Source organism: Myxocyprinus asiaticus, chromosome 1, assembly GCF_019703515.2.
Source record: "Myxocyprinus asiaticus isolate MX2 ecotype Aquarium Trade chromosome 1, UBuf_Myxa_2, whole genome shotgun sequence".
NCBI lineage: Eukaryota > Metazoa > Chordata > Actinopteri > Cypriniformes > Catostomidae > Myxocyprinus > Myxocyprinus asiaticus.
Genome location: NC_059344.1, coordinates 62,790,366 through 63,078,723, shown reverse-complemented (window position 1 = coordinate 63,078,723; position 288,358 = coordinate 62,790,366). Strand labels below are relative to the sequence as shown.

At 38.4% G+C, this 288,358-nt stretch overlaps 4 protein-coding genes and 1 pseudogene across 6 annotated transcripts in view; 4 read left to right on the top strand and 1 right to left on the bottom strand.

Moving 5' to 3' along the window:
* The first annotated feature begins 2,414 nt into the window (after positions 1-2,414).
* On the top strand, positions 2,415-37,488 carry LOC127447342 (cadherin-15-like). Its single transcript, XM_051709167.1, has 14 exons — positions 2,415-2,555; positions 16,015-16,182; positions 19,055-19,210; positions 20,695-20,839; positions 22,480-22,661; positions 24,631-24,759; positions 24,857-25,042; positions 25,186-25,424; positions 27,623-27,765; positions 27,885-28,118; positions 31,596-31,835; positions 32,272-32,417; positions 36,578-36,772; positions 37,288-37,488. The coding sequence occupies exons 1-14, from the start codon at positions 2,505-2,507 to the stop codon at positions 37,486-37,488; spliced, it is 2,415 nt and encodes an 804-aa protein (XP_051565127.1). The 5' UTR covers positions 2,415-2,504.
* Positions 37,489-45,606: 8,118 nt separating this feature from the next.
* Positions 45,607-62,899, bottom strand: spg7 (SPG7 matrix AAA peptidase subunit, paraplegin). Its single transcript, XM_051709159.1, has 17 exons — positions 62,424-62,899; positions 60,566-60,665; positions 60,343-60,426; positions 59,567-59,808; positions 59,327-59,466; positions 59,113-59,215; positions 58,905-59,030; positions 55,909-56,071; positions 54,652-54,825; positions 54,445-54,569; positions 53,750-53,852; positions 53,467-53,577; positions 52,344-52,459; positions 50,559-50,715; positions 48,100-48,263; positions 47,914-47,991; positions 45,607-46,532 (listed from the first exon to the last, which is right to left on the bottom strand). The coding sequence occupies exons 1-17, from the start codon at positions 62,580-62,582 to the stop codon at positions 46,317-46,319; spliced, it is 2,361 nt and encodes a 786-aa protein (XP_051565119.1). The 5' UTR covers positions 62,583-62,899; the 3' UTR covers positions 45,607-46,316.
* A 3,235-nt stretch (positions 62,900-66,134) lies between these two features.
* LOC127447306 (ankyrin repeat domain-containing protein 11-like) lies at positions 66,135-245,123 on the top strand. 2 transcript variants are annotated; one of them, XM_051709093.1, is made up of 13 exons: positions 66,135-66,509; positions 112,660-112,740; positions 211,718-211,863; positions 220,224-220,362; positions 229,334-229,507; positions 230,452-230,652; positions 231,746-231,888; positions 232,020-232,167; positions 232,276-239,291; positions 239,746-239,844; positions 240,230-240,373; positions 240,478-240,570; positions 240,939-245,123. In XM_051709093.1, the coding sequence occupies exons 3-13, from the start codon at positions 211,777-211,779 to the stop codon at positions 241,122-241,124; spliced, it is 8,430 nt and encodes a 2,809-aa protein (XP_051565053.1). In that variant the 5' UTR covers positions 66,135-66,509; positions 112,660-112,740; positions 211,718-211,776; the 3' UTR covers positions 241,125-245,123. The 2 variants fall into 2 exon arrangements, with proteins under 2 accessions (XP_051565053.1, XP_051565061.1); XM_051709101.1 differs by lacking the exon at positions 66,135-66,509 and adding an exon at positions 67,856-67,922.
* Positions 245,124-259,144: 14,021 nt separating this feature from the next.
* LOC127447427 (putative solute carrier family 22 member 31) lies at positions 259,145-268,613 on the top strand (annotated as a pseudogene).
* An 8,657-nt stretch (positions 268,614-277,270) lies between these two features.
* Positions 277,271-288,358, top strand: part of LOC127447414 (IST1 homolog) — an 11,370-nt gene continuing 282 nt past the window's right edge. Inside the window, exons 1-10 of one of the 2 annotated variants that reach the window (XM_051709291.1) lie at positions 277,271-277,357; positions 278,911-279,007; positions 281,418-281,598; positions 281,685-281,772; positions 281,866-281,949; positions 282,110-282,220; positions 282,311-282,496; positions 283,944-284,054; positions 285,878-285,926; positions 286,011-288,358. The exon at positions 286,011-288,358 is cut by the window's right edge and continues 282 nt beyond it. In XM_051709291.1, the coding sequence (XP_051565251.1) occupies positions 278,920-279,007; positions 281,418-281,598; positions 281,685-281,772; positions 281,866-281,949; positions 282,110-282,220; positions 282,311-282,496; positions 283,944-284,054; positions 285,878-285,926; positions 286,011-286,177 (1,065 nt within the window). In that variant the 5' untranslated portion in view covers positions 277,271-277,357; positions 278,911-278,919 and the 3' untranslated portion in view covers positions 286,178-288,358. The remainder of the gene's footprint in view (positions 277,358-278,910; positions 279,008-281,417; positions 281,599-281,684; positions 281,773-281,865; positions 281,950-282,109; positions 282,221-282,310; positions 282,497-283,943; positions 284,055-285,877; positions 285,927-286,010) is intronic. The other variant, XM_051709299.1, reaches the window with a different exon arrangement.

The following is a 288,358-nucleotide window of genomic DNA, read 5'->3' as shown; positions in this document are numbered from 1 at the left end:
GACCTGAAATATTATGCATAAGTGACATGCTATTTTTGTAATTTTGGGAAAGCCCAAGTTTCCTTTCATGATATATCATCTATACTGTCTATCTATATATCAAAGATATAGAGAGAGAGAGAGAGAGAGAGAGAGAGAGAGAGAGAAAATTTCACCTAATGAAATTGTGTTGCTTCAACTTTAATTAATTGAAAAGCATTTTTTTTTTTTTTTTTTTTTTTTTTTTTTGTGCACATGGTAACCCATGGAATCTTTAAAAATAATCGCTGGGTTTCTTAATTCTTATGAGTACAGCATAAATCAATATCTTGTGTGGCAAATAAAGCTTCAAGTTACCACTAATTTAAAAACACAGCTTCATGTTTGTGTTAATGTCTTTTATTTTGGAAGTTTAATTCCTGTTTTATAGTCATTTGTTCCATGTTATGTTATTTCCTGTTTCCCTGCCATGTCATGTGATTCCCTGTTTCATGTCATGTGGTCCCCTGGTCATGTGATTCCCTGTTTCATGTCATGTGGTCCCCTGGTCATGTGATTTCATGTTTCCCTCCATGTTCATGTGTCTTGCTTTTATTGGTTTATTGTTTTGTTACCTTGTTGTCATGTTTCTCCTTGTCCATTGTCAGGTATTGTGTTTATGTAACGTTGTTTGGAAGTCGAGTCGAATCGAGTCGAGTCGAGTCAAGTCAAGTCAAAAGTCGAGTCGATTCAAGTCAAAAGTCGAGTCAAGTCAAGTCAAGTCGTCAAAAGTCAAGTCAAGTCATCAAGTCAAAAGTCGAGTCAAAAGTCAAGTCAAGTCAAGTCAAAAGTTGAGTCAAAAGTCGAGTCAAGTCAAGTAAAGTCAAAAATCGAGTCAAGTCAAAAGTTGAGTCAAAAGTCAAGTCGTCAAGTCAAAAGTCGAGTCAAATGTCAAGTCAAGTCGTCAAGTCAAGTCAAAAGTCAAGTCAAGTCAAAAGTCGAGTCAAAAGTCAAGTCAAGTTGTCAAGTCAAGTCAAAAGTCAAGTCAAGTCAAAAGTCGAGTCAAATGTCAAGTCAAGTCAAAAGTCGAGTCAAATGTCAAGTCAAGTCAAAAGTCAAGTCAAAAGTCAAGTCAAGTAAAAAGTCGAGTCAAGTCATTGGTTTTCACACTTCATGTAAATAAACTGCACCTGGGTTCTTCACTTCATTGTCATCGTCTGCCTGTCATTGCCAGCATCGTTACAATAAGTATACTTTGTTTATTTAATGAGCAATTAAAAATGTAAATGTTGGTGAGAAACAGAACAATATTTAAGTCCTTTTTACTCTAAATCTCCACTTTAACTTTTATTTTCAGATGTGAAAATTGAAACTAAACAGGCACCACATGTGTCTTTCAGATGTAAAAGTGAAAGTGGAGATTTATAGAAAAAAGGGTCTTCAATTTTGATCTGTTTCTCACCCACACCTATTACAGTATATCACTTCTGAATATATAGATTTAACCACTGGAGTCTTATGAATTACTTTTATGCTGCATTTATGTGCTTTTTGGAGCTATAAAGGTCTGATCACCATTCACTTGAATTGTAAGGACCTACAGAGCTGAGATATTCTTCCAAAAATCTTTGTTTGTGTTCTGCAGAAGAAAGAAATGATACATATCTGGGATGGCATGAGGGTGAGTAAATTATTTTTGGGTGAACTGTCCCTTTAATGTTAAAGGTGCACTCAGTGTTTTTTTGTTTTTTGTTTTTGCTGAACATTGAAACAGTAAGTAATAGTAGAATTACATTTTTGAAAACTATGTTTAAAATTATGTGCATTCACATGAAATGAAGACTCTAGTCATTTCAGTCTTGTCAATGATGCTGAGAGTATATTAATAAGCGCAGCCATGTACAGATCATATGACCAGCTGAAAATTACTTGCTTTTTCTTGATAATCATTTTGATTTCATGGGTCTTTAAAATTCAGGATTACTTGACTCTTAGGTTTATACATGGCAGCTTTTGCCCTACAACAGAAAAAATCAAAAGTGAATCATCACAAATTCTTCCTCTTTCATTGCACAAGGGGTTGTAGGAAATATTAGTTTGAAAGGCATGCACAGGTGCACTTTTCGAAAGTCCACTGAGAAAAAGTACGCAATCCATTGTCCTTCAGCCCCCAATATTCAGATTATCAGTCTATAAATATGTGTTTGTCTATAAATATGTGTTTTTCAATTGCAGATTCTTAAACTTTAACTTTGAGGTTTTTGCCCCTCGTTGAATGGGTCATAGACTTCTAACCTAGAAGTTCTGGGGTGTGTCCATGCCATGAGAATGCCGTGTGGGGGCTGGGGTTACACACTCTTCAGGCAGCCCTGCACACATGTGCTGTCACTCAACCAACCTGTGCAGACAGTCCAAACTGAGAAAGCGAGGAACCTCAGATTCTAGCAGCTCCGAGACGCTTCGCTTCAGTCACTGGACAGTGTTGCATCTCTAGAGATTTACTGTTTGGCAGTGGTTTATTGTGTGCGGAAGGGATCGGAAATTAGATGATGAAGGCTGTGGCGGTCCTGGGTGTACTGGTGGCCGTTGTGTGTCAGGTGAGCTGAACATTCTTTACTTACCAGGTGAATACTGGAAGATATAAGGCTTCAGAATTGGGCCCTCAGCCATGTTAGGGTAACTTAACTTAAGTAAAATACTGTAATTAATTAAATGTTTAGTGATTTCTTTTTTTAACCATGGGTAAGGGATGTTCTTTAGAACAATGTGTGCATTTATAGTCATTTTACGGCTTTGAACTCCATCCAATCAGAATCCATACAGTCAGAACCATACGTTTTATATAGTTTTATATATGCTAGCGTGAACAAGGTCTATGAAAGTGAATGGTGACTGAGCATTCTGCCTAACATCTCCTTTTGTGTTCCACATAAAAAAGACTAATAAATTTAAATGATGACAGAATTGTAATTTTTGGCCCCTCAACAACCACTTTTCTGCATTGTGCAAAATATTAATCATGTCAAGTTGGGCTTTTAGCTTTGAAGAAGTATTCCAGATTCAATAACAGTTACGCTCAGTTGACAGCATTTGTGGCATAATACTGGTTACCACAAAAATGTATTTCGACTTGCCCTCTTTTTCTTTAAAAAAAGAAAGAAAAAGAAAAAGAAAAAATCAATGTTACACTTAAGTACTTACAATGGAAGTGAATGGGGCCAATTCATAAACATTAAAATACTCACTGTTTCAGAAGTATAGCCAAGACATAATCAATATGCGTGTTAACATTACTTTAGTGTTATAAAATTGTACAGATTTGTTGCCATGGTAACAGAACGCCGTAAACTCTAAACCAATGATTTAAACAACTTTACAGCTTAAATAATACACAAGTTTTAACAGGAGAATTAATGTAAGTGCTTTTATAAAATAATAAACCTCACATTTCTGTCTTTTAACGCTCCAAAAATTGGCCACATTCAGTGCCTCACTGTAACCTTGATTTTTACTTTTGTTTTAAAGAAAAGAAGGGAGGAGTCGAATTAAACATTTGTGGTAATCAGCATTATGCCACAAATGCTGTCGATTGAGCTTAACTTGTATTGAATATCAGAATATTCCCCTTAAGTTGCAAAATGACTTAGTAAGCTCAAATAAGTGGAAGGCTGTCCTTGAAACTAATTAAAGTGTAATGGCCCACAATGAACAGTTTTGGTGTTGCAACATATTCCATTTAGCAATGCTATCATTATCGTAACTTTTTCTTGTCACCTACAAATTCAGAGTTTAAGAAGTGGTAACAGCTTGTGACCCTGGGGCACATCTGTTAAAACCATCTTAAGTGGTACATTGCAGGTCATGTTTAGTAATTGATTGTAAACTTCCTTTGTTTTCAACTTTCAGCCATTAGAGGTATTAAACATTCAGTGGAAATGCTGATCTAAACATGCGTCATTTCTGATAAATTAAATGATGACTGATCATGATTAATAATAAAAGAATGCAGCTGGTTCGTACCTCCATTTGACGTTACAGTTTAGTGGCCCCCTCCAGTCTGTCACTAGCTTAATCATGAGGACAACGAATCATGCAAACAAAGCCACACGGCCATAAATATTCGCCTCAATCAATGATTCCAACTGTTTAGATTTGCAGTGGAATACAGATTCGTAAAGTAATGATTTGTCCTGTGGTTGCACCCATGTGCAAACTTTTCATCATGCTGTAGATAAACAGAAGAAGGGTTGCCATTGGCCACTATAATGACTGTTGTTTATCATAGACTTTGGAAGCAATTCAGAACGAAAAACACTCCAAACCAATATTTTAACGTAACAAAGACTTCATGTATGAAGGAAATTTGGTCTTATGTTAATTCAAACTGACCTTTTTCTAAACCATGAGCCATTTTCATAGAGACTTTCTACTGTAGAGAGGAAAAAAAAATTAAATGCTAAGGAGACTTAATGGAGTTTTAATTATGTTTCGAATGAACATTGTCTCAGATGTTTCTGAAAAAATAGACTAAAAAGAGACAATTGCTGACATACTGTAGTAAGAATATAGAGCTACAAAATTAATGTGTATAGCATATTTCAGATAATTTGGACTTTGTATTTGTATTTGATTGTATTTGTATTTGTTGAGAAATTCTTGAGTAAATATTGACTTTGCAGACTACTTGGTAAATCTTTTAAGAAATGTTTGAGATCTCTTCTGAAACTCTGAAGTCGACATGTAAGATGAAAATGAAAAATTCTGAAAAGCATCTATTCTATGTATGTATACAAATTAACCAACACTGTTAGTATTCTGCCAACTGTGCATTTTACAATTGAACTCTGCCATGTTTTCTTTCCGCAACTGATGTAATTTTTGTGAAAGAAGTGCAATACTTGATTTCATTGTGGTGTATTAAGTTTCCACCAAATACAGATTCTTTAATAATAGGTGCTGCATGTGGTCTCTTTGAGAAAGAAAGAATGATGAAGGAAGGAAGGAAAAAAGAAAGGAAGGGTAGAGAAGGAATGGTAGAGAACGAAAGAAAGGATGACTGGGAAAGAAATAAATAATGACAGAGAAAGAAAGAAAGAAAGAAAGAAAGACAGACAGAGAAAGAAAGAAAGAAAGAAAGAAAGAAAGACAGAGAAAGAATGACAGACAAAGACAGAGAGAGAAAGAAAGAAAGAAAGAAAGAATGACAGAAAGACAGAGAAAGGAAGACAGAGAAAGAAAGACAGAGAAAGAAAGAAAGAAAGAAAGAAAGAAAGAAAGAGAAAGAAAGGCAGAGAAAGAATGACAGACAAAGACAGAGAGAGAAAGAAAGAAAGAAAGAATGACAGAAAGACAGAGAAAGAAAGACAGAGAAAGAAAGAAAGAAAGAAAGAAAGAAAGAGAAAGAAAGGCAGAGAAAGAATGACAGAAAGACAGAAAGAAAGAAAGAAAGAAAGAATTACAGAAAGAAAGACAGAAAGAAAGGCAGAGAATGACAGAGAAAGAAAGAAAGAAAGAAAGAAAGAAAGAAAGAATTACAGGGAAAGAAAGAAAAAAGAAAGAAAGAAAGAAAGAAAGGCAGAGAAAGAAAGACAGAAAGACAGAGAAAGAAAGAAAGAATGACAGACAAAGACAGATAAAGAAAGACAGAAAGAATGACAGAAAGAAAGAAAGAAAGAAAGAAAGAAAGGCAGAGAATGACAGAGAAAGACAGACAGAGAAAGAATGGCAGAAAGACAGACAGAGAAAGAAAGACAGAAAGAAAGAAAGACAGAAAGAATGACAGAAAGAAAGACAGACAGAGAAAGAAAGACAGAAAGAAAGACAGAATGACAGAAAGAAAGAAAGAAAAAAAGAAAGAAAGAAAGAAAGAAAGGCAGAGAATGACAGAGAAAGAAAGACAGACAGAGAAAGAAAGACAGAAAGAATGACAGAAAGAAAGACAGACAGAGAAAGAAAGACAGAAAGAAAGACAGAAAGAAAGACAGAAAGAATGACAGAAAGAAAGAAAGAAAGGCAGAGAATGACAGAGAAAGAAAGAAAGAGAAAGAAAGAACGAGACAAAGACAGAGAAAGAAAGACAGACAAAGAAAGACAGAAAGACAGAAAGACAGAAAGAATGATAGAAAGAAAGAAAGGCAGAGAATGACAGAGAAAGAAAGAAAGAAAGAAAGGCAGAGAATGACAGAGAAAGAAAGAACGACAGACAAAGACTGAGAAAGAAAGAAAGAAAGACAGACAGAGAAAGAAAGAAAGAAAGAAAGACAGAAAGACAGAGAAAGAAAGAATGACAGAAAGAAAGAAAGAAAGAATGACAGAAAGAAAGAAAGACAGACAGAGAAAGAAAGAAAGAAAGAAAGAAAGAAAGAAAGAAAGACAGAAAGACAGAGAAAGAAAGAAAGAATGACAGAAAGAAAGAAAGACAGAGAAAGAAAGAAAGAATGACAGAAAGAAAGAAAGAAAGACAGAGATAGAATGACAGGGAAAGAAAGAAAGAAAGAAAGAAAGAAAGAAAGAATGACAGAAAGAAAGAAAGAAAGAATGAAAGAAAGAAAGAATTACAGAGAAAGAAAAAAGAAAGAAAGAAAGAAAGAAAGCATGAGAAACACATACTAACTTGTGGTCCAAACTTGTCTATCGGACACAGTTATAATGTTTTCCATACTCACTCAGTTTGTTCTCCTCTTTAGAAATGTAGCATATCACATTCTATTAGTCACGGCTCACACCAGCAGTGCCCATGCTTTACACCAGCTGACCCTACCATATGTGTGTGGGGCGTTTGGAATGTCTTATTCTGGTAAAAGAGGGCTAAACTGGGTTAAATGTGAGACCCAGTGCAACAGCTGGGTGCTGGAATGTTCTGGACATTCTGGAAAGCTCTGAAAGATTACACATTCGTTTCATATTATTCTAATGAGAAATTTGTACGTTTTGGTGGAAAACACTGAATGTTAGTTTGGGAGTTGGCACAACAGCATGCTTGGCACCTGCCATGTTTGGGGGGCATCAGTAAATGTGTCCGGCAGTTGGGTATATTTTCAGCACTATGTCAGATTAGTGCTTCCTCTTGGCAAATTCACATACAGCTCACATAGCTCAAATTCTCAATTAAGTATCAACTTTGTCCTAAAATACTTAAGGATATATTAAAATAGATACAAATGTGAGACATATTGATATAAAGTAAGAGTATAGAGCTTTAGAATTAATTTGGATAGCATGTGATATCAGATCATTTGATTTTAAGAGAATTTAATGAGAAATGTTCAAGTTCGTATTGACTTCTGATCGCAGACTTTGTTATCTTGGCAAAACTGAGCACAGGTTTAGACATTGTTGAGATCTCTTCTGAAACCCCATGTGAGATTACTGGGGTCTGTTTCTCTGGATAAAAATTTGAAAGATAATGGACTGCATTTGCTCTCCAAAAGGTCCCTATTAGATCCCTATTAGATATCCTACACTAAAAAAAGAATGCTCTGAATTTACATGATTTAATTATGTACATTGTTTTCACATGAGTCAATTAAGTTACATCAGCATATTTTTCCTCTTGGTTTAGTTCATCAAAAAACATAATTTGTTCATGTAATTTCATTTTTTGTCACATTACCGACTTACGTTATATGGTTAGGCTGCTAACTTTTAGCTAGCAATAGCATGCATTTGTATGCTAAAAGCTAAGTAGAAACTGCTCCTTGTGTAAAGTAACATACTGCAAGTTCTTTATGTACCCTTCCACAACCTAAGCAAAAGCTCCACTCTTCACCACAATGGTAACCCTGCATAACAAAATCGGTTCTAAATCCCACAATAACTGAACATTAAACACGATCAAGTCTCCAATTTTTGTCATCTTGCATACATAAAATAACACTTAGGCTGTGTCTCATTTGGAAGGCTGTGTCCTCCGGAGGTCGCATTTGTCGGCCGCATACGTCATCGAGGCTGTCTCGTTTCAGAAAAGCGAGTAGGACACTTCGAATGCAGCCTTCGATTGTGACCTGCTTTCATTGGAATTCGGAGGATGCATGAGGTGTATCCTTCGTGGGCACTCACAACCCACAATTCTTTGCTTCAACGGAAATGAACATCATTTGTCTAAAAAAATGACGCCAATTTGCCCGTAAATATGATGTTCAAACGCAAGTAATGTTAATTCCCAAGTTGAAGTACCTCAGTAGATGGGTGCAGAGTATATAATATGTATAATTATATTAATATGTAATTAAAATAAAGTATTAGACTAAAAGTACACCTGTAAAATCAATTACGTTTTCCTCTCTACATCATTATAACTCTCCTAAAATGTACCTCATGCATTCCCTTCCAGAGGGACTTTGTTATCTTCTCACTCAAAGCGCTCGCGCTTGTTAAAGAGTGGCGTGCTGTCATAGCAACCATGTTACGTTCCGTTTCCTTTTGTCCAACGAAGGCCATCTCGTTTAAACGAGGCTTGTTTAAAGGAGGACACTCGGTATACTGCAGCCTTCAAAGGATGCGTCCTACCTAGCACGCAGCCTTCCAAACGAGACACAGCTTTAATTTCAACATTTCAAGTCCCATGCAAAGCATGCTGGGAACTACAAATCCCCTGCCCAGTTTCAGTTATGTCAACAAAAAGGACTTACGTAGTCCCAACACAAATGAATTAAGTAAACCTTCTTTTAAAATAATTTAATAGATTTAATGCAATGATGTTTTGTTGTAACAAAATGTTCAGTAATGTTAAGTAAATTTAACAAGCAGCTAAAATAATTTTTGAGCTGAAGTTGATCATGCTTGGTAGGTTTACATTCACCCTACATAATTAAATCTAGTAGAGTGAACATTTTAGAAGATCAAATTAATCAAAACCAAAGAAAACAAGTTTAGAAGAAAAACACAATTTTGTATTTCAGACAATCTGTGTTTTATTATTAAGTTTTGTACAGGTAGTGACTCTAAACTGAACTTTACACATATCCTGTAACTAATGTAAATGTACAGGTAAAAAATAGGTGATAGCTAGAGAGTCGCCTAGCCATGGCTTGTCCTGCAAATGTTCTGTAATGTTCACTACTAAGAAGAAGTCACCATGTGACTGCAGTGCAGCTAGACAGTCCCTGAAATTGGTGCAACGAAAGTCACTTTGTCTAAAAAGCTTATGTTAACTGGCAACTATATAAATATAAAGAGAGATTAAGGTAGCACATCAGAATGTACAATGTTCATGCATGTCCTTAATGAGCTGAGAAAGTGCTCGTCGTTAGTAGCCCCACAGAAAGCTGAATGGGTAAATGATAAGAGAAATAACGAAACTGTATTGATCTGTTAAAAATATATATATATTAGGAGACCTCCAGTGAGAGGTGCCAAGTTGACTTGAACAACGAACCCCAAACATCCAAACAATTCCATGATAATCTCAGATGTTCTGTTCCCAATATTGGAGTATTAATACGTTTTTTATAAATTTTCATAATCTGAACTGACTTTGTTATATCTACAGAGCAAAGTGACCTATATGTAAGGGATAATGCTTCGCCTTGGGGTCCTGATCACCCTGCCGGCCCATGGTACATTATCCCGCTTATTACACAGCTAATAACCAAATAAATAAATAAATGGACATAAAAGATTGCTGTCTGATGATCCAAGAAGCAGGAAAGATGACTCTCAATACCCAAATGTATGATACATATTAATCATATAGATATCAGAAGGCTACATGGGGCATTGACCAATCAGAATAGAGTATTCCAGAGCGCCGTGTAATATAATAAGGATATTATATATAGTACATTTGAACTGTTTGTATTTAAATGTTTCTGGACTGGCCTTATTCACTTCCATTGTCAGTCCATTAGTGTAACAGCAGTTTTTGCTGTTGATTTAAATGAACAAGGGATGAGTAATCAACACAGTGCTGCAAATGCTGTCCATTGAGCTTAACTTGCACTGAACCCAGAACATTCCTTGAATGATAGCATATAAGATGTATGCAAATTATTGAATTTGCAACATTTTTCACAAGACTCTTAAAAATATCTGAAATTGTTTATTATCCATTGACAAGGCTGTTGGTAGATTTTGGAGTTGAGACTAGGCAGAATGACCACTTCTGTTAATCGACCAAGCGGGCACAGTTATCATTTAATGCCAATTAATTGGCCTGGCCGATAATTTGGTTTATAATTAGTCTGAACCCATTTTAGTGTTTTTAGGAACTTGTTATTCCATAGAAACATTTACATGTTAATCTATCTTGCTATTTTCAGCTAAACCATTCTACTACTGTAGATCATAACTTTTGTTCACTTTAGTCAAATGTAGCTCACAAAAGTCACTGTTGTTTTTTGGGGACTACACGTATGTTGTGGAATGCAAGAGTATACACTTCAGACTTCATGTAATGTAGTACTACACTAGCAGCACAGAGAATGTGGGCTGCTCTAAGATTAGTGCGCTCTTGACAGGGCCTGCACATGCCTGTGATGTCCTGCATTCTACATCGGCTGCTCAAAGAAAACAGCTCCAGCATCACGCCCATGGGTAAATCAAACAACTATGACAGACATTATTTCTATTTAGGATTTTTGCATGGCAATGAATTCGTACTGCATTCTCAAAATGAGATGTCTCAGTCTGTATTTCCCCAAGTGTGAAACACAGGGTCCAGTATTAACTCTCGCCAAACCCCAGATTGTGTTTGACAAGAAAATACAATTGAGTTAATGGCCAGTTGGCTTTTTTAGGAAGTGCAACATAATGTGTGGTTTAAATCACAATGTAAGAACGATAGTTTGGCCCTCGCTTAAGTCTATTTTATTGCCATATAATACAGCAGCACATTCTTTGCCTTTAAGCCACCAAAACAATATATCGAGATATATTTTAACCTTTTTTTGTGAAAGGTGCTGTTTCATAGAGAAACTGGCTAATGAATGTTGCTATGAGTAACACAATGACCATGCAATGTTTTTCATAAGAAAGATAAACAGCTAAATAATTAATTTGACCATAGGAAAAAAGTAGCCTGTATATTTATATTAAATTAATGTATAAAGAAAGAAGCAGTATAATTAAAAATGTTCCTTGTAGGAGGTATTTATGGCTGGTAAATGAACTCACCTGCCAGTGACAGGTGTGGAAAAAAGTTACTTTTAGATACCGATGGGACAGCATTTTATTACTCAAAAGCATTTACACACTGTTACCTCTATTTGCATGTAAACAGGGAAAAATTAAAGTATTTACTGTAGTTTATGGAGTTTAATAATTCAGTCTTTCTCCAAGGTGGCTCTTTAGAGGAGATTGTTTCAAGCGTGAGAAGTTGACACCCATTGTGTCGCTGGATGTGTGAATTCTGACACTCTGTGTGGAATTCTGTCACTGAAGCACATTTAGAGTTTGATCTTTGACTTGCAGTTTAGAACATAAAGGAGAGTGTGTTTCAGAGCAACTGGGCATAGTTGAGGAAAACTTAGCTCGTTTCCCTGCTGAACAGCTGCGTGTGTGTGTGTGTGTGTGTGTGCATGGTTATTTAGAGTCGTCCATTTACACTGAACATTTTAATAAGACCTCAATATATGTTTGTATGAGTTTGTTTCTATTTGTGTAAGAGAAAAACAGAGAGAAAGAGAGATATCATCCTTAGTGCAGGTGTATTTCCCAACATCTGGAACCAGTGCTTCATAACCCCTATTCATAAAAGTGGAGACAAATTTGATCCTAATAACTACCGTGGAATAAACAACAGACTCCTCCACTTTCTCACAGACAATGTCCTGAGTAAATGCCAAATTGGCTTTCAACCTAAATATCGCACATTAGACCATATTTACACTCTACATACTCTAACTGACAAGCAAATCAACCAAAACAAAAGTAAAATCTTCTCATTCTTTTGTAACAGTAGCCAGCTGGTATGTGCTGTGCAGTGTGTGTAAACCTCACTCCCCTGGCCTCAAGAGGCGCACTAGCGACTGACGCTAGAGGCTGTAGCTTTTAGCCTCCTTGTTAGCATGCCTGCCTCCCATGCCGCTCGGAGCAGGTCAAGCAGGACCGGTTACAGTGGTGCCGTAACCACTACCCGGATGGGAGTGAGGTTTAGGGGGGTGAGTGTAACGGTAGCCAGCTGATACGTGCTGTCCAGTGTGTGTAAACCTCACTCCCCTAGCCTCAAGTGGTGCACTAGCGACTGATGCTAGAGGCTATAGTCTTTAGCCTCCTTGTTAGTGCACTCACCTCCCATGCTAGAGACCCAGGTTTAAATCCCGCTCGGAGTGGGTCAGCAGGACTGGTTACACTTTGTTGACTTCAAAAAAGCTTTTGACTCAATTTGACATGAGGGGCTTTTGCTTCAGTTGATCCAGTGTGGCATCGGAGGAAAAAAATATGACATCATCAAATCAATGTACACTAACAACAAATCTGCTGTCAAAATTGCCAACAAAAACACAAATTTTCTCCCTCAGTGTCATGGAGTGAGACAGGGCTGTACTCTGAGCCCTACACTTCAATATGCACATCAATGAACTGGCGAGAGTTCTAGAACAGTCTCCAGCACCCGGTCTTAATCTACTAGACACTGAAGTCAAATGCCTCCTGTTTGCAGATGATCTAGTGCTGCTGTCACTCACAAAAGAGGGTCTAAAGCAGCATCTGTCAGTTAACCCCAAAAAGACAAAAAGAATGATATTCCGAAAAAGACCCAGTCACCAAGAGCAACACCATAACTTCAAATTAGACTACATGACCTTAGAACACACCAAGAACTACACATACCTTGGAATAAACATCAGCAACACAGGAAACTTCAACAAGGTTGTGAACGACCTGAGAGCCAAGGCTATTAAGAAAAATATCAAAACTGACATCCCAATCAGAATCTGGCTAAAAATAATTCAATCGGTTGTAGAACCCATCGCACTCTATGGATGTGAAGTCTGGGGCCCACTCACAAACCAAGACTTCACCAAATGGGACAAACACCCAATAGAGACCCTGCAGGCAGAATTCTGCAAAAAAAATAAAAATAAATGAAAATAATAATAATAATAATAATAATAAAAATAGTGCATGCAGAGCAAAATTAGGACTGTACCCACTAACAATAATAATAATAAAAAAATAGCCATTAAATTCCATGCCCACCTAAAAAATAGTGATACACAAACCCTTCACCACAAAGCCCTAAGAAATAAAGAGCTGACCTCAGACAGAAACCCTCTTAGCCAGTTGGTCTTAGAGCTGACTTTACAATCAAAAACATGTCCAGCTAAACCCCAGAACAAAACCCCATCTAGACCAAATCAAATTATTAAAACGCAAAAAGAAAAATATCTAAATCATTGGACAGAAGCGACAGCTCAACAAAGTAAATTGGAATGTTATCTGTCCCTAAACAGAGAACATAAACTGGCAGAATACCTGAGCACAGTCACCAACCCTAAACTAAGAAAAGTCCTGACCGGCATGTACAGACTCATTGAACATAACCTCGCCATAGAGACGGGCAGACACAGACAGACCTGGTTACCAAAAGAAGACAGGCTGTGCCCCCACCGCACACAAAATGAAGTGGAAACAGAACTGCACTTTTTAATAACATGCCCTAGTTATGCACAAATTAGGGAAACATTTTTCCCCATTTCACAACCCATCACTAAGACTTTAATCAGATACATCACAAGGACAAATTTCATACCTACTTGGAGAAACCCCAGCAAGCTCAAACCTGGCTGCGAGATATGTGAAGTCTTGCCACAACTAAAGGACAACCAGTGGAACAGGACCACTACCAGACAATAACCGAAACAATGTGCCACATGCATAAAATGGAAAACATAGCATAACAAACCACTTTTATTTTCACTTTTTGCTATTCCTTTATTTTATTGTATTTTTACATCGTTTTATTTAACTGCCTGTGTATGTGTTAATATGTGTGGATGTATATTTAATGTTACTATGCTTTGGCAATGTAAAGCTTTTCTTTCACCATGCCTATAAAGCTATTTGAATCTTGAATCTTGAGAGAAACCTGAGTCTGGTTCCCTCAGCTGGGCTTTTGTAGCACATTGGATTCCACAATAGGAACATTATGAAAGATTTCAGCCCTGCACTGCTTTGATGGTAGAACAGGTGTCAGCACTGCAGCTTCACAACACAACAAAAACTAATATTAACATCTGGAAAAAACAGGCATGTAAAAAAACAAACTAAAAATCAGGGTTTCCTAATTGAGATTCATGATGCAAATGCAGAGAGTGTGAGACTGTAAAAGAAATTCCAACTGAAGTGGTCGACTGATATGGATTTTTTAAATGGCCAAGGCCGCTACTAATGCTGTGTTCTATTCAAAGTCAGACTTGGAAAATTCTGACTTTACATCTCTGATTTCCAATCCATTGCCTGATGTTTGGAACATGACGTATAAGGAAACAAAACTTCAATGCTCCCGTTTGCTTAGCAGCTGTTTGATTGATGACAGAGATGTATCATAGCAACCCAGTTGAAAAATTATTTTGCAATGCTATTATTCGCTCTGCTGGTGTACGATTATCAAAAAAGAATATAATGTACACCTGTCTTTGCAAACATTGGTTAAAGAAGATCTATTATCATGTAATGTAGAAACTTTGACTCATTGATGGATATTATTTCATAAAAGTGAATGTGGTAACATTTAACAATAAGGTTCCATTTGTTAACATAAGTTCATGCATTAGGTATCATGAACAATCTATTAACAATATATTTTTTACAGCATTTTTTAATCTTTTTTAATATTAGTTATAGTTAATGTTAGTTAGATAGTTTTAGGGATAGTTCACCCAAAAAGGAAAATTCTCTCATGATTTACTCACCCTCCTGGCATAACAGTGTATGACTTTCTTTCTTTAGCAGAACACAAATTAAGATTTTTAAAAGAATATCTCAACTCTGTAGGTCCATACAATGGAAGTGAATGGGTGCCAAAATTTTGAAGTTACAAAATCCACATAAAGGCAGCATAAGAGCAATCCATATGACTTCAGTGGTTTAACCCATGTGTTCAGACACGATATGATAGGTGTGGGTGAGAAACAGATCAATATTTAAGTCCTTTTGGACCTTCAAAATTTTGGCACCCATTCACTTTCATTGTATGAACCAGGGGTTTTCAAAGTGTTAAACAGTATCATGTTGAACGTCGTGATAGTCACGCTCATGCATCCGGTACAGATGCGCTTTCACTACTTTCACTTGCACTACACTGACGGCTTTCACTGTTGCACACTGTCTCAGTATTTATATCAGCAGTTTATATGTGCCATTCCCGTGAACTTTGACGGAGGAGAATAGGGTAGCGGGCACCGCGAATGGGGCCACTCTGGGAATTGTGGGCCTTTGAGCTTCAGCCCATGTAAGCCCATTCATTAATGCGCCCCTGGTACTGATATGTTTGTGTGACATCATTTACCTGAATCTCGGCAAAATCAGACTTGAAGATTTCTGCACGAATTTCTTCATTGAAAGTCCTTCAACTTCAAGTGGCATTCCGTTGCACTTTTCCAAGAAGGAAGTTGGAGATTCTGACTTTCCGTGTTGAATGGAATGCAGTATAATATCTATTGAAGCCATAGATGCTAATATCTAGTTTTTGGAATTGATACAAGAAAGTTGATGCTGATAATGACAAATTGGCCAAATTCTGTCCTATTAATCTGCTTAACTGATATACCAAAAAAAAAAATTATGATAAAAAAAAAAAAATGTCATTGTTTAAAATTAAATTAATAATTATATTTATTAAAATGTTAACATTACTTTATATATGCAAGGGGAGACTTTAAGTAAATAATTAAGGTCATAACTGACAAAAAAATATTATGACCCGAACTGATATTCTGCCTGTAGGATACATCAAAATTTCATACCTCTAAATGAATAATAAAAAATAAAATAAAAACATTTTTAATAGAAAACAGAGGTAAGACTGCTGTATATTGTTTGCATGTTACAGAAGACCATATGAAGTCTAATGGCTTCTGTTTATTTGGTTTGACTGGTCCCTGTGTTTTGTTGTAGGTGAGCAGCAGCAACAGCAAATTAAAGCAGAGCGATCTAAACCCGACTGTGCTGCATCCATGGAGACACAGGAGTCCAGGTGTGCAGATCAGAGTGAAGAGAGACTGGATCATTCCACCTATCAGAGTCCTAGAAAATAGTAAACAGATCCCTGAAGATCTGGTCCAGGTAAAAAACAAAAAAAAATGCCTAAAATGAGTTCACTATAGATCTGAAAAAGATATTGTAGGCATATGGTGCCTTGAAAAAGTATTCAGACCCTTCTGATGCATTTCCAACTGAAACAATGTTTTTGTAAAATATTGTGTGTGTATATATTAGGGCTGTCAATCGATTAAAATTTTTAAACGAATTAATTACATGGCATGCCAATTAATTAAATTAAACACAATTAATCTCATACATCATTATTTTCTGAGAAAGGCCCCCAAATAAAGATAATTCATATAAAAAATGCAATATTAAAATATTTATGAATATAACGTGTTGGGCATATAACAACTATATATTACGGGTTGTAAATCACTTTAAAAAAAAATCCATTATTGTGGCAGTGTAACGCTAAGCAGAGATGAGAGACGATGGATCTACACGCAGGCTTTTTATTGGAGATGATGAAAAAAGGAGAATACAAACAACGATCATAGGAATATACAAGGAAACATAAGAATTGACAATAAGTGAGTGAAACTAGAGGGTATATATACAAACAGATGATTGATGAGGGAACAGGGAACAGGTGTGGAAGATGGGGAACAGATGGCTGTGATGAGGGCAATGCAACATGGGAAATGTAGTATGGGGCAAACTAAAAACAGAAGACAATAATCATGTCAAAATAAGAGTCCTTATGAAGAGAAAGGTGACAAACTGTGACAGAACCCCCACCCCCGCCCCCCAAAGGGCGACTCCTGGCGCCCAAAGACGGATGAGGAGGGCAGGATGAAGCAGATGACGAGGAAGGGTCCAGGGGTCGATATTGAGGCCAAAGAGGATTTGGCGGACAATCAGGTGGCCTTTTCAGGTGTTCAGAGTTTTCAGGGCAGGGACAGGGTCAGGAGGCCTGGGAGGTGGCCACAGGGCAGGAACAGGGTCAGGAGGCTTAGAAGGTGATTTGGTCGCAGGAGGTGGAGACTTAGGGGGCGGAGCCGAGGGAGGCTTGATAAAGGCAGGCAGAGCATGAGAGGCTTGAGGGGCGGAACTGGAGAACTTGGAGACGGAGTGTAGCCAAAGGCGTGAAGGACCAGGGTGGAGCTGGGGGATCGGAGAGCCGAAGCGGAGCTGGAGGGACGAGGAACCCCGGTGAAGGCGATAGGCTGGAGGACCATCCTAGACAATAGAAGCAATAACCATGCCAAAATAAGAGTCCTTATTAACAGAAAGGTGACAAACTGTGACAGGCAGATGAATAAAGCATTGATTAGACAATACATAAAATGCCTTATGAACTCAATATATAGTTTGTTTTATTCTCATATAATTGAACAAGCCAGTTGACAGCCATCTGTTTTTCATTAAGTTTGTCAATTTATCCAGTTCTCATTACCTGTTCTTTTTAAATGTCGCTCTATGTACAAAAGTTTGCACATCTGGAAAAAGAAAATTTTTGTGGCATTGGCTTCTTTCTGGCAACTCGACCATGCAGCTCATTTTTGTTCAAGTATCGTCGTATTGTGCTCCTTGAAACAACCACACCGTCTTTTTCCAGAGCAGCCTGTATTTCTCCTGAGGTTACCTGTGGGTTTTTCTTTGCATCCCGAACAATTCTTCTGGCAGTTGTGGCTGAAATCTTTCTTGGTCTACCTGACCTTGGCTTGGTATCAAGAGATCCCTGAATTTTCCACTTCTTAATAAGTGATTGAACAGTACTGGCTGGCATTTTCAAGGCTTTGGATATCTTTTTATATCCTTTTACATCTTTATAAAGTTCCACCACCTTGTTACGCAGGTCTTTTGACAGTTCTTTTCTGCTCCCCATGGCTCAGTATCTAGCCTGCTCAGTGCATCCACGTGAGAGCTAACAAACTCATTGACTATTTATACACAGACACTAATTGCAATTTAAAAAGCCACAGGTGTGGGAAATTAACCTTTAATTGTCATTTAAACCTGTGTGTGTCACCTTATGTGTCTGTATCAAGGCCAATCATTCAAGGGTATGTAAACTTTTGATCAGGGTGATTTGGGTGATTTCTGTTACCGTTATGATTTAAAAAAGAGCCAAACAACTATGTGATAATAAATGGCTTCATATGATCACTATCCTTAAATAAAAGACAGTTTTTTTGCATGATCAGTCATATTTTCAAAATCAATGCCAAAATTTCACAATTGTTCAGGGTATGCAAACTTTTGAGCACAACTGTATATGTGCATGCCTCAGATGGACACATTTAGAGAGTCTCACTGGTATTCAACATCATAAACGGCTTATTTTTAGGATGCTGTGTCAAGATAAATGTAGTGGAAACCTTAAAAATCAAGTCTCAAGATTTCTGTATGATGTTGTGTTTCCTCCTAAGTGAGCAGTTCTCATTATGTGGCTGCGTTGCTTGTGAGGTGTGTTGAGGTGCGCTGCCACCTGTTGACATGGAAAAAGATGTACTTCAAGCTTGAATTGCTCGTATGGTAGGAAAATCTGTACTTTTACTACGGAATTTACATACACGTCAAGGGGCATAATTAATTGTAAACATAATTAACATTTTTTAACACATTTATTTATAAAATAATTAATCACACTAAATCAACCTGATAATTGACAGCCCTAATATATACATATATATATATATATATATATATATATATATATCAAAAAATGTGAATTTAAAAAATATATCACACATATCTCAATTGTAATATAGGATCTAGAATGCAATAAAAATAAAAGAACTGGTTTTGAATCCCAATTATTTTTGAAAAGCACCGTGTGTAATATGTTTGCACGCACACTTGCGAAAGCATGAAACACTATCCTCACACTCTGTGTGCATAAGCTGTTTACCATACAGCTTTAACGCTTCCATGTCTTCTCTTGCAGATTAAATCAGACAAGGTTTTCACCGGGGAGGTGATCTACAAGCTGGAGGGACCTGGGGTTGACCAGGACCCCAAAGGCCTCTTTGAAATTGATGATAAAACAGGATGGATCAAGAGCAAAACGCCACTCGACAGGGAACAGCACAAGAGTTTCAAGGTGTTTGTTGAAATGCTGTGCTTATGTTTTCATCATACATAGTCAATTATGACACAAATCTAAAATACTCCTTCGCTCTTTAGAGACCAGTAATTTAATGTAATAATTCACCCACAAATAACAAATCTGTCATTATTTACTCCAGACCCGTTTGTTTTTGTTTTTTCTTCTTTTCCTATGGAACACCAAATGAGGATTTTTGAAGACTCTTTACACAACTCTTTTCCATACAATGACAGTTCATAATGACCAGGGGCTGTCAAGTTTCAAAAAGGACATAAAAGCACCATATAAGTAGTCCATATGACTTGTGTGCTATATTTCAAGTCGGTAACACTTTACAATAAGGTTCCAATTGTTAACATTAGTAAAAGTATTAGGCAAAATGAACAAACAATTAACAATATTTGTTGCATCATTTATTAATCTTTGTTCATGTTAGTTAATAAAAATACAATTGTTCATTGTTAGTTCATAGTGCATTAACTAATGTTAACTAATACAATCTTTGATTTTAAAAATGTATTAGTATATGTTGAAAGTAACATTAACTAAGATTAATAAATGCTTAATAAGTATTGTTCACTGTTCGTTGTTTTGTTTTTGTTTTTTTTTTGTTTTGTTTTTTCTCCCCCTTTTCTCCCCAATTTGGAATGCTCAATTCCCAGTGCGCTCTAGGTCCTCGTGGTGGCGTAGTGACTTGCCTTAATCTGGGTGGCGGAGGACGAATCTCAGTTGCCTCTGTGTCTGAGACCGTCAATCCACGCATCTTATCACGTGGCTTGTTGAGAGCGTTACCGCGGAGACATAGCGCATGTAGAGGCTTCACGCTATTCTCCGCGGCATCCACGCACAACTCACCACACTCCCCATTGAGTGCGAGAACCACATTATAGTGACCATGAGGAGGTTACCCCATGTGACTCTACCCTCCCTAGCAACCGGGCCAATTTGGTTGCTTAGGAGGCCTGGCTGGAGTCACTCAGCACGCCCTGGATTTGAACTCACGACTGCAGGGGTGGTAGTCAGCGTCTTTACTCGCTGAGCTACCCAGGCCCCCCTGTATTGTTCATTGTTAACTAATGTTGTTAACTATTGTTAACAAATGGAACCTTATTGTAAAATGTTACCTTCAAGTCTTAGTAGCCATATAATAGCTCGACTACTTTTATCTTATGTGGTCACTATAAACTGTCATTTTATGGAAAAGAGCATTGTGAAGAATTCTCCTTTTGTGTTCTGCAGAAAAAGCAAAAAACACAAAATAGCATGCAGGTTTGGGACAATATGAGGGTGAGTAAATAATGACAGAATTTACATTTGTGGGTGAACTATTTCTAGTTTAATCAACATTTTACTGTATCTTTTTATTGTAAGGCCTCAAAAAATAAATTTTCGCTCAACATGAAACATGGAATACTAGTAGTTGAAGCTTAATTAATCACTTGTGTTCTCCGAATAACAAGCGTGTATAATATCGTCAGCTCAAAGCCTTTGCACTCTCCTCGAGTGGAGAAAGACTGGAGAGTCCAACCACCATTGAGATCTATGTTCTGGATCAGAATGACCACAGGCCTGAATTTACACAGAAAGAGTTCATCGGAACTATCCCAGAGTTCTCTATTCCAGGTAAGATATGAAAGTACATCCAAACTCCATCTCCCAAAAATGACAATTCTGTGATCTTCTACCCACCTGCTGTATATGTACACTGAAACCCCTAATAAGTTGATTCTACTCAACTGATTGTGTAAACTCATTCTCTCAGTTGAAGTATTTTTTGAGTATTGCCGTCTCCAAAACTTGTGTCATTAAGTTCTCTTAACTTGGTGTTCATAGAGAATGAACTATTTAAGTTAAGGCAACTGGATGAAAGCAGACTTAACTCATATTTGCTATTTCAACTTAATAATTTTAATTGAATGGATTAAAATGTAGATCATTCTATAGCACAGCTTAAATAATGAAGATTATAACTGTTTTTAGGTCAGTCATTAAATAAACTTAATTCTCCATACATACCTCCATGTGGAAATGCATATATATCTGTTCTTTAGTTGCACATGCACAAGGTGAACTGAAATAGTGTTAACAGGGTCCAACTTGACCAAAGGTGACACAGATCATACTAATGGTGACATTACATGAACCAACCATTGCAACAAAACAACATAAATAATACTACAAAAGAGCTAAAACATCTATGAATTCTTAATAACAACTATTTAAAAGCCCCAATAAGTTCCCTTACCAAGGAAACATAATGTAATGATTCAAGCGCAAGGCATTGTGGGTATTCCCCATAGCCTCAATTTTGTACTTATTAATTTGAGTTATTAACACTTAAAACCTTAAGTCTATGGATTTTTAAGAAAAATAAGTTCAAGGAACTTAGATATTTGAGTTATGAGCCCAAACCTTGACATTTTAAGTAATGTTTAATTCAGACATCTTGATATTTTTTCAGTAATAACAACATTAGGGTTTACAGTATCGCTTCAACCACATACAGTATAAATTCTTCTTTCTGTGGAACACAAAAAAGATATTTAGCAGAATCTCCAGGATGCTCTTTTCCCTGTGACATTTTCACGATTCATTCACACTTCTGCACGTTCAGATCTGCCATGTTCATGGTGTTGAGTGTGTTATGCTTCGAGCTGTATGCAAACAAAAAGGTTCCTTTACAAAAATTGAGAGTTCACTGCAAATTTGCCGCATACTTGCCACAGATTTGCAACAGATCATTTTCACATGCAAATTAGCTTTGCGGCAAACTTGCTGGAAATTGTCCATTGTTGCCAAAGGTTTGCCCAAGGTTCACCACCACTACTGGTGAAGAGCTGCAAACTTCTGGCAAACATTTGCACACGAATCACAAGCTTATTTGCATGTGACAATAACGAGCAGCAAATTTGCGGCAAGTTTGCGGCTAGTTTAGATTTTTTTTGTAAGGGTTGTCATGTACTGTGATTGTACCATGAACGCAACAGGAGAATTAGGGCCGAGAGCTTGATGACAACATACATTTCAGTCTGTTCCTCTCACAACGTTACTGGATTACTTCAGACAGCTTGGAATATTGCGCACAAGCTGTATGGACTGCTGTTATTGTACTTTGTCTGCTTTTTAGCCACTTCAATGGTATGGAAATATATCTGCTAAATATCTAATTTCGTGTTTCATGGAGGAAACAACATTTCTGTTAACAATCAAGACTACACATGCTCAAAAAGAAGTATTACAACTTTGTTGTCTGGTTCTTTCAGGTACATCAGTGATGCAGGTGACGGCAGTTGATGCTGATGATCCAATGACAGATAATGCAGCTCTGAGCTACTCCATCATTGGACAAGACAGTGTCCCACCTCATAGCATCAACAAAACCATGTTTGGAATCAACAACAAGACTGGAGTCATCTACACACGAGACGTGGGACTGGACAGAGATGTGGGTTATTTTTCTAAAACAAAAGTTACATAAACAGGGTCCACATTGTGAAAAAAGAATTGTTGAGCAAACTTTAAAAAATCCTGGCAACATGATGCAATATGAATTTTGAGTTTTCTCAACAACTGTCTTAGTAATTTTTCTCAGTAACATTGCTGTTTAGTCAGTGTGAATTTCTTTGTTTTCTAAATGCAATAATTCTAATTTCTAACTACTAATTTCTTGTTCAGCCAACTATCAATTCGCAAAATGAGAACTTTCATTTTGGCACCATTTCACTTACGTTTACATGAAGTTAACTGAAATCTTTGACTCTGAAGAGAGGGATGTCTTGCATGGCATGGCGGTATGTACAATTGTTTGACTTAGACACACAACAGACCTCAACCATTAACACACAAACCTCAATAACAGTGACAATCAACAAACCTCATTAATAGGGGGGCCTGAGTAACTCAGTGAATATTGACGCTGACTACCTCCCTTGGAGTCGTGAGTTTGAATCCAGGGTGTGCTGAGTGAGTCCAGCCAGGTCTCCTAAGCAACAAAATTGGCCCAGTTGCTAGGGAGGTTAGAGTCACATGGGGTAACCTCCTCATGGTCGCAATTAGGGGTTCTCGCACTCATTGGGGCACGTGGTAAGTTGTGCGTGGATTGCGGAGAATAGCATGAGCCTCCACATGCTGTGAGTCTCCGCGGTGTCATGCACAACAAGCCACGTGATAAGATGCACGGAATGACGGTCTCAGAAGTGGAGGCAACTGAGACTTGTCCACCACCACCTGGATTGAGGTGAGTAACCACGCCACCACGAGGACCTACTAAGTAGTGGGAATTGGGCATTACAAATTGGGAAAAAAGGGGATAAAATAAAATACATAAAAAACTCATTCATTTAAAAGATGAGCTCCTAACATCTACACACAACAACTGACTAACAATGGCAACAAAAAATCAATAATAACAACATAAATAAAGTCAGCAAACAGTTTAGCAGATTGTTCGTTCAGACATACTTTTAGGCTAGTAGGCACAACATTTGGGGAAATATTGTTGGTCTAACATGTGTTTTTATGTAGATGCAAGTAATTCACATTTCTTAGTATCTGTCACTCAAAAAGACTCATAAGCTGGATAAAAGGCAGTGAGAATTCTTCTATTTTATATTCTACTGTAACTCTAAAATCCTATATATGTGTCTCATTCACTAGTTAGATCTGAACTTCAAGGAATGTTCTGGGTTTAATACAACAGCATTTGTGGCATAGTGTGGATTACCACAAAAACTAATTTCGACTCATCCTTTGTTTATTTGAAAAAATCAAAGTTACAGTAAGAGACTAACAATGCTAGTGAATAGGGCCAGTCCATAAATGTTAAAATATACATTGTTGCAAAAGTATAGCTACAGGATGTAACTATTATACATGTTAATGTGATTTTAGTGTGATAAAATCACTTACTAACCTTATCTGTGTAAAGTTATATGCAATATTACATTATTGTTGTCATGACGACATGACACCAGGACATCCTGTAATCTTGTAAATGCCATAATGCTGGTAAATCCCTGATTTTATCACAGTAAAATCATGTTAACATGATTAATGTGTACATCTTGTGGCTATACTTTTGAAATGGTGTGTATTTTTACTGTTAATGGACTGGCCCCATTCACTTCCATTGTGGTTTACTGCAACCGCCATTTTTCTTCTTCTTCTTTTTTTTTTTTTTTTTTTTTTTTTTTTTTACATAAACGAGGGACGTGTCAATAACAAATTATTTCTCTGGTAATCAGCATTAAAATGTTTTAAAATGTTCTAAATCCCAAAACTTTATATCCAATTTTTATTCTGCTGTCAGATTTTTGGACTTCACTGTATTTTGATTTGACTGTCAGAACCAAGAAAAAGCAGTGGCATACCCTGATGTGACCTCACAGACTCAGTGCTCTGTGATGTATTTTCAGGTGGTGCAGTCTTTCAGGCTAACTCTACAGGTGGCTGACATGTCTGGCATGGGTCTTACCGCCATCGGTCGAGCCATCATTTCCATCTCTGACATTAACAACCATGCTCCCAAATTCCAGCCTAATGTGGTATGTAGCAGCAGAAACCTACTTAAAACATACGTAATAGTCTGTGATGTTTACTTGATCACAGTTCTCTGAACTCTTGTTCATTTTGTGACTGCAGTATAACATGTATGCAATGGAGAACAAGCAGACTGCAGAGGTGGGCCGGGTCAATGCGACAGATAAGGACCAGAGAGGTGGAGAAAACTGGAGAATTAAATACAGCATCATAAACGGAGATCTCTCAGGACATTTTGCCATCAGCACAGATCCAGTCTCCAACCAAGGCATCATTTCTGTGGTTAAGGTGAGATTACGAACATAAAGCAAATTTGGTTTAGACCTTCTAGATAGTCTTTACAGGTCTATTCCTACCTTTAGTTCCCTGGGTTGTTTTGCTATTTGATCTTCACTCTACATTTCCAATATAATTGTTGTGCTTTCTTGCAGCCGCTGGACTATGAGTCTCAGGCAGAGTACCGGCTCACTGTGACAGCAGAGAATGAAATCAGCCTAAAAGCTCCATATGAACGAGTACACAGTGCTACAGTCACAATCAGAGTGCTGAATGAAAACGAGGCCCCAGTCTTCTATAAAAACCCCATTAAAGTGACTGTTGCCGAGTCCATTGTCCCTGGTACAGTGCTGGTCTCAGATATCGCCCATGATCCAGATAATGCCAAGTTAAGGTGAGACTGACTTACATGTATCTGAAATTATTTACCATCATCATTCACACTCTCTTATACTGCATGGCATGTTCCTAGATCAATTTACACTGGCGGCATTTTTGACTTGCTAAAAAGAACTGGCTCGTAAGAGTCATTTGTTGAGGAATTTGACTACACTGGTCGCGCGCTGTATGTTTTTGATTCACTAAAAAGAGCCAGCTTATAAGAATCATTCATTCGTTAATCAGACTACACTGGTCACACTTTGTTTTTGATTCACTAAGAAGAACTTACTCAAGAGTCCTTCATTGGAGAATAGGAATACAGTGGTTGCGCTGTATGTTTTTGACTCATTAAAATTAACTGGCTCATGAGAGTCATTCTTTCGGGAATCGTACTACATTGGTCGCGCTGTATGCTTTTTGATTAAAAAAAGGACCGGCTCATAAGAGTCATTTCTTGGGGAATTGGACTGTACTGGTCATGCTGTATTTTTTTGATTCACTAAATTGAACCAGCTCATATGAGTCATTCGTTTGGGAATCAGATTACACTGGTTGTGCTGTATGTTTTCGATTTACTTAAAAGAACCAGCTCATAAGAGTCCTTCTTTCAGGAATCGTACTACATTGGTTGTACTGTATGCTCTTTGATTAAAAAAAGGACCGGCTAGGGGGGCCTGGGTAGCTCAGCGAGTAAAGATGCTGACTACCACCCCTGGAGTCACGAGTTTGAATCCAGGGCGTGCTGAGTGACTCCAGCCAGGTCTCCTAAGCAACCAAATTGGCCCGGTTGCTAGGGAGGGTAGAGTCACATGGGGTAACCTCCTCGTGGTCGCTATAATGTGGTCCACTCTCGGTGGGCCGCATGGTGAGTTGTGCGTGGATACCTCAGAGAATATCGTGAGCCCCCACATGCACTATGTTTCCATGGTAACGTGCTCAACAAGCCAGGTGATAAGATGCGCGGATTGACGGTCTCAGACGCGGAGGCAACTGAGATTCATCCTCCGCCACCCGGATTGAGGCGAGTCTCTATGCCACCATGAGGACTTAGAGCGCATTGGGAATTGGGCATTCCAAATTGGGGAGAAAAAAAAAAAAAGGACCGGCTCATAAGAGTCATTCACTGGGGAATCTGACTACACTGGTGATGCTGTATGCTTTTGATTAAAACAAAGAACCAGCTCATGAGAGTCATTTGTTGGGGAATTGGACTGTACTGGTCGTGCTGTATGTTTTTGATTCACTAAATTGAACCAGCTCATACGAGTCATTTTTTTGGGAGTCAGACTACACTGGTTGTGCTGTATGTTTTTGATTTACTAAAAAGAACCGGCTCTTAAGAGTCATTCGTTGGTGAATCGGACTACACTGGTTGCACTGTCTGTTTTTGATTCGTTAAAAAAAACCGGCTCAGAATAATCATTCTTTGGGGAATAGGACTACACTTGTCATGCTGTATGTTTTTGATTAATGAGAATGAACTGATTCATAAGAGTCATCCCTTTGTGAATCGGTCTACACTGGCCATGCTGTATGTTTTTGATTCACTAAAAAAAGGCTCATAAGAGTCTTTTGTTCGTGAATCGGATTACGCTGGTCGCACTGTATGTTTATGATTTACTAAAAAGAACAGGCTCATAAGAGTCATTCATTGGGGAATCAGACTATACTGGTCATGCTCTATGTTTTTGACTCGACAAAATGAACCGGCTCATAAGAGTCTTTCATTTGTGAATTAAAGTACACTGGTTGCGCTGTGTAGTTTTGATTCACTAAAAAGAGCTGGCTCTTAAGAGTCATGCGTTCATGAATTGGAATACACTGGTCACACTGAATGTTTTTTATTCAGTTAAAAGAAATGGCTCACAAAAGTCGTTAGTTTTGGAATCGGAATACACTGGTCGCACTGTATGTTTTTGATTCTCTAAAAAGAATTGGCTCATAAGAGTCATTCATTTGGTAATTTTAACAGCATTTTACAGTGGAATGCTCGTTCAAAAACCGTGAATGGAACTGAACGTTAATTTTTTTTTCATTCAATCAGTTCTGAATAAGTCTAACAATAGCCAACTAACCCTAATCAACCCTTAACTCCAGGCCATGTAATACATATAACACTGTTTGTTTCAAACCTTATGTGTCCAAATGTAATTTGATATAAAATTACAAAATTCATACAAGACCTATTTAGGATTGTGCATTTTGGCTCAGGTTTGAAATAATTCAGGATCCTGAGAGTTGGCTTGCTATTAACGTCGCAACTGGACAGATCTCAGCCAAAAGCACCTTCAATATCCGGTCTCCCCATGTCAGGAGCAACGTTTACTCTGCCGTTGTAAAGGTCATGGACCAAGGTGAGCACCTCAGACCTGAGAACTGAAGGGATAACATAGCAGAATATGCTATTGGTATACCACACTTTTATTTACCATCTGTTTATATCAAAATGCTCATATGACGCTTCTCTTTCTAGATGCTGATGACATTTCTGCAATAGCTACACTGGAGATCACTCTATGGGAGACCAATGATTACCCACCAATGCTGATACCCTTGAGTGGAACAGTGTGCAGTGACCAGGACAGAGATAAACTGGGTCTGCTGCTAAGTGCTGTGGATGAGGACATGTCTCCTCAGGCTGACCCCTTCACTTTTAACATCGCTGACCAAAACGTGGCTGCCAATTGGACCATCATAACTCTGAATGGTAAAACATAAAGATCACAAAATTATATTATATTATATTATATTATATTATATTATATTATATTATACACCTTACTGAAAAGACCAGCGTTGACTAATATGAATATCCATGCTGGTCCAGGGAGGTTTTTGCTGGTTAGTTCTAGTCTAGCTAGTACATAAACCACCCTGGACCAGCATGGATATTCATATTTGTTTTGGTTTTAAGACACTGGTCTTTTCAGCTAGGTGTGTAATATAGTATAATATCATAATAAGCATAGACTTGCCATTCACTAACAAAACTCAGCTGGTGAAGCTGGCCGAACGAGGAAGTCTTGATTAAGCTACTTAGGAAGCATGGTTGGGACAACTAATGGTCATGCTGGTTAGTGCTGGTTTAGTATCGTTTGGCTGATGGGTTAGTATTGGTCCAGCTTATCAGATGAAGCTACTTGTCAAGAATGGTCTTTCTGTTGAAGCTGGTTAACCTAGTGTTGGGCCTCATGTATTCAGATAGAAGACAAAGGCAGGCCTAATACAGTCGTAAAAACCTAACTCAAGCCCCTCCTTTCAAGTCGTAAATCTTACTGATAAAAATCGCGCCAAAATCAAACAAAGGGAGTCCAAAACAGACTACAAATCCATGAAGCCTTGCTCACTAAAGGATCGAACTCTCAACTCCTATTGGATGAGGCACACAACAGAACGTCCCTCAAACCATGATATCATCAGGAGTTGAAATACCTCTGAAATGCTTCCAGGATTTGCTTCCAGCGACTTTGTTTGCAGCGTGTGGACGCAGCTCATCACTGCTCTCAGGTGCAACCTAGTGGCACAAGGAAGTAACGTCCGACTTGAAACTGTGGCCATACAATCTCCATCTCGCTGGACGAGTTGAGATTACTCTGTGTTCAACCGCCGAGCAATTCGCATCTTCATCTGTTTGCCTACAGAAGTGAAGAGATTAAAGATTTCTCTTCCATCTTCAATCAAGTCGACATTTCTGAGTTCTCCGCCAGCCCGCCGAGAATCAACAGCCATACCGCCCGCCGACAGAGCGAGGAAACGGCCTCCCGTCATCACCCGAGCCTCAAGGAACCGGGTCAGAGTTAAAGGACGGAGGAAAACACATTCTACCTGTGTCCTCATGCGATTCAAGTAAGAGGTTTACGTCTGGGCAGAGATAGAATATTATAGTGTGTTATTCTTGTGTTTCAAGGTTTTTGCTTGTACAGTTTACGGACCGCCATGTCCGCTCATTATTAATACTCAGGGTATTAATTATCACAAATTTGTTTTGCTGTATTGAGGTCCAACCAAATTGGACTGTTGTGCAATTTCGCCATCGCGGGTGAGACAGCAACTGAGTTCATCCATTAAAGAGTCAAATAACGCGGGACTGTTGGCTCGCGTCTCTGAGCAATGAACTAACAGCTGCTTTCTTTCCCACGATCGCGAAATCGGCTTTAGGACCGTCACTTCTCTCTCTCTCGTACTAACCACACACACGCACACACACACGCACGCAACCCCTCACAAACATTCTGGCACACATTTTTGGCTCCTAGATAGCTTAACGCTGAAGCCCAGCTTTGTCCCTAAGCTATCGTACAAGTGGATACACGCAGTAACTGGTAGACGCCATTGACTGGTTTCTCTCCGCCCCCATTCGCGGTCATATTCCCTGGCCGGAAGTCTCGCATGACATACTCTCCACGAGAGTCACGTCCGCCATTTTGTGCGCGTCCCTCCTTACACACACACACTGTCACACACACGCCTGTGTCATGCTGACAGGATGTCAGTGCTCGGATTCAAACCTTTATTCATTCTTTTTTTTCCCCGAAAATCGATATTCTTCGGATGTCGATTTTCCTAAGAAAACAATCTAATATTGAGACTGTTTTAATATTCGGTTATTAGTCCCTGATTTCAGGGTGGTGCCCCGTCAATGTTAATCCTTATTAATATTCTGTTGATTTTTGATAATTGATAATTATCTTTGATGGTTGTTGAATTTGAATGATCAATAAGCTAGTGTTAATTTTAATTAATATTTCATCGATGTTAACAATTAACGATTATCTTTGATAATTGTTGATTTTAAAGGATTAAAAAACTAACATTGATTCTCATCAATGTTCTATTGATTTTAATAATTAATAATTATCTTTGATAATTATTAATTATTGCTAATAACCAAACTTGCTCCTAAACGTAGCACACTATATTTACTGGAGCCCCATATGAGGTTTTAATGAGTTAGATTCAATTGATTAATTTAAATATTAATTAATAACTAAAGAAATAATTATTAATTATTTCTGATAGTAACACTGATCTAAACAACCAGTAAAGCCCTACACTAGGAAGTCTGTCTGTTGCTGGTTAAGCTAGTTAAGAAGCCTGGTGGACACACCAGCATTCCGACATATTCTCTTTCCAGGAAGGTTGCCAAATTGCATTTCTGTTGTACATTTAAAGGCATAGTTCACCCAAAAATTAAAATTCCATCACTATTTACTCACTTTCATACCATCCCAGATGTGTATGACTTTCTTCCTTCTGCTGAACACAAACAAAGATTTTTAGTAGAAATTCTCAGCTCTGTTGGTCCATTCAAAGCAAGTGAATTGCGACCAGAAGTTTGGAGCTCTTAAAAGCACATAAAGGCAGCATAAAAATAATCCATTAGACTCCAGTTGTCAAATCCATGTCTTCAAAAGCGATATGATAGGTGTGGGTCAGAAACAGATCAATATTTAAGTCCTTTCTTTTCGTACGGATTACTTTTATACTCCATTATGTCCCTTTTGGAGCTTCAAAGCTTTGGTCACCATTCACTTGCATTGTGAGGACCAGCAGAGCTGAAATATTCTTTTAAAAATCTTCATTTGTGTTCTGCAGAAGAAAGAAAGTCATACACATCTGGGATGGAATGAGGGTGAGTAAATGATGAGAGAATTTTTAGTTTTGGTTAAACTATCTGTTACAGCCAGCTCGTTCCCGACCGCAACATAAAGTGAAGTCAAACACAAAATGCAATTAAGAAAGTAGATTTATTATAAATGAAGTCTAATTAGCATGATAAGCAAAAGAAACGTATAGGGGTTCAAACAAAACAAACATCATATGGAGCTGGTAGTTGCAGTTGATTATAGAACAGAGAGTTGAACCGGTGACTCCTCTGGAGAGGTGATCCTACCCCAAAGAGAGAGCAGAGCAAATGAGAAAAAAGGGTAACTTATATACACACACACCCCTAATTAAATCAATTAAACAAAATACTACCCCAGCCCACCAGCAACTGTCCCACTCTGCCACCATGAGACAGAGAGAAAAAGGCCAGCGTCGTAACAATGTCCCTTTAATCAGATCTGTTAATTCAGTTCCTAGTACTGAACCAAGTACATCATACGGTAGAGATGATATTCAGTTAAATACTCTTATGAGACTCCCCTTTTCTCTTTTTCTCTGTCTGCATGTACATTGCCAGAGACCCATGCAGTTCTCCTGCCACTGAAAGACATGGAGAGTGGGGAATTCTCCATTCCTGTGGTCGTGTCGGACTCTGGTTCTCCTTCCCTCTCCTCTGTTGCTGTGGTCAATGTGACCGTGTGTTACTGTGACAGATTTGGAGACTGCAAGAGCTTCACTGCAGCCATATTTGCAACCAAAATGGGCATCAGTTTCATAGCTCTCATGATTATTATGGGAAGCATCGCTCTTCTGTTGCGTAAGTAAATTATAAAATCATGTGTTTGGGCACACTCATTCTTTATTATTACTATTTTACACATTTTAGGAAAATAGTAAAGTCATCAAAATTACCACACAACATAAATTGAAGTGTGAGAATTATGTAATTACCAAGTAAGTTTAACAAGTCAAAACTATCTTATGTTTGAGCTTCTTCAATGTCGCAACTGTTTTAGTCCATAAAACAAACATCTAGTCTTTGAGCATATGCCTTTTCATCAAAAAGCTTTTGATTACTAGAATGGCCTACATTAATACCAAAATACTGCCACTTACATTCATGCACAGTATCATAGTGTTCAAGCCATACAATCACCATGTCACATAAAGGCTTTTATTCCTGTTTGCTTTCGTATACTGGTTGTAGATACTTGAAATTCCCTATAATAAAGCTGCATTGTGTGTATTATCAGTGCTGCTTCTGCTTGCGGTGGCAGTGAGGGGCTGCACGAGACACAACATCAAGAAAGATGGAGGTCTGCTGGTCGGAGCATCTGATGATGACATACGAGACAACGTCTTTCACTATGACGAGCAGGGAGGCGGAGAGGAGGACGAAGTAAGTGCAATCACGTGATATTTAAAACATTAGATCTACTGTATTTTGACCTGGTATTTTAGAACAAGTGCAAGTGCAGCAAGCTGTGCACTATGTATTCTTCATGTTTCAATAGCCCCTGTCACACAGTTTAAATTATCCAGGGGATTTCACACAGCTGTCACATGGATTTAACTGAAGCCTGATAGACAAGACTGTTTTTACAGCCTCCCACACCACAAATATATATATATATATATATATATATATATATATATATATATATATATATATATATATATATATATATATACTATACGCAGGCATCCAAGTTAATTAAAACTGGATATTTGTATGTTTTCCGCTGCTTTAAGGTGTAACGTAATTTGCCTTGATCTCTCTCCAGTGCTATAATATGGAGCCCCTTAGAGGACAGGGTGGGAATTTTCTTTCCAGAAATAGTTTTGCAGTAACCATATTTCAACCTTGATATTCGTAGTAAAACCATAGTAATAATACAGAAAAATGAAAACTATGGTAATAAAAATAATTTTGTGGTTATTATGGTTTTACTATAAATATAATGGTATTTAAGCAACAACAACAAAAAAAGTATTATGTATATACGTATGTACAGTCATGTGAAAAAGAAAGTACACCCTCCTTGAATTCTATAGTTTTATGTATCATGACATAATAAAAATCATCTGCTCCTTAGCAGGTTTTAAAATTAGGTAAATACAACCTCAGATGAACAACAACACATGACATATTACACCGTGCCATGATTTATTTAACAAAAATAAAGCCAAAATGGAGAAGCCATGTGTGAAAAACTAAGTACACCCTTACTGCTTCCATAGGAATTAAGAGGCTAAGTAGTAGCCAGGTGCTGCTAATCAAACGCCCTTGATTAATTGATCATCAGCAAGTGTGACCACCTCTATAAAAGCTGACGTTTTAGCAGTTTGCTGGTCTGGAGCATTCAGGTGTGTGTTAACACAATGCCAAGGAAGAAAGACATCAGCAATTATCTTAGAGAAGCAATTGTTGCTGCCCATCAATCTGGGAAGGGTTATAAGGCCATTTCCAAACAATTTAAAGTCCATCATTCCACAGTGAGAAAGATTATTCACAAGTGGAAAACATTCAAGACAGTGGCCGATCTTCCCAGGAGTGGACGTCCCAGCAAATTCACCCCAAGGTCAAACCGTGCAATGATCAGAGAAATTGCAAAAAACCCAAGAGTTACATCTCAGACTCTACAGGCCTCAGTTAGCATGTTAAATGTTAAAGTTCATGACACTACAATTAGAAAAAGACTGAACAAGTATGGTTTGTTTGGAAGGGTTGCCAGGAGAAAGCCTCTTCTCTCTAAAAAGAACATGGCAGCACGGATTATGTTTGCAAAGTTGCATCTGAACAAACCACAAGACTTCTGGAACAATGTCCTTTGGACAGACAAGACCAAAGTGGAAATGTTTGGCCATAATGCACAGCGCCACGTTTGGCGAAAACCAAACACAGCATATCAGCACAAACACCTCATACCAACTGTCAAGCACGGTGGTGGAGGGGTGATGATTTGGGCTTGTTTTGCAGCACAGGACCTGGGCACCTTGCAGTCATTGAGTCGATCATGAACTCCTCTATATACCAAAATATTCTAGAGTCAAATGTGAGGCCATCTGTCTGACAGCTAAAGCTTGGCCGAAATTGGGTCATGCAACAGGACAATGATCCCAAGCACACTAGCAAATCTACAACAGAATGGCTGAAAAAGAAAAGAATCAAGGTGTTGCAATGGCCCAGTCAAAGTCCAGACCTCAACCCGATTGAAATGCTGTGGCGGGACCTTAAGAGAGCTGTGCATAAACAAATGCCCGCAAACCTCAATGAACTGAAGCAATGTTGTAAAGAAGAGTGGGCCAAAATTCCTCCACAATGATGTGAAAGACTGATAAAGTCATACAGAAAACGATTACTTGAAGTTATTGCTGCTAAAGGTCATTCTACAAGCTATTGAATCATAAGGTGTACTTAGTTTTCCACACATGGCTTTTCCATTTTGGCTTTATTTTTGTTAAACAAATCATGACACAGTGTAATATGTCATGTGTTGGGATATGGTGGTGGCGCAGTGGGCTAACACACATAACTGATAGGTTGCTGGTTCAATCCCCACAGCCACCACCATTGTGTCCTTGAGCAAGGCACTTAACTCCAGGTTGCTCCAGGGGGATTGTCCCTGTAATAAGTGCACTGTAAGTCACTTTGGATGAAAGCGTCTGCCAAATGCATAAATGTAAATGTGTTGTTGTTCATCTGAGGTTGTATTTACATAATTTTAAGACCTGCTAAGGACCAGATGATTTTTATTATGTCCTGATACGTAAAACTATAGAATTCAAGGAGGGTGTACTTTCTTTTTCACATGACTGTACATATGTTTGTATAAATGTATATGTGTCATGTAGAAATTAAGCAAAGCAAATGCAAAATTTTTTTAAGTTTGATTCAAATAATTTATTTGTTAGGGTGAAGTTAAATTTATAGATGTTACATAGCTTTTTGCTCTAATTTATTTTGTTTTTTGTTATGAGTTGTGAATAGGACTGTAAATGGAAATATTAAAAAAGAGAATATAAAACGAGAGAGGTAAAAAGGGTAGGCATAATAAGCTTTGGCTTCAGCCTATTCCTTTTCAAACATTTAAAAAAACTGTCATGAATTGTATAAGTGCCAAAATAAAGAAAAAAAAGAAGAAAAAAAATGAAACGATACAGTTAAACCCATGGTTTCCGCAAAAAAACAAAACAAAAAAAAAACATGGTTAGCCTACAACAGTCATGGTCACTATTACTATAGAAAAATGTTTTTGTTTTTTTTAAACTATGGTTACAGTCTACAATATTACTATAGTAAAACCATAGTTAAACTATGGTATTTATTATAGTAAAACCATAATAACCACAACATTATGGTTTTTATTACCATAGTTTTCATTTTTCTGTATTATTACTATGGTTTTACTATGAATATCAAGGTTAAAATATGGTTACTGTAGTAAAACCATTGTAAATGTATTGCGGGATATATACGTAAATGGGGGAACGCAAAACTATTTCTGAAAAAAACAAATCCCGCCCTGTCCTCTAAGGAGCTCCATACTATAATCATGTTATTATTTGGTAAAAACATTTTTGTCAATCAAAATAAAAGTAGAAAATCCAACATAATTGGAAAAAATACAAAATAAATGAAACCAAACAAAAATACATTTTCATGACTCCAAAACTAACAAAAATAAAATAAAAATGACTTTTATTATGACCTAATTAATTGTAATGAAACACATTATATTATAAAATTTAAGAACATTTAAAACAAATGTTCACCATACTCACAAGTTTACTTACCATTATAAAAAATTTAAATGTCACTGAATATAATGACGCATGATGGCCCTGAGAATAAACATTGTTTAACGTCATTAACATATTTAAATTATATCAGTTAACACATTAAAGTAATATTCCGGGTTCAATACAAGTTAAGCTCAGTCGACAGCATTTGTGGCATAATGTTGATTACCTCAAAAATTAATTTTAACTTGCCTCTCGTTTTCTTTAAAAAAAAGCAAAAATGGAGGTTACAGTGAGGCACTTACAATGAAAGTGAATGGGGTCAATTTCTGGAGGGTTTAAAGGCAGAAATGTGAAACTTACAATTTTATAAAAGCACTTGCATTAATTCTTCTGTTAAAACTTGTGTATTACTTGAGTTGTAAAGTTGTTTAAATCAACGTTTTTACGGTCATTTTAGGGTTTACGGTGTCACGTCGTTATGGTAATGAAGTTGTAAAATTGGATATAACTTCACAGAAAAGATTAGTAAGTGATTTTATCACATTAAAATCATATTGTTTACGTCTTGTGGCTATACTTTTGAAACAGTGAGTATTTTAATGTTTACAGATTGGCCCCATTCACTTCCATTGTAAGTGCCTCACTGTAACCCAGATTTTTGCTTTTTTTAAAGAAGAGGGACAAGTCAGAATACATTTAGTAATAAACATGACACAGACGCTGTTGATTGAGCTGAACTTGTATTGAACACAGAATATTTAATTTTCAAACATTGAAAGTCTTGAAATACCTAAAACTGTTTCTATCCCATAGGATGCATTTAATATTGATTTCCTGAGGAATCCAAGTGACATTCTCCCTACACCGGCTGCATTTTTCCCACAAGACTGTGGTCTGCCCAGAGGAAAACAACCACTCAGGAAAGATGCTCCTCATAACCTGCCCTCTCCTACATATCCACGCAAACCCCCTGGAGACCCAACTGACATAGAAGATTTCATCAATGTTGTAAGTCAGGGCTCTTTGACATTTAAAGAAATCATTCACCCCAAAATAAAATTCTGTCATCATTTATTTACCCTCATGTCATTCACGCTGCTCTTTACCACTTTTCAAGCTTCAAGAAGGAGAAAAAAGTACAATCGAAATATTCCATATGGCTTGTGTGCTTTATTCCAAGTCTTCAGAAGTCATGCGATAGCTTTTTGTGAGGAACAGACCGAAATTTAAGCCATTATTCTCTCAAACTTCCTTCATGCTTGTGGTCTATCATATGACTTCAGAAGTCTAAGCAAACAAGTTAATTGTGTGGACTACTTTTATAGAACTTTAATTGTGCTTTTTATTTTTGGTCCTTTTTGAAGTTTCACAGCCCCTGATCACTGCATGCGTTTTTGGAAAAGAGTAGCCAGGACATTCTGCAAACCATCTCCTTTTGTGTTACAATCTTATAGAGATTTTATTTTTACAGAAGTTTTGACTGCAAACTCTGCAAACTCTCATAATCGTCACTTTCTGAACAGGGCCTGGACGCTGCAGACAATGACCCGAACGTCCCACCGTACGACACAGCTCTGATCTACGACTTTGAAGGCGATGGGTCGGTAGCAGGTAGCCTGAGCTCAATTGCTTCAATGGGCTCAGATGGAGACCAGGACTATGACTACCTCAATGACTGGGGGCCACGCTTCAAAAAACTGGCAAACATGTACGACCCACGTTAGATGCCGGGGTGATTCATTCATTCATTCAAGACATTCAGATATTCTTATGCATGCATGTCCTCCAAACTTCCATGCAAACACTGCTGCAACATTTCTCATTGTCTAAATGAGATGGTAAGTTTTTGTTAAAAATGAAGGGTTTTATTTTTTCCGATGTTAAAATACTTTCACCTATCCAATTTAATATACAGAGACAACTATAAGTAAGCCAGTTGTTGGTTGATTTCCCCCGAAAAGTGTAAATACTGTGGCTCTGTGGCGCTATCAAAAGTAACCAGCCGTACACAGCAACATTGGCTCAACCAATAGTGTGAGTTTAGGGCGGGACTGTCTGTTTGGCCCATGAATGACAGATCAGGAGAGTGTTCGGGAAACCTGTTTGGGAACAATAATTATTTTCGCAATTCTGGTGGTGCTAGTGGCGCAGAACATACATACTTCAGCTTTAAAGGTCAAGAGAAACTGCACACACTATTTCTTGTCCATCATGGATCAGTGAGCTATTTCAACATGTTGATGTGACAGGTGCTCGCTGTGGACCAGTGTACAAATGGCTTACATTGTGAAGCACCAACTGGAGGGAGGAACGGCGTGTCAGTGCATACTGTTAGACATGATATACAAGAGAGACGCCTTGTTTTTAAAGCATGTGTCATGTTTTTGAGGGTTTTTTTTATTTTATTTGTTTTATAGCTGATGACCAACATAGATGTTTTCTGAGCATGTAGGGTAAAGAAATGAAAAGAATAGTTCATCTTCATTTACTCAACCTCATGTTGTTCCAAACCTGTATGACTTTTTTTCTTTCATGGAAAACCCATTATTTCTGAGCTACAACAAAAGCATACAGTGACCAGAGGATCCCCAATAATGTAATAAAGCATAATATGAACAGACCAAAAGATGTTGTTGAGTAAAACTCTTGTTTTCATGTACAGTTAAATATAGTATGGTGAGGTTTGACATCAATGACACATACTTTCGTATCTTTTAAACAATCGTGACACCAAGTTTGAATATGCGGAAGCAAAACTGTACTTAAGCGATGCTAATTGGTAATTATCGTGCAATGTTTTGCAGTTGTATGTTTAATCTTTTGCCTGTAAACCATTTAACCCTCTTACTGTATTGTTTTAAGAAACTAATGATGGGGGGGAAATTTGTATATACTGAATATTAATGAAGTAACATAATTTTTAAAGAATAATAATAAAATAAAAACTCAAAACTTGGCAAACACTGGCCAAGGATGTCTTAATTTATGTTTATTTCAAACTTGTTTGACATTTTATAATATCTTAACTATATTAAAAACCATTTCTGATTTATTCTGCTTGTAGAAAATCAACAATGCACATTTTAGGGTTACAATTTCAGTACATGCCTATTTCACAAATGAATCTCTACTGCCTTTTACAGCAGTCAGAATGGGCCCACTTTGCACGTCCATTGCAACAAATCCATTTCTTACCACTAATGTCCATTTTTCGCAGTGTTACAGGGATTTAGCAAGGTGCCGTAATAGTTCTTCTTGCCATTTAATGTTTTAAGCGAAAATAACATCCAGTAGCTCATTTACCATTGGGGGCCTTTAGCCCCATTGCACTTTTCATATACAATCATGTTAGTAACCTTATTTATAACATATTACCTGTTCAAAATGGTAAAACAGATACTCTCTCTCTCTGTGTGTGTGTGTGTGTGTGTGTGTGTGTGTGTGTGTGTGTGTGTGTGGACGTGCATGTGTGCACAAACCTCATTTGAGAGGAAAGTACGCAATTTGTGGGAAAGATGCAGTACACAATGAAGCAGGTGGAGGAGCTAGAGAACAGCATGGGGCTAAATTTGAGAACATTTGAAATATTTTTAGGTTAAATTTGATTCACAGATAAAAATCTATATTAAGCAGTCTAGTATACAGAAAATCCAAATGTGAAAGGTCACAACTTGTTCTTCCCATCCGGTCAAAATTGACCGGTTAAGACAATGGAAGGAACACTTTGATTTTATTAGTTTTTTCTCTTAATTATATATAAAAATGAATTTCCTTTTATATTTAGTTTGTTTTGATTGTCTTGACATAGTCACAACATTCAGTTCCAGTACAAAAAACTGCTGTATTGATAACGTATTCTTTAAACGAACCTGTAGAAATGACCCTAAGACAATAAGAAGGGTTAATGTTTAAATTATGTACCACAAATTAATTACCATCTATTGACATCATGTGCAGCATTTACTTGTTTATCGTTAACATATTAACTTTTTTTTAGGATTTGGATTGCAGGTGTTTTTGTCTGTTTATAGTGTGAAGAATTTACATGTTTCCATTGATCATTGTAATAATATTGGGGGGGGGGGGGGGGGAGTTACCTCACCCCCATCCCGCCTGGAATCTACACCCCTGTATGGCTTCAAATGACTTGAAAAGTAGCACACAAATCATATGATCTACTTATATGGTGCTTTTAATTCCATTTTTTCATATTTCAATGGGATGGAAAATACCACCTTGGAACTTCTACCAAATATCTTCTGTTGTGTTTCATTGGTAGAAATTCATATGGGTTTGGAACGACAAGAGGGTGAGTAAATTACAGAAGGGTTGTGTTCACATAGCAGCAGAATATTATCAGTCCCAAACACTGATTAAGCGAATGTAGCTCATTTTCATTTCTGGGTCAACTATTGCTTTAACAAAACACTTCATTGACAGTTAGGGAATGTCCTAATTTTTTTGGAATGAAAGACTGAATAACTGACCGGTAAGTGACTTATGACTTTTTAAATGTGAGATCTTTTCATATCAATTGTTCTTGTCTGTTTTTCTTTTTATATATAAATAGTATAATGTGTAATATATTTGCTTTAATACTTTTTGTACTTGCAATTTAACCTCAAGGAAACATGCAACATTTCAGAGCTTTTATGGTCATTTTAATATACAGTATAGAAACACAGTTTGCCAAATGAATGATGCTTTACATGTATATATTTTTGCTTTTCCTCCTCAGGAATACAAAGTTTTCCTAAAAACATGAATAATTCCTATTTTCAACTATTTTGTTTTTGGTGCTTCGAAATATTGAACTTCATTCTAATGTTTTTAAAATTTATTTCATGAGAAAAGGTGAAATGCTGTATTGTCTTTACAGTTACAAATAAAAGCATGGAATGTTTCCAGTCTGTATTTACAAGGCAAGGCAAGGCATGGGTTGTATTTATGAAACATGAGCAGAAGGAATTTCTATGTAAACCGTTCATAAAGCAATTGTTACGGAAGAATGGTTTTAATGCACATTTTACGTTAAAATTAATACAATTGTTCCGCTTGTGTTATTCTCTCATCATTTACTCACCCTCATGCCATCCCAGATGTGTATGACTTTCTTTTACAGCAGAACACAAAGAATTTTAGAAGAATATCTCAGCTCTGTAGGTCTATACCAGGGGTCGGAAATCTTTTTGATATGGAGTGTCATTTTTTATTTTCCTGGTTGATTGGCTGTGCCGACATCCACCCATTTACTATTTATAGGTATGCGTTTGAGTAAAATTGACATTTTGGTTTTATTCTATAAAGTACTGACAACATTTCTCCCAAATTCCAAATAAAAATATTGTCATTTATAGCATTTATTTGCAGAAAACAACAAATGGTCAAAATAACAAAAAAGATGTTGTGTTTTCTCGAATAATGCAAAGAAAACAAGTTCATATACATTTTTAAACACAATACTAATGTTTTAACTTAGGAAGAGTTCAGAAATCAATATTTGATGGAATAACCCTGATTTTCAAAAGGGTTTCTGCAGGTTCAAAGGAATGAAATTTAAGACTTTTTATGGCCAAATAAAAGAAAAATTTAAGACCACTTTCGCAATAAAAAACAAACACATTAATTCATTAGCTGGTAAATGCAAAACCACTGAGGCTACTTGAATGCCTCTGGCCATGTTTTTCTTTATATTTTATTGTGCATTTATGTGTTAAGTTAATACAACATTAAAACTCTAAATGAAATCATTAAGAATGCATGCAGCCTAAAATACGTAGCCTATATTGTGACCCTTCTCTTTAGTTACTTGCTTTCCAGCAAGACGTGATGCAATAGACCAGTGCTTTGGCAATGTCACTGCTTATGTCAAACACGGAAGTAGTGGCAAAAACCAAGTTTTATTGGATTAAATTGTTGAAAAATGATTCTGAGGGCTCTAGTTGACTGCTGTGGCTTCAAGCCACATAAGATCATTTCAACTCACAACTTTGCAGCAAAAATGAACATGGTTACATGTTTGTTTTTAACTCATTTTATTACAGTAATTGTATCACTAAGAATATGTTTGTATTTATGATGGTTTTGTGTCATACTTTCGTTTAATCCTCTAATCTGTCAAATTTAACAGTCTAATAACAGTCAGCGGGTTTTCTGCCACCACTTACTGCGCATGCGCTAACATTTTTGTAAACAAGAGGATTGGTCTATAGATCTCATTCATAGTAGCGCCATGTTTGATTTTTAATGGGAATGAAAGTGAGGCTGTGAGGGATAGACTTACCATTTCTTCAATGTAATGCACAGTATAAATCTGTAAAAAGCTCCAATATCCCATCTGATTTTCCACAACTCATGTTGTCTGGAGTTTTTTGTCTACTGAGTGCCCTTGAAAAGATATTTTTCCAATATTTTGTCTGTGGAACGATCCAAAAACATTTTAAACCGCAGGGCAGCCCATCGAAGAGACTGTACGTCTATCCCTCACAGCCTTGTTGTCATTCTCGTCAAAAATGTAATATGGCACTGCTGTGAATAAGGTCTAGCATGTGCTGAAGAACATTTATATATTTTCTTGGCAGATACCTTTACCAAATACTTTAACAGGTAGTTAAAGGGCAGTTCATTTAAAAATGAAATGTCTGTCATCACTGGTCACCTTCGAGTCTGTATGAATTTTTCTCTGCCATGGAACAAAAAAGGAGATGTTAAGCAAAACGTTTAGTCTCAGTCACCATTCACTGTCACTGCATCTTGTTTTTCATTCAATGTAAGTGAATGGTGACTGAAACTCCCTAATTTCTCCTTTTGATATTCACTGAAATAAGAAAGTCATACAGGTTTGCAACAGCATGAAGGTAAGTGATCACAATTTTCATTTTTGAGTGAAATATCTCAAATAAAAACTCGTCAGTTACCTTAAAAATGGCCGTTAAAAGTTTACAAGATGTATTGAAAAATGTTAACAGATTAAATTATGAAAGAGGAGAGGGAGAGACGCTTTGCTGTCGTTTTCCCCGATAGGTCTGAATAACTCGCAGCATCATGCAGGCTGCTCTGTCTTGTCTGTCCGTACGCTGTCAGTGTCCTCTTTGCTCTGCGACGTTATCACTGCGTGAGAAAAGGGACGTGTGGCGTGAGAGGGTGAGAACAGTGTCAATCGCGTTGGTAGCCCTACATCTAGAAAGATGGAGATGAGACATATAACAGATGTAACTCTGCAGCTGAGTAGTTCTGTTAGCTTTACAATTCTTGTCAAAGGTAGTGTAAAATAAGGAAGCACAACGATTTGAAAGGCGTCAAAAGACCGCTCCAACCTCGCGCGCTTGCAAATTGTATTTTAAGCTGTTTTAAGCGTCTCCTCTATTCACGCCCCAAAATTGAAGCCCTCAGCAAACGAAATTGAAGACTTCTTGTAATTTAAGACTTTTTATGGCCTTGAATTTTAAATTTTTAAAATTTTTAAAATGTAAAAAAAAAATTTTTTTACATTTTAAAAAGTAAATTTTAGACTTTTTAAGGACCTGTGAAAATCCTGTTCAATCACAGCTTTCATGTGTCTTGGCATGCTCTCTACCAGTCTTTCACATTGCTGTTGGGTGACATTATGCCACTCCTGGCACAAAAATTCAAGCATGAATTCAATGGACACTGGAATGGAATGGCTGCCATACATGTAGAGATGCTTATTAAAGAAATATTTGGAGTGGTCTCTTAATTTGTTCCAGAGCTGTATAAATATATATGTGCATGCATGTGATTATCCAAAGTTTGAGTCCACTTGTGAAAATGTTTCTATTTAGCATTTTTCTAGTTGAATTGTTTATTTTTCATACACATGATATTATCAGCATAACAGTTTGAGTGAAAACCTGATGATTATAATATAATCATTATCCTGCATGTGAATTTTCACAGAGCATCTAATGAAATAAATCCTATCCTTTTGTATAAAATGAATCACCGTTAATGTCACAAATTTGCTTATTTGATTACTGATTGTGAAATTGTGTGGACTCTTAAATATTTCTTAAATTATGGTCATACTTTTTTCAAAATCACTATATTAAAAAAAAGATACTCAGAGGTCCTTTGAGGACAAAAATGTCCGTCTCAAAAAACTGCCATAAAAATATTATATATTAATATTATTTTCCAATTTCACTGACTTTTTTTTTTTTTTTTTACCAACATCAGTCCTGATCATAATTACCAAATATTCATTCATTTTCAGGATTTTAACCCTTTAAATGCCAAATTGTTTACATAATGGCACTGTTGTTTCTTTACACACACACACACACACACACACACACACACACTTCTCAATACACATATACAAAACACACTCTGACATCCATACTAACACACCCACACAATTTTAGCTGCATCATTTATTCAATTGGCCTGCAGTGCTCTATAATACAGCAAACAGAAAACAGGAAAAAAGCATGTATTTGCTCCATAGGCTAAGCATGAGAAAAATGGCACCACCTGGTGGAAAATATAAAAAATTAACATTTTGAAGCCAGGGCTCTGGAATGAAAGCACAAAGAATTCATGATTTTATGCTTTAATGGCACTGGGATCAAATATTGCAGTTTTAATGGGTTTCAATGGGGACATTTTTGTCCTGAAGGTCCTGAGTGTAACTATTTTGTGTATTATAGATGTATTATAGGAACTGAGGTTGAAATATCAAAATTCTCCCCAAAATATACACCTGTCAAAATGTATAACATTGGCATCAACACAGCCAAAATGATCGAAAAAATGAAAATGACAAAAATGTCCCAAAGGTCGCACAAGGGTTAAAGTGTGACGAGACTCGCGCTGCGCGTGCAAGCTATTCGCGCATCACAAGCCGATTAAATTTTTAGCCCTTTTCGGTGAATGACACCTTCAAAATCCTAAAGCTTTATTTCCAGGTTTCATTTATATTTTGAATAGACTCAGATTTTTATGTTTTCACTTTTAATCGTTTCATGTAATTTTGAGTGTGACTATGGTTTAAGGAAGGCATACCTGTATGCTGGGTTGGAAATCTCAAGGATTAATAATGGTTTTCCTTATAACATCACGTGTTGTTCAGAAAACAAAAAGAAACAAATGAAACACGGAATGTAGGCTGTCATCCGCGCAGCCTGACCGAAGCAAAGCGGGCGCGTTTACTCACACGATTAACCGAAAGCGCAGCGCTGCCGGCTCGTGATGCACGAATGGTTTGCACGCGCTGCACGAGTCTGTTGGGTATACTGCAGTCTCGCCACATTTTTTTTTTAGCCTCCCATTCAGCTGATGAAAACATGCTGTGTGATCATGAGGAAGGATTATATCAAGATGCAAACTGGAATGCAGGTGCGGAATTTCATATAAATAAAATAGTCTACTCCTCTCTCGCTGTTGCTGGCATGCCAGTGATTACCCCACTGTGTGCCAATGCTGGCATGTGTGCCATAGGTTAATACAATGCAAGTGAAAGGTGGACAGAACTTTAAAGCTCCAAAAAGCACATAAAAGAACATAAAAGTAATAAACACAACTCCAGCGGTTAAATCCACGTCTTCAGAAGTGATGTCATAAGTTTGGTGAGAAACAGATCAATACTTAAGTCCTTTTTTTCCTCTAAGTTCTCCTCCCTGCCCAGTAGGCGGCGATTTGCATTCTTTGTGCATATCGCCACCTACTGGGCAGGGAGGAGAATTTAAAAACAAAAGTATGGGAAAGTGGAGATATAGAGTAAAATATTGATCTGTTTCTCACCTACACCTACCGTTTCGCTTAAAAAAACATGGATTTAACCACTGGAGTTTTATGGATTACTTTTATACTGCTTTTACCATATGTGCTTTTTGAAGATTTAAAGTTCCGGTCACCATTCACTTGCATTGTATGGACCTACAGAGCTTAAATATTCTTTATAAAATCTTCGTATGAGTTCTGCAGAAAACAGAAAGTCATACACATCTGGGATGGCATTTGGGTGAGTAAATGATGAGAGAATTTTCATTTTTGGGTGAACTATTCCTTTAAGAAGAATCATCACTGTTTAATACATTTTCAGAGCAATATAGCTTAATGAAAAACAAAAACACTTAGTCATTCAGCATAAATTTAATATTACAGGATATAATTTATGTTTCTGAACATTTATTCAAATCAGACATGATCTCAGCACATTATCTCATCTCGCAATGCACATCTGGTCAAACAATCCCTAAGAGCTGGTCTTAATAAGAACACCAATATCTCAATTAAATGCACTTAAGCTCAAAAAGCAGAAAAAAAGTTTTTAATACAGAAACTGTTCTATTTTGGGCAATATCTACAGTCCGTATCTACTCATTTAGAGAGAAGTTTGGTATTGAGAAAAACAGTTGATGCTTATAAGAGGCATTTGTTTCTTATTCAAATGTCCTAAAGATATCTACAATATAATTGCGGGCCAATATTATCAGCCTAGAAGATAAACTACGCACACATCTTGCCATTGTGTCTCGGTCAGACACCACCCCTGGACTTACACTGGGACTGTGTTTGTGTGTTTTAGAGCTCATGCTGGGCTCAGGTTGACATCATCTTCCTTATTGTCTTTGTGGTGGGGTCTCTGAGGTCTATGCTCATCTTCACCCGTGTCTTGCTTGTCCCTCTCGGCCTCCACCCAGCTTTGAGGGGCGATCATCTTTTTGGGTCCAAATGGAGGAGGTCCGAGCAGAGCCTCGATGTCATCATAGTTCACCACCTCTCTCTCCAGCAAGGTATTAGCCAGCTGAAAAGACAACCATAGCAAAAGAGAACAATAAATCATGCAGACCGAAAACCTGACAGGCCATGTTATGAGGTTTTTCTGCCTATTTGTAAGCTATCAGCTGAGGTAAAGGACGAGATAACCATTAGAAAATTAAGGGGTGGTTCTTTCGTATGCATTCAAACACGAGAACGTGTATACAAGCAAATGTGTTGAATTTTTGTTGCTGAATTCTGTCCCAACATACGCAAGTTCAAGTTGGTAAACTCTGACCTGCAAATTTGCAAGCAAAAATATGTCTCACCAATACAGGATCTTATTGTCACTCATTGACATTTTGGCTGAACATCAGACAATTTGGCAGCTCTGTATCAGAAGTTTTAAAGAATGCAAACTTCAATGTTCACACTTTACAATAAGGTCCTTTCTGTTAACATTAGGTATCATGATTTGGCTAATGTTAATTTACAGATATAGTATTGTTCAGTGTTGGTTCATTATGCATTAACTAATGTTAACTTATACAATGCGTAATGTAAATAAATGTGTTAGTTTGCGTATAGTGGGGTCTAAAACAATATTACAGGCTTAAAGGAATCTTCCGGGTTCAATAAAAGTAAAGCTCAATCATGTCATCGTGACAATGTTGATTTGAAATGAAAATTAATTTTGACTCATCCCTCCTTTTCCTTAAAAAAACAAAAATCGGGGTTACAGTGAGGCACTTACAATGGAAGTGAATGGGGCCATCAATCCATAAATGTTAAAATACTTTTTTTTTTTTTAAATATAGACACAAGATGTAAACCATATGCATGTTAACAGGATTTTAGTGTGATGAAGTTGCTTACTAACCTTTTCTGTGTAGCTATATCCAATTTTACAACTTCGTTGCCATGACGACATAATGCATTAAACCCTGTAATCCTGGTAATTGATGATTTAAACTTTACAGCTCAAATAATACACCACTTTAAACAGACAAATTAATGTAAGTTCTTTTATAAAATTATAAGCTTTACATTTCTGTTTATAAATCACGCTCTAAAAAATTGGCCCCATTCACTTCCACTGTAAACTCGATTTTTGACCTTTTGTAGGCTTTTTAATGACAGAAGAGACAGGAAATGACAGGGGAGAAGAGTGGGAATGGAATTGGGAAATGACCTCACCAGCCGGGACTCGAACTTGGGTCACCCGCGACGCATCAGCATCACATGTCATGAGCACAGCCCGCTAGGCTACAGCTCTAACTATAATATTAGAATATTCCTTTATAATCTTTAGTGACCACCCGACATTAGGAGTAAAAATGTACCAATAGAAAAATAGTGAATAATACTGTAAAGAAGAATAGATTATAATGTTGTGCCAACAAGAATCGGAGATGGCCAGAACCTACCAGAATGAGTTTGTCTCTGTTGTCCAAGAGCAATTTCTCTGTGAGTCTGTAGGCTTGTGCTATCAGCAGCTTAGCTTCCTGAACATGGGAGAGATGAACAAAAGAATAACAACACATTCAAAACAACAGATAACTGACACCACATCAGAGATCACATGAAGCAGGGGTGTATGTTCTTTCACTCACATGGTCCATCTGTTGTTGGAGGCCTTGACTGAAGGGTCTCCGTCCAATTCCACCCTGATCTTCAGAGTCTGGGAAGGACACCTGGCCCACACTCGCTACCATGCCATACTGCTTCACCATAGAGTAGGCGACACGCGTCACCTTTCGCAGATCATCCTGAGCACCTAAGAGGAGTTTAAAGACACATTATGTGGCGTTTACTACAACATATATACAGGTGCATCTCAATAAATTAGAATGTCGTGGAAAAGTTCATTTATTTCAGTAATTCAACTCAAATTGTGAAACTCGTGTATTAAATAAATTCAGTCCACACAGACTGAAGTAGTTTAAGTCTTTGGTTCTTTTAATTGTGATGATTTTGGCTCACATTTAACAAAAACCCACCAATTCACTATCTCAAAAAATTAGAATACATCAAAAGACCAATAAAAAAAACATTTTTAGTGAATTGTTGGCCTTCTGGAAAGTATGTTCATTTACTGTATATGTACTCAATACTTGGTAGGGGCTCCTTTTGCTTTAATTACTGCCTCAATTTGGCGTGGCATGGAGGTGATCAGTTTGCGGCACTGCTGAGGTGGTATGAAAGCCCAGGTTTCTTTGACAGTGGCCTTGAGCTCATCTGCATTTTTTGGTCTCTTGTTTCTCATTTTCCTCTTGACAATACCCCATAGATTCTCTATGGGGTTCAGGTCTGGTGAGTTTGCTGGCCAGTCAAGCACACCAACACCATGGTCATTTAACCAACTTTTGGTGCTTTTGGCAGTGTGGGCAGGTGCCAAATCCTGCTGGAAAATGAAATCAGCATCTTTAAAAAGCTGGTCAGCAGAAGGAAGCATGAAGTGCTCCAAAATTTCTTGGTAAACGGGTGCAGTGACTTTTGGTTTTCATGGACCAACACCAGCAGATGACATTGCACCCCAAATCATCACAGACTGTGGAAACTTAACACTGGACTTCAAGCAACTTGGGCTATGAGCTTCTCCACCCTTCCTCCAGACTCTAGGACCTTGGTTTCCAAATGAAATACAAAACTTGCTCTCATCTGAAAAGAGGACTTTGGAACACTGGGCAACAGTCCAGTTCTTCTACTCCTTAGCCCAGGTAAGACGCCTCTGATGTTGTCTGTGGTTCAGGAGTGGCTTAACAAGAGGAATACGACAACTGTAGCCAAATTCCTTGACATGTCTGTGTGTGGTGGCTCTTGATGCCTTGACCCCAGCCTCAGTCCATTCCTTGTGAAGTTCACCCAAATTCTTGAATCGATTTTGCTGGACAATCATAAGGCTGCGGTTCTCTCGGTTGGTTGTGCATCTTTTTCTTCCACACTTTTTCCTTCCACTCAACTTTCTGTTAACATGCTTGGATACAGCACTCTGTGAACAGCCAGCTTCTTTGGCAATGAATGTTTGTGGCTTACCCTCCTTGTGAAGGGTGTCAATGATTGTCTTCTGGACAACTGTCAGATCAGCAGTCTTCCCCATGATTGTGTAGCCTAGTGAACCAAACTGAGAGACCATTTTGAAGGCTCAGGAAACCTTTGCAGGTGTTTTGAGTTGATTAGCTGATTGGCATGTCACCATATTCTAATTTTTTGAGATAGTGAATTGGTGGGTTTTTGTTAAATGTGAGCCAAAATCATCACAATTAAAAGAACCAAAGACTTAAACTACTTCAGTCTGTGTGCATTGAATTTATTTAATACACGAGTTTCACAATTTGAGTTGAATTACTGAAATAAATGAACTTTTCCACGACATTCTAATTTATTGAGATGCACCTGTATATATTATATATGAGTGGCAAATTTTGCTAGCTAATACAAGTTTCTTATGCAACTAAAAGTGGACTTCCTCCAGAGGGCGCATGGGGGCTCCATTTATGCTGCCTTCACACGCAGGTTTGATGAGTGAGGTTTACACATACCGCACAGCCTACCAGCTGGCTCCCGTTACACTCACCCCCCCTAAACCTCACTCCCATCCGGATCATGGCACCACTGCAACCGGTCCTGCTCTTCCCGCTCCGAACGGGAATCGAACCGGCATCTCTGGCATGGGAGGCGGGCGCGCTTACGAGGAGGCTAAAGGCTACAGCCTCTAGCGCCAGTCGCTAGAGCGCCTCGCGGCAAGGGGAGAGAGGTTTACTCATACCGCACAGCAATCATGTACCAGCTGGCTCCCATTACACGTACGAACAGTAGAAATATCACCACACAAACACGTTAGCAGAACAAAAACATCAGTGCATTTAGTCATAAATGGACTGTTCGCCAAGTAATTATAAATTAGCCTTAACAGGTGTCATTTAGTTCTGGAAAATGTTAGGGTCCCATTAGAGACAACATCCAGGCCACTAAGCCCCACCCATGAATTATATTTCTGTGGTCTGTTTTCAGAACTCTCTAGAACAGTTCAGATGTGATTTTGGAGTATGTGGGTTTCCAGATGTCATACCTGTGGTGACCTTGTTGAAGGTGATTGCCTCAGACGCTCGACCACCCAAAGCCATGCACATCCTCTCAAACAGCTCCTCTTTAGTGAACAGATACTGATCCTTTGGCAAAATCTGAGCAAAACCCAATGCAGCATTTGTCCTGGGAGCTATTGAGACCTGGTGAGAAGAGAAGCCCACAGATATGACACCTGATCAACAAACCACCCATTAACAGCTACAGATACCTTCAGTAGAGAAATGTCAGTGCGTTCATGAGTATCAATACATCATTACTGATACAACTAAATTGTACTGTGCTTACTGATTTGACTCTGCAACAACATGATCTAGCACTCCAATGTTTTCACAAAGGTATCCTGAGGCATAAACTTGAGGCAGACTTAGTGACAGTTCCGCCAAAAATGAAAATACAAAAGATTTTCGGTCAATGTTACTATTTGTCTGTTCTTCACATAAACTATTGTATGGATTTAAAAGACTTCAAATATTGCACAGAAGTTGTACTGACCAAACGCAAATTTTTGCTGCAATCAACATTTTGAATTGAAACAATGGATTCCTAATGAGCCATTCACACCTGGAGTGAACATTTGCGCCAAATTGCACGCCAACAAAGCAAATCTTTTTTTACATGTTTTTTTCTTTTAATATGGTACATTTTTATCCTTTTTAAAGCTTGAAGCAATAAATGGTCACCACCTACCAAAACCACATACTGGCTGGAGGAACATAGGGCTGTGTCGATACGATCAAATATCGATATACTGCGAAACTTTTGCTCAGATATTGTATTGATACTTTAGATCCATGTATCACGACATTTACATTCAACTATTTGTGTATTCATTTCATGTCCAACATTTCAATAAAGAATAAGCAGGTCGGATAAGTGCAAATTCTGAACACAGTGTTCCTCAGTGCAGTCAGAGACGCTTCTATGAGGCGCAAGAGAGACTTAAACTGATGCCTGTGTGTGATTAGCCACTGGCTAGTAATTTTTTAGATATCACTCACCAGTAGTGGTGTAGTGGCGAAGTTCTGCACAGAGATCTTTTCACTGCGTGTTGATAGGAATAGTTTTGACTCTTTCCGTATAATGCGAGTCCAAAGACGAGATCCATGCAATCCATTTGTCATTGAATAATGTCTCTTTTAATACCCTTTCTGTTCTCTACAGCCTTATTTATCAAAAACAACATTTAATTCTAATCACACATACTGTAGCACGGATGCTGTAAAGCCACTCGACCAAAACAAACACTTGCCGCTGGTCTTAAAGAGACAGTACTGTTTTAGCACTTGTTCTTTATATAAGTAAATACTTGTAAATAGTACAAATTAGGCATGTAAACATACGTAACAATATTTTATATAGTATATACAGTATACCTGCATATGCAATATAATAAATGTAATTTCAAGACTTATTTATTGATGTAATTCATGGACTTTGTATATTTTCAAAAAGTCCAAATGAGGCCAAAATAACACATTCCTTTCATACTTTTTGTAAGTAAAATGGACATTCTAACTGAAATATACCCAAATTAATTAGAATTGAAAGTGTAATCGAATCATCACATTGTGATGTATCGCGACATATCGAATCGTGACGTGTATCACAGTACCTATTGTATCTTGAGGTGGCTGGCAATACCCAGCCCTAGAGGGAAATGAGGTGAGTAAATAATGATTTATTTTATTTTTTGGGGTAAACTTTCCATTTAAAAAAAAACACACAACATCTCATAAGATGATAACGTGAACATCTCAGTGTCACTTACCTTCATGACGGCTTCTGTGTGTTCCAGCAGCCACCCCACTAAAACATGTCCAGACTCGTGGAAGGCCACAACTCTCTGCTCCTCTTTAGATAAGATTTTACTCTTCTTTACACTGCCTACACATCAAACACCACCAAATACAAATCACCAAATGCTGCGGATTGGTTTGTACTGTAATATCCAAGTAGACAATGTCTAATTTAATATCAGAGCACATCACATTGTTATTTCTTTTAGACTATGAAAACAAACATTTCCTTAGGTTAAAGGGCTTAATGCCAACACTGATCTCACTTTGAACTTACAAGCACAGGGGCCTTAAAAGGGCCTTATTTACTTTGACTTTTTTTTTTTCTTCTCCCCTTTTCTCCCCAATTTGGCATGCCCAATTCCCAATGCGCTCTAGGTCCTCGTGGTGGCGTAGTGACTCGCCTCAATCCAGGTGGCGGAGGACGAAACTCAATTGCCTCCGCGTCTGAGACCGTCAATCCGCGCATCTTATCATGTGGCTTGTTGGGCGGGTTACTGCTGAGACATAGTGTGTGTGGAGGTTTCACGCAATTCTCCGGCATCCACGCACAACACACCACGCGCCCCACCGAGAGCAAGAACCACATTATAGCGACCACGAGGAGGTTACCCCATGTGACTCTACCCACCCTAGCAACCGGGTCAGCATGCCCTGGATTCGAACTTGCGACTCCAGGTGACTTCACTTGCTGAGCTACCCAGGCCCCCCTTATTTACTTCTACTGAAATAAAAGTTTACTTTTTAAAAAGAAAATCTGGTCCTAATAAGCACGATCCAAAAGAGCACATTATCCCAAATGCAAAAATTTTGTCTCTGTCATCTTTAATTCTAAAAATGAAAGCTGATATCACCATGCCTATTTTTCAGCCACTCCCCTCCAACCACCTGTCATATAGAGACCACTTTTCACAAACCAATCAATTCCCAATGGACAAAATCGAGTCCCGCTCAACATTTTTCTAGTTGAATGTCCTGTTGCACTCAGAAATAAATCACATTAAGGAAGTAAATGGGTTTTGAATGTAGTTTCATTTTGAACTTGAGATCTGTCAAAGATGATGTCCTAATGAATCTGAGAGCTGAATAAAGTACCTGCGATGACTCTCTCCACAGCATATTCAAAGTTGAAGGTGTCAATGGACTTGTAGCCCTCTCTGGCTGCATGAAGGGCAGCTTCATTGCAGATGTTGGCGATATCAGCCCCTAGAATATGAACAATGCCCATTTGTAGACTCTTAAACTTTAAAAGTGACAGAATGTGGTATAAAGACAGTATATAAGAACGCTGTATAAGAAAAATAAACTGCATCTAATCTGTCAAGTAAAATAGCTATACACTGAAAGTTAAGACAAAAAAGTGAGACATATCACACACCACTAAATCCTGGTGTTAACTCGGCCAGACGCAAGGAGTAGAAGTCTGCCGGTTGAGTAAGCTTCAGGATTTTCAAGTGTTGCTCATAGATCTCCTTTCTCTCCTAGAAGACAATCGGCAAAGACTAATGTGTTACTGAAAACTAATGCACATCCGAAGGTATAATACAGCCACTACATGAAGCATTATATTCAATTATTACACAGGTCTATGGAATACTCGATTCTGATTGGTCAGTGGCGCCATCTAGTGGCCTGATCTTTTTGAATAACAGCTGCACATCCAGACTGGTCATCAAGGTGTTGCGAGCCATCTTTCCTGCTTCTCGGATCACCATTTGATCTCTACAAGTAAGCTAATAAAATAATTTATAAATCAAATCAAATGTTTCATGTCATTTATTTGGCAATGTGTAGAACTACTTTCCTAGATCACTAACTAAATATCTTGCTTTGAAACAGAACAAGTTACTGTTACTGCTTCAAAAAGAATGTGGCGAAGCGATATGAAACTGTAAAGATGGTCAACAAACCTGGAACTACTTTATAGCCATGCACTAACAGAAAACTAATCAACACCCTCAGAACATATGACAACCAATCAGAATCAAGAATTCAACAATGCTGTGGTATAAAATCATTCTATAACTGCTTCATAGGCTTAAAAAAGCACATTTATCCATCCATCTACACTACCTGAAGTGTTGGCAGGTCTATGAATATGTGCCTATCAAGTCTGCCTGGTCTCATAAGGGCATTGTCCAAAATGTCCGCACGATTAGTGGAAGCCAGGACAATCACATGATCTGTGGTGCCCATTCCTGGGAAAGACAGGAGAAAACTAGAAAAATCACGATCTCAGTTTGAAGGTCAAGTATTTATTAGACTAATTCAGAATCATACCATCCATCTCCACGAGTAACTGGTTGAGGGTCTGCTCTTCCTCAGAGTTGGAGAAGCCAGACATGTTGGTGGACCTTTTCTTTCCCACAGCATCAATCTCATCGATGTAGACGATGCAGGGTGCTCGGGCACGGGCCTCTTTGAACAGACTCCGCACTCTTGCAGCGCCAAGGCCTGAGTGAGCAGTGACATGACTGTGACATTTTAAGGGACAGTTCATCCAAAAATGAAAATCCTCTCATTATTTACTCATCCTAGTGCCATCCCAGATGTGTATGACTTTCGTTCTTCTGCAGAACACAAATGAAGATTTTTAGAAGAATATCTCAGCTCTGTTGGTCCATACAATGCAAGTGAATGGTGACCAAAACTATGAAGCTCCAAAAAGCACATAAAGGCAGCATAAAAGTAATCCACAAGACTCCAGTGGTTTAATTCATGTATTCAGAAGTGATCCAATCGGTGTTAGATGAGAACAGACCAAAATATAACTCCTTTTTCACTATAAATCAGACATCAGCTGTCTCCTTGGCGTACATGATTTCAAGCTCAATTACACTTCTTAGTGCCATCTAGCGCTCTGTGCATGTGTCAAGCACTAGGATGTGTAATCGAGCTTGAAATCATGATTGTGCCTAGAGCAGTGGTTCCCAACTCTGTTCCTGGAGGCCCCCCAACACTGCACATTTAGTATATCTCCCTTTTCTGACACACTCAGTTCAGGTCCGGAGTCTCCACTAATGAGCGGATGAGTTGAATCAGGTGTGTTTGATTAGGGAGATATCCAAAATGTGTAGTGTTGGGGGGCTTCCAGGAACAGGGTTGGGAACCACTGGCCTAGAGACTGCAATGACAAGATATACAGAGGAAAAGGAGTTATATTTCGGTCTGTTCTCACCCAAAACCCGCTTCAGAAGACATGGATTAAACCACTAAAGTAATTTGGATTACTTATATGCTGCCTTTGTGCTTTTTTGAGCTTTAAAATTTTGGTCACCATTCACTTGCATTGTATGGACACACAGAGCTGAGATATTCTTCTAAAAATCTTAATTTGTGTTCTGCAGAAGAAATAAAGTCATAAACATCAGGGATGGCATGAGGGTGAGTACATGATGAAAGAATTTTCATTTTTGGGTGAACTATTCCTTTAAATACGTTGATTTACTAATGGCATCAGAATTAAAAACTAAGCATATGTAATGGTCAATCATGTATTAAAAGAGGATTTTTTTTTTTTTTTTGTTTTTTTTTTACCTCCAATCACCTCCACAAATTCTGAACCTGCCATAGCAAGGAAAGGCACTTTAGCCTCTGTTGCCACCGCCTTCGCCAGCAGAGTCTTTCCACACCCGGGAGGTCCCAGGAGCAGAGAGCCCTTTGGTACTTTGGCCCCAAGCTGAAGGTATCTGTCTGGATTCTTCAATAAGAAAACACATTAAAAGCCTAGAATCATGTTTGAACTGCTACACTATAGCTGTGTTACCAAACCAAGTAAGCTACCTACCTAGAAAACATGTTTAGGCATCATAGACACAACACGATGGTTGTTCCAAAAGGTCCACAGCAACATTATGCATAAGCCAAAATATAAGGCAGCATCTCATGCATACTTTGCAGTTAAAGGATAGTTCACCCAAAAATATAAATTCTCTCATCATTTACTCACCCTCATGCCATCCCAGATGTTTATGACTTTCTTTCTTCTGCAGAACACAAATGAAGATTTTTAAAAGAATATTTCAGCTCTGCTGGTCCTCACAATGCAAGTGAATGGTGACCAAAACTTTGAAGCTCCAAAAGGGACATAATGGAATATAAAAGTATAAAGTAAGAAAAGAAAGGACTTAAATATTGATCTGTTTCTCTCCACACCTATCATATCACTTCAGATGACATGGATTAAACCACTGGAGTCATGTGGATTACTTTTATGCTGCCTTAATCTGCTTTTTGGACCTTCAAAGTTCTGGGGCCGTATGCACAAAACTTGCTCCTAAGAATAGCCTTAAGCTTTGACTTAAGTGTCAAAAAAGTCTTAGCAAAGAGTAGAAGCTTTTTATAAAGATGCTAAAAGCAACTTTCAGCAAAGTCTAAGACTGACTCATAGGTGCTGACGGAGGTGACACTTAAGTGTTGTGAAATAAGGACTACAATGATGTCAACCCAAAATGGCCACCCTTGAACACTGAATCAACTAATAGTGAGTCTGCAAAGGTAATATGTTCCAGCTGGTATGACATCAGTAAATCACGCATGATTTAATACAACAATATTATTGTTTAAAAAACAATATTTTGATAATAGGTTATTTTCTTTTGATTCATTATTTGATTAATCAAATGAGAAAGCCAAATTTTATTACCTTCATTTTAAAACATTATTCCACATCTTGCCAAATGTTGTCCTCAAACAATGTGCAAATTGAAGGCTACAAAAAATCAAAATGCAAAATCTTGCAATACAAATATAAATAGGACAATACAAATCACGAAATGAAATGATAAAAACCAAACCGTTAAAATTCCATTACAGTTCAATTTAGTGATAAATTTGTCGTTCAACATATCAACAATATTTTATTGTGGCACTCCGTTTGGTTACTTCACTCCATAAGTAAACCTATTTTTATTTTTATTTTTTTTGGCCTATTTGAAGTAATTATGACTTGCTTGCTGTTTTGGACAAGTTGATTTGCGAAATGGCAATTGAAACTTGCATGACTTTGAATTTATAATATTTACAAATACGAATAAATCAGTCAAATGTAAATTATGAGTTGGGGTTAAACATCTCTCAAGCTCTCAGAAATCTGTCACAGCATCTGACACCCCACACAAAACTATGAGCTTATTAAACGTTTTATATAGTGTTTGAGTTGGGCTTGTTTGAGATGCAAATCTGTACCATTTTTCATATTATTTTTTTCCCCATAGAAACAGGTTTTCACTACTGTAAAGTGGCATCACTGATGGAGGTTGCAGTGCTAGTGCAAAGATATTCAACTAATCATAATTTAATTCAATGTTGATTATTTTCATCATTGACTTTTATAATTTTAGTGCTATTTAGATTGTATTAATTAGTTGTTGCAACCCTCTGAAAGCTTAGGCATGTACCCCATCACATTTTTCAAATGCTTAATTCACGAGTTTCAATGTATTCATTAAATGAAAAAAAAAAAACAAGTGCTGCAATTAAAAAAAATTATATTGATGGATTTCATTTCGCTCAACTACAAAAACACATTTGCCCAAATTCCACTTTCATAAGTCCATCACATTGTATCTTTGTTGCGGAGTTTGTTGTCTCCGTGGAATAGTCATTGTGCTGCTACTAACTAGGTTAGGAGACTTCTCCAGCACTCTTAAACAATTCAGGAGCTGAGACCAAGTCTTAACACTTATGAACCTTTATGAATCACACTTATTCTTAAGTCTAGGAATAAGACAAAAATTTTACTCCAAGCGGCTTTATACATACGGCCCCTGGCACCCATTCACTTGCATTGTATAGACCTACAGAGCTGAGATATTCTTCTAAAAATCTTCATTTGTGTTCTGCAGAAGAAAGTCATACATATCAGGGTTGACATGAGGGTGAGTAAATGATAAGTGAATCTTCATTTTTGGTAAACTATCTCTTTAAAAAGATAATTCAAGGTGGTGCAGATAGTAATGCTGATTATAAATAGACTAAACGGTACTGATAAAACAGTTCAATATATTTCAAAATGGAGTATTCTTCTCAATACTTGTGTGTACTGTTTTGCTGTCAGTGTCAGAAATTAACTTTTACATTAAGGGGCAATATTTGCCTGCTGGATTTGATTTTTCTGGGGCATTTTTACCTTTATGAGGGCTTATTTTTCTAACCATTAAAAAAAAACCAAAAAAAAAACTGCGTCTCATCTTTTTAAATCAAATACGTCCCCCTGAGCCCCCCTTAATTTCCAATCTGGTTTGCTTTGTGATTTGCTATGCAATTTAAGGAGGATGTATGCTTATTAGAGCATGCTGAATTCAAACTCGAATTTAAATCAATTGTGAGTTGAGTCACAAGTGTGCTTTATGTGAGGAAAGCTATTTGAATGGCTGCCTATGTGAAGCATTTAAAATCCATCACTTACAAGGTCCCATTTGAGTAAGGATGCTGCCTCTGAAAGTAGCTGCCTACACAGGCGGTAGACATCAAGCAGCACACTAGGTTTTGGAGTGGACCAGAGCCTATGTCTAGCTTTCACGCTCACTTACCTTTAGATAGTCTACGAACTCCTTCACTTCCAACTTGGCCTCATGCATTCCTGCAACATCTTTGAAGCTGACACCTTTCCCAGACTTCCCATCGACAATAGTGAATTTAGCCATTTTCAACTGATTCTGGAGGAACACGCAGAAGAATTGAAATCAGAACACAATTTCTGCAATAAAAGTTTAACAAGCGGAAATGAGGGAATCTTACAAATGCACTGAAGCCGCCATCTCTGCCACCCATCCCTGCCAAACGGAAAATGTACCACAGGATTGCAACCCCAATGGCAGCCATACCAAGTGCATACAGTGCACTATAATATCATAGGAGGAATAGAAAACAATCAGGCGTTAATATGTTAAGCAAACAACCAGCATTCATCTCCAGTTGGTTTGCACATTCTATTGAAAGTCCAATTACTCACTTCCCAAAGAAGCCTGTGCGCTTGTAGGTCACTGGTATTCGGTCTTTGGTATCTATATTCAACTCTTCCTCTGCTGCTCGAAGCTTCTCCTCAAACTTGTCGATGTTGGCCACCTGCATTCGGTACATCAGAGCAAGTCTCTATAACAGACAATGGGACAGATGTGGAGCCGGAATCAGTAACCACTTAACGAAAACAATTACGTTAAAATAACTTATTAAACCGCTCCTAATTGCGTACAGGTCTGCCGAAGATGACTGCACCAGGGTGAAGGTAGATCTCAACAATGTCACTCTCTGGAACCACCTGCACTCGCGACACCTCCCCTTTGGCCAACATTTCATTTACAAAATCATTCCAGGATATATTCCCGCCGCTGGTGTTGATAGAGTTGAGCAAGCTCATGATGACCGCGATAATAAAGAGTGTGCGCAGACGCTCCCTGTACATCTGATCCTCTTGTTCGCGTCTCTTCTTCTCCTCTAGGAAACAAACATAAAACAAGTACTGCTAGTCCAGGTTAGTGTTAACAATCTGGCCGGAACACTTGATTCTGATTGGTCAATTGCGGCATTCTTGGGTCAAATATTTTCTAATAATGAATGGCAAACTGTATAATTGACTGCTGTCCCAGGAAACCGATTTCCTTCATTACTTTGCTAGTTTCATGTCTCTTGTATCACTCCATGATCGGTATCGGCTCCGATACTGATGTTTTTAGACGGATCGGGTATCGGTCCAGCGAGCCCGATCCAAATCCGATACTGTGTATTAGTCATGTTTGTTATTGTCAAACTCCAAAAATGACATAAAAGTACCATAAAAACATCATTAAAGTAGTTCATATTACTCGTGCATTTTATTCAAAGCCACTTGAAGACGTGCGATAGCTCTGTGAATCACAAAAGGCTGTGTTTAATAAGTAAATATATAAAATGCACGAGCATGGTGATACAGGGTTTATTTTGTGACTAAACCCTATTTTATATACAGTATATGTAAAATTAACAAAATACCTTCATCTTCCTCAGGGGTTTTCCCTTTCCCACCATCTTTCTTTTCATGTCTTGTGTTGGATGTGCTGAAATAATTTATAGCACCTGACAGATGCGGAACAACATTAGTGAAATATCATGTACCAGGATGACATAAACATGACTTGAATGTACTTTAATTAGAAGTTTCTCACAGATTTGTCCCTTCAAAACATTAATGAGCAAACACTTCTAAACTACTTACCTAATAGTTTCCACAATCTCACATGATTTGTGGCCAGATTGTGTCCACAATGGAGCCCAAGTCCAATTAGCCTTGGGCTCAGAGGCTTTATCAAGATGTTCTGTAAAACAATGGCAACCCAGTTAAACATACACTGGCGGCCAAAAGTTTAGAATAATGTACAGATTTTGCTCTTATGGAAAGAAATTGGTACTTTTATTCACCAAAGTGGCATTCGACTGATCACAATATATAGTCAGGACATTAATAAAGTGAAAAATTACTATTACAATTTGAAAAAAATGTTCTAAACTTCTTAAACTACTTCAAAGAGTTCTCATCAAAATATCCTCCACGTGCAGCAATGACAGCTTTGCAGATCCTTGACATTCTAGCTGTCAGTTTGTCCAGATACTCAGGTGACATTTCACCCCACACTTCCTGTAGCACTTGCCATAGATGTGGCTGTCTTGTCGGGCACTTCTCACGCACCTTACAGTCTAGCTGATCCCACAAAAGCTCAATGGGGTTAAGATCCATAACACTCTTTTCCAATTATCTGTTGTCCAATGTCTGTGTTTCTTTGCCCACTCTAACCTTTTCTTTTTGTTTTTCTGTTTCAAAAGTGGCTTTTCTTTGCAATTCTTCCCATAAGGCCTGCACCCCTGAGTCTTCTCTTTACTGTTGTACATGAAACTGGTGTTCAGCGGGTAGAATTCAATGAAGCTGTCAGCTGAGGACATGTGAGGTGTCTATTTCTCAAACTAGAGACTCTGATGTACTTATCCTCTTGTTTAGTTGTACATCTGGCCTTCCACATCTCTTTCTGTCCTTGTTAGAGCCAGTTGTCCTTTGTCTTTGAAGACTGTAGCGTACACCTTTGTATGAAATCTTCAGTTTTTTTTGGCAATTTCAAGCATTGTATAGCCTTCATTCCTCAAAACAATGATTGACTGACGAGTTTCTAGAGAAAGCTGTTTCTTTTTTTGACTAATATTGACCTTAAGACATGCCAGTCTATTGCATAATGTGGCAACTCAAAAACAAACACAAAGACAATGTTAAGCTTCATTTAACAAACCAAATAGCTTTCAACTGTGTTTGATATAATGGCAAGTGATTTTCTAGTACCAAATTAGCAATTTAGCATGATTACTCAAGGATAAGGTGTTGGAGATTGAGTAATGGAAATGGGGCCTGTCTAGATTTGATCAAAAATGACATTTTTCAAATAGTGATGGTGCTGTTTTTTACATCAGTAATGTCCTGACTATACTTTGTGATCAGTTGAATGCCACATTGGTGAATTAAAGTACCAATTTCCTTCCGAAACAGCAAAATCTGTACATTATTCCAAACTTTTAGCTGCCAGCGTGTTGCATCGTGCAGTCATGCATAGTGATAAACTGATATATCAGTAACTGGTGATATTTGGGCCTTCTGAGATTATGGCATCATCACATAGCCTTGCCTGTTCACAGAAGTGTTAGTACTCCCTCATGTCAGTTCCAAATACAACAACAGCCTTGTAAATGGATTAACAAATTGTTTTTTTCTAGAGAATGTTTAATAATTATTATGTAAAACAAGTGCTCATTTTCTTTCAACAAATTTATGGACATCTCATTTGCTGTCATTAAATTGTGTTGCGTATTTATCGGCCACCCTGCTCTCTAGATATCGGTATCGGCCATTTACAAACCAATATCGGTGGGCGGTGGCCTATATATATATATATATTGACGTCACACAATCACAAAATGACCTAAGTATTTGCAATTAAGTTTTTAACAAGCCAGAACTCTTTGTTTTCTTCATAATTTAACATATATAGCTTATATGCTAACATTACATCTTTATATATGTGTACGTAACCCACCTGAATGTATCCTGATTTCAGCCCCCGTTTGGATTGAGTCACTAATTGATTTGACGTCAGATTGCTCTCGAGCAGTTTGAAATAGCTGAAACGCGTCGACGGCGACCAAACGCGTTTGCCATAACAAATACTTCCACGCTGCAAAAGTAGCGCTGCCATAGTAAACGCTTTTTATCGCGCCGTTTATATCAAAGGCATACTATGCTAGAATAAATGCCTCTCTTTAATGTGACCCCTTTGAAGAGTTGCTAGTACACAGCTGTCATAATGCTGCTGCTAGTGTTATCCAACAACACAGCTAAAGATATCTGCTCTTAAATAACAAGCCCGTTTCCGCCCCGGAAATATCCGAAATATATAGAAGAAGAAAAATACGTTTTGAATTACTCAGTTGAAAGATTACTAATATAGTATAACTGAAAGCGTGAAGTCAAATAATGTTCACTGTACAGGCTTGAGAAACATGTCTGTTGAACTTTCACCTGCGCAATCAGCCAATCGGGATTGGATGGCGCGCAAGAACGGGCTGACGGGAAATGTAGTTTTAATTGCTATTTCATAACCAGAAAACTACACATACTTCTAACTAGGCATGCGCACAACAGACCTTTTTCACACTCCGGGTTTTCGAACGCGGAAGTAAACAATTGCAGGATAAAATTTGACAGCGGTGAATGGGAGGTCACAGCAAATATTATTTTCACTTACCCATTTGTTCCAAGAGCAAAAGAAAAAGTCCACTATTGCATTTGAATTACTTTCCAGAAGAGTTAAAAAAAAAAAAAAATAGAGAGCGGTGGATTAAGACAGTCAGACGGGAGAAGATGACACATTTACTGTCACTCTCTCAGCAGCTGTGGTAATTCGTTTTTAAAAACTAATTCCAGGGTAATATAACACAAAGAATAATGTTACAAACTTACACTCAATATTTAAAAAAATATATCATATAAAACATTTTTTGATGAAATGCGTCATCACATTCTGTGGAAAAAGGTCTATTTTGGAACGCTTTCAATTTAAATTGCAACTTTTGTAACGTGAATCTTGCGTCGGTAGACCATCTTTTATTTGCATGTCCCCTTACTTCATAATTTTGGGAAGAGTTAACCTTTTATGCCTTGAAAACTGGATACAAGTTTGCTTTAACATTATGTGATGGAAAATGTTACTTTTCTCATTGTGATTATAACATAGAATACATAGCTGATGTGATAATATTATTGGCAAAAAAAAAAAAAAAAAACACAAATGCAAATTCTCATCAGATATACCCAAGTTTGAGATTATTATGCACGACTTTAATGTTGGCCTTCAGAATACTGAACAACAATAAATTTTGTCAAAACTGTCAAACTACATGAGGAATAATTAAACAATTATTTTTCAAATCATTCTTTTTTGGTTACCTTTTATTTATTTATTTTTACTATTATGTCCTTTCTCTGTTTTCACCTTTTTAATGCCATATAATATTAGTCTCTTTATTCTTGTTGGACATTAATTGTTTTGCCTCTGTCATTACCTGTACCTGTATTGACATTCTGAAAAATGCAATAATTAATAATAATAATAATAATAATAATAATAATAATAATAATAATAATGAGGCATGCGCAGTCAATGACAAAATTACAGCTGTTTGTAAGCGTGTATGGCTGTTGCACACTGTTTATGTCATTTTCAGTTGGGTGGTCCTGTCCCACTGGTTGCTAGATTGTCGTATAATTTGTCTGTTACACGTATAAAATAGGATGGACATTTCTTGAATAGTTTGCGCTTGCTAATGATTTTACCTAACATGCATGGGGGTTTGTTGAATTATTTCAGATGGTCTTGTGATGGGTTGTGAAGTAGATGAATATAAGTGTCCCTATAAAATTTGGGCAAAATATCAAGAAATTGGTCTATTATACTGTATGTCTGAGAAGGGTAATATCATACAGTACTTGTAAGCTCTTCACAACAGAGGGCGCCATTGCGTTTAATTGCGGCATAAAACGGTGTCCGTTTGTGACGTCACAGCGAAATGAAAAATAAAACACACCATCACATACAAGAAATATTACTTATCAAACAACGTTTGACGAATGCAAATTCACACAGTTTTAATACAAGCTTGCAATCCGTCTTAACCCTTGTGCGTCAATTTAAAAAAGTTACTCAGAGGTCCTTAGAGGACAAAAATGTCCACATCTGCCATAATAATATTATATATTAATATTATTTTCCACTTTTAATGAGTAAATGTTTTAACCAACATCAGTCCTGATCATAACTAACAAATATTCATTCATTTTCATGATTTTAACCCTTTAAATGCCAGTTTGTTTATATAATGCCACAGTTGTTTTTTATAAAAAAAAAAAAAAAAAAAAATGAATTCTTTTCCATATACTAAATACAAACGTTTTTTTTTTTTTTTTTTTGGATTATCACAGTCTGGGATATGTCAGTGATTAGCAACAACATTTATTTTTTTTTATATATTTTTTTGTGCAGTGTCAGATTTTAAAAAAAATAAATAAACACACACACACACTCAGGACCTTAGAGGACAAAAATGTCCGCATCAAAAAAACTACCATAAAAATAATATATTAATATTATTTTCCACTTTCACTGACTTGTTTTTTTTTTTTTTTACCAACATCAGTCCTGATCATAACTACCAAATATTCATTAAGTTTCAGGATTTTAACCCTTTAAATGCCAATTTGTTTACATAATGCCACTGTTGTTTTTACACACACACACATTTCTCAATACACACATACAAAACACACTCTGACATCCATACCAACACACCCACACAATTTTAGCTGCATCATTTATTCAATTGGCCTGCAGTGCTCTATAATACAGCAAACAGAAAATAGTAAAAAAGCATGTATTTGCTCCATAGGCTAAACATGACAAAAATGTAATCTGGTGAGAAAAAAAAACAAAAACAAAACAAACAAACAAAAAAAAAACATTTTGAAGCCAGGGCTCTGGAATGAAAGCATAATATCATAGAATTCATGATTTTATGCTTTAATGGCACTGGGATCAAATATTGCCGTTTTAATGGGTTTCAATGGGGAGTTTTTGTCCTGAAGGTCCTGAGTGTAACTATTTTGTGTACACAGTGTATTATAGATGTATTATAGGGTCTGAGGTTGAAATAACAAAATTCCCCCCAAAAATACACACCTTTGGCAAAATTTATGCCGTTGGCATTAACACAGCCAAAATGATCGAAAAAATGAAAAAGACAAAAATGTTCCGAAGGTCGCACAAGGGTTAAACAAACAGTTTGTAATAATAGTGGTATTCTATAAAACGCTCATTTGAAATATTTACGAATTGAGACAGAACAATGAGGAACAATTTAGGCAGCTTGCTAATATGAAAATATCCCCGCCGCTATATCTTCTCAGTTCACTTGTACGCTTAGCTTACGAATCCTTCTTAGCCCACTTTTCTGGACGTATCTTACTGGGTTCTCCATTTTCCTCTCACCCGAATGGAGCACACAAATATGACACGGTGGACGCCATTTTGGCTCGAAGTCGCCAAAGAAAACAACACGCATTCTTTCCATAGGTGAGCCACAATGGCGCCAGTTTCACTGGAAGAAACAGTGACCGCCCAGTTGCGTCAGCCAATCACAATCCCGTATTCACCTCATCGCGTCCGCTCATCGTCAGCGCGAGAGGCAAAGGCAGATCGGAACGGTTCGGAAGGAGTCGGACGTGGAGGATTAACTTGAAACGGAATTTTATTTTTACTCATCAAATCAAGCCAAAACAGCCAACTTAACCGAGACCAGCGGACTTTTTAAAGGGACGGATGGAGAGTGTATAACCCTTAACCAGTCTACCGGAGCCCTGAGAGATTTTAATCACCGTATTTTCGGAGGAGGTAATCGGGGTTTAGCTTAGCACACTGGCTCGAGCGCGGACTGAGATGAGATGAGCGTCGCGCGCCTCGGATGTTCCCACATCGGAGCTCGCTGAAGCAGAAGGCCTCAAATGGGAAAAACAAGCATCGGGAGGGAATACCAAGTATAATTTTGCAGATGTAGCTCAGGTTTTGAAGAAGGTAAGCATTTTGAAATGACTCTGTAGTCTTTCAGCACCCGTTTTGCTTTGGAAAATCTTCTCAGGCGTCGACTTTCACGGGTAGCTTCTCTGCTAACATGAGTTTTCTTTTCCCTCCCCCACCCCGAAGTCGAGGAAACGTTTGCGTATTTATGAAAATCTCCCTCAATTTTGTCACGTTGAGTAGTTTTATGCATTACCGAGTGTTGTGTGGCTATGTAATTGTGGTCTAGATTGAAATCGGGCATGTAAAGCTTAAGATTTGATAATATTTTTCGTCATGTTGTCGTTCTTCCTCTCTGGGAATCCTATATAGCCGGACGTAGGCATCGTAATATTTGTGTTTCAGTGGCTCATGAGATGTAATATTTTCCAGCATACACTAATTACACGTGCAAATATAGTAGCTACAGGAGTAATGCACATAAACAGAAAAATATACCTCTGTGTTTTGATTGACAGTGCTCCTTTCAAACTGTAAACATTAGATCACTGAAATGCAATAGTTTAAACCTCAGATATAGTACAATGCTTATGGACTAGATGTGTTTGTAGAGGTATAAATTCAAATCCAGTTTGTCGCTCAGTTCTCAGCTGCTTGATGGAATTATTTGATCAGAAATATTACACATATGTTTCACAGCACATGGATTTAAGTGTTTTGATCACAGAAGAGCAGTGAAGCTTGGTGCACTGCTTCACTCATGCAGTTGTACAGCAGAAATTGATTTCTCAATGTAAACTTGATTTATTAATGTTGGTAACCAATCATTTACTTAACACTTGAGGGTGCCTGCTTTTGATCTGGGACATAAATGGGGCTTAATATAATGTGTGTGCAGAATGACACAGTAGAGATGCTTGTTTAGACATTCTGTGGTACGTCAGAGATGTGCTGGTTTACCTCTTTAATCAGCTTCTAAAAAGATGATCAGAAAGATCTAATTTTGTGATGAAGTAAACAGTGCTAGTAGAAGTGTGATTGTAATTGTGCTGTTGGTGCAGAGAAAACACTGCAGCGATGTTGGGGCGTTAGCACACTCACTCTCCTTTTCTGATGCCACTTTACCATCTCTTTCTTTTGAGCTCAACCTTTAAGCTGTAACACTGCAAAATACCCATTCCGTTATTATTATTTCACCCCATAATAATATTTATGGCTACTTTACCCAGGTAGACTGTTTACCAGGGTGGTAGTCAGTAGTGTATTGACTTTGTGGCTTGTCAGGCCTGTTTCTCCACCTGATTCTTGTTGGGTTGTTATAGGTCTGGTCATTGTTTGGCTCCAGAGCCAAAAGAAGAGAGGGGAAATGGACCTTTGGTTGGTGATTTCACCATCTCCATGTCCTAGACTGCCTTGTGGGCCCTGTGGTTGCAGTTTACAGGTTATTTACAAATTGCAGAAAGTCTGGAGGTATGGCATCGATTGCTTCAGTGTCAGCATATTTGGTGTGAGAATGTTTATATTGGTTTTAAAGCAGTAACATGTTGCACTTATAGGTCTGCAGAGGCATGTGATTTTGAACTAGCTCCCTTTTTGTGTTAATACTTACCATTCATGTCTTGATTATTTCTGTCTTTTCAGCCTTACTGTTGGGGAACTCAATCTTTAAGGACAAATTTTTGCCTAAAAAAAATTATCCTTCACTAAGCTGATTGTGCCAAAGTCAAATTTGATGTGAATGTGCCTCCAAATCTTTTAGATTGTTTATGTGTCTTTATAGTCTGAGATTAAAGAGAGCGAGTGGACATATTTCATGAGGTGTGTGGAGTAATATTGGCTTGGTTATTACTTTAAGCAGTGGCGCCATGATGTTCTTGATAAATGTTTGGCAGATTTCAGGGTTCCCATGGTCATGAAAAGCATGGAAAATATTGGGGAATGCAAAAAATGTGATTTCCAGGCCTGGAACAGTAATTACTATAGTGAGTATAAGACCCCATTTTACATCTGGTATTAAGCTGTGTTGTTGGTGATCGGAGCACATGTGGTCTGCGCTAAATACAGGTCTAAACGGGGTCCAAAACAATTAGTGATCGGATCACCAAAAAAAAAAACAAAAAAAACATACGCATGTGGTCAAAAACGCATGTAACCGCATCACATTTGATGTGTACACACTAATCCGTCCTGAATGCGTCCCGGCAACAGCGAAACACCACTCCTCACCTGTCAATCAACCACTACGCTAAAACAAGAGTTTAAACTTTGCCGGTTACGAGCGGTTTAAAAGGAAATAACAGTCCGATCTGAAAAATTAAAACACCGGATATATAGACAAGCATGAGAACTTCACAGATCTTCCTCTGTGTGTCTAATATCAACATGCAGGGACACTTATGAGAACCACAAACATCTGCAGCTCAGGTTAATACAACTAATCCACTTAAATAACGGACAATTCCCCTCAAAATGTTGATTTTTGTGCTTCGATTAAATTTCTGATGCATCTAGGAGAATCAGCGTGCCAATTTTTTTCTTTGTGTTTTCTGACTTTGTTGCGGTTTATTATCATGCAGTAACACACTGATATATAGTGATTGATGTAAGTCGTCATGAAACAGAGTCCCTCCCCTCAAAATCCGATCACAAGTGGTCACAGGAGACTCATTAATGCGACCAGGTGTAAACAGTGATGTGTCACACCTGACCACGTGATCGGATCACCCGAGACACATCTTAATGCCAGGTGTAAATGGAGTCTAAAAGTTTTGCTCTGCTTTAAATGATCTTACTGGCAAAATATAGCAAATCTTATTACACTAAAGTGTAATAGTTTAAATTTTAGGCCATGTCCAAATTAATGTTTTTGTTTGAAAATGCATTAATTTCTCTACCTTTACACCTCTCATCTACACTAGGGCCACATCCACACTTATCCGATAAAGTTTGAAAACTCAGTTTTCTAACGTCCTCTTTTTCCAAAGTAACCGTTTTATGGAGAGCGTTGTTTTGTTTTTGTTTTTCAATGGAGGAAAGTGCCATTCTAGTGTGGATGATTGGCGTAAGCATAGCAAAATGTATGCATTTTCAAACGAAAACTTATTCATGTGGACGTGCCCTAGAATGGTGTTTTCCTCCATTGAAAATGGAGCTATTCGGAAACTCTCTCCATTAGTGCATACTTTGGAAAACTAATGTAGCCTTATTTCAAAGGATGTAGCTCAGTGAGAATTGACGCTGACTACCACCCCTGAAGTTGCGAGTTCGAATCCAGGGCGTGCTGAGTGACTCCAGCCAGGTCTCCTAAGCAAACAAATTGGCCCGGTTGCTAGGGAGGGTAGAGTCACATGGGGTAACCTCCTTGAGGTCGCAATTAGGGGTTCTCGCTCTCAATGTGACGCGTGGTGAGTTGTGCGTGGATTGCTGAGAGTAGCATGAGTCTCCACATGCTGTGAGTCTCCACAGCGAACCACATGATAAGATGCGTGGATTGACTGTCTTAGAAGCGGAGGCAACTGAGAATTGTCCTCCGCCACCCGGATTGAGTTGAGGAACTGTGCCACCACGAGGACCTAGTAAGTAGTGGGAATTGGGCATTTCAAATTGGGAGAAAGGGGGATAAAAAAAAAAAAAAAAGGATTGGTTCCTGGCACCATTTGATATTTGTCCCAGCAATCTTTAAATATATAATTTTTACACATCCTTATCTAGTAAGCACAAACGACTGGAAAAGTCATGGAAATTCATCAGTCAAAAGAAATGGGAAGTCTAGAGATTTGTTGCTTTTTTTTTATTTTATTTTTGCCCTTTATTAGCACTAATATAGTGAAGCCAAGATGTAGCAGTGAAGTAAGCCAGTTTTCAACTTTAGGTGAACTTTTATGGGTGAGATGTTAACCTGAAGTGTTGATATGTCTCACCAGACTTTCAAAAAGTGTTTGAAGTGTTGAAGTAATCTTATTTCCCACTGCTGGAAATGCTGTAGGCAGATTGTTATAGTTTGCATCATTACTCACATGGCTTATTGTGTGCTGGTTTCCTTCGGCCTTCCCCTTCCTCATTGCATAGCATTAGTGTCTGTAAACAGGAACGCTCACTCTCGGCTCATGTTTCACTTCTCTCCTGCAGTGTAAATGATTTATAGGCCCCTCCACACTGTTCGGACAACCAAATGGCAATTAAACCCCTTTGAAACTCTCTTTCCTATTGGCAACACACAAATATACAAATGCACTTGGAGCTGAATAGCATCCACACAAACATCTGGGATGGGGCACTTTATTGGGGTTTTGAAGGTTTCTTTATTGGGGTTTTGAATGTTTTTTGGGTGCAGGTTGTGCTTCCACTGCAGTGCGTTTGATAACATTTCTTCCTAACTCTCATACATCAAAGGAGATGCTTCTCTCTCCCTTGCTCTCTGCTTTGCTGCATTTCTTGCTCTCTGTATATACTGTCACTCAGTGGTTTCTTTTGATCTCTCAATATCAGCTTGCCTGAATAGAGCGCAACAGTGGCCGCCCACTTTTTCAACGGCCTTGGTTCCAAAATTGTTTTCCCCCATTCATTTTCTCCACTGGGATTTCAGTAAAATCTTCAATAAAGAGTTCTAAGCCATGAACTAAACCAGCCAGCTCCAAGATGAATCACAACATTACAAACTTTGATTCTGAAGCAGGAAAGTATTTGAAAATCAACAGGGGATAGGCAAAGGTACAAGACTTATGAATTCTTTTTTTGAGGGAAGAACTACTCATGCCATTAAGCGTTGCAAATTAAGTTATCAAATAAAACGTGTACAATCTAAAACTACTGACTCATAGTCATTATAGGTATATACAGCACTGTGAAAAAAGTATTTGCCCCCATCCCGATTGCTTCTGTTTTTGTGTATATCTCATACTAAATTGTTTACAAAATTCATAACATAAAACAAAGGCAACCAGAGTAAACACAAAATACAGTTTTAAATTATAATGTTATTTATTGAAGCAAAAAAGTTATTTATTTAATATCAACTGGGTCTGTGTGAAAAAGTATTTGCCCCCTTAGTTAATAAATCCTCAAATCTATGAAACTGCATTCATAATGGGGTTCAGCTGGACTAGACTAGAGGTCTGCAACCCGACCGGTCCGGGTTCGGGTCAGTTTTTCAAGTAGGACTTTGGGTTCGGGTTTGTAATTAATGAAAAAATAAACAGGCCTACCAATCTTGTTTAACACACGCGGCCTCACTCACGCGCGGACGAACGAGTTGGGGCCGCTCACACCAAACATGTTTTTGCATGCGTGTGTTCTATTTTCCCATTGTTTTCCTATGTAAACACATGCTGGACGAATGTCTTTGACTGTTTGCTGTTTCTTCAGCGTCTCGCGCAGGACTGGCACTGTTTAAACACCGTGTCAGGTTAAAAAGAACTTCAAATTTTCAAAAACGCATGTTGAGACACCTAAGCTCTGTTTCATTCTTTGCACTGCGTCTAGATTGTTTTTAGCACAGTTGTCACAAAGATTCAGTGTACTGAACAAGTTCAGGCTCTAAAGAGGGGACTGTTGCATTGTTTCATATTATTCCAGATTGTTCTGTACCAAGCAAAGTTTCAGCACATAAACGGTAAGTCAGTGCTTTTTTCTGTTCTGCTCTATTGTACTGAGGGGCTGTTAATATTGCCTTGTTTACTGTTTTAATACTGTTACGAATGTTGCCTATATGCTTACATAAATATAGCCTATTGCAACAGTACTTGCTAGGAGAAAAAATTATAAAGATAGTGAGCGGGGTCGGGTTTGGTCTTATAATCTGATGGTATCAATCGGGCCGGGTAGCGTCGGGCCACACATTCGGATACAGATTGGGTTCGGGTTTTATTTTAAGGTCCATGCAGACCTCTAGACTAGACGCACCCAGGCCTGATTACTGCCAGCCCTGTTCAATCCAGTCAACACCTAAATAGGACTTTTTCAGCAGCATGAAGTTGGCTAAAAGGTCTTACCCAGTAGCACACTATGCCAAGGTCGAAAGAAATTCCAGAAATGATGAGGAAAAAGGTGATTGAAATACATTAGTCTGGGAAGGGTTCCAAAGCTATTTCAAAGGCTCTGGGACTCCAAAGAATCACAGTGAGAGTCATTATCTCCAAATGGAGAAAACTTGGCACTGTAGCGAACCTTCCCAGAAGTGGCAGATCTTTCAAAATTGCTCCACGAGCACAACGACAACTCATCTAGGAAGTCACAAAAAACCCAAGGACAACATCCAAGGAACTGCAGGCCTCTCTTGCATCAATAAATGTCACTGTTCATGACTCCCCTATCGGAAAGACACTGGCCAAAAATGCCATCCATTGAAGAGTAGCGAGTCGAAAACCACTGCTAACCCAGAAGAACATTAAGGCTCGTCTGAATTTTGCCAAAACACACCTTGATGATCCTCAAAGCTTTTGGGAGAATGTTCTGTGGACTGATGAGTCAAAAGTGGAACTGTTTGGAAGACAGGGGTCCTGTTACATCTGGCATAAATCAAACACAGAATTCCACAAAAAGAACATCATACCTACAGTCAAGCATGGTGGTGGTAGTGTGATGGTGTGGGGATGTTTTGCTGCTTCAGGGCCAGGGTGACTTGCAATAATTGATGGAAACATGAATTCTGCTCTCATCCAGAAAATCCTAAAGGAGAATATCCGGTCATCAGTCCGTGAGTTGAAGCTCAAGTGCAACTGGATTATGCAGCAAGACAAAGATCCAAAGCATAGGAGTAAGTCCACCTCTGAATGTCTCAAAAGAGGTAAAATTAAAGTTTTGGAGTGGCCTGACTTGAATCAGATTGAGATGCTGTGGCAGGACCTTAAACGGGCAGTTCATGCTCGAAAACCCTCCAGTGAGGCTGAAATAAAGCAGTTCTGGAAAGAAGAGTGGGCCAAAATTCCACCACAGCATTGTGAAAAACTGATCTCCAGTTATTGGAAGCATTTGGTTGTAGTTGTTGCTGCTAAAGGTGGCACAACCAGCTATTAAGTTTAAGGGGGCAGTTACGATTTCACATGGGTGATATAGGTGTTGGATATCTTTTTTGCTTCAATAAATATATATTTGAAAACTGTGTTTTGTGTTTACTCAGATTGCCTTTGTTTTATGTCTCATTTGAAGATCTAAAACAATTTAGTATGAAAAATACAATAAATCAGGAAGGGGGGGCAAATACTTTTTCACCTCACTATATCTAGTAATATTACTACTGTGCGTACAACTGTAACTAATGAAAAACACAGCTGGTACTTGTGTGCCGTGGTAGTATGTGGTACCGGTATACTGTGCAACACTAAAGCCCTATTCGGACTTCAATTATTTTACATGGGGACGTGAGGTAATTCCAGCATTTACAGGGGGTAGTCAATGATTTTATTGCCATCCAGATCCGAAATGTTAGTGTTTTTCTCCCACCTCCAGCGAGAAAATTCCCGGCCAAATTACCTACTGTTTTTTGACAAACACCAAGGTCATGTGGTAATTTAATTACCATCCGAATCCACACTTCTGAGTTTATAATCTTCTATATAACCACTGCTAAGTGCCGTATGTTTGCGCTGCACGTGGTAACAGCTCTGGTGGTAATGGACAGTTGTGAAAGTCGCAGGATTGTGTAACAGAATTTTTTTAAATAATTAATAATAATAAAATTACGTCACCACTCCACCACCGTGAGTGGGAACTCTTAAGTAGAAGGGAAAGAAAAACGAGAGCCAGATCACGTAAACTTTTTAAATGGTCCATTATTATGGCAGCAATGTAATAAAATTGTAATATCACATTTTAATGTAGAAACATTTACTAAATACATTTATACATAGGGCTTGCATGACTACTCGTTTATACGGGTCAAGTAGTCCCAGAAAAGTTGTCGGGTGTCTATCTTATTTAAAATGTTTAATTTCCACCTCCACTTTTTAAACACTGACAGATAATTCCAAATGATGTCTGTCATTTTGGTAGATAAAACATAAGAAAACCATTTTTACCATAGTTCAAATGAAATTTGAGGAGCTATCTTTACTGTCCTTGATATGTGCGGCTTCAATATCTCCTTGCGTGCACTTAGAAGAGAGTGCTCAAGCGGCGCAACTGAGGTGATGCAGGTGACGAAACACGCATACACCCATTGACTGATTTATTTGGCTGCGTTGATAAACAGTCTTGTTTCTACAGTTTCTTGATTCGTTTAATTGCTCTTCGCAAGAATTTTGGCTTGCTCCGTATGTGAAAATGTACACTGTAAATGTCCTTCAGCGCTTTGCAGCGCAGTTCCTTCATGCTTTAAAATTTTTTTTCACTTTAGCGTAATTCCAAACATATTTAAATGCAAATACAGAGGACACATTGATGAATTTTCCATATAACAAGCACAACTGCAATCATTTGATCGACAAAGTCTCGTTCATCCCCCGTTCATATCACAGAGAATTGAAAATGTACTTTTACAGACGTCACCCTGAGAAACAATTGCCGTCTGAATAGGGCTTTAGTTAACATAGGTTAGAACTTTCTAATTAGAGCATTTCTTTTCTTGTTTTCCTTAAAATTTGAGAATATTTTCTGGCTAAATCATTTTTTATTTTTTTATTTATAATTTTTTGCACTTTTAAACTTTTGTTAACAGCCATGTATGTTCTTTGCAATAAACAATAGGCAACACAGTGCTGTTTGGTTTATATTTATTTGTTGTGCCCTGTTGTGCACTTGGGAGATAATGTCGATTTAAAAATCTGGTGATCACTGATAGCTTGTTTTTTTTCCCCTTACAGAAAAAATGTCTTGAAAGGTGCACTCAGTCTTTTTTGAATTTTTCATCTTGGAGTCACACTCAACAAGACACTGTGATATTCATACACTAAAATGATGATAAATGACCAAAAAAAAAGTTTCAGAATTGTCAGACGGACCAGTCTGTTATTGAACATAACATATTTTTCATTGAAGCTGCCTATGGGCATCCGCTTCCTATGGCAAGCCCCTAGGATAAATGCACAATCACACACATACACAAGGCAAATTTACTTTACGAATCACATCCAAATTCAGTCTGTTACTTTTATGTTCACGTGGTACTCCTGTTTTTATTTGACCAATCTCCATGACAGGAAGCTGAGAGAAAATCAGAGGGAGCCAGCCAATTGCAAGTTTCTTCACGAAACAATCTTTTATCGATTCTCTTAGCGATCCGATGTTTGCCAATACCTCAAACTCTGCCACGATAAGATTTCGATTGGATTCTATTCAGGGGCATGCAATCGATATTACGATACTATGTGCCTATTTTACACAATGGATTACATTTATTTTCACACAAATGCAACCTAACTATATTTTGAATATTTTGAGCTCTCCGAAAAGTGCAAATCCAGTATCCATACTGGGACGTCCACAACAAAATATAATACAGAAAAATAAATAATATAAAAAATAAAGTCAAACACGTGACCATCAATCGTTTGATGACAGCTCATTGCCTGGCCATGAAAATGTGTCATCTCTACAATCACACCAGCTTGTGGCTTCTGCAGAAGAATTTATCATATTTCAATCTCAGAGCTCGTAGTAGGTCTGTCTTGAAATGTTTATATGTTATCCTTTAACATCTGTGTTTCTTTGGAGAAAGTGAATGTTATTTTTTACTTCCGGAACCCTGCTGTTACACTCTGTTAAGGCTTCTCTCTTAAACATGCTGTGACAGTCGTGATAGTTTGGTCTTGATCTGTGGTGCTGTTGTATACTGTCAAGTAGAGATCGACTGATATTGATTTTTTTAAAAACTGATACGATAATGATTATTTGTATGTTTACATATCCGATAACCGATATGCTGAACCGATTTTTATTATTAATTTAATTTTTTATTGCAGCATTATTTTACAGAGAAGATATTAAACAGCAAAACATTTTTGCAAAATTGTTATATTACAGTAATAATCACATACCATGTTTTTATATCATAATTACAACAACAACAATAATAATAGGCAAAATTATTTGACTACCTCTGATTTCAAACAACTGACAAGGAAGTCATTGCATGAATGTAATCTTCTATTTTAAAGTACAGTTTAAAGGTTTAGGTGTTGTTTAATAGGCTAAAGGCAAGTAGTTCACTGGAATATGTATACATTATCAGGAAAGTGAAAAACAATAAATGCATAGTTGCGATAACAGAGTCCATCCCGAATGGCGTCAGAATTATTAATGATGTTTTGTCGGTCTCTAGATTATAGCAGCTGCCTCACGAAACACCTTCTGACAGAGCTGATTTTTTTTTAATTTTTTTAATTTATTTATTTTTTTACAGAGAGCAGCACATCTGCAGCCTATCTTGCAGCAAATGACACGCAAATCTCATCAATGCTCTCATTGTCACCTGACACAAAGCTGTTTTAGGCACATTTATTGTGACACGAGTACTTTGCCCCATGAGTGTCTTTGCGTTTACGTGAAACTTTTACTCGAACGGTGTCGACGAGATAATTTACACAGAGCTGTAATCACGTAAATGATGATTCATAGCGAAATAAAGTTTAATAGCAAATGTTAACATAATTTAGCGAGTGGATCTTGTCAAAAACTGCGTTGCTGTACGGTGGCCATTCTGGCATACGGCCAGTCATTCCATTGGAACATGAGCATCTACCTGAAGGCAACTTTACAAGACTAATAAACAGAGCCAGCAGAGAATTTAATTAAACCTTCATATTTCCAACATGCACTCATCCAAGGCTCTTCGAGTTGAATAATGTGAAGTAATGTTATGTCTTTCAGGATTTGTCTTGACGTGAGTTCTTCTCTGTTTCTTAGCGCTTAAACTACACATCAAGCATTTATGTAACACCTCTCACTAGAGCATGCAATGGTCGTCTTGCGTGCAATTTCAGAAACTCCCGCTATATGGCGCCAGTTATTGGTGAATCCGATATTACAAAAACGATATCCGATAATAGAAAAATGCTTGAATATCGGAAAATCCGATTATCGGTTGATCTCTACTGTCAAGGCTTCGAAATGCAAAAAAGTCTAGGCTAATATTTCCTTCCTTTTAAATGTTCTATGTAGGGCGAATGATCTTGATATTCAAGTTGAATTTTAGGTTATAAACATGTTAATATAAAGTGTCTGGTTAAGAATTGTACCATTCAAAATAATGGGAGCATGGTGTGTTACACCTGTTACTTTATGGTATTTACACTTTAGTTGACATGAAAGAGGCAAAACAGTTTTTTCTCTTGATGATTCCAGCTTTTACCCTGTTGATCAAGTGAAATAAACCGTGTGTGTGTATGCTGATGGCGGGGGAGGCAGAAGCTACACTCATGTGGGCAGATGTGAGTGGGGACGAGAATACAGGGGGTTGGGTGGCAGGAGACAGCAGTTGTTTTGATTGGATGTGCTGAGGGCTGAGTAATGCATTATCCATATGAGCGGCACAGGCTGTTGTTAGCTTGCTGTTCATCAGAGATTTGTCTTCGGTTGCACAGATGTGATATCTGATCTTCTCTGTTAAGTGTTTTGTTTCTGGTGCTTTTTTCAGTTTTTAGCTGCTATTGAATTTCCTGTATTGTGTATGTAAACACCTGCCTGTTGCACTGATTTTCAAATGTATCATGGGACAATGTAATTCATTCGTGATATCACTGCTTTTAGTATCACATTTGCTCAGGTTTACATGTGGCCATTTTCCAAATTGAAGAGCAGTTCCTGCTCTTCTTGTGATGTGTGGTGGTGGGGAAGCGTGGCCCGGTTGAATCTCAATGACTGGGCCCTTTAGCAGCACTGTCCTTTTGATGGGGCAGCTGCAGCCATTCAATCAGCCCTTTTTGCATTGAAATGCAGGGACAGGAAGGGTGGGGGGGAGGGCCGAGGCCTGTGCATGACTGAAAAGCATACCTAACCAAAGACCAAAGAGAGGAGGTCCACTCCGGGGCTCTGACACGTCTTTGTTTCACATCTTTGAGTGGATCGCACAAAGGCTTTAAGCACCCTACTTTGACCAGTGTGCTCATTTCCACTACTCAGCTTTTTACATTTCTTTCACACAGATGGTCTGTAGTCTGTCTGTCGGCACCTTTGTTGGACAAAACAAGAAATGGCTATTGAAAGAGTGCAAAATATGTGCATATTTGTATTTAAAGGAATAGTTCACTTGAAATTAAAATTCTGTCATCATTTACTCACCATGCAACCACTTCATGATTGAGTGCGTTTACATGCACGTTCTTTCTTTGACAGATTATGCTTAATAAGCCGACAATGTGTGTGGTCATGTAAACACAGTAAACAGCTTTGCTTTATCAGTGTAAGGCAATAAACGGCTTAAAAATAAACCAATCGACACAGGTAGATTTTTGCCGATTACCCTGATTTAGCCTTACATATAAACACCTTAACCAGTGTTCTACCAGCTTATCTAATGTGCGCATGTACTGTGCGCATGCCTCTTCGTGGTTTGACGTTAATTACATAGAATTACACTATTATTTTAAATGTCATGTAAACGCAGATTTCTTGCCTTGTCAGATTTTTTTAAATAAACTGATTTGTGGGAGTAATCAGTAGGGATGCACTGATACCATTTTTTATTTTCCGATACCTGAACTCCGTTTTGGCCGATACCGATCCCAATCCGGTACTGTTGTTGTTGTTGTTGTTGTTGTTGTTTCATAATGTGTTTATAATATTTATAACTCAAAAATCTCTAGCTACACAATATTTCATCATAGAAAAACAAAAAACAATTATATAACATGTGCAGCCTATTAAGAAAAACTTTTTAGCGAACCGAACTATTGAGCATCTACACCTGAGTTTAAGTTGGTGTGGAGCGCCCACATTTTGCGTGCCATTCTGAGTAGCACATCACAAGCCAATGCGCGTGCTTGTGTGTGTGTCAGCAGAGCGGCGCACGTTCAGGGAAGTGTATTTGTTTTTTAAACCAGAACAGAGAGACTGCAGATTTTAAATGCTTTTATCTTCTGAAAATGAATTTTGTCAACATTTAGAGGTGCACTAGCATATAGATGATCTTTAAGCTGATAGGTATGGACTATAAGCAGCAAAACTTTAATTTTGATTTCACAGTGTCTTAAAATAGCCATTATATGAGAATTATGAAAATCTGCTGGTCTGCTTTTGGTTTGCCAGATTTAATCTGTAGGGCTTAGTATTTTTCCACTGTTCTGTGTTGGGACAGGTTTGGTAAGGTTGTCGTCTCAAACCCTGAGGGCCTGTCTCTTTTCCTTTGCTGCAGAGTTGCTGATGTGAGTCGCTGATTGTTTTGAACCCAAATACTTGTGACTTCCTGGTGAAACAGCACATAAAACCAGTTTGTGGTTGCATGGGAGTGTTGTTCAATAGCAGCATGCTGCTGTGCCCATCTGCTGCTTTTGGGTGAGCTGCACGTTTGAACGCTCAGCTCCAGACTGATGTTGCTATTTACACTGCATTCTACATTTAAAGGGATAGTTCACCCCAAAATAAAATTTCTATCATCATTTGCTCACTTTCATGTTGTTCCAAACCTGAATGCTTTTCTCACTATAACATGCAATGACCATTTAAAGGATTAAAAATCAAAAATTTGGAAAGCATCTAATGCATGTGATTTGGACCTAAAGCCCGCTATAGAGGAAGTGACCCAATTAAGCCCACCCAAATCTAAGTTTTACATGTTTTCTTATGTAAATGTTAACAGCCTTTGAATAAAGTGAGTATTAAATCAAAGATTATTCTCTCATCTAAACACTCATGTTATGTTTTTTCCTAAACTGACAAAATTAAGTTACTTTATTTAACTACAAACGTGAAAAGTCCGGAGTGGGCTTACAATGAACATGTGTACCTTCAAGCCCACATGTGTTCTTAATAAGCCCACTATGCTTTTGAAAATGTAAGTGCTTCACATTTTACTAAATAAACACCTCAATTTTGATTTAGATATTTAGATTTAGACCTCACACATAATAACCAGTAAATGAAGTATTTAATTTCTGAACCTGAAAGTCCTTATAATTCTTTTCTTTGCCTATTCATTTTCTCCCTGTAAGGAAAATAGATTCAGTTTGTCGAGTTGACAATGAATTCAGTTTAATACAGTGCTGTGAAAAAGTATTTGCCCGTTTTTGTGTTTTTCATACTAAATTGTTTTAGATCTTCAAATGAGACATAACATAAAACAAAGGTAACTTGAGTAAACACAAAATAAAGTTTTTAAATATATATATATATATATATATATATATATATATATATATATATATATATATATATATATATTTTATTGAAGCAAAAAAGTTATCCAACACCTATATCACCCATGTGAAAAACGAACTGCCCCCTTAAACTTAATAGCTGGTTGTGCCACCTTTAGCAACAACAACTGCAACCAAACGCTTCCGATAACTGGAGATCAGTCTTTTACAACACTGTGGTGGAATTTTGGCCCACTCTTTGCAGAACTGATTTAGTTCAGCCACATTGGAGGGTTTTCAAGCATGAACTGCCCGTTTAAGGTCCTGCTACAGCATCTCAATCGGGTTCAAGTCAGGACTTTGACTAGGCCACTCTAAAAATTTATTTAAGCTTCTTTTGAGCCATTCAGAGGTGGACTTACTCCTGTGCTTTGGATCATTGTCTTGCTGCATAATCCAGTTGCGGTTGAGCTTCAACTCATGGGCTGATGACCGGACATTCTCCTTTAGGATTTTCTGGTTGAGAGCAGAATTCAATTTTCCCTCAATTATTGCAAGTCCCCCTGGCCCTGAAGCAGCAAAACATCCCCACACCATCACACTACCACCACCATGCTTGACTGTAGGTATGATGTTCTTTTTGTGGAATTCTGTGTTTGATTTATGCCAGATGTAATGGGACCCCCGTTTTCCAAACAGTTCCACTTTTGACTCATCAGTCCACAGAACATTCTCCCAAAAGCTTTGAGGATCATCAAGGTGTGTTTTGGCAAAATTCAGACGAGCCTTGATGTTCGTCTGGGTTAGCAGTGGGTTTTGCCTCGCCACTCTTCCATGGATGGCATTTTTGGGTGGTGTCTTTCTGATAGTGGAGTCATGAACAGTGACCTTTATTGATGCGAGAGAGGCCTGCAGTTCCTTAGATGTTGTCTTTGGCGTTTTTGTGACTTCCTGGATGAGTTGCCGCTGTGCTCTTGGAGGAATTTTGGAAGGTCGGCCACTTCTGGAAAGGTTGACTACTGTGCCAAGTGTTCTCCATTTGGAGATTATGGCTCTCACTGTGGTTCTTTGGAGTACCAGAGACTTTGTAACCCTTCCCAGACTGATGTATCCCAATCACCTTTTTCCTCCTCATTTCTGGAATTTCTTTTGACCTTGGCATAGTGTGCTACTGGGTGAGACCTTTTAGCCAACTTCATGCAGCTGAAAAAAGTTGTATTTAGGTGTTGATTTGATTGAACAGGGCTGGCAGTAATCATACCTGGGTGTGTCTAGTCCAGCTGAAATCCATTTATGAATGCAGTTTCATAGATTTGGGGATTTAGTAACTACAGGGGTAAATACTTTTTCACACAGGCCCAGTTGGTATTGGATAAATGTTCTGCTTCAATAAATAGCGTTATCATAAAAAAATAATAATAATAATCATATTTTGTGTTTACTCAGATTGCCTTTGCTTTGTTAGATTTTGTTTAAAATTTTTTAAACAATTTAATGAGATTTCAAATTGCAAAACATTTCAAATTTCAAATCACTTTATTGTCATTGAACCATATACACAAGTGCAACAGTGGGTGAAATTCATGGGTGCAGTTCCAAGTAACACACATATAGAATACCCAGTATACAATACAAATATATATAATATATACATTTGGTTGTATATTGTTGTATTGACATTCAGGATGTCAGTTGATAGTCAGTTGCCAGTGTGTTGTTAAGAAAGAATATAATTTATGACAGTCCAGTGTGAGATTAATAAAGTGCAGTGCTGATGTATATTGATTGTGAGAGATCAAGAGTTCAAAAGTCTGATCGCTTGGGGGAAGAAGCTGTCATGAAGTCTGTGGTGCGGGTCCTGATGCTGCGATACCGCCTGCCTGATGGTAGCAGTGAGAGCAGCCCATGGCTAGGGTGGCTGGAGTCTCGGATGATTCTCCGAGCTTTTTTTACACACCGCCTGGTGTAGATGTCCTGGAGGGTGGGAATCTCACCTCCGTTGATGTGTCCGGCTGTTCGCATCACCCTTTGCAGGGCGTTGCACAAAAACAGAAGAAATCAATACTTTTTCACAGCACTGTAAATGTATTAAAAGTAAAACAGTAATTAAAATAAAGTTGTAAAGAAAATGCACAATAAATGTAAAGGAAAAAAACATGTTAAGAAAATGCAATAATTACTTTATTTTCATTGTTAGCTCTGTATTTAATTTGGGGAATAATGCGTTTATATTGCTGAAGTGTTACACTTTTCTCCAAGTATTTTCTGCTTATTTATTAAAACTTTTTATCTAAAAATTAAAAGAAAAAACCATTGAAAGAGCTTGAGCAGAGTGATAACGGGCACAAATGTTGCCCAGGTGCAGACGCGGAGCAGGTTTCTTTCCAAGGAGCGTACTTAGCGGGGTTTTTCTGAAAACACTGAATTGGGGTGCGAGAGAGGAGCGGACTTTCTCACCTGGCTGTTGTAATAGCAGCAAGGCTCGAAATTGCGACCATTTTCGCATATGCTCCCGAAATTTAATCTGTACGACCTCAAAATATATTTGGGAGCATTTGTGCAAGTGCAGATAATTGTTGTGGTGCGACCTGTTTTCATTTCTCTACAAAACGTTCCATAATTACTGCGCTATATGCCTGCTGAGAGCTGATACAGTGACCGGTCCACCGTTCTATTCAACATTACATAACCAATTAAACTTCATCTTTACATTCTTAACTTTAATGCAGATTTTAGATTGGTTAATATTAGCTGTCAATCACTGCCTTTCACCACGCTCCGTTGTCATGTGACCGGGAGCTAACTAGTGCGCGAAATGTAAAGAGCTGAAGAGAGAAGATGAAAAGAACACTGAGCGATTTCTTTTGTAAGCTGCCTAAAGTTACAGATAATGTAACTCCTGGAGATGGTGATGGCGATCATGAGGTGAATGTGGATCCAACAGCGGAAAAGAAGACTTACAGTTTTCGGAGAGAGTGGCTGAAAGACTTTGAGTGGCTCCGCTATGAAAATGGCTTAATGCACTGCGTTCACTGTAAAGCCTGTGGGACAGAGGTTGCAGGTAACACTGTGTTCTCCACTGAATCCACACATTTTAAGCGCGAGAGCTTGATAAAACACGGGGAGAAAGTCTGTGGCAAAGAATTCAGGATCAGGTTCGATTGTTGAAGCTTTTAATCGTCAGGATGCTGCCGGACATTTCGTTCAGTTGGCAGAGCTGAACATGAAATTTAACACTGTCTACACCATCGCCAAAGAAGAGCTCGCCTTCAGTAAATTTAAACCCATGTTGCAGCTCATGAAAATGAACGACATTGAGATCAACATGACGTACGCAAATGACAAGTCATGCGCCAACATCATCGGCGTGTTGGCAGATACCATCTGCGAGAACACTGCAGTTAAAGTATCGTCAGCTCAGTACATCTCATTCATCATTGATGGAGACACCGACCTGTCTGTCAAGGAGTGTGTGATAGTGTATGTCCGCATCCTGCTTGAAGGACAGCCCACAAACTAGTGATGGGAAGATCGGATCATTTTACTGATATTAATCTTCGAGTCTCGTTCAGCAAAATGAACAAATCTTTTTTCCAAGTCATTTAGTTCATGTTGTTCATTTGAGCAGAATTAAATATGTTAAATTTTCAATAGCCAAATCCCCCCCCAACACGTCTACTTACGCAAACTTTGATTATAGTCCCAATAAGGAAAAATGTATAATGAAGCCAAGAGCAAATTATGAGAAACAAATGATTAGTTCACCTCTGGATTGAATCTTCTTGTCCGAGTCGTTCGTTCTTCTGTCACGTGACAAAAGAACGAACGACTCGGACCATAAGAGTTGAAAGGTGAACTAATAATTTCTGTTTCCTTCGTTCGTTTGCGGTTTTCACGTAACAAACGAACGAAGGTTGCGCAATGCACATGTGTGGTCAACACAAAATGAACGAATCACTCTCTGAGACTACTTGTTCTTCTGAGTCACACAAAAGATTCATTCAAAATGAACTAATCGTTCATGAACGACCCATCACTACCACAAACATCCTCGTTGGACATGTTGAGGTGGAACACGCCAATGCTGATGGTGAGGATGTTTTTTTATTTTGTTGTTTTTTTTGTTTTTTTTTTTAATACATAGCCTATTTAGTATTATATAAATTGTAGATGTGGTGCTTCTTAATTTTCGGTGGGTGCTCCTAACTTTTTGATGTTGGGAGCACCAGTGCTACCAAGTAAAAAAGTTAATTTCGAGCCTTGAATAGCAGTCACACTGTATGAACGCCATGCTACATTTCTGACACTGCAAGAATTTCATCAGAGGCTTTTAATCGGCCATCGGTGAGCATGTCACACTAAACATTTGCCCTACGACGACAGAAATCCTTTAGGATTCCCAAAAAAGTGTCTCAGACGGCAAATTCGTGGCCAAAGTCGTGCAGTGTGCACCAGGTTTAAGATATTTCTTCTTCTGCAGAACACAAAAGGAGATGTTTAGCAGAATGTCCAAACTGATCTTTTCCATACAACAAAAGTGAATGGTTATTGAGGCTGTCAAGCTGAAAATGGTACAATAGTAACTTGTGCACCATTCCAAGTCTTCTGAAGCCATTTGATAACTTTTCTGATGAACAGACCGAAATTTTACTCATTTGATGGACATCTTACCATCCTACCTTACCTAGCTCTCAAAGCTAATTTGTGCTTGTGCACTTCGAGCTTGCTTTTGCAAGAAGCATCTCGGCAAGTTTGACATCAATGACAACAAATGCCATTGGTTTACTCATGTTTGATTGACTTCAGAAGACTTGTAAATAGGGCTGGGTGGTAAAACATTATCGATATTTATCGATGATAAACTTTGAATAATTTTCTATATTTAGCTTATGTTCTACATCTAGACGATGATTGGATCAGGTGTGTTTTGCTAAAAGCCGCAAAAAAATTATATTGTCTTTTACCAAACAAAACAGCACTTACAATGCAATACTGCTATCAACTAAGCACAACAACAACTGTGACATCAACACAGTTGCTATTTATTTATGTACTATTTAGTCTCTGAATTGTGTAGTACCTATAAAACACTTCCCTTATATTTGTTTTTTATTTATTTATTTATAAATAGTATAGATGTTTGTTGTGTGTTGAAGTGATCACTGGTGTTTTTGCATACAGGGGATTGAGGTGAAGTCATCCCCCATTTTCCCATCTTTCATGTGGTTATTAGAGAGGCTTTTGTATTTTTCCTGCCATTATTTTTGCAAGGAAAGAAGCAGGTTTTTGTCTGCAGGGTCTGTGTTTGTGTACTGCTACCACTGTCGAATGCACATCCCATAATAGAATCCACGTGTTCTTCCTGTGCCAAACTCCCACATTGCTCTGTAGCTTTTAATAGAAGTACACTTGTCTTCTGTGTGCAAGACAGAGATTGTTTTCACTGCGCATGGGACTTCATTTTAGCTCACCCACTGCTTTTGTGGTTTTCAGTGGCAGGTGCCAAGTAGGGTTGCTCCGATACCAAAATGTTGACTTTGGTACGATACCAGCCCTGGTACATTGGTATCGATACTAACTCGATATTAAAGCAACAAATAAAAAACCCTCCTATTTTTGATGAAATTACACAGAAATTTACTTGTCTAAAAGAACTGCATAAAGTCTTATAGATACAAATTATGCCTTTTCTGTTTTCTGGATTCCATGTTAAATGTTTTAATTAAATGTTATGATCAAATTGTGTTTAATCAAATACATCCTGTACAGCTTTAATCAAATGAAAATATTATACTTTTCAACTAATATATATATATATATATATATATATATATATATATATATATATATATATATATATATTTGGTAAAAATAAAATAAAAAAATGCACAACAGAGCTTTACAGTATTAATGAAAACATTAAATGAAAACAATCTGATTACCTAAGGCAAAAGGCTGTGATATTGCTTACAGATAATAATCTAATAATTTAAAGTGCACCTATTATGATTTTTAAACGTGTCTAATTTTGTTTTAAAGGTCTCATACAATAGATTTACATGCATCCAAGGTCAAAAAACACTTTAAATTGCTCGTAATTTAAATGGCAGCATTACCTTTTTTTCCCGGTGACAAACGACTCATTCAATGATCCGTTCTAAAGGATTCATTCTAAACTCCTCCTTTCAGAGAGCCTACTCTGCTCTGATTGGTCAGATGTCCCAGTCTGTTGTGATTGGTCTACCGCTTACAGCGCATGTCGGAAAGGAAACGCCCACTACCATATCCGAGTTTTGGCTCCGTCTGAAAAAATGTCTGTTTTACCTTACCAATTTGAGCCTGATTCTGATAGTGATACATCGGAAGATCAACCCGAACCACCATCGCAAGCACAATGAGAACAGGACGTTTCTCAGTGGTAAGTCTATATGTAGTTTGACAATAACGTGAGTTAGCAGGTTAGCAGATGCTAACAGGCTAACAGCCTGCACTGGCTGTACATGTAAACAGACCAGAGGTGGGTTTTTTGTTACCAAATTACGTAGGTTAGTACAGGAAGTTGGGAATTACTAACGACTCGTTTCAGGTGTTCAGAATCGGTTCTTTCTTTTGGGTGTCAGTAACTCCATTTGTCATGCACTTTGATTTTTGAAACTTTACAGACTTTTTTACATTCACAAACAGCTATATAACACACTACATGAAAGGTAATATTTGCAAAACCATAATTGGTGCTCTTTAATATTATATTATTGTTACTATGAGTATTATTGCGACTGCTTTGAATATTAAACTTTTATACAGTAGTAATATTTTTCTGTTGTAATGTCTTAAATTTCACGCAATCAGTTGAACAGAGCTCTCTTTTCAGCAGGACTTTTATTTTGAAAGATCTTTGAAGTTCTTCCTGTTTGTGAAAGGTTCGTTATATCAAGCTTCCCATGACTTGCGAGCTGAAATCTCCGTGCTGCAACAGAGAAAGAGTTCATTATAGAGTTCACAGCTGTTTATATACTCGACACACTGATCTGTGGCTCAGCAGATGGATACTATTGGACACACTGCATGAAAATCAAGCATAAGTAGTGTGTGTTGCATTTGTGTGTGTTCGTGTGCGTGCCTGTGTGTGTGAAGGAGATGACAGTGCAGAGAGGCACCTCTTATTCATACTGTGGCGTGCAGCGCATGTGACTGTATTATTTCATTAAATGACATCCTTCTGCTGTTTAATGTTCACACTTGGCCATTTATAGGCTTTTTTTATTATTATTTTCGAATGGTCTTTGATTTAATCTCAAAACTCTTAAATTGCATTACTGAAATAAACAACAAGATGATATCGTACCGTTTAAATTTTTTTGGTATCACAATATTTTGTTAGTACCTGTATACCATGCAACCGTAGTGCTAAGGATGAGTTGCAACCCATCCTTTAATATGGAAATCAGTTGTTTGTGTCCTGGTGAAGACTAAAATGCAATTTAGTACATCATTATTTTTGATGTGGCTTTAAATTCTTGCACTTTTACCACACTTGTACTGGACTGGTTAAGACTACAATTAAAAGCTATTTAAAGCAACAGCCGGCCCATGATGAATATTTTTCATAATTAATAATTCAGTTGTGCGTATGGGGGTTATTTTTGAAGGATTGAGCAGAATCTATGCACAGCTCATGTGCAGTCTCTCCCAGCACAGCAGCCTTCAGCTCGGTCATAAACTCCAGTAATTACACATTAATATAATCTTGCGGTCTGAAATGGCATTTCAAATTTCCTCCATGTTTTTGCACTACTACAGGGGATTTTGCTCTGGTGGTATGCAGTAACATTTGCCATGGCTTGTAAGCCTGTTGAGTACTGCATCTTTAAACTTTGTTTTGTAATTAGGGATGCACAATTTAACAGTGACCATATCGGTATCAGTGTAAATGCCAGTACACACATGCATCAACATTATTGGTTGAAGTTGCTAGTCTCTGCACTGTGAAGTCCCTATTGGGCGTTCCTTCTGCTGTCTCTTTATCGTTATTTCTGGACTGCGCATCTGGACATATCTTTTGAAAATTCAATCACAGATGAGAGAAATCGCCGGTAAAACAAAGATATTCTAATATAACATTTAAAGTTTTCTAGTCACTTAAAAATGAATATTCTGCTGGGGAGAGTGTTTTAATTTGAACTGCAGCAGTGCTCATTGCAGCGTATCATTAACAAGTTGAACGATCTATCAGTGTACGAATCAAACTCAATCTGGCTGCCGAGTGTTTATTTTCCACGCATCATTTTTATTGTGTCCATGTATGTGGTTACAGATGAATTATACAGAACAGTGAAATCGCTCTCTTAAACTTCTCTGTTTTGTCTGCACTTGACCTCAGTATCTCACAGGAGATGGGTGAAGTGAGCTCCACTGACGCTGTCTTCACATCTGTTGGTTGTCACTGCCAAAAATCGCTCCTCATTTGCATTGTTAAACTTTTCTCAACTTTCTGAAGTCGCAGGACACGCCCACATCTAGTCACAAGAGGTTGCTGTCGCTCTCATTGAAAATGTGATCAGGTCGTTTTGCCGCTAGAAGTCACCGCATGTGTTAACTGGCCTCGATGGGCTTTTAAATTCGCGGTATCTGTCTGTTTAAGCCAATATGGGAAACGGATCAAATAAGGGTTTAGTGTTTCCCAATTCAAGCAATACATTTTGAGATTTTTATAATTCCTGAAGAAAATGTAGGTGAAGTTTGCCCATGTAAAACTTACTGCCACATTTCTAGGGTTCTATGGGTTGTTGCTGCCAGGGCGTGGCTATGTTATTGCTAAAATGTTCCGAGGGGTTTGTAGTACATTGCTAAGTGGCTGCTAGGGTGTTCTGGGTAATTGATTATTGGCACAAGTTTTTATGATATTCTGGTCCCTACCTTTGGCTCAGTTCTGTCCTCAAATGTAAATCTATGTTTTTTTTTTTTGTTTTTTTTTTCATGTGTTTTATCCACCGGGCAAAAATCATAAACTGATGGTTTAAAAAAATGTATAGCACGCCACACAATATCTCTAGCACAAACAGTGTGCGGCAAGTTACACATCAAAATTTAAATCTTTGGAATAGGGATTTAAAAAAAAAAAAAAAAAAGACCTCTAATCCAGAGTATGAGCACTTATAATAATGCTTGCCTGTTGGTATTGGCCAAAATTTCTATATCGATGCATCATCCCTTGGATTTGCAACAATAGATTAATTAACTAGGTACATTAGGGATATTTAATGGTTTCATTAGTATCATTAGGCTCTTTGACTTCGACCCCTTCCAGCTATTACACATGCTATCGATGCATGGCAGAGCATATACCAACACAGGATGAATGCTCATGTAGTTCACACTGGGCCTGCTGACGCCAACTTTTCAATACATTCAGCAAGCTGAAGGATTATTCTTTTATAGAAATATGGCATAATCAAAATATAATGCATCATATTTTGTCATTATGTGAAGACTAGCTTGGCAACTCAGTGAAGGAATGCTCAGAAAGCAAGTCTCTCTGCTCTTCCTTCAGGTTACTTTAATAAGCTTAGTAAGTGTGCACCACAGTTTCTGAACTGGTAATCTGCGCAGTTGGTATGACTGGAGACGCCATAACATCATGTTTTTAAAATGCAGTGTTAATGTGAAAAAAGTTTTAAAGACCCTGCATTCTGTTACATTCAGCTGCACTCTATCTAGTTGTTTGAAAGGAAGAACTCGCCTTGTGTGTGCGTGTGTGCGTGTGCTGCGTCTCCGGAGTGTAAAGCGCAGTCTCTGCCCAGGACAGAAAGTCAAGCTGTGCTCTGGAGTTTGTTGCTGTGATGAATTATGCTGTTTTCCATTTAACTCTGCATTTCCAACTTATTACTGGGAAAAGTGCAATGGAACACTTCTTTATGTTTGACTTAAAACTCGGAAACTGTTACGGAAATCTTCAATATGATTTCAAAGAGATGCAGGTGTGTGACATCACGCAAACATGTTGGCACCCAGGGAGATTTACAGGCAATGATAAACATTTACTCCAAATAAATAGCTGAAGTACGTAATTTTTTTTTCCTGTGTTAAAATACTTATTTTCTCATAAACTGTAAACACTGGCTTTCTGTGGCGCTTTGGAAATTGCTCTTTGTTTTGAGCGAACCACTTAGACCCTCTCTTTGTTTTACCAATGGCAGATGGGGGGTGTATTCAGAAAACTGTTTTGAAAACATTGTTTAGCCTATATTTGCAATTCTGTTTGCAATTACGCCAACTTAAATGAGTCAAAGTTTCTACATTACTTGATAATAAAACTTGTTTAGCCAACTTTCGCAGAGACCAGTGTTCAAAACACGGTAAATTATACTATCTTTTGTTACTTGTAAACTTGTAGGTGTAGAACAAACGCTAGCATTGCAGAATTGTTTGTCATTTTGATTGCTATAAGACGTCTCTTTTGACAACCAATCTCCAAATTAAAAATAAGGCCCCACTTTGACATGTTTGTGTATTGTTGCTGAATTTCGAATTTGTGAAAAGTCACGTTACGCATTTTCATTATGGATCATCGTTTTCATGATCAATCATTGCTGTCACTTCCGAGTACTCGAGTATGCGATCCGATCACTAGTGGAAAGTACTAAATACAAGTGGAAACGGGGTCCAAAACTACTTCTGATTAGATTGCTGAAGCCACAAACCAAGGTTGTCAAAAGCACATGTGACCACATCGCATATGAGTGAAACTCAGTCCATCTTGAATGTGTCCCAGACATCAGCGAAGCACCACCCCTCACCTGTCAGTCAACCGCTGTGCTAAAACAAGAGTTTAAACTTTGCCATTTTTGTGCTGCTTTAAAAGGAAATAACCGTCTGATCAGAAAATGTTGAAAAGCGAATGCATACACAAGCATGAGAACTTACAGAACTGATTCAGTGTGTCTGATATCAACATGTGGAGATACAGGTGACAAGCACACACATGGAAAGCTCAGGTTAATACAACAATAATGTAGAATTCTTCTCAAAATATTGCGTTTTTGATTGGATAAAATTTCAGCTGCATCTGGGAGAAATAATGCCATGAAATTACTCTGACGTCACGCCTCAGGGAACCGCGCTTCTGGGTTCTTTTGAGCAGCAGATTTCAGTGGTGGAAATAGACAGCACTGCAGTTTTAATATTCTTTATATTTAATATTTGGAATGTAATGTCTTTTAATGTTAATAAAGGTTATTATGAAGGAATATCTATGGTTTACAGTGAAGAAAGTATGTGGGTTCCTTTCTGAAATATCGGCAAAACAAGTTTAAACTTGGTTCAGTGAGCCTGTATGATTATGTCGGACATGTAACAGGTTGATGAATACACATCCTCACATGTTTAACACACTTCTAAAGTTACTGAAAACTACCATCAGACATACAATATGTGTCTTAACTGCTTACATTATTAACCCACATACAATAAATCATATTTTACCTCAATATGATCATATTCTATATCAAAACTTAATAACAGCTGTTTTGATTGGACAATATTATTTACTGCATTCAAAATAAATGCAAAGATCATTTTTGCTGTATGACATTATTTTTTATTCGTATTGTTAGATCATATTTGACCTCATATCTGTCACAGTGACAGCACTTTGGAAATTATAAACATCCTTTTTCAATCAGAGTTTGCACGAGAACCACATTATAGCGACCACAAGAAGGTTAACCCAACGTGACACTACCCACCCTAGCAACCAGGCCAATTGGTTGCTTAGGAATCCTGACTGGAGTCACTCAGCACGCCCTGGATTCGAAAACAGATTTTGCTCTTATGGAAAGAAATTGGTACTTTTATTCACCAAAGTGGCATTCAACTGATCACAATGTCTAGTCAGGATATTAATAACGTGAAAAATTACTATTACAATTTGAAACAAATGTTCAAAACTTCTTAAACTACTTCAAAGAGTTCTCATCAAAAAATCCTCCACATGCAGCAATGACAGCTTTGCAGATCCTTGACATTCTAGCTGTCAGTTTGTCCAGATACTCAGGTGACATTTCACCCCACACTTCCTGTAGCACTTGCCATAGATGTGGCTGTCTTGTCGGGCACTTCTCACACACCTTACAGTCTAGCTGATCCCACAAAAGCTCAATGGGGTTAAGATCCATAACACTCTTTTCCAATTATCTGTTGTCCAATGTCTGTTTCTTTGCCCACTCTAACCTTTTCTTTTTGATTTTCTGTTTCAAAAGTGGCTTTTTCTTTGCAATTTTTCCCATAAGGCCTGCACCCCTGAGTCTTCTCTTTACTGTTGTATATGAAACTGGTGTTGAGCGGGTAGAATTCAATGAAGCTGTCAGCTGACGACATGTGAGACGTCTATTTCTCAAACTAGAGACTCTGATGTACTTATCCTCTTGTTTAGTTGTACATCTGACCTTCCACATCTCTTTCTGTCCTTGTTAGAGCCAGTTGTCCTTTGTCTTTGAAGACTGTAGTGTACACCTTTGTATGAAATCTTCAGTTTTTTGGCAATTTCAAGCGTTGTATAGCCTTCATCCCTCAAAACGATTGACTGATGAGTTTCTAGAGACAGCTGTTTCTTTTTTTTGCCATTTTTGACCTAATATTGACCTTAAGACATGCCAGTCTATTGTATACTGTGGCAACTCAAAAACAAACACAAAGACAATGTTAAGCTTCATTTAACAAACCAAATAGCTTTCAGCACTGTTTGATATAATGGCAAGTGATTTTCTAGTACCAAATTAGCAATTTAACATGATTACTCAAGGATAAGGTGTTGGAGATTGAGTAATGGAAATGGGGCCTGTCTAGATTTGATCAAAAATGACTTTTTTCAAATAGTGATGGTGCTGTTTTTTACATCAGTAATGTCCTGACTATACTTTGTGATCAGTTGACATGCCACTTTGGTGAATTAAATTACCAATTTCCCTCCGAAACAGCAAAATCTGTACATTATTCCAAACCTTTGGCCGCCAGTGTAAATGCCATGAACATGCCATATGTGTGTCATTCAGTTGAACTCTAAGCGTCACTAAGCAGCACCGCCGACGTCAACCAGATCAGCTCCTGTCCAGAAGATGGTGTGAAACACTTCTCAAGTGCTCAGGTGTGCGTGCCGTTAGCAGAGATTCGTGCCAACCTCCCGCGAAAATATAAACTAACAAATATAAGCTTTGAGAGTGAACACAAAGCACTCCGGATTCAATTTAAACGATCGTGTAATGGCAAAAGTAACAGGTCATAGGGAGTTTATACACTCAGTGTTAATGACACTAGAGGTCGACCGACAACTAAGGTGGTGGGAAAGGCCATTAACCGATAAATCGGCTGATCGTTTTTAAAATCGATTTAAAGAATGTAAAAAGAAATATTCTTTCTTTACTATGGAGGACAAAGAGTCCAAACTGACTAAAATCCCAGATGCAGTTTTTTTGTTCAACCAAATCCCAATAATAACCAGAAATAAATTAAGATTTGGTGAATTTTTGCATTTATATTTTGAAAATAATTGGCGTTATAGCCTACTTCATTAAGGATACATTTTCAGATTTATCCATGATATATGGAGAAGAAAATTCTAAAAACATTCTCTCTTGCTGCCCCCATGTTCCTCCTTTTAAAGCCCTCTGTAGAAAGTAGCATGTTCTCTCATTTGAATTTTAGTGGCTGTATGAGGAGTTTGTGTGCCCCAGGGTCATATTGATGATTACATATGCATGAATTCCAGAGAAATTACCCTTTCCTCTGCAGGGTGGAATTGTCAGCCGGTGTGATAGCTGCTCTCAGAAGCGTGCTACTTTACATTTCATTTGGATTTTTCTGTCGAGGACGTTTTTAGTCTGTCAGAAGGCTTGTTGCAGCTAAAGTCTTACTGGTGCTGTCTGCTTGACACTGAGCAGTGTGAATAATGGAACTTGCCATTGTGATTTTGATCAGCTTAATGTTGTCTTACATTTCATAATGGCTTGTCCTTTTGACCTCTGTGTCTTGTGTCCCTTGCTAATTTGATTGGATACCTGAGAGCTCAATGCTGTTTGTGTGTTGCCTGTGGAATTCTATATATTTATTTATTTTTTATTGAGGACATTCTGGGTGATCTGTTTGTATCACGGGATGATTAAATGTTTATATCGCATAGGCGTAGGTGATATACCGGTTAAAATGAAAAGACCGGTAGAAATGTGAAAACAAATACTAATTTTCGAGTATCACTGTTCTTATTCTCCAGACAACTAAAAAGGATATTTAGCAATCAGGGAAGGTGCATCTTCATATACAGCTCTGGAAAAAATTAAGAGACCACTGCAAATTGATCAGTTTCTCTGGATTTACTATTTATAGGTATTTGTTTGAGTAAAATGAACCATTTTGTTTTATTCTATAAAGTACTGACAACATGTCTCCCAAATTCCAAATAAAAATATTGTCATTTATAGCATTTATTTGCAGAAAATGACAACTGGTCAAAATAACAAAAAAGATGCCGTGTTTTCTGACCTTGAATGATGCAAAGAAAACAAGTTCATAGTAATTTTTAAAGAACACAATATTAATGTTTTAACTTGAGAAGAGTTCAGAAATCAAAATTTGGTGGAATACCCTGGTTTTCAATCACATCTTTCATGCATCTTGGCATCCATCTTCCTCTTGATCACATTCCAAAGGTTTTCAATTGGGTTAGGATTAGGGCCATGACTGGGTCTTGATCTGGTGGTCCTCCATCCACACCTTGATTGACCTGGCTGTGTGGCATGGAGCATTGTCCTGCAGGAAAAACCAGTCCTCAGAGTTGGGGAACATTGTCAGAGCAGAAGGAAGCAAGTTTTCTTCCAGGACAACCTTGTACGTGGCTTGATTCATGCGTCCTTCATAAAGACAAATCTGCCCGATTCCAGCCTTCCTGAAGCACCCTCAGATCATCACCGATCCTCCACCTGGTCATCTAATGATTAGACGGAGACCTGGAGAGGCCTACAAGCCACAGTGTCTCACACCCACTGTGAAATTTCGTGGAGGATCGGTGATGATCTGGGGGTGCTTCCGCAAGGCTGGAATTGGGCAGATTTGTCTTTATGAAGGATGCATGAATCAAGCCACGCACAAGGTTATCCTGGAATAAAACTTGCTTCCTTCTGCTCTGATAATGTTCCCCAACTCTAAGGATTGTTTTTTCCAGCAGGACAATGCTCCATGCCACGCAGCCAGGTCAATCAAGGTGTGGATGGAGGACCACCGGATCAAAACCCTTTAATGGCCAGCCTGATCTCCCGACCTGAACCCCATTGAAAACATCTGGAATGTGATCAAAAGGAAGACAGATGGCCACAAGCCATCAAACAAAGCTGAGCTGCTTGAATTTTTGCACCAGGAGTGGCATAAATTCACCCAACAGCAATGTAAAAGACTTGTAGAGAGCATGCCAAGACGCATGAAAGATGTGATTGAAAATCAGGGTTATTCCACCAAATATTCATTTCTGAACTCTTCTGGAGATAAAACATTAATATTGTGTTGTTTAAAAATGAATATGAACTTGTTTTCTTTGCATTATTGGAGGTCAGAAAACACTGCATCTTTTTTGTTATTTTGTCCAGTTATTTTCTGCAAATAAATGCAATAAATGACAATATTTTTATTTGGAATTTGGGAGAAATGTTGTCAGTACTTTATAGAATAAAACATAAATGTTCATTTTACTCAAACACATGCCTGTAAATAGTAAATCCAGAGAAACTGATCATTTGGCTGTGGTCTCTTAATTTTTTCAAGATCTTTATATAGTGCCCTATGAAATCTGTTGACCCACCCGCCCCCCACCCCCAAATTAATTTAGAGAATTTTAATCAAATGAAAACTTTTCAACATACCATGCATTTTTTTTATGAAGAGCTTCTATACTGATCCTCTTTTTCCTGCTTGAAAAGCAACCATAATTGGACGCATGAACTGCTGCAATGAAGCGAGACAGCCGGATACGTGCAGTAATAACTGTAGCACGCATCTTATCTCTGGTGAACAAAATTTATGCCAAATAATCTTAAGTTTGAGAGGTAGAGCTTTAAAGTGACTATAGCGTGCTCCCACTATAATGAATGAAGCTGCTCAAGTCATTTACTTTTACATTTAGTCATTTAGCAGATGCTTTTATCCAAAACAACTTACAAATGAGGAACACAAGCAATTTGTCACTCAAAAGGGGAATCAGTATCTGCAGTATTGGACTGCTAAGTTCTCAGAGTAGCTGGAGTCGTACAGAAGCTAGCGCTGAAGAAAGAGACAAGAAAACTATTTTTTAATTCAAGAAATCCTTACCTTGTCCGCAGGTCACGCTGACAGCTTCATTGATTATAATAGGAGCGATCCAATATTCCTGATCTTTCCGCTGAGGAAATAATTGTGAGCATCTAAACTATTATACTACTATGGTCGACGATAAATATCAGAGGCCGATAAATCGGCCGATTTTCTGACTTTTTTCATTATCGGCATCGGTTTTTCATGATACATTTTCCCGTTTGGCGGAGTTGTTTCTTGAGGGTGCCGAGAAACGCCTGCTTGCATGTGAAGCGACTGAGCATGTAAACGACCAGTCACGGTGCAAGTTGTTGTTACGTGCCATAATAGATTCGTGTTACTACAATAATAGACCGGTGTGCAACACAGTCTCATTTAAACGGTCCGCATATCAAAGCCGCGGCAGACGTGTTTGCTCAATGTTAAAGTGCTCGCCTGCTTCATTCTCCCTCTCTCTCCTCAACAGTTCCTGTAACTTGTAACTGTCTTGTCTAATGATAACAAGGAAAATATAAATAAAACTAATATCATATACCGTCTGCAAATATGCGCATATCTCGTTTAAACAGATGTAATACACAAACCTCACAAAACATGAGCAGATCCAGCATCCTGTGGAGCGCTCATTTATGTACCTCTAAAGCACGTATTCTATCAGCCTTTCCTCAGCAGTTCCCTGTAACTTTTAGCTTTTTTTTTTCTAATGATAGAAGGCACAATTCAATAAAAATTCTATTATATACCATCTGCAAATATGCAGATATCTAGTTTAAACAGATGTCATTCACAAACCTCACAAAAAAACAGCGTTTTCTTCCTGTCGAGCTCTCATCTAATATCATCCTCTGAAGTGCGTACTCCATCAACCAGCATCAAAAACTTCAGGATCAAAAGTTCCTCTGATTCACAAATCATGACAGTCAGTCCGTGACAATCCAAACGGGCGATCCAGGCCATTTAAACTGTCAGGAGATTGCTGCTCACACTGGATCAGAGACTATTTAGCAGAGACGGGCCATTTCTATTTAAATTAATTTGAGAAATTGGAACGGCCAACAAAGAGGCTCTAGCGCCCAGTGGTCAATGGATGTAGAAAGGAAGTCCCGCCTTACTGGTAAAAGAGCCAATCACCTTTTAGATACAGACATCGCCTGTCAATCATCTCGAGAATGCCCATGCACATTAGCTATACAAGCCGGGAAAATTTTGTTTTTTAGCGTAATCTGAGGTAAAGAAGCATAATTTATGATACCAGCATTGTAAGATTTTACAGCTGATTTGAAATATGTTCTTTGATCGTAATCTTGACCAACCGTTTTTAAGATTTCAGTGTTCCCCCATTCAAGTAGATAGAAGCTGCACTGGCATGACTGGAAATAGCCTCCCGGGAGCATTCCAAAGTCAGTGATTTCGACCATGGCATAAGTTTTGGTGCCAGAAGGGCTGATTTGAGTATTTCAGAAAACTTGAGGCTGCAGTTGGTCTACCATCTGTGTACTTCAGCAGAAATCAAGATTCATCAGACGAGGCTATGTTTTTCCAGTCTTTAACTGTCCATTTGTGGTAAGCCTGTGTCCACTGCAGCCTCAGCTTTTTGTTCTTGGCTGACAGAAGTGGAACCCGACATGGTCTTCTACTTTTGCAGCCCATCCGCCTTAAGGTTCAACATGTTGTGCCTTCTGAAATGCATTCTGCTCACTACAATTGTACAGAGGGGTTATCCGAGTTACTGTAGCCTGCCTTTCTTGCCATTCTCTGTTGACCTCTCTCATCAACAAGGCATTTCCGTCCGCAGAACTGCCACTCACTGGATACTTTTTTTGTTTTTGGCACCATTCTGAGTAAATTCTAGAGACTGTTGTGTGTGAAAATCCCAGGAGATCAGCAGTTACAGAAATACTCAAATCAGCCCGTCTGGCACCAACAATCATGCCACGGTCGAAATCACTAAGATCAAATTTTTACCCCGTTCTGATGGTTGATGTGAACATTAACTTAAGCTCATGACCCATATCTGCATGATTTTATGCATTGCTCTGCTGCCACATGATTGGCTGATTAGATAATTGCATGAATAAGTAGTTGTACAGGTGTTCCTAATAAAGTGGTCACTGAGTGTGTATCATGATGTAGTTATTTTTTCCTTGGAAATTTAACCCAAAAATGTTTTCTATAATACATAACCATTTATTTTCACTTCCTGTATATACATAACATTTTTTGACAGTACCCTTTCAGTTGGTCCAGAACCAGTGCCAGTGTTTTTCACTGTTTGGCTATATACTCCTGTGGTACACAGAGAAGAAATAATTCCTTTCAGGTAGACCTCAGCAAATACACACTCACACAGAGTCTCCTTTCCACTGCCAGAGTCATTTTCCCTTGCATTAACTTGACCATAATTCTGCCCAGCCTTATTCATGCATATCCACTTCTCCTGGGGAGACAGGTTTCCAATGAAGAGAAAATGAGAAACTGGGGGAGGAGTTGTGTTCAGTGGTGGGTGGTGGAGGGCTTGCTTGATGGGTGGGAATTAGATGTGACAAGGGCCGTGCTGAAGACGAAGGTTCTCTGAAAGGTGACTGCTCGACCACACGCACCCGACACCTTTCATTTGCCCTGCTCATCAACTTCCATTACATTGAGACCCTGGCCAGAGTTCTGTGTCACTATTTGCAAAAGGACCATGAAACCCAGCTCTGACCCAATTACCGTGAGCCTTCACTCGGCCCAGTTGAAAGAGGCGAGTTGACGTGAGAAGATTATGTTCCCAGAAGCTGCTATACCCCTCTCCTGTTATTTACAAGTGGTGAATGTGAATGCTTAATGTGGAATAGTTCCCTGGGCTTCTACTTTGAGTGTGTTTACTTTCGGTCTAATGTGCCGCCTTTGCTGCTTAGTGTTACGCTAGCTGTAACATTACCCTACAACCTAATAAGATTTTTTTTTCTTCCCCCACTAGTTGGCTTGTCTGCATGCTGTGCCCGTGTTTATGCACCACTCTGTGCCTCTGCAGTCCCATTCGTCCCTGAATCTTAAGTGTATTAGACGAGAGCTTCAGAGTCTAGAACTTAAAGGAGCATTTTACAAACTCCAGGCCACTATCTGCTATTTAACATATTATACGCACATCTTCAGATCTCCTGCTTTTCTTTGCATATTTCCAAAGTGGCAAGGTTTCAAGGATTTCTTTAGCTTTGTCCATTATTCTGAATGATCATTTTGAGTGCTGTGCAAACTAGGCTGCCTAGTCGCTTTTATATTGTATTAGACTGTATATTTATTTAGCCTTTTCTATTTAGAAAGCTATTGTATGTCTTCAAGTTTATTTGAATAAAATGCACGAGTTATATTTTAATGGTGCTTTAAAGGTTCTTTTATGTCATTCTTTGAGCTTGATGGCAACGACCATAACTAGCATGTGGTATCAAATTTGGAATAGATCGGGCTCATCGGACCGAGACCCGATCCGGGTAAATACATCAGTATTTGAGAAACTTTGATTCTTGACTGCAAATGCTTGCTGCTTTTGTGTATCACATTGTTTTGTGCAAGTAAAATGGATCCTTTATGGCAGTTGTATTGCCTAACTTCGTTGTAAAAGCTGTGTCATTAGACACATACTTTTACTGGAGATGAGCTCTGCTTGGTTCATTACTTTCACTTCTATCTTGGCTGTTGCAATAGAATGAATAGTCCATAGTAATAGGGTTGTTAACGGAGGTGTTATTAACTGCCACAGCTAAACCTGCAAAGACATTATGAGAGTCTAGCATTCAGGCCTTGAATTGCCTAGACACAGGAAGAATGCAAGATTGCCGTATACAGTTGCTGTGGTGACTGTAAATCAGGACTTGAACTAGTACCAGCATCAGGATAGTTGGCTGAGGGAGGTTGTCTTTCACTAATGCATGACAGTTAAATCAAGGCTCCATCATTTGTCAAAGAAATTCACTTTTCTGTACTACACACAAAATCATCTATATCGCAGTATTTGACCAGATGCTTAAATTTCATGGAATCCTATCCACAGTTTTCCTGAGCAACCACTGGACGTCGCCATGATGATTCTAATTGCCTGTTTTATGTTTCTGGTAAAAACAACTGAAATAAGCGATTCAGATGGAGAACACCAACCATTTAAGTTTTTTTTTTTTTTTTTTTGGGAGTAAAAATTTATTTCAGGCTCAACTTGTGCTGTTGTTTGGCTGTAATAACAACTCAAAGTAGTTAATGATATCAACGTAACTAAGCACGGACCATCGCTTCATGACATCTACATACTCCGATGAGGCACTGTCAATAAAAAAATTCTTGACTCTGTGAAGTATCGGCACTAGACAACCACAGGTTTTTCTTTTTTTTTTTTTTTTCAATTTTTGCAAGTGTAATACTCTAAACATCACATTACACGCTAAGAATATACGCCGATGAGAGTGAAAACACTGGAGACCGGAAATTGAAAACAGTCGAATTGTGGAACACTTCCGCATTCAGGAAAAAGTTGGATAGTCCAGAGAAGTGGTTGCCTTGACAACAGGAGAGTATTGGGTGTTTGGAGAGTGTTTGAGCCAAGTACGACTGTGCTGTAGAAACATCAGTGTGGAAACTGTGTCAGGAGTGGTGCAGATACTCAATGCACTGAGCCTTTTCTGCAGTTTTGTTCCTTATCACACATTTAATATTTTATCTTTAAAATACATATAGCTGTTCCTTATCGTAGATTCTTTTCTTCATCTGCTGCTCTTGTTTTGTAATTTCTCTTCTCATAGATTGCCACATTTGCAGTAGGCTGTAGCAGAGCTGAGCTGAGCTGTATGTGTATGCCAGATGACTAATCTACTCATGTTGGGCCAATCCTATCCCCCTCTCCATGTCTGTCTTATACCATGCTAATGTACTTGTGTTTGTGTGCTCTTATTCTTGTTGATTTCAGTAGAGGTTTCCGTCACAACTTTCGGAATATTTTGAGGCCAACTTAAGCCCAAAGTATACTTTGGTCAGACACGAACACTGAGCGTCTGCGCACAGGACACGTGACGCAAATCTCGTAGGAGGTCAGGAGATATCAGTATTTGTATAACTGGAGTCTAAAAAGAAATAAAGACATGTTTATGGGTCTAAACTCCTGAAGAGAAATTGTCCAGTATCCTATAGCAGTCGTAGCACATATGCTGCAACCTCCCGTGTATGCGCACATGGTAAATGGATACTTTGAAAGGCTAGCTTTCAGCTGTATGCAGACTCTCAGCGTTCGCATCAAAATGAAGTATACTTTCGAGTTTAATATAGGTTTTCCCATCAAATCACCCTAGATATGAAAGTAGACTATTACTAAGAAACCATTACTTCTGACAGGCTCGCAGTTCCAGGCTCCAAGTTGGTGTAGTAGCTAATGCTCATGGCTGTTAACTGAACGGTTGCTGGCTGGAGCCCAAAAGAAGAAAAGTATATGTGGAATGGATATAAACATGTTAAAATGTATAATACGGAGCTGTGAGTAATGTATGCTTTTTGGTATCTAAAAGCATAATCAGTTCAGCCAATATATGTCATAAACAAACACGCAAAGGGACAAGGGATTTTTGCCATTGAAATCCAAGTTGCTCTTGGAGGATTGTCCAAGTAATAAGTGGTACTGTAAATTGCATTTGTTTAAAGTATCTGCGAATGACTACTTGGGTCAATAATGCAACTAATTTTTGTTGTCCAAATATAATAAGTTATCCAAAAATACTTTACGTATGCAATTCACACAAAGCAATTGTTGAATACAACTCTTCTATGATTAACATGTTTTCATTTACTGAGTTCAGAGTAATTTGATATTCTTTCTTGGGCTTAAAATAAAAAATGCCATGTTCCGAAATAAAAAGGGAAAGTCTCATGAAAAGCTGAAATTCTTGGAAAAAATAAATGTTAGCATGAGTAGCGAAGAGTAATCTTTTATTATTATTTCTAAAAAATAAAAATAAAAAATAAGCAGTGCAATATTTAAAAATATATATGATTAATATTTGGAAAAATTGTCGACCAAATTAGTCATATAGTGTAACCAACATGTAGGTAGCCATTTTGTTGTCACGTAACACATAAATAAAACAGAGGTCCCCTTTAGATCAACAAGTCAGTTTAAGTAAAATAAATAAATAAATCATTATTTTGTCATATTATTAAATAAGCACATTTTATTCAGAGCATTTGGTGTAACCCTGAGTAAATGTCTTCACTCAAAAATTCATATAAAAAAATCACATTGAAAAATATGAAATTGATGAAAAAGTTGTGTACACTTTAATACCTTTTACTTGATGGCTACACCACATGACATTTATTCTTTTTAGAAAATTACATAAAAGTTCCAATATTTGTGAAATAAACATTAAATTTGTATGAATTAGATGCATACGTCTAATAAGATAAACTAGGCCCACTTGCTTGTAGTGAACCTAACATCAGTTTTGGAGTTAGAGTGCAGTGGGATGGTGTCCATAGTGGGGTACCCCCTGGCTCTGTCTTCGGCCCTCTTTGATTGTGCAGTTACTGTCGGTAGATGGGGGATATAAGGGTCCTGGTAAAAGCCAGTGTGATCAGTAATGTAGATGCTTTTGAAGAGGAGCAGTGAGCAGCTTTTGCTGCTTTATTACATGCTCTTTTATAGTCTCTGGCTCTTCCTCTTGCTGTCAGAAGACAGTGTCAGGTTCCTCTGCGGTGTATGGGACAGATTGGATTGCTTCATTTAATTTGCCTTGCTAAGATATAACAATAAGCAAGCTGGTGTCGCTGATGCTTGAAATACAACAGGTTGGATCCTACTTGGTGTCATATCACCATCACACCATCTTTCAAATGCAGATGGAAGGCACAATACATGCTTCGAACATGGTTTTGGCTCCTGGTTTCCTTGAGAATGCAGTGTGAGCACAGCATATTTGTGTTTTTCTCTCTCTCTCTCTCTCTCCACTGCTTTCTATGGGTCCCCAGCGATTATGTGTGCGTTCTGCTTTGTGTTCAGTATTCAGACAGGGCATCATGGTTGCAGTCAGACATGTAGCGGGATAAGTGAGGCAGTGTTATCTGACGAGAGAGGCACTTTGTGGCATAGGACGGGGGATGGGCGGGAAATGGAGCTGACTGGATTGTGGAAATGCTGGCACTTCCTGTAATCCGATGCCCTGGGGTAAAACAGAAAGAAAGGCCTGCAAACAGAAGAGAGGTGGGATAAAGGATGGCTGTGCCCTCAGGCTTGCATTAAAGCACTCGCCTCCTCCTTAATCCTACAATGCCCATTGTCCCACATAGGTCTAAATGCTTACAAAAGCCACAGGCCAAGCCATGGACACACAGCGACAGCCTGCACAAAAAACAAACAAACCTGTTTTTCATCCTTCCACCCATGCAGCTGTTCTATAAGTGGCGCAAACAAAACAGAACATATCTATTTCTCTGCCTCTGTATGCTTTTGGTTGACGTTCTTCAAATGTAGCGTAATATGGGTAAGATTTTTGGTTTTTGGAGGACATTTAATCTCCAGAGCACATCAGACATGCATTGCGGCTTTAAGTGCAGAATATGCGTTCTCTGTAGGGGCTCTACTGCATCTAATAATGTTTTTTGTGATAGTGTTTGCTGTATAGAGCATGTTGGTAGGCATGTTTCCATATGTTTGTTATCTGGTAAGTAGGGCTGAAACAATTAGTCAACGTTATCGACAACATCGTCAATAATTGTCTACAAAACATTCTGTTGTCGAATAGTCGTTTGATCTCATTTAACATAACATGAGATCACATTAAACTCTAATGGTGACACGTGAGAGCAGCACTGCAGTTCACGCCTGACTGAGGAGAGGAAGAAAACACAGCTCACAGTCCAGATGCACTTTAACTTTCCAAACAGCTTCAGGTGATGTAGATCGCCACGCATGAGGGAATTATAATGCAAAAATACAAAATAAGTGAATACAGAAGTGCTCTCATTGTGGAATAAGCAGAGCCGGAGCTCTTTAAAGAAAACACCCCGGCGTCACATCTTTAATGCAGTTATATTTAATGCTTTATTGCTTTATTAGAGTTAAAATAATACAGAAGCAGATCATGTAAATAACTACAAACTCCAAAACTGGTATTTCTCTGTGCGGTCAGCGCCTCTTCTATGAGTTGCGCGAGTGTCCCAATCTAAGGGGGAAGAGACTGAAACTGCACCCGGCTGATGCACACTCTGTCACAGGGACGCTCGTCCCTCGAGCGCGCACGCTTAATGCAGCTAGATTATAATGTGATGGCTCGCGACTTATTGTATCATAATATATGTGTCACTGTGCATTTCTTATCGTGAAGAAAATTGGCAATACGCAGCTTTATTAATAAGAGAGAGTTTGTTTTTTTGTGAGTTAAAGATGGATTGAAGTGAACAGAAAGGTGAGAGAGGGTAGTCTTCGCCCCATTATACACTGCAACAAAATACGTTTTTGATTTGTTTTTGTTTTGGCTTGTTTTCCAATATAAATATCTAATACTCCTTTAAAACAGTGTACATTTACTTCAGCAGCTATACTGCAGAAGAAAAAATTTGTTATCTGAGAATGTTGAATATAATATTAAAAATACAGATATTTTAAAATCTAAAAATCCTTTAAAAAAAAGATGCATTCATCTGAGAAGCAGCATAGAAGATATTTAGAGTTGCTTTTAGAGAATAGGTCTTGAATAAAAGTATATTTTGTCTTTTATTGCACAAAAGTATAACCAAGTGAAAAAATACACTTATATTTAAGATACATTCTCTTAAAGCAAGTCTAAATATATTATGTTGCTTCTCAAGTAAATGTATCTTGTTTTAAGGATTTTTAGACAATTTAAAATGGAAAACAAGACAAAAACACTTGATAACAGTAGGATTTTTTGCAGTGAATTTCTTTACTGAATTAAACTTAATAAAAAGTATTTTTTCCTTTAATTCAGTGAATGTCATTTAGAGGTATTTTTAAAAGATGATTTTGTCCTCTTTATTGTTAGTAGGCACGTTTAATACAACCTTTTAAGTCGGGGCACAAGCTGAATAATCGGTTAAGAGCTAATGATTAATCATTGCAATAATCGCAGAATAGTTGAATAATCGTTAGATTAATCAGTTATCAAAATAATCATTAGTTGCAGCCCTAGTCTGAAATCGTCAGTATCGGAGCCGATACCGATGCAGGTATTGGATCGGTGCATCCCTAGTTTGGGGTTTGGGTTAGGGGTTACAGTTTATAAAATATGCATTACTTTTCACCATTGACAGCCTGTTCAGCTGAAAACAACTCTTCACAACTCTCTTTTGGTGCCCCTCTGTGGACATTTCATCCGGAAAATGGAGCTCACACGTGCCCAGACACCCAACAGCACTTACCGCTTTGTACACTGGGGGCAGTGTTTCGTATTTCTGTATGCACAGACCGATTTTTCCATAAAGAGAACTCAACTGTTTTCGATTTAACTGAAAACAGTCTGTACAATTATGTTCTCTAAACAATATTTAAAAGAGTAGTTCACCCAAAAATGAAATATCCATCATTAACTTTTGTTCCAAACTCATATGACTTTCTTATGTGGAACACAACAGGTGGATTTTTCAACAAATTTCACTCTGCTCCTTTCTATATAGTGAAAGCATACTACAATCAAGCTCCAAAATGGACAAAAAAAAAAAAAAAAAAAAAAAAGCCCATATACACTTATATATAGTCTCCTAATAGCCATATTATTGCTTTAGCCAAAATGTAAGTTATTCACAGAAAATCTTGTCCCCCACTGTTGCTCTCAAATCTATTTTTGTCCATATACTATATATTCATATATGATGTGAATATGTGTTGCACTAGGTCACTGATGCCAAACAGTTTTTATTAGATTTTTTTCTCGAAAGTTGATGCTTATAAAATGTCAAGTTTGAATATACAGATGAAGGAATGTGATTTGAGAGTTTCAGTGAATAACTGCTATACATTTCGGTGTGTTCCACACACAGACACATGTGAATAGCTTTGTTTTAGAATCAGGAAGAAATGTAAGTTGATAGTTGTCTTCAGTCAGCTTCAGAAGATTGCAATATGTATAGAGGAAAAAGTGTACGAGTTGAATGGACATTTTTCGTATTGCGCTTGACAGCCAGTGTTTGCGTTTTAGTATGATTTTTATTATGTTCCATAAAAGAATGTCAAAGGGGTTTGGAACAACACAAGGAATGTGTTCTGAATGATGACAGAAGTTTCATTTTTGAGTGAACAAGGCTATCTATCCTTTTAAAGACCAGTAATATCTGTATGAGGCAAAGATGCTGTTTGTTCAGGAGAACAAAAAATATTTTATAGAAAGGTTTAGTTTTTTGTGTGTTTACACCTTAAAAAGTCTTAAAGTCTTAAATATCTTAAATTACAAGAAGTCTTAAATTTCCTTTGCTGAGGTCTTAAATTTTGGGGCGTGAATAGAGGAGACGCTTAAAACAGCAGAATCTGCGTGAGTCAAAATTCTCTCTCTCGTGCATTTAGTAGCTGACGCTTGAGTTTAGTGTGAGTGCGTGCAGGGAAGCGCATTTTTACTGAACTTACGATGTTACACATGTACAAACCTTCAGAAACCTGTTAACACTGTCGCTCCTGCTTATAATCGACAAAGCTGTCAACTTGACAATTTGCAAGTACGCAAGGTTGGAGCGGTCTTTTGGTGCCTTTCAAATCGTTGCGCTTCCTTATTTTACACTACCTTTGACAAGAATTGTAAAGCTAACGGAACTACTCAGCTGCAGAGTTACACCCGTTATATCTCTCATCTCCATCTCTCTTGAGCTCCATCTGACATATACAGGTATTTTCTCTGCCATCTGAATCAAAGTTTTTTGTAATAATATACAAAACAATAATATTATAATTATATAAATTATAATATGAATAATATACATAATATGAAAATATATTATCTATATTTAATATTTAATATATAATCTGTTTTCAGTATGCATCATAACTAATTATGCATCACAGTTCTCTTTCATAACTTAATCTGTAAACATTTTCAATACTTGAAATCTTGTCAACTTTAAACAGCCATTTTTAAGGTAACTGACGAGTTTTGACTTACTTGAGATATTTCACACAAAAATGAAAATTGTCATCACTTACCTTCATGCTGTTGCAAACCTGTATGACTTTCTTATTTCAGTGAATATCAAAAGGAGATACTTCTACCAAATACTGTTAAAGTATTTGGTAAAGGTATCTGCCAAGAAAATATATAAATGTTCTTCAGCACATGCTAGACCTTATTCACAGCAGTGCCATATTACATTTTTGACGAGAATGACAACAAGGCTGTGAGGGATAGACGTACAGTCTCTTCGATGGGCTGCCCTGCGGTTTAAAATGTTTTTGGATCGTTCCACAGACAAAATATTGGAAAAATATCTTTTCAAGGGCACTCAGTAGACAAAAAACTCCAGACAACATGAGTTGTGGAAAATCAGATGGGATATTGGAGCTTTTTACAGATTTATACTGTGCATTACATTGAAGAAATGGTAAGTCTATCCCTCACAGCCTCACTTTCATTCCCATTAAAAATCAAACATGGCGCTACTGTGAATGAGATCTATAGACCAATCCTCTTGTTTACAAAAATGTTAGCGCATGCGCAGTAAGTGGTGGCAGAAAACCCGCTGACTGTTAAATTTGACAGATTAGAGGATTAAACGAAAGTATGACACAAAACCATCATAAATACAAACATATTCTTAGTGATACAATTACTGTAATAAAATGAGTTAAAAACAAACATGTAACCATGTTCATTTTTGCTGCAAAGTTGTGAGTTGAAATGATCTTATGTGGCTTGAAGCCACAGCAGTCAACTAGAGCCCTCAGAATCATTTTTCAACAATTTAATCCAATAAAACTTGGTTTTTGCCACTACTTCCGTGTTTGACATAAGCAGTGACATTGCCAAAGCACTGGTCTATTGCATCACGTCTTGCTGGAAAGCAAGTAACTAAAGAGAAGGGTCACAATATAGGCTACGTACTTTAGGCTGCATGCATTCTTAATGATTTAATTTAGAGTTTTAATGTTGTATTAATTTATTTAAAAAAGGAAACACACAAATGCACAATAAAATATAAAAAACGTGTCCAGAGACATCCAAGTAGTCTCAGTGGTTTTGTATTTACCAGCTAATGAATTATTTAATGTGTTTTTTTTATTATTATTATTATTGCCAATGTGGTCTTAAATTTCTTTTATTTGGCCTTAAAAAGTCTTAAGTTTCATTCCTTCGAACCTGCAGAAACCCTGTAGATCTCTAGAAAGATTTCTTTGCTTGGATGTAATGGTTTGTCTGCAAAAACAAGAGCAAAGCTTTCTATTTTGATTGTGATTTTTACAATTGATACAATGCAAGTTTTAGAGCATTTTAATAAGTTGTTTCCTCTGCTTATAAAGTTGATTCCATGCTTGATTTGGCTTCTCTGTACTCTTGAATTATACCCTAATCTATGTGTTAAATCAGTTGAGTTCAACAGGGACTGCTTGTTTTGCCTGTTTCGTGGTGATGTTTGTACTTTTGACGGTCAGGATGTGGCAAGCTCGACAGGCCCATCCTCTGCGCTAGCATTCTTTCCTTTGCTCGACAAGAATTGTGAAAGCATCCTCTTTAGGCTGCTAAAATAAACAGCCCTTTGACTGGTGATTTAAAGAGCTTTAGCCTTCCTCAGGCCCAGAGTTTCCTTTTAAGGTCAGCAGAGCATGACTCGGAGCAAGGCAGGAGAGATACAGAGAAAGACTGCCTCACCGCCACCATCTAATAAGGACAGCAAACTAGTCTGAGAAGCTTTTATCAGAGAACCTGGGGCCGGCTGCATAATAAGCAAGCCTTACTAGTAAGTCTTACTAGTTAGTCATCTTAACTTTTTCAGTCAGTTGCATAAAAACATAGATCGGTCTAATTTAAGACCAAAATGTAAGACAGCAGACACCCAGACTAACTTTTGTTTACATTCTATAACTTGCCATGGAAAATATCTGTCAGCTGAGCCAGTGGGGGCTTCAGTTGAGGACTAAAAGGGGCTTGAGTTGAGACTTTGTAGAAGATTTGACTTCTATGATGATATCAAAATTCCTTAGGTTATTTTTATTATTATTATTTGGGTTAAAATCACTAAATTTCTTAATTAGAATCAATTTTGAAGCTTTGTATTCCTCTAATATGCAAATATTTTCAACAAATGAAAACTGTATTAAAGGTGTCCACTGTCAGGCATGTTTTTAAGCTGTTCAGTGTCTTTTCCCACAGTGCAATGCGGATTAGACTGTCTTACTAAAGACAGCTGTGAGCTTGTTTCATGCAACAGGCTTTATATGGTGTCTTTAGTTTGTCAGACTAATTGTTAGATGAAGTCTTAGGCTAACGGCTATGTTTATACAACCGGCCCTAGGCTACTTCTGTTCCATTTGACCTCAAACTTGTTTTGTCAATCACTTTGCTTCAATACAATATTGTTTCTTTGTTATATCTTTGTCAATAACAACAAAATGGCTTATTCAGGATATCCTCTCATAACTTGGTGGTCTTTTGTGTCTATCTAACCAGAATCTTGTGGTGGGTTTGGCCATGCTGAGCTGGAGGCCGAGCTGCTCTTGTTCTTTGTATTCAGAGGATTTTCTCAGTAAGATTACAGTCTCGATTTGAAGGGGGAGTTCTCTCCATTTGGGATTAATCCAATCTGACACATTCCTGCTGGTAGAATCCTAGGGGTTCTGATCCTCCCGGACGCCCTGTTTGAGTGAGGACTGTCATTAAAGGCCCAATTTACTTCCGTAGAAATTCTTCTTTGTTCTAAACAGCTGAGCAATGGTACACTGTTATTGCAATTTATTATGACACTGATACCATTGCAAAGATGAGTGTATAAAAGTGTTGTGCAGAGCAAAGATAAAACAATGATGATAGAGGCATATCTTACTTCAGACAGATGTGTGAATGGCTTTTGCTGCAGATGGCACATGAGTGAATGGGCACTTGAGAGTATTTGAGAAGATTTGATTCCTTTAGTAGACTTTAAAAAATAAAATCACATGACATGGTCTTGGAAAATGTCTCCAAGCGAACGATTGTACAGATGTTGGTATATTTGCACCAGCTCTCTAATAACGCTGCACATCGATGTGTTCATTTTGACTCGCTGAACAACGGGAAAAAAAGGGGGACTTTCATACCAGTGATAGATGAATTTATCAGCCAGGCTGATTAGTCGCCCACTTTTTAGCAGTTTTGAGATTATCTGTGCCTTATTTGGCTATTACCCGAAGTGGTCATTATGCCGGAAGTCAATTTCAAGATCTACTGAAAGCCTTGTCAATGGATAATTAACAATTTATGTTGGTGTATACTGTTTGGAGGTTGACCGATAGTGGATTTTGCCGATACCGATAACTAAGGTGGTGGGAAAGGCCGATAACAGATTAATCGGCCGATAGTTTTTAAAATCGATTTATTGAATGTCAAAAAACAAAACAAAAAAAATAATTCTTTAGACAAAGAGTCTAAAATGAATGAAATCCAAGGTGCCATTTTTTGTTCAACCAAAATCCACAAATAAGTAGAAAAATGAAAATTTTGTCCATAATGTGGGACTTTTAAGTATAAACAAGCCCAAAACACACCAGGGACTCTTATTTTGAAAGACGAAATTATAAAAAAAACTATTGGCAACTATTGACAGACTTTTGCCGATAACGATAGTTCCTGAAAGCAACTATCAGCACTGATTAATCGGTAAAACCGATATATCGGTCTACCTCTAATACTGTCATATCAACCCAGTTTTAGAATTGTCCCTGCCTGAATTGTTTGATTTTTTAAAAAAAATAAAAAATCTTTCTGAAAAAATAAGTAATCCATTATTTTGTAAAGGGGGGTCAAATTTACATTTTCCCTATGATTTTGAGAGCAAAATTACATGTCAAAAAATAACTGTAGAAATGTGGCAGCATCATTATTTTTACACAGAGGTAGGTAGGTCAATTGATAAAATCAGTAGACTTGAGAACCGCTTGATGCCAATGATGCAAGTCCAAAAATTGGAGAGAGAGAATTTTTTTTTTTAGTGCATTATATGCACTTTGCGGTCTGCTAACACTCGAAGTCTGTGCAAACTTATGGCTAAATATTATGCAAAATATTGGATGCACCAGTATTTATGCTGATACAGATAGTCAATAGCCTTTTTAACTTTGAGCACCACTATTGATGCAGCTGTTGTAATGAAACTGTTGCGAAATGAGCAAGTGGATTGGATGACAGTGACACAGGAATGTGTCCATCGTGTCCCAGATGAGGGCCTCTACAAAGCATTCCAACTGCTGCTGAAGCCCTGATAAACCTCTGCCCCCTCAGTGCTGAGCTAGACCTCTGGCCCAGAAACGTGGGGTGAATGGCTTGTGATGCAGCCCTTTCAATTTTTTATTTGTTTGGCTATGTCTGACCTTGCATGCATATTGTACGCTGACAAAGGGAATACATTAAAGTGATTGGGAAAATGTCTCTCAATGCCAGAACATGTTAGAAATGTTTTAACTTCAACATTCAGTACACTAATGGGTCTGTTTCTTTTTGCTTTTACAGGATTCCTCGGACTTCACAGCCACATCATCAGCATTTTTAGCTGGATTTTAACCTTTCCCTCTGCAGACGGCCATGGAATCGGTAAATCCTATTCCTTTTTCTTGTTGCAGCTGGTAAAGAATGCTGTCTGCTAGTTCTTTTTTTCTGCGGCAACATTTGAATATTGGAGCACTTGAGAAACAACAGATGTGTTGATGTCTGGCTCACAATGCAGTGAAATTCCAGTTTGGTTGTTTATTTCTAGCCAGTTGGACAGTTATTGAGCATTCTGAAACCATTTTTCTCCATTTGGTTAAGTAGCGTGTAAATGTTTGAACTTGTAGCCTTTATGTGTGAATGTTACGCTGAGAGTTTGTTGCCGCCCTGCTAGTAATACCAACAGGCAGGTGGACAGCTCAGCACTCAGCTCTGGAATGTGCACATTTAGAACAGGGCTTATTACATGCCCGGGCCCTGCCTTTACTGGCTTCTTTTTTAAGGGTCTTTTTGTTTTTGAGTATGGATTTTGCCTCTGTGTGTATGCTGTTGTGAAAATGGGTCACTGCTTGCAAAGAGCTCGCTGTCTCTAATCTCGAGTCCCTCTACAGCACGCAGCTCATGTGACTGTGCTCCTTCATCTGTAAGCAGTGGCAGCCTATGCCTCTGAGACTCTGACACCCCCCCCACCCAAGTAACACCAATTCTGCATCGCACACCCAGAGTAGTGTTATGTAGTAAGAAATGCCTAAACATGAGTGTTTTTTTCTTTATTTAGTTTGTTTTTGACACTATTTAGGCCACTTAGATTTTTCAGTTTGCCATTCCATCCCGTGCACAGTGGAGTGCTCAGCCTTTCAAAGGATAATCTTTTGAACCCAAACCCGTATGGACATGTCTGACACACATGCACTATGACTGCTTTGTTATACTTTTTTAGCACTGTCGATGGCAGGCGCATGCATCGGCAATGTGGACGGTACACATGTCTAGAAAAACTAGACTGCACGCAAACAGTTTTTGCGTACTGTGCTGATGAAGAAATTTACGTCACAAGTGCTATGCGCAATACTTAATGGCACACGAAAAACCAAAGTATATTTTGGCCTTAAGATGTGTTTTGAATGTGTGGAATCAAGTGAGAATGGAGTACATTGGATTTCTGAAAGCAAAACTAGACACACCTGACCCTCTCAGTGGTCCACAGATGCCTACAAGTGCATTGTAACTAGGGGTGTAAATCGGACGTTTCATCACGATACGATCTTGAATTGATTCTCTTGGCCTGCGATCCGATATTTGCCTATACTTCAAAGTCTGCTGTAATACGATTTGATTCAGGGGCCTGCGATCGATATTCTGATATTATGTACCTATTTTACACAAAATATTTTTTGTCCTCAAATGCAACCAAAATATAATTTTATTCTTTTATTCAGCACTCCGTATACACATTGGGACATCCACAACAAAATAAGGAACTTCAGATGTTGAAAAAAATTATACAGATAATAAAATAAAAATAAAGTCTCTCACAAGTGATCATTACTCATTTGATGACCGCTAATTTTTCAGTTTAGTCCAATTAAAAATACTTACATACCCATGACTTTGTTTCCAACTATCTGTGCTATCCGTGGTTTTCTTGGAGCACAATTTCTAGGAGCACAATGCTTCAATTCGTGTCCCACATGAAAAGCATATTTAGCACTCATAAAGTCAAATGAATGTAATAAGGTTGCTTCATCGTCTAACGGAAATGCATACAGACATGGCTGACATGAGAGTATTAAAATAAAGGCACATGTAAAAAAAAAATGTCTATCAATATTTACGCGTTGTATCGATAACATTGGATCATTGGTCATTGGATCAATCCAGATCGATGGATCATTACATCCCTAATTGTAACAGAAGTCCTTTCTCTCTCAACTCTGAGCTGTATGATGGACTTGCAGAAACCTTTGTGTTGCCCTTTTTGTCACCATCCCCATTGAAATCAGTGAAACCGCAGCATTCTCTGACATAGCGTAATGCAATAGGCCTAGTTCTTCCAAAAATGTAAATTGTCATAATTTGCTAACCGTCATGTTGTTTCAAACCGTTTTGACTTTCTTTCTTATGCAGCACTCAAAGGGAAAAAAAATTATGAACACCCCTGTTGTCTTCTCAATACAATGCCGTGGTTACTCATTTATCACGCACCACTCATTTATTATCTCATTACAGTGGCACCTGTCAAGGGGTGGGATATATTAGGCAGCAAGTGAACAGTCAGTTCTTGAATTTCATGTGTTGGAAGCAGGAAAAATGGGCAAGCGTAAGGATCTGAGCAACTTTGATAAGGGCTAAATTGTGATGGTTAGACGACTAGGTCTCTAAAACGGCAGGTCTTGTGGGGTGTGCCCGGTATGCAGTGGTTAGTACCTACCAAAAGTGGTCCAAGGAAGGGCAACCGGTGAACCGGCGACAGGGTCATAGGTGCCCAAGGCTCACTGATGCGCTTGGTGAGCGAAGGCTAGCCTGTCTGGTCCGATCCCACAGAAGAGCTACTGTAGCACAAATTGCTGAAAAACTTAATGCTGGCCATAATAGAAAGGTGTCAGAACACACAGTGCATTGCAGCTTGCTGCGTATGGGCTGCGTAGCCGCAGACCGGTCAGAGTGCCCATGCTGACCCTTGTACACCACCGAAAGTGCCTACAATGGACACGTGAGTGTCAGAACTGGACCATGGAGCAATGGAAGAAGGTGACCTGGTCTGATGAATCACGTTTTCTTTTAGATCATGTGGACAGCCGGGTGCGTGTGCGTCGTTTACCTGGTGAAGAGATGGCAGCAGGATGCACTATAAGAAGGCAGACCGGTGGAGGCAGTGTGATGCTCTGGCCAATGTTCTGCTGGGAAACCTTGGGTCCTGGCATTCATGTGGATGTTACTTTGACATGTACCACCTACCTAAAGATTGTTGCAGACCACATACAACCCTTCATGGCAGCGGTATTTCCTGATGGCAGTGGCCTCTTTCAGCAGGATAATGCACCCTGCCACACTGCAAAAATTGTTCAGAAATGGTTTTAGGATCATGACTTGGCTTGGCCTCCAAATTCCCCAGATCTCAATCCGATTGAGCATTAATGGGATGTGCTGGACCAACAAGTCCGATCCATGGAGGCCCCACCTCGCAACTTGCGGGACATAAAGGATCTGCTGCGTCTTGGGGCCAGATACCACAAGAAACCTTCAGAGGTCTTGTGGAGTCCATGCCTCGACGGGTCAGAGCTGTTTTGGCTGCACTAGGGGGACCTACATGATATTAGGCTGGTGGTTTTAATATTGTGGCTGATTGGTGTATGTATTCTCATACGGTATACAGTGAAATAGTGTGTTAGTTTTTATGTTATCTCTTGGCAAAAAATGCAATTCACACAGGCTAGCAGAATGTTCTGTGGATATTCTACAGCTGTCAAGCTCCTTTTTAACCCTTAAACCCTGGTAATTTCCTCCATTCTCTCCCCATCCATATCGTCCCAATGGATTCCTGGAGCACAGAGATCTGCTGGTGTTTACCTCTGAAATCAGACCGTATCTGCTTACCATCAGTGCAAACCAAGGAGACTGACCACAAAGCTCTTTACGCAGACAGTGCGCTGCGTGTTTTTTTTTCTCGTCTCCGCTCCAACCCCCCACCCTCTTTCACTCCCTCTCATGTGATGCCAGTCACATGGTTTCCAGGCACCCAGAGCAGTAAATCAGAATCAGATTTTATTTTTAACTACTCTAAATCCAACCACTGTGCTGATGGTTATTAGAGGCATGCTCTGTATCCCACTCTAGCTCCATTTCTCCTTGGAGCCTGTGCACAACCTACCACAGATCTGATCATATTTGCAGCATTATCTGCTGGCTGCAAGAGGGGTGGAGTTTGGCACTGCTGCAGATTAAAGGAAGCGCTCTGCCATGCCTCACCTCATTACAAGCATTTTTTTCTTTTCCTCTGCTCTTTCCAGTGCAGCTCCGTCCCTTAGTGGGATTAGTCTGCAGCACTCCAGCGGGGAAATGGGCCTTGCCAGTCAAATTATATAACTCTCATAGCCAGGCTCGAGACAACTATAGAGGCTTTGTTCCCATGTCTCTCGCCCTCCCTTATTCCCCTCTTGGCAGTTTACATGTTAATGTGCTATTGAAAGAGTCTGTGTACTTCGAACAGGCCCAGCTCTGTGATGAGAAAGCAGAAAACTTGCATCATTACCCTCCACAATAGCATCGAGCACTGAGATGAGGGACTAGGAGTAATCTGTCTCTTCCTGTAAAGATAAGGCTTTTTTGGTGTATTTGGCATTTAGCATTTTTCTTTTGTTATAGTCTAGTGTAGGGCTGGGTATTGATACAGATTTCCCGATTCGATTCTGATTCACAAGCTCTCTGATTTCGTTTCGATTCAATATCGATTCAAATGGGTATATTCCAGTCATAATAACCCTTTTGCTTACACATAAAATAAATTATCTCTCAGCCAATGCTGTTAATTATACAAGGGATCTTTTAACTATGTACATTAGGAAAATATTAATTTTACTAATGATATTTTATTACTTTTTCATCATTTTGGTCACGTTTTGGCTATTTGAAAATGAACAAATAAACATATTCAATCGATAAATATGATATTATATTTCATATATTATTTTTGTTACATATTTATTGTTAAATTGCATAATTTGTACTATTTACAAGTATTTGCATTGATTTGTTGATGTGTGCTAAAACCAGTGCTGCATACATGCTGCTTTGGGACACGTTAATTAGCATCCTTATTTGCATGCTTCTGCTTCGCATTAAAAATATATACTGCACTGGTAATACTGGTGAAAGTACATGATTTTGAGTATGTAATATGACCATGTCAAAGAATTGCATTTTGATACCACAGACCCCTTTGTTGCATACTGTTAGTGTTTTCATGTAAGCTTTAGCATCTAGCTAAATTCATGATCGTAAAATTCATTACATCCGTAACTTTTTAGGTTCATGCATTTAAATCCTGTTGTGGTAGCAGTCGGGCTTGTGTTCATTGCAATTTTTGAAAGTTGAAAGAACTATCACCAACTCATTTTGCCCTAGCACAAGGAAGTGTGAGTAATTTGACCATGTGAATAAGCATAAATGGAATTTTACGGAATCACAGAATTTTTCATATTTGGGATAAATGGAATGTGAATCAATGCACAATTAATCAGTTAAAATCATAATATGCCCTAGTATGTTCATTGCTGAGATTGAATTAAATAATCAAACAGTCTGCATGTCCGTGCTTTAAAATGTGTGTGTGAAGCTGGCCACTCATTCACTTATAGCACCGCATCATGAAAACGCAAACGTTCTGTCTGTGTGTAGATTAGAGCCTGACCGAAATGGGATTTTTGAGACCGATACCGATTTTAGAGGGGGAAAATTCACTGATTACCAATATGGTGGCCGACTTTTGAGCTGGAATGAAAACAGACTTTTTCTATGTGGATTGTGCACCAATTTTGCAGCGATATGACTCTGCAAAGCTACTCAGAAGGCTGCTTTCTTAAATATTTTTAGCAAAGAATTTTTTACATTATTATTATACATCGTCAACAAATTGAGGAAATAAAGAATAAATAAAAATACAATAAATAGCTTAAAAAATATAAGTACTGTATGTTCAGTATCAGTCAGTTGTTGTTCATTATAATAAAGAATAAATTCAAATAAAATAAATAGCTAAATAAACATCAGTACTGTTTAGTATCACTCAGATGCTGACCATTTAAATAAAGAATAAATACAAATAGCTAAATAAACATCAGTACTGTTTAGTGTCAGTCAAATGCTGACTATATTAATATTGCCAGTCAATTATTGGCAGGTTGTAAAACAAGAAGCATTTACACCTGCCGAGACAAGAGAAAAACAGCGGCAGCAGTGTTATACTGTATTCTGCTATACAAGTTCAGGGGAAACTTTTAAATATTACATTTTATAAATGCAACGACTGGAATTGTTCGGTTGAAGTGGGTACCAAGCTGTGAATCCTGAACAAAACAGTTTGGTGAATACATGTTTACACATTAGCTTCCACTCAGCTGACACGGTATGAAAGTAGCTACGTGGTTAGCTAGTTAGCTATGAGCTTTTTGTCACAGAGAATAAAAGATGGACATTGTTTATTTACTTTCCAGCATTGCGTCTCACCAACTAGGTAACAATGTAGCATGAAATCAACACTCAACAGACACAATCCACCACCGCACCGTTGTCTACCGAGCTGCAAAAAGATGCTCTGATGTTTACCTTTCAATCTGCTACGTTACTGACTGCACTGACAAACTATAGCTGGCTAACAGCAAACAGATGTGATAAACGTGTGGCATGGTTGTCAAGGACAGGGTTAACGTTATATTAGTTATATTGAAAAGGGAAAATGATGGGGTCATTGTTTATTAACTTTCCAGTATGTATTTCACAAACTAGTTAGCAACTTGCCGTGAAGACACCGCTTAACTCCGCACTGTCAGCAGAGCCACCATCATTAGAACCACCGTCAGCTCAGCTCTGTAAACAATGGAGTCGGAGTGTGCTTTGCTGGACAAGCTACGTAATGACACCAATTCTAAATCACCCCAAGCATTGTTTTCTGCATTATATGTTCTGATTCATTACATATCTGTGCATATCAGAAAACATATACGCCGATACGATATATCTGTGAAAGGCTAATATCAGCCAAACCAATCAAACCAATTGCACATACAGTGCATAGTGAATAAGACATTTATTTATAGCACACGTGAAGTGCTTTTACCTTGAAGTTGCACCAGAGACTATTTAGCAGAGATGGGCCACTTCTATTAAAATGAATGGGAGAAATTAGAACGCCCATCTGCAGCCAGCAGGCAACGGATGTAGACAGGAAGTCCCGCCGTGCTTTAGAGGTAAATAAATGAGTGCTCCACAGGATGCTGGATCTGCTGAAGTCTGCTGAAGTATGTGAGTGGTGCTGGCATAGTGGGATAAAGCACATAACTGGTAATCAGAAGGTTGCTGGTTCAATCCCCACAGCCACCACCATTGTGTCCTTGAGCAAGGCACTTAACTCCAGGTTGCTCCAGGGGGATTGTCCCTGTAATAAGTGCACTGTAAGTCGCTTTGGATAAAAGCGTCTGCCAAATGCATAAATGTAATGTAAATGCTGAAGTTTTGTGAGGTTTGTGTATTACATCTGTTTAAACGAGATATGCGCATATTTGCAGATGGTATATGATATTAGTTTTATTGATATTTGCCTTTTCATCATTAGACAAGACAGTTAAAAGTTACAGGGAACTGTTGAGGAGAGAGAGGGAGAATGAAGCAGGCGAGCACTTTAACATTGAGCTCAAACGCGTCTGCCGCGGCTTTGATATGCGGACCGTTTAAATGAGACTGTGTTGCTTTTATTGTAGTAACACTATGGCACATAACAAAACAAACCGTGACTGGTGGTTTACATGTCTCAGTCACTTCACATGCAAGCAGGCGATTCTCAGCGCCCTACATAGTATGTGAATGTAAATGTAAATACAGTATGTACATGTACTATATGCCATACGTCTTTGGCTGCTGCATTGTGTCTTGTTGTTCCAAAGTCTATTCATTAACATAGACTGTTTTAATGTAGTCTGTTACAGTAAGTACAAAAGATGGCATAATCAAAATATAATACATAAGATTTTGTCATTATGTGAAGACTCGCTAGTCAATTCATTGAAACAATGCTCAGAACATGCGTCTCTGTTCTTTCTTCAGGTTACCATAATAAGCTTAGTAAGGGTGCACCACTGTTTCTGAACTGTGTATCTGCAAACCGTGGTTTCCGTGATGCCATAATCATCGCGTTTTTAAAACGCAGTGTTAAGTTGAAAATAGTTTTGAAGGTCCTGTGTCCTGTTACTTTCAGCTATCCTTCATCTAGATGTTTGAAAGAAAGATTTTGCTTTGTGTGTGTGCATGATTCTCCAGAGTGTAGAGCGCAGTCTCTGCCCCGGACAGAAAGTCACGCTGTGCTCTGTTGGAGTTTGATGCTGCGATGATTCATGCATCCTCCCTTTTAACTTGGAATTTTAAACTTCATACTGGGAAAACTGCAATGGAACACCACTTTATGTTGGATTTACAACTCGTGCGGAAATCTTCTGCTCTGATTTCGCTGAAAAGCATGTGTGTCATGCAAACATGTCGGCACCGGGGGAGATTTACAGTCTATGGTAATCCTTCACTTTTATTAAATAATATACATTGAGTCAAAGTTTCTACATTATATGACAATAAAACCTGCTTACCAAACGTGTGCAGAGACAGATGTTCAAAACACGGTGGATTAAACTTTCTTTTGATTATCAAAAACCTGTAGAGCATTGTATTAGCATTGCAGCATCGTTTATCAGTTTGGTTGCTATGAGGGTTTCTTTCTTTTTAGACTATTGTACATTCTAGTTTAAATGTACATTTAAACATCAGTGAATTTAGTCGTACCGCACATGATCCCAACTATTGCTCCAATACTGTGAATACAGCTCTGCCTGAAGCAAGGAGGTCATTCAGCTGGTCCATCATGACAAGGTGGGCTCCCTCAAGATGATGCGCATGACAGAGAGGATGGTAGCATGCAATGATTGACATTTTCTTTAGTCAGTTTGCACTAAAATATGCGAAACATTTGGAATGAAACCTAGCAAGTGTCCCATTCATTACTGCAACTACAACTGCAGTTGCTGATTGGTTGCAGTGCAGCTCATTTAATATTCTGTCTCCAAGAGTCAACTCTGCCCTGTAATACAGTCTGTTTAAACCACACACTCTCAGAGTCTCAAAGCACTAGTTCAGAGGAAGCTCTGGAGGTCTGTTGTGGGTGTGGTCCCCTTCCTCCAGATTGCACTTATGAGCAAGGAAATGCACCTTTAAACCCATCATTTGCCTCATCATTCATCTCCCTTCTGATGTGTCCATTTAGTAAATTAAGAGACGTTCTTCTCGCATCCAAAGGAATGTGCTGCCAAGACTTGATGGCTATGCTGGCAAGCCAGTATTTGTCCTTTTGCTCAAAGAAAGAACATAAACTCTTTGAGACCCTCATAATGATGGCTGTCTGATGGTTCTTGGGAGGTTAGAGGAGGAACATGGTGTTTGAGTGCTGCGGTCCGGCAGAGAAGGGTGTGATTTGGTATGTCAAAGCACTGCAAGAGTCGCTCAGCCTGTGTTTTTGTGCTTGGTCTAAATTTAGAGTCCATAAAGCAAAACTTGATGACATTTGCCTCAAGCCTCTTTCTTGCAAACACCTGGCTGAAGCTCAATTTGGTTTGTTATTACTCAGTGACTCATTGCAGGATTCAAGTTGCACAGTTGTGTTGCCTCTGAGAGACTTTTGGTTTTCTTTTTGAGGCGGTACCGGCAAATGAATTTTAGGTGATTTCCCCCCTTGCCTGGTTGAGCTACCACAGGTCTTACGAGTCAGACTGTTGTACTGTGTTTTGCCTTTACATGGCATCTTACAAATGCTAAGCCTACTTGGCAAACAAGAGGCCCAGTGAAATACAAAACCCAATAGAACAAATTAGAGTTTTATGTTTTAATCTGAGCCAAAGAGCCCTCCCATGGGCCTCATGGCAGTCATGGTTTTAGCATGCTGGTTCAGCTGAATGAGGCTCCGGCATGGTGATTAAAGGACACGGAGAACTGCAGAGATGTTGCATTGTTTTCCATAGACGCCCTTTCAACTCAGTCTGCAAGCAGTAATTGGATTCTTTGGAAATGTAATGTGTTTTATCTTTACTGTGACAGTACAATGGAGGAAGTCCCTTTCCCTCCGCTAATACAGGAAGTGTATGAAATGTCAACTGCTGGGGCTGCACAAAGCTGACCGTAGAGCAGCGGTTTTAAGTTTGCATGTGTGGCGTTTGCAGAGAGCAGATAAATGAACCGTTCCCTTTCACCATTTGTCACAGCGGCTCATAATTTCTCCGGTCAGCTGAGCTCATATGTGATCTATACTGTGTTAATAAAGGCGCCTGTGTCTGAAATGTCACCATATTAAAGTTTGTTTCATCTTGAGACAGAAGGGAAGAAGAATGCAAGTCAGTCTAGGCTTGTATGTATGTGGCTGCTTTACCTCCCCTTTTTTGTTTCCTGCTCTCCCAACCCCCTCCTTTTCATTCCTCAATGATGTTTTGGTTTTTCCCCAGGTCCCTTCTTACTTTTGACTTACTTCCATTGTCTGTCTCTTTCGTGCTGGCTGAATCATGATGACTATGTCCAATTTATAAGAATTGTTTTTGCTTCAAATAAAACTTTTTAATGGGACATTTAGCTTCAGAGCTGGTTGGTTTGTTTCATTGCTTGGAAATCTTTTATGGAGAATTTTATAAAATCCCTATTCAAGAAATGAATGGGGAAAAATGTCTGGAACCAAGTACTGTTGCACTCTGTCATAAAAGCAGAACGAATTCTGTTGGTATGAACAGGTAATCCAAAGGCAAAATTCTTCTCTTGCAACAGCCTTGAACAGTGCCTGTAACCATAGTTACAGATGATAATGTTAAAAAAAAAAAAGATTCTTAACTGTATTTTAGGCAACATCCGCTGCTTTTAGTTATCAGCTATGTTGTCAAAAGTTTTATACCATTTTTTTTTTCTTCTTAACAGAAGTGGCTGCTGTCAAACAACACAATGACACCTATACTCTGTAACTTTTTTTTTTTTTTTTTTTATAATTTGAGAGAGATGGACAGCCCTCACAAATGTGAATAACAATATGGACTTATTTCCATGCTTAATGATGTTGCAAGTTGTTAGTTGTCCGCCAGAGGTTCAGATCAGTAGAGTCCAATTTCAAATTCAGTTGTGAATCCTGGAAAATTCAGGTGGGCACTTTGGATACAGGATGCGATTGCGACTCATTTTCATTACTGAACTGTGTATGAATGGATTTGGTGTTCCAAACAGGATCTACTGCCACATTCTGCTCCTGTGTACATGCTGTGCGCCCCCATTCCTGCTACAGGAGGGCCCCCAAATCTACACATTTTGGATGTGTCCCCATTAAACACACTTGACACATTCAGCACATTCAACTCGTTAGATCGTTAGTAGAGGCTTCTTGACCTGAATTGGGTTTGTCAAATAAGGGAGACATCTAAAATGTGCAGTGTTGGAAGTGGTCCAGGATCAGTTATTGGGAAACATTTACATAGCGGAAAAGGGCCCTGATAGTATGACCTTCATCAGAAACTAAACACCTAAATTAGAGAAGCACCACAGGTCCCAGCTCTTCATGCCAATATTTAATGTGAGAGAATGGTCTGTTTTTTTGCAAGGCCATGACATCTCGCACCTTATCTGAGAGCCGTAATTGCAGATCACTTTTGGGTAGCTGCTCAGTAGAGGCAGACTGAGATGAAGGCTTATTCTCCAGCATCTGACTATGAATGCCGGCAGTAATAACCCTATTTTCTCATTGTTTATGTCAGACATGCTCTGGTTTCAGGAAATGGTGACTTTACCATTTTTCCAGTCATTTGAAATCCTATAAAAGGTCCAGCGGGCCTGTAGCATGAAAGCCCAGCAGATCGGCAACCCGAGCCCACCTTGGCCTGCTTGGGCTGGACCCACAGTCACTCTAGCCAGCACAGAGTGCAGTGACCTTGCTATCAAGTGTCCCTCATCTGGTCGCAAGCCAATAGCACTCCTGGGATGGAGTGTCCTTGTTAACAACCCCTCAGTGTGCACACATGCCTTTCTCAGAGGTGCTGACCTTTGATTTTTTGTGATGATTCAATGCAAAGTCAAGAAATAGAGTGCGAGATGCAGCTTGTTACTTCAAGTGTCTGCTTTCCTGTTGGGCAAATTTGGTCAAATATTGTAGGTACTTGCATGTGGCTCTTAGATCTTCATCCCCTTTCAGTTCTCTTAATGACCCAACATTCTAATATTAGTCAAAGCTCATGTTCAGAGCTAGTTAGGTGTCCCTGAGTCTATGCCATGGGATACATCATTCCTATGCCACTGGTTGCACCAAATGGAATTGCAAAGTTTTTAAACATCTTTTCTAAACACTCCTGCCACCCTTTCTGCTGTTTGTTAACCAGTCTGATTGCTTAAAATTAGGGAAACATTTGCCATTCAGTTGGTTAATTACATGACAGTGGCATAAAATGTTGCCATATATTCTGTGGGTCCTTACACGTATCATAGTACATACTGTAAATTTCAGAACTCAAAACGTAATCTCCTTTGCAATAAAAGTATGTATTGAAACCAAGCTGCCAAACCGTTCCCTACGTCACTAGGGGTGCTCATTAATTCATGACTGCCTCTACAGCAACAACATCAGTGCCTACTTAAAATCATCGCACCCTTGGTCCCGCCCACTGGGGCTCAGTTCATAAAGAGAGAGTGAGAGAGAAGGGAATAAGCCTACTGTGGCCTCACTAATCCTGAACACTATTCCTTATTTTTGTATATAAGCTTGCACTACACAGACGTCTTTGACTGTTGTCATGTCTCTGGCACTGCTTTTAAAAGAAGCTTTGTCAAGTTTTAACTCTGAAGAGAAGATGTGTTTTCATTAGATGCTGCTGCTTATTGTTTTGTGCATAAACAGCTCAACAAACAGTTATTTCACCCATATGTGCTATTTTTAATTGTTGGTGTATGTAAACATGCACTAGATGGACGTCTTTGACTGTTTTGATGCGTTTCCGGCGATGTGCACCTCAGTACAAGATGATACTGGAAACTGGATGTGTGTGTTTTCATTGTGCTTTGGACTATGTATGTGTGTCATGTGGATGTGTCTTCAGTGTATTTCAGCGTGGATTGCATGTTTTGTCGACTGATATCAACGTGGATTGCTTGTGAACCAGTCATAAAACGATACAAGCTTTGCAAAGGAATTGTCATTAAAGGATGGGGCAGTTAAAAACACAATTGGACCCAATCAAAAACCTAAGTAAACAGTTCCATTCATGAATATTTCAAATGTCATTCATGACTGTTTGATAATTTATGGTGCTGACACCCTGTCTACCGGGCGTGTCTGTTGATGCGATGCAACGGTTTGAGGCTGTCTACACGGGGTGCGTTGACACAAACTTTCTAAACTGTTTATTTGTGTTATTGGCAGTAGTAGCACCAGCGAAAAATGGAACTGGACATACTGTCAGTGTTACGCGCTGCAACGGATGCTTCCATTGTAGAGAGAATCGTTGATTATAATGGGTTCTATTGCTTTTGACGTGATGCGCCTCTCGCGTCCGTTGTAGACAGGGTGTGAGTGTTAACAGTTGTGCTTGAGATGAACATTTTAAAAATGTGGATGCATTGTGTTGGATGTGTGTTACTCGTGAACCCTGAAATGTAGTTTTATACTTTTGTGGGGTTGTTAATTCTCTTCCGATTGAGTTTCAAATATGGTTGAATTTGAGGAGCTGCAGAATGTTAGCCAATCAGAAATGTGGATGTTTACATTGAAGTTTAAAGGAGGAGCTGAGGCCAAAACCGAGCATTTAGACAGAGGGCCAGAGTGGAAAATGATAATTTATTACTAAGTATGACTGTGTTGGTGAAAAAAATAACTTTACTAACATTATCAGTGGACAGTGGATAATACAACTATAAAAAAATGTCATGACCCCTTTAAATTGAATGCTCTATCGAATTTTAAATCAATTAAACTTGCCTCCCTACACTAATCTTTAAACCTGAACCTAACCAATAGAGTCATAAAAGTACAAATAAAAAAACAGTACATATTGCTGAAGCAACCATGTCATTTTAGGTGCTTCTATGACACCTTTGGCTTACATGATGACTCGTGTGCTCTTCAGTACTCCCACCCCTGTCCTTTGTATCGCAAGTGCAACGCTCTATCAGTTTTGCAGTGTAGTTATATAATGTGAACATTAAAATGTATCACCTTAGAAGTCATGCACCATTGTAATTGTTTTGATGTCATAAGTTAGCATTATGTAAGGAACATTGTGAAAAGCATGTTTATGAATTTATAATCTGCCTTTTTAATTGTGATTTTGTGTGAAAGGGAATAGAAGTTGTTGCTGCGCTTGTAGTGTTCATTTCAACAGGAAACGGCCGCAATATGTGCAATGACCCACGTAAAATAGTAACGTGATTCTATGAGACTACATTGAAGACATTTGGTCAAAAGTCAAAATTAGTCTTTTAAGGTGCATCCCAAACCATACACTTCTGCACTATTATACATCATTTTGTAGTGCGAATAGTATGTTTACACTGAAAACGCAACAAAAAGAAGTGTACTTTAAGTACCTGGATGATGCACTTTTTCAAACGTCAAAGTAGAGTGTGTAATGTTAGACACTTTGTGCACAGAGCTCGCGGCTTACTGTACATAGCTGAAGGGGTGGAGTTACGTGGCTGTGTTGATAGTCTGACAAAACAGTTGTAAATAATGAAGAATGCAGCAGCTAGTGAAACCTCTGTGAAGACAGCACCTTGCATATACAAGCTGGTTGAATGTGTACGTTGTTTAAGATACAAGTGTTGAACTGAGGTCCATGAATGCACAAAAGCTAGTGGCAACACATCACGTACGCTTGAAACGTCACTTCCGTCAGCGACGAATGCTTCTGTGTTGTAACAAACAGTTAAGTGTTCCATTTGGGACAATACTACACTTTGAAAATGCATTCACTACACGGTTAAGTGCATAGTATATTTTGTAAATGCATGGTGTATTGTGTGTCATTTGTGACACAGCTATAGGGTTACACGGTTAGCAATGTTGCATCATGCCATGTAAAGCAAGTTCTTAAGACATTGCAGCAGATAAATTATTAGGCGTCAAAGAAGAATTTGAATAAACCCTGTTGTGTATCTTATCTACATTTGTTTGGCTGACGTGTAGAGTACAGCTTTCTTCACAGTGGAGGTTTATTGTGCTGTTGCTGAATGTTTTAAAGCCACTCTTATCTGAGAGCATTCTTGAAGCAGGTGGGCATGTTTGCGTGCATGTGCGTAACCTCTCTCGAATCTTGCTGAAAGAACTGTGCTCGCTCATGTTTTGACTCTAGGGAAGGTTCAAGCTCCTCCGGATCCAGGTGTTGCTCATAACACAAGGCTCAGACTGACAGCAGCCATCTTTTTGTGTGCCCCCTCCCCGGTCCTGGCTTTGATTCTTGCCAGCTGGATGGACAGAACTAGCACAGAATAGGCCTGAACTTGTGTTGCTGTGGAGAAGAATTGATGTTTTGAATTGTAATTGCTGCATTTGTTTCTTTCCTTTCCTGGTTTGTCAAAATTCATCCATCTTGAACTGCTAATGCTTTTTCCACCAATCTGGCTGGTCTTTTTTTTCTTTTAGAAGAGTGTTTTTACAGAAAGTATTGACACACAAACTGTGAATGTGTGCATTTCTGTGATTGTACTGGGTTGTGCAGGGCGAAATATAGAATATTCACAATATTAATGATGCTTATGCTGGTGACAAAGCAACATTTTAAATATTATTGTAATTAACTTTTGGAAGTCCGATTCATTTTATTTAATCGGTCCATTCTGACTTGTTCACGATTCACAATCGAGTCTTCACTCAGTAGTGTTTATAGACGTCCCTGTGTGGCATTTTGCATTTAATTTTTTTTTAGTTAAATGGTTAATTACAATATTTTCACTCTGAGGTTTTAAAGATTTCATCAAATGTTCCATTATCGTTCCAACTTTTTTGTTAACATTGTTAAGAACATGGTGTTGCTGTGTTGCCAGTGTTAATAATGTTACTTATTAATAATTATTGAAGATTTGTTTGCGTCATCCTTTAAGAATGTTCATGAAAGGGGCCTGGGTAGCTCAGTGGCTACCACCCCTGGAGTTCAAATCCCAGGGCATGCTGAGTGACTCCAGCCAGGTCTCCTAAGCAACTAAATTGGCTCGGTTGCTAGGGAGGGTAGAATCACATGGGGTAATCTCCTTGTGGTTGCTATAATGTGGTTCATTCTCGGGAATTGGGCATTCCAAATTGGGAGAAAAAGGGGAAAAAAGAAAAGAATAAAAAAGAAAATGTTCATGAAAGTCCATCTGAGATTATTTTAATGTATTAAAATGAAAACCATTTTAAAAACAAAAGCCATTTTAGAGCAAATGCATAAAATTGTGTGATCGGTATTAAGGATCAAAAGGCTGAAAAATATTTTATTTTTAGTAGTACTGGGTAAAAATATTGCTTCGCAATCTTCATTTGAACAGTCTCAATATTGATTTTTAAACCCCAAGATCTATCTTTTACTCTTTGCACAATCCTCTAAAACAATGAGAGGAAATCACTCACATTTGCAACCAAATTATGCGCTATGCGAATAAAATTTATATGATTAGCCACTGGCTGGTTAATGTTCAGATTTCACTTACCAGTGATTGAGTAGTATAGTGGGGAAGAAGTTCAGCACTGAGATCCTTTCACTGTTTTGAGAGTAAAAGTTTGGTTTGACTCATTCTATGTGTTCAAAGATGATATCCACGCAATCCATTTGTCATTGAATAATGTCTCTTATAAAGGGATAGTTCACCCCAAAATGAAAATTCTCTCATCATTTACTCACCCTCAGGTATTAAGTATTGTCAAAAGGCTGAAAAATATTGTATTTGTTTTATCTATATTGCCCAGCATCAGTACTGGTCCTTATTTAATTGGAAATGTTAGGAAATAGAGCGTTGGTTTAGAGGCATAACTTGAGATAGGTCTGGACATTTTGAGGATTGTGGGGGCATAATCTGCTCAGAGATAGAGAGAGAAGTCACTGTGCGACAGTGTCCGTTCTCTCTGCTTGAGCCAAGCAGGGGCCAGCAGCCAGCCTGCACAACAGACGAGGTGGCAGATGGGGCCTCCTCAGACTTAACCCTTCCCACGCCACACATGCCCCATCTGTCCAGCCTAGCAGGCTTAGACCGCCATCTTACTCAACCACCCGCTTCCTTCTAGCCTGTCCGAAGTTCACGTGAATGCCCAGGGTCTCTGACGGGCGTGCTGTAGGACATACAGTTGAAGTCACAAGTTTACATACACCTTAGACAAATACATTTATACTCAGTTTTTCACAATTCCTGACATTTAATCGTAGAAAACATTCCCTGTTTTAGGTCAGTTAGGATCATTACTTTATTTTAAGAATGTGAAATATCAGAATAATAGTAGAGAGAATGATTTATTTCAGCTTTTATTTCTTTCATCACATTCCCAGTGGGTCAGAAGTTTACATACACTTTGTTAGTATTTGGTAGCATTACCTTAAGACAGTTTAACTGGGTTGAAACATTTTGGGTAGCCTTCCACAAGCTTCTCACAATAAGTTGCTGGAATTTTAGCCCATTCCTCCAGACAGAACTGGTGTAACTGAGTCAGGTTTGTAGGCCTCCTTGCTCGCACACGCTTTTTCAGTTCTGCCCACAAATTTTCTGTCAGATTGAGGACAGGGCTTTGTGATGGCCACTTCAATACCTTGACTTTGTTGTCCTTAATCCATTTTGCCACAAATTTGGAGGTATGCTTGTGGTCTTTGTCCATTTGGAAGACCCATTTGTGGCCGAGCTTTAACTTCCAAACTGTGGTCTTGAGATGTTGCTTCAATATATCCACAATATTTTCCTTCCTCGTGATGCCATCTATTTTGTGAAGTGCACCAGTACCTCCTTCAGCAAAGCACCCCCACAACATGATGCTGCCACCCCCATGCTTCACAGTTGGGGTGGTGTTCTTCAGCTTGCAAGCCTCACCCTTTTTCCTCCAAACATAACGATGGCCGGTCATTATGTCCAAACAGTTAATTTTTGTTTCATTAGATCCCCATGTGCACTTACAAACTGTAGTCTGGCTTTTTTATGGCAGTTTTGGAGCAGTGGATTCTTCCTTGCTGAGCAGCCTTTCAGGTTATGTCGATATAGGACTTGTTTTACTGTGGATATAGATACTTGTCTATCTGTTTCCTCCAGCATCTTCACAAGGTCCTTTGCTGTTGTTCTGGGATTGATTTGCACTTTTTGCACCAAACTAAGTTCATCTCTAGGAGACAGAATGCACCTCCCTCCTAAGTGGTATGATGGCTGTGTGGTACCATGGTGTTTATACTTGCGTACTATTGTTTGTACAGATGAACATGGTACCTTCAGGTGTTTGGAAATTGCTCCCAAGGATGAAACAGACTTGTGGAGGTCAACAATTCTTTTTTTTTTCTGAGGTCTTGGCTGATTTCTTTTGATTTTCCCTTGATGTCAAACAAAGAGGCACTGAGTTTGATGGTAGGCCTTAAAGTACATCCACAGGTACACCTCCAATTCAGTACACCTCCTTTCAGAAACAAATTGGCGAATTGTCTAAAGGCTTGACATCATTTTCTGGAATTTTCCAAGCTGCTTAAAGGTACAGTTAACTTGGCATATGTAAACTTCTGACCCACTGGAGTTGTGATATAGTCAATTAAATGTGAGTGTTTCTGTAAACAATTGTTGGAAAAATTACTCATGTCTTGCACAAAGTAGATGTCCTAAACGTCTTGCCAAAACTATAGTTTGCTAATATTAAATCTGTGGAGTGGTTAAATAATTATTTGTGATGACTTCAACGTAAGTGTATGTAAACTTCTGACTTTGTAAACTTGTGAACTTCAAACGTTGAAGGCTGTTCACTCCCTCTCCCTTTACCCCTCGTCAACAGAGGGTTGTTTTGCTTTGGTTTTTGTGTGTGCAGACATGCCACACCCTGGAAAATCAGTTGGCAGCCGGCCAAGTAAGCCTCGTCAGGTGACCTAAACTGGCACAGCCAACGTCAGTGTGCTGTTCACAAGAATGGGTTCAGAGGCACTATGGGATATTCTGGCAAATAATATTGTGATATTTCTTTTACTAATAGTATTTTATTGATACTTATCATTATGCACTTTGTTGGGGGCTGTTTCACTAGGGTCCTTCTTAACCAGTAGTTAATTCTGAGTAAGGTTACAGATAGTTACCCCTTCTCATGGGGAGGATTGATTGTTTCTTTTGGTGGGGGGGGGGGGGTAATTGATTAAGGGTATAGGCCATCTGATGACCGATTCACTGAATGAGCAATCTTCACTCATCATGCTCTCATTACAAATATTATTTTGTAAATGTTCCTATGCTTTTAAACTGGTTTGGTGGAATATCACTCACTATTATTCTCGGCTCTTGATTAAACAAATTTATTTTCACTAATGCTGTACTTGGAGATTAAAAATAAACTGACAGCGATTTGCAGTTATTCATTGTCAATTATAGTTGGTGCGTTGAGGCAGCATAAATTACATCATGGTTAATGACTTCCTGAAAACTAATGATTTCCTGAAAAAAACAAAAAAAACAAATGTTGGCAAAAGTGGTCTGGAATAATAATTAATTAGTTAAATAAACAGTGATTTTAATTTTTTATATAAAAACAAAATGTTGTGTACACTCAAGCTGCAAAGAAAGTATTTTAATACCTTTTACTTGTTGGTTACATCACTTGGCAAGGTCATTAAATCAATCAATTTTTTTTTTTTTTTTTTTTTTTTTTTTTTTTACAAAATGCTATAATTGATTTTCAAAGTTTATGAAAACCAACATAGACACACAAAATATATTTCTACTAATTTTATACATCCTAGCAACCAGTAATCTAGCGACTTGGAGACCTCCAATAATTAAATCACTGTCATTGTGTAACACTCTTTTATATTATAGTGGTAGTCGTTGGCATTCTGCATTTTATTTTCAGCCACCTGGCAGTGCAGTACATGAACAGTGGGGAATTTTAGCCGAGCTGAGAAAGTAGTGTAAAGAGAATGTTTTGAATTAATACGGAGGCTGTTTTCTGTTCTTGTGGGCCGCCCCTGAGGTCATGTCTCTGACTGAGTGTGCAAAAGAGAGCCTGGAAGAAGAACTAAATTAGATGGGTGTCATGAAGGAGACTGGTCTCAGCTCTTTTCAGGCTTTCCTCTTTGTGTGCTGCTGGGCTGTGAAAGGAAGCTCTGTGTATTATAGGCCCAGAAGCCTGACCTTTGTCCTGCAAGGAGATCCAGGGGTTGGCCAATGTCATGTTGATCACCCCGTCCACCGCTCTGTTCGCCACTCTGCTGGGAGTTCACGGCAGTTTTCTCTGCATTGCTATTGTGTGGCTCTTGTTGAAATTTCATTCAGGCTACCTTTCAGGACACAAGTGGCCTTTTCCATGACCTCTCGCTGGGTCCCCCTGACTTCTCAATGATGGTCTGAGAAGTTTTACACCCTTCCTAAATCTCATTGTAACTGCAATGGGGCTTTTCAGGCCCAGATGTGGGAGTATACGGCTGTTACCCAGTGTCAAATTACACCCAGAATGGCTGAATGAAACATTGTAGCTAAGGCTGAAATGATTAGTCGATGCTATCGACAACGTCGACAAAACGAAATTGTCGGAAACATTTTCTCATTGTCGAATAGTTGTTTGATATATTTTACCGTAACACAAGATCATATGAAATTCTCATGATGACGCGCGAGTGGAGCACTGCAGCTCACACCTGATTGAGGAGAGGAAGAAGACACAGCTCACAGTCCAGATGCACTCTAAACTTTCCATACAGCATAAGGTGATGTAGATCACAAAGTATGAGGAAATTATACTACAGTATAAGTAAATACAGAAGAAATGTCATCCTGACGTGAAATAAAGCGAAGCCGGATCTGGCATTCCGCTTGAGCAAAACTTGCCTGTCAGAGCATCTAAAAATGAAACAGCCTGGCGTTATATGTTAAATGCATCCTTTATTAAAGTTAAAATAATAATGAATTGTGTTGTGTAAATAAGCACAAACTCTGAAACTGGCATTTCTCTGTGCAGTTAGAGCCACATATGAGTCGTGTGAAAAACAGCTCACTGCAGCTAGATTATAACATGTAAGGTTACAGATAGTTACCCCTTCTCATGGGGAGGATTGATCGGGGGGGGGGGCTCACAATGTAGCGAATCATAAAATGTGTCACTGTGTGTATCTTATTTTTCCCCTTTATCTCCCAATTTGGAATGGCCAATTCCCAATGTGCTTTTAAGTCCTCGTGGTCACATAGTGATTCACCTCAGTCCGGGTGGCGGAGGACGAATCCCAGTTGCCTCCGCGTCTGAGATCATCAACCTGTGCATCTTATCACGTGGCTTGTTGAGCGTGTTGCCACGGAGACATAGCGCATGTGGAGGCTTCATGCCACCCACCGCGGCATCCACGCTCAACTCACCACGCGCCCCACCGAGAACGAACCACATTATAGCGCCCATGAGGAAGTAACCCCGTGTGACTCTACCCTCCCTAGCAACCGGGCCAATTTGGTTGCTAGGAGTCACTCAGCACGCCCTGGGATTCGAACTAGCGAACTCCAGGTGTGGTAGCCAGCGTCTTTAACACTGAGCTACCCAGGCCCCCATTGAATATAATTCATATATCTTTAAAACAAGATACATTTACCTGAGAAGCAGCATATAAGATATTTAGACTTGCTTTCAAAGAATATATATTGAATACATGTATATTTTGTCTATACTGCACTGGCAGAAATAAGTGAAAAAAATACACATATACAAAATACACATATACAAAAGAAACATTCTCTGAAAGCAAGTCTAAATATCTTATATGTTTCTATCATGTGTGATTTTTAGATAATTTTAAATGGAAAACAAAACAAAAATTCTTGATAACAATAGGAATTTTTGTAGTTACTTTTAATGAATTAAATAAAAAAAAGATCCAAGTATTTTTTTCCCTTGCAATTCAGTGAATGTCATTTAGAGGTTTTTTTAAAAGATGATTTTGTCCTCTTTATTTTAGTATTCACATTTAATACAACCATTTAAGTCGAGGCACAAGCTGAATAATCGGTTAAGAGCTAATGATTAATCATTGCAATAATCGACGAATATTCAAATAATTGTTAGATTAGTCGATAATCAAAATAATCATTACTTGCAGCCCTAGTTGAAGCCAGGGTCCAAAATTAACACTCACTCAGTGCCAAATGTGAGTGAAAATTGGCTATGGCGAGTAAATGGAGTTACTTGGTACAAAGTGCATCATAATGCATTGTTTAAATTGCAATGTAGTAATGATAGTCTGACTTCTGCTGATGTAAACAAATCAAATTAAAGATCCAGACCACTAAAGAAAAGCACATTTCGTGTTTAGCAAGCATCCAACTTTTTTCTTTTATTGTCGTAACTACAGGACTTGGTGGTGAGACGTTCTTGGCATTATGCCACCCCAATGAAAATATAAGGAACAAAATCAAGATGGATCTCGCCATTTTTATGACAGATGGCGTCTTGCAGGACTGGATTACAAATTATGTTAAAATTAGTGACCCAGCAGGGTCAGCCACTGGTGAAACTGCTCGCACTAGACCAAGATTGAAAGCTTTCTCTTTGTGTGGTTTACTTTGCAGATTAAATTGTCTGCCACTCTGCAGCAGAGTGTGCCAGACCCCTACAGTGTCAAGCTTGGAAAGCATTTGCTACCCTTGTCACCAGCTCTTGTTTGACTTGGACTTAGTGCCGAGAGCAGTCAGGAAAAACCCAACCAAAGAGACCAATTCAGTGGTTTGCTGTACAGCATGTTTTGATCTGTTGCATACATCTGCCATCATTCTAGAACATTAATGGGACTCTTGATCTATTTGAGTTCTGTTTGAATAGATTTTAGTTTCTAATAGTCTGAAAGGATCTTGGTTCGAGAAAGCTTCTTGCTCTTTAAGTTTTTCCCAACCGTTTCTATCTCATTTGATTAAAAGGAATTTGTTGTTCCTTTCACAGCGTTCTGGGTTCAGAGAGCGCCACATTCTACGTTTTTTATTTTTTTTTTATTTATTTTTTTCTCCACGAGGCACTCTGTGAGTGAGTCACAGCACCCATGTTGCCTATAGCCTATTTTTGTACTGAAATAGCATGGCGATCATCACATTTCTTTCATTATCTCTCTCTTCCTCTCTCCCTCCCTCTGCTTTACTCTAAGAGAGATGTTTTCTGTGTTATTACAGTTGCTATAATCACTGCATAGTTTTATTCTATTGCTGTTTTTAACTCTCTCTATGAAACCCCTCTGTAAATGTCTACAATCCTTCAATGAGATCTTTACCATTTTTTTTTTTTTTTTATGGTTTATCAAGGAAATAATTTCTTGCACTGTTTAATGGTTAAAATAGATTTGTAAATTTTCAGAAGAAAATGTGAATGTTGTTGCCCATGCAAAACTCACCACCACAATGCTAGGGTGTTCTGTGTTTGCTACGGTGTTTTTAGTACACTGCTATGTATGTGATTTGCTGTGGTGTTCCAAGGGGTTTTTAGTTTATGTGTGTAGAGTGTTTTTAGTAGGGATACACCGATAACACTTTTTCTATTCCGATTCCGATATCGGAAATCTCAGTATTGGCCGATACCAATCCGATACCAGTTTTGTTGTTTTTTGTATAACCAGTTTAGAATATCTTTACAATATTGTGTGGAACTAATTGGGGGTACTCTTTAATATGTAAAGAAACACAAACCTCTAACTACACATTATTTCAATATAAATGTATAGCTTATTAAGAAACACTTTATTGTTACCTATTTTACTGGATAATGTAGCAGCAAAATTAACAGTAATTCCAGTCTTAGAAAAGTTTTTTCTAAGTTTTATCGTCCACCAGGCGAAAATTGTAAGTCTGATGGCTTGGGAAAGCAAGACAATGCAGTAGTTCTAGTACATATGTAGTTACATTTTTTTCATTTAGTATTAATTTTGGTTAAATCTTTTGCAGTGCTTCATGGTAGTTAATTCCCTCATTAACAGCATTAAGCACACAGTCCTGTACCTTTGTCTTTTTGTCCGATTTTCAAATACTTTTTGTTTCAAATTAAAGTTTCTAATGTTGTGATTCAACTCGGAGCTGGTTGGTTTAACTCATGGCTTCGATTGCTTTTATGATGAATTTTATAAAATTCAAATGGAAAAAATCAATGGGAAAAACACTTTTGGAACAAAGATGGCTGAAAAGAAAGGTGGGCGGGCACTGTTGTGCTCTATAGCACAAACACTTTCTTTTTTCAGTGTAGGTGTTCACATAACAAAATGTAGCAATTGCGTTCATATAACAAATCCTTCTTGTGTCATAATAAGAAGAGGTCTTTTTAATATAAATCAGTAACATGCTGAAATATGTAATGCTGAAAGTTATTCTAGAAATCAGTTTAACTGCGCTTTCACTATCATAGCTGTGACTGCAGTTCACTGCACATTTTCTCTTTGCCCGAGCCTTGACTGTGAACTTTCAAACTCGGTGTGTCGGTCAGATATTGAAGCCCAGACTACTCTCCTGTGCCACCCATGTCGCCAGAGTAACGTGGCTCAACTAACTATCATCCATCCACCAATGCACTCTGCGGGGTATCCACTGATCAGCCCTAATGGTGTTTCTATCTTTCTGTCTATCTCTCTTTCCATCTGTCTCTCTCTCACTCTCTGTCCCGAGGGTGATCGCATTATCTCTCCTGACTGTAAGAACTCCATTATTTACTGAGCACTGAGCCTGTCCTAATATAATGTTCCATTAGATCGCATCAGCCAGATTTATTACTGGGTTTCCTCCATCCCCCAACCCCACCCCCATTCCTGCCTTTTCCTGTCTCACTGTGGCCAACGGGAATCAGACCTTGAGTAGGATTTGGAAGCAGAGAACAATTTGAAAATGCAAGTCCAATTAAAGTGCAAGCATGTTAGAGCCCATACGCTAAACCCATGACTAGTGTTAGACTTCTGCCTGTCAGAATGCCCATGCTCTCTTAACCCGTGTGACAGAGAGATGAGTATATGAACACAGCTGGACACAGCTTTCTCTTTTCACAACAATAGCGATGTACACACACAGCCTCATTTTACTTTAGCCTATCCCTTTATAAATAGTAATCACAACTTTGCTATGCACATGTAAGTAATGTACCATCAGCCGGTCATTAGTGCAAAATAAACCCCAACAAAGGTTCAACATAAACCTAAAGGGGTTAATGCCACTTATTTTAGATGGCTATTTACCAAATAAATAAGTAGACATACTGAGTTGAAATACTTAATTTTGTGACAAGAAAGACAAGCACAACTAAGTAGGAAAGCGGTTGTCTGGGGCAATGGTCAGTTTTACAGTAGATTAGTCATTATACAATAATTTATCACAAAATTCCACAAATGTTTTCGTTGTCACTGGGTAGTTCCGCCCACCGAGATATCACATTAAACATAAAATACGATGGGCTGTGATTTTGTCTTTTTGCTGGAAACTTACCACGTGGCGCCTAGTTAGGTCACAGCGTTAGACCTTCACCATCAGCGGATCAAGCACTGACAAGAGTTAATCATAAATATCAATGCTATTAGGGCTGTTAAATGAGTGTGTGTGCTGTGAAAGTGCTGAGGAAGCAGAGATGCACTACATACTGTAACTTTTCACCCTCTCATTCCTCCTGTATCACTTTCTCTTTCCCTTTCTGTTTTATCCATCAAATTTGCCTCTTATCCTTCATTGCATATTCTCCTTGTACCACCTTCCCTGAAGCTGATGCTGGTCTTTTGCTCTCTCTCTTTCTCTTCCTCTGTCATCCTCTTGCTGCTCTTATGACTATATCAGCTAAAGTGAAATGCCAGTCTAATCTGGGCGTTTCTTCCTGTGCCAGAGCTGCTTGTGCTCTCAGAGCCACATTGCTGATCAGGATGAAAGTGCCTGTCGATTGAAAGACATGAGCTTGCATCATGAATATTTCCTCTCAGCAGCGAACACGTTCTGCATGTTAATAGAGGAGACCCAGCGCACACCAGCACACAGCCCTTGCCCTCTGCCGTCCTAAAAACCGCACTAGACCTTCAGCACGCACCCATCAGATCATCTTCCATTATCATGCCATGTTTGATGGGTTAAACATGCTGCCTGCCCTTCTGCTGGATCTGCCGGGGGAATTGAGATGGGAGGGTTGAATAATTATACAGACTGGATGTGACGTGAATGGTTGGAAGATCAATAATATAATTATCATAAAAGCATGATGGGAGAGAGAGAGGGTGTAGGACAGGAGTACATGAATTTCGGAACTCTTACAGTATGAATCTCTCAACACTTGTCAAGATCCTGTCTGGGTCATTTTTCAACCCAAATTCAAAAGAAAGAAATTAGAAATGTATTTTGATTAAAGTAAATACAGCCTTTTTTTTTTTTTTTTTTTTAACTGTAATATATCCAATTGCTGAAATTTACAGTACACAGAGCTCCCACAGTCATGACAAACCTGAAAATATCAGGGAATTTTTAATTGTTTTGTAAGCCTGGAAAAGTCTTGGAAGTTAATTAAATTTTTAAAGTCATTGAAAAGGCATGGACATTTCTAAATAATGTATCTTTTGCTGAAATATTGAAACAAGCTCATAAAATAAGTAGAAATGGTTCAGAAATCAGTCAAAATGTGTCGTGTGCACATCAGTCTGAATCAAATGTTTTAAATCTGTAAAAAATGAATGAAATGTATTTGTCAAAAAAGGTGGGAACCCTGTATTAGCGAGAATCTAATGAGAATAACAATTGGAAATAATGGAAATTGGCCTATTTGTTTTTTATTTTTTATACATATATACACCGATCAGCCACAACATTAAATCTTTACCTCTCTCATCAACAAGGCATTTCCAGCCACAGAACTGTCCCTCAGTTTTGTTTTTGGCACCATTCAGAGTAAATTCTAGAGACTGTTGTGTGTGAAAATCCCAGGAGATCAGCAGTTACAGAAATACTCAAACCAGCCCGTCTGACACCAACAATCATCCATGTGATTATCTAATCAGACAGTCATGTGGTAGCAGTGTTGTGCATAAAATCATGTGGATACGGGTCAGGAGCTTCAGTTAATGTTCACGTAAACCATCAGAATGGGGAAAAATGTGATCTCAGTGATTTGGAGCGTGGCATGATTGTTGGTGCCAGATGGGCTAGTTTGAGTATTTAGATAACTGCTGATCTCCTGGGATTTTCTTACATGACAGTCTCTAGAATTTACTCAGAATGGTGCCAAAAACGAAAAACATCCAGTGAGCAGCAGTTCTGTGGATGGAAAAGTCTTGTTGATGAGAGAGGTCAACAGAGAATGGCCAGACTGGTTTGAACTGACAAAGTCTACGGTAACTCAGATAACCACTCTGTATAATTGTGGTGAGAAGAATATCATCTCAGAATGTTATTCTGAGATGCGGGTTGGTTTGTGGCGGCACGAGGAGGACCTTCACAAAATTAGGCAGGTGGTTTTAATGTTGTGGCTGATCGGTGTATATACAGCTCTGGAAAAAAAATTAAGAGACCACTGCAAAATGATCAGTTTCTCTGGATTTACTATTTATAGGTATGTGTTTGAGTAAAATGAACATTTTTGTTTTATTTGATAAAGTACTGACAACATTTCTCCCAAATTCCAAATACTGATATTGTCATTTAAGGCATTTATTTGCAGATGTGTTTTCAGACCCTGAATAATGCAAAGAAAACAAGTTCATATTAATTTTTAAACATCACAATACTAATGTTTTCACTCCAGAAGAGTTCAGAAATCAATATTTGGTGGAATAACCCTGATTTTCATGCGTCTTGGCATGCTCTCTATCAGTCTTTCACATTTCTGTTGGTTGACTTTGTCACTCCTGGTGCAAAAATTCAAGCAGCTCAGCTTTGTTTGATGGCTTGTGGTCATCCGTCTTCCTCTTGATCACATTCCAGATGTTTTCAATGGGGTTCAGGTCTGGAGATTGGGCTGGCCATGACAGGGTCTTGATCTGGTGGTCCTCCATCCACACCTTGATTGACCTGGCTGTGTGGCATGGAGCATTGTCCTGCTGGAAAAACCAATCCTCAGAGTTGGGGAACATTGTCAGAGCAGAAGGAAGCAAGTTTTCTTCCAGGATAACCTTGTATGTGGCTTGATTAATGCATCCTTCACAAAGATGAATCTGTCCGATTTCAGCCATGCTGAAGCACCCCCAGATCATCACCGATCCTCCACCAAATTTCACAGTGGGTGTGAGACATTGTGGCTTGAAGGCCTCTCCAGGTCTCCTTCTAATCATTAGATGACCAGATGGAGGATCTTACATATGTACTGTACAGAATATGACATTTTACTATACAGTTGTAATATATTAGGGGCAGTGGTGGCTCAGCAGTTAAGGCTCTGGGTTACTGATCAGAAGGTTGGGGGTTCAAGCCCAGCACTGCCAAGATGCCACTGTTGGGCCCTTAAGCAAGGCCCTTGACCCTATCTGCTCCAGGGGCACCGTATCATGGCCGACCTTGTGCTCTGACCCAGTGAAAAAAAAAAATTCACTGTATATGTGCAAAATGTATAATGTGTGATAAATAAAATTATTAATTATCAAATTAATTAATTATTATTTGTATAAAATGTATTTAATTTCTTCCATTTCACGCATCTAGCTTTTATTTTGAATAGTTTTTTATTATGATGTGTGTTTTTTGCTGGAAGCTTCACTTTTCCGGATAAACAGTTCGTGTCACGGCCCAGTGTAATCATTGAAGACTTAAGTCACGTCTGAAATCTCATCTCTTTACGCTGACTTTTGAGTCTGGCAAATGAAATGTAGGACACAGTTTTGGAGCGTTTGTGTTTTAGATTACTGGTGTTTGTGTATGTGGTAATTTTGAAATGTTATGTTTTACATTTTATTACTGCAAAGCACTTTGGTCAACTCAGTTGTTTTAAATGCTATATAAATAAAGTTGAGTTGATGTGTGTATATATATAAGGGGGGAAATTGATCAGGACATGGTTTCATGGGGTGGGGGGGTTGTATTAGTAGGCAGAAGGTGGAAATCTGCATTATGCGTGCATGGCATTCAGCAGTAGTCAGTTTATCAAGGCTAGCCTGTTTTTCAAGAGTTTTCTCTTCAGTTGATATCTGTTTAGTCTTAACCTCAGACAACACGTCCACAGGCCGCCCACAAACTGTTCATGGACCATCTGATGCATATAACACACTTAAATGTTAGGCATTTTCAAGATTTGTCAAGATCTGATTAGCTGGCTTTACACAAAGTGCAGTAGTGAAAGTGTACAGGTTTTTACCATAGGGGTGCACCAATCGATCGGCCACCAATCTAAATCAGCCGATCTTCGTCGTAAATCTGCAATTGGCTGATCGTGCCTAGAATCAGGTCCAGTCATATTAATTTATTTTTTTATTGCTGCACACAGGAAATCTCACACTGCCACTCTAATGAATGAGCGCTTGCTCAGCCCTGGAAGCATGACACTGCGGCCACTGGTGGGTGAGTTATTGGCAAGTCTAAGCATTCGTGAATTTAAACTTTCAGACATGCTGCAATTTAGATGAATAATGCCGGTTTGTTTTAAAAATGTGAATGAATTTCTTTTAGGGTGCCCATTTTCAAGAGTCACTGCAGTAGTAATTCTGACTCTTTTTACAGTTCAGGGCTTCAGACTGCGACTAAAGTGGTCGCAAATGCGACCAAAAATAATTGATTGCGACAATCATTTAAAATCTAGTCACCATTGGCGACAGTCAGGTTGTGTGCATTCATATGCGGTTTCATCAGATATCATCTTGTATGTTACTGAATACATCTTTAGTTCGACATTGTGTCTCGTGCCGTTTTTCACCCGTTCTGTTTCGGATGAGTTCGCTGCATCACACACAACAACAAACCCAGCGAGAGAGAGTCGTGAACAAATGACTCTCTTGAACCAGATCTTTTTCATGAATCATTCGAAAAGAACTGATGGTTTGAGCTCAGGTTAGCAGTTTGAATCAGATTCACTTTCTCAGGGATCGGCCGCCAGTGAGCTCACAACTGGGAGTGCAGACATTTCAAAATAAGAGTTCCATGTGTGTATCGGGCTTCTTTATAAGTAAAAGTCCTGTATTGTGTACCACTTTTTTTTTCCTTCTGGTAATTAATGATTGGGATTGGAGTAGCACAAACTGCAACTGGGATTTCATTCAATTTGCACTCTTGTTGTCTCTGTGTCGGTGCAGTCCAGTAACAGTAAAGGAAGACTAAGGCAATATTTAAAAAAAATAAAATAAGTGTGTGTGTGTGTGTGTGTGTGTGTGTGTGTGTGTGTGTGTGTGTATATATATATATATATGTACACACACACACTTAGGACAATTGAGGGACTTGTTCACAACTATTACACAAGGTGCAAACATCCATTGATGCTCAAGACACTACTATATGCATACTATATATAATTATCTGTAATATAGATTCTGAAGAGCAGTACTAAATAAAAAAATGTTTTATCTCTTATATTTGTATAAATTATGAAAGGGGTGTGAACATTTATGAGACAAAAGGGAATGTAAATTTATACTGTTTATTAAACCTTCGATTAATGGGTTATCAGCTGACTAAAATCGAGCAATTCTGTGATTTGGCTACTAAAAACAGCCATTTGGCTCCATAATGTTTCTGTTTAGGAGCCAATGGCTCCTAAGTCATTTTTTTAGTCTGGAGCCCTGCAGTTAGATACGGAGAGGAGAAATATGCTGCATACAGATGTAAAAACGAATGAAAACAGCAAGCAATTAAGATGTGAATGCAAATCTGAGTATACATGATGTAACTCGAGTCATGAGAGTCATATGGTGAGTGGACCGAAAGGGAGAGTTTGAGCGATTATGCACGCTTTTGGTTTCACTTTCCAACATGCGCGCTCTCCACTCCAGATGCTCTCAGTCTCTCATCAGTCATTCATCCAAGCACTATCTTGTGAGAACCCCTATTTAAATCAGAGATTCAGTATGTCACCGTACCAGCCAATCTAAGTGTTAAAAAAAATCTGTATCTGCCTCAAGTTTCTTGATCGGTGCACCACTATTTACATGGTACCGACTTTTGAGACAAGTGCCTTTAAGAAAGACAATCATTAGATTTGCCATGTTAGTTGCATCAAATCTTTGAAAGATTAACATTTTCAAGGTGAGTTTTGTTGGTGGCACATAGTAGCAAGTAAACTAAATGTCCACAAGCAGATTTATGATTTATGTCTGTGAAATAATCAGTTCTTATCAGTACTTAGAACTTAACATAGTCTTTTCACAGTCTATTATTGTGGTATCAGCTATTTCAGATAAACCTACCCCTCAAGGCAGGCAAACACAAACAAACCATGGTCACTTTATATGTCAATCAAAAAAAAAATTATTGTCTAAGCTGGCAGTTCTTGGCCAGAATAAGCTACAATGTAGATCGGACTTTATGCTGGTAGTCATAAGTCTGATTATGTGAGACTAATGGCACTTTTCCACTGCACGTTACGGTTCGACTCTGCTCGCTTTACTTTTCTGAGCTTGCTTTTCCACTGCAGTTTAGTGCCGCCTCAACATGGGTGGGATTATAGGCTGATCGTCATAGTTGCGCCACCTCTACTGCTGTGACATTATCTTAAACGAGACACAAACATTACTGACCATAAACAATAACACAACCGCTAGCTGTTAGCTACTAGCTCATTGTGCTGCATAAAGCAGTTGTTGCATGGTGATTTTACACAGTTAAATTGGCCTGGTTGTTTTAGATGCAAGCTTTCCAGTAGCTGGTCATCTAAATAAAGTGAAGCTTTCAAGCAAAATATAGAGTTAACATACCATCAACAGGGCACTCTCCCTCCCATTGCTCGCCGGTCTATTGCCATAGATAGCATCCATTTGGTTGATCCACTTTCTTCTGTTTGAACCACTCCGACTGTTGTGGTCCTTGATGGTTCTGTAGTCACTGAAGTTTTTTTTTTTTTAACTTTTCCCTACACTGTTGGTAGTCTGCACCGGTGGTAGCCGTGTGCGGCCAACAGCTGAGACACTTCCTGAAAGACTTTTTCGTTTCGCGTCGTTTCATTCATCGCTAATGAGAGGAACGTCTGCACCTTGTTTATTGACCACGGCGTGGTTTTGCGCATAGCCATTTCTTTTTACAATTTGAAAATCGTGTGAACAAATGATATTGCTGTCGCTGTTGCTAACTGTACAACTAGCGGGTTGATGTCCCATGTCGCAAATCTAATGATGCTGGTAGTGACGATTCTCTCTGACCAATCAGTGATCTGCAGGGTTTTGACATCACATTTCGTATCGGCTTGGCTCGCTTGGAACCTCGACCGAGGTGGTACTAAAAAAAGTACCAGGTACTATCCACAGTGGAAAACCCCCAAAAGGCGAGCAGGGTTGAGTCGAGCTGTACCGTGCAGTGGAAAAGCCCCATAATGTCCATTTAGTGTCGAGTTCAGAAACATGAAGGTCTCTTTCTTTCAATTCATTGTCCTGATCTGATGTTCTCATGAGTAGTGATCGACCAATATGTTTTTTTTGTTTTTTTTTAATGGCCGATGCTGATATCTTGAGAGCAGGGATGCCGATAGGCCAATGTATATTGCACAGTTCAATATGACAGTAAATTACATGAACAGAAATTTGCTGAAAATTCTATTAACTTTTATTTATCATCATTTTCACTTAAAAATTAACTCCAAACTTTGTAAAAATAGAAAATAAATATTTATTATTTAGATAGCAGCATCTCCTGGTTTGTTTAGTGATATAGGGCTGGGCAATAAGGCTACAAAATTATTTCTCAATATTTTTAACCTATTGAATATATTCAAACTTTTAAAGGCATGAGGTTAAAATCTGAAACAATGAAACTGTGTTTTCCACAGTTTTTCACAATATGAACATGAGGGAAAATTATGTTTAATAATTACTTACTGACTTTTTATGAATAGTTACAACTTCACTCACTTTTTGGAAGCCAATTGAATGTTGTTATAATACTGAAATATTAATGTGGGACCAGTCAAGTTTATTATTATAATGTAATACTAAACTGTTTTTGCTATTATTTTGAGGATTAGATTTGTTTTATACAATGTATTTCTGTTGTATTTACTTAAACTTCACCTAGAGCTTTTATTTTGACGTAAAAATGAAAGTGCAGTGTGAATTTGACAGTTTCCTCATTACAAGTGTGGTGAAATGCTTTCATCTCCTCCTTTTCTGTGATAGGCCTACTGTGTGGAGTTTTTAGGTTTGTATAAAAAAATGTAGCGGTACAGATTTTTGGAATTGTGTGCAGGAGTGAACCCACAGCACTTTGCTTTCACAATGTACGGAAACCGCTCTGAGATGTTGACACGGCCGGGACAGCCTTCTTTGAGTGTCACGGAAGTTGTTGCTGGATTAGCACATTTTTTGTGAGGTTAGTAAATTAAATCTTTGAAAAAAATTCAGTCGTTGTCTTTCAATGCAAAATCTGCATATTAGCATGCGATATATGATAGAAGTCGTATTGCTTTCATTAAACAAGACAGTTAAAAGTTACAGGGAACTGTTGAGGAGCAATAGGGAGAATAAAACACATGAGCACTCCACATCATGAGTTCATGTGCGTCTGCTCAGGAGCTGGGACTGGTAGAATGAGACTGGAGCACATCTGTCTATTATTGTGTTGCATGATGGCACGTAACAGCAAAAGGAACAGTCATTCACATGTTTTAGATGGGTCCTCCTTGTGCAAAGCGTGGTTCCGAGCACCGTTGCGAATAGCTAAACTAATCGGCCAAATAGGGAAATTTATCAGCCCATGCTGATAATTTTTAAATACCAAAGATTGGCTGATTTATCGGTCGACCACTACTCATGAGGAGGTCAGTAAATTCAAGCTATTTCTGTATAAGGACTTAAGCTTGTTATATTTTACAGCAATGATCTCTCTCATTCATGGTTTGTTCTCTCTTCATTAAAAAAGCTCCTCATCTTCTAATATCTGGCTGTCTGCTGTTGCTTTTTTTTTTTTTTTTTAATTTTATTTTGTTGTTGTAATATTCTAAAGGGCTCAGTTGTGAAGTAAACAAACCTCATTTCTAGGTTAGCATGTCCTCAGTTTTGCCAGCTGCTGCATCATTTTATCTTGGTTCCTGTGTTGCCATTTTAACAATAACTTCAACTGTATGAGGCTCTCAGCAGATATATTGTGTTCCCATTGCACCTCTGTGTTTACGGTGATGGCCATTGTGCTCCCTAGATGATAAGGGCGAGAATATACATCCTGCTTAATTTAATTGGCATAAACAAGCAGTAAGAATCTTTTTTCATCAGCATTGTTGCAGTTTGCTGAACATAAGAACTGGGTGCCAGGGTGGTTTAGTTAAATCAAAAATGGAAATTCTGTAATTATCTACTCCCATTCATGTCAATTGAAACCCGTAGGAGTTATTTATTAGAATGTCCAGGGTTTCCCTTTGCTTTACAATACGAGTGGATGGTGACCTGACCTGTCAAGCTCCCAAAATATTTTGAAAGTACATAGATTGTAACAAGTAATGAAAGAGTAGCCTGGATATTTTACTTTATGCTAAATAAATCCAGAAGGGGAAAAAACATGCAAGGTTTATGCAACATGATGGTGATAAAATAATGACAGGATTTTTTTATTATTATTATTATTTTGGGTGAACTATCAATTTAATTTCAACATCTCTCATTTATATATAAAAAAAGAACAATATGCTACTTATAATGAAAGTGAATAAGGGGGTCAGTACATAAATGCTAAAATATAAATTTCTAAAGTATAGCAACAAGACATAAACATTATTCATGTTACATCATTTTTGTGATAAAATCGCTTTGACCTTATCTGTGTAAAATTGTATCTGTATTACAACAAAAGGTAAGGTTAATAAGTGATTTTATCACACTAAAATCATGTTAACATGTATAATGTTTACATCTTGTGGCTACATTTTTCAAACGTAAGGGGTCGTTTACACGACAACGTTTTCGACTAAAAACGGAAAACTTTTTATGCATTTTGGCTGTACGTTTACACGACAACGGCGTTTTGGGGCCTGAAAATGCAAACTTCTGAAAACGGGTTTCAAAGTGCAAGTTTTTGAAAACGATGCCGTTATCGTCTCCATGTAAACATACAGAAACATAAATTTGTGAAAATGGTGACGTCGTGCGCACGCGTATTACATGTTCAGTCTATAGGCATGCGCGCGAGTACTTCAAAACAACGCGCGAGACATTCAGAACTACAATGCCGGACTACAGTACTGTGTTTGTGCTGCTCAAGGTTTTGAGTTTGTTGATGCTTCTTCAGCAAAGTAATTGTAGTAAAAAAGCAACCTCATCGTCCGTCCAGACAAAATTGCTCAATGCTTTCGCCATCTTCATTGTTTGTTTTCACCGCTCTGTGGAAGAATGCTTATGTGCGCAGGCGCGCAATGTTTCTTTACAAAGTGACATCGCCTACTACTGGCCTGGCATGCATAATGCAGCATTTTTTGTCGTTTTCGCGGATCCGTGTGAACAGGGATAGTTTTGACAACATTGTCATCTGTATGCGAAACTTTTCAAAAACGCAAAGGAAAAACGTTTCCATTTTTAGTACATTGTTGTCGTGTAAACATATCCAAAAACTGTAACCACTTTATACATATAAACGAGGAGCAAGTCACAATTATTTATTTGTGGTAAATAACATTATGCCTCAATACTGTAAATTGAGTTTAACTTATTCTCTATCCAAGCTAATTCTCTAATATAAGCTTTGGATGTCCAATCTGTGATTAGTCAACAAGCTTGTTTAATGTTGAACACTTGAAATCGTACTTATTCGCTGTTTTGAAAACGTCAAGGGTTTTCAGATTCATATGAGACGGGGCCAGCCTATTGCAGTTGCCTTGACAACAGCCTGTTGGACTGCACAATTTGCATGGGGGGGCAGAGAAGCAAGCTTCAGTACACTACTTGATGGGGAATGAGATGTGTCTGATCTACTGTTCACCTGCCCCCACTTATATATATATATATATACACACACACACCTAATACAGCAGTGTAGCACATCTGACTGTGACCTTATGGAAATAACAGGCAATAGTCTGGAATTGCACAGGTACTGATCAGAATGCGTTGGATTTCTCTCTGTGAAAGAGTGAAGATGGCATGCATTCAGCGTAAGCAATCATTGCTGTATTGACCTGTTATGTCCTCACCTTTTATGTTGCCTTACTTTTTTTCCCCTTCATTTTACAAAAACATCCGCAGAAACACTGAATCTTTGCCTGAATTTAAAAAAAACAAACACTGATTTATCCTTGTCTCCATAGTCATCACAGTATTTGTTAGCTGTGGGAATATTAAGAATTTATGCATTTCAGTAGATGCAGCATGCTTTCATTACCCATCGGCACTAGCCGTTCACTGACACCTTGTTCAGTGTACTGAGGGCTGAAGTGGCCGTTTGTACAAACTCATGTTTTTCACTCGTCTCTATGTTACCTGTAACGTGCTGTGGTCAGAGAGAAATAAAAAGCCACGTCTGTCTCCTCCAGATTATATTTCCAGCTTCTCAGTCCAGTTGAGTTTTTCCAGTGCTGTGACCTTTAGTGAGATCCCAGCTGCCCTCCTTTTCCTGTCTTTGCCAAAGCTGTGGCAAAGGCAAGGTGGTTTGGGCCCTGTGGATTACGCCACGTCATGGGAGCCAACTGAACTACTGGACAAACAGTACAGTGCTGTTCATTCCTGCTTCTTGTGCACTTTACTCAGACTGTCTACACAAAATTATCTGCAAGAACTATGGCTAAAATTCTGGCTGGTATGCTAAGCCAGTATTTATTTTCACATTGTGGCCAATATCCTATATAAATCTCTGATATTATACATTTATACTACATGCTACCTGCCCTGGAAAAAATGTGACAACATACCCTGACCTGACTATAATGAAATATGGTGCCCCCATGGTGCCCTTTGCTAGGACACGCTTCTGAAAACTGCAGTTGAGACTGGAGATCCCTTGTCTGGGACTTGTTGAAAGATGTATGCTATATTCAGATGTTCAAGGAATGTAATGTGCTGAAGTAAGGGTATGAATGCTTAGTTGAATAAATATGAGTTAATTACACTATGGAGGGCCTTGTGAGACAGTTTTAAATGTTCAAGAGGTAGCTGCCTCTCATGCTATAATTCTCCAGGAGGTTGAAGAACAACCGGTCCTAACCTTTCCACCAGATGTTTTGCTCAGACCTGCATGGCCTCATTCTGTAATGGCACGCTAGAGTCTGGTTGGAACATAGAAGAATGGCAGTAAAAAAGCCTGTCTGTGCACAGCTGCTGACCGTGGCACTTTAGGCCTAGCCTTCTCTGATACTTTGCTCCACCCCTCCTTGTCTTGTTCCCTGGTTGGGTAGGCGAAGCGTTGCAATGCAGAGCCGTCATCCATGCTGAGCTGCACTCATGCGGCTTAGCAGACTGATGAAATTGCGTGAGAGAGCACAGGAGGGAGGGTGGGAGCTTTTCAAAGGCTAGCCGGTTTATGGAGGTTGCCTTTATTTATGGTACCATAGCTCATGCCATCTCACTCACCTCCTCTCTCTCCTTTCAACTCACAGACTCTTTCCCCTTGTCCTTTAATAAGTGGCCATTTTTTTCCCCCTCTCCTTCATCTCTCAGTGAGGGATGAGCCATCTGAGGAGAAGCGAGGATGTAAGGAGAGGGAGGAGGCAGCCAGGCCTAGAGTTGTGAGGCTCAACAGGGTTGAGCAGCTAAATATAGAGCAGCTTTGGAGTGATGTCATGGTCTGGCAAAAGCAGGAGAGCTGCTTGTTTCTCCAGGACTGAGTTTGAAGTATATGGACACATGAGGCTGCAAAACCAGAAGTGAAAAGATGCCCAGTCAGCCCAAAGCAATACAGATGCACTGATATAGTAAGCTTCAGGAGCAGACCGTATCTTAAAGTCCATTTTGATTCCACATTTAGAAATGTTTTGTTTCCATAAGTGTCAGAAGAATTTGCCGACTTCACTAAAGCAATATGCCACGAAAGGCTGTGCATTACAGTTATTTTTCCACAGGTTACCTGCTCTCCGTCATGCCTGAGAACATCCCTTACCCGAAATAAAATCGCTGTAACGCGCAGACTCTAGTTGCTTATTGCTTTCATAAATAGCGGCATCAGCAATATAATTAAAGAAACTGTATATGAATGTTAGGGTCTGCGCTCCATTCAAGTCAAATGTGGGACATTCCAACTTGACATCTCTGATCTCCGATCGTAAAGGCATTTCATTTCCAAATGCTCGGAAGATGACGTTAGGAAACAAACACTGCAAAACTCCCGTTAGCTTAGCAGCTGTTCGACTGTTAGCAGAGATATTTCCTAGCAACCCAATTGATAAACAATGCTGCAGCACCAGCATGTGTGCTACAGGTGTACGATTATCAAAAGAGAATGCAATTTACCATGTTTTATACACTTGTTTTTACAGCTGTTTGTTAAACAAGCTTTAAGATCATGTAATGCAGGAAAATTGACTCATTCATCAATATTATTTAAAAAAAAGTTAATGTTTATCACTTACTTTGCAAATAACATATTTGTGTGACGTTACACACCTGCATTTCGGTGAAATCGAAGTTGAAAATTTCCAAAAGTTTCAAAGTTGGAATTCCGATTTCAAGTGGCGTTCCATTGCACTTTTCCTTGTAGGAAGTTGGAAAATCAGACTTTGAGTTGAATAGAATTCAACATTAGATATCGAGGCTTGCGATATTTTCATATGGTACAGCATTGTACTCATAAGACCTATTTTACAGTTTGTACCGGAACATGTCATCACGGACTAAATTATCCCACTGCGCATGCTTCATATTTCATTGTCTATCAGACTGAGAGGAAGCTAGTGGTTTATGTGTTAACAGCGCCCTCGTGTGTACATAACATGTCCTACATGAAAAACCCATCAAATCATGTTTTCGTCATTTCTTCAGTTAAGCTCTCGGTTTTTAACCCATATTATTAGTCGAACAAATTGTTAATGCCTGTTAATTGGTTAACCAGTTAACCATCTACATCCCTAGTTAAAACTTGTTTTATTTGAGCTGTTAGGTTGTTTTATCATTTGTAGTGTGGTTTTATGGTTTTCGGTGTTATGTCATCATGGCAACAAAGTTGTAAAATTGGATATAACTTTACACAGAAAAGGTTTTAAGCGATTTTATAACACTAAAACAATGTTAACATGCATATTAATTATGTCGTATTGCTATATTTTTGAAACTGTGATTATTTTAACTTTTACGGTGTGTACCCATTCACTTTTATTGTAAGTACCTTACTGTAACTACTTTTTATGCCTTTTTTAATTAAACAATCTATAATATATGCCTAACATGAATTGCTTGATCAACACCTTGTCTTAGCAAACCAGTTTCCTTTATCATTGCAGCATAGCAGCATGCCTGCATGAATGGACATGTTGAGAATTTAGGTGTGTTAGGCGATGTTTGTTTTGGTTTTATATTGTACAGCCTCTCTGTGCTGTTTGCAGTAATATCAGGCATTCTGGATTCATTTAAGAGGAAGTGGCATTGCTTTTTGGGCGGTGTGTGAGGGCTAAGGAGAGCTGGCAAAGATGTTGTTTACTTCAGTCTGTTGCAATAACGGGCCCCATGGCTTCCTCAAGGTCAAGGGTGAGAGCACACAGGTGTTGTAATTCAGCACTGGGGCTGGGTCTGAAGCTCACTACACTCACACCACTACATGCTTTGGGTCACTATAACCTGACAGCTCTTACCTGTATCGTTAAATGTTTTGGCTAATATGTTGATGCTATCAGCTACCAAATAAAAGTGTAAGGCTGTCAAATTTTTGAATATAAGATGAGAATGCTTAAACAGTGCATTTGAAATTTAGATGCGTATCATTTGCTGGCTGTGGGTGTGTGCCTGGTAACCTGGCCTTTGTGCTGCAGCAAGCAGCATACATGCAGGAGACAAGGTTGCAGGTGTTGGGCAATGCTGAGGGTAGTGGAGCCGAGAGCAAAGGACAGGGAGTGTCAGAGACATGGAGAGCAGCTGTTGCCAGAGCAGGTGTGAGGTCTGTCCTGCCCTTTCTGGTTCAGCTTTCAAACACCCATGAGCTTTCCTCTGCAACTATACCATCCCCTACTCAAAGCCACGCATGTCCCTTTTATGAGACTTTATTGTATTTAGTGTTCCTGAAGAGATATTTGAGAAAGGCAAGGCCTGGGAGTTGAGCTTTTGACAGTTGAGTCCTGTTTTTGCCTCAAGTGCTTAAGAAGCTGACACCCTACTCCTCAACCACAAGCTTATTTAAAGCTTTGGCAAGTGTTTGGCAGCAAGCAACGTTCAGTTTTTACTGTTTGTGTGATTGTGAGAGAGAAGCTAGTGTGTGTTTTGGGGGTGGAAATAGAGTGAGAGTAGGGGTGGGCGGTCTAACCAAAATCTTATATCACGGTATGAGTCATTACATATCATGGTAACGGTAAATATTACGATGTATATTTATTCTTGTTGGAAATTCAACTAAAAATGGCTTGTATATTAAATAACCATGTGTTACTTCACCTTTCTATTTTCTATTCTGTTCTTTTTACTGGTGCCTTTTTTGTGCACTGAATTCTGATTGGTGAGATTTTGTCACTGTGCACTAATCAGAATGTAGAATTAAACTGCAGAATTGCTGCAATTTAGAAATGGCAAAACTCATATTGTGAGTGTAGTGCGATTAGTTGCACCGCCCTAGTGGTAATGCCTATTTTTGGGATAGTTATGTGAATTAAACACTTTTCACATGAAAGGAACCTCATCTCATTTATTTACATTTTTTATTTAGAACTTAGTGGATGCAAACTAAAAGATATGATTATTCATAACAAATGAAGAATAATTGTATTCATTCAAATTAATAACATAATCTTAATTTTGACCAAGGCTTGTTTGAGACATGTCCTGCACTGTATTTTCCAGTTACTCCATGTTTCTTCATTGCTCTCATTTGTGAATAATGAGAAGCAGTCATGCCTTCTGGTCCTACACGAATATATATCTGCTGTGGTATAAACAGTTTAGCAGAGTCCCTACTAGTTGACGTATTTCTACTGTCAGGGTTTATACTATAGAGGTTGAGTGATATTGGATTTTGCTGATAGGATAACTACTTATTTATTTATGGATTGTTAAAAAATAACATTCCACGGGGGCCTGTGTAGCTCAGCGAGTAAAGACGCTGACTACCACCCCTGGAGTCGTGAGTTCAAATCCAGGGCGTGCTGAATGACTCCAGCCAGGTCTCCTAAGCAACCAAATTGGCCCGGTTGCTAGGGAGGGTAGGGTCACATGTGGTAATCTCCTCGTGGTCGCTATAATGTGGTTCTCGCTCTCGGTGGGGCGCGTGGTGAGTTGTGCGTGGACGCCGCGGAGAATAGTGTGAAGCCTCCACACGCGCTATGTCTCCGTGGTCAACAAGCCACGTGATAAGATGCGCGGATTGATGGTCTCAGACGCTGAGGCAAATGAGATTCGTCCTCTGCCACCAAGATTGAGGCGAGTCACTACGCCACCACGAGGACTTAGAGCGCATTGGGAATTGGGCATTCCAAATTGGGGAGAAAATCAAAAAAATAAATAACATTCCACAATCTGTTGATTTTTGCAGATTGCCAATAGTTCCAAAAGCAACTATCAGTGCAGATTAATCGGCAAAACTGATTATTTGCTGACCCTTTAAAATATACTGTCATATCATCCAGCCCTGAAAGATAGAAAGAATGGAGAAACTGTACATTTTAAATGTTTGGTTTTTCAATTGACCAGAACAGGTTGGTAAATAAGTGTGTAACTGATATAACTGTTGAGAAGCTTTACTGTAAGACCTCTTTGTTTGCTTTTGTGGTGTTGTGGGTGAATGAAAACGTTGATAGACTTTTCTGAAGCACAGAAGGGGGTAAATGGATAAAACACACTGTGAAATATCTCTGCCGATGATGACTGTCAATTTATTAGTATCCTCAAGATTTTGAGTCAGTTCAATTTAGTAGACTAGACTTGTTGTTTTGGTTGCATCATTTCTAGCTTCAAAAGCCATGGCGTTGTGAGTTAAGAGTTGTGGTGGTAAAGGTGTGAATATGTGTTGCTTTTATGACATGTAATAAAAGAGAAACTCTAGAACATATAGCCCCTCATTTCCTCTGTTCTCTCACATCCCTTTCCTCGTGGTCTCCTCAGTGCTCCCAGAACTGCTCCCAACACCGCCATTTACTATGGCATTCCATTGGACTGACACTGCAGTTGGTGTTACAAGAATATTGCTGATAATTGTTGTCATGTTGGTCATTTATCTGTTCAGTTTAATTCTCCCTAAAATAATGAGCAAAAACATTATTTTGCTCAAAGCTGTTGAGTTCACAGTCATCAAGCAGTTTAAAAGGGGCTTTCAGAGGGGGTAAAAAATCACATTATCTGATTGTTTTGGACCAGAGTAGCATCCCTATGGCTATTGATGTCATACTTGACCTGCTGACTGTCTTTTGCCCTTCCTCTACCTGAGGAAGTCGCAAAAGTAGATGGCCTGCTGCTATGTAAAAATGCAGTCTGATTTAGACTATGAACCCCTTATTTGATTAACGGTGAAAAGTTTAAATGTGAGAAAGCATGTCCCCTGAAATGAACCTGTGCTGTGATTTGAAGATCATGGGAGCACCAGCCTTGCCTTTCGTCCCTGCAATATAGCTTGAGTATGTTGCCTAGCAACATGCCTGAATGTCCCCAGGTTTGAAGATCTTCAAATGGTCTGAAAAGGAAGCTAGCAGAAGAAAACATAGCATAGATAAGTGTTTATTAGGCATGCACATGGTAAACATATTGTTATCTGCAATTATAAAGCACAACAGTCTGGTTCCGGAGGTAAAAATCCCATTCATTTTCTCCAAAGAGGAGTCTCACTACACACACACACACACACTACTTTTGTATGTGCATATATCTGAATATTTTGCAATAACGTTAAAATATAGTGTTTCTATACTTTATAAAACTTTAAATTTATATTTTGCCATTGTTTTTTCATTTGATTACCTCAGTAGCAATGCTTCATGGTATTGTAGGTTATTTCCTCTTTAAAAACGTTAAGTACGCAGACCGGTAAATTTTGTCTTTTTATCTTATTTTCAAATTCTTTTTTGCAAAGCGTGTTATGTAATGTAATGTGATTCACCTCAGAGCTGCTGGGTTTGGGTCTTAAAGCTTTCTCATAAAGGATTTCGAGATTTCCCAATGGAAGAAATGATTGGGAAAATTACTTCTAGAACCAAGTCAGCTGAAAAAAGTGCACTGCACTCTAGCATTTTATTTTATTTTTTTTATTCATTTGTCATCAGTCTTATTTGACTGTTATTGGAAACGGATAATATTAATAGTAATGATAATGTATTTCAAAATCAAACAGTATGCTTTTATATATATATATATATATATACACACACACAAAAGTACTGCATTTCATTTATTTATTTAGCAGAAGCTTTTATCCAAAATGATTTACAAATGAGGAATAAAAATACAACAAACACATCTGGGTATTCTACTGCATATTAAAATGTTTTGATGCCTGATTTAAATTCTAGGTCTGAGCTGTAGTGTGAATGCTTTTTATATATGGCAAAACAGTCGCTTTTAGGAGTATGAAATGTTTGTGAAACCCAATCACACTTACAAAAATCTAGAGTTGTGGCAAAGTTGCTGCAGATTTGCAACTCATTATTTTCACGTGCAAATTATAATTTTGTTCAATTTTTCAATTTGATTTTTGCCAGAGATTGCAGCTCTTCACCGGCAGTGGTGAACCTGTAGCAAACCTTTAGCAACAATTGAAATTTGCTGCTACTGGCGAACACTTCTACAGCAAACTTGTGGCAACAATGAAGAATTTTCTGCAAAGCTCATTTGCATGTAAAAATGAGTGGAAAGTTTGCCAATGGGGTCTGCGAGAACTCTCAATTTTTGTAAGGGCATTTTTGATGATCAGTATTGATACATTTCTTTGTAGGTGCATACCTAGTATTTATTGCTTTTAATGCTTGGTGACATCACCTGAGATTAATTTTCTGTGCCATATAAATATATGACCTTTCACTGAAAATCCCTTAATTAAGAGGACAAGGAGAACAACAGAGAGAGAGAGAAAGAAAGAAAGAAATGGAGACCACTCCCCAATGCTGGATCGGTGTATGTCTGTAGAGGTAGAAGAAACTAGCCTGGCCATGGTGACCAAATAGGAGAGAGTGAAAGAGAAAAAAAGCAGCAGTGGTGACGGTAGCAGCAATGAAAAGCCTTTGTATGCTTAATAACAGTGCTGGCGCTCAGCCAAGGACTCTGGGAGTGTGGGATTAGACTGAACAATCAGGACTGCAGGATCAAAACAAGGAGGCAGGAATGACGAGGTCACTGAGCTACCATCTGTGCTGCCGCAGTCAGGGGGAGGGGAATCAGCAAATTAGTGGGGGGAGGGACCGAGAGAGAGCGAGAGAGGACTGGTGGCCCAGGCTCTACAGGCAGCAGCAGTGACGATGCTGAACTCACTCTGAATACTCTAAAATCCAAACAGCAGCTTTTCATATGCATGCATTATGCCTTTAGTGCTTTTTTGAGCCTATTCCCTGTTAATGCCTTTCATCCAAAGTTAATGGATGCACCCTCAGTAGACACACATACACTGGCAGCCAGAAGTTTGGAATAATGTACAGATTTTGCTCTTATGGAAAGAAATTGGTACTTTTATTCACCAAAGTGGCATTCATCTGATCACAATGTCTAGTCAGGACATTAATAACGTGAAAAATTACTATTACAATTTGAAAAAAATGTTCAGAAGTTCTTAAACTACTTCAAAGAGTTCTCATCAAAAAATTCTCCACGTGCAGCAATGACAGCTTTGCAGATCTTTGGCATTCTAGCTGTCAGTTTGTCCAGATACTCAGGTGAAATTTCACCCCACGCTTCCTGTAGCACTTGCCATAGATGTGGCTGTCTTGTTGGGCACTTCTCACACACCTTACAGTCTAGCTGATCCCACAAAAGCTCAATGGGGTTAAGATCCATAACACTCTTTTCCAATTATCTGCTGTCCAATGTCTGTGTTTCTTTGCCCACTCTAACCTTTTCTTTTTGTTTTTCTGTTTCAAAAGTGGCTTTTTCTTTGCAATTCTTCTCATAACCCCTGAGTCTTCTCTTTACTGTTGTACATGAAACTGGTGTTGAGCAGGTAGAATTCAATGAAGCTGTCAGCTGAGGACATGTGAGGCATCTGTTTCTCAAACTAGAGACTCCGATGTACTTATCCTCTTGTTTAGTTGTACATCTGACCTTCCACATCTCTTTCTGTCCTTGTTAGAGCCAGTTGTCCTTTGTCTTTGAAGACTGTAGAGATGAACGTAGTTTGGTGCGAAAAGTGCAAATCAATTCCAGAGCAACAGCAAAGGACCTTGTGACGATGCTGGTGGAAACAAATATCTATATCCACAGTAAAACGAGTCCTATATAAACATAACCTGAAAGGCTTCTCAGCCAGGAAGAAGCCAATGCTCCAAAACTGGCATATAAAAGCCAGACTACAGTTTGCAAGTGCACATGGGGACAAAGATCTTACTTTTTTGGAGAAATGTCCTCTGGTCTGATGAAACAAAAAATTGTTTGGCCATAATGACCATCGTTATGTTTGGAGGAGAAAGGGTGAGGCTTGCAAGCGGAAGAACACCATCCCAACCGTGAAGCATGGGGGTGGCAGCATCATGTTGTGGGGGTGCTTTGCTGAAGGAGGGACTGGTGCACTTCACAAAATAGATGGCATTATGAGGAAGGAAAATTATTGTGGATATATTGAAGCAACATCTCAAGACATGAGCCGGGAAGTTAAAGCTTGGTCGCAAATTAGTCTTCAAAATGGACAATGACCCAAGCATACCTTCAAAGTTGTGGAAAAATGGCTTAAGGACAACAAAGTCAGGGTATTAGAGTGGCCATCACAAAGCCCTGACCTCAATCCGATAGAAGATTTGTGGGCAGAACTGAAAAAGCGTGTGCGAGCAAGGAGGCCTACAAACCTGACTCAGTTACACCAGTTCTGTCTGGAGGAATGGGCCAAAATTCCAGCAACTTATTGTAAGAAGCTTGTGGAAGGCTACCCAAAATGTTTGACCCAAGTTAAACCATTTAAAGGCAGTGCTACCAAATACTAACAAAGTGTATGTAAACTTCTGACCCACTGGGAATGTGATGAAAGAAATAAAAGCTGAAATAAATCATTCTCTCTACTATTATTCTGACATTTCACATTTTTGAAACAAAGTAGTGATCCTAACTGAGATAAGACAGGGAATGTTTTCTACGATTAAATGTGTACACACACACACACAGTGCTGTGAAAAAGTATTTGCCCCTTCCTGATTTCGTCTATTTTGTATATTTTTCATACTAAATAGTTTTAGATCTTCAAACGAGACAGGCAACCTGAGTAAATACAAAATACTGTTTTCAAATATATATATATTTTTTATTGAAGCAAAAACGTTATCCATCACCTATATCACCCATGTGGAAAAACTAACTGCCCCCTTAAACTTAATAGCTGGTTGTGCCACCTTTAGAAGAAACAAATGCAACCAAATTTTTTGCAGAGCTGCTTTAGTTCAGCCACATTGGAAGGTTTTCGAGCATGAACTGCCCATTTAACCCTCTGGGGTCTGAGGGTGTTTTGACATGCCTTGACATTTGTGCTTTTTTCAGTTGCTTTAAAACATATTAATGGCTAAAGTCTGATAACACTGTATTCAGCACAAACTGGGCTACAATAATATGTGAGCAACATGTATGTACATGTTTGTATTTTTGAGAAAATAACTTATGCATGGTTTTTGAAAAAAAACAAAAATTGTAAGTCACTGAAATAAGGCCATATATCACATACTAAACATTTGTTCACAAGACTTTTGAGAACTGGATCTTGTAGCCTAGAGTTTTTGCTACAAAAATGATGTGAAAACCATCCTGATCACTCATTCATACAAAGCAATATAGTCATTTAACTTTTGTAAGACACTTTGTGTTTGAAAGGCCATATGCAAGGAGGTGTGAATGATCATGAATATTGATGTGATCCACCCCTGAGAGAGAATGAATGTGAGGAAACTTAATGATTGAATGTATTATCTGACTATACATTTTCTTTACATAAAGACTTTACTTAAAAAAACTGTTTTCTATTTGAATATATTGTCAAATGCAATTTATACCTGTGATCAAAACTGAATTTTCAGCATCATTACTGCAGTCTCCAGTGTCACATGATCCTTCAGAAATCATTCTAATATGCTGATTTTCTAATATGGGCATATTTACAGCACATTTGACACATTTACACGCGAACAGATATTTGCAACACAAGCTTCATTGATGATGAGGCAGAATAAACACTAGTTAAAATATAATCTAAATATTCATATTATTTTTATATCATATTACATATCATATTTATATCATACAGCATACAATTTAAATACCTGCTTTAGCCGAAACAACATTTAAATGTAACTAAAACTTGCCTATTGGGACATATTTCAAATGTCAATACTCTGAATACTGGCTGGCAAGTCTGGAAATAGTCCAACTAGTAAAATATATACATGTTTATATAAAATAGCATGTCAACTAATGTGAGTAAAACTAAATTATTTACTCATCCGAAATTGTATCCTCGGCTGGATCAAATCACTCTTCAAAATGTAAACATTCATCGTCGGAGTCCCGCTTTTCTTCTTAGGAAAATGTGAACTCTTCGTCACTATCCAGTACCATCTGTAGAGCTTCCTCACCTGTGTAGCGTGCCATCTTCCAAACGCGCCGGAAAGTGAATGAATCTGATGATGAACTTGGATGTTTTTTAAGGCGTGGTTGGGAGCATTTACCATTTGCATAGATCGCCTCAGCACATTACCGTATGAATAGAGATGGGTGTTCTGTTGGTGGGTGTGATCACATTAGCGATAATGAGCTGATCCAGGAGAAACTGTACATCTCTTTGTTTCATACAGATCACATTAAATTTGAATTGTTTTATTTAAAAGTAGACATTTTAAGCTTTCTTTAGACATATGTTTCATGTTTGTGTGATAAGTATTCGCGGAGTTTCAGTTCATTTTTGTGACATGTTTCAGAAAGATGCTCACAGAGACAGAGACGGCTGAAAGCGCACCCTGTTTATTTTCTTTATTTTACAAAAGCACAAGGTTTTGTTGTTATTGTGACTGTACACACATAAAAGTAGACCCTTTATAGTTTCTAATGATGTCTTACACTTATCTGTATGCCCAAAAATGACGGAGTATTTTAAGTTGTTTCCGCTGTTATGCGGAAAAAATCCAGCAGGACGCGCGGGCGCATCCGTCGACCCCAGAGGGTTAAGGTCCTGCCACAGCATCTCAATCGGGTTCAAGCCAGGACTTTGTCTAGGCCACTCTAAAACTTTAATTTAGCTTCTTTTGAGTGGTGGATTTACTCCTATGTTTTGGATCATTGTCTTGCTGCATAATCCAGTTGCACTTGAGCTTCAACTCATGGAATGATGACCGGACGTTCTCCTTTAGGATTTTCTGGTAGAGAGTAGAATTCATGTTTCCCTCAATTATCATAAGTCCTGAAGCAGCAAAGCATCCCCACACCATCACACTACCACCACCATGCTTGACTGTAGGTATGATGTTCTTTTTGTGGAATTCTGTGTTTGATTTATGCCAGATGTAACGGGACCCCTGTCTTCCAAACAGTTCCACTTTTGACTCATCAGTCCACAGAACATTCTCCCAAAAGCTTTGAGGATCAACAAGGCGTGTTTTGGCAAAATTCAGACGAGCCTTAATGTTCTTCTGGGTTAGCAGTGGTTTTCACCTCGCCACTCTTCCATGGATGGCATTTTTGGCCAGTGTCTTTCTGATAGTGGAGTCATGAACAGTGACATTTACTGATGCGAGAGAGGCCTGCAGTTCCTTAGATGATGTCTTTGGCTTTTTTGTGACTTCCTGGATGAGTCGTCGCTGTGCTCTTGGAGGAATTTTGGAAGGCCGGCCACTTCTGGGTAGGTTCACTACTGTGCCAAGTGTTCTTCATTTGGAGATAATGGCTCACACTCTGATACTTTGGAGTCCCAGAGCCTTTGAAATAGCTTTGTAACACTTCCCAGACTGATGTATTTCAATCACCTTTTCCCAAATAATTTCTGGAATTTATTTTGACCTTGGCATAGTGTGCTACTGGGTGAGACCTTTTAGCCAACTTCATGCTGCTGAAAAAGTTGTATTTATGTGTTGATTTGAACAGGGCTGGCAGTAATCATACCTGGGTGTGTCTAGTCCAGCTGAATCCCATTATGAATGCAGTTTCATAGATTTGGGGATTTAGTAACTAAGGGGGCAAATACTTTTTCATAGAGGCCCAGTTGGTATTGGATAAATATTTTGCTTCAGTAAATAACATTATCATTTAAAAACTGTATTTTGTGTTTACACAGATTGCCTTTGTTTTATGTTAGAATTTGTTTGAATTTTTTGAAAAAATTTAATATGAGATATACACAAAAACTGAAGAAATCAGGATAGGAAAAATACTTTTTCACGGCACTATATATATATATATATATATATATATATATATATATATATATATATATATATATATATATATATATATATATATATATATATATATAAGGCCAGTAGTTAGGCCTTATTTGAGATTGATTATCTGCCTTGGTAAATACCAAAACATGTTATATTTGTTCACTGGTATGTATGCCATAGATTATCTTTGTTTAGATAAGACTGGGTAATTTCCGAAGCATTGCGATCTTCGATAGCGATTCTTAAATCCCAAGAACAATCTTTTATTCAATATGGCAATGCAAGTAAATCACTCGCATGTGCGATTTCAGATTTCAGATTTCACTCACCAGTTATTGAGTAGTACAGAAGTGAAGAAGTTATTAGCACCAAGATCCTTTCAATGTGCGTTGAGAGAAGTTTGGTTAAACTCGTTCTGTGTGTCCAAAGACGAGATCCGTGCAGTCCAAATGTCATTGAATAATGTCTCTTTTAATACCCTTTTTGTTCTTTACAGTCAGTTGTTAATTTAAAAAACAAAAGAAGAATTTTTTTTCCCTAATCTGCGCTAAAGTAACCGTGCATGTCCTCCCTCGTCATACTGTATGCGCTTACTGGCTGATGCCGGTGGTCTTAAAGAGACAGTACCGATTTAGCACGTGTTCTACATACCATTATAAATACTTGTAAATAGTACAAATTGTGCAAGTAAACAATTTAAACATGTAACAAAAATATATGTTACATATGCAATTTCAAGATTGATGGAATACACTGAATTTCAAAAAATAGCTAAAATGTGACCAATATGATATAAAGCTAATAATAAAATATAAATCTATCACCTATCAAATCGCTTCTGAAGACATGGATTTAACCACCAGAGTCGTCTGGAGTACTTTTATTTTGCCCTAATGTGGATTTTGGAGCTTCAAAATTTTGACATCCATTCACTTGCATTGTATGGACCTAAAGAGCTGAGAAATACTTGTAAAAATCTTCGATTTTGTGTTCAGCACAAGAAAGGAAGTCACACATCTGGGATGGCATGAGGGTGAGTAAATGATGAGAGAAGTTCTTTCATATGTAAGCAAAATGGACATTATACCCATATGAATCGATATCAAATTGGAATCTAATCAAGAGCTTGTGAATCCGAATTGAATCAGGAAATATCTTATCAATACCCAGCCCTAGTTTGGATACTGTAAAGCAAAAAAACAGCAACTTTTTGTGTCTGTTCCCTTCACTTTTTCATATTTTCATTCCTTTGAAGAAATGAATGTAGAGATTTGAATGTCCATTCAAAGGTCCAAGTTTAATACTCGTTCACGCTAGGCCTCACAATCACACACGTCTTCCATGCAACATTGCAGTCGCCTTTGTGTTTGCGCCACAGAGAGGTTCTTTTATCACACAGCTGAAAAGCTCATAAAAATGAGTGGCCTTCAACAGTGACATGCGCAGAAGACATCTCTCTCCTTCTCTCTCCCTCTCTCTGTCACATTTTATCCTCGATCTCTTTTTCTGCACTCTGTAAGAAATTGAAAAAGCAACCCTGCATTTCTCTCCTCTTAAATGAATTTCCTGTCATCTATGTTTCTTTCCTCTGCAAACATGAGCCTGGCATTCTGTTTCTCTTTGCACAGTCTAACAAGCTTTGTTGCATGCTGAATGGAGCCAAGCATGGTTCTTTGGACTTAAAGTATGGGGGGGGGCAAGTTGAGATGCATGTTTTAGTGCCCGATATATTGGTCGGCCGATATTAGCTTTTCACCGATATATCGGTATTGGCGTATATGTTTACCGATATGCGCAGATATGAAAACTTTTTTTCAGAACATATAAAGCAGAAAACAATGTTTTAGAATTGGTGTCATTACGTAGTTTATCCAGCAGAGCGCACTCCGACTCCATTGTTTACAGAGCTGACTCTGAACTGAAGGTGGCTCTGCAGACAGGGCGGAGTCAAGCGGTGCGGAGTTGAGCGGTGTCTTCTCGGTAAGTTGCTAACTAGTTTGTGATATACATACTGGAAAGTTAATAAACAATGACCCCCATCATTTTCCCTTTTCAATATAACAAATATAATGTTAACCCTTTCCCTGACAACCATGCCACTCATGTTTATCACATCTGTTTGCTGTTAGCCAGCTATAGTTTGTCAGTGCAGTCAGTAACGTAGCAGATTGAAAGGTAAACATCAGAGCACCTTTTTCCCACTGCCATGTGGTGTATTATTTATCTGCTGTGCAAGTACCATATTGTGTGCAAGGATTATTTCACGTCTGTTTATTGATAGCACACCTGCATCTTTATGAAGCAACAATCTTGGTGTGTGTTTGGCTTGCTTTGCCATTTCATTAGTAGAGTATGTTGTGGCACAGAAATCCAACAGAGTCCGTGCTGTTTACAAGGTTCTTGAAAGTAACACATTAAATCTTGAGATTTCTCATTGTTGTTAAATTTTTTAGTGGTGCTTACAAAGCAAATGCGTCATGCTTATGGGTACAATTGTAGTTGTCAGTTGTTTTCATTTGGTTTTGAAACTGCTGGTTAGCATTACAACCAAAAGTTTTTGAACGTTAAAGTAGGCTTCCAAATCAAGTATTATGCACAGTGTTTTCTGTCCTGTGATCAGAATCCATGAGATTAAACATGAAACATGTTTTTTAATTTTTTTTTCCATTTGGCCTATTTGATCTCCAGTCTTGATTAAGCATGCATCCCATTGGATGTGTGCTGCAGATGGTGTGAATGAGTGGAGCGGAGGCGGGAGGTTGCTGGGTGATGTAATGTGAAATTCTATACGTTTTGCTTTATGTGGACATGCTGTGCATTAGTGCTCCGTAGCACTGCCTTCTGTATTTGTCATCAATAATGCACAATGTCTCAATAGGAGCCATAACACACACACACACACACATACACAAGCACCATCCTATCTCTCCAGTCACTGTGGGCTGCTTCCGTAATCATCCATCTATATATTGAATTTCATATCCAGAGCAGCTCTATGCTGCAGTCAGCCCAATACAAAACATTTTGAATGGAGTCTCGTCTGGTAGGTTGAATGAGGACTCAGGCTGTCATATAGTAAGAGCTTCTTATGAAGTGGGGGCAGTGCTGATTGAGCGTAATGAGTTTTGTCAAGTCCCACCGGGCGACGGCCTTGCAGACAGAGATGAAGTAGATGGCCAGCTCTGGTCTGCTGTTGTTTGTTTTTAAAAGTAACTCTGATTGAAAGCAGACATCCTGACATAGTCTGCCGTCTACATTGCCATAATACTACTAAGCCATAAGACAGAATTACCCTTACCCCTGACACTTTCTGATAAGGATGATGATAATGTGCAGGCCGTGGATTGACGCTTGAGTGGACTCATGATTTGACCCTCATACATTAGCTCTGTTCCAAAACCTGGTGTGCTCCCTACCCAGAACACTTTTAAAGGCATCATAACCATGCTTCCGATGCAATAGCTGTTATAAAAGGTAGACGACAACAACAATAAGCCACCTTCTAAAGGCCAAAGTATACTTGGTATACTTAGTATTGTGCCATTAATAACTTGATAACATCTCTTTCTGTTGTAGTCAACAGTGACTCCCAGGTCAGTGGCATTCTAATTCCTTTGTTATTGTTTACATCCTTGAAATGGTCTATAGGCGGCGTAATCTTTACTCCTGTTTACTTGCAACTTGATTTCCCTGCAACACTTGTGTAAATAACAGACATGCCATCCAAAGGAGACTTCACTGTGTTAAGCCCGGTGCACACTGTACGATTTAGTCCACGGATCTGCTGTCTGAGACAAATTTCGGGAATCCTAAAGGCAAAATCGGCAATCTAACAAGATTAGTGTGACATGCTCACCGACGGCTGATTAATAGTCTTTGCGATGATCTTTAGCCTTCTACGAAATTCTGGCAGTGTCAGAAATTTAGCATCACATTCATATAGTGTGACTGCTATTACGACCAGGTGAGAAAGTCCGCTCCTCTCTCGCACCCCAATTCACTGTTTTCAGAAAAACCCTGCTGAGTACGCTCCTTGGAAAGAAACCTGCTTAGCGTCTGCACCAGAGCAACATTTGTGCCCAGTTATCACTTTACTCAAGCTCTTTCAATGCTTTTTCTTCTTTTAATTTTTAGATAAAAAGTTTTAATAAGCAGAAAATACTTGGAGAAAAGTGTAACACTTCAGCAGTATGAACGCATTATTCCCCGAATTAAATACAGAGCTAACAAAATGAAAATAAATGATTGCATTTTCTTAACACGTTATTTTCTTTACATGTCTTATTATAGGCCTATTCGACAAAATCCACCTTTCTTTTTATATGTTATGCTCGTGATGGAGTGGTATTGGAGCAATGGAAGTGCTGATGTCCTGACATTCAGGGGAAAAAAGAAGAAAAAAAATGCTCGTACGGGCAAATCTCGCCATTTCGCTTCTATTCCGCAACGCTCACTGATCAGGACGATTGGGACCACAGCTACGATGTGTATCATACAGTCTAACAATGTTGCACAGTGTGCCATGCATCTCAGTGCATTCATATGATACAGTCTGACAAGTAACTGTCTTAAAGGACTGTAAAAATCCTACAGTGTATAACGGGCTTTGTTCTCCATTGTTTCGCTTTATTTACAGATATTCCATAGTATTTGCTTTGTTAGTTTCTTTGACTTTCCATCATGACCTGCAGCTTAATTGTGCTGCAATAGTTTCCTATTTTATGTGAAACTCTGGGATTCCCCCAATGGACTCCATCGTTAGGAGCAGTCGATATTTTACATAGGTGTGCATGAATCGATATAATTTATAGTGTACTGTATGTGCTTTTCCCACTGTACTCCCAGAAGTGTTGAATTCTTTCTGCTGTGTTGACTTGTTGGGCCCCATCCTATGACGTTTGTTATCCGGTCTGTTCACGCACATGTGCACTCTTCAAAAAACTGTTAGAACGCCGCTTATGCTTTACATGGATACAAGCTGCGTTCTCTGGGAGAAGCGTGGTTGGGTTAAACCGCTTTCTTTTAAGGCATAAGGAAAACAGTGCTCTCTTTAACGTTACATTTCAGAACACCGCTTTCTGCAAAAACCCTGGAATAAACTGTTTTCTTAAGCACATGTAAATGTGGTCAGTGAGCTTGATCTAGCCTGACCTCACCTTTTCTGTTTCTGTTTTGGTCTGACAAATGCTTCTCGAGCCCTGTGATTGGAGTATGCTTATAGCTACACTGTCAGTTAAGTGCCTAGCCATTGGCTGAGGCTCTGCATTAGGGTTTCTCCAATACCAAAATATTGGCTTTTGTACGATACCAGCTCTGGTGCCTCAATACTAAATCAATATTTAGGTAACAAATAATCACTGCTACGGATGAATCACTGCCTGCTGATATTCAGTACACTTGCTTTAATGATATTGCTTACAAATAATAATAATAATTATTATAAATAATGATAGTAATGATAATAATAAAACCATTTATAATTAAATTGTTTTTAGTAGTGTTATTGCTATTACTTTGAATATAAAACATTTCTGTACAGTAGTGATATTTGTCTATCACCATGTCTTTAATGTCCAGATAAACAGCTTTTATTTTGGCAGAACTTTTATTTTGACGGACCTTTTTGTGTGTTTTGGCGGTAGATTTTAATAAGATCCTCATTTCAAATGAAATGCTGAAATCTCACTGAAGAAGGAATTCATGTAAGTGCTCACAGCTGCTCAAACATTAAAACCCACATTGAGCATTACACGCCATCTCTGTCTGTATGTGTGTGAAACACAGCGGCATTTCTCGTTAATTCTGAAGCGTGCAGCGTGTGTAGACTGCATATTTAATTAAATGACATCCTTCTGCTGTTCAAAGATCACACTTAGCCATATCAAGATTGGAATTTTATTAATTGTCAGATTGTCACTGATTTAATCTAAAAAAAAAAAAAATATCACATATCATAAAATACTGCTATTAGCACTACGCTGGAGTATGGTACCCCAATTATCAAGATGATATCGTACCGTTTAAAAAAATGTGTGATTGCGATATTTCATTAGTACGGTGTACTGCGCAACCCTATTGTGCATTTGCATTTGTACTGTCTGTTTGATGTAACAGCAATTACATATTGAATAGAAACTCTGCTTGACTCTTGTTCCATTTAGGTGTGAAGTGGCATTTTCTGTTCTCCCTCTGTAAGCTGCTGCACTGGTCTCATGTGTAGTATGGGAGAACAGCTCTGTTGTATTGAAAAGGAAAAATGGTGGGGGTGATTAGGAAACCAGATCCAGGCCTCTGCTTCAAAGGGAGCTGAAGACCTCTGCAGAGCCTATTGATTAAAGATGGAGTGTAGTTGTCCCTTATGTTGTACTAGAGGAGTTTCAGTACAGCCTGCCTTAAAGAAGGTGCAAAGATGCATAAAAAAAAAATTTAAAAACAGCGTCATGCTTAAGCCTTGGGTATACTTAGTATTTCCGCGAATATATATGCCCATATGGACGCTGGGGTTGGGCATTCTCGAGTAATTTTGTAGTTGAGTACTCTAACCCACAATAAACAAGTACCCGATTACTTGTGCACATCCCTGATGGATGCATTTAAAGCATGTGCTCTATTACTGCTTTAAAATGCTCTTATAGCACTGTCAACGACAGATGCATGTGCCTATGATGCGCAAAGACTCAGACTGTCCCCATGTCTAGAAAAACTAGGCTGGAGACGGATAGTCCACACACTGTGCTAATGACGAAATTTGCATCACATGGAAAAACATAATATTTTAATGCATATTGTGAAGTATACACTGTAAACGAAGTCCTTTTTTATTATTATTATTTGTAGTATGTGATATTTTGTATATTGTATTTTAGTGGCGTCTAGGGCTGAAACAACTAACCGATAAAATCGATTATTATCTAATGAAAATCATTGACAACAAATTTAATTGTCGATTAGTTGGATGATGTCATTTTAAAGCCTGGTGGAAAATGTGTTGCATGGTGAAACTCATTTGAAAAACAACAGAGACAAGCTGAAGCGGGAAAAACATGACCCAATTGTCCAGCGGACAAGAGCACTTTATAAACACTTCAAATAAGATCATAATAAGCATACAAATTAATGTGGAACGAGTGCTGCATCAGGTGCCTTGAAAGAGTACTTGTGCTGTTTGATGCGCTTTAGAGTTGTTTCTCTCCAGCGCATCACTTACATTTTACTGCTATTTTCTGTTTTATAATGTATACATGTTATGAATTTAAAAATCAGGCTCGTATTTCCATGTATTTCGCAAAACTGTTTGTTTTCATCACATGCGAATCTCACTTCACTGAGCAAGCGAACGTGCACATCCACGTCAGTCAAACCGATCGCAATGGAGAAAGGGAGCGCAATCACATTGATTAAACTCGTGCAACATCTTACCGTGCTTTCAGTTTCAATGTATTCAATTGTGCAGCTTTCATTGATGTCACCCTGATGTCTCAGAGGTCAAAGTGTGCGGTAAAATGTTTTAATTTAATGTGAGCGCATGTAATACAGTGAGCACCGGGATGAGACTTTTCAGCACAAGAGTGAATCTGCACTGCATTTACAGATGATTGTGCTATATTAAAATGTATACACCGATCAGCCACAACATTAAAATCACCTGCCTAATATTGTGAAGGTCCTCCTCGTGCCGCCAAAACAGCGCCAACCCGCATTTTAGAATAGCATTCTGAGATTATATTCTTCTCACCACAATTATACAGAGTGGTTATCTGAGTTACCGTAGACTTTGTCAGTTCAAACCAGTCTGGCCATTCTCTGTTGACCTCTCTCATCAACAAGGCGTTTCCGTCCACAGAACTGCCCCTCACTGGATGTTTTTTGTTTTTGGCACCATTCAGAGTAAATTCTAGAGAATGTTGTGGGAGATCAGCAGTTACAGAAATACTCAAACCAGCCCATCTGGCACCAACAATCATCCATGTGATTATCTAATCAGCTAATCGTGTGGCAGCAGTGCAGTGCATAAAATCATCCTGATATGGGTCAGGAGCTTCAGTTAATGTTCACATCAACCATCAGAATGGGGAAAAAATGTGATCTCAGTGATTTGAAGCGTGGCATGATTGTTGGTGCCAGATGGGCCCTAGTGTCGTGTCTTTAAAAAAAAAAAAAAAATTGGCAGTGATTTTGTTTTGTCTAAACTTTAAGCCTTACAATCAAATGATGTAAAAAAAATTGTGCCTCGTATTAGGGCTGGGTAAAAATATAGATTACTTTTTCCCGATTAAATGTGATCATTTTAATCTTACAAAATTTGATAAAATCACTTTTTCTGTGTTAAGTTACAGCCAATTTTACAATATATTGCCATGACGATGCAATGTCAACAAACCCTAAAATGACTGTAAAAATGACGATTTAAACAACTTCACTGCTCAAAGAATACATGAGTTTTGACAGAATAAAGTGCTTTTATAAAATAATAAGCTTCACATTTCTGCCTTCAAGCCCCCTCAGTTAGAAGGTCCCTTGTAGAATTAACTGCATTAGCTAAGAATGTCTTCCATATGTAAGCAAAATGCATATTATATCCGAAATATACCTAAAAGAATCATAATCGATCCAAATCGCGAAGTCTGTATCGATGCCCAACCCTACCTGAAACTATTTCTGTATAATTCATCAGATTGGACAGGAAAGGTCAAGCGCATTGTATTGTTAGATTCAGTATTCCATGCATTGTGCTCTGGTTGATTTAGCACATTTTGGCAGATGTAGTAGGTTATCTGGGTATTTCATGCATGCAGACAATTTGCATAGTGTGCATACTGTTCCTTTGGTGTTCGGATCACACTGCATACTGCAAAAATAGTTTGAGTATGCCATTCTGAACGTACCCACTGGCTGCTTGCGTCTCTGACCTCACTGTTTGTGTACTTGCTTTTTTAGGTAGTAATTGTGCATTTCAGGGGAGTTTGTGTGAGGTGGTGAGTGGCGCTGAAGCAGTGATGGGAAAGAGATGAGAGCAGTATTCAGGCAACAGATATTTATTCTCTGATTGGCTGATTCTCTGTGCTGGAGGAAGAGAGGAGAGGACCTCTTCATTTAAGACAACTCTATAATGGCCGCCTCTGCAAACACTTCCTTTCCCTGATGATTCGCAATGTTATTTGCTAGCTCTTTTCGTATTTTCGCCTACTCGCTCAGAAAGGTGCAGAATCTGGCTTTGTAAATAATTAAATATGTAGAAGCCTCAGTCTCTCTTCCATTCACTGCCTATGTAGGTCACCATGACTCATTTTTTTACGCTTCACATGCCCACGGATTTCTGCACTCAGCGGCTTCTCAATTTTAAGGTGGGGGGCCAAAGCAAGACAGAAAGAGCATGCTCAGATGATGGCCTGCTGTAGCACAAATTGTATTCCCAGCAATATTTCTAGATTGGTTGTTTGCATTGCTATGTTTTATTTTTATTTTTTTGCGCTATGTAGATTACCATAACTATTTTTTTTTAACTCTTTCCTAAATCAAGGTTGCGGTAAGGCACTTAAAATGTAAATGAAAGGGGCTGGTTATAAATGTTAAAATACACATTGTTTCAAAAGTGTATCCACAAGACAAACATTATGAATGTTAACAAGATTTTAGTGTGACAGAATGGCTTACAACCCTATCTGTATAAAGTTACAGTCAATAACCAATGTATAAAATCAAGTCCTGGCCTATTTTTTTTTTTCTCATATCCTGTTTCACTAATAAATACGCCACATTAAGGAAGAAAAAAAAAAGGGTTGTCAATGAAGTTTCATGTTGACTTTGATCTCTGACCTGAGATCCAGTCATTTGTGATTCTGAGGCTTCTCTTCTGCTGATTTCATATACACTCATCAGAGATCTCATCATAGTTTTCTAATGAGTGTTGTGGGTAGGGCATACATTGGTTTTGCCCTTTTATCAGTCTGCACAAGGAGTTTCATCAGGAAAGAGGTGGTTGAGAATTGCCGTTTGCCTCAAGATGCACTCCATCAGTTCTCTGGAAATCAAACCAAATGTCCTTTGCAGATCTTCAGACTCTTTCCTCTTGTTTTTGATGTTGGGCCAACACTGTTGATGAGCTTTAAATTGAGTGCAGTGGAGTAGTGGTTTATGTTGTTATTTGACGTCATTCTGTTGTGTCTTTGATCGTGGAACGTGGAGCAAAACATTTCTGGTCAAGTTCCTGGTACACTAGATCAGGAGAACACAAATGCCTTGGTGTCTTGGACTTTGTGCAAGTACATCTTCTACGACATCTTTGGTAGTACTGCACTTCTCGGATGTTAGCAATTGAATTCAAAGCTGATCGGATGGAGTACCAAAATCTACTCTTAACTCCATTAAGGAATTAATAAAATGATGTTCTTGATGTGCAATGTTGTGTCCTACTGAAGGACTTTGACTTGCCATTAGATGCCCCAAAGCTTTGACTATTCAAAGACTTAGTCCCGTATGCAAAGTGCATTTCTCTCCAGTAATATTTTAACATCAGTACCACTTAGCATATTGTTTGCTGTAGGGAAGGCGTAGGCACTTACAGTTGTTTTTGAACAATTGGTAAAGTAACATTCAGAAGTAGCTTTTGTGTAAAGCTTGACTGACCCTAGACTGGATGCACTGTTGTTCCATCCATAAGTTTTTGCAGATACAGATAGCTGATAATTTTTATATTTTGGCCAATATGAATATAATGGTTAATAGTTTAAATCTAGACTGTTTTGCCTTGTAAATAAACATGGTTGCCACTGGCAAAACTGTTGCCTCTAGGTGAAAACATATGTTCAGGTGAAGCAATAGAACATGGATGTTTAGTACTTTTAAAACATGGCAAAGAAAAAGATTACACTGTTTGAATTACGAAACTAAGGTAAAATATTATCTGCTGCCAGTATCAGCCAAATCACACAATTTGATAAAAAAAAAAAAAAATGCTGCAGATACTAATATGGTCACAGATGTATATACAGTATCCCTAGTTTTGTTAACGAAGCAAAGACAAAGCTGACACTCTAGTTATTAGATTTTGCAGATACCGATAACTAAGGTGTTGGAAGAAAGCTATAATTAATTAATAATTATATTTAGTTATCACACATTATGCATTTGCACATATACAGTGAAATTCTTTTTTTTTTTCACATATCCCAGCTAAGCTGGGGTCAGAGTGCAGGGTCAGCCATGATACGGCGCCCCTGGAGCAGATAGGGTCAAGGGCCTTGCTCAAGGGCCCAACAGTGGCATCTTGGCAGTGTTGGGGCTTGAACCCCCGACCTTCTGATCAGTAACCCAGAGCCTTAACCGCTGAGCCACCACTGCCCCAAATAATTGAGTAATCGCCTGATAGTTTTTAAAATCAATATAGGCCTGTATCGGCACCGATTAATTGGCAAAACCGATAAATCTATCAACATTGTTTTATCAGGTTACTGAGAGATGAATAGACGGGCATCTTTCTATAGCTTCCAATATAGGCCGGTATTGATAATTATTTTTAAAAAAGACATGCCGCTGATGGGCATCATTGCAAACAAGGTCACTAACTGACCTATATCTTGTGTTCCTTCCATTCTTGCCTACCTGTTGGCCACATCTTTTTACAACCAGTTGAAACCTTTGAGACTGCATTATCCATAGGAGTGTTTAAAATGCTGTATAATCTTGTTTTTCAACAGTTTGAGGTCCGAATTGTTATTTCTATTTTATGTTCTGTGTTTCGATGGTTGATGTGGTAAGCCAACTCAGTTGTTTCTCCGCTCACATGACCGAGGATCTGCATATGAAAGAGACCTTCTGCTCATGGTGACAGGGGCCCTGGCTCTGCTATTGTGCCCTAGAACTCTATGGGGCCCCTCACTGCCCTTTCTCTGCTATGCAATCCTGCTCTCTGCAGCGGGAATGCGTATGCGTGCCTGTTTGTGAGAGTGCTAAAATGGGGCCCTGGTGGAAATGGAGGGTCCACTGGGGGGCCGGGTTAGGGGAAAGGGGAGTGTGCTACTGCTGCCAGAGGCATGTAGGAATAAGGGAGACAGTTTAAGAAATGGCAAACTGTGACCTAATTTAGGGAGTGTTTACAAGCATGGCGGTATGTGTGAATGTAGTAGAAAGAGTTCTCTTGTTTGTCAGGATGAGGAATTCTGATGAGTCACCTCAGTGTGCACAGCCAAAGGGCGATTAGAAGACAGCTGCTTACATCCCATCTACCCTTTCACCACAAATATTCCAACAATACAACCTCACTCCAACATGGAAAGGATCCATTTGTGTCTAAGGTAATTGTGCTAGTGAACCAGCAACATAAACAGCAGAGTTTTCAAGAAGACATTCTAAAGGGAGATCAGAAAATTTACAAAATCCATCTGAAGTGGCCAGTGTATGTGCACTGCACACATTGAGTGTGTTTACGTGCACAATCGTAAACTGATTTTGCTAAAGCTGACAACGTGTAATCAGGGTAATGTCATAAACTGTTTAAGCTCAAACCGATCAGCACATATAGATTTATGGTCTGTACTATGATTTCACTCTGCATGTGAACACCTTTACCGGGATTCTCTCCAGCTTATCCAATGCGCACAAGTGTTGTGTGTAGGGATGCTCCGATCGATCGGCCACCGATTGGTATCGGCCGATATTCACGTCCTATAACTCGATCTGTAATTTGGCCGATTGCATAAACCGATCGCTCATGACGCGACAATTCATAGATGGGGATTATTAGGAGGACATGATTGATAAGAGCCAATGGGGGGAATTTGGCCGGGGTTACACCCCTACTCTTCTTGAGAAGTTGCCTGGGATTTTTAATGACCACAGAGTCAGGACCTCAGTTTAATGTCCGAAGGACGGTGCCTTTTTGTACAGTATAGTGTCCCCATTACTATACTGGGGCATTAGGACCCACACAGACCACAGGGTGAGCACCTCCTTCTGGCCTCCTTAATACCTCTTCCAGCAGCAACCTTAGTTTTCCTCAGGAGGTCTCCCATCCAGGTGCTGACCATGCTCAACCCTGCTTAGCTTCAGTGGCCAACCAGTCTTGAGCTACAGGGTGATATGGCTACATAAACTTGATTCAGCAGTTAAGAACGATGCAGTGGGAGAGGTATGGCGAATATGAAAAGTTTGTGTACTGTACTGTTAATGTGGCGTTTCACACGCGACAAGGCAAATGGAAAATAGCGCTGTGAAGCGGTCCTTATTATCGTTCATGGCGGCAGCTTCTCAGTCTCAGACGGGCATAGGCATCTCGGTAATAGCACGAGTTACAAGATGTGATGTAATTGGAACATTTTCATTAAATATCTCCCAATTAAACGGCATTAACATAGTAGAACCTGTAGAGTCCAGAAACATGCACTCTTTCTCTGCTTTCCTTTCATCTCTTGCCCTTATGAGAGAGTGCGTGTTCCCCTCATTAATGTTCAAGCAGCAACAAGTGAAAAATGAACAATTAATACAATCATCCAACTTAATGAAAAGGCAAGGAAACAATTTGTAAATATAATAATTCTTTATACCATATTAAGATAGCATAATATATTGTATTGCAAAAATAAAATAAAGAATCAAAAATAATTATATGAAATAATGACAGTGAATCAGTAACCAAAAATGTCACAATAAGTTTAATTGCTCCTTTGGGTTATCAGTTTGTCTTCAGTTTGACACTAAGCTTCATATATTTAGAGAATATTTTGTTAGCCTTATTAAAAAAAGCTTTTTTAATAAGCCTTTTAAACTTTTTATACTTTTTTTTTTGTTAGCCAAAACTAGGCAATGTGATATTACTGGGAAGAGGAAAATTCAGTTAATAGTGACAGTGTGTAGAAAGCTTACATTTAGCCAGTTATGACAGAGATCCTGATAAAAGGTGAAATGATCGGTATCGGCCGATCAGGTGACAAGAAGATCGGTGATCGTATCGGCTGTAAAAATCCTGATTGGACCATCCCTAGTTGTGTGCATGCCTGTTTACGTTTTAACATCAAAACCAGAGGATAACCTGATTATTTCAAACCTCTTGGTTTTCTTACGGTGTCAGATTTTTTTAATATGCTAATATTTGGTAGTTATCTGCATATTGGTGTGCTTGTAAGCAGTCATTTAGCGATAATCTTTCTCCCCTTTCTAGGCTCAATGCACTACTTGTATTCTTAAGTATACATGCTATTGTGTCTTCCATGTCCCTGCTGTTTCTTCTGTAAGAGCATGGGTTCTGCTTACACATCCCAGTCTTTAGCAAGTCCACCAACGCATACAATCTGGCCTGGTAAAGAAACACTTTGTCCCTCTGGCTCCTCAACAGCCACCATTATTCTGTCGTCCGGCCTACCTGATGGTGCTGCAGAGCTGTTCAATGCTCATTGATATCGTATTGCATGTATTTGATACCAGTCTGTCCTGGCACTCGCAGACCAGTCAGAAGCGTAGGACCAGTACATTGAACACATGGTACATTAGCACCCTCGAACGACAACATCCCTGCTTCTTTTTCCGCTGTCATGCTCCCTCTACATCTAGAAAGTTTTATAGCTGCGAGTTTTTCCACCAGAGTGTGGGGTGTTTGCAATGGGCCGTTTAAAGGAAATTCCAAACCGAGAGGGGAAAAAAGAGAGATTGTTAAACCGGAGCAGTGTGGACTATGGAAGTGCTGCTGCGTGAGGCTTTCTGCTTGGCGTAGAGTGTGGTCTCGTAGCCAGCAATGGAATTCGCTTATGGATTAGAGCTCTGGTCAGTGAGCCCTGAATAGAGGTGCATTTGAGCTGCAGCTCTGCTGGTTCAGCCTGATCTCACAGTGAAATCAGAGTAGGTTATTGTAACTTTTCTTTTGCAATAATCGGTATGTACTGACCGAAATTTAAAACACTGCCCCCAGTGGCCACAGCGGAAAGTGTTGTAGGACTTATAGGCACCTGTGAGCTCCATTTATGTCCAGCAGAGGTCACCAAAAGCTAGTTGTGAAGAGTTCTTTTCAGCTGTACATGATTTAATTCAGTGAAGAGGAATGCATATTTTATGGACTCTACCCCACCACCCAAACCTAAACCTAACTATTAGTGGAGTAAAAATGAAATGTTGGGAGGAAAGTGCAACCTCCGAATCGTGCTCGTCACTGATTATGCAAACGCGATTACTTCCTGGTTTAATGTGGACACGAACCCGGATCTCTCACGCTGCTGACGCAACACACTGCCGGTAGAGCCACGTTGGAAGGTAAACACACTGAAAATGATGCAAAATGTCTGCTGACAAATGCCACATGTCAGCGAGTCAGCATAATGTTGCCGATCCTAGGGTACCAGAACTTAAGGAAACAGCATGCCGACTTCCCATGTGATCTTGTTGGCTGGTTTAAGTTGCAGTGGGGTTGGGCTTCTGATAGGGATGGGGCAAGACTCAATTGCCTAAATTGCATGCATCTGCTTGGTTCTGATGTCTGTGAGGGTGTTGAATGGCTTTGATGAAAAAGTTTGTTTTTACAATTTACTCAACCTACTGCTTTTGGGTTATTAAGTGTAAAACTGGTTCCCTAGCAAAAACTATTAATTTTTATTCTTTGAAGAAGGGACAAAGATGATGGGGATGGTTTGAATATTAACTTTGACCCTCCCTTCCCCCAGAGGTCATCTCCTGGCCTTTTCAAACAACAGTCAACCCTTCTCCCAGGAGGCCTCAGCCTTCCACCGCACAGCCAGGCTTAAGACTGAGTGACCGTTGTTACGAGAAGTTGCCTGCCCATCCATCTTCCAGAAACATGATAACACAAAGAAAATCAGCCTTGCTTTTGCATCCTTAACATATGAGACAGAGCATCTTACTGGCACCGAGGATGCTTGATATATCAGTAAGATTATCAGTATTGGGGTAATTCCCACGTAATACTGATTTCATTGTGAATTTGGCTTGCGATATTACTTTTGTTCTTGACAAATGGATAAGCAGTTCAACAGAACAACACAAGTAAGCACTTGGAAAGCATGGGAAATGCTCTTGTCCCCAGCAGAGCTTTGTCAAATCTAAACAGCTAAAAGGCATCTATTTTCCAGGTCCTGCTGCCACACCAGAGAGCTTGATTGGATTGAATGAGGACAGCGGGACATTGTGTAAAACTCTCGCTGTAAATTAAAGAGGGTGAGGAGGTCTTAGTGGAGCCTCTTGGAAGCACGCAGGCCTTTCGCCATATGCACAGAGGGTGAGCGAGCAAGAGAGGCCCACTAAAGGGCTTTTATAGCAGCCATCATTTGTCCCCATTTAGTGATGTTTGCTCCACAGCATGCCACGCTCTGCACCACATTGCACTCTGGCTGCCTGGGAAATTTGCTCTGGATGATAAAAACAAGCACCCATGAACCCCAGCTGCAGGATTTGAACAGGTCACCTCAGCCTTTACCATAAAGCATCTAATAACTGCCACCGTTGAGTATTTGCAAGGGTTGAAACCCAGGTGAACTTTTGTTGTAGATTTTCTGAGTATTTTTTTTTCTATTTAAAACCTGGTTTAAAAAAAAAAAAATATATATATATATATATATATATATATATATATTTAATTTTTTTTTAAATTTTTTTTTTTTAATGACTTACTCAAAATGATTTGCCCCAACATGTTTCTTTTTTCTAAGTTATTATCTTTTTCATATCCACTATAAGTCATGTGTGAGTCTTGAAGTGTAACACTTTTTTTTTTTTTTTTTTTTTTTTTGGAGTGACCCGTCAAGCTCGACACATCACAACTGGCTTAACCAATAATGCAAGTTTTTTTATCTTTTTGTACAACCAATAGAAGAGGGTGGGAGTTTTCTCGAATCTGTGATTTGTTTTTGCAATTTCGTTTGGTGACTCGAGGTCACATCCGCACTAATCTTTTTGAAATATGCAGTAAGGGAGAGCGTTTTTGGAATAACACTGTTCTAGTGTGGGTGAGAGGCATGAATGTTGCATTGTTATTGTGTTTTCATGCAAAAACCTATAAGTGTGAACGTGGCACTAAAATTACACACTTCAGCATTAAAACGTCTCAGAGAAAGAAACTTATTAGAATACCTGTTTGCATTAACGCATTCATTTTCTGTTGATAGCTGCCAGGCTAATTTATGAGACAGGTGTTAATCAGACCATCACTTTAAAAGCTTAGTTTTACCACACACTTGCACAATTCACTGTATATTGGGCATTGGTCTAGCATATTCTCTATTTTTCTGCTTGGACCCTACAGGACCTAGAATTACTACTAGGTTTATTTTATTATATATATAAAAAATAAACTAAATTACTTGGTTTGATTTATTTAACAATAAGATGCTTAGATTTGTGCCTCTCTGTCCCAGTTATACTCACCTCATTTCTCTTTCTGTCCAATTTCATGTATCCCACCCTCTCCTTTACCCTTAGGAAAAGTGTTACTAGAGCTACAGTGTTTTTACCTCCCGACATCTCCAGCCAGGTATTCATTGATTAAACATACTGGTGTTACGAATTCACGTCCCTGTTACTAGAAGGCACAAGTCCAAACCGCTAATTGGTGCAGCTCTACTTTGCCTAATGAGAATATTGATTATCACGATGAGCAGCTGGCCATCTGTTGACACACTGTGTGAAAATTCACGCACTGTTCCTTTCTCAGCAGCCTACCACCAGAGTCAGTCTAGAGCCGTTCAGCGGTGTTGTTTCTGCCTATGTTTGGAATGGAATAGTAGTGTACTGCTTATACAATATAGGATATAGTTTACTATATAATGCCGTTTATATGGTATATACTGCCTATTTTTTTTTAAATGGTATGTGAAACCTTACAATGTATGTTACGATAAACATCAACAATTGGCATCAAGTCAAGTTAGCATCTTGTAAGTAAATGATTATTATTATTATTATTATTATTATTATTATGGCTTTGAGGTGAGGTGAAATCTGTATTTTTTTTCTCTGTTAAAATACTCATCCCAGCTTATGCTAATATGCAGAAGCAACTATAAATAAGCCTTTCATAGGTGCATTTTTCTAAAAATATAAACACTAATGGCAATTACGTTCACTGATAGCTACCAAAAAACATTCAATTTGACATCATTGTTTATTCTCTGCTTTTGATGTCAAAATTCCAATGTAATGCGATGTTCCCATGTAACGAAAAATTGGGGTGATGGGCTAAAATCTACATTTGCCAGTTGTTGTTTGCTTGAACTGATTATGACCGAACCCCAATAAGAGAATGCTGTTTAAGGCATTTACATGACCTTACACTTCGTAAGCATAATCGATGTAAGAACATTCATGTAAATGTGTTCACTGTGGCTCTTTTCTGCTATCAAAATAATGCTCTGTTTGTTTGAGCATCCCAACCAGCCAAACACAGCAACATTGGTGCAACTCATCGTGATATTGTGGTGGGGCTATCTTGTTTTGAACATTGCCAGTTTTCAGGAATCCTGTTTGAAAACGATTGTTAGTTTTGCAATTCCGTTTGGTAACACAAGTGGTGGTTAAAACATTACACACTTGAACTTTTACTCTTTGGTACTCTGATCAAATAATGAGTCATGCAAGAGAAATTGCTATGTACAGTAGACAAAACTTCGTACTACAAAAACAGTATATGTATGTAATCTGATATGGTAGTATGCCATTCCGAACATACCATATCTCTGTGGCCTTAAATCAGTGGAGTCTGATCAGGCGGAGTATGCATGCTAGCAGGGGCACCGCCCCACTATCTGTGAGCTGACTTCTTTCATCCCCCTCCCTAATATTTAATTCATGCCACTGCTCAGGTCCGGTTTCCACTCCGCAGCCTGTCTGTGCGCTACCCACCAACACCCATCCCTGTGTGTATGTGCTGTAATTCCTACCATTCTGTGCCCCCCGCCAGAGAGACTCCACTAGGAGCAGTCTGGAATAAAGGGTGGTGTTTGCACTGCCGTTCTGTCTGCATGTGCTTTTTTTTTTTCCACTCGAGGATCAGGTTCCATCCATCCACCCCCACTGTTTACACCGGGGTCTCTGGCATCTCCGCCAACTGCTCTCTGTTAGCCAGGGACCAGGATCTCTGTCTGCCTTGCTTGGACTCAGGGCCCTGGGGCTCCTAGAGGCACTGCACCCCTTAACTACAGCCATTGATGACCTTAAATTAATTGAGGAGTTTTCAGAAACTTTGTGTCTTGAAGTAAATACTTGTACGTTCTGATGTGGGGTTTTTGGTCCATAAACCTCTTAGGGCAGGGGTGGGGAACATTCTTTCCTATTAAGGGCCATTCGAGATGCATGCAATTTCTGATTGTGGGTTGAAAATATACCGTTATTCCGAAAAACATTCCATTATGTGCTCACGCACCAAGAAAAAGGTCTTTCCATTATACAATATTTTGTGTTGTTATTACTTTCAATTATTTTTAATCATTATGTTTTGTGTATTTTATTAATTCTCAACTGGCCTTGCTGGCCAGGTAAAATGGTCTCATGGGCCTGACTTACCCCACCCCTGAGTTAGGGTTTGTTTTAGGGATGCAAATTTTGGCAAATTCTTTTAACCGAAAAACCACCTGTATTAATCAGTTATTAACTGGTTAACCAATAAGCCATGAATCAAACAAGTGACAAAACAGGCTCACATGACAGATGTACATATTTAGCAATAGTTATTACATCATCATTTGAATGATCAACTGTATATTTCCTCCTTACATTACGTAACAAACAATTATTGAATGGATCGCTTGCACGCCCTATTAACCTACAAGGTGGTAACTTCTAGCAGTTTAAAAATGGAAGAATGAAAACAGCCTGCCTACCCACAAATTTTGCTGGTAGGCAATCCTAATTATTTTTGTTTAGAAAAATCATCATATTCATGGGCATCGGTCAGTATGGTACGCAGCCAGTTGACATTAAGACCGGAGACTGAAACCCCTTTCCAAAGGCACTGAAGCCCCACCGTGCATCACTCTCCCATCTCCCGTACAACATAAGCGGGGGCTATAAATGCTCTTGGATGTCGAGGCTTGCAGGTGTTTGTTTTTCATATGGTACTGCATTGTATTCATGCTACTACTAAACTTTAGTAGTTTTTATCATTTCCATTGGAACATGTTTTCATGGACGAAAGTATCTTACAGCGCATGCTTTATATTTCCGTATTACCCGGCTCTCTTGAATACTCGATTCTGATTGGGCAGTGGCGCCATCTAGTGGTCCGATATTGCTCTGTAACAATATATATAATTTATATATAAATATAACAATATATAATTTGTCAGCACAGTTCACATTATTTTCAGTTAAAATCCTCGATAAATTCATCCCCTTTAAATCACTGCTATTAAAAAAGTTACAGCTAAAACAAAAACAGTAGATAAACTCCCTTTTTGACTACATTAATCAATAAGTTGTTCACTGGATGACTAGTCGTTCATTCTGTCCCATCCCTCATTCCAGTTCCTCATAGTGCCCTGTGATTACTAGCTTCTCTATAAAACTTTTCTTTTCAGAGGTGCTGCAGCGTTAGAAAAAGGAGAAGTATGTGTTTGAGAGTTATGGCTGTAGTACTAGTGTGATTGGTTGTTTAGGAGTCTTTGTGTTGAAGTCTGACCGAGGTGCCTGCGGCCCAGCCTCAGGGGCACAGATGACAGGTGCACAAGACACCTTGGGCTCTCTGCTGTCTCTCTCTTGTTTCTTGTGATTGTCAGACCTTGTGGCTTAAACTCGAACATCACTCACCTGGATGCCTCTGGTTGACATGCCTTTTGACATAATCATGGTCAAGGTTTTTCAATCTCCATTCTTTTTTTTTCTTTCTTTTTTATTGCAAGCTGAATCGAATTTTAATTGTTCTCAAACCAAGGGCTTTGCGCATAGGTTTTCTTTGAGTTTTGAGTTGGCGTTCACAACCGGGGTGAACGGCAGTTCTTTTGGTGCGTTATTTGAGATGAGTCGTACAGTTGGTTCATTTTAAAATGCCAGCTGCTCTTGAGCTGAATGTTTGTCCTTCACGCTTCTTGTCTCTACTTCATACAAAAAGAGAGACTGTGACCTGTGCTGAAAATGTGTTTATATTTTTGCTTTGTGTAGGCCATGGTTATTTGTCCTCTTGGCATTTAATACAGTTTAGATATGTTGCTGTAAAACACAAATATTTGAGCTGTAGGCTGAACCACAAGACTCTTGATAGCTTGTTCTTCATAAAAATGACAATGAGGAGCTGAAGGAACTCCTATGAGTTACTGTGACATTATTTGGCTTGGCAGGGGCTGTGGCGCTGCATGGATGCTCTGGCAGCACCCTCAGTTGTTTTTGCCACTGTAGTGACATACTCTTGGGCTCTGGACAGCAGCAATCAGTAAGTATGTTTTGCATGGTAACAACAAGTGTTTGCTTGACCACCGGCAGCTGTGTACTAGCACATACATGTTCCTATGTACTGATCAGAGCATGTTAGCAGAGCAGTGTTGAACGGAGCGGTGATAATTCCAGCTGACCGGAGAGCGCCTTTTTGAAAATTCCACTCAACTCGCTCAGGCCGCTCAGTGCTGCTCGCTCAACCCAGAATGCACTTTGTGATATGCTGGTTTGGGAACCTGTGAAATAAGCAATAGGCCTAAGGGAGTTCAAACATTGCTTTAGTGAAGTTGCAAACCTTATAGCCTACATAAATGCAAAGTATAAATCAAAGTTAAGAATGAGGAAATCGAAAGGGAGTGTGGAGAGACCGTGAGAATTTGCAAATATTCCTGTTGGAATGAGTCACCATTGTCAGAAAGCATGAGGATGTGCTAGTGAACATGGTAGTGCAGCAAAAGGTGAGCTTGTTGGTTACATTACCATTCCATATTAAATTAATAGATACATAGATAGTAAGGTATCTTGTTGTTTTGCGATCATGTCAGTGCAGTGGGACATTCTAAAACACTTAACATGAAAAATGCTTAACGTGGCTTAATGTACTTAAACATTTGAAGACCAAATTCAGTATGCACCTTATTGATGCATACTATATACAGAGAAGCAGACACTAAGCGTTCTCTTTATAACAGTTTTCTATAAGAGGAAATCGCTTAACGTGCAACTTTGCATCATCAATAAGTTGCATACTGAATTTGGTCTTCAAATATCACAGTTTTAGTACATTAAACGTTTTTCACGTTAAGCGTTTTAGAATGTCCCAGTACAGCTGCCAGCTAGATGCAGGCCGGTTCTGTTTGGGATCATTAAACATGATTTAATCTAATATATACAGTATTGGACAAAATCTCACTTTATGCAGGACAAATATTTTTTATTTGTTAAATCCATGGTTAAACCCTGCTGTACTTATAAAGAGCGCATGCACAACACATGATCTTTTGACACATATAAAGTCCAGATTCACTTCATGCTGCTTTAAAAATATCAAGGAAAAACAAACGGGGCACATGGTATCTACTAATATAATAATAATAATTATATAATTAACCACAGTCCTTTAGATTGCATACAATTTGTACATATAAAATTGTAGGGAATATTAATCAAGCAGCAATACTGAAAAAGAGAAAAGCATTCACTGCTGTTTTCTGGATAACTTAAAATGCCCTTTAAAACTGAAAACAAAATTAGGACGAGAAATTGCTCATTTTAATTTAAAGACCTAAAGTCTGATAGCATTAAACCAGTAACCTACAGTGGCTGTGAAGTGCAAAATAAAACAACAAATCTAAAAACACATTGGCAAATCCAAAGAAAAAATAACAATTCAGAAACGCATCAACAAATCGTAAAACACAACGGCAATTCCGAAAACACAACGGCAATTTCGAAAACACAACGGCAAGACAGAAAACACAACGGCAATTCAACGGCAATTCAGAAAACACAACGGCAATTCAACGGCAATTCAGAAAACACAACGGCAATTCCGAAAACACAACGGCAAGACAGAAAACACAGCGGCAATTCAACGGCAATTCAGAAAACGCAATGGCAATTCAACGGCAATTCAGAAAACGCAGCGGCAATTCAGTCGAAACGGAAAGGCTAGGTATCATAGCTTCTCAACTAATTGCCTGTGTGAATGAGACCTAGTCCTTTCTTCAGGTTTGGTTCACTGATTATATCAAAATCCATACCAAAAGGTCACTGACAGAAAAACTATCATATGGAGTGTTTTCTCTCTCGGGAAAACAGTAACAGGACACTTTATAACAGAGAGTAAAAACAGTGAGTGGAAAAAGTTAGTTTTTGGTACGATGTTCATCTATGTTCTTTTTGGCGCATCTAGTGCGTCTTAAAGTCCACAAACTGCACTAAAACATTGGTGGCGATCATTCAGTTTGCATGTTCTAACTTAAAAAACAAACAAACACATTTTTAAAAAAATATATTATTATTATTATTATTATTATTATTAAAAATCACAATGATAAAGTTTCTGCTTGCTGCCAATGGATTGATTTTCCAAGTGTATCTAATTATATGGATACAGTGTCCAATTATTTGAGAAAAAAACACCAATAAAATTCAAGAATTTTTTTTTTTACATTACAAAGGTTGTAGCAGAATGCCAGTGGTGTGAATAACTAACATTGTTTTTATTATTACTATTATTATAATTATTTTAAAAAAATATATTGAATACTGTATATGTATAATTCCACATCCTGGGAAAATCTCACTTAGAGTAAATCAGCATATTTAATAGCAGCTTTCTACAACCTTTACAATATGAATATAATTTTTTTTTTCTAAAATAATTGAACACTGCACTGATAATTGGTCACGCTGTCTTCAAATGTAGAAAGTGAGCCATTACGCCGGCAGTCTACTGCAACCTTTAGAATGAGAAAATGCTTTTTTAATAACAGTGTTTATGTTAGAATATGCAAGTCAGTTGAATGAACACTTGGACACCGGCGTTTTAGTGCAATTTGTGGAATTTTTAGACGGTCCCTTACACACCGCAGATGAACATCGTACCTAAAATTTTCTCACTTGCTGTTTTTGCTCTCTGTGTTATAAAGTGTCCCATTACTGTTTTAATGAGTGACAAACCACTCACAATTTTCAATAATTGTCCATTTGGAATTCATTTGGAAATAATCACGCAAGTGGGCAGAGAACCAGTGCTGAGGAAAGGACTAGGTATTCTCCACACAGCCAATCAGTTGAGAAGCTATGGAACCTACCCTTTCCATTTTGACTGAATTGCTGTTGTGTTTTATGATTTGTTGATGTGTTTCTGAATTGTTATTTTGTCTTTTGTATTTGCCGTTGTGGTTTTAGATTTTTGTTTTGCACTTCACAGCCACCGTAGTAAAATCAAATCTACACTAGGGCTGCAACTAACGATTATTTTGATAATCGATTAATCTAACGATTATTCAACTATTCTGCGATTTACGGTTAATCATTAGCTCTTAACCGATTATTCAGCTTGTGCCCTGACTTAAAAGCTTGTATTAAACGTGCCTACTAACAATAAAGAGGACAAAATCATCTTTTAAAAATACCTCTAAATGACATTCACTGAATTAAAGGGAAAAATACTTTTAAGTTTAATTCAGTAAAGAAATCCACGGCAAAAAACTCCTGTTATCAAGTGTTTTTGTCTTGTTTTCCATTTTAAATTGTCTAAAAATCCTTAAAACAAGATACATTTACTTGAGAAGCATCATATGAGATATTTAGACTTGCTTTAAGAGAATGTCTTAAATATAAGTGTATTTTGTATATAAGTGTATACTGCAAGAGCAGTAAAGACAAAATATACTTTTATTCAAGATCTATTCTCTAAAATCAACTCTAAATATCTTCTATGCTGCTTCTCAGATGAATGCATCTTTTTTTAAAGGATTTTTAGATATTTTAAAATGTTTGTATTTTTAATATAATATTCAACATTCTCAGATCAAAAAATAAATAAAATTATTCTGCTAAAGTAAATGTACGTTGTTTTAAAGGAGTTTTAGATATTTATATTGAAAAACAAGCCAAATCAAAAACGTATTTTGTTGCAGTGTATAATGGGGTGAAGACTACCCTCTCTCACCTTTCTGTTCACTTCAATCCATCTTTAACTCACAAAAAAACAAACTCTCTCTTATTAATAAAGCTGCGTATTGCCAGTTTTCTTCACAATAAGAAATGCACAGTGACACATATATTATGATACAATAAGTCGTGAGCCATCACGTAATAATCCTCATTCAGGCGTGTACTGCAGTGCTGCTCTCGTGCGTCATCGTTAGAGTTTAATGTGATCTCATGTTACGTAAAATTAGATCAAACGACTATTCGACAACTAAAATTTTTGTTGATAATTTTTTATTGTCGACGTTGTCGATAACGTCGACTAATCGTTTCAGCCCTAATCTACAGTAGCTAATAATCCTTCCATGAAGACAACTGAAGAAAAATTATGAATTTCACTTTTACTTGTTATATTTTTCCTGGTACCAGTCCATGTTTTCATTATTGCCATAAATGACTCTTTGACAAACTTAAAGTTGAAAAGATCGGTTGTGACACTCGGGTCCAGTTTAAACTGAAAATCGCGAATTTGCGCATATGTGAGTTTCCGCGCCACCGCACATTGTTGTATCACTTGTAGAGTCATGTTTGATGACTTGTTTAAAGTAAATAAAGGTAATTTAGAACTGACAAAATGTTAAGGCATTATTTGAAGATATTCAATGGCATATGTGCTTACAGAGAAATGTTTGACTGATTACAAATGATAACGAAAGTCTGGTTGACCCGATTATCATAACAGTCATTGTAAATCATTACAAAATAAACAGCGAGATTTTATATACTAACACAAAATACAATCACATAATTTCAGATGTGTACATTACTATGCATTTGATCATTTAATAAATGTCAGCTTATAGCCTAGCCTATGTTTCACCCAGAGAGGCACCTCAGCCCATGTGGGCAAAGGGGCAGTTGCTTGGGCCACTGTAGCCACCCCCCTGTGTACGTGCTTGGAAACAAGTATACTACAGAGACATTTATTGTCGGAGCGGGATTTGAGCTAACTTTTTTTTTTACCGGTGAGTGTGAGCAGTTATTGAGCAGAGCGTTCGCTTGGGCCGTGAGCGGTTGAGCAGAGCGAACATGCATGGAGCGGGTCATTGAGCGGAGGGTCACACCATTCTGCTTCGCTCACATGCTCTGGTACTGATTAAAAAAAACAAACAGCTTATGTTTCCCTGCGATTCTCAGATTTAACAACATGAATGATGCTCATTCTCTTGTAGAATATTCTATTGGATTTAGCAAAAGTTCACAGATTATAGGCATGTTTAAGTCCAATGCAATTACACAGTTGGAAATCATTGCAAAGTTGCAAATACAGCTTGAATTTCTCCTTCATGAAATTATTTGATATATATTTGAAATATAATATCAAATAAAACTTTTGTTGGTTGGTAACTTTTTTAGAAATGCTAACACATTTTGTGCTTTAAATAGCAATGTATAATATAGTCTGACCCATACTGACATCCGCAAAATATATCAAACTAATACAAGTAACCCCCAATAGAAAAGCTCAACTACTGTCACACATTTTCTAACTATTACTTGAGTGAAAAACTTTCCATCTGTCATTTAGCTGGGTTGCCAAAATAGTTTTTCTTTTATTGTTTTAACTCTATAACTCTCTGTGGTGGGACATTGTTGGCATGGATAGTGAAGTAGTCTGCATAAACAGAGTCACCGAACGAATTGCAAAAATGAGCCTGTTTACATTTACATTCTCACACCGATAATGCTTAATAAGCTGACAACATGTAAGGTCATGTAAACGCCTTAACCAGTTTTCTTTTATCGGGGTAAGGCCATAAACAGTGTAAGTAAAGAACAGTTATAAAGTAAAAAAAATCTTGCCGATGTAATGCTTAAAGGGCCATGTAAAAATAATCATCACAACAAATGTATTAGCATACATAGATTTTTGCCCAATAACCTGATTTCGCTCTGCATGTTAACACCTTTACATACTTACCGGCTTTTGAATGTGTGGAAGTACTCTGTGCATACTACGGCTGGGTAAAATGGCTGCAAAAATTATATCTTGATATATTTTAGCCTATTGATGGTATTCGATATACATCTCGATTATATGTGTATATATATATATACAGACGAACCCTCATTTCATCCAAACAACCACTGTAGCCAAGTAGATTCAATACTTTAAAGGCACTGAAAAAAATATAGTTTTACAAAGTATAAAAGGCATGTTTCCCCACAGTTTTCCACATAATGAACACAAGGGAAAATTACACTTTCATTGATATGCACTTTAAGATATATATTTATGTTTTATATACAGTGAGACATAGTAGCTTAATAAAAATGTTATTTACCTTCATATATTTTACTAAAACATTATTTGTGACTGAATAAGGTGTGCTAAAACCAAGTGGAATATTACATGTTACTATAGTATTATTGTGGGACCCCGTCAAGTTTATTATTATAATATAATACTGAATTATTATTATTTTGAGGATTAGATGTGTTTTAAATAGAAGGAATATATTTCTACCCTATTTACTTCACCTTCAGCTTTTATTTTGACACTTCACCTTCACCTGGAGCTTTTATTGTGGTACTGAAAGTGCGGTGTGAAGTTTACAATGTTCCACATCTAGAGAAACGCTGTCATTTCTTCCTTTTCTATTATTCTGTTCCGTGTTTGTAGATGTGTATAAGAACTTGTAGCGATTACTTATGTTTAGAATTGCACGAATGCTTGAACATTTATATTATATATACACATTCAATTATGACTGTTTACAAAGAGGTTTCCTGAACATTCTGTGAACATACTGAAATATTTCAAAGTGCCATTTCATGTCGGATACATTTTGTCTTGACACTCGCCATTGACTGTTGTAGCAAAAAGTTCATTTGGCATCCTGAGTGTAGGCCAATATGTGAGGGCTGAAGGGAAGTGACAAATGACTTCATTAACTCTTGTGGTGTGTAGCTGGCTTACCTGCAGTGCACAGGTCTCTTTATGAGGGCGAGGGCGAATCCGCTCTCATTTCTAATCCTGCTGCAGCCCTTCTATCAACATGAGAATCCAGTTTATGCGTTCTGCTCCCTCCTCTTCCTCTGTTATCTGGAGGAGAGAAAGAGAATTCAATCTTTTTGTTGTGATGATTATTTTTACATTGCCCATCACTGTTCATGGCCCTTTATGCATTACACCAGCAAGATTTATTTTGCTTTCTAAGCAGATTTGGTAGGCAGAGGGAAATCCCATCTGAATTCACCATCACGGCTGAAGGGCTCCGTTTCAAAACCTACATAAGCAGCTGCCTTCTAAGGCAGCATCCTAACGGAAATGGAACTTCATAACATGGAACGCTCTACATAGGCAGCAACTCTGTATGTCACACAAATAGTGCTCCTCAGGTGAAGTGCACAGGAGACCTGACTCACAATCGATTTCAATAGTTTGGCTATAGCATGTTTGTAAGCTAAGAATGTGATAACTCTTAAAATAGAGCACTACAGTACTTCATAAAAGCATTCTAAGCCATGAACAAACCAACCAGCATCAAGGTAAAGCACAGCATTACAAAGTAAAAAAAAAAAAAGTTCTTGAAAATCAGACAGAAAGACAAAGGTACAAGACTGTGTATATTACATCTTTTATAAAGGATTGAACTACAATCTACATAAAAATGACAGAAAAATATACAACTATTATTTTAAACTGTTGATTATAAGTATAGAAACTATTTTGATTTTATTGCAAAATATACAAATATTCACGTAGTCTAGTGAGACCGATTGCATCTTGAGTTTTCTAGAGTTTTGCATTCGTTAAAATGTGCATTTAAAGTGATGGAAACGACTCATTAGCATGAACGATGACGTGTCATGACCATTTGTAAAGTGCAATGGCTATGCGCTCGACGGATGGTATAGGTCAACGAAAGGCCCGACCATGGCACACAATTCTTCAAACGTAGCCCTGGTTAGTCGAAAGTGCTTCACCTACAGATTGTCCTTAAAGTGGGTCCTCACAATCCATCAGAACTGTTTTTGAGTGCAGGCGCTCCCAGGTAGCATATATGGAGGTTTTCTGTGAATAGGAATAGACATTTGAGCCCTCCTATGTGAGCTATTGCTCTTATTCTGTGACGTCTCCTGGCAGCATTTAATATCATAATGTACAATTGCTCTATTACAGCAAATACAACGCTCCCCGAAGCAAAGAGGTCGTTCAGCTGCTCCATGACAAAACGGTGGGCTCCCTCAAGATAATGTGCATTTACAGTTCATGGAAACACACGATGTTTCGCATTTTCTTAAGTTGAATTTTCAGAAATGTGCATTAAAAATGCTAAACATTTTGATGGAAACCCAGCTAGTGGAAGTCCAAGATGACATAAATTACTGTGTGCACCTTTAAACTACACATCACCACTCTTAATAAAATTCTGTTCGAATGATGTTAGATATTAGATAACGAATAGGCCATGTTTGCCTGGAGATATTAAAATATTCTCTGCAGAGATTACTTAAATCATTATGAACCTAATGAAGTGCATATTTTTGTTGGATATTTTTTAACTTGTGTATTATTTCCTTTGTTTCATGGCATGGAGAAGGTGTCAAGTTTCCCGAGGAAAGTTTATAATAAGCAAAATACTAGTCAACAACATCAGACTGAAATGTGGCATAATGTGAAATTTAGCATTATTGTAAGGTTCATTGAAAACCAAACAGATTTTTAAAATGTATTTATTTGTTTATTTTATACAAACATACTTAAAGTATATATATATATATATATATTTTAGTATGTTTGTCAAGTTCCAAGTAAAGAGAATTTTATTAGAGGAAGTAGTTTTTATTTATAAAGTATTTAATTTACTAACTGGGTTATTTAAAAAATAGGCATTGCGATATGGTTATTTAATACAGTATATAGACCAATTTTTTATTTATTTATTGTTTTATTTTTTTAGAAAAAATTTACTATATCATGATAAAATTATTCATATCATGATATAAGATTTTGGTCATATCACCCACCCCTACTTTGTTCCATCAATTTACATGCTCTTGTGATTGGATAAGAATACTCAAACATGCTACCTTCATTTGAAAGCATTTAGAAAGCCATGCTCACCATTTGTTGTTTCGGTTTTGCAGCCAGACATAGACTAAGTGTTGAGAATTCACATTTTGTGAAAAGCCTAAAATAGAGTTCTTAAGTTGAGTGGTTTGGCTGACCATAACTGTGGACTGTGTGTGTTAGTGGGTTTTTCGTCTCCCAGTGATTCTGAGATGCAGAAAGGGTCTGATTTGTATTTGTTGTTTCCATAGCATGGTGGCTGTAGAGTTGTTGTATGATTAACCTACAATCAGGCATATAAAAATCCCAGACACACATGCATCATTCTTACAAAAGCCGCCACAGGCTAGTGTTGTCAAAAGTACTGGTACTTCGGTACCAAGTCGGTACTAAAATAAAAAAGATGTAACGATACCAGTGCAATACCGGTAATACCGAGCACCGACTCAATCCAGTACCAGCGCGCAGTATGATTGACACACGACAGCTTTATAATGCTCACAGGCTTATTTTGAACATGTGCCCTGTTACTTCTTTTACACTGAAATGGATAGTGTGATTTATTAAACCGCTGAAGGCTGCAATCTTAGCGTGGATGAGCTGCGTACTTTGTATAAATCGGACCGCTCATACTCTTGAAACTCCACAGACACTGAGAATCATTTGCGTTGTATCAGATGACAAAGCAGAGCACTAATCCACTGTGAACCACACAGCACATGTAAACTATATTAATAATTAAATCACAGCATTTGACCAAAGTGCCTCACAGTAATACAGTTTTAAACATAACTTTTCAAAATTACAACATACACAAACACCAGTAATCTAAAATAGAAACACTCCAAAACTGTGTCCTACATTTCATTTGCCAGACTCAAAGGTCAGTGTAAAGAGATGAGACTTAAAAGTCTTCAATGATTACACTGGGCCATGACACGAACTGTTTATCCGGAAAAGTGAAGCTTCCGGCAAAAAACACACATCATAATAAAAGCACGATTCAAAATAAAAGCTGGATGCTTGAAATTAAATATAAAATTTAACAATCTAACAATCAGCTTGTGTTGCGATGCTTCCTTGATTTACCCACAAATGTATTGTAATGTGGCTGTGTCCCAAATAGGTTTGACTCAATACCACAACCATATTCTGTGCAATCAAGGAGTATCACTGTACAAAAGTATTATTTAACTCAATATAAATTTGCTACCACCAAATCAAAATAATTTCATTTCATTTATTTCTTGTTAGTTCAATTTACATGGTGATGCAAGATGTAATCACAGACATACAGATATAACACTGATTCAAAATCATACTAATTGCTTCAGTACATACAGTGTGGGATCAGATACTACCGGGTTTACAATACTACCATTTGAAAGCATTTCAGTAGCGTAAGTATTTTTAGGCTTGAGTACCTCTAATATAGTTGCATTAGGATGCCGTGCAAAACCAGTCAGAAACATACGTTGACCCCTCTCCTCAATGAAATCCATTCACATTATTAACAAGAGACACATTTGAGACACATTAATACCAGGTATAAATGGCAGTCAGTGTTTGTCGAACACTTGTGATCGAATCACCCAATACTAGATATACCAGGTGTAAACAGGGCCAGTAGGCATTGGCAATGGATTGGAAAAATCATTGTTGTCCGTTAAAGGGCAAGAAGGGTTTTCCACAAATAAATGCATGACCACACATGTTCATTAGCATTCCCGTCCACCTCCTCACCACACCATCCTCCCTGATTCTCTCTCTCGCTGTGCTCAGAAACACGTGCCCCCTGTCCATGCGTTGCTAGGCAACAGGCCTTGTGTTGCATATCGTGTGTATGCGTGTCAGCTGGCACGCTATGATCTTCCCCATAACTCTGGCAGTTTCTGAGATGGTAGGATATATTTCTGCATGTGGAAAAGAGGAGGAGTGGAGCCATGGAGAAAGAGATGAAGAAAATCTGAAGTTAGAGAATAACATGGCAAGTCAGATTCGCTGTTTTTCAGAGCAGCTTGCACTTTCACCTCGATGTCAGAAATGAGCATGTACCGTTCATTGCTGCAGAGCTTGAACAGTGGGTCAGAGTTGGCTTATTACTAGACCCACATGGATTCTGTGCTGATTTTGTGGGAAATGTGCATACATTTTAAATTTAAATCACTTTGGAATTTGAAATATGGCAAAATGTGTTAAAACAGCGCTGAGAATACTATAGTCTTATTGATAGGTGAAATTATTATCAAATTAGCCAAAACGATTCAAATTTTCCCTTTTCTTAAGGAATATTCCGGGTTCAATACAAGTTAAGTTCAATCAATAGCATTTGTGGCATAATGTTGATTACCACAAATTTGTGTTTGTTTGTTTTTTCTTTAAAAAAAAATAAAAAAAATAAAAATCTGGGTTATAGTGAGTCACTTACAATGGAAGTGAATTGGGGCCAAATTTTGAATGCTAAAATACTCACTTTTTCAAAAGTACAGCCACAAGATATAAACATGCATGCAAACATGATTTTAGTGTGATTGAATCACTTACTAACCTTTTCTATGTAAAGTTATAGTCAATTTTACAACTTCATTACCATGATGATGTAATGTCAACAAACATTAAAACCCTAAAACGAATGAAAGAGTGACAATTTAAACAACTTTACAGCTCAAATAATACTTGAGTTTTAACAGAAGAATTAATTAAGTGCTTTTATAAAACGATAAGCTTCACATCACAGTCTTATGGATTACTTTTATGATGCCTTTTATGTGGTTTTTGGAGCATCGAAATTTTGGCATCCATTCACTTGCATTGTCAAATCAAGTCATTTTTATTTGTATAGTGCTTTTCACAACACACGTTTCAAAGCAGCTTTACAGGAAATCAATTTCAAGCATTGTGAGGACCTACAGAGCTGAAATATTCTAATTGAAAGTTGTGTTCTGCAGAAGAAAGTCAGTCATACACATCTGGGATGGCATGAGGGTGAGTAACTGATGAGAAAATGTTCATTTTTGGGTGAACTAACCCTTTAATAATCGCGACAGGCCTAGTTGTAATAGAGTCAGGGTCTGAAATTAACTTTTTAGCCCACCAGTCAGATTTCTTACCAGGTTTTTACAAGTGGATTTTACAGACATATGAGACAAATAAACAATACTGTATGTTTAAAAGTGAACTGCATTTTTAAAGAATTGTATTGTTTTATTATTTATGAAATATTTAATTGCTGGGTAGTCCATTTAATGAGATCCATTTAAAGCCCATGTCTGGCTGCAACATCGTGCGTTTGGGAATTGGACAACAGTTGTTGATTCACTAAAAAGAACCGGCTCAAAAGAGTTGTTTGTGAATCAGATTACACTGACACTTATGTGTCGCACTATAGATTAAAAATGAACCGGCTCAAATGAGTCATTTCTTTGGGAATCGGTCTCAGTCTACTGGTAGTGCTTTATGTCTCATCTTGCGCTGTAGATTCAGTAGCAGTGTTGCTGTGGCGCTTAATATTAATGCAGGAAACGCTGTCTGAGTGTTTAAGTACGGTTTTCTGTCCACATCACTGGAGTAATGCACGTTCAAGAACCGTAAACAAAACTGAACATCATGAAAATCTTTCGGTTTTTATTATAATGCAGTCATTACCTGAGAATTTGTATGTGTGGTTGTGGGTAATTAAAACTTGCTCGTACATCGACTGTAAATCCAAGAGTGGTCTTCCCTTCATCCCGGTGGCATGAACGCTCCTGTACATTGCTTTTATCTTGCATCGAGATGTACTGCTAACGGTACGTATCCACTGGTGCAGAAGAAATCAGCTCAGCCCTACTAACCAAACCAGAGAGCTGCCTCTCTGCCATTGTGTATTTTCTACTATTAGCTTTCAAGTATACGAGCAATGATGTCATCTAAAATATGCACGATTACAGTTGGAAAAATGCCAACTTAATTTTCAAATGCCCAAAGTATACAAACAGTGTTGATTTATTAAACATTTGCTTACCCAGCTACAGAATTGCCACAAAGAGTGCGTGCAGTCATCATTTGAAGTCTGGATTAAAAGCACTGAATCCATTATCGCACACCATGCGCCAGTGGACACATCGTTTGAGACAATTGATGAGCAGCGGGACTATGAGCTGATAAGAGTCGTTTTATGTAAACACGTGTTACCAACTGTACTGTAGGCCTACAGAGCCCATTTGAGGACAAAACTAGTTTTTTAGTTTTATAAATTTATTTTTACAAGCTGACATAAGCTGACAAAGCAAAAACTGCCGGCCAGAGTGGCCTGTGACACTGCGAAATTCACCGGCCAAACAGAAAATTTACCCACATTTCTCTCTTGGTGAGTGTTCATTTCAGACCCTGAATAGAGTGCAACAGTCTGGTTCTGGAAGTGAAAATCCCATTCTTTTTTCCATAGGGGAATTGATTTATAAAAAGAGGGAAACCCCACTGTTGCAGCGCAATTACACTGCAGGTCGCAATAGAAAGTTAAGGAAACAAACACTGCAACAACTCTGCAGAATCTGAAAATAAAGCGAAGGAGAAAAAAATATCAAAGTCTTCCTTGGATGCAAGTTTGTTGTTTACACAAGCATTGCAGGTAAATTACGTTGCTGTGGAGGAAGCTGCTTACTGAACGAACCCCACGTATATGGGAGTAAAGAGAAAGCCGCCAACACCGCTCATATAAACCCATACACCGATTTCGAGCCTAAAGCCGTTTTCTCGCAATAAATGGCTTTCTGGTTGTAAACATGGTCAATGTCTCCCTACCCTTTCAAACTACTTGTATATTTGCATATATCTGAATGTTTTTGCTAGAAATTTTAAATACATTGTTTCGATACTTATTATCAACAACTTTAGTTCAATAGTTGCATTATGCTATTTGCAGTGCTTCATGCTTCTATGCATTCTGTGCAATTTTGTGGTTGCAGGTTCCATGTGGGTCTACTCATTAGCAGCAACACACATGCCCAGAATATCACTGCTGTTTTTACAGCACCCCTACTACAGCAAGATGTATATATACATGTACAGCATCTTCGCGTCACTGTGGAATAATAATAAAAGGTGTCTGCAGGTAGAAGACTGTAGCCTGCCACCTTGCTCCTCTACATATTTGTCTCCTATCCTCTCGTCACAAAAGCCTCTAATCAAATGAATTGGTGTGGGTCAGGGACTGCTCAGCCAACCCCATCCCGCCGTTGCCTGGAAACGGCCGAGGGCATGGCTGGCCTCTGCAGCACTCTATTTGCACACCAAACAGGGCTCACCGCTGCGTCCCCTCTTATATGAAATGTAAATAGGCTGTTACAGTGCCATAGCAGAGAGCGAGCGCACCACGCCTCAGAGCTCTGTTCATTAAGCTGCTCTCAGCAACACCTGGGAACCATCAAATCACCATGATGGCCCTCGTTATACCCGCACATCTCCATGTTCATGATGCAGTTGGATTACAGTGCACAGTCCACACTGATTGTGTGATGGGGTGCGGATCACTCCCATTGTTATTAATAGAGCTGTATACATTTTACAGGTCGACCAATTTGTAGTTTTTGCCTATTAATCTATGCAGATGCTTTTGGAACTATCGTTTATTGGCAAAAGTCAACAACGATAGTTTGTAGATAGTTTTTTCCCCTGTGGACATGTTTTAGAGTACGACCGCCACACCCACTCTGACCTTCACCTCACACAAACACCAACACCTCCTGCAACCCCCCTCATCCCCCCTCCTGCTACTCAACCTGCACTTAAGATCTGTGAAGATGATGTGAGCCGCATCTTTCGGAAACAAAAGACGAAGGAAGGCTTCAGGCCCAGATGGCGTCTCACCAGCTTTCTAGATCCCCTTCAGTTTGCTTATCGAGCAAACAGGTCTGTGGATGATGCAGTCAGCATAGGATTGCATCATATCCTGCAACATCTGGACAGACCAGGGACATATGCATGGATCCTTTTTGTGGACTTCAGTCCAGCTTTCAACACCATCATCACAGCTATACTCCTGAATAAATGGCACCAACTCTCTGTTCCCATGTCTATCTGTCAGTGGATTACCAGCTTTCTGACAGACAGGCAGCAACTTATGAGACAGGGGAAACTCACTTCTAACACCTGTACAATCAGCACTGGTGCCCCCCAGGGATGTGTGCTCTCCCCACTACTCTTCTCCCTCTACACAAATGACTGCATCGCCAAGGACCCCTCTGTCAAGCTCCTGAAGTTTGCAGACGACACCACTGTCATCGGCCTCATCCGAGATGACGATGAGTCTGCATACAGAAGGAAGGTTAACCAGCTGGCTGTCTGGTGCAGTCAAAACAACCTTGAGCTGAACACGCTCAAAACGGTGGAGATGATTGTGAACTTTAGGAGAAACACCCCAACACTGACCCCCCCCTCACCATTCTAAACAGCACTGTGGCAGAAGTGCAGTCATGCATTTTCCTGGACACTACCATCTCACAGGACCTGAAGTGGGAGACCCACATTGACTCCATTGTGAAAAAGGCCCAGCAGAGGTTGTACTTCCTTCACCAGCTGAGGAAATTCAACCTGCCACAGGCGCTGCTGATACAGTTCTACTCAGCAGTCATTGAGTCTGTCCTCTGCACTTCAATAACTGTCTGGTTTGGTTCAGCTACGAAATCAGACATCAGAAGACTACAAAGGACAGTTTGGACTGCTGAGAGGATTATTGGTTGCCCTCTGCCCCCCCTTCAAGAACTATACACTTCCAGAGTGAGGAAAAAGGCTAGAAAAATCACTCTGGACCCCACTCACCCTGCCCACTACCTTTTTGAACTGTTGCCTTCTGGCCGACGCTTCAGAGCTCTGAGCACCAGAACCGTCAGGCACAGGAACAGTTTTTTCCCTCAGGCTATCCATCTCATGAACAGTTAAAACTGACCCATTGAGCAATAACTATGTGCAATACACAGTTTAGTCTTTCTTATATTTATCCAACACACCCAACCTCTTCTGCCATTTCATTCCTCTGGAGAAAAAACAAAACAAAAACATTTGCACTGTACATAACAGATTTGTATTTGCACTGTACATAACAGATTGTATTAGATTTGCACTACCCATGTTTATGTATGTATGTATGTGTGTGTGTACGTATGTTTATAATTCGTTTTCTTTTTTCTTTTTTCTTATTATCTATGTCTTGCTGCTGTTTTTGTATTGTTGTTCACTGGAAGCTCCTGTCACCAAGACAAATTCCTTGTATCTGTATGCATACTTGGCAATAAAACTCATTCTGATTCTGATTCTAAATATATTTTTGTCCTTTTTACTTCACCTTAAACTGGGGTTTTCATTTTGACACCACAAGTGCAGACGTGTGTATTTCACCAGTGTTTGTGTGACTGTTGTGAGTTTTGCATCTTGTGAACCGCTGTCAAACTCTCCTTCACTATGCCGCATATGTAGATCTGTATAATACCTTTATAGCAGTTACTAATGTTTGGAGTTGCACGAATGCTTGAACCGGCAGTACTTCACGATGCAGGTGAACTGCGCTAAAAACATGAGCCCTGCGCATGCACACAGATCAGCGCATCGCCGGTGCATTCTGAAGCGCACACAGACCTTATTTATCTGTCTTTACTTACAGCCTTTGACAGTTAAATAATCACATATGATCATATCTCCATTGTGATGTTATTTTGATTAATTATACAGTCCTGAAGCATCATAAAATTAATCTACTGATGCACTCTATGAAACTTAATGTTTTATATCATCGCGATTTTATAGTGAGTATTCATGTATCGTCCAGCCCTAGCGCCCAGTGGGATATATTGTGATACACCTTCAGTTGTCAGATGTCCTCTTTCTATTTTTGACTGACTGCAGATTCATTTGCCCACTTTTTCGCTAATTTCACCATTCGTATGAAATTAAATTTCAGTTGCGTTCATTGTTTTTTCTATAAATTTTATTTATGTATTTAAAAAACTTCAAAGCCAGCTTGATATATTTCTGGTCTGTGGCCTTCTAATTTTAATCATCTTTGGTTTCTACAAAAATGATTGGTATAAAATAATTTTGCTATTATAAAAAAAAACAAGGTACATTTTTATACCAATGGGTTTCTGTTGAAAAGTAGAATTTTACTCTCTACATATTTTTACATTTTACTTCTTGCAACGGCATGTTTTCTCTGCAAGTGTGAGAGACAGCTACACTAAATATCAGTGGACGTGATGACAGCACCCTGTGTTACCATGGTGCAGAGCTGGGGGTTTGTGGGCCCTTTCATCTCAGCAGGAGGCACTGTTACCAAAGCACCCCATAGTAGTCATATTGTGCTGGGGAGGCAGTGATTGTGTGAGGAATGGGGATGAAGTGGGTTTATACTTCCTGTGGTGAGCTACAGCATTGGTCCCTGTTTGACCGCAAAGAGAGGAACTCTATTGATCGATGGAGGGAGAAATATATGTTTGAGCTGAGAGTAGAGGTACAGAGTAATTCATTCTTGATGTTTCACCTTCTCAGGCCTGCCATGGTAACAATTTGTATGTTTTCCCTACAGGAAATTGCTTGATGTGCTTCAGTGGTGATGTGTAATCCCCTGTGCTGACACAGAATCAAGGGGCGTTCACATTTATAATGATTTAAATCTACCAGAAGTCAAATTCAATGGGAGTTAGCGATTTCAGGCAACTTGAGCAACAGCGACTGTTGGCAAAGAGTGACAAACTTAAATCGAGTTACTTTATGCAGATTTAAAGTAGTTCACCTAAAAATGAAAATGATGTCATTATTTTCTCAGCCTCATGTCATTCCAAACCTATTTGATCTATTTTGACCTATGGATGCAATGAAGTCAAGTCATAAAGAAAGTCATATGGGTTTGGAATGACATGATGGTGAGTAAATAATGCCAAATATTTCTTTTTTGGGTTAACTATTCCTTTAAGCAACTTTAAGCAGTGACCCGTAGCAGAGACCAAATTGTATGGCGGGATAGAAGATGTAATTAGGCTAATTGTTGCATAATAGGTTTGGTCTCTTCATTCATATTTCTCAACACAATTTTGGTAAAGTGTGAGCTAGGGTTGTAACGGTTTATGGTGGCTCAATACACTGTGGTTCAAAAATGTGATGATGCGCATCATGGAGAATGGACTTTTTAAAAAATGATTATTATTATTTTAGCTAACTATTCTATCCAATATGCGCAACATCCTACACCTGCGTAGTGCTTGCACACAAATGGAAATCACTTCAGTGCATACAAGGAGCGCTAAAATACTGAAACTGCGAAAACTGAAACAGAAAAGCGAATGTAATACAGGGAGCACCAGGAGCGGGAGAGAAAGACGCACCTGCTATGCGTGAGGGATCGAATATCCGTTTGAAGTGCGAGAGTGATCTGCTCTGACTGCGTGAGACAAAATGTACCTTTACAGAGTTCAGTGATGGTGCCATATTAATCTACTATATATAATGCTGAATATTTTGTATAGCAATGCTGTGGGGAAATAAAATCCTAATGTCAAATGTCATGTCTGATTTGATTTAATCAGTAAATTATTATTATTTGGATAAGCATGCACTTCCATTCAGTATGTATTTTTGAAAAGGATATTTAGATATAATCAGAGAAAAAAATATTTTAGAAAAAGTCTATTTTAATTTAAAATATTCTAAATGTATGTAATTAGTGACTGTGTGTAAGCAGCGTATGTATCTAACATATTTCTGTATTTTCAGTAAGCAGAATGTTTAGCTAATATTTCCATTTGGTGTCACCATTGCCCTGTTTTGGGCTGATTTTTAGTCCCAGTACATCTTTAAAGGATCATTTTGCACTGTTAAAAATAGCATAACTTAATTTTAAAGGAAAGGAACTGTTTTGCATGTCTTTCAAGTAATAATAATAAACAAAACAATTTTCTATGAAGGTACGCACACCGCTGCACCTATTAAGTATGTCTTTTTGTGGGTTGACAGCTTGAATGAAACCTATTCAATGCTACATACAGAGAAATTGCATAATAAACGCCACCATTTCTAATCATTCAGTGCGCAGTTACACTTTCATACACTAACCTGCAAACTCATCAACGTCACTTTGTTCATTTTTGAAGAAGTACATAAACCTTTGTAACTTTTGTGTTTGCGGTGACTAAAATCGTAACTTTGGACTGTTACCTGCACTGCATCGACACGTCCTTCAGTAATAAGTATAGTAAATGCTATATCACCCTAGGGGTAGGCGATATGACCAGTGTCTTATATCACAATATGAAGAAATTGATATCACGATAATGATATATCACGATATAATATTATTTTTTTCTTCTGGACAATCAATAAAAATGGGTTTATGTATTAAAAATAAATATATACTGTGCATATCTATTGCAATAAACGTTCTTTATTCCTGAGTCCCCACTCGCAACAAATAACCGTTAGTGAACCCTCGCAGTTAACCGTATATTAGTGGTCGACCGATGTCGATATCCAGAGAGCAGGGTGGCCGATAGACAATGCCGATATATCACACAATTTAATATAGTAACAAACATAAAATTGCTAAAAAAAATAATAATAATAAACTCTTATTCAGCACTATATTTATTCAATTTCACACAAAACAAAAAAATTATATTTCATTTTAAATGGTAGATAGCAGTTTCTTCAGATTTCTGTTTAGCCATCAAATTTTTGTAATTTATTTGCACATGAAGAAATTTTTAATATATTAGGAAGAACAAAATAACAGTACACACATTAGTCCAGCAACCATGAATGGCATGTCCACGTTAGCAATCGCATTTGCTCAAAACATACCGAATCAAACCAATTGCACATACAGTGCATAGTGAATAAGACATTTACTTACAGCACACGAGAAGTGCTTTTACCTTGGGCTGCATCTGAATACGTAGGCAGCAGACTTGCTACCTTGTTGCCTAATTAGTTAATGGCTTAACTGACAGCTGTTTTGAATGAATGGAACTCATAAGGAAACTGGTCTCTAATCGTACCTCTGTATACAGCCTCCGGAGGCAGCATTTTCCTGGTTGTGGACGCAGCCTTGAAGTTGCACTCACGTGCTTGTGCGGATCCATCTCCTGACAGTTTAAACAGCCTGGATCGCCTACTTCATGATTTCTGAATCAGAGGAACTTTTGATCTTGATCCTGAAGTTTTTGATTCTGGCTGATAGAATATGCGCTTCAGAGGAAGATATTAGATGAGCGCTCGACGGGTAGAAAACGCTGTATTTTTGTGAGGTTCGTGAATGACATCTGTTTAAACGAGCTATCTGCATATTTGCAGATGGTATATAATGGAAGTTTTATTGATATTTGCCTTTTATCATAAGAAAAGTTACAGGGAATTGTTGAGGAGAGACTGTTACAATACGTGCAGAGGAAGATTTATGAGCACTCCACAGGACGCTGGATCTGCTGAAGTTGTGTGAGGTTGGTTTATTACATCTGTTTAAATGAGATATGTGCATATTTGCAGACGGTATATGATATTAGTTTTATTGATATTTGCCTTTTTATCATTAGACAAGACAGTTAAAAGTTACAAGGAACTGTTGAGGAGAGAGAGGGAGAATGAAACAGGCGAGCACTGTAACATTGAGCTCAAACACGTCTGCCGCAGCTCTGATTTGCAGACCGTTTAAATGAGACTGTGTTGCACACCGTTCTATTATTGTAGTATCACGATGGCACGTAACAACAAAGCGATCCGTGACTGCTCGTTTACATGTCTCAGTCACTTCACATGCAAGCGGCCTCAAAAAAAAAAAAATCTGCAAAATGGGAAAATGTATCAGCCGATGCCGATCATTAAAGTCAGAATATAGGCCGATTTATCGGCCTCTGCGATATATCGGTCAACCACTGCCGTATATTACAAACTATATCACATCCCTAGTGTGATCGCCTTTTAACTAAAATGTGGCATACCTAGACATGGCTAAGCTGAGCTAGCGCTGTCCCATCACAAACATAGGATCTACGACATGTTTGAACATACAGCATACCTACAGTACTTTTCATTTTGACTTTTAGATCTAGCGACACTACATTTGTGTGAGCGTGTCATACAAGGCCTGTCGTGGCCGGATTGTGTGACCGACTCTGGGGATATTTCAAAGGTAATTGTTTGAAGCGATTGCTTTTTCAGGGGCCTTTGTATTGTGTCATGTTTAGCTTTTCTTGTTCCTGGAAGAATAGACGTGATGTGCTGTTTTCCTATTCAAATCTGTGTAATATGCACATGGGCATATGACAGGGGCCATCGGGGCTGGTGGAAGCATGAGATTAGAGGGAGCTTTGTGTGCCCGGCTGAGCAGAGGCAGGACTGCACCGTCAGCAGGCAGGAGGAAGCTGGCTAAGCACTGGCCAGCTGACCCAGGGTCGGCCTCAGCAAACTGAGAGGCCTGAATTCTGGCCACATTAATCCCATAGCTCAGAGCCAGCCGTCCACTAACAAGGCCTGTCTATCTACCTGTCAGCTAGCCTGAAAAAATGTAGCAGGTTGAACCTGTATGTGATACATATAAAACTGAACTTGACTCTAAGCCTCTAGCACCATGTCCTGAACATGTGTAACATGTTTCCTGCGTCAAGTGATTTTTCTGTCCATGCTGAACACAAAAACACTATGCAAATCAACTAAATTAAAGCAAGTTCTAATATTTTTTATTTTAAACGTACAATTAAAAAGGATTTTTATTTGGATATATGTGGAGTGAAATTTTGGGCCAAAAACATTTCACAGTGGGCAGAGTGACTAGATGCAACCAAAACCAAAACCAATGAACAACACAATTAGTTACAAAATTTGTTACAATATTTTGAAATGCAGCTGGATATAGATCAGTATATTGGACATGCTGACTCATCAGCCAATATTGGTCATTTTGAGATTTTTGCTAATAATTTTATTTATTTATTTATTTTTATGTCTAGTTATGTAGACATGTGGAGTGGGATTTTGGGCCAATGAAATTTCACTAGTTGGGTTTCCATCTAAATGTTTTGTGGGTTTTTTTTTTTTTTTAAGTGCATTTCAAAAAATTCAACTTAAGAAAATACAAAACGTTGTGCGTTTCCATCCACTACGTCATGCGCATTTTCTTAAAGGAGCCCGCCTTGTCATGATGGAGCAGCTGAATGACCTCCTTTCTTCGGGGAGAGTTTTATTTGCAAGATTGGAGCAATTTTACCTCTGTTTTGTTTTTATGCTGCCAGGAGATGCCGCAGAATAAGTGTAATATTTGATATAACGGAGCTGAAATGGCTGCAATGCCCACACACCACCAGTCTCTGCACACCTGGGAACGCCGCTCTTAAAACTGTTCTGCCGGATTGTGAGGACCCACTTTATCGACCAGCTTTGGGTTAAACACTTTCGAATGACAATGGCTATGTTCAAAGCATTGTGTGCCAAGGTCGGACCCTATGTTGGGCCAGTCACATTAAGCTATTGCACACTCATACGAATGGTCAAAACATGTCATCTTTTTGAGAATAAACTGTTTCCATCACCTTAATGTTCATTTTAACTAATGCGAAACTCTAGAAAGTCTAGCTCCTTCTAGCGCATTACATTTTAAGCAAATTCATGCATTCACTTACCAAGCGTTTCAATTCAGGATTTCTTATGCGCAATTTCAAAATGTGCATAAAAATAGTTGGATGGAAACCCAGCTACTGTGGGTGTAGTGACCTAGCTAGTTGCAATGATCGAAACCATTGAATGGCACTAGTAAATAAGATGTTGAAATATGTCATAATTGCTGCTAGTTGGAGATCGTTATATCAGTCATGCTAAATCATCAGCCAGTATTTGACCATTTTGATATATTTGCTAAAAACCATAACCACTTGACAATTACATAGACATAGTATTCTTATGTTTTGGGGAATTTTTAAGAATTTGATGAAAATAAGGTCAGAAACACCCTTTGCGTAAGTTCGTGTACACAGATTCAATTGCTTGGCCAACACAATGCCAATCCATGGTCTGGTTGAACATGCTTTACATGCGTTTTTGTGTTACTTTGGCCGAAACAAACCTCAGCACTCAAGGGGGCGACGGAGTTACCTTCAAAAGTCTGTGCCATTAAACTGGATGAATAACTGGTTTGTTATTCTGGTAAGTTCCTATAAATATATTTATTTAAATTTTGCTTAGCACGTATATTTTCTTCAAACTATTGCTCTGCCATAATAGTAGTTAGCTTGACAGAAAACTCATTGCAGCAGCGGACGGTTCACACTAATGTCATCTAGTGTAGCGCAGCGTCAACCTGTGTCTCTGAAATGGGGGCCCTCTTTGGTGAAACTTCTTGCAACAATCAACCAGGGTTCAGGATTGTGTGAAACCCTTGCAGGGAATGTGTACAGGTTTGCTCACATGGTATGTGTTTGCTGATGTTGTGTGGTTGTACGTCAGGAAGCGGATGCAGAGAGATGTTCAGTATTAAGCCCGGGTGATGCGCCGTCTGCTTCAGCTACAGTAGAGTACAGTGCTAAAAGTAGACCTCATATGTGATGAATTACAGCTGGCTGCAGGCAAAAAGCGCTTTGTCTGACACAAGCACCCTCACTGATGGCAGATGCGCTGCTGCTTTTGATTGGGGTGGAAGGCAGAGGAAATGAGCCGTGTTTTTGGAATTAATGTTATTGTGTTTCCTCCTCTGTGTTTCTTTTCCTGCAGTGAGATGAAAGCTTACTGAATGCTCAATTTACTGCACAATTCACTTGCAGGACATAGGGACATAGACAGTTGCACAAGCAGATCCATCACGCGGTATAGGTACTGTATGTACAGTCGCAGTGGACTTGGGGACTCACACAACATTTCAATGACAGTTTCTTCCACCCAGTGAAACAATGGTATCTCACTGCTAATGTATAGATGTGTAATGGACTGTGGTTGTTTTGACCCTAAAATAGACCTTGGTTGGGAGAATATTGTTCTAGAAAAGCAGTCACCAGTTAGTGAACTAACTGGGTCCGGGTCCGGACCATGGATTGGTTCATTCCGGACCACGAGACTACATGAAAACGGTTGCCCCATCTCACAGTTTCTACACTTTAGGTTAGCAGCACGACAAAACAATGAAGCTGTGAATACCGCAAGCACCCCGGGGCATAGATAGCACTGATCTTTCAGCACTATATCCTTGAATATTTTTCTCTAGCACAGAACAGGCCCTTTCTTGCTCCACACACTTTGCCTCTCTCCCTCGGCCCGTGACATGAGGCGCCGCGTATTAGAGCCGCAGACGTGGTTATTTCAACAAGAGTAGACCATAGTGAAGAAATACATTGAGCAGCAATATAGATGGATACTGGCATCTTTTGCTAAAATACACTGCAGAAAGCAAAAATTAAGCAAAGTGAAGCAGTCTTCATGTGTCTGATATGACTCCGACTGTTCAGCTAAGCAAGGTTTGTGACAGGACAATTTATCGTGGTTCCAGAGCACCTTTAGACTAGAAACAATTTTTTTCCCATCTAATATTTGCTTTATTAATCAACATGTTTCACACTTTCGAGCCTATTGAAAATAGATTTTTGTTTACATTTTGTGAAAATGAATCAGCGTCAGAGATAACATCATCTCTAGAATTGAAGGCAAGAAAGACAACCAGAACTTTGAAGTTACAAGTTCTCTGCTGATGATGAAAAACATTTCCATTATTTGATAATCAGCCCATTTATACTTAACCATAGTAAACAGTATTTTTAAACTGCACTATTTACATACATGTACATTGTTTGTTTGATTTTGGTATATTTGCATTTTAAGGAAAATATCAAAATAGTTTTTTTTTTCTAATTTTACAAAGTAGGCTACTATTGCTGCCAACTTGGAAATGTATAATAACTATTCCAAAAAATGTGCATTTCTTACATATTGTCATTAATCAGAATGGCTACGAAATGAAAAAAGTTATTATTGTCCGGACCTTTGGTGGGATGGAAATGTCGAGACCGGACCTCTTGGAAACTTAATTGAATACCCCTGTTCTAGAATATGCATTGACCTACTTAACGGTGTGTGTGTGTGTGTGTGTGTGTGTGTGTGTGTGTGTGTGTGTTTATCCCCATCAGTGGCTGACCTTTTGGCCACTTTGAAGTGTGGTGGGGTGAGAAGGGGCTGTAGGACACATCTCAGTTCATGCCCCCTGATAATAGAAGTGCCTGGATAAGTATTACTCTCAGCCTGCATTCGCGTGTGGTACGTTAGCTGTGGATATAAATAGCTGTCTTTGAATTGGAGAGCTCTAGAAGGTTTGCTGTAGTGCCAGGGTAATGGAGATTGCCAGTTTTCCTGGGAAGGAATGGAGAGAAAGAAAGGGAGCTGGGAATAGGCGGCCCAGCCCTACACACAAAACTAAAACACATGCATTATGTATGGGGATTATAGTGTTGAAACTGCCCTCATGCAAAGCATTGATGTTCTGCATAAGCAAATGTTTGTTCAAGGGTGGAGTAGAGATGATCCACACAAAATTACCTGTTACAATTTACTAGATCTCTGGTGGGGGTGAATAATTGCCATTCATCCTGTGAAATGGCACTTTCATAATATTTGGATATGATGCAATGCATATCACAGTTCTGCATGTTGCAGTACATTGCGATAGGTTGCTGCACAAAAGAAAGGCTTCTATATAACTTTGCTTGCTAATTGCATGTCATATAAAGCTGGTTCCTCTTCAAAATGAAAATTATGACAGGGCTTGAATCTGCAGCTGTGCTGTAGGAACATTCGGCATAAAGATTGCTCCCAAGTGAGAAGAAAAAGATTGTGCTATCTTGCAGCCAATGCTTTTTGTTGTAAATATCGTACATTTTCAAAGCCTTAGTGCAAAATAATTTTAATAATATTGATATTTTTAGTCTGTGTGTCAATTTATTGTGTTGACAGAGTATCGCAGTACTATACTATCTTGATCCCCCCCCAATCTCTGGTAGCAGTCATCTCCACCCTGTGGTGCTAATAAATTGCAGTGCACTTAGTGCACATTTAAGTGTTGTTATATCTTCATCTTAATGTTTAATCGGTAGCTCTGATCTGTGTATGTGATTTTATGTGCAGGCAACCGCCGTGTTTATAAGCTACTGATTTACTGTGCTGAATGTTGCATCATGCATTCACAGTAAACCCTAATGCTCAAAAATATTTCATTTTTTTGAGTGGGGAGAAATTAAATCATACAAATTAGTTCAAATAAATCATCCTTGCATATTTAGAACTTTTTCTTTCATTTGAGTTCAAGAAACTGACAGTTGAGTTTAATGAACTTTTTACAGGACTGAATTTACTGGAGCTTAAATTAAACTGAAACTGGGTAGGGGATTTATATTTCCCAGCATGCTTTGCATGGCACTTGAAACGGAGAGTAAATGTTAAAATTAAGTGTTAAATAAAGTGTCTTTGTGCTAGATGAATGTAAAGGAGACTTATTAGTGTTTAATGTTTTGCTGGGTTATTTAGAAGAGTTTCTGGTATGTTGGAGTTTTAGGGGTTACCATTATGGTAAATAGTGGAGCTTGAGCAAAGGTTGCTATGCTAACCAAAGCATGCTGTTTCCAATGCATTCAGCATGCTAGCATTAACTGTTCTAGCTAGTACTTGCTAGCTATAGGTACAGTAGTTTCCCTGTACTTGAAGTATTTAAATTGAGACAAAATGGCAATTTATATTCTGCCAAAAGTGTAAAATTTCAAGCTATATACCATTAAAATGTGCGAGTTATTTCAAGTTCAAAGAATGTTCCGGGTTCAATACAAGTTAAGCTCAACTGATAGCATTTGTGTCATAATGTTGATTACCACAAAAATTCATTTTGACTCATTCCTTTTTTTCTTTTAGAAGCAAAAATGGAGGTAACATTTTATTTACAATAAAAGTGGCCAATGAATGTGGCCAATTTTTGGAGGGTTTAAACAGAAATGCAAAGTTTATAATTTTATAAAAGCACTTGCATTAATTCTTCTGTTAAAACTTGTGTGTTATTTGAGCTGTAAACTTGTTAAAATTGTCGTTTTTACAGTCATATTAGGGTTTGCTGGTATTACATCGTTATGGTTAAGTTGTAAAATTGGCTATAACTTTACATAGAAAAGGTTAGTAAGTGATTCAATCACACTAAAATCATGTTTACATGCATATCCTTTGTCTTGTGGCTATACGTTTGAAACAGTGAGTATTTTAACATTCAAAAATTGGCCCCCATTCACTTCCATTGTAACCTCAATTTTTACTTTTTTTTTTTTTTTTTTTTTTTTTTAAGAAAAGGAGGAATGAGTCGAAATAAATTTTTGTGGTAATCAACATTATGCCACAAATGCTGTTGATGAACTCAACTTGTACTGAATGCAGAATATTCCTTTAAGGGCAATTAATGTGTGTGTAGGACAAAATTAAAATCAGAAAGTTATATTAATTAAACTTGGGAGTTTATTAACTTAAAAATATTTATGCAACTGATTAACTCTTCTGATTACTTATTCGAGTTTACAGTGTTGTAAAAAAGAAACAAAAAACTAAATTTTCTGATTTTAATTATTGCATTTATTAATGTTATAGCAAGCATCGCTATTACTAACAAACCCCAAACACAAGGTATAAACAATACTCAGAACACCTCAGCAACCACCCAGAACACCCTGTCGTTGGTGCTAAACTTTCATAGTTTTGAACAGGCAAGCACCACAGATTTCAGAAATGTAAAAATCTAGTTCTGTTTTTATTCTCGGGTCGTAGTGAAATCACATTTTGCAAATATATGCGGTCCATGGGATTCATATCAAAGCAAAAAGCCAAAATTAAATTCTTGGCTGGTGTGTTTGTGATTTGCATCATTGGATCAAATGCATTCTGGGATGATCCAAATGCTATAACCTTTGTACAGTTGAAACTAAAATATATCTTATGAAAAGAGTCACTCATATGGATTTCTAAAGTTATCTACAATGAATTGTAGAGATAATCTGATGAACAATTTAAGGGAATGCTCACAATGGATGAAATGCACAGTTGTTTGCAGATTGTTCTGAGGATTTACTTTATGGTATTTACATAGATTTGATAGATTTAATGATTGCTTATAGCAAAACTTTCATAACTGCTGTAGTGAGGGGAATAATGGATTTTCTAAACGCTTCAGGAAATGGTATGATTTATGTTTTTGATGATCTCTCTCTTTAGAGGGCAGTTATGGTAGATGAATGAATGTGATCTGTTGTTTAGTCTTGAGAAAAATGTCTTTCTTAAAGAGATGGACAGTAAGGTGTTAATATTTCTTCTATCTCTTTTGGTTACAGACTGTCGATGACGATGCAATGGAAGCGTGAATGAGGTTTGGCGTGGCAGTAGCTGAACGATGCCCAAGGGTGGGGGTTCTAAAACCCCCCAGCTGGAGGACTTCCCACTCAACACCGATATGGTGGAGAAACAGGGTGGGAAGAAGGTGAGAAAATTGCTTTTACCATTTTTATTGCTTTTATCTACACACAAACATACATACATGGACACACTGCTGTTATAACCGGCCGTTAACCATTCTAAGCAGTTACCCAGCACTGAGCTAGAGAACAGCCATGCACTGAACTGATTATATCCCAAATCCAGTCTTTTAGAGTTGGATACTCATGGCGCTGCTTTGTTGCGTTTATGTACTCTGCAGCAACTGGACAGACTAAGTATGGGCCCACTTTTGTTTAAACACATTTTTAAGCCACCTAAAATTTACCACACAATTTGTGTGAGGTCCAGTTTTGGGTGAGTTACTCAACAAAAGCAATTCAATACAAATGACTAATTATTACTAACTAATCAGTCTACTCTGACAGCACATAGGGTTGGGAACTGAGAACACAGTCTTATTCGGAACCACGCCCAGTTTTTTTTTTTTTTTTTTTTTTAAATACCTGAACTGGATGATTGTCATAACCTTCGGCTTTGTTATCCATTCTTGAACGTGCATTTTCCCACCGATGCGGACTACAATACTCTGGCAGTGTTTCCTGCAGCGCTGCGCCTCTACTGAATCTACACCTCAAAACACGCATCGTGACCGTTGTAGTCCGATTCCCAAACAAATGATTGGCCTAGACATTAAGTTTTGTTATCAGTGGAATTTTATAAAATAAAAAATAAAATAAAAAATGAATGTATGAAATATGTATTGGCACATTTTTAGTTAAAATATAGTTAAAGCAGGACCAATTATTAGATTGCATTTATGGCTCTAAAAAGTCTTTGAAAAGTCATTAAAAGGTCTGTGTAAACATGTCTTTTGCAATAATTTGGCAACAGGCTGTTGGTAAAAATTGCATTTCTTATTTCCAGTTGGTTCTTCCTCAAAAGTATTAGTTGTTAATGGAACCATTATGGAAATTAGAATTAAGAGGAATTAGAACCATTATCGTTAACCATCCCTAACAGCACATATATGGCACTGCGATGTCTATTAAATGTGTGTTTTATCAATAATATGTAATCTTAAGGTGATGCTTTTGCAATGTTTATGAGAGATTTCTCTATTTAAAATTAAAAAAAAATTGTTGCTTTAATATGGTAAATATGGCTGTTAAAACTGAACCAAATATGCTCTTTAGCATAGAATAAGTCTTGGTAACCACTAATAGATACAGTGGTGGCCAAAAATATTGGCACCCTTGGTATATATGAGCAAAGAAGGCTGTGAAAAAAAAAAAAATCTGCATTGTTTATCCTTTTGATCTTTCATTCAAAATCACAAATATCTAATCTTTAATTGAAGTAAAACAATTGAATCAGGGGAAATATCTCATTATTAAATATTTTTCTCCAAAACACATTGGCCATAATTATTGGCACCCTTTTATTCAATACTTTTTGCAACCTCCCTTTGCCAAGATAACAGCTCTGAATCTTCTCTTATAATGCCTAATGAGTTTGGAGAACACCTGGCAAGGGATTTGAGATCATTCCTCCATACAGAATCTCTCCAGATCCTTCAAATTCAGAGGTCCATGTTGGTGGACTCTCCTCTTCAGTTCACCCCACAGGTTTTCTATGGGGTTTAGGTCAGGAGACTGGGATGGCCATGGCAGAACCTTGATTTTGTGGTCAGTGAACCATTTTTGTGTTGATTTTGATGTTTGCTTTGGATTATTTTCCTGCTGGAAGATCCAAACATGGCCCATTTTAAGCTTTCTGGCAGAGGCAGCCAGGTTTTGATTTTTTTATCTGTTGGTATTTGATAGAGTCCATGATGCCATGTATCCGAACAAGATGTCCAGGATCTCTGGCAGAAAAACAGCCCCACAACATTAAAGATCCACCACTATATTTAACCGTGGGCATTGGGAACTTCATCTCTGTGTGCGTCAAACCCATCTCTGGTATTTGCCGCCAAAAAGCACTTATTTTGTTTCAACTATGATCCTTGGAGATTATTTGGCCACTCAAACCATCCTCCTCACTGTGCGTGGAGACAATATAGACACACATGCTCTTCCAGGCCGATTCTTAAGATCTCCAGTTGATTGGAACTTGTTAATTATTGTTCTGATGGTGGAAATGGGCATTTTCAGTGCTTTGGCTATTTTCTTATAGCCACTTCCCATTTTGTGAAGCTCAGCAACCTTTTACCGCACATCAGAACTGTATTCTTTAGTCTAACCCACTGTGATTGATGATTAAGGGAATTTGGCCTGTGTGTTACCTCATATTTATACCCCTGTCAAACAGGAAGTCATGGCTGAACAATTTCATGTTCCTAGTCACCCAGGTACACTAAAAAATGTAAAATATGAATGGGAATATACTTCAGATATATTTTACTTATAAGAATTTCTAGGGGTGGCAATAATTGTGGCCAACAAGTTTTTTTAGAAAAATATTTATTTAATAATGAGATATTTCCCCTCTTTCAATTGTTTTACTTCAATTAAAGGGTTGATTTTTATGAATTTTTTCAATGAAAGAGCAAAAGGATAAACAATGCAGATTTATTTCACAGCCTCCTTTGCTCATATTTACCATGGGTGCCAATATTTTTGGCCACCACTGTATGCTTCTTATACCTCTCTTTCACCATTTATATATGGTTTATGTGAATTGAAGTTTTATCTCCTAATGCTGTTTATCGATGTCTGTAGGCCATTACTATAGATTTAAATTATGTTATTTGACTAATACTTGACTGTGCATGGGAGTTTCATAACACAGATAGAATCTAAACATACTAGGGATGCACCGATACCACTTTTTCTCTTCCGATACCTGAAATCTCAGTATCGGCCGCTACCGATCCGATACCAGTGTTGTTTTTTTGGCATAATCAGTTTAGAATATCTTTACACTGTTGCGTGGAACTAATTGGGGGTACTCTGTAATATGCAAAGAAACACAAACCTCTAACTACACATTATTTCAATATAAATGTATAGCTTAAGAAAAAACTTTGTTGTTAACTAGTCTACTGGATAGTGTAGCAGCAAAATTAACAGTAATTCCAGTCTAAGTTTAAGTTTTCTTTTGCTTTTATTTTGACATTCTGAACTCTCCAGGAAGTCCTGTATATGTCTGTTTGTAGGCAAGCTCACAGTAGTTTAATTCGCTTCTTATTCAAATTCTGGTAAAATGTACCTCCGGTGCCGTTCTAAATGCATATTATAAGTGAACCGAACTATTGAGCATCTACATCTGAGATGTTGTTCGTGAGTAGCGCTCAAATATTGTGCACCGCTGTGAAGGCTAAAAATAGCCGGGAATGTGTGTCAACGGAACAGCGCCATTAACTAACGTGCTGCTGCTGCGCGTGCATTTTATATATTTACTTATTAAACACAGCCTTTTGTGATTCACAGAGCTACTGCACGTCTTCAAGTGGCTTTGAATAAAATGCACGAGTCCTATGAACTACTTTAATGATGTTTTTATGGTTCTTTTATGTCATTTTTGGAGCTTGACAATAACGAACATAACTAATACACAGTATCGGATTTGGATCGGGCTCGTCGGACCGATACCCGATTAGTCTAAAAACTAATCGGAGCCGATACTAATCCAGGTATCAGATTGGTGCCATCCCTAAAACATACCAACATCTACCCTAAGTTCACATTGACAGAACTTTGAGGACATGACAATACTTGGTTAAAAAATATAATCATCTCGAGGGTGTCAACATTTAGATTAATGAAATTCACTGGTGTCCAGCGAGGATTCATAAATGCAGGCACTCCATATACAAACTAGTAAATAAATTGTTTAGTAGAAAACGTATGTATTCTACTTCATTGAGGATAGAGAGGAATAGAAATTCAGTATGGTATTCTATAAAGAGGCACAGGAAGTTATTTTCAGTTTGTCATAATATCAGTTTTTGGGTCTGGTGGTCAGTGTTTTGATTTAAGAGAATGTTCCAGATGGTGTGTATGTGTCTATGTACATTATTCTGTGTAGGATTGCATCAGACTCTGTGAGAAGGAGGGAGGGAGAGAGCGAGTGGAAGAGAGAGGGAGGAAGAGTGAAAGCATTGCTAGGAGACCAGTCAGTAAACAGGGCCGCTCACACAGATGGTTTTGGAGAAAAACAGTGAAACCGTTTTTACTTGATTTAGCTTGTTTTTCTCTACGTACCACATGAAATCTTGCTCGCCTTTATTTCTCTCTCTCTCTCTCTCTCTCTCTCTCTCTCTCTCTCTCTCTCTCTCTCTCTCTCCCTCTCTCTCTCCCTCTCCCTCTCCCTCTCTCTCTCTCTCGCTCTCTCTCTCTCTCTCTCTCTCTCTCTCTCTCTCTCTCTCTCTCAGAGTCAACAAAGCTTTATTGTCATGATTCTTAGCATTTACAATATAGCCAGAGCATACAACTTAAGTTTTGAAATGGACAATACAGAAAATAGGTATGGTGAAACAAATAAATTAATTTTATATTTTTAATGAATTAAAATATAGTGGACTTCAATTGGAATTAATTTACCTATGAAATTTGGTTTATACAAAATATTCTTGTCAGAGTAATAAATCACCCATTAACATTTTAAATGATCCGTCTATCTGTGATTCTGTTGAGCTCAGTTTTTCAGGGCAGATTGTGCAGTTGTGTGTGTGCGTGCAAGTGTGTTTGCACGTGGATGACATCATCGTCTCATGACAGAAGGGGATGTGGGCAGGACATAGCAGCTCTGGCGGTAAAAAGAGCTCTGCGCTGCATTCAGCCTGAGCTTTATCACTGCACTAAGAGCTCTTTAATTAGCCTTCATTAGCACTGCCAGTAGCACACACAGACCCAGCTGCTCCAGAACCACTTCCTTTCTCAACAATCAGCCCATTGCTTGTTTTTTCATAGTTATTCACATAGTTATTTTATTTGTTCAAGTGTTTTACTGAGCTATATTTATATATTTCTCTTATTATTGAACGGATCTCTTCTGTGTGTGATGCTCTCATGGTGTTTACTGGTTGCCAGTATGTCACAATGATATTTGTACACCTCTATTAGAAAGTTCTGCATATTTCCATGCAATTCAGACATTCATCATTCACAAAGTTCAACACATCCCTTGCAAGTTAGTTTATTAAATATTGTAGCTAATTTTATAAGGTTTTCAGCTGCCAATATAAGTATAGTACTCTCACTCCATTTAACAGATTTCATCATATTTAAAGGAATGTTTGAGGTTTAATACTATCGACAGCTTTAGTTTCATTATGTTGACGTCCCTCATTTATAAAAAAAATATATTTTTTTTTTAAATTGTGTTTTAGGGCTGGGCGATAGGACAATGTAATTGAATATCGATGATATCTTACAAATATCCCGATGCCGATAGCGACACTCATTGACAGGCGATGATCGACAATATCGGGAAATGGCAAAACCATGAATCTGGGAAGTCGCCAAATATATTAAACAGTAGCCCAGGGTGTGAAACTAGCACCCGCCAAATGTGACATGGCTGAATCCAGTTTGTGAGCTCCTCGTCAAAATGCAGGAATTTCATGCACGGGTAATTTTGCTCATCTACCTGCAACAGGTGTGCGACACGTAAGATGCCTCGGAGTGACACATGACAAGAAATGCTGTTAGACATAATGACACGTACTTGAAGAAACACACTTTATTATATTTTTAAGAACAGACAAAAAAATAAAAAATATTGATCCACGTGTCTGATTCGCTGTTTGTTCAGAGGCGTGCAGTAGGGCTGAGAAGCTAAGTTCGAATTTTTACCTTAAATATTTTAAAAATTTGAATAATATTCAAATTTTAAAATCAGCTGATTTTTTAAAATTGCTGTTGTTTCCTTAGTCCACAAGAGGGTGCATTAAATACATAAACCATACAGTACCATTATATTATTGCAAAGAACATTCCTGGCTGTTAAAAAATAGCATGCCATTTTCAACTAATGTGCATATAAGAAATAAATAAAAAGTTTTAGCCACAGACTATGAGCCCAGGTAAGGGGCTAACAGACGGAACACAACAGACTGGAAACGAACACAAGGATCTCGAGACAGACACACATTTCCAAGTTGAACTCCTTTCCTGACGAAACGTTTAAAAGAACTCACTGCTTAGTCTGGAAGTGCTTATGAGAGATCAAATGCAACGGCCAAGTACCTTCAGCAACCATCCATTTGTTTTTCTATGTAAACGTGTGCTAGATGAGGATAGTATGCATTTATTATTATTTGTATTTATTTTTTATTTTCTCATTAAAATCATGTTAACAAGTACAATGTTTACATTTTATAGCTGTACGGTGTATATTTTAACGTTCATGGACTGGCCCCATTCAGTTCCATTGTAAGTGCTTTACTATAACTATGATTATTGTTTTTTGTTTTATTAACGAGGGACGAATCAATATTTTTTGTAGTAGTCAACATCATGCAGCAAATGCTATCGATTGAGCTTAACTTGAATTGAAACAGGAACATTCCTTTAAATCCATTCCGCCAATTTTCCCTTATAATCAAAGCAGAAACTGTTTTAAAAATGTGCAGAATTTTATTTTGTCCCAGTTCTTGAATAATAGGAAAGCAAGGATAGTATCAAACTGGTTTGCTTGTACCTCTTATTAGAGAAGGTTGCTGTTAATATATTTGTATTCTGGAAGGTTTTGTTTTTGCAAAATGGACTGTGTTTGAGATAGGGATGTGCGAGACAAGTCGACTGAACGGTTCTGATGCTGCTAGTCGACACTGGAATTACTAGTCGGTTAATATTTCCCCCCATTAAACTGATCATAATTTTTACACATTTACGTTTGGCTTTATATTTTTACAGAGGCTGCACTTAAATTACTGTCATATTAATGTTACATATTTGAAATAGAATTAATAATACAAATATTATTTAAAAAAAGAGGATTTCTGGAGCAGATACAGAGTTTAATTTCACCTCAGGCTGCGCATGCTTCCTCCCTCTCAGCAAAGTAGTTATGAAATCACTTCGGTGGTGCGGGAATCGGCTTTTGAAACATTTGAAAGTCCCTATTGAAGTTTTCACATTTGAGTCTTCTTTAAATCTGTGCGTGCTTGTATGTTATTTTTCCGCTGAGCGGGCTTTTTCAAGCGCAGGATAGACGACTCAGGTGAGTCAAGTCCCGTCTTTCGACGGGTTAATTTTGTTCATCCAAAAAATTATGCTTTTGAGTAAGTAGCCTAGACAATGACTGTTTTAGACTAGGTATGCCATTTTTTAATCTGCTGATTAAGAAGGCTATTTTCAACAAGGTGCCGACTGCTGAACAGGTTAAACTATCTTTTATTCTGTGTGCACGTCATGTTAAGAATACATTGTTTATTGTAGGCTACATCACAGGCCTATTTTTTCCTATCCTATAGCGACTTTTTTTTTTGTACATCGTAACTGTTATTGGTTAACGTTCTTTACCGAACAGCTGTCATATTAGATCAATGGTTAATGCACGACTGCACGTCGTGAAATACGCGCAACTTTTCAGCGCATTTTTTTCTCTCTCGTAGATTTGGCTTAGTCTACCTGTTAATTATTTTCAACAATGTCCTGACTGTTTTAATATGTTAAGTGACTTTTACTTGGTGATTTCCGTTTAGAACAGGCTTTTAATGGTTGTTCCAATGATCCTGCATTATTCATTCAATTGTTTTCAATAAATATGTCTGTTAAATATTCGCTAATGTTGATTCAGTGAATGCATGTCGTGTTCTATATGTAAAGTACAATGATCAAAATTCAAGGTGAGCACGTTGCAGACAAATGCCCCTTTTCAGTGGAATTTAGCATCGGATTTGGAATAGATTAAGTATTTTAAATGGGTCGCATAAACACTTTTTTAGTGTTTTCTGAAGGTTGGTTTCTCTTTAGACTAGTTGTCTAGTTGGTTACAAAACTTCAGTTTAAACGACAGTCAAATTAGTCGTAGCACACATCCCTAGTTTGAGATATCAGTGTTGCTTTTTTTCTTGTACTTTTGTCTTCAGTGGTGGGCTTTTGGCAGGACTGGGTGTGTGTAGCTTTGAAGCGGGCCAGTAGAGATGGTGGGGGCCTCTGATGGCTTCCAGTTGTTGATGTGAATTGTCTGGCACTGTTTCAAACCCCTCTGCTCTCTCAAATGTTTCTCAAAAGTATCCATCACACTAAATGTTCACTTACTTATGAATGCTTTAGGAAACCTTCTTGTTTCAGTACTTAACTGGCATCCACCATAGTTAGTATTAAGTTTGCATAGCAATATATACAGCATTTACCCTACTGTATTACTGTCCCAGAGCACAGTAATTATTTATTACAGAATCACGTTCATGTTTCCTGCTAAACTTACACTATGATTCCCATGTTCCCCCAGGATAAAGACAAAGGCTCGTCAAACAAAACTCCTAAATTGGACCGCAGCGATGGTGTCAAAGAGATGAAAGAGAAAGCTCCCAAGAGGAAGCTGCCCTTCACCGTCGGAGCCAATGGAGATCAGAAAGATTCTGACTCGGGTAAGGGGGTGGGGCCAGCTTTCAGCAGAGCACCCTGGGTAACAGGAAGCTAGTGAGTCTTTGTATGTGTGAGAGCTGCTGTGTTGTTGTTGTCTTCAGTACTTTAAACTGGAGTAACAGAACATTTGAGAAACCATTCATCCATGAATTGGAAATGTGTTGGATATGAAATTCTCAGAAGGGTGAGAGATCCTCCTTTTTTTTTCTTCTTCTTCTTTATGGGTATATTTTGATTGAGTTCATCTTGGATCATTATATTATAAGTTTAGTATTGAGTTGGATCATAACTGAATGTGAGTTTTAAGAAAACTGCAAATTATCTATCTCGTTCTGTTTTAATTAGGTTGGAATTTTTCTTTCAGATGCCGGCATGGTCAACATTATATACATTACTATATCATGCCCATCTGTAGTTGTTATACGTACTGAATTCCACTTCAATTTAATGGCGTAGATGATAAAAATTTAGTTGTTTCTCTCTCTTAGCCTGTTTAGAAAGACAGTGGTTGAATCTGTTTTGAGTTTCACACCAGTTTGTGTGGTTTTGTTTTTTTGTTTTTTTGGCAGTGATTTCTGCAAGTTTTTGCCGTTAAGGTGCAGCCTCTCCATAACCTTTTAGCAGGAACCCTCCTCCCCCTTCCTCCTCTTGAGACGTGGCTGTAAGGCGTGAAATCTTGCCATTTTCCCTCATCAGACAATGCCTGAAGTGCTCATTGTATTGCTAATAGGGGGGTGTAGTTATGTCCTTTGACTGGCCTGCCTCAATGTTTGTCTCTCTCTGTCAGATCCCAACGCTTAGGCTATTTTTCTTTAAACACTATAGTGGAATATTGTTTTTGCATTATTTATTCTTAATTAATGCATGTAGTATTTCATTAATCAAATTAATTAATTTCCTCCAATTAAAATCCTCACTTTTAGGCTATGCAACTGCAGCCGTAACGGTGCCTGGATTCTGTGTCATGTTTTTATGCTGCATCATTGTCTGTCCCTAATGGAATCAGTCCAAGTCTTGGCTCTGCTCCACCTCATACACCCACATTGGGACTTTTTGATGTAGTCGGACTGCTCTCTCTCCCTGGTCTCCTCCCCCAGTTGGAAGATTTCCATTACAGGACTAGTTAGATGTTTGTTCTATTACTGCAGTGAGGGTGCACAAACACCCTTACAGCTACTGGTAAAAGTTGAGTGCACATTTAACGTTTTGCTGCTACCGGGGCTTTTTTATTATGAATTGTTAGCAGTTGCTATGAAAGCCATTATCAACCAGCCCTGGCCTGAATGAAATGCAAAGGAAAGCCATTGCAGGTGGTGACGGAAAGTGCTGGTTATTGGGTTGTAATGAGCTGGAGTTGGTTTCTCAAAGAAAGAAAAGCATAAAAGCTTGGGACACTCAATGGCGAAAGTTTGAAAGTAGGGATTCACAAGTATTACAATTTTGACCAAAAGCTGATAATTAATTTTGTTACATTGAAATATGATTGTTGATATTAAAATTCTATACTGCTTTGCCTGTTTTTGATCAAAAATACCATCCACCCTTAGTAGGGCTGCACGATTATAGCAAAAATCATAATTGTCGATTATTGCCCTTGACATTGTAATCACGATTATTAATGTCGATTAAAATATTAAATTACTGTGATGTCACAAAGTAAGCAACCATGTGGTTCTTCGGAGTAGCACATTTCAGTGGTGGATATGAGCTGCGCTCCAGTTTCTTTTAAGCATCTTTTAAGCATTATATTGTATTATATTTTATATTGTAATGTTTGTTAAGGTAAGGCAAATAAAAATTATTTAAAATTTATATCTATGGTATAGAATAAATTAAATTATTGCTAAATTACTGCTTAAATTATTAGTCCACATACAGTAAATAATATGGCATATTCAAACTGATTAACTTATTTTAAGTAATTAAGTTACTTACTGCGTTCAGTAAGCCCTTTAGTGGCGAGGCGGGACCTTTCATCCCGTTAGATCTTCAATGGTGATCTTGTTCATGTAAGATCATCGTTAGATCATTTTTGGCCTCAGTGGTTGCACTTTGGAAATTAAAAACAGTCATTTGCGATCGGAGTTTGTGCGATTCGTGAAAATGTTAAATCTACCAATACCAGCTGCGTGGCAAATGGGTCTTATTAGAGCAGATGCAATAACAATGACGGTGATTCCTGAAATATGCTATTCATGTCATATTCTTTATGTTGGCTACACCTCCAAAACACACTTAGAACAGTTAAGCTGAATTGCTTTATTGCTATTTTGTACAAATCAAATTCACACTGGCCTACTTATTAACATGACAAAACAAAACTGTTATTACATTGTTAATAGATTGTACACAGAAATCGAGAAACGTGACAAACTCTCCCATTACAATGACTGTTGTCACTCACTGTAGGTTTCAGACCTGCATTTCGACGCTAGTTCAGTGACGCTCCACACAAAGTTATGCACTGTCGCGAAGGCTCTCATTAAAAACAAAGCTGTCTAATCAGCATAATTAATCAGTTATTTACACCACATCTGTGCCTTGATTAGAACGGGAGCGTTTTAGTTTTGTTGTGTTGCTCATTTGCAGTGTATTTAACATCTACGTTCAAAGCGAGCGGTGCAATATGCAGTGAATCCAAAATAATTCCAAAGTGCTTTTCGCTCTTGTTCTACTTTTCAAGTGTCAGGTGATCTTCAGTATTAATTTTCGTGTGCCACGCGAACAGAGCTAGAACATAAAGCAAGCATCTGGGCATTCAGACGGTTTAAAACTTGTGCATTAGTATCAGTTGTCATTACTGATATTTCGGAGGACTAATCTAAGCGGCTCTGATTGGCCATTGCCGTTTCATTGCTCAACGGACATGTTAGTTATTGGTTATAATACTCAGCCGCTGCAAAAACACGTTGTAAATAGAAACCAATGACGCAACAGAAGCTTAAATTGAACGCTGTAATCGTCAGTTTCACGATTACATAATCATGGCAGCCGTAATCGTAATCGCGATTAGTTTTTCGATTAATTGTGCGGCCCTAACCCTAAGGCCACGTCCACACTAATCCTTTTAGGTTTGAGAACTAATAACGTCATCGTTTTTCAGTGCCGTTCCAGTGTAGATGAGACCCTTAAACATAACGAAATTAATGCGTTTTCAAACGAAAATGGTCAAGACCTGAATCCCATAGAAAATCTGTGGAGGGACCTGAAGAGGGCCGTACACAGGAGATGCCCTCGCAATTTGACAGTTCTGGAACGTTTTTGCAAAGGAGAGTGGGAAAATACTCCCAAGTCAAGATGTGCCAAGCTAATAGACTCTTATCCGAACAAACTGAGTGCTGTAACAAAATCAAAAGGTGCTTCAACTAAGTATTAGTTCAGGGATGTGCACACTTATGCAGTTAGGTTATTCTAAGTTTTTTATTTTTATCTTTTTCTCTGAAATGTGTCACTTTGGTTTTTAGTGGCATTGCATAGGTTGTCATTTTTACATTAAAGGTGCAAAAATTCAGATATGATTTATCTTTGTTTAATTTTTTACATCACAAAAACCTGCTGTTTATAGCCTATTTGCATGGTTGACAAAGGTGTTGTTTAGCCTAATGATTTCTTAAGAAGTTCTACACCTCCTTTGCCCCTAGCAAATCCATTTTTTTATCATATTTTGATCAAGCTTTTAGCTACCAATAAGAGTATAGTACCCACAGCTTCATTTAGCACAATTTACCGTATTTACATACATTCTGCAGAATTGCACAGATTTGTCCCCATAATCAGCTCTGGAAATGCTGCCGATACTGATAAAGTTGCCTGTATTTCACGCATGCCTCTGTCGAAGTGGAGGTAAAATACATTTAGCCTCACTCTGTCACTTTTTTCTGACCTCCATTTTCTGGAAGATTCTATTTAAAATGCATAATTTATTTTGCTGATATTTTTGTGGCATCTCCCTCTCTGCATGTCTCTCTCATGGGCTCTCGGTGCATTCTGGAGTCAAAGAGGCACTGCGATCATCTGTGCCACTCAGCTCCAGTGTAAGACTAGCCCACGAGGCCCAGAAGCACTCAGGATATTTCCTTCGCTCTCTCTCTCTCTTCCTGCCTCCATCTTCTGTGTGTTTGCTCATTACCTCTGCTGTGCTTTCTCAGGCCGCAGACATCTTTGCTGCATTATGTATTAGTGGCAGAACTTGGCATGGAAATTGAATGCAGAGCCACTGCTGTAAAGGAGCACAGAGCCTTCGCTAGTGTTGATGCATTTACCCTTGCAAAAAACAATGAGGGATATTACAGGGACCAAATCGCTTCTAAGCTGCTTTTTTTGCAATCTGCGCTGCATGATTTGGGATCTTTGGCCAGGCGGGCTATAGCAGACGGTGGACATGAACTGCAGAGAGAGTGGGTCGGATGATAAGAAACGGCAATATTTGCTGCTCCACTGCTGCCCACGTCTTGCTAACGCTGGCAGGCATGATCGCTGGTACACACACAATTGCTCTCTGGCTAACATGTGCACACACTTGCATTTAGTCTGCTTGCTGTAGGCAGAGAGAAGAGATTTGCTGCTGTCTATCAGATCGGGCTGTAGATGTTATTTTGGCCTTCGTGCGGCCTTCTGCATTGGAGCGTTGCTCATATTCCTAGAGGGAAGAATGTTTGGGTATGCAGCCATCTTATGAATTATTCACTATTGTGATTTCATTGTATATATCAGATCTGATGGTGTCTAAATTGCATTTGCCGGCTCTTTTGGTTCTGCTTTATTACCGTGTCTCTCAGCGGTGCTGCTGCCCCGGCATTCTGAAAAGGTGACGCATGGCCAGCGTTCACATGAAGCTCAGATAAAGGAGCCTGATCCATTAATTTTATACATTCTCTCTAAGAAAAAGCCTCAAGTGCTCTGTTGATGACATCCTTCATCTTCATCCTTCATCTTACCCCCCCACCACCACCTGTTTTTTATTTTTATTTTTATTTTTTTACTTGTGCAATATTTTCTTTGCAACCGCCTAGCAATGTATGAATGTGTTTGTTTCATCTGCTTACACATTTGACCACTGGAAATTTCCCTCCTGTATAAGGCTGCAGTCCCTGTACCCTCAGCCTCTGACCTAGATTCCCTTCAGTCTCAGAGGACACACAGCAAGCAATACTCACTCAGACAACATACCAAGAAACTCAACACTATGAGTGTGATTGGTGCTGCACTGAAGACAAACCAGTTTTAAGTTGTTGCAGACGTTCAGTTTTCCATGCTAAGATGGGCAAAGACATTGCAAACCAGCTCTTCTGGTTTGAGTTGTTATAACTCATGAAAAACCAGTCCGGCCACCTTCATTATGGGAAGAAGGTGACTTTGGGTTTTTTTTCCATTGATGGTACAAATAGGTACAAATAATCTGAAAAATGCTTTCATGTCAATGATGTTTAATCTGTTTTGCTCTGTGACATTGTATGGCAATACAGTTGGTTGTAGTAAGGCTCAATTTGGCCTCAGCTGTCTGTCACAACAGATGAGATCTGTTTTAAATTTCCACCAATGATTTTGACCAACAGGCCCACTAACCTGCCCTCTAAAGGGCATTTGCAATATATATGATAAAACGATTGTGATGAGTGGTGAAACATCAACAACAAATGTGTAATCGAGTCCAGATGCTCTTCAATTAGATATTAATTTACTTTTAATGCTTACCTGAAATGGACTGAAAACATTCATAGACTTGTGGTCCCCTAATGCAAGGTATCCTGAAGACCCTTACATTTTTTACCCACTGTATTTGCCATGTCAATTAATTACTGCACTTAAATTTGAGACATATAAAGGCTTGTCATTATTTTTCTGCAAGTTTTGATCCATTTAGTTTCTCAAGTCAAGCGACTTTCTTTCAAGTGGCATTCTCTGTGTAAAGTGCATGAATTGCATCGCTGACTGTTCCAATCTACTTTTTAAACAAGTAATGCTGCACAACAAAACTATCGCATCAGAGCACCAACGTTGAACTTTGAGAATAGTTGCATTTGAATTCTGAGGAAATCTGCAAAACGTTCTGCCTGAATACCACTAGATTCAGTCAGGGACTAGTTATGACTGTACCAGACCTTAAGGCTAACAGTGTTGTGCATCAAACATCCTTTTAAGTTTTAAGTAAAACAAACGCAGATAAGAAGTTTGACTAGCTTCTTTTCAATGCATCCTTTCAATTTAGTTCAGTTTTCATCAGTTAATCAGGGCTCGACATTAAGCACTGTTATGTGCTTGTCCTCCGTACAAGTAAATTGGTCATTCACTTGTCCGAGTAAAAAAGTTACTTGTCCAGAGAGAAAAAAGGACATTTATTTACATGCTCAAGTAACATGTCAAAGTTTATGTTGTATATTTTTCTAAAATTATGACCGATGCCCAACCTAATAGTGTGCCTTTGCAATCAACTTAATTCTCTGCGACAGAAATGTCATCTGCACTGGGTAGGGGAGGAGGTTATTGTCATATGGTAATTATTTTGTTACGTATGGTAGTCATATAAAGAAAAGCCTCCATTTTCACCATTTACTGCAGGGATGATCACACTTCTATGGAATAAGATCTACTCTTTCATCATGTTATTGCAGCAAGATCTACCATGTACAATAAAGACTATACATTATCACATTACCAAAATGTCAGTGGTCGGTAGTGACATTTGACGATTCTCAATACCAGCTTCAAAACTCCACTGTTTACATTCACTTTAGATGTCACTCTGTGTTTACATGAATACCTCACCATTTTGGTGGAATTTTGAAATGTAATTGACCGTTCAGGTGCGCATTAACGCAAGCATTTTTCGGAACACGCGCATGTTCAGCACACACACATACATCGCCTGTCAATCAAACAGGGAGCAGCTGTTACTAGATCGCTAGCGAATTGTAAAATTACGTGCTCTTGATTACTTTCAACAGCAGAATAAGAATATGAACTTTCTAATAAGTGACACAGGCCTAGGCTATCACAAATATAGTTGGTTATTTTTTTTTGTTATTGACGTTTTAATCAGTCTGCTTGTCCGGTCGGGCAAGTAAAATTCTCTTTCACTTGCCCCTTCAAAAATCCATTTGTCTCAGACAAGCACTAATGTCGAGCCCTGTTAATGCTCTGACTGTTAAACCCAAAGTATACTTTGATCAGACACGAACGCTGAGTGTCTGCGCACAGGACACGTGATGCAATTCTCATCATCAGCAGAGTGCTCGAGCACTGAACGCGTGCAGCCCGATTTTTCTAACCACGTGTCTTTGAAAGTGCCGAATTCATATGTGCCTGTAATTATTTGCGCTAATTAGTAGGTCCAAAAGGTTGGCAACACTCAAACATGAGCCGTTGTTATCACGAAGATGCGCTAGAAGATGTAATTGCTGGTAAACAATAGGAGACGAAGGTAAAAACATCAACAGTGGATGTGCACGTCAAGAACACGTGTGAGGAGGTGTGGAGATACCTGTAATTGTATAACTTGAGTCTGAAGGACTATAAAGACATTTCTATAGGTATAAACTCCTGAAGAGAAATAGTCTGGTGTCTCGTATAGTCGTAGCGCGCATGCGCCAACGGCCTGCGTATGTGCGCACAGTCAGATGGAGTATACTGTTCGACTGTACGCAGACGCTGAGTGTTCGCGTCAAAATCGAAGTACACTTTGGGCTTCAGTTTCAGTTTATTTTTTCGTTTTTTCAGTATTTTCTTGTTTACCTTTATTTTAGGGAGATATAATATATTGTGTATAAAAAACTAAGATGTATTTATTTTTTTGGTCAGTTACCAAATGTTTGAATTCAGTTTTCGTTTTATTTTTGATAATTATAACAATAGTTTAATCCTGCCATCAGAACACTTTTGTAATACTGTAGCAGTGTCATTACCTCAGTTGAGCCTATTTTAGTGTAAGTCTAATAGAACGAGCACTGCATTTTTTGTGTTCCCCTCATCCACCCGTTAAAAGCACATTTAGACTGCTGCTGCAGTTCATGCTTTTTGAGGTTTGAAATGCAGGAATGTGACTAAATGGCAAATCTGTGTGTGTTCAAGGGGTTGGGGTAAATTACGCCTAAGTGTTTACAGGTGTTAGCATCAGTCCCAACCGTGAAGAATAATCCCTGGAAAGATCTTTGTTACTGGAAGCGTTCGCTGTCTGGCTTCCTCCCTTTATAAATTATGTTTGTGGCCTTGAGCAAATCACTATGTTGAGAACAACAAGCTGGTTTGTAGATCTTCCATAGATTAGACAAGAGCACAAAGCTAGTTGACAGGATTGTTGTCCGTTTTATAGGTGTTAACAGCACAGGAACGTTTGTCTCTGTGTGTGTGTGTGTGTGTGTGTGAGACATTTGCTTGGGGGTAGTACAGTGGGAGGGCTGTTCTCATGCTTGCCATTTTCCACTGTAAGTTGATAGCACGCGTGAGACTTGTGTATTGAACTGGATGGCTGCATTGTGAGGCAGATATGTTGACACTGACATACTGAGAATAATTGATGACCGTTTCTGTGATGAGCAGCTGCTTTTGTCCACTCGCGGCAGTGACCTTGCCTTAGCCACGTTGAATTGTGAACACCGGCCATTTTGTAATCGGTGACAGCCTGCCAAGTCATACCCTTAAAGAAACACACACACTAGACTGGCAGTGGAGGGCCCACCCTCCTCATGGGGCCTCTGGGTAATCTCACTCAATGGCTGCTGCCACCAGTAGGATTTCAAACTGTAGACATGGGCAGAGCAGTCGGTTATTACCCGAGAGATCTAGGTTTTGCTAGATCTTCAGACGCTAATAAAGAGGGCACAGACAGAATTGCACTTTATGCATATTAACTTGTGCTAGCTTACCTAGAGTCATTATGAAGGTCACAAAAGTGAGCATAATGGAAATTGTGTCTGTCCACAAGTGCGCATGAGGCTGGTTTGTGGTTTAATATGCACATCTTTTCTCTCTCAACAGAAAAACAAGGTCCAGAGCGGAAGCGCATTAAAAAGGAGCCCACTAACACCAGGAAGTCAGGCTTGCCGTTTGGAATGGGCATGCCAGGGATCCGGGCCGGGTACCCCCTCTCCGAGCGGCAGCAGGTGGCTCTTCTCATGCAGATGACGGCGGAGGAGTCCATAAACAGTCCAGGTGCGTGTTTGTCATGGGCACCACGTCTCAGGCTGTTTCAGAAGCTTCCACTGTCCCAGCTGCACTCTCAAGCAATGCTTCATTTAAACACCACAGCACTTAATTAGAATTCAATTAAACAAGATAACCCTCATCAATTCCCATTACTTCAGCGAAATGGACCTCTGTAATCTTAACCCACTGATGTTCATCAGCCCTCCAGGACTGTTGATGGAGCAACAAAAGATATGATTGTGCTACTCCAAAATGAATTGTCTTCAATTTAAATTAGATTTTTTTTTTTTTTTTTTTTTTTTTTTTTGGCTTGCCTAGTATTGCAATCTAATGTTAGAGCTTTATGAAAATGAAAGGTATTGGACTGGGTAGCATTTATTTCAAGTCATACGTCTTTTGGCAGTCTTTCTGTATATATATATATATATATATAATTTGTTTTTTTGTTTTTTTATCTGAAGTTTGCTCGTCTCGTATTATATCACTTTGATTTAGCTCTTCCTCTTCAAATGATGTATTTTTCCAAAACAAAAACAAAGCACTACAGGAAATGGGAGTGTTTCTCCATGCCAGATATTGTGGTGTTCTGTATTTGTCTAAGAACGGAATATAAATATTGTCTGAAAAATATATTTATTGGCTGTTTTTTATTTTATTAAAATTTTTTATTGCTAATGCATTTTCTTATTTACCTTTAGTAATCTGTAAAAATGTTCAGCTATGGAAATGTATGCAAATCCAAGGGGTTAAATTAAAATAAGGATTTTGTCTAAATTAGTGAAGATGTGAAAGTAGGCAGAAAACATGGCATGTACCATTTGCTGTGTTTGTGGCACAAGACTGCCACCCAGTTGTTAAAGCAAACTGTACAGTCAATTATTGTTACCATCTCTTTTACTGTTAGTAATTTGTGGCTGCAAATATTTAGCATTACTGATATTTCTGTACAGACACAACACCAAAGCACCAGTCACAGTCAAGTCTGGGTCAGAAGGGAACACCAAACTCTGCATCAAAAACCAAAGACAAAGTGAACAAGCGGAATGAGAGGGGCGAGACACGGCTGCACCGGGCGGCTATACGTGGGGAGGCGCGTCGTGTGAAGGAGCTCATTAACGAGGGGGCTGATGTGAATGTAAAAGATTTTGCAGGTAAGGGGAGCCATCAGAGATGTTTCTCACCTGACATTCCTCCATCATAATCTTTAACATGCTCTTAAGTAGAAAAGTATAGTGGTTCTCAAGCTGTGGTCCGTGATGGGTTCCAAGTGGTCCGCAAGTTGATTGATTGATTTAAAAAAAACAAAATGACAATTTGTAGTGCGTGTAAATACCACTACCCTAACAGCCCATTCATTGGCACCCCAATAGTCTAATGGAACTAGACAAAACTACAAAACAATGCATTATAAAAATTGGAGAAGTGGCATGGAGAATAATGGTATTAAATTGACTTTTATTGTGAGTGACTCAAGTTCAAATCCACCTTTTTTCAAAGCCAGGCATTCTGGTACATCAGACGCAATGCATGCTTTTAAGTACTGTACCAATAACTTCGCGTGTGTTTCTTCCTTCTGCCTGTGATGTGTTTAAGTTAAGGTGCACATCCTCTCTCATGCCCATTATTGACGAAAAGGAAAGTTGATTTTTCCAACACAATAATTATACTAGCCTGTATACTGTATATATTTACTTAACTATTATACACTGTGGTGCAAATAGTATCTACCATTACCACTGTACTTCAGAGGGCAAATAGCATCTGCCACTGTAAATAGCTTCTACAAAAAGGAACCTAAATAAATAAAATAATTGTAATTGACAATCTTCTTAAAACAGTAAATAAGCTGATTATGAAAACATATGTTTTATGATACTGTTTGTATTTCTCACTTCAGTACCGTAAGTGACCGTTATCTGTCAGTGTACACATTCATTCATTAGCTAAATTTCAATGAAGTATGAATGAAAGTCAATTTCAATTAAATAAGAACAATACAGCAGTCTAACCAAATTATTGATCAGTGGTTCAAGAGAGGATCTGTAAAAAATGATATTGGTGTGGTCTGCTATTTTTGTTTTACTGTTGAAGTGGTCCGCCACCTGAAAATAATTTGAGAACCACTTGAATAGTATACAAGTTGTGATTCCCATTAAAATTCAGGGTTAAAAGTACAACATACAAAATAAATTTGAAAAGAATAGTATGAGCAGACATCTAAGAGTGGAATGCTGTTTATTTCAGGCTGGACCGCACTGCACGAGGCTTGCAACAGAGGGTATTACGATGTGGCCAAGCAGCTGTTGGCAGCAGGGGCCGAGGTTAACACAAAGGGCCTGGATGACGACACGCCTCTACATGATGCGTCTAACAATGGTCATCTTAAAGTAAGCACCTCACTGAGCGCGCACACTGGTAAAACAGACATTCTTGGTGATGACTCAACACAATATCATTATTGTAAGATTTTTATTTGGTATATTGAACTTGATGTGTGACCCTTATTCTGGCTTTGTAGGTAGTGAAGCTGCTGTTACGGTATGGAGGTGATCCTTGTCAAAGCAACAGAAGAGGGGAGACACCATTAAAAGTGGCAAATTCCCAAACAATGCTTAATCTGTTGCTGGGAAAAGGCACTTACACCTCCAGTGAAGAGAGTTCTTCAGGTGTGTATGGTGGAATTATTGTGTAAGCGTATGGCATAATTTCATAAAGGAAATGTTTGCCATATAGGAGTCCAGTTTGCTAATATTAATACTTTTGTATATCAACAGATTCATCAGAGGAGGAAGATGCCCCATCATTTGCCCCATCCAGCTCTGTTGATGGCAATAATACAGACTCAGAGTTTGAGAAGGGCTTAAAACTGAAAGGGAAGGGCATGGACCCACCCAAATCCACCACTACTCCTGTCAAGGACGAGTATGAATTTGACGAGGATGACGAAGAGGAGCGCGTCCCACCTGTGGATGACAAGCATCTGCTCAAGAAGGAGTTCCGTAAGGATCCTGTCACCAAGACCAACAACTTTATCTCCATACCCAAGATGGAGGTTAAAACCTATTCCAAAAGCAACTCGCTAACACCAAAGAAGGCTGTGCGTCGGATCCTGTCGGACAGCAACAGCTCGGACGAAGACGACAGGACGTTGTGTTTCACACCCACAACCACACCAAGGCAACCTGCACCTCAAACCAACGTCAAGAGTCGGGACTCAACAACACAGAGCTCCAAGCAGCAAAAAGAGAAAAGTAAAGTAAAGAAGAAGAGGAAGAAGGAGACAAAAAATAATGTCAGTAAGGAGGTGCGCTTTGGTAAAGTGAATGACAAGTTCTGCACCTCAGACTCTGAGATCGGGGACCTGGAGAGCGAGGATGATAAAGGCTCTATGCAGAGCTCAAACTGTGTAAAGGACTCTTCTACTTTGAGCCTCAAAGAACCCTTTGTTTTTAGCTCTCTTTCTGCATCATCTTCATCCTCCTCGCATGGGAGTCTGAGTTCGCAGAAACACACACAGTCTCTGGCAGAGCAGCACCCAAAGCAGTGGAGGACAGATGGGTGGAAAACTGTGTCCTCCCCAACATGGTCTGATGTCAGCTCCCTCTCTGACTCTGTCAGAACTAGGCTATCCAGCGAATCTGACTACTCTTCTGCTGACTCAAGCGTTGAGTCTGTGAAACAGGTGAAAAGGAAGGTGCAAGATAACCGAAAGAAAAACAACATGCATGCCAGTACAATAGACAAAAAGAACTCTGAGTTTTACAAGAACTCAAACATGGATGGTGCCATTTCCAAAACAGATAAAGACGGAAAGGTGTTGAAAAAACACAAAGTGAAACACAAACACAAAAATAAGGAAAAAGATAAGGCTCCAAGTGTGGTGTTGAGTCAAGACATGAATGAAAAATTTGTCAAGAGCTTTTCTTTTGACTTCAATGACCCGAGGCAGAAGTCGCTCATTGTTGAGACAGAGTCACCTTCTGAAAATAGGGTCAAACTTTCCAAACATGATAAAGATCATTTTAAGAAGGAAGACAGACTGTCTAAGGGTAAATCTGAAGACAAGGACTGGCCAAGTAAAGAAACTCAAAGGATCACCAAGGAAGAGAAGTCAAAGAAATCAAAGGAGTCCAACAAGGAAAAAGTGAGCAAAGAAGAGAGGGACAAAGCTTTGAAATCTGAGAAGGAGAGAAACATCAAAGACAAGGTAAAGGAGGAGAAACAGAAAGCTCATAAGGATGATAAAAAGAAAAAGTCTAAGGATAAATCTGTTAAAATAGATAAAAAGAATGAGCAAAAAGAAGACAAACATTTTAAATCTGAAAAAAATACTAAAGAAGAGAAGGAAAAGTCAAAAAGGGATAAGACCATTAAGGAAGATCCTGATTATGATGATTATGATTTAAAAAATCATTTATTAGAGGACTCGAAGATGAGTGCATCAGATGATCCCCATGATCGGTGGCAATCCGACATGTCTTCTGACAGTTCACTTTATGGGGATGATAGCTGGGATGCCCCTGTGAAAGAATACAAAGCCAATAATGCTGTCAAGTTAATTGTTGAGACAGTAAAGGAGGAAAGCAGGGACCGGAAAAAGGAGAATAAAGTCAAAGATAAAAAGCCAGATCATGGGGAAAAGCGTCCTGAAAAGGAAACTGCAACAAAGAAGAAAGACAAGGAGTTCTCTGACAAGAATACTGACAAGAAAAAAGACTGGACGGACAAACAAAAGATAAATTCTGGTCAGTCTTTGGAAAAGGAGAAGAAACGAAAAGAATCAGCAGAGGGTGTCAAAGAGAAGAAAGAGAAGGATGCTGTGGACAGCTGCAGAGACAGAAAAGATTCCTATGAGTTCACTAAAGAGAGGAAAGACTCCAAAACAAAACAAGAATCCTTGAGAGATGACTATGGTAGTGAGGCTTTCTTTAAAGACAAATCAGAGAGTGAAACCATCTGCAAATCTGATCCAAGGGAGAGGAACCACTCAGGAAAAGACAGGGAGAAGAAAATGGATGGTGTGGAAAAGAAAGAGAAGTCAAAAGGAGAAAAACACAAGGACAAGCCTAAGGACAGAAATTTGGACCAGGAAAAAGAGAAACCTGAGAAGAACTCAATTGAGAGATCAATGAAAGAGAAAGATCTAGAAAGAGCCTCCAAAGACAAGCGGGATGGAGCTAAAGAAAAGCATAAAGATTCTAATAGCAAGGACAAAGAAAGGAAGATGTCATCTGAGCAGAATAAAGATAAGAAAGAAAAGAATAACCAGGACAAACATGCTGACAGGGAAAAAGATTTCCTGGAATTTAAGAAAGAGGAGAGAAAACCTGAAAAAGTGAGAGAGAAGACATGGTATACAATTGCTGATATTTTCACAGACGAGAGTGAAGATGAAGATGACAATTATAATGGAGGTGTAGCAAAATTAAGTGACTCTCTCGGACTGTCAGACTCACACAAAAAAGATTCCACACCTGACCGAGATGAAATGGATCATTTTCAAACAGATAAACACAAGAAATACTCTGTAGATGTGAAACCACATTCCACAGAAAAACAAAAAGAAAAGGAGCATAAAGTTAAGAAAAAAGAGAAGGCATCTGATGCAGGAAAAGAAAGAAAAGCCTCCATGGAAAAACACAAAGATAAAAAAGACAAAGATTCAACTGACACAAAACACAAGGAACGTAAGGACAGAGCATCTGTGGATTCAAATCAGGACAAGAAAAGCAAGCAGAAACTTGACAAGAGAGATGTCAGTGAGGAAAAGTGCAAAAGCAAATACAAAGACAAGCCAGAACACTTAAAAGACAGAAAACCCTCAAAAGGGAGTGGTGAAAATGAGAAATCCTTGTTAGAAAAACTCGAGGAAGAGGCCATGAATGATTATAAAGATGATTCTAATGACAGAAACAGTGAAATTTCATCAGACAGTTTCACAGACAGAGGTCATGAGCCTGTCCTAAGCAGCTTCTATGACTCCTCCAACATCAGCATACCTGACATGTCTGAGGAGAGAAGGGAGTCATTATCCATCACCAATCCGCAGGAAAAGTTCAGAGAGAAAGAGAGGCACAGACATTCATCATCATCATCATCCAAAAAGAGTCATGACAAGGATAAGGAGAAAGTAAAGAAAGAAAAGGGGGACAAAAAGGACAAGTCAGAGGAGATCAGAGAATCTTATGGCCGCAGAGAAAGCTTGCCCTTTGACAAAGAGCCCATGCCATTGGAGGCTGACCCTTACACTTTTCCATATGGTTCCAAAGTGGATGGAGAGGATGACTTGGAAAAGACACTGGAGTTTGAGAAGGAGATGTCCAAAAAGGACAAGATAAACAGTCTCATGAACAGTGAGAAAATAAAAGATAAAAAAAAGAAAGAGAAACACAAGGAAAAAGTGAAAGAGGAAAAGCATAAATATTCAGATGGCTTTGGGTCCTTCAGACACTCCAAAGAAGAACAAAAATATTGTTTGAAAGAAAACACTCAAGTCACAAGTCTTAAAGAGAAATCTAAAGAAGACTCTAAATTTGATGGGAAAAACAAGGAGAGAAATAAGGACATCATAGACAAAGACTTTAACAAGGCAAAGGTCAAAGATGAGAATGACAAGTTTAGCCAGTCAAAAGATGCCACTCGAAAGGACAACCGCCCTCGTGAAAAACTTTTGGTTGACGGTGATCTCAGACTAACAAGTTTTGGCAAAATGCTTAGTTTAAAAGATCAGGAAATTGAGGAGCGCCATAAAAGACACAAAGAGAGGATGAAACAGATGGAGAAACTGAGGCATCGGTCAGGTGACCCAAAATTCAAAGATAAGACCAAGACAAATGAAGAGTTGAAGAAGAACCGCAATGAACTCTCATCCAAAAAATGTGGTTCAGTAGAAACCACTTTGAAAGAGAAAAAGTTAAAAGATATTGGCATTCCAGCCCAAATGTTGTCTCCTGATAGAAAGTCACAGCCTATTGACAGTCAGAACTCAAAGGACTGGCTTGCTGGTCACCAAATAAAAGAAAGTCTTCCTGCATCTCCACGTCCTGATCAGAACAGACCAACAGGGGTCCCCACTCCAACATCTGTGATCTCATGTCCAAGCTATGAGGAAGTCATGCAAACTCCACGCACTCCATCGTGCAGTGCAGAGGACTATTCTGATATTATGTTTGATGGCCTTGAGTGTCAGAATTCTTCAGCCACTACAATATCCATGAATGCCTGCTCCCCATCCTTCTTCGATAGATATACCAACTTATCACATAGCTTCCAAGAGGGAACATGTATAACACCCGCAAAGAACATGCAGTTACCCCTTGTGAGTCACTCTTCCACCTCTGATGTAAGACCTCTTGAGGGTGAGTTCAAAGCAGAGACAGACAGCTTTCTACGACAGCAACACGTACCAGAAGGAACAACATTTGATTCTTCTGCCTCACATCTTACTGAGGACAAGATTGCAGCTGACAGACTTAATTGTCTTTCTCCAGCAAACTTTTCACCTCCTATTGACATGATGTCCCCCAGACCTGACCTATCACAACATGATAGGGTACCAGAGGAGGCTTCTGCTGTAAATTCCATCAGTGATGGCAGTGAACACCATTCAGGGAGTGTTTATAACAACTATCCCATAAAGCCCTCAACTCCAGTCCATAGACCTGATCCCCAGGAGCCGTGTCTGGATATAGCTGCTCCCCCAACTCCAGCCCCAGCTGCTTTGCCTCCCATGGATATTGACGATCTCTCAGAGCCACACCAGAGTGGGCCCGGTCTAATGCCAGCTCATCCGGTGAGTGTGAGCGACTACTTGCCTCCTGTTGTTGAAGAGCAAGAAGAAGAGGAGGAGGAGGAAGATGTAGATTTTGCTGAGGATGCAGCAGAAGGTAACCATGCTGCAAACGAGATCATTCAGTCTAGAGACGATACCCCCTATTCTCTTGAGATTGACGAGTCTGCCAAAAAGGCTTGGCTGGAATGTCCAAATAGAAGAGAGCCTGATGTACTTCCCATTATACCCACCTGTCCACAGGACAACTTCATGGGAAACTCATGTGATCATGATCAGTCCATGGGCTGGAATTCCGAAGAGCTCATGAAATCACCTCATGAAAGTTATGGAGAGGTTGAGACCGCGGTCTCAAAGATAAGTAGTCCCTATTCACACTCCGATTGTGATCTGCAGCATATCCCAAATGCAATTCCTGTGACGCCGCCTCACTCTGCTTACTCCAGAGTATATTGTCCATCAGAAATCTCTGAGTCTCATTTTGAGATCCACAAAGATACAGTGGAAGACATTCCATCACCAGTAAGACCTATTACAGAGACATTAGAGTCAGAATCCCCCCGACTTGAAACTTTCTTCACTGATTGCAAACCCAATCTTGAGGAGTCTCAGATGGACCTAGAGCCCCCCTGTATGATGCAAGACAATAAACAAGAGTCTCCCATCTATGCTGCTGAGAGCAGCATGTCTATAGCCCCACAAGTCAACCAGGATCCTGTTGTTTCTTGGGCAGATCCATTTTCTGGTACAGCTGATGAATTGGATGATATGGGTCCCTTCTCTATACCAGACCTTCCATTTCAAGAGAAGGAGATGCAGGAGCCTGACATAACCCCAGAGATTGCAGAGAGCAAGCATCAACCTTCTCAGACAAGGCCTCCAGTCATTGAGTCAAGTGAGGATGTTGAAATGATGGATGTTGACTTGCCAAGTTTGTGCAAAGCTCCTTGTTCTCCTACAATGGTACCTCCTCCCGAATCTGCTCAGGATTTGGTTGCTTCCGCATGCGAGGAGGGCTATAGACCACAGTGTGAGTTGGAGCCTGAGCCTCAAAACATTCTAGATGTTCCTCCCATCAAAGAAACAATCCCAGAGGAGAGAGGGGCATTTGAAGTGGATGAGAACAATGGTAACTTGTTTTCTACTGATAGTGAAAAGGACCATGAATACAGGCAAAAAGAAACATCCCCAGATATTTTGATGCCGTCTGTTGTGCTACAATCTCTGGAATCACCAACTGCCACAAAACCACATCCCGTGGTACAAAATCCAGTGGTAGCTTTGGGTCCCTCATGCAGCCCTCATCCTTCTGTTACAGTCCCAACAGTCTCATTGACCAACACCACCCAAGTGTCAGAGACCCTTGAGACAACCGCCAAGTTGTTGGTGACTATGCCTGTACCTGAGGTACCCAAGGAAATCGAGGAGATACCTCAGAGGATGACCCGGAAAATGGCTCAAATGCTAGCCAATCAGAACAAGCAGAATGCAGCAACTAGTTCTTCAAGCATCACCTGCTCTGTATCCTCTCTCATCACCACAAGTGTCTCCTTAGAGAAGGAGAAAGAGCCCATCAGCTCCAACACAGCTCAAACTTCCACTCCGGCAGCACCTGCACTGATCACCAAAACAAAAGGCAGGCCTGTTGTAGATGACGACAGCCAGTCCCAACATCCACGCAAGAGGAAGTTTTCAAAATCAGGCCAGCAACATGTGCAGGTTCAACTTGTCAACACAGCGATGAAGCAGACACGGGAAATGATCCAGCAGACTCTGGCAGTCATTGTGAATGCCATCAAATTGGATGAGATCGAGCCGTACCACAGTGACCGTTCCAACCCCTATTTTGAGTACCTTCAGATACGCAAGAAAATTGAGGAAAAGCGGAAGATTTTGTGTTACATTACACCTCAAGCTCCCCAGTGTTATGCAGAGTATGTGACATACACAGGCTCCTACCTACTTGATGGCAAGCCTCTGAGCAAGCTTCATATCCCTGTGGTAAGCTGTTTTTTTTGTGTTTTTTTTTATTTATTTTTTTTGCAAAGTTTTTCTAGTATTCGGTACATAAAGACTCTTCACCTTTAACCAGGTGCAACAAAATAATTCTAATGACTGGTAATTTGTCTGTCCATACTAAAAGCAAAAATCCTGTGCGATTTCACACAGGCAGTCAGGACATATTTGATGTTTAATATACAGTCTTGTGGAGCAGGATTTAAGACCAATAAGATTTGTGCGCTGTCCTGCGGATTGTCACAGTTGGTTACGACAAACTTTTCTTTGCTTAATCACATTGCATCTGGTTAGAACACAGTGTACTATCACGGTTTATGTATTTCCATTGTTGAGATAAATAAACATTATCCTGATAAACTTTAGTAATGCAAATTTAGAATGTTTTGGAATTATGAGTGCGGTTTGAATGACATGGCAATTTTTCCTGCTGTCTTAGATTGCTCCACCCCCATCCTTGTCAGAGCCCCTGAAGGAACTTTTCAGACAGCAAGAGGCAGTGAGAGGGAAACTCAGACTTCAGCACAGCATCGAGAGGGTAAACTCTTGCTCTTTGCCTTTAGTCATTCTATATTTTCTCTTTCCATTTTCTTCCCACTGCACATCACTTAATTAACTTCAGAAGTCACCCTGTTAGAAAGAATACCATGCTAGCACACCACAAAACCTTTGATGAATCATCAAAGTCTTTGTAATAGAGAAGCAACTTATCTGCAATGTATATTTCAAATAAGTAAGCCTACTGCAGTGTGCGATCAAGCTCCCCATTTCATCTAATTTTCTTCTGATGTAACTTGCAGTCCTTTATCATTTCAAAAGTCTGTTCCACCAGCCTTGTCCCTTGATCAGATGTTTGCTCATGGAGGCACCACTGGATCAGTCAAATGTCCAGCCTCACTCTCTAATATTTTGCCACCTTACAGGAGAAGCTGATTGTATCTTGCGAGCAAGAGGTGCTACGTGTTCATTGCAAAGCAGCGAGAACAATTGCAAATCAGGCTGTTCCCTTTAGTGCTTGCACGATGCTGCTGGATTCAGAAGTCTACAACATGCCATCAGAGAGCCAGGTGAGTCCTTGTTTCTAAGGTCACAAATGTAACAAAGCCTATGACTTTATGAAAATTGTGATTATCATTTTGTTTTGTTTTTTCTAACAAATCTCACCTTTCAGGGGGATGAGAACAAGTCTGTAAGAGATCGCTTCAACGCTCGGCAGTTTATCTCCTGGATTCAAGATGTGGATGACAAGTACGACCGCATGAAGGTGAGTAATTTCCTTTGCCGTTCCTTGTGTATAGGAGCAAAAGGAATCTGTGCACCTCATTCACATTTTCTGTGCTGATTGTCCGCAAAATCGGCGTAATTCTGCGGAGTATATAAAATAATACAAAACATTTAATTAAACCAACATACAAGAGACAGGGATATGTAAAACTTGGTGAATGACAACAGTACAGATTCTGGAAATCTGCGGAATTCTACGGGCACAGATTCCATGCAGGCCTAACACAATTTACATTTTAATCTTGCTGAAATTTGAGTGATTTTTAAGCCTTGAAGGTGTAATTAAGTATTGTAAGAGGAAATACTTTGCATAATCTCAATCGACTCATTGGCATTTTCCTTCGGCAGACGTGTTTGCTAATGCGGCAGCAGCATGAGGCTGCTGCTCTGAATGCAGTGCAGAGGATGGAGTGGCAACTCAAGGTACAGGAGCTGGACCCTGCTGGACACAAATCCCTGTGTGTGAACGAGGTGCCCTCCTTCTACGTGCCAATGGTCGACGTCAACGATGACTTTGTACTGTTGCCTGCATGACACTGACACGCTGAGACTCTGAGAGTTTGGTCTAATATTAATCATCTTATCAAAGAGACATCAAACAGAAAGTTCGGTAAGGGCTAGCCAGTTTGAGGAGATTTCTTTGAGGAGAGAAAATATATATTACATAGAAAAAAGGTAATTGACATACAATTCATCCTTTTCTGCCTGAGGAGGGGACCGTCTTACGGGAGAAAAACACAACTTGCACTTTCATCCTTCGAGTTTTTTGGTTTTGTTTGGGATTCAAAAAGCAGCACTGCTTTGAACCTTATCCCTCCTGTCTTGGGTGATCACAGGGGACAGAATTTTTCTCTGTTTTTCCCCCATAAACTAAATTACAACAAACAAGGAGCCTAAGACAGATTCCTCCACTAGTTTGCGCCAGAACCAAGGGACAGATGGCACAATGGTGGACCCAAAACTCTGAACACGGCCAACACCTCGATGTGCAGGCACAAAAAAAGACCCAATGGGATGTGACAGGAGTGCTCACACGGCCTCTCCTTGTATGGACCCGCATCTACGATAACTACAGCAGTGGAGAGAGTGGCTTTCCTGCTGTACAGCACCCCGTGCAGCCCCAGATCCAGGGCAGGAAGCTGCATTCAGAGGAGGGCTCAGTGCCATAGCGGAGAGGAGAGACTGTGTCTAGTTTCAGGGCATCAGCACAGGACATGAGACCTAGAGTGCCCTCAAAAGGAGGTAACGGTGTATTTGGTCCCACATGCTGGATCAGTCAGCCTCGGATGGTCCCTAAGCCAGGCCTGACATGCCTGCCTTCATACGACCGTGCAAGAAACAAGACTAATGAACAAACATTGCTGTTGCAAATCACAAGGCAATGACTTGCAGGATTGTCTCTTAGACAAGAATTTTTCTTTTGTAATGTTTTTTTTTTTTTTTTTTTTTTAGTTTTTTTGTTTTAGTTTTTTTTTTTGTTTGTTTGTTTGTTTTTTGTCTTTCTTTACTTGGGCATTTCATTGTTCCCTTTCTGAGGAAGTGACTTGAAACACTACAGAGCCAACATTAGTTTAATGGAAAAAAATACAAAACTGAAAAGAAAAAAAAAAAACTTATTCCGTAAATGATGTACAGTTTTTATAATCATTAACCAATGTATTCTTGCTGCCTTCTAGATAATTTATTTTGCCACACATTACTGCACAGTTGTAAATAACTTATGTACTGTAACATCACTCGGTTAAGTGTAAAAAATAAATGAATAAAAGTTATCATTGTATGTACAGTTCACTTTCGGGCAGCACTCCCAACCCCCATCCCCACCCCTCTCATTCCTATGGGCCAAAAAGGTGTACACATTGTCAGTATTTTCAAGACTTCCATGCAAAGTTCCTAATGGTTTCTGTCAAAGGCTAATCGAGGTTAATCTAGATTGTCATCTCCGCCATCATTAGAAAACACAGTTTCCCTCCTGATTATTCTGTCAGGGCCACAACCATAGTCTTCAGATGTAGCAGAGCGATTATGGATTTATTTAAAGAATAGTAGAGGTATATTATTCATCATTTTATTACACAAGTATATATCTTTAAAAAGTATAAACCAAGAAAATGCCTTTATACAGTTAACGTCTCTGATTTTCTTCTAAAACTGCACAAGTCATAAGATAGGTTAGAACATAAGACAAGATTTGATTTAGAGCCTACTTCATTTAGGTTCGTCCAAATATAAAACCACCCCATGAACAGTGTAGTACATATTTGAATTTGTTACACCTTGTACAATCAAATAATGGGACTTTTTTTTTTTTTTTTATCTAGCTGCTCTTTGTTCACGTTACATTCAATATTAATCCACAAAATTGCTCAAAGGTTGTTTTAACCTGTTTTCTCTTCTGCACTATACGACTATTGATTAATATAAATATCTTGAAAGGGTTGGGAAAATTAAAGTAGAATAAGGCCGCTCATTAGTTGTTTCCATGGTTAAAAAAAACAAACCTATAGGCTCCATTCCTGCTTTTCTGTTTAAGTTTTCAGTATTTTTTATAGAGTAAGATTCTGAACGAGCATGATGATAAATATACAAACTAAAGAAATTGCATCAGTCAAAAGTATTTTGTCTCAGTCCCAATGCAAATTTGTTTTTATTGCATGACATTTAGAAGTGATGTCTCGCACCCTTCGGTTTTCAGAAACGCACTGATTTGGACTTTGTAAATCAATGACAGAACACGACATGGGCACCTCCGTTCTGGGACTCTATATTTGCATACATGGGCTCTCTGACTGTTTTTCCCATTGTTAAACATTCTTGTGAATCTCTTTTCATAAGTTTTTATGAGTGAAGTGCACCAGAATTATTTTCAGATTTTATTTCGCCCTTTATCATCCAAGTAAACATTTACAGTACATTTAGATGTTTATCCATCAACACAAAGGGGACAAGTGCAAGTAAGTTGTTTTTAGAAATTGTTTTTTAAAAAAAGAAAAGAGCTTTTATTTCAGATTATTAGATATTTCTTTTTTAGGGGGAGAGGGACTTGAAAATGTGTTTTGATATTTTACCCCTCCCCATTACCTGCCTGTACTTCAGTGTGAGGTGGTGTGATGTTTGCTCAATCATCCATGCTAGTTTATTTTTATTTATTTTTTGTTCAGTTTGTGTGGTTTTGAGTCCGTTAAAGTCCCACATGATGCAGTTATGTATGCGTGCATTGAGTCTGGGTGCAACAGGTGTCATTAGTTCAGCGAGTAATTGTTTTGGATGACTAATGTCCTAGTATTTTGTGAGTACCGTACAGTGCAAAAAAAAGTCTACAGATTCTACGGAATGCATAATATGAATAGCTTTCCATTCAAATTGTTTTCATTTTCAGTGTTTTTTGTTTCTTTTGTGTTGTGTAGTTCTGTCAAAAACCCTTGATTTCATAAAAGTGCATTTGTTGTTTTTAGGTGCATTTATTTCCCACAAAACCGAAATAGTGGCTTGTAAATCACATGGTTTATATGTATCATCATGAAGCCCCTGTATACTTTGGTTTACAAGATACCATGTGAAGTTTCTCTGTTTTCTGGTGAAAGCTGTTTGGATTCCTAAAACTGGTCCCGTTTTTAAAGGCTTGAAATTGTGCAAGTATAACCTGATCTCCATTCTGGGCCTTACTATTTGGGTCCTGACAGTCTTTAAACTTGCAGTCAAATGCTTATAGGCACTCCTTTAAAAAATACTGTATTGGAGCTCTACTAACCATGAGATTGGACAATAGTAATCTTACACATAAGCTTGCCCGTGACTCACTGACCTCCATCTGCAACTTATTACCTCTGACTGATTGCATCGATTGCAAATGAATCCATTTACTTTTGGGTTTTTGTCTTTAGCTAGATTGATTACAAAGTGTCAAGCCACAATATCAAGCCTGGTTTAAGAAATTCACTTTTTTCTTCAGTTATCGCAGATTCTTTTTGCAATGGAACTGAACTCATTGCTCATGTAGAACTCTTCACAAATAGCGAGAAATAACCTATTTATTATCTTTATGACACCTGTGGTATTTTTTGAGTTTGAAGGTCTCCACTGTGTACATTTTCCTCATGTAATGCGTATTCGAGACGTTGTACATAGCTGTAAATAATATTCCAGGACGTTTTGCACCCTCCTCTTTGTACTAGTCTAAACTTGCGTAGAATGTGAGGTTCTAACAGCAACGAGACGTGTCGCGCTCGCTGCCGGTGATGTAACAATGTATCTTTTTTTATTTGTACAATGTAGTTCAATTGTGTACATATTGTTGGAGCAGCTATGGGAGGGAGGGGTTTGTTGATGCTATTGTCAGTGCTGTCAAAGATCCAGTACTTTCACCTTCAGCTGTGTTGATATCCTGCAATTTAAAAACTGAGAAACTAAACATAAAAACTCTTTAACGGAGAGAAATTCAAAATTGTTATTTTCTACACTTGCATGTACAGAGAGCGCGAGAACTGCTGTTGTTCCTCAGAGATTATGTTCGTAAATAAATTTTTGAAATGACTTTGGCTCTTTGATTTCTTTTAGTGAGCTGCTATATGACACATTTGCCACTAGAGGGAGGAAAAATTAAGATTGAGATAATTTGTTCACCCTCATGTTGTTTCACACCTGTATGACTTTCTTTGTTAGGCAGGAAGTTTGCCTCTGTTACCATTCACATCTTTTTTTTTCCATACAGTGACAGTGAATGGTGATGGACGTTACAGTTTATCTGACATCTCTTGAAATTCATGCGGGGTTGGAACAACATGAGAGCGAGTAAATGGTGACAATTTTGGGATAAACTATCCCTTTAAAGTTATTTGAGTTGATTGTTGTGCCATGCAAAATATTTACAGAAAAGTTATATTTCATTCACTAATAGCTTTGACCCACAAGCTAAATTATTGGTTTCAGTCATTTGTCACTTTGTACTCCAGTTAATATACTAATCAAAGAGGAGTTATTTTTAAAAGTCAGACACATACAAAAAGCTATCAAACATTTCTAAGAAAAACGATACAGTTGATTTAAAGGGATAGTTCACCCAAAATGAAAATTCTCTCATCATTTACTCACCCTCATGCCATCCCAGATGTTTATGACTTTCTTTCATCCGCAGAACCCAAATTAAGATTTTGAGAGGAATATCTCAGCTCTGTAGGTCCATATAATGCAAATGAATGGGGATCAAAACTTTGAAGCTCCAAAAAGCACATAAAGGCAGCATAAAAGTAATCCATAAGACTCCAGCTATTCAATCAGTGTCTTCTGAAGCGATCCAATCAGTTTTGGGTGAGAACAGACCACCAAATAACTCATTTTTCACTGAGTATCTTGCCATTTCAGTCTCTTAGCACCCATCATGATTTCAAGCTTGATTACACTTCCTTCCTAGTGCTTGACGCATGCTCAGAGTGCTAAATGGCGCTGTTATATTTTGGTCTGTCCCCACACAAAAGCGATTAGATCTCTTCAGAAGACATGGATTAAACCACTGGAGTCGGGGGCCTGGGTAGCTCAGTGAGTAAAGACGCTGACTACCACCCCTGGAGTTTGCGAGTTCGAATCTCAGGGCGTGCTGAGTGACTCCAGCCAGGTCTCCTAAGCAACCAAATTGGCCTGGTTGCTAAGGAGGGTAGAGTCGCATGGGGTGACCTCCTCGTGGTCGCTATAATGTGGGTCTCACTCTCGGTGGGGCACGTGGTGAGTTGTGCATGGATGCCGCGGTGGATGGTGTGAAACCTCCACATGCGCTATGTCTCTGCGGTAACGCGCCCAACAAGCCACATGATAAGATGCGCGGGTTGACTGTCTCAGACGCGGAGGCAACTGAGATTCGTCCTCCGCCACCCGGATTGAGGCGAGTCACTACACCACCACGAGGACTTGGAGCGCATTGGGAATTGGGCTTTCCAAATTGGGGAGAAAAAAAAAAAAAAAACTGGAGTCATATGGATTACTTCTATGCTGCCTTTATGTGCTTTTTGGAGCTTCAAAGAAAAAACAGAACACACAAGAAAATGTTTGAGTATGAGAAACCAATGTGACAACCTGCCCCAATGAGACATTTATGAAAGACAACCTTCTGCTGAGAATACTGTTCAACTTTTCAGTTTTTATCCAATTTCATCATATTGTTTGTTCAAAGCGAACCGATTCGCTAAAAATGAATCGAACTTCCCAAGGCTACTTCACACAGTCAAACCTTTTTCCCTCCCTCAGTTCATTTCGCAGTAGTACAGCTGTTTCCAACGATAAGGTCCCTAATTATTGAGTTTGAAAGTAAAATATACACTCGGATCGGTAGTTTTAGCTGGTTCCCAAACTTTGCGGTATCGTTGAATCTTTTCAGCGACGTTTTCTTCACGCTCGTTCCCGAGTCTTACCAATGCAAACCTGATCTAGTGCTACTGCCATCGTCGAGGATCCCGAGGGACGCGGTGTCGTGCACTTCAGGATGGGAGTACACCAAACCTGCAGGACTCTCCAACAATTTAGTGACCGAGGTCACAATCACTTTAGTATGTATATACAGGGGCATAGTCATTATAAAAGTGGGGGGACACAGCTGTCAGTAGGTGGATCGCACAGACCTAACACTTACATTGCAGTATTAATATATTACAGTTTATATTAATATATAAGAATGCTATAAGTATTATATTAATATATGCATATTGTTTACTTTTAATATAGTATTTTAAAGATTCATTTATTGCAAAAGTAGCTGCAAAATCTTGTGGAGCACTTGCTTCTGTTTCACATGACAATAAAAGACTGAGCACAAGCTGGTCCTTGAATAAATTATTTAATCAATTGCAATAATGACAATTGTGCACAGTTTTATTTTTTACTCTGTGCTTGTGCATTGTGGTATTTAATGTATCCAAGTGACTCGAGTGTTTTGACTACGTTCACCAAAATTCATTCAGATCCATTTAATGCTTCAGTGACCATTTCTGGTGATGCCACCTGGTGATGTCTTGTGTGAAATGAGTTAGTCACTGAATCAACGATCAAAAGAACATTTTAATCCTGTAAAATGTGTATCTGTACAGTCCTACAAAGAGACTTTAGTAGAGGTTTTAAGCATTAAAAGAACAAAGCAGATCTATCTTTTTCCTACAGTTTGTCAACTGCACACCAACGTAGAGGTAAAAAACAGGAGCTGATATTAAAAATAGCTTTACATATTTAACACAGATCTAGTAATCTGCTTATATTGGCAAAAACAACCGATCAAACTATTACCTCACAAACATGATGTAAAAAGCATACCTTAATGAAGACTTGTGCGCTGATATAAACTCCACTTACAATGTGTGCTTAAAAGAAGGATTTAAAAGATTTAAAGTTGCAGTGTCAGATCTGTGGTTGTACTGCAATAGCGAATTAAAGTACAAAAGTAAATATGTAATACATGTTTGTGTCTGTCGTTGTATTTCTGTGAATGTCATTTTACATATCTGTGACTATTTGTCTACAACTTTGAATTCAGAACACAAGCATTGAATTATTGTCTGTGAGTGCAGATTGCAACATTCAACTTCAGATTTTTATTTTACAAGTATTCACATCATTGGTGTGAGTGTCAGTTTCAGCTTACGAATACAAATATTTATTGTATAATTTCTCAAATTCAAATCTACAAGCTCTCGAGTTGTGCAACCAATTTACCTTCATGCTCATCCTAGTTCCAAATAGCTACTGCCTTGGTCTTGTGAAGAGGTCTTTTTCTTTATGATGGTAATATCATGGTACTTTGATATTTACTATGGTACTAAATCTGATTAATGTGTTCATTTACAGTGGTATGTTATGACAAGGTTTTTCAAATAATACTATGGTACTACCATTTGTACATTTTCTTTTTTTTTTTTTTTTTTTCAGGCTGAGCAGACAAATCATATAGGTAAGAAAATTGTTTGTGATGTTATGATAATGCTAGACTTAAACCTAAATAAGGAATAGCTCACCTAAAAATGAAAATGCTCTCAGCGTTTGCTCACCCTCATGTCATCCCAGATGTGTATGACTTTCTTTCTTCTGCTGAACAGAAACGAAGATTTTTAGAGGAATATCTCAGCTTTGTTGGTCCTCACAATGCAAGTGAATGGTGACCAGAACTCAGAGAGTCCAAAAAGGACACAAAGACAGCATCAAATTAATCCATCCGACTCCAGTGGTTTAATCCACGTCTTCAGAAGCGATATGATAGGTGTGGGTGATAAACAGAACAGTATTTAAGTCCTTTTTAACTGTAAATCTGCAATTTCACATTCAGCCACCTACTGGTAGGGGCTGGTCAAAAGTGGAGATTTAAAGTAAAAAAAGGGCTTAAATAGTGATTCTCACCCACAACTATCATATCGCTTCTGAAGACATGGATTAAACCACTGGAGTTCTCCTTCTGAGTTCTGGTCACCATTCACTTGCATTATATGGACCTACAGAGCTGAGATATTCTTCTAAAAATCTTTATTTCTGTTCTGCAGAAGAAAGAAAGTCATACACATCTGGGATGGCATGAGGGTGAGTAAATGATGAGAGAATGATCATTTTGGGGTGAACTAACCCTTTAAGGCCAGCATCAATATAACTATTGCTTATACTTAGGATTAGGTGTTTTTGGAAACCCCTAATGTTAAACTCGTCCCACACTGTGCTACGGACATAAACGATACATCAAATTATGCAGCTTGTTGAGGCGAGGTATGCTATTTCTTTTTTAAGTGATCAGATGTATGATTTCTACCTAGTGGACAATAAACCTGGCTAAAAATCCTATAGACTTATTGAAAAAAAACAAAAAAGTTAAACAACCATTGCACTCTTAATACATAATCATCATTCTTTTTTTATTATTTTTTTTGATCAATATGAACCCTTGACCATAGAGAGAAGTCTATACCCAATTTTGAAGCTCTCTGTGTTGTTGGACATTGTATTCCCATAGACTTATATTAAAGTAGGAACAGAGCCATATCTAGTGATCCGAATGTCATAGATACAGTGCATCCGGAAAGTATTCACAGTGCTTCACTTTTTCCACATTTTGTTATGTTAGAGCCTTATTCCAAAATGGATTCAATTCATTATTTACCTCAAAATTCTACAAACAATACCCCATAATGACAACGTGAAAGAAGTTTGTTTGAAATCTTTGCAAATTTATTAAAAATAAAAAATGAAAAAAATCACATGTACATAAGTATTCACAGCCTTTGCCATGACACTCAAAATTGAGCTCAGGTGCATCCTGTTTCCACTGATCATCCTTGAGATGTTTCTACAACTTGATTGGAGTCCACCTGTGGTAAATTCAGTTGATTGGATATGATTTGGAAAGGCACACACCTGTCTATATAAGGTCCCACAGTTAACAGTACATGTCAGAGCACAAACCAAGCCATGAAGTCCAAGGAATTGTCTGTAGACCTCCGAGACAGGATTGTATCGAGGCACAGATCTGGGGAAGGATACAGAAAAATGTCTGCAGCATTGAAGGTCCCAATGAGCACAGTGGCCTCCATCATCCATAAATGGAAGAAGTTTGGAACCACCAGGTCTCTTCCTAGAGCTGGCCGCCTGGCCAAACTGAGCGATCGGGGGAGAAGGGCCTTAGTCAGGGAGGTGACCAAGAACCCGATGGTCACTCTGACAGAGCTCCAGCATTTCTCTGTGGAGAGAGGAGAACCTTCCAGAAGAACAACCATCTCTGCAGCACTCCACCAATCAGGTCTGTATGGTAGAGTGGCCAGACGGAAGATACTCCTCAGTAAAAGGCACATGACAGCCCGCCTGGAGTTTGCCAGAAGGCACCTGAAGGACTCTCAGACCATAAGAAACAAAGATTGAACTCTTTGGCCTGAATGGCAAGCGTCATGTCTGGAGGAAACCAGGCACTGCTCATCACCTGGCCAATACCATCCCTACAGTGAAGCATGGTGGTTGCAGCATCATGCTGTGGGGATGTTTTTCAGCGGCAGGAACTGGGAGACTAGTCAGGATCGAGGGAAAGATGAATGCAGCAATGTACAGAGACATCCTTGATGAAAACCTGCTCCAGAGCGCTCTGGACCTCAGACTGGGGTGAAGGTTCATCTTCCAACAGGACAACGACCCTAAGCACACAGCCAAGATAACAAAGGAGTGGCTCCGGGACAACTCTGTGAATGTCCTTGAGTGGCCCAGCCAGAGCCCAGACTTGAACCCGATTGAACATCTCTGGAGAGATCTGAAAATGGCTGTGCACCGACGCATCCCATCCAACCTGATGGAGCTTGAGAGGTCCTGCAAAGAAGAATGGGAGAAACTGCCCAAAAATAGGTGTGCCAAGCTTGTAGCATCATACTCAAAAAGACTTGAGGCTGTAATTGGTGCCAAAGGTGCTTCAACAAAGTATTGAGCAAAGGCTGTGAATTATGTACATGTGATTTTTTTTTTTTTTCGTTTTTTATTTTTAATAAATTTGCAAAGATTTCAAACAAACTTCTTTCATGTTGTCATTATGGGGTATTGTTTGTGGAATTTTGAGGAAAATAATGAATTTAATCCATTTTGGAATAAGGCTGTAACATAACAAAATGTGGAAAAAGTGAAGCGCTGTGAATACTTTCCGGATGCACTGTATGTGAAGGTGGGCTTTTTTGATTAAGGCCCTTAAGCAGCAATCTAGCAACTACACAGAACACCCTAGCAACCACTTACCCACACACATTTGACACTGCATAGCAATACCCTGGCAACCACCAAAAAAATCCTAGCATTATGTTGGCAAGTTTTGCATGGGCAAAAGCCACTCACATTTATTTAATTTTCTTTCAGTAATACGTCAAATTCTAGTTGTCATTTAAAGCTGATGTTTGTCATTTATTTTCACTGTTCGAACCCGTTTGTTGGTTGACTTCACCTAAAGGTGTAACTCTGTGGTGCTATCAAAGCCTTTTTCTGTTTGTTTAATACGGGTGGGCAGATTGAAAACTTTTCTTACTTTCTGTTCTTGTTTCAGTGAGTCAAACATGCTAATGCTCTGTGTGTTTGTGTTTTGTGTCAGGTTGGGTCTTCGGCGAGCTCTTTTGCTGTCTGTGATTCTCTCTGGTCTTTGGCTTGTCATGGCTTGTCTTCCTAACAGCCCTTCTGCTTTCCCATTTCTGCCTCTCTGCCAAGGCGCAACATTAGCCGGAGTGTTTTTGTCGTCTTATATTGCACTTAAGTGCACTTTATCATGTGACCTGTTTTTTAAGTCTGCAACAGATAAGCTTTGTAAGATACAAACATATAAAAACACTTTAGGCCAGTGGTTCTCAACCTTTTTGACTCCAAGGCCCCCGACTGTCCAAGACAATATTTGAAGGCCCCCTCACCCGAAACTGGTTTTAACTACTTTTAACTACTATTAAAATAATTAATCATGAATATTTTTTTATTCTAGAAGTTTCGGAAAGAGTCTGTTTATAATTTGTAGGTATACATCTTAAAGTATTTTTTTTAGCATTTTAATTAAGTAGGATTATTTTAATTATTTTAATATTTCTTGTTTTAAATTAATTTCAAGTCATCTTGAGGCCCCCTTGGAAGTGTGCTGAGGCCCCCTAGTGGGTCCCGGCCCGCTGGTTGAGAACCACTGCTTTAGGCTATTGACTATAAACAAGAGGTTTTGTAACACACTTAAACTTGTGCCAAATAAAGATAATGTAAAGTGGCTCCGGGCTGTCAAGCTCCATAAAGAATAAAAAAAAAAAAACAACACCATAAAACCACAGTAAAAGTAGTCAGTTTGACTCGTGCACTGTTTTCCAAGTCTTCTGAAGCCACATGAACACTTTGTGTGATGAACAGACTGAAATTTATGCCGTTATTCACTATTAAATCAAATCATTGATCAACTTTGTAAACAGGGCACAAATCAAATATGGTGACACATTAATAACATTAAACCTCATTGGTTCTTGTGTAACGACATTTGATCATGAGATGCCAATGAGGGTCCTTGAGAGTAAATGATGATGAAATTTCAGCCTGTTCATCACACAAAGTGGCCGTAGGGCTTCAGAAGACTGTAAAAATAGTAAAAAAAAAAATAGTACAAATAGTACACAGCTTGCCTTGATTACTTTTACTATGGCACTTTTATGGTGCTGTTTTGAAGCTTGACATTTTCTGTCCCCATTCACTTTATTTAAAGGGAAAGTTCACCCAAAAATGAAAATTCTCATCATTTACTCACCCTCATGTCATCCCAGATGTGTATGACTTTCTTTCTTCTGCAGAACACAAATGAAGATTTTTAGAAGAATATCTCAGTTCTGCAGGTCCATACAATGCAAGTGAATGGTGACTAAAATTTTGATAACGATAAGTGTGGGTGAGAAACAGATCAATATTTAAGTCATATTTTACTATCAATCTCCTCTTTCACTTTCACATTCTTTTGTTTTTGGAGATTTACATTCTTTGTGCATATCGCCCCCTACTGGGCAGGGAGGAGAATTTATAGGTAAATAAGGACTTAAATATTCATCTGTTTCTCACCCACACCTATCATATTACTTCTGAAGACATGGATTTAACCACTGGAGTCTTATGGATTACATTTATGCTGCCTTTATGTGCTTTTTGAAGCTTCATATTTTAGTCACCATTCACTTGCATTGTGAGGACCAACAGAGCTGAAATATTCTTCTAAAAATCTTCATTTGTGTTCTGCAGAAGAAAGTAAGTCATACACATCTGGGATGGCATGAGGATGAGTAAATAATAAGAGAAATTTCATTTTTGGGTGAACTAACACTTTAAAAGTAAAAGTAGAGATGATCGAATTTTCATTACATATTTGGACTGTCCCTTTTAAACTGACAACTGGATACTGCCAAGTTGGAAAGCTCTCTGGGGTTTCTCCATTTGCCTAGGAGGGGTGATCCGATTGACAGGGAGCAGTTGGAACAGCGCTGTACGGCATTGCATTTATATCTCACACATGTCATGTTCAAGTACACACTGTCCGAAATGTCAGAACTATCTCGGTTACATCACACTTCTAGTAATCAGCTGAAGAAAAGCCCAGGAATTTTATCTACTGTCTCTCTGTGTTTTTGTCTTATTGGTGATGGCATGAATGAGGGGGTAAACATGAGATATAAAACTCACCAACTGTCTGTTCTTTCCATTGTGGTGAAGTCTGTGTTCTTGTCCTGCGCTTCCTGTGATTGTTTCATGGAAGTGTAAGTGCATGTTGACGCATAGCCAGAGCACTCTAACAGACGCACAACACGCTAACCCCCTTTACTGAGCTCTCTTGGAAATGGGTGGGCATTGGAGGTAAAGGGTCGAATGAGGAACTGGAGAAAGCTGAATGAAAACACACACACGTCACATATGCACATTCACATATTTCACATTTTTGTGCATGTACAGCAGTAGTCAAAAGTCTGGATACACCTACTCATTCCTAATCAAGGTTCCTAAGTCTTGGTTCATGAAGTATTTTTCCTTAGGGATGGAGCAGTGCTCATTTGGTTCACTTTGTTGGCCGCGATTCTCTGATGGTGGATTGTTTCCCATCAGGAGTAGACACAATTTTCAAAAAATGAAGTTGAAATAACACAAACTCATGGCTTTAACAGAAGCAAATACCATCCATTAAGAACATCAAAGCTCATGGTAGGTCTGTCTTTAAAGGTTTGTAAGTTATCGTTAAGAATCTATTAACTTATGGAGTAAATAAATGGGATTATCATTTTAATCTAATCGATTTCATGATATGGCGATTAATCGCATATAATCGAGATTTGCAGAGAAAGGCCCCTATATAAAAATAATTCCATTTATAATGATTACATTATCATAAATAATCATATTTAAATAATTATAATATATAAAGTAAATTATCATAATTCAAATAATTAAATGTTTTTCTGAGTTACGCACATTTAAACACAAGAACGAGTCTGCAGTCTTTAAGTGTGGTTTGTTGCCTCTACAGCTGCGCGTCTGTACAGCTAGATTTGTGCTTACTGCCCCCTGCTGAAAACATAAATCTGGTACTTCAAGCTTGAATTGCTCCGATGGTAGGAATATTCCTTATTACGGTCCAGGGACATGATTAATTGCGCTAATGTTTTAACATGTTATTTTTTTATTTAAATAATCGCACTGAATTAATGCGTTAAATAGACAGTTCTACTAAAAATACATAATATATATTTACAAATAAAATATCTTATATTTTAGCTTCTTCAAAATACTCTACACCTGTATGCTTTTTTTAACCGTATTGAAAGATCTCATGTGTGCTGGACACATGTTGACTGCTTTTCCTACACTGTTTGGCCCAAACCATCCATTAGAAAAATGGTAAAGAAATTAATACACAGGCTCAATTTACATTTGATTACAAAAGTACTTTCACAGAATAGGCCTTTGGATCAAAATGTTTTTCAGATCATAAGAAACATCAAGTGTCATGTGTGTCCAAATGTTTCTGTAGAAGTCATACACTGTATGGAAATTGAGTCCAGTTGGTACATTTTGAAGGAATGAATAAGAATTAATTGAGTTAAGGAACAATAATTCGATAGAGGACTATAGGACTGCTCTCGGTTGGAGATTGTGGAAAGAGACAGACATGTTTACAAGGGCTCAAATCAAATATTCAACCTCATCACAGGGATTTTAGACCAATTCAACTCTTTTAGGATACCTCAAAACGTATCACTTGCATGTAATTTTTCTCTCATTGCACTCAACCATCTACTGAAAATCATCTGCTCGAAACTGATGAATTAATCTACATAACTCATACGCATGTGTGTGTATATATATATATATATATATATATATATATGTATATGTGTATATATATATGTATATGTGTATATATATATGTATATGTGTATATATATGTATATGTATATATGTATATATGTATATGTGTATATGTATATGTGTATATATATATATGTATATGTATATATGTATATGTGTGTATATGTATATATGTATATGTGTATATATATATATGTATATGTATATATGTATATGTGTATATATATATGTATATGTGTATATATATATGTATATGTGTATATGTGTATATATATATGTATATATATGTATATGTGTATATATATATATATATGTATATGTGTATATATATATATATATGTATATGTGTATATATATATATATATGTATATGTGTATATATATATATATATATATATATATATATATATATATATATATATATATATATATATATGTATATGTATATGTGTATATATATATATATATATACACACACACACACACTCTCACACACACACACACACACACAAAGACACATTATAGACAAACTTATCCATGAAATCATTTAAAATCAGTTGGAATAAACATGGTCCGCAACCTTCTACTTTTGGTAACATGACTGTAGACCATGATGTACTAAGTACTTTAACAGACATTGACATCTCTATCTTTCATGAGACATGGTGTCGCAGTAATGAGACTTTTCATTGTCCAAAAGGATACAGCGAAATTGTTGTCCCTCATTAAAAATATCTCAAATAAAATGCATCTGTGATTCAGGTGGAATACTAATATGGCATAAAGACAATCTAAACCACTTGATTAAAATAGTAAAAACTGAAAATGCATTTATTTCGCTTCAAATAAAATCAGTCCTACCACAGAGTAAACTTTACCTCTGTGCTGTTTATATTCCACCGCATGAGTCTCCCTATTACTTAGAGGAATGCTTTCTAAAGTTACAGACTGATACCTTACACTTCCAGTCCAGAGGAAATATCCTCATATGTGGAGATTTAAAGAGCACCTATTATGATTTTTAAACGTGCCTAATTTTGTTTTAAAGGTCTCATACAATAGATTTACATGCATCCAAGGTCAAAAAACATGTTAATTTGCTCATAATTTAAATAGCAGCATTACCTTTTTTTCCCGGTGTCAAAAATGACTCGTTCAATGATCCGTTCTAAAGGATTCATTCTAAACTCCTCATTTCAGAAAGCCTACTCTGCTCTGATTGGTCAAATGTCCCAGTCTGTTGTGATTGGTCTACCGCTTAGTGTAGTGTTTGAGGGCGGGTCAAAGCTGTTCACGAGCAGCTAATGAAGACCAGAGGCGGGTTTTTTTGTTACCAAATTACGTAGGATAGATCAGGAAGTAAGTCTGGAATTACTAACGACTCATTTCAGGTGTTCAGAATCTGATTTTTTCTTTTGGGTGTCAATAACTCCATATCTCGTGCACTTTGATTTTTTGAATATAAGAAATTTGAAACCCCCAAATCAGAAATGTCACTTCAGAGTGGCTCAATTTGGAAATCTTACTTCAAAAAATCTTAATCAAAAAAATTGAACCCACAGACCTCAACCACCCTCAAAGAAAAATAAAGCAAAAACTAGAAGATTTAAAGAGAACAATTAAAAATGATCAAAATCCATTGGATACTTTTATAACAATGTCAGAAATAATAGAGCATATAAAAAATCTTAAATTAAAGAAAGCATGTGGACAAGACAACATTAGCAACGAAATGCTTAAACGCAGCAGCCCCAACATAATCAAAGCTTTAGTCAAAATATTCAATCTGGTTTTTTGGTCTTGTATCTTCCCAGAGATCTGGTCTGAAGGACTGATCACCCCTATATTTAAAAAAGGAGATACATTTGACCCCAATAATTACCATGGCATTTGTGTGGGCAGCGCCCTAGGGAAGTTATTCTGCAGTATAATAAATACTCGCATAGTCACATTAATTTCAAAACACAACATCCTAAATAAATCACAAATTGGCTTTTTACCAAAACAGCGCACATCCAACCACATTTATTCTCTTCATACTCTAATGAACAAAAAGATCAATGACAAACAAAGAAAAATATTTGCATGTATTATAGATTTAAAAAAAAAAGCATTTGACTCAATTTGGCACGATGGTTTATTTACAAACTTCTTCAAATTGACATTGGCGGAAAAACGTTTGATATTATACAATCCCTGTATGCAAACAGCAAATGTGCAATCAAAATGAGAAATCACAAAACAGTATTCTTCCATCAGGGACGTGGAGTGACACAGCAATGCAATCCAACCCTATTTAACATCTATATAAATGATTTTGCAGAAGCTCTAGAGCTGTCCAGTATCCCTGGCCTCGCTCTACATGACACTGAGGATAAATGTCTGCTGTATGCAAATTATTTTGTCCTGCTGTCTTCCACAACAGAGGGTCTTCAGCAGAGCTTGTCCCTGCTGGTGGAGTACTGTCAGGAGTGGGCCCTTACAGTCAACCTGGACAAAACCAGAGTCATGGTATCCCAGAAGAAGGCCAGATCTCAGGAAAACAAATACCAGTTCACCTACAGCGGAGAGGTCCTACAGCACAGCACCAGCTACTGTTATCTGGGCATTGAGATCAGTGCATCTGGGGGTTTCGGTCTGGCTGTAAAAGCATTGAGTGAAAAGGCTCGGAGGGCATTTTATGCAGTTACAAATCAATATGAAATTACCAATTAAAACATGGATTAAATAATACAACTCAGTCATTAAAGCAATTCTATTATATGGATGTGAAATTTGGGGACCAGTCTTAAATTTTCAAAATTGGGATAAAATTGCAGTAGAAAAAATTAAGTTGGAATTTACAAAGAATATTTGGGGGTACATCCAGTACCGGCTGCAGGACTGAATTAGGCGTATATCCTCTAAACATTGAAATACAGAAGAGATCTTTCAATTCTGTCATCACCGCCATCAGTCTGATCCAGAGTCTATAAAATATAAAGCCCTCCTCGCCAGTGAGATCCCACCAGTGCCTCATCCTCTAAATACACTGGCTCTTAAACTAGTTGATGAAATTGGGAGGGTTGCACAAAATTGGCAAACTATTTATCAATTAAACAATTTAAGAAAACTCCTCAAAATACAGGTTAAGTGATCATGATCTAGAAATAGAGAGAGGAAGACATAAGCAAGCCTGGACACCGAGAGAGCAGAGAATACTGCAAAGATAGGATGAGAAACACGTTCTTCTAATCTGTCCCAAGTACCACACTGTGAGAGAAATGTTTTTCCCCAAATTTGAAACACTGAATCCATCATTCCTTATACTCAGTGATACAGAGAAAATCCCCTATATACTTGGAGAGGACGACAGCACAGCTGCACTAGCAGCTAAATATGTGTCTGCCATTCACACTGTTAGACGTCTAATTCACTGTATACATTTCATTCATTTTGTATATACTCTCTCTCTCTATATATATTCTTTTTATTCACTTAGTATTTAAATGTTTACATTTTCTTTTTTCATTACTTTACTATATTTATTATTGTATTATTATCTTATTTAAGACAGTTTGTATTTACATAACCTTAAAATGCTTTGGCAATATTATACTCCAGTTGTCATGCCATTAAAGCTGAACTGAATTAATTCTCATTTTCTCTCTCTCTGTCTCTCTCTCCTCTCTCTCTCTATGTGGTTCAGGTCTTGAATGGTGTGCTCCTCCTCACAGGCTGATGGTGTCTATGGTCAGTGGCTTCTTTGGCGTGTTTGCCGATCTGTTGTTGCCAGGGCTTGCCGTGATTGGCCAGTTCTTCGAGCTGTCGCCACACTGCCTCTGCTGCTGCTGCTGCTGCTTTCCTATTGGTGGTAAGTCAGCCATATGAATGCTATCCCTACCCTTTAGATGTCTCTTTGCATGTGGTTCAGTTTATTTGGCTGGCTATAACAGTATAATAACAAATGACACATGAAAATTGTGTTATCAAATAACTCAGTCACAATTACAAGAAAGAAGAAAGCAATATAGTGTTGTGATTTTAGATTTACCTGTCCCTAAACATCACGAAAAAAAAATGTGCTTGGTTCCCTTTTCATGTCAGTCAGACAGTCTCTTCCTTTCAAAGTGGGTAGGAAGATCCATAATTGTAAGAAATGGTATTGGCAGCTGTTTAATGGGACTCTTAAGTTCTGATGATTGGATCATATAACAGAAAAAGTAAAAAGCCATTTTTTCAGGTTAAGGTGAACCTTATGATGCAAACAGTTTGCTTATGAGGTAATAAGATGAACCACACAACAACATGTCAATGAAGTCTATAGTCTCCCAAGTCACAAGGTCTGATCTGAACTTTTCTTATCTTTTACCTTGCTTCACCCATATGCCCAACCAAAAACACGCACCTGGTGTCATAATATAATATAATATACACTATATTGCCAAAAGTATTCGCTCATCTGCCTTTAGACGCATATGAACTTAAGTGACATCCCATTCTTAATCCATAAGGTTTAATATGACGTCGGCCCACCCTTTGCAGCTATAACAGCTTCAACTCTTCTGGGAAGGCTTTCCACAAGGTTTAGGAGTGTGTTTATGGGAATTTTTGACCATTTGACCAGAAGCGCATTTGTGAGGTCAGACACTGATGTTGGACGAGAAGGCCTGGCTCGCAGTCTTCGCTCTAATTCATCCCAAAGGTGCTCTATCGGGTTGAGGTCAGGACTCTGTGTAGGCCAGTCAAGTTCTTCCACACCAAATCGCTCATCCATGTCTTTATGGACCTTGCTTTGTGCACTGGTGCGCAGTCACAAAGTAGGGAGCATGGAATTGTCCAAAATCTCTTGGTATGCTGAAGCATTCAGAGTTCCTTTCACTGGAACTAAGGGGCCAAGCCCAGCTCCTGAAAAACAACCCCACACCATAATCCCCCCTCCACCAAACTTCACAGTTGGCACAATGCAGTCAGACAAGTACCGTTCTCCTGGCAACCGCCAAACCCAGACTCGTCCATCAGATTGCCAGATGGAGAAGCGTGATTCGTCACTCCAGAGAATGCGTCTCCACTGCTCTAGAGTCCAGTGGCGGCGTGCTTTACACCACTTCATCCGACGCTTTGCATTGCACTTGGTAATGTATGGCTTGGATGCAGCTGCTCGGCCATGGAAACCCATTCCTTGAAGCTCTCTACGCACTGTTCTTGAGCTAATCTGAAGGCCACATGAACTTTGGAGGTCTGTAGCGATTGACTCTGCAGAAAGTTGGCGACCTCTGCCCACTATGCGCCTCAGTATCCGCTGACCCCGCTCTGTCATTTTACGTGGCCTACCACTTCGTGGCTGAGTTGCTGTCATTCCCAATCGCTTCCACTTTGTTATAATACCACTGACAGTTGACTGTGGAATATTTAGTAGCAAGGAAATTTCACGACTGGACTTGTTGCACAGGTGGCATCCTATCACAGTACCACGCTGGAATTCACTGAGCTCCTGAGAGCGGCCCATTCTTTCACAAATGTTTGTAGAAGCAGTCTGCATGCCTAGGTGCTTCATTTTATACACTTGTGGCCATGGAAGTGATTGGAACACCTGAATTCAATTATTTGGATGGGTGAGTGAATACTTTTGGCAATATAGTGTATGTGTCTGAAGCCCATGAGATTTTTACTTATTTTTCTCTTTAATTTGCAATGCTCAATTCCCAGTGCACTCTAAGTCCTTGTGGTGGTGTAGTGACTCGCCTCAATCCGGGTGGCGGAGGACGAGTCTCAGTTGCGTCTGTGTCTGAGTCCGTTAATCCGCGCATCTTATCACATGGCTTGTTGAGCGCGTTACCGTGGAGACCTAGCATGTGTGGAGGCTTCACGCTATTCTCCACGGCATCCACATATAACTCACCACTTGCCCCACCGAGACCGAGAACCACATTATAGCGACCACGAGGAGGTTAAACCAATGTGACTCTACCCTCCCTAGCAACCGGGCCAATTGGTTGCTTAGGAAGCCTGACTGGAGTCACTCAGCACGCCCTGGATTCGAACTTTCAGGTGTGGTAGTCAGTGTCTTTACTTGCTGAGCTACCCAGGCCCCCCTGAAACCCATGCAATTAAATAATTAAGACATAATGAAAAATGAAGGGCAAGCACTAATTATAATATGTGTTTGTGTGTCAACAGCTGTGCTTCACTGTTCCCTGAATCTCCTCGTTGGCTCATGGCCACATCTATGATTCCTCAAGCTAAAAAGTGTCTCCAGTCGTTCTCGACACAGAATGGCATGTGTGTGAGCGATGAAATCTACCCTGCTGAAACTTTGTCAGGTGGGACAAGACTACCAAACCCTCCCAAGCCCAACACTCCGTAAACCTAGTTTAGTTAGTTAGTCAGCTAGTTAGTTTTGCTTAGTTTGTTAGTAAATTTGTTTGTTTGTTAGTTTTATTTTGTTTTAGTTTGTTAATTTTAGTCATTTTGTTTGTTTGTTTGTTAATTATTTAGTTAGTTTTGTTTGTTTATTGGTTTGTTAGTAAATTAGTTTTTACTTTAGTTAGTTAGTTAGTTAGTTTGTTTGTTTGTTAGTGAGTCAGTGTGTTCGTGTAACTTGATGGTTTGTTTTGTTAGTAAGTTAGTTTTAATTCGTTTGTTAGTTTGTTTTATTAGTTTAACTTGCTTGCTTGTTAGTTTGTTTAGTTAGTAAGTTAGTTTGTTACTTTTATTTTAAATTTGTTAAATGTTTTGTTATAATTTGTTAGTTTTAGTAAATTTGTTTCGCTTGTTTGTTAGTTTTGTTTAAGTAGTTTGTTTGGATTGTTAGTAAATATGTTTTTTTAGTTTAATTAGTTTGCTTATTTGTTAGTTTGTTTGGAAGTTAGTTTGCTTGTTTGTTTGTTTGGTAGTAAGTTGGTTAGTTTGTTCATATGTTTGTTAGGGAGTCATTTAGTGTATAAGTGTAAATTGATGGTTAGTTTGTTTTGTTATTAATTTAGTTTGTTAGTTTTAATTTGTTTGTTAATTTGTTTTTGTTTTTTTAAGTTTAACTTGTTTCTTTTAGTAAGTTAGTTTTTTAGTTTTAAGTTTTGTTTGTAAAACATTTTTTGGTTTAGTTTTTAGTTATTTAGTTAGTTTTGTTTAGTTTGTTTGGATTGTTAGTAAATTCGTTTTTAGTTTAATTTGTTAGTTTGTTTGTTAGTTTTATTTAGTTAGTTTTTTAGTAAGTTAGTTAGTTTGTTTGTTTAGTAGCTTGTAAGTTTGTTCATTTGTTTGTTTGTTAGCAAGTCAGTGTGCTAGTGTAGCTTGTTTTTGTTAGTAAGTCAGTCAGTTTGTTTGTTTGCCAGTGGTGCACTTTCTAATCAGTTAGATGAGCTGTCTGGGTGTAGTTATACTTTTCACAGGACACAATTAAGAGGAGTATCTCGCATGAGGGCAACAATGGCTCCCATGATAACACTGCTCTTTGTTTGTTGTGCTTTTTCATGCAATCATGACATTTCAGAATGACATTACTGGAAATCAAGGGCCATCAGGGATACTGAAAGAACCCTTTTAGGGTTGAAGGAATTGAGTCCCTGTCTGTGGACCTAAATTCCCCTTAAAATGTGCTGGTCAGGTGCTCTTGGCAATGCCTACTGGATATCCACCAACTTAACCATATCTTTATTCCCTCTTTAACACCATACTCTATATTCTCTCACTCTCTCTCTCTGTAGAAACAGATGCAGGGAATAGCGTTCCCTGATAACATTCAGCCAGAGTATCACCAAGTTTTGGAGTTTCGTCACACCAGAGTCATGTGGAGAAACTGCCTCATTTTGGGCTTCACTCTGTAACTTACCCTGGAAACTGTGGCTGCAAACCAGTCCGTGTACTTCTACACACTAAAAGTAGATACCTAACCCTCAAAGTATGTACTTCACTGGTGATGGGAAAAGTTTGAGTATGTTAAAAGACATTACATCAGTATTGGGACATAATGCCGCAGTTCCCCAGTTTGGTGCATTATGTGGGATTTTTAACTATAAACAAGCCTGAAACACACTGGGGGCTCCAAATTAAAGCTTGTTATAGCCTTTATATTCACCAGATGATCAGTTTTGCATGTAAAAAACTTCACAAGATGAGGTTAAATAAGGAATAATGTTTATTATCATTCACATGAAATGAGTTGGAGATACGATTTCCATATAATAAAATTTGGTCAAAATCTATTGGCACCGATTAATTAGTAAAAATGATATTTTGGTGTGCCTCTAATGGAAACACTCTGCAGAAATCCACCAGAAAATGTACACTGTCTGGACACCTTTGACATGCAGTTTTGTAATGATTTGGAACACATTCATTTCAGTCTAGCATATTATTTAGGTACTATGCAAATTGGGATGCAGCCTGTGTTAACAACAGATTTCCTGATTTCAAATTAGTATGTAATGTAAAAAACTGATTTGGCGATTTAAACGAACAAAGAATCAGTTATAGTGTGATATTTTGAAGCAATGAAGCCATATTTGTTTGTTGTGCCTTTGCTGTTTTACAAGTTTGGTCCACCGGTGACCAGAAGGATATATATTTGTGTCATTAGAACAGTATTTCATTTTAATTCAAATAAAAATGTCATCCTCCCTTGTCCTTTCTCAGGTTCATTGGCACAGGAATCCAATATTGCTTTCCACGTAACCTGCACAGCTACTCGCCACACTTCTACTTCGGTTATATTCTGCGTGTGTTGACTGGTGCCGTGGCCTGCATCTTCTTCTGTCTGACTGTGGACCGCTTCGGCCGCAGGGGGATGCTGCTGCTGGCAGCCATTCTCACAGGCCTGTCCTCACTGCTGCTGCTGGCCCTCACACAATGTAAGTTCCTCTTTAAGCGTGACACAGTGACCAAATAAGTGCCTCAATCTTGCTGTGCAGTTTTTCAGTATATCTAGGACAACAGATTTCCAGTGCCAACAGTGTTTACTCTCTAAATGTTCATTGATTTACATGATGATATTCTGGCTCTGTTCCAAATTCTAGTCAACTGCCTACCTAGACAGTATTTTTAGGCATCATAAGTCATGTTTCCATCCAAGTTATGAATTTAATTCATGGGCAAAATTAGTATATCACAAATACATTTTACGAAAAAAGCCGCATTTCCTTTCCGCATGGTTAAGAGAACAAAATAGTCACTTCTTAGGAAACTGGAGCAAAATGGAAACAAAAATGTTTTCTAGCGTTCAGCGGCAGACACCTTATGTCTGGGAGCGAAAGCGTGTCAAACCGATCTGGGAGGAACATTTTTTTTAATGTACATTTTGAACATTTTATTCGCATCTTGGTGTTTCTATTCAGCATTTTCTATGCAAGATCCCCAGATATGCATAAAAATATATGGTTAGAAACCCAGCTATAGCACGCTTCCAATGCAATGAGTGTCCCAAATATAAAATTATTCTTAAAAGGTATCATGTTTTGCCCAAAAGCACATGCATCCTTTGCAATCCCAGAATGCATTGTGACAAATTCATTGGCTGAGTTTGCAATGGCACAATATGGAAATAAACAATATATTGCCTTTAAAGCCACTTGTTGTATTTTCTTTTCAATGCTTTACTCGTCTGTCTACCACAATTATGTAATGCACTGTAAAATCTGAATTACTATATTTATAAAATATATTATATTTATAATTATTTAATCATTATATGTTGAATTATTGTAATTTGAGGGCCTTTCTCGGCAAATATTTAAACATGCATGTAATTAATTAAATAAAACATTTAATGGATTGACTGCTTTAATAATTACATTAATTTAATTATATTAAATTATATAAATTATATGCCTTAAGTAGGGTTGTGAATCGCTATTTTTTTTTTTAACTAATTAATCGCACAATTTTCTGCTATTAATCGCAATTAAGTTATGGTACCTGATACATTACAAACATTAACAAAGATTAAAAAATCATCATATATTTACTTTATACTTTGTAGTCATGATTTATTTTAATTATTAAATTGTTAAAACGTTCAGGTTGTTTTTTTTCTTTTTTCTAGTGGATTGAGTTTATTAGACACATTTTTACAGGTATTAATCTTTGATACATGTATATCATATGTATACATGCCATAAGAGCAGTGGACATGTTGTAATAACAATTTGGGAAAAACCTTCTGCCTTTTTCCAGTGGACTTTTTAAAAAATATTATGATCAAATGGGCAGATTCAATTAATATCAAACTTTATTGGCAAACTTAAGTGTACTTTGCCAATGCATTATTCGACACTTTAAATACAGATATAAAACATATTGAATGCTGAAGTTTAATTTACTGAAGTTTTACATTTCAAAACTATTATTTCCTCTGGCTGCCGTACAGTCTCTACAAGTATACCTGTCTGCAGCTTGCTGAACATCCATGTCCTTCTCAGTCTTAATCTCGTGCTCACCGGCTCTCTCGTGTGGTTTCGCTTTTGACACGTTTTCATGTGATGTGAAGAGATACAGCAGCTTGCCCGTATCTATTTCATGCCTGGTTCACCGCTTGCATGTGAAGTCTCCATTCTCCATACAGTAAATCCGCTCCCATGTTTATTTCGCCCGGGACATGCGTCGTGTATAATAAGCGTGCACTGCACCACACAATCAGTTTGAGTTGACTTGAGCATGTACCTCCTGAAAATTTATATATGGCAATTTTAGCCACAGAAAGTGGGGAAAAACATTGGTGCCATTTCGCCCATTGTACAAATGTGCCTAGGTTTGTTCCTGGCAGACAGCAGATGCCCTAACCCCGCCCCCACCCTAATCGGCGCCTGTAAGGCTGAGTAGCCTGCCAGGATCCACTCTGGACACCTTTCTCGTGTCTTCACCGTGTGAAGTTTTAGGAAGAAAAAAAACCCAGATACCGCATTTATTGCGTTATTTGTTTTAACGCGTTAAACAAAAAATATTAATTGAAAAAAGAAAAATATGAATTTCCCAGCCCTAATAATGAGTCATTATTTATACCAGTGGAATTCTTTTTGAAAATAAAGTAGGATACTTGTTATTCACCCTTGTTATTAATCATTGCTGAAGTCTATTCGAGCTCACAGCTGATTGGTAGAATATTCACTTTGATGTTTCCAATCGGCTTGACAACCTCAAGCCGTTGCGACACATCATGTCGCATCAACTGAAGTGTCCGGTGTAGGCAGTGTTTGACATTTCAAATGCTATTGGAATCAACATAAGTCAAGTCTCTCATGAAATTCTCGTTCTGTTGTGCACGTGAGTGAAAAGTTTTTGGGTAGACCATTTCAAATTAAGCTCCCTTTCAATTCAGATGCTGCTTTAGAAGCTAAATAACTGCCTATGTTGGCAGTAGACAGCAAGGCAGTTCACTTGGGTCACCCTTTTCCCGCTTCCTCTCCCCTCAGATCTGCGTGGAGGGCTGGTTCTGGTCCTGTCTGTATTGGGTCTCCTCTCCTGTCAGGCTCTGGCCATGCTCAGCATCTTCTTTGGCAATGAGGTCATGCCCACTGTTGTATGGTAGGCTCCAGTGATGTACAGCCTTTAATTTCCTGTACACAGTTTGTGTGAGTGTTTGGGTAGATTGCACTCAGGGCTGGCAAGCAGCAATCCAAGAACCATAAACACTGTGTCCTTGAGCAGGGCACTTGATCTCAGGTTACTCTTTGGCTGTGTCTCATTTGGAAGGCTGCGTGCTAGGTTGGACGCGTCCTTTGAAGGCTGCAGTATACCGAGTGTCCTCATTAAAACAAGCCTCGTTTAAACGAGACGGCCTTCGTAGGACAAACGGAAACAGAACGTAACATGGTTGCTATGACAGCACGCCACTCTTTAACAAGCGCGAGCGCTTTGAGTGAGAAGATAACAAAGTCCCTCTGGAAGGGAATGCATGAGTTACATTTTAGGAGAGTTATAATAATGTAAAGAGAAAAGAAAACAGATTTTACAGGTGTACTTTTAGTCTAATACTTTATTTTAATTATATATTAATATAATTATACATATTATATACTCTGCACCCATCTACTGAGGTACTCCAACTTGGGAATTAACATTACTTGCATTTGAACATCATATTTACGGGCAAATTGGAGTCATATTATTTTTTAGACATTTCCGTTGAAGCAAAGAATTGTGGGTTGTGAGTGCCCACGAAGGATACACCTCATGCATCCTCCGAATTCCAGTGAAAGAAGGTTGCATTCGAAGGCTGCATTCAAAGTGTCCTACTTGCTTTTCTAAAACGAGACAGCCTCGATGACGTATGCGGCTGAGAAATGCGATCTCCGGAAGATGCAGCCTTCCAAACGAGACACAGCCTTTGTCTTTGTATTGCATGTACTGTATGTTGCTTTGGATGAAAATGTCAGCTAAATGACTTACTGTTGTTAACTGTGTGCATCTCCTTTAGGGGTGGTGCACTGGGTCTTATTATGGCCACAGGCTGCGTGGAGATGGCCGCCTCCTCTCTAATGGAGCTGCAGAATAACGGCGGGAATTTCCTACATCATGTGGTCTTCGCCGCCTCCACTGTTCTCCCGGTCCTGTGCATCATGCTGCTCCCGGAGAGCAAGCACAAACCCCAGCCAGACTCCCTCAAAGACATAGAGAGGCAACGGCGTCCTCCTCTCTTCCTCTCGTGCATCAACCGGGACCACCCACCCTTGTTGCACACACAGCTGCACGTTTCCGAGTACAACCAGGATAACTACTCTCGTCTGGTCACCGCTACCAAAAAGATGCTCACCAAAGATGCTCTTCCATACAAGATCGCCATCTCGCCATAAGCGCCTCTCCTGCCTAGCAACGGCACTGCACAAGAAAACCATGAAGACTCGTCCTAGCATTTCACCATGGGTATTTTGGATAAAAAAGTGTCTGTTCTCATTAACAGAGACCTCATATTGTATGATGGACATTTTGGTCACTGGGAAGAAGTCTTGGTGCTTAAACTCTAGAAGAATGAGAACTTGTCAGCGTTAAAGTGTTTTTTTTTTTTTTTTTTCAACAGAAACAACCCCAAACTCTATGTGCAGAAGTTGCTGGGAGACTCTGTCCATAGCCCCTCAGTTTCAGTGTTAGTAACATAACCACTAATAGTCACTTCATAGCCGTCCTTGGTCCACTTAGCTGGTTCATCTCATGCCTCTTATTAGTGTAGTCTTGTGACTAAAGGTACCAGCTATCCTCATAAAAACATACTTAACCTCATTCACTAGTGACTCACTGAGGGGGCGCTAAAATCATCCACACAATGTAGTTCTCTCTCCTTAAACTGGAATGAAAAGCACTCAATGACGTTGGAGTGACTAGTGAAAAGTTTACTGTGTGGATTGTCGGAATGTGGAAGTGTTGTGTCTGTGGACTGATGCGATGAAATGCAGTGCGGCTCATCTCATTTGCTCCTCTTGTGGAGTTCAGTCACATCACATTCCTATCTCTCTACTTGTCTGTGTCACACGATTGTGAAGTTTTTTTCTTGCATGTGAATCTTGCAGAACTGCAACAGAAACAAACCTGGCAAAGCAAGGGAACTGTCTTTGTCATTTTTATTTTTATTTTTTATTATTGTTTCTACTACATGTCTAAAATGGAAATAAAACATTTATTGTAAACTCGGAATTCGATGAAAGCTCCGACTTGACATTCGTGACGTCTAGTAACAAGAACCAAAATGGCAGTGGCCTCAACAGTTAAAAGCAATAGACCTTATTCACAGCAGCACCATCTTTAATTGTTGACGGGAATGACAACGAGGCTGTGACGGATAGACGTACAGTCTCTTCAATGGGCTGTACTGCTGTTTAAAGTGTTTTTGGATTGTTCTGCAGACAAAACATGGAAAACATATCTGTCCAAGAACATTCAGTAGACAAAAACTCCAGACAACATAAGCTGTGGAAAATCAGATGTGATCTAGGAGCATAATGCAGCTATATACTGTGCGTGCCATTGAAGTGACTGTATGTCTATTCCTCACTCCCTCGTTGTCATTCCCTATAAAAATTCTAGATGGTGCAACTGTGAATAAGGTAGATGAACACTTATTTCTGTTTGATATACCAATTTGTTATGCCATTTTTACCTGTAGCACTTTCTTTGTCCTCAAACATTTTGCGAGAACATATAGAGGTGAATTAATGTAGTGATAAATATTTTTGCTGTTATTACCAGCAAAGCCGTTTTGGCATCATGAGTGTAACCTGAAAAGAATAAAAACGGGGTCCGAGAATGTGAACAGCTCCGAGGAGAATTATGAGTTGCCATCCCGTAATTACTGTAATTCCGACATAACGTGAACGCAGAATAAAGGTGTACTTGTACACATACACAAGTACGTGAACGCAGATGCGAGCACTTTGCCACCATATTGCTTCATCAGGATGCTTAAAGTGCGTTCTTCCGATACTATGTCGGGAACAAACCTCACCACTCAAGGGGGCGATAGAGTTACATTCAACGTCTGTTATTAAACTGGATGTGTTATTATTCAGGTAAGTTGCTATAAATAGACTGACTTTAACTTACTCGCTCAGCAATTTTATTTTCAAACTGTCACTACGCCATGACAGTAGTTGAGTTGAAAGAGAAAACACTGTAGATGCGGACACAGTAATCTTGCTATAGAGAGCAACCATCTGGTTCTGGAAGTAAAAATCCCATTCATTTTTCCCAGAGATGAACTGATTATCAATGATAACTTATAAACCATTAAAGGCAGAACTACCATGAGCTCCGAGGTTGTTCATCGATTTCCGTTGAAGTCTTCAGTCTGTGTTATTTCAACTTTATTGTTTAAAAATTGTGTTTGGTAGTGGAATTCCTGGTGAACAACTACATTACCCATGGTACAGCACAGAAAGCTTCAATCAGAGAACTGGCCAACACAGCTCACGAAACTAGCCCAGGAGCAACCGCCCACTCCAATGACACAATGTGAAAGACGTGGTCTCCCTTCATCCTTGAACTACTGATACTGTATATTTGTAAACATCAGATTTTTTTCATTAGATTCAGGGGGTCTGGGTAGCTCAGTGGTAAAGCCGCTGACTACCACACCTGGAGTCGCAAGTTTGAATCCAGGGGGTGTGCTGTGTTACTCCAGTCAGGCTTCCTAAGCAACCAATTGGCCCGGTTGCTAGGGAGGGTAGAGTCACGTTGGGTTAACCTCCTTGTGGTTGCTATAATGTGGTTCTTGCTCTCGGTGGGGTGCTTGGTGAGTTGTGTATGGATGCTGCGGAGAATAGCGTGAAACCTCCACATGCGCTTCATCTCCATGGTAACGTGCTCAACAAGCCACGTGATAAGATGCACGGATTGACTGTCTCAGACGTGGAGGCAACTGAGATTCGTCCTCCGCCACCCGGATTGAGGCGAGTCACTATGCCACCACGAGGACTTAGAGTACATTGGGAATTGAGCAATGCTTCATGGGATTGTAGTCTGTGCCCTCAAATCTATGAAAGACGTTGAGTACGCAGTCTTGTGCCTTTGTCTTTTTGTCTGACTTTCAAATACTTGTCTCAAAACAAAGATTGTAATGTTGTGTGATTCATGGATTACAACACTTTTATGGAGGAAATCATGAAAAGCCTATGCAAAAAAATTAATGGGAAAAAACACTTCTGGAACCCAGACTGCTGAAAAGTGGGCGGGCACTATTGCACTATATTGTGTCCCTTGCTGCAAGGTTGAGAATGTAACACGTACTAGTTGCATTGTGTTATTATTTGTGGTCTGACTAGGGTTGCAACACTTCCCGTAAAATATATTTAAAGATACAATTATGCGTCCCGTATCAAATTAATACGGGACGCGATTTGTCCCGTATTTAAGCTGGTCAGATGGCGTCACGGTGAAATCGTTCCCGATCGCTAATTTATCATTGATATAAGTTGGAAAATGTGCCTATTGTAGGTAAAGGACCGTCCGTAAAGTCCACAAATGGTGCTAAAACTGTTGGAAGTACAGGCAGTACCTGACAAGTACAGGTGAAGGAAAAAAAAAAAAAAAAAAACATATAAACCAACCAAAATGTGTACATAAGATAAAGAAGACAAATAATCGAAAAGATAAAAATAAATATATTTTTTACCTATAAAATTTTTCTAAGTCAGGGGTCAGGAAAGTTCTAATTTCAGTGTATAAGAAAGGGTATACAATTTGTATTAATAACGCATATTAACTCAACGCATTTATTGCTAACACTGTGGAGGATGTTAGGGGCCGTGATCCCACCCACCCCTCCCCAACTCTAGGTCTGACACATTTCAGAACACAATGACGTGTGAAATCAAGCTTGTTTTGCCTTTACGAACTTGCATAGAATATCCTGATAGCACATACATCACTAGATGTCTGTCCGATGTGTGTGTTTACATCTGGAAGACGTATTTTTTAGGTTGTGTGCTCATCTGCATTACGTCAAAGTCTATCCCTCACAGCCACTTTGTCATTCAGGTTAGAAATAGCTTTAACAGCTGCCTGAATAATGACACTGAAAAACTTTAATAGTCATTGGATTGAAAATAAGAGAATTATTATTTAGACCCATTGTACCTGACCAATTAGAGACAACGTGCGGGCCTTCAGCCCTGTAATACAAACACATTTAAACTCCCTCTGCTACATCTAGAGGAAACATATTCACCCAAGTTGATATTTAATGATATTAAATTTGGTGTTTTAATGGAGGACAAAAAAAGGGAAACTATGTATATCAGCTTTCTTATTATGGCTGAACAATCTATCCATAGATGTAGATTTATTAATGTCAGACCTCTGTTTCTTGTCTTCTTGAATGAGTTAAAAAATGATATATATATATAAAAAAAGCACCATCATGTATAAAAACTAAAGTCTTGATGTATATAGATGTATTGTTATCTGATTAGACCTCTACCTTTTACTTATTTTATTTATTAAATTTATTTATTCTTATGCATTTTTTTCATTTTTCTGGTTATCTGCTCAGTCTGTATTGTATTTCGATTATATTCTACTGTTAATTGATTACTGTGTTAGCCAGATCTTTCTCAATAAAGTTGCATAAAAAAAATAAAAAAATAAAATAAAATAAAAATATAAAAAAAACATCACGAGGAACATTTTCACAATTATTATTTTTTTTTTCTGCATTTAATTTTATTTTTTACCATTTTTTTTTTTTTATTAAACAATTGGATCGCATTTAGGTTTTGACTAAGTGTTATGAGACCAAATAAATAAATAAATACATAAATAAGCAGTGCAGGTGAATTGTTTCTCCTTCTATGTCCAAGAGATGGCAGCAGTGAGAGCAAAAAACAACAACAACAACAAAAAAAAACCAAACAAAAAATCACAGTCACAGATCACAGCATGAGCTTTTTATTTTATTATTATTATTTTTTTTTATAAATGCTTTATTGTTGCAGTTCACATAACAGAAGAATTAAAGGGAAAAGGTATAAACAAGCAAAGTAACAGAAAAGCATAACTATGTACAAAGGGGTATAATACATTCAAAAGCCATAGATGCAGGGGTGTCTAACATGGGTGAAAGTTCAAGGCTCTACAACAGTCCAGAGTCTTTGTTGCCTTGGTGTTCCTTACACCCTTCAAAGTTTCAAGGTACTGATAGAGCTCAAACTAAAATTGTCCAAAATGTGGGATTTTCTTTGACCATCTACATTTATGGATATAATATTTACCTAAAATAATAAATAGGTTCATGACATAACACATAACTTATTTTCTAAGGGTTTATCATAAAACAATAAGACATCTTCAACTTCCAAAATAATCTCAGTCCCAGTGATCTCCTTAAAAAAAAAACAAAAAAGAAAAACAACTCAGTTACACCAAAACAATTTAGTACAAATACAATCAAAGAAAAGATGCACAATACTCTCAGTGCTGAACTGCAAAACACACAAGTCAATACCTGATTTACAGGGTAAAAGCAATGAATAATTTTAAACGAAACATCCCTTATTATACTGGTGACACAATATCTCCTAAAGACCATGAAAACGTCCTCCCACTTAACATCTTGAAAACGTGAATTCCAAAAGCTTTTTTTGCTGGGGGTCTCTTAACTGGCTTAATAGGAAACTATTGTTGCATTTATTATCAATAATACTCAAACCATTTAATATTCAATTAAAATCAACTGTAGGATTCGAATCTGCAACTTCAGCAAAACACAACAACTGAAGGAGTCCAGATGGAAAAGCATCAAAGACAATTGCGAATTCCTTAGCAGATGCTGGAAGTTTATATTTGCTTAAAGATTCACTGTATGAAAGTAGATAACCGTTGGGGTGGAACAACTGTGTCACTAATAAGATGTTATTTTTAAACCAATATTCAAAGTAAAGTGTTTTATTTTTGTACTTGATATCCTTATTATTCCAAATCAAACATCTATGAGGACAGAAATTGTGTTTATATGCCATCAGCCATGAATCTGCACACATAAATCCAGATTGGCAATGATCAATGATTTCATCCAAACATAATTTCAGTCTTTCTGCAAGCAGAATTGATAATAATTTGGCATCATTATTCAGTAATGATATAGGCCTCCAATTATCAATACTAAGTGGCTCTTTACCTGATTTTGGAAGAAGGGTAATTATACTCTGAGACATTGAGGGCAACATTTTCTCAGCTTCCAATATTTCTTAAGGTCTTCTTGAAATGTCTTATAAAATTTGCCAGTTAAACCAGCATTGCCGTCACAGTATGATCTTTTTTTTTTTTTTTTTTTATTAATGAGAATTTTTTCTTCAGGATCAATAATACCAGATATACATAAAATTAAAACAGTTACACAGTATGATCTTATGCTCACTTTCACAGACTGTGATGACGCGTTTCTGCTTTATTTAGCAGCGTAAATCTTGCACATTTTTTGTATGATAACTTTTTTTAATATTGTGTGTAAATTTATAACATTGATCTTTGTGTTATATTACCCTGGAATTAGTTTTAAAAAATGAGTTAGCACAGCTGTGAGGGGGTTTCTGTTACAGCTACTGAGAGAGTGACAGTAAATTTGGCATCTTCTCACATCTGACGGTCTTAATCCACAACTCTCTATTTTTTTTCCTCTTCTGGAAAGTAATTCAAATGCAATAGTGGACTTTTTCTTTTGCTCTTGGAGCAAATGGGTAAGTGAAAATAACATTTGCTGTGATCTCCCATTCACCGCTGTTGAAGTTTACCCTGCAAACGTTTACTTCTGCGTTCCAAAACCCGGAGTGTGAAAAAGACCTACTGCAAATTATAAGGTAAGGCTTAAACAGACAATCTATTCCCCAAAGACTTAATATTCTAATTTTGTGTGTTCTGAATGTTTTTAACTATATAATTTATTTATATGTATTTGTTGGCTAAAACAATGTACTTTATATGTTACTATATTTCTACTTTTGCAGTTTCATTCATTGTTTTGTGTTTTTTATTTTTTACTGTTTACATTTAGCTGAAAAGCCTATAATAGACTATTTAATGGCAGATTCCATTGTGACAACTTATCCCATGAAGTGTGACAAATGCCCCCTCTACAGTTCATTATTTTATTATTTATTTTTTCCCCTCACCTTTTCTCCCCAATTTGGCATGCCCAATTCCCAGTGTGCTCTAAGTCCTCGTGGTGGCGTAGTGACTCAATCCGGGTGGTGGAGGACGAATCTCAGTTGCCTCCACGTCTGAGACCGTCAACCCGTGCATCTCATCACGTGGCTTGTTGAGCACGTTACAGCGGAGACATAGCATGTGTGGAGGCCCTCGCTATTCTCCGTGGCATCCACGCACAACTCACCACGTGCCCCACTGAGAGCAAGTACTACATTATAGCGACCACGAGGAGGTTACCCCATGTGACCGGGCCAATTTGGTTGCTTAGGAGACCTGGCTGGAGTCACTCAGCACACCCTGGATTCGAACACGTGACTGTGGGGTGGTAGTCAGCATCAGTACTCGATGAGCTACCCAGGCCCCGATACTACAGTTCATTATTAAATGAATCAAATTTTTTTTCTTGGCCATATTGGTGGAAATATTCAGCTGTTTTGTAGCGAATACTTCAAGGTATGTGTCAGTACCAAAATTTACTTTTTAAAAATAATAATAAACCTAAAAAGTGTATTATTTCCAATAGTCTAGTACAGAGTTGTTATATATATATATATATATATATATATATATATATATATATATATATATATATATATATATATATATATATATATATATATTTACCAAACTTGACATTATTACCCTTTCAGCTGTCAAAATGTTTTCCTCCAGGTTTATACATTTAACATTACTTATAAGAAAACAGGTACACTGTCAATGTAGTACATAGTGGCTAAATATTTTCCAGAAAATAGTGATGTACCGCTATGAACATTTTCGGCTGATTTGATTCAGATTTTAACAAAAGTAGGGTATAACGGGGCTAAAGGCACGCCCACAAAGGCTTTTTTTCTGGTCATAAAGTGTATCAAGATTCAAGAAATACATTAATTTTCATTTGTGTGAAAAACAAATAACAACAGAAAGTTGTTTTGAATAATTTTTATTTTTATTTTTATTTTTATTTTTTTTGTATAAAAGGTGGTAAAGGGGGCCTTTTACACCACACCTGGGGTAAAAGCCTCCCTCACTTTGGGTAAAAGGCCCCCAGGTTTTTTTTTATTTTTATTATTGATATAGTGTACGTACCGGGGCAATAGTTATAGGGCACAATTTGCCAACATATGCAAATACTTTTGAGATAGCAAGATGCTTTATTATGTTTTGTTTTTTTTAACAAATTAATATAATGCGTATTCAAAATAACTACATAAAAGAGTGCATCATTTCTTGTTCATTTCAATCACATTTGACATTTCATTACATCTTAAGTGTTTTATAAACAAACTAATCTCTATTATGATTGGATGATCCCACTTTGAACAATCTTCATAACAAATCTTATCGCCCCACTAAAGAAAAACAATGTGTTTTATAGGGGCCTTTAGCCCCTGCAACAGGGGTGGTTTTTACCCCAAATACTATCATTCACTTATTGGACAGTTATTGCATTTTTATATATATATATATATATTAATTTTTTTTAAATTAAATATTAGATCAAAATACTTCTAAATCAACATTTAGACACCACACGCAACGATCTCATGGAAGAGCGAAGTTTTGCAGTGCATAGTGACACACAGGTGTTTAGGAAAGTCCTGTGGTAGTTTTTGATGCTATTTAGTGTTTTGGGAGAAAACAGAATCAAAGGAGCCTTTTACCCCGTGTAGCCTTTATTTAGTAATTAATTATAAACCATCAGGCTTATGCAACCATAAGCATGAAAATGACTGCATAAGCATGAAAATGCCGATATGAAAAACTGATGGTTGATGTTGTTGCTTTATATCGATATTTATAGCAGACGGGTTTGATTTATTTAATAATTGGCTGATACATTGGTGCATCCCTACAGATATATTTTTTTTAAAGATATAGGCCTATATATACATAGTATATTAACTACTATATAAACAAAACAAAACAAAAAAATCACACAAAAATATATAGTGACTATAGTTTAAAAGGGGGTCCCCTCACAAGGTGATTCTCATATTTTGGGGGTCCTTGGCATCAACATTTTTTAAAACCCCTATTCTTGTAGACTTACATTCTATGAGCTAATTTGGCCTAATTATGGAGTTGTGAAATCAGACGTGTCATGCCACCCTGATTATCTACATTCTCTATCAACATAAACATGACATCATCCAGCGCATGTGATTTCTCCACCCTACTGACAGGTGGTGTATCCCCTCATTTCCACCGGCGATCACGTGACGCGTGACGTCATGAGCGAAATGACGCCCAGTGCGGAAGTGAAGGCGAACTGATCAGTCGCTCAGCGTGTCTCCGTCACTCTCATCGAAACCAATCTCACATGTAAATATAACATTTATTACCTGTCTGTATTGTCTTTATCGATCATTCATGAACCTTTGGTGTTTTGCTAAAGTCTACATGTTTTCTTAAATCTTTGTTTACTTTGGTGACTCGGCTCCTGTTAGCCGCTCAGCTAATCGAGTCTTCCTAGTTTGAGCCATTAGATTATTGACAGCTTTAAACATGTTTTCCAAAGTGTTATTTGTGTCATTTATGCATCTTTTAGAGTTTAATATAGATGCATTAATATAGATAAAAACAGACTGCTTGATGATGTGTCTTTCGGACTCTCTTGTGACTCATATTAATAAACAATCAGCATTTATAGTAACTATTTGTACTTTAATTCTGTTGTTATTGTTTTATATTTGTAACTGTAATGTGCTTTATTTTAATTAAATTATTCGCTTGTTTTTTTTAATGTCATATTAGGTTGCAGTGTTGGGTGTAATGCATTACCAAGTAATTAATCACTGTAATTAAATTACTTTTTCATTGAAAAAAGTAAAGTAAGGGATTACTCTTAATTTTTCAGTAATTTAATTACAGTTACTTCTGATGTAATTGTGTTAAATACTGTATATACACTAGAACAATTCTATATAAAACAATAGTGAATTTAAAATCGAAACTTAACGTCTAATGTTAAAATATGTTTTCTAATTTAACGCCGCCCCTTTAAATTCTTTGGCCAGTTCATGAATAATGTATTTGATTTTATATGATTTATTTGAAAGAATTAAAAGAATGGTTTCATGTCTATCCTTGTGTTTTTCATCTAGTCGAGGTTGATACGGGTTTTTAGAAAGTAATTAGTAATACGTTTTCAGACAGATAATTAGTACAGTAATCTAATTACACTGTAGAAGATGTAATTAGTAGTTAGTAATCCAGTACTTTTAAGAGTAACTTACCCAACGCTGTTAGGTTGGCTCTTTGCTGTGATTAAATCCCCTTTATTGTTTCTAAATTTAGAATAAAACCGTATATAGGAACAGTGTAAACAAACAAACCATTATTTCCAAATCAATAGAAATCTAAAAGTGCCATGGTTATACCACCATGTTGATACCCAGTTTATTCTTCTTTAAAGTACCCTTGAGTACTCCTGTACATACAATAAATAGCGTGCCGGGCTCAGCAATAAGCATTATTATTATTCTCACAATTTCAATAAAACCTCATTTATGTTAGCCAACTATATATCTTTATCTTGGTGATGTACTTAAATCACTGTACACCAGTAATGCTAATACTTATTTGACTGGTTGTGATATGACTTGGGGGATTACTTTTATCATTTGCAATGTTTTTGGGGTCCCTGGAAGTTAGACTAACTTAAAAAGATCAAGTTAAACCTCTTACAGCTCACCTGTGCTGTTGTCATGAAACGGCAGTGACATCACTAACCAAACTGGATGTCTTAGCTCAAATACTGATGTCTGTGTGATCTTGAGCAATCGCTTTGATAACGTATCAGCTACCCAGGACACTGGGACACTTTTTTGCCCCTTTTGTCTCATGTTTGATTTTTGTTTGATGTTTGTCCACAGAGCTCCATCATGCTTGGTGGAGGATTTAAATCAGAGAGACTTCGTGTCAATCTCAGGCTCGTCATAAACCGCCTCAAACTTCTCGAGAAGAAAAAAAGTAAGTTATCTCCAAGTTTGACACATTTTGATGTTTCAGGTCTGCTAAGTTCTAATTTAAGTTTGAAATCTGAATTAAAATCAACATGAAATCGAAATGGACCCTGTTTGCATTCTTGTTGCATGTTATGCACGGTTCACTGGTGCATGAATCACTGCAACAAACCCAAGAAAGCCTACGTTTTTGGCTAGATATCGTTTGAATGACATCACTCTCATACTTTCTTTGATTTCCCTACTAGTATATTGCCGCCTTAATTTTTCAACCCCTTCCCCTCCAACCGCCTGACATAGAGAGACTACTATTCACGATCCAATCAATTCCCACTCAACATTTTTCTCAATGAATAACATTAATAACTTTATGGAATTAAAATGGGTTGTGCACACCATTTCATGTTGATTGTAACCCTTTAATGCTTACCTCGGGTCTTTAGAGACCCGGGACCTCATTCCACCCCCTGTACCTCATCCATTTTTTGGAGTTGTACCCACACCTCTTTAGTATTCCTCAACCTTTCTCTTGTAAATATTGTTACAAAAAAAAAAAGTACAAATTGCAAAAAATATATATGTATTTATAACTTAATTCCCAAAAGTGTTTAGGGTCATTATAGACCCGAGATATGTAATATTGTTACTTTTTTGTACTTCCATAAATCATATTCTTCATATCCTTTATCTATATAAGTTAACTATCATAGGATATATATTTCTTTGTTTATTACAAGACAAATGAGTACTACACTCTTAGGGGGGAAAAAATGGGACAAGCCCAAAATGGCAAACATTAAGCTTTTAATGGTCTTAACCACAAATCAATGGTCAGGAAATTAGCAAGAATTGAACAAATAAAGTAACTTAGTATGGGATAGTTTTTCCCTTTGATATCTTTAAATGTTTCAGTCTTGTGGGTAAACTTGCAGACAGCTTTTTACAGAAAGAAGAGTCAGTGTTGTTCCACTCAGTGTTGATGGCTTCAAACAAATATTCTCTATAGGGTTCAAATCTGGACTCTGACCAGGACAAAACATGAGCCTGATGGACTTGTTCTCAAGCCACTTCTTGGTGGTCTTTGCAGTGTAGGCAGGAGTATTGTCTTATAACATCTGATCGTTCCTCTTTAGAAAACATCTTTTCAGTTGTGGGAAGAAAGCCTTCCTGTAATATTCTCCTGTACTCCAAAGCATTAATGGACTTTTCACAGTGAAGCAGCTCACCAGTACCAGCAGCTGAAAAGGCTCCCCACACCATGACACCTCTTCCTCCATGCTTCACTGTGGTAGAGATGCATTCACTATTGAATTTCTCACCAGATCTTCCAAGACACCTCTCTGGAGCATCACCATGCAACTCAAATCATGATTCATTACTCCACACAACTCTGCTGAACCACTCTCAATCAAGCTTTCCATATTCTGCCAAAAATGTGTCTTTGATGTTTTTATGAGACAGCAATGGCTTTTCAACACACCTCCTAGACACAAAACCGGCATTAGATAACCTTCTGGTTATTGTTCTTCTTGAAAGAGTCTTGTTTTCTGGGGTCTTGAATTTTTGTAGGCTTTTTTGTCCCATCTTTGAGAACTGTAGATTTCAGCATGTGGTCATCCCTCTTGAGGCTTTGGGCCTTCCAGATCTTTTCTTTCTGGCAACATCACCTGTTGTTTCAAAGCGTTGACCTATTCTCTTAATAGCTGATAGAGAAATAGGGATTTTCTCTGCCTTTAGGGTCTTGTAAACTTCAGAATAGCTACAGTTGGCCTGACGCAGGCCAGCTATGCGGTTTCAACCCCTGCATGATATTTTGCTTTTTTCTGAGATTTTCTCACTCACTGCATATTGTAGATCTCTCCCTGCTTTATCACTCCATTTATGAGCTTGTTGTCATGCCTTTGATGTGGGCTGCATCAGGTGTAGCCGATCACCAGCTAATGACATCTTTTAAGAAAAAAAATAAAACATCCCAGAAAATATTTTGGGAAATTTTTGAACGTCCAGACATGTGTTAGTTTGAATTTTATATCAAACATTTGATATAAAGACTGTTCTGCCATCACCGGTATTCTTTCCCCATCCACCTCAAACGATATGTGGTCACTTTTACGAATGGAAGGGCTATACGATTTTGCTGGCTTACTATAGCAACTATAGCAAGTGTAACAATTGAACAGCATGATTTGGCTATTGTCATTTGTTGTTGTGCATATATTTTAAACTTGAAATGTGCCTGAGAAACATATAGCTTGTGTGTTATGTGTAGCTTAATGTGTTCGATATCAGAACATATTGTTTTCTATTATTTTCTAATTGTCTTCGATACATGCTATGTCGCTAAAGATCAGAGTATGTAATAATGTTTGGCTAAACACCCATGCATTTAAAAGATAATTAATTTAGTCTCTTCTTAGCTGAATTAGCCCAGAAGGCTCGTAAGGAAATCTCAGACTACCTGTCGGCGGGCAAAGATGAGCGTGCGAGGATCAGAGTCGAGCACATCATCAGAGAAGATTATTTGGTGGAGGCCATGGAGATCCTGGAGTTATACTGTGATCTGCTGCTCACCCGCTTTGGCTTAATACAGTCCATGAAGTAAATCAAAGACTCTTATATTATCACCATCTCTATCTCATTTATATGAATTGACACTCACTGTCTTTGATCTGTCTTTTCTTCAGAGAACTCGACCCTGGTCTACAGGAAGCAGTGTCCACACTCATCTGGGCTGCACCCCGTCTGCAATCAGAAATCGCAGAGTTGAAGATTGTGTGTATAATTTGATCTATTTAATCTTAATTGCTGTGGATGCATTTCTCTAAATCCAGTATGGATCATGTATGTCTTTCTTTCCTTTCACAGGTTTCAGACCAGCTGTGTGCCAAATACAGCAAAGAGTACGGAAAGCTTTGCAGGACAAACCAGATCGGATCAGTCAATGATAGGGTATGATGGAACGCATATTTGTTTAGTAGTGATGGGCATAAAAAAATAACCCCTATTAGTGGTGCTTGTTATATTTTAAAACCCCTGATATATATATGTCTAGTAAAATACAAGTCAAGTTTTAGCAGCTGTAATTTCATATATGACATTGCTTCCATAGCTTATACACAAACTGAGCGTGGAGGCTCCTCCAAAGATTTTGGTGGAGCGTTACCTCATTGAGATTGCCAAAAACTACAACGTCCCCTACGAACCTGACGCCATGGTTCGGGTAAGACCAAATTACCTGTTGCTTTCCATATCAGTCATCTAAAATAGCGCTTGTTTAAATGTTTTCTCACGTGTAACACTCTACTCACAGCCAGAGGTGTGTACGGGTGAAGAAGTCGATCTGATCAATGTGGACAGTGACTTTAAGAAGCCTGGAGCTGGTGGAGGTGGTGGAGGAGGGTTCACTGCCCCAGCTGTAGGCATGCCTATGCCTATGCCCATGCCAATGCCGATGCCCATGCCCACAGCATTTAACTACCCACCACCCAAAGGAGCTGTTAGTCAAATCTACTGAGCAATTCACCCTTTGCTAAGCCCCACCTCAAAAGCAATTTATAATAATTATAATTTTCTTTATTTATCACACATTATACATTTGCACATATACGGTGAAATTCTTCTTTTTCACATATCCCAGCTAGGCTGGGGTCAGAGTGCAGGGTCAGCCATGATACGGCGCCCCTGGAGCAGATAGGGTTAAGGGCCTTGCTCAAGGGCCCAACAGTGGCATCTTGGCAGTGCTGGGGCTTGAACCCCCGACCTTCTGATCAGTAACCCAGAGCCTTAACCGCTGAGCTACCACTGCCCCCAATTTTGCACCATATTATCTGAAAAGCTTTTGCTTCGTTCCAGTATAAGTTGTCTATGGAAGTCCTGTGTGTTTGAATAGTTTTAAAAGGATTTTACAGAAAGTATCCAAAAGTATGTGAAATGTTGTAGCCAGGGCACTTACAGTATAGTAACAATGACTCAAGGTACCCAGAAAAGAAACATGCAATATATTTTTTCCTTTAAACAAATCTTGTAGTGCATACTGTCGGTCGATTAAACTAAGTGCCAGCACTTCTCGAATTACTATGTAGAACATCAATAAACACCAAACTTGCTCCAAGGTAAATTAATGTTAATAACTTTATTAATTTACGTATTGATTCAAGTCACAGTAGAGGAGATCAGAGATTTCAGAGTACCATAATGATGATGCTGTGGAAACGTTCTGTTCACTTGCACTAATGTTATCAGTTGTAATCACTATCAAATGAGGCTTTTCTCTTTTTAGTTTACTGATAATCACTTGCCACGATTCAGACTCTCAGTCTCTGCAGTTCTGAATCATTTTACTGTGTAATTGAACAATTTATTTATTGAAAATGTGTCACACTTGAAGCTAAAAGAGCGTTACTTTTTCAGTGTTAAAATACTTTCTCCTATCCCAGCATAATATGCAGAGTAAAACCACTGGTAGGTTAATTTACTCAAAAACCGTAAACACTGTGTGTCAGTGGCATTATAAAAAGTCTGTTTTGAGAGGCCCGTCCAACATAAAACAACAAGTTGGAGGCCAGGCTTTCTGTTTGTTCAGCTAATGGAAGACCGAAGGTGTTTCGTAAAGCTGGTTGAAAACATTGTTTATTTTCGCAGTTCCCTGCGGTGGTGCTAGTGATGCAGAAATTATGCAATGCAGCTTTAATCCCAGCACACTTAAAACAATATGCATTGATTTTTTCCCCCACTTTATGAGCACTGAATTTCACTGGTAATTGTACCATTCACTGAAATCTCCTGTTTACTCCTATGGGAATTTTTCTGAGTGAGCAACAGGGGGGAGCTTAGCAAAGGGTCAATTGTTTACCAGTTGTAAACATTTTGGCCCTACAATTTAACTATTTGTCTTATACAAAGTGTAGTTATAAAGCAGTGTACAATCCATTTTCCTCTCATAGGAGCCTTTTAATGGTCCAGTTGGCAACTATGATGGCTTTAACAACTTCCAGCCCCCAGTAAGAGGAGGGCAGCCCCCACAGCTCCCCAGCTGCCCCCCCACCTATGAATCTGTAAGTGCAAGTGCTCTCCTTCCAGACAGACGGGACGACCTGTTCACCTTTCAGGGAAGAGAAGTTTATTACAGTTCACATGGTGACTTTGTTCTGTTACACAGGGAGCCTTCATAGGGCATGTGCAATAATGGGCTGCAAAGGGTTGAGAATGCTAACTTCTAATCTCTCTTGTGGCAGTTATACTGCTTTGTTGGAATTTTGGGGGAAATACTTTTGTTGTTGAAGTTGTTATACATAGTATTGACTGTAATGTACCCACAAACAAAATACTAAGAGTGAATCTCACATAGTCTGTCATTTCTGGGTCATATTTCACCCCAAATTCAAAAGGAACAAAAGAAATTGAAGCTTAATTAAGGGCCAATAACATTTGCACATCCTCCCCCCCCCCCCCCCTCCACACACAATTCTCATTACTGTAATGTGAAAAAAATATTCAAAACATCACCGTAATCAAGTCCTGTAAGTTTCTCAAGTCAGTCAAATTGAAAGTAATTCGAAAAAAATGTGGCATTTCAGTTGTAAAATATTTATACATGATGTTAATGTTTGTTGTACTGGTTTAATTTATGCAGATTTTAATAAGATTGTCCCACAGTAAAGAGAATAATCAGATTTACAAACATACTCAAAAGTACAACATCTGAACACATTACAGTAATGAGAATGAGGTGAGAAATGTGCAGAATTCTCATGGAAATAATGTCACAATGCAAATAAAATCTTAAAGGAATGTTCTGGGTTCAGTTAAATTTAAGTTCAATTGACAGCATTTGTGGCATAATGTTTATAACATGAATTTAGTATGATAAAATTGCTAATAACCAATATTACAACTTTGTTGCAATGACGATGCAACACTGCTTAACCCTGTTATCTGGGTAGGGTGTAGGGTAGGGGTGTAACCCCAGTGTCCTGGCCAAATTCCCCCTATTGGCCCTTCTCAACCATGGCTTCCTAATAATCCCCATCCATTAATTGACTCAATCACTCCACTCTCTCCTCTCCACCAATAGCTGGTGTGTGTGTGGTGAGCGTACTGGCACACTATGGCTGCCGTCGCATCATCCATGTGGATGCTGCACACTGGTGGTGGTTGAGGAGAGTCCCCTGTTCACTGTGTAAAGCACTTTGAGTGTAGTGTCAGAAAAGCGCTATATAAATGTAACGTTCATTCATTTATTATCTGTTAAATGCTGTAACGCTGGTAAATCTCTGATTTTGTCACACTAAAATCATGCTAACGCATATTATGTTTCATCTTGTGACTATACTTTTGAAATGGTGTATTTTAATGTTAATGAACTGGCCCTATTCACTTCCGATTTTTTATTAATTTTTTTAAATGAGAGACAAGAGTCAAATTATTTTTTGTGGTAATCAGCATTATGCCACAAATGCTGTCGATTGAGCTTAACTTGCATTGAACCCGGAATATTCCTTTAATGGTCCTACAATAGGCTTTTTTAAATAAAATATCATTTTATTTATACTTTTAATTTTGGGGTGAAAGAAGACCCAGACCTGCTTTTGTGAGATTCACCAAGAAGCATTTACCCCCAAAAAAATCCTCCACTGTGCATAAGATTGTTAGGAGTCTTACCTATTGCCTTCATACCTGTATAACCATGAAATATTCACTACAGGGGTCTGTTGTTGCACGGGTCCATCCTAACTCCCAGATTGTTTTGGACTAATAACAAAATGTTCTCAGATATTTTAAAATACTAACTCTACACCATATCAATCAGTTTTAAGGTCTGTTTTTTTGTGGCGTCTTATGTGAGGAGTTGTTAACACATGCCATGTTTTTCTTTAAGATCAACGAGTTATCAATCAAACCCTCTGATCCTTCCCAGGTGATCCCAGGTATAATATGGCTACATTTTTCTCTTCCATAATTGTATTAAATTAGTTAATTTCTCCATTCTAAAAGCTCTCCCTTCTCTTCAGGCCCAGCCCCGTCTGCTCGGATCTACGACAACACGACCCTTCCTGAGCTTCCGTCTGTTCCTGACACACTTCCTGCATCCTCGTTTGGAGGGAACGCCAACGCATCAGACGACATCGACTTTGACGACCTGTCAAGACGCTTTGAAGAACTCAAAAAGAAGACCTAATTATCAAGAGAACATCTGAGAGTCAAGACATCTTTATAACCCTTAGCTGCCTGTCCGTATTCACATACACACTGCTCTCTGTACTTTTGGTGGAGGTGTATTATAATATTTGTTACTTATCAGAATGAAGGATCTGATGCAGTATAGACAGACGCTTGTGAATGGCAGTGGCAGAAAATTCTACAAATTCACTTAGACTTTTACCTACAGTAACACGGACTGTTGGTACAACGCCTACCCTTTTTATGAGCATTTTGCATATAGGGCCTAGCTGTCAACTACAACTGGTTAGTCATCTTTAATGTATTCTAACTCCAGTGGCATATATGACCACCTCTAAATGATTATATATAGTGTATATATCACTCCTATCTGTTAGCTTCCACCCACTTTTAGGAAACGATGATCTCAATTGTAACTTACTTGTTTCCAGTAAATCTCAAATCTCTATTCATCTCAGTCAGAGTCATTTAGGAAGAAGCAGGTATAACCTGTTGGCTTTATTTACACCCAGAGTCATCCAATGAATGACTTTCTGTATGTCACTGGATGATGTAATGGACTGTCTGTGGATCGAAATGGCACGGTGGTTTTGTTTTATACAGACAAGGCTAAAATCTGTGGAAATGAGTGATGTTTTGGGCAATACAGGGAATAGTGGTGGGATTCTCAACACCAAAGTTTGCTTTTCTCTAGTGGTCAGATCATAGAATTAAAGAAACGATTGTTTTATTTTGGCCTCCCTCAGATTGGGCTTGCTGTCTTTGTGTACTAAAGTCAAGCATTTCATTTCATTGTTTTGTGCTCTTTTAGTTAAAGGGATAGTTCCTGATGTCGGTCCAAACTTGTATGACTTTCTTTCTTCTGTGGAACACAAAAGATGTTTTGAAGAATGTTTCAACTAGAGGTCGACCGATAGTGGATTTTGCCGATACCGATAACTAAGCTGGTGGGAAAGGCCGATAACCGATTAATCGGCCGATAGTTTTTAAAATAGATTTTTAGAATGTCAAAATATTTCTTGTTCTTTCCTTACACTGGCTTTGTTTCCATCCAAGTTGCAAATTTAATTTATGCGAAAAACCATATCTATAAGATATTTTTCAAAAGTGTCAATAAACCTGTTCCGTACAGTTCAAGTTTGTTTTCGATTTATTTGCACTGCAAACTCTTTGTAGGCTTTGGATTTTCTATATATATATTTCAGGATGATTAGAGCAACATTTCAGATGCGATGATTGGTCCGCTGGTTAGTCCAGATATTAACAAGTTATTTAGTCACATGAACTTTTTTATGCGTATCTTTTATTCCTAACAAATTCAATAGGAGTTTAGTCGGTAAATGTGTTTCCATCATAGTTTATGCACATTTCTTCTTATAGAATAAAAAATGTCTCCATCTCAAGCGAGAGTATAATTTTTTTTATACGTATTTATTCGCATCTTTGTGTTTTTCCATCCAGCAGTTTTTATGTGATATCCCAAAATAAAAAAACATTGATGGAAACATAGCTTATGACAGGCACAGACAATGAGTCCTAAATGCATAAAATCCCAGATGCAGTTTATTGTTCAACCAATATTCAAGATTTGGTGCATAACACGGGAATTTTATGTATAAACAGGCCCAAAACACTCTGGGGACTCTTATTTGAAATGCAAGAATGGTGAAAAAACTATTGGCAACTATATTGGCCATAGATTTTGCCGATAATGATAGTTCCAAAATGCAACTATTGGCATCGTTTAATCGGTAAAACCAATTTCAACTGTTTTTGTCCATACAATGAAAGTCAAAAGGGTCCAAAACAACACTGGACCCCATTGACTTTCATTGTATGGACAAAAAAACAAACAAACACTGAGACATTTTTCAAAATATCTTCTTTTGTGTTACACAGAAGAAAGAAATGCATACAGGTTTGGAGCGACATGAGGGTGAGAAAATGATGGGATACTTTTCATTTTTGAGTAAACTATCCCTTTAAGACCTTCCTAATTTGACTCAAAAGGAAACGTTTTGTGAATTTAGAATCAGTCTACAGTTCATAGTACTCTTGTAATGTCTATGTGTTCTCCAAAATGGGTTTGCCTTATTGCTGTCTCTAAAACAGTGGCCTTGCTGTTCCACACCTTTCTCTGGGACAGCTTTTAACAGCTTGCACAGTGAACACCACATTT

Coding starts and splice junctions, on each gene's coding strand:
- LOC127447342 (XM_051709167.1), top strand. CDS start 2,505: ATGATGAAGGCTGTGGCGGTCCTGGGTGTACTGGTGGCCGTTGTGTGT. Junction 22,662..24,630: donor ACGTGGGACTGGACAGAGAT/GTGGGTTATTTT, acceptor ATGTATTTTCAG/GTGGTGCAGTCTTTCAGGCT. Junction 31,836..32,271: donor AAGCATCGCTCTTCTGTTGC/GTAAGTAAATTA, acceptor GTGTATTATCAG/TGCTGCTTCTGCTTGCGGTG.
- LOC127447306 (XM_051709093.1), top strand. CDS start 211,777: ATGCCCAAGGGTGGGGGTTCTAAAACCCCCCAGCTGGAGGACTTCCCA. Junction 220,363..229,333: donor TCAGAAAGATTCTGACTCGG/GTAAGGGGGTGG, acceptor CTCTCTCAACAG/AAAAACAAGGTCCAGAGCGG. Junction 240,571..240,938: donor ACAAGTACGACCGCATGAAG/GTGAGTAATTTC, acceptor TTCCTTCGGCAG/ACGTGTTTGCTAATGCGGCA.
- spg7 (XM_051709159.1), bottom strand. CDS start 62,582: ATGGCAGCGCTACTTTTGCAGCGTGGAAGTATTTGTTATGGCAAACGC. Junction 59,809..60,342: donor AACCCCTGAGGAAGATGAAG/GTATTTTGTTAA, acceptor TTTGTTTCCTAG/AGGAGAAGAAGAGACGCGAA. Junction 59,467..59,566: donor CAGTCATCTTCGGCAGACCT/GTACGCAATTAG, acceptor TGTCTGTTATAG/AGACTTGCTCTGATGTACCG.